Genomic DNA, 264,097 nt, shown 5'->3' on the forward strand with positions numbered 1-264,097 from the left:
GGGCTAGAAGGAGGGGCGAGGCCCTGAACCAGCACTCAGACCTCTGGCTTCCCGGCCCAGCGACCCCACTTACAGCCGCGGGAACTATGGAAAGTGCCTCAATAGTTAGGAATTTCCCTCAGACTCCTGGGAAATTCCTGATAAAATAGAGTTCACAGTCCACCTGCTTGTACAGTAAAGGTTATTGCTAGCCTTTGGCAACATAACATAAAACTAGAAACGTTCATTCAGTTGTGGTGTCTGATCGGATCTATTCCAACACTAAAATGCAATGTGTTAAAATTATAGCGTTAGGTAATAACCACAGACAAGATAAATACTTCTGGACATGTTAACTCTGGGGGAGGCGGGCAGGGAGGGTGGACTGGAGAAGGTCATGGTATTAAGCGTCGGTGAGCAATTCCACGATAGTCTTCTCCAGAAGAAAAAGGAAAAAAAAAAAAAAAAGCCTCAGAGCCACCTGTCGTTGACTTATGGGTATATAGACCCCAAGGAACACATGGTCAGAACTGCTCTGCAAACAGATTTTCTTTCAGGCTATAAGATGATATTTCTCAAAGGAAGGAGCTCAGAGCTTCCTTGTTTATGAATTTGTCTTTATTTTATTGAAGAGCCTCAGCTGTTTCCTGACGGTGCACACTGAGGAGGCCTGGAAGCCTCAGGCCCCAGCCGGCCTGACCACGAGCCAGACCCAGAGTAAGTTTCGTCCCACGCTTCCTGTTGAGTCCGGCAGCCTGGGTTTCCTGGTGACCCTTCCCTGCACCCAGCTGATTCAAAGGCCTGGCAAGACCCAGTGCCAGCCAAGAAAATCTGAGGCAGCCACGTTTGTTATTTCAAATCTCTAACCCCGCAGACCCCTGTATTCGGCCAATAAATACGAAAGTTAAAACAAGGATGCGTGTAACAGCCATGATTAGAATACAAGTGGGCAAAAACCCCCGTGCGAGCAGCCCTCGAAACGTCTGCTCATTTCGAAGTTCGCTGATTTAACCAATGTAGTAAAATCATAAAAATGATGAACAGTAGGAGGGGCGCCTGGGTAGCGCAGTTGGGTAAGCGTCCAACTTCAGCTCGGGTCATGATCTCACAGTTCATGGGTTCGAGGCCCGTGTTGGATGTAGAGATTACTTAAAAATAATAAATAAACTTTAAACTCATCCAAAAATATCCTCAGAAAAATCCAGGATAACGTTTTACCAACTACCTGGGCAACCTGTGGCCCAGTCAAGTTGACATATAAAATTAACCGTCACGAGTGAAAACCTGGAAACAAATCAAACGTCCTTCAGCAGGTGGATGGACATAAACTAACTGTGGTATATCCATACACTGAAATATCACTCAGCAATAAAAAGGAATGAGCTATTGTTACATGGAACAACCTGAGGGGATGTCAGGGCTTTATGCTGAGTGAGAAAAGCCAGTCTCGAAAGATTACAAGGAGGTGATGGATATGTTGATTTGATCTTGGTAATCATCTCACAATGTATACATGTATCAAATCATCACGTTGTAGGCCTTAATATATACAAATTTATTTTTTATTTTTATTTTTTAATTTTTTTAAATGTTTAATTATTTTTGAGACAGAGACAGAGCATGAATGGGGGAGGGGCAGAGAGAAGGGAGACACAGAATCGGAAGAGGCTCCAGGCTCTGAGCCATCAGCCCAGAGCCCGACGCGGGGCTCGAACTGACGGACCGCGAGATCGTGACCTGGCTGAAGTCGGACACTTAACCGACTGAGCCACCCAGGCGCCCCTACAATTTTTATTTTTATTATTTTTTTTCAACGTTTTTTATTTATTTTTGGGACAGAGAGAGACAGAGCATGAACGGGGGAGGGGCAGAGAGAGAGGGAGACACAGAATCGGAAACAGGCTCCAGGCTCCGAGCCATCAGCCCAGAGCCTGACGCGGGGCTCAAACTCACAGACCGCGAGATCGTGACCTGGCTGAAGTCGGACGCTCAACCGACTGCGCCACCCAGGTGCCCCCAATTTTTATTTTTTAATCATACTTCTATAAAGCTGGGTGGGGGGGTAGGGAAGAAAAAAGATTAGACCTTGCCCATAAAGCTGTTTTTGCTCCTTTTTGTTTGGTATAGGTACACATTTTTAAAATAAGTCCTTTTTTGGGGGGCACCTGGGTGGCTCAGCTGGTTAAATGTCTGACTTCAACTCAGGTCATGATCTCACAGTTTATGGGTTTGAGCCCCGCATCGGGCTCTGTACTCACAGCTCAGAGCCTGGAACCTGCTTCAGATTCTGTCTCTCTCTCTCTCTCTCTCTCTCTCTCTCTGCTCCTCCTCTGCTCGCACTCTGTCTCTCTCAAAAATGAATAAACATTAAAAAAAATTTAAGGGGCGCCTGGGTGGCGCAGTCGGTTGGGCGTCCGACTTCAGCCAGGTCACGATCTCGCGGTCCATGAGTTCGAGCCCCGCGTCGGGCTCTGGGCTGATGGCTCAGAGCCTGGAGCCTGTTTCCGATTCTGTGTCTCCCTCTCTCTCTGCCCCTCCCCCGTTCATGCTCTGTCTCTCTCTGTCCCAAAAATAAATAAACGTTGAAAAAAAAAAATTAAAAAAAAAAAATTTAAATACCTCCTTTTTTGAGATAATAATATGTTGATTATTAAAAATGGTTACATACCATTTGATTTTTTTTAATTTAATTTTATTTATTTTGAGAGAGAGAGAAAGCGCAAATAGGGGAGGGGCAGAGAGAGAGGGAGAGGGAGAGGGTAACACAGAGGAGTTTCTTAGCAGTGATGGAACAGTTCTGTATCCAGATTGTGGCAATAGTCACTCGAATCTGCCTGCCCATGCGATAAAACGTCGTAGAACCATACACAAAAAAAAAAAAAAAAAAAAAAAAAAAAGAATGAACGTTTAGAAAGAAATTGATGAGTATCTGTTTGCTAAGTACCACGTTCCAAACACAGTCTTAGAACTTCACGTACCTTACACAGGCTACTGACAGCAAAACCTGGTGAGTAAAAACTATAGCCCCCACTTGAAGGGGGAGCAAACAGACACTTGGAGAGTGTCATCAGCTATACACGCCCACCCGGCAGGTAAGTGGCAAAGCCAGGACTTCCGCCAAATCTGACTCCAACTCTTCTGTCCCTTCCCTGCCTCGTGACACCTCTTAATCCACAAATAAACTCAATGCGTAAATAAAAATCAACAGCATAGGGCCTCCCCCGCTCCCACAACAGGGCATCGTAGCCCTGATGTCATCTCACACCACAGCTGAGTATCTTGCACTTGTCCCTCTCTGGAACTCCTCACAGCTGTGGCGGCGGCCCGAGATAAACACAGAAAAGGAGAGGCTGCTGTGGAGAGGCTGGAAAAATTAGCAGAGAGATGAAGCCATTAAAAGCAAACTACAGGACAAGTCCAGACAGGCAGATGGCTCAGCCCGGGGTCAGGGGGCCCAGAGTCAAGGGAGCAGCTTTCCCTCAAGCTCACTTGAATTTAGATGACGACGGGATTTTCAAGGATGTGCCCCCCCCCCCGCCCAACCCTCCCCTGGCTCCCTCCAGGCTGAGCTACCGGCCAAACTTCAGTGCTCCCAGATCAGCACGATTTGTCTTCTCGGGGACTTTCCATACAGTTCTAGAATCACCAGTGTATAAGCTGTTGTTGATCTCGGAGCCCAGCATAGACCGTGGCCTGGGTTGGGGCTCAGTGAGTGTTGAGCGGATGAATGAACCGCAAGAATCTAGCCCAGGACTGTGGACTCAAATGCCTCGCAAGGCCAGGCAGACGATACAAATGAATGGGGTTGGGGATGGTAACGGAGGGAATGACCAGGAAGACACTGGAGCCCATGTGCCGCCTCTAAAGGGGCAGCCGCTACTCAGCCATGGTCATTTGCCTCCGTGTGGGAATGTGGATCATCTATTGCCACATCTGATTTTTTGAGAGGAGCCAAAATCCAGGCTTTTATGATGAGCTCCTGATATTTCCATGTTGTGAACTCATTTTAAACTTTTTAAAATTAAGTGAGGGCCAAACAAAACACATATGCTGGTTGACCACTGCCCAGAGGACGTCTGGAACATCCACTCTGAGACTTCAGGATGTTTCAGAGTTTCTGATGCAGTGATTTCGCCGATATACTGCTAGGCAAAGAGTTCAAGAGCAGGCAAAGGAAAGCCAGTGTCATCGACATCCATAAGCCAATTCCCTTCGATGGCCTCTTCTGTAAGCAAACCACTGGGAGAGGCCCAAAGAACAGGCAGGAACTCGGAAAAGGGGGATGGGGAAAAGGGGGGGGGGGACGCAGATGACCACATGACTGCTAGCTGGTTTGGTTATAGGATTCTTGTATAACTTGAACCCTCATGAAAAATGCATCTTTTTTGAATTATCAGACTATTTTCATCCCAGTGCTAGAGGCACAAAGACCAGACAATCCCATCTAATGGACAAAAGATGGTCTTGCCAGATCTATTTAAAGAGGAGCCCTCATTGCTATTTGCACAAGACAGAGGGAATTTAAGACAAGACTGGACAGGGCCCTGGGGAAGAGGCCACGGGTGGTGAATCAGCCCTGGTCTGAGGACCTAATATGGATGTAAAGTCTCCCCACCTCCCACCCTTCACTTTAACACCAGCGGCCTCTTGTCATCTCCTTCACTGGCCAGTCCTTCCTCTCAGACTCAGGAAATCACAATGCTCAGACTCGCCCAGCTTCTAGCCCTCCTTCGACCATCTGCCGGCTGTGTGAGTCTAGGCAGGTGACAGCTTCGGAAGTTCAGTTTCTCCATCTTTAAAATGTAACCAACACGTGCTGGTATCATGCACCCCTTCATACGCTACAATAAAAAGGGCATTTCATCTCTGTGGTATTCTTCTCCCAAATCTATATCCCCAGCCTGATCCTGAGAAAGCATCAGAGGAGCTCAAATTGAGGAACATTATACAAAATACCTGAGTATACTCTTCAAAAGTATCAAGGTAAAGAAAAACAAGGATAGACTGAGAAACGGACCAGACAATGCAATGCAACATGGCATCCTGGATTGATCCCAGGATGGAAAAAGGCCACAAGTAGAACAACTAGTGAGAACTGAACGAGGTCTCTGCAGTGGAGTTTAAAAATCATGGGACCGGGCGCCTGGGTGGCTCGGTCGGTTGAGCGTCCGACCTCGACTCAGGTCACAATCTCGCGGTTCGTGGGTTCAGACCCCACATTGGGCTCTGTGCTGACGGCTCAGAGCCTGGAGCCTGCTTCAGATTCTGTGTCTACCTCTCTTTCTCTCTCTCAAAAATAAACAAACATTAAAAAAAATTTTTTTTTTAAATCATGGGACTAATAGCTCTTCCTCTTCCCTTCTGGAACAATTCAATCCTAAAATGTAGGTGAGACAGCAAGGTAGGCATCTACGGTGGAAGGGGGTGGGGAGCTGCGGTGACGCAGAGCGGGCTTCGCCACAGAGTGTGGGCGCCCTGACATGAGGATTCAGAGCCTGAGCAGGGTAGGAAGAGTGTCCACGCAGGACATGGCCTGGAGTGGGCAGTCAGAGCCCATGCACGGAGGAGAAAGCATCACTCTCGGAGAACAGAGTTGCAAATATGGAAAAAGAGAAGCCCGGGACAAACCCTGTGGTGTTGGATAGGAATTGGATGTATTGGTGTGAACTCATGTTGGTGTGAACTCTTTCCATACATAGGGACATAAAAGTAATTATAGAGATGAGTATTTAATAGAGTTTCAGTTTTGCAAGATGAAGAGTTCTGTGAATGGATGGTGGTGAGGGTTGTACAATGTGAGTGCACGTAATGCCGTTGAAATGTACACCTCAAAATGGTTAAGACGGTAAATCTTATGTTATGTGTGTTTCACCCTAATTTTTAAATATAGTAAGTAGGGGTGCCTGGGTGGCTCAGTGGGTTAAGCGCCCGACTCTTAATGTTGGCTCAGGTTGTGATCTCACGGTGTGTGAGTTCGAGCCCCATGGCAGGCTCTGTGCTGACAGTGTGGCACCTGCTTGGGATTCTTTCTCTCCCTCTCTCTCTCTAAAAAATAAATAAACTAAAAAAAAATGTTTTTAATCAATAAACTAATAAGTAGATGTAGACACAAATGGTTGTGTTTGTGTGCATGTCATGTTGTATGTGCTCTGCTGTGTGTGCAGATGTGTATACACACCTACACTCACAAGTGTTCTCCCCTGAGAGGGCCAGGGAAGCCTCACCCTGGTAGCAATGAGCACACCCAGCAGCCAGATCTTGACTTCTAAACACCACTCGCACTGAGATGAACCAGGGTCCCTGGAGAAATGACTGATTTCCCAGGGCCGGGACAGGAAAAATGCGAGATGAGCCTAGAACATCTTGTGCTAGAAAGCTCCAAGAATGACAGGCCTGGCAGAAGGACGCAGCAATTAGTTTGAGTGGGCTCCCAGTGGCCAAACGGGGAATAATGATCAAAATAAGTAATGAGAGTAACAGATTATAACCCACTGAAGCTGAGAGTGCACGCAGACCTTCCGTCTCTTGCCAAGATGGAGAGAAGGTAAGGTGGCACTTAGGGGAAGAAGGACGCTCACTCTCATTTTCCTTTTTCCTATTTTGTTTTTAAATGCTGAGTGGAAAGGACATGACACATAGAGCAAACTAGAGGCCCAGAAAATTCCTAGAGAGACTGTCCAAGGCATATGGACTTTTGAGATCTGTCCAGTGTTATTTCCTGTTGGTAGGGAGGAAAGATACAGGGGGTGCCATGAGGAATGGAGTGTGGGGCGGGGGGAGGGGAGCAGGAGAGAGGGAAGGGGGCTGGGCCACCAACTGCCGCTTGCAGCGAACCCCCTCCCCAGGTGCTGAGGGGCCGGGGGGGGGGGGGTGGTAAGGGGCCTCTGGGAGCGGCCTCTGCCCTGCTGAGTGGAGGTGCCCCACATCTGGTTCACATTGAAGGGTAAAAGCAAATGGGTTTCTGAGCTGGAAGGAGCCCAGAAGACTTGGCCAAGCCATGCTGCTTGGACACCAGGGCACAGCATCACCTCTTCCATGGGTCACCGGGCCTGGCCAGCTCCCAAGGGCCTACAGAGAGGACGTGGTTGGAAGGAGGCCATCTTCTCTGCTTAGAACCACGTTACCCAGGACCAGCTCTGCCTAATGTACAAAACAGCCATGGGTCCAGAGGGGCTGGTTCTGTGACGTGCACATGACTCATTTCAGGCCGGGAATGAGGCTGGAGTTGCACAGGCACCAAATGTAACCACCTCCACCCACAGGGATTGTTTGTTCTTGTCATGGTGCCTCCCTTGGCTGGGAAGAGGCAACTGCTCGCTGGGGAATCTTGAGCAACTGTCTTAACTTCTCTGAGACCGTTTCCTCATCTGTATAATGGGAATGATGGTTCCTTCTTCGTGGGGCCATGGCTAACCTATTAAAGTCACTGCATGTAAGGCACAGTCATGGCGCCAGAAAGTTCTCCATCAGTGTTTGCCATTCCCATTGGTCATTTGGATAGCAATCTTATCTTTTTTTTTTTTATTTTTTTTTTAAAAAAAATTTTTTTTTTCAACGTTTATTTATTTTTGGGACAGAGAGAGACAGAGCATGAACGGGCGAGGGGCAGAGAGAGAGGGAGACACAGAATTGGAAACAGGCTCCAGGCTCCGAGCCATCAGCCCAGAGCCTGACGCGGGGCTCGAACTCCCGGACCGCGAGATCGTGACCTGGCTGAAGTCGGACGCTTAACCGACTGCGCCACCCAGGCGCCCCGGATAGCAATCTTATCTTATCTCTTCTGTTGGGTAGTAAACGTTTTAGGGGAAAAGTAGGACTTTGTATTCTAGGCTTTATGCCCCAAGTACCTTCCATGGCCCTATCAGGCAGGGGGCAGACAGATGCCAGTTCACTTTCCAGTTTTGCTGTTTGGTGGCTGTGTGACTCTAGCAAGCTTCCTTAACCTCTCTGAGACTCCATTTCTTTCTCTGTTGAGGTGGAACCCTTCCCCTGCATCCCTGGGGTTGGCAGGAATTGACAAGGTAAATGCCTGTCAGGGGATGGTTTATAGTATAAAATAGAGTATATATTTTCCTTCCCAGACTCATTTAAAAAGCTCAGAAAACAGTGTTGGATTGAAGGGACGCACATCAGGGAAGCATCTTTTAAAAACCGCCCAGCTCTGGCCCTTTCTCTGCCCAGCATTAGCCTCCTCAAAAATCAGCAGCAGCCAGAAGAGTGCTCATTCATTCTGGAATGAGCACTGGGGCTCAGCGTCCCGGCCGGCACCCCTCCGCTTCCCATCCCGGCCTCGCCTCTTGTTGTCCTCCGACCTAAGAAAGGACATTGCTTCTCCACCGGATGGAACCAGCTTGCTCTTCCCCAGTGCCCTCCTGGGAGTTCAGGGGGAGCCACACAGCCGAGGTGGACACGCGTGTCCATTGCAGGGCCCTGACCAGGAGCCAGGCCTGCAAAGCAAAGCAGTCTGGGTTCGGGGACACCACCTTGGTGCTTAGGAGAGGAAGGCTCTTAGAGAGAAGAGCTGGCTGCACCTTGGCAAGTCATTTGACCTCCTTGTGCCTTAGTTTTCGCATCTGTAAAAATGGACGCTACCCACCTTACGGAGTGTGATGAGGTTTTCCTGAGAGGTTCGAGTATATAAGGGCGTACTTAGTGCAGTACCTGGCACATAATAAGTGTTTAGCGAATGCTCGCCATTATGAATATTAGCTCTCGTTTGGAATCTCTCCAGCCCTAAATAATTCCTGCGAAGCAGCTCAGAAGTTGCCAGGATTCAAGCTCTGATTTACCCAGGCTACTGGGGGAGAGAGAAAGAGAGAGAGAATCTGTCACTTGCTTTCTCTCACTTCCATTGACAAGTGAGAAATCCAGTATTCCACCAACATCTAATCTACTCCTCTAAACCAGCCATTCCGCAGATGGAACCAGGATCCAGGCGGGTAATTAAGTCTTAATTCCTCTCATCTGATCGCTCAGATCCCGCCACACATATTTAACCCTCTCCTTTTCCCCAAATTTTATCAATCCCCCAATCACGCACTTAACTACCCCACCCCTGCCTCACGCACAGCCCCACCCCTGCCTCCGGTGGGACACAGTTCAGTGTAACCAACACACAAAATTGCAAGCTTTCACTTTAAGCGCTTTCTTTGAAAACATAAACAACAACAACAGCAAACAAAACAAAACAGAAAAAATAGCCTTTCCCCACCTCTGTGAAATCCTAGATTAAAAAAGGATAAATTTGATATATAATTATAACTATTACATATAACAAGATAATTATAGAAATTATTTCTGTGTGTGTGTGTGTATATATGTGTGTGTGTGTATGTGTGTACACTCAACCAGGGCTAAGAGAATGCTTGTCACACTCAAGAGTGAAATGGAACAAATTATACAAACTTTGCATGACTAGAAAGCTAGGAGAATCACGTTATGTAGGGTCATGGCTTCTCTGAAGCCGCTGTTGAAATCGACTTCATGACTGGAAAAGAATGTGATCATAGATGAGGATTGAGGACAGGCTGAGTAACTGCTTAGAGATTTGGGGGTTAAATCGTTCTGTACAGCTTTCAAAATATTGCACCCTCAGAGCGCCTGGGTGGCTCAGTCGGTTAAGCCTAGCACTCTTCATTTCTGCTTGGGTCATGATCTCTCTGTGTGTGAGTTCGAGCCCGCATTGGACTCTGCCCTGACAGGACGGAGCCTGTTTGCGATTCTCTCTCTGCCCCTCCCCCCACAAAGTAAACTTTAAAAAACATTACACCCTCCAAAATAAAACAAACCCCTATCTAAGCATCTATCTGACATTTTTTGCCCCTGCCTTAAACTCCTGTCTTTTCAACTAACACTAATTGAGAGCTTACTTGTTGAGCTCTTTAGTCCATTCCTCCTTAAAACATCCTTAGGAGTTAGATAGTAGCTTCATCCCATTTTGCTGAGTTAGAAGTGAGGCACAGAGCAGTTAAGTAACTTTCCAGGGGTCACACAGCTATTAAGTGCTAGAATCAGAATTCAGACTCAAATCTGTCTGATTTGAGCCCATGTTACTAACCACTAAGCTCTACTGCCTCCTTGTGGTGGTTTTTCCAGTTGGGAAGCCGTCAGCACCTTTCTCGATCCCTCCCTATGCTATAACACCCAGAACAAAGCAGCTCCCGTGTTGTTTGGCACAGCAAACCCCACACCCTGTATTCACATTTTCAACATGCAAAACGTTAACCCACCATGAGAAAAAAAAAAAAAAAACACATTTCTTTCTTTTTTAACCAATAACTTCTACTTTCTCTGATTTTAGACCATGATAGGAAAGCGGTTTTTTTTCATTTCCTATGTAAGACCAAAAGAATTCATGGTCAACTCACGGTATGTTTTCGAAGCTGTTTAGAAGTCCTGGGGGTTGAGTCCATTAGGAGGAGTGTGGTGACACGTGGCCCAGTTTGGGTGACTGTGTCATTTCGACACCTGGATCCGGAACACCGGAGTAGGTTAGTGTCCAAAGCTTTAGAAACTTCTTTTTAATTCACATCGGTATTTTAGCTACCTCGGGTGGTAGGGAGGAGGGGTTATTTTTTCCTGGTAAAACCTTCAAAGCTCGAAGTTTACGTTTTTGGCCTCAGAGGCTGGTTTCGGAGCGTGGCAGGTGAGGCCTGGTCACCGGAGGGGGAGGGTCCTGACTGGGGGAGAGGTTTGAGCCCTCTGATGGGATGAGGAAGGAACAAATGTGGCCCCCTTAATTCGAAGATTAGAACAGAGCCCACAGTGGGGGCACCTGGGTGGCTCAGTCGGTTAAGGGTCGGACTTTGGCTCAGGTCGTGATCTCATGCTTCATGAGTTCAAGCCCCGCATCGGGCTCTCTCCTGGCTCTCTGCTGTTGGCACAGAGCCTGCTTCAGATCCTCTGTCCCCCTCTCTCTCCCCTTCCCCTACTCATTCTCTCTCCCTCTCAATAAACAAATAAACTTTTTAAAAAAGAAAGAAAGAAAGAACAGAGCCCATGGGGTCTGGGTGGGATGGGTTGAATTGAGGCCTGATTAGGCATTTGCTTCCTTACCACATGGTGTGGAGGGTGAACGGTGACAGAAAACAGTTCAAGAAGAAGGTGGAAGAGAGAGTTGGGGAGACCCACTGATGGGAATCTGAGGCCTAGAACAAGCGTCAGGACAAGGGCAAGAGGGTTTGCAAATAGGGAAAATAAAATGATTGAAAGGATACAGACATTTGTTTCCTTTACCTTTTGCAAACGTGTCTGCCTCCGAATCCAAGCTTTCTTTCGGCGTGACCTTTGCTGAGAACGTCTGGTAGGCCCCTCAGGCAAAGACCACCTGATGACAGTGATAATGGCTGAGCTTTATTGGGCACTCAATGGGCACCCTCCCCTGGGCTAATGGGCTAATCCCCTCCTACGCAGTGACCCTCACAACAACCCCCTGAGGCAAGGACTGCTGGCCGCGTTAACAGGTGAGGAGATCGAGGACCAAGAGGTTAAGTAACGTCCCAACATCACAGCAAGTGGGTGACTAAGCTGGGGCAGATGCTTCTACACCAGACATGCTACCCTCCACGCCGCCAGATGCCAATGTTGGCAACTTCACCCTTGCAGGTCCCAGGACCAATCCGTGCCTTCTCTTCATTACTCCCAAAATGAGTTGACGAAAATGGGTTTCTGAGTTTTCATGGACAACATCGTGTGGGGGGCAGGGGGTGTTTAGCGGTGAGTGATTATTTTGTGCATATCACGTGCCTGGAACTGTTGGAGGTATGGGGGTGAGTGCGAAGTAAAACGCTGTGTGTGCAAATATCTGTGTTCTCTTCCTGGACACGTCACTCAACGACACTTCCCACACTCCTGGGAAGTTACACGGGACCGTGGAATTGAGTTCTGGCCAGTGACATGTGGCCAGAAGTGATGAATGGGACCGCCGGGCCTGGTCCATCAGAACCTGCCTGTGGTCACCCGAGCTCTTTCTCTCTTTGTTTGGTTAATCAGGGGCAGAGACCTCCAGAGAATGATGGAGCCAGTGGATGGAAGAAGACTAATTCCCTGAATGAGCTTGTAGAACGGAACTCCCCTACACACACACACACACACACACACACACACACACACACACACTCCAACCTGCATCAGAATGTGATATGAGTGGGGTGCCTGGGTGGCTCAGTCGGTTAAGCGTCCGACTTGGGCTCAGGTCATGATCTCGCAGGTTTGTGAGTGGCAGCCTGCTTGGGATTCTCTCTCTCTCTCTCTCTCTCTCTCTCTCTCTCTCTCTCCCTCTCTGCCCCTGTCACTTGTGCTCTCTCTCTCTCAAAATAAATAAATAATTAAACTTAAAAAAAAAGAATGCGGGGGTCCTTGGGTGGCTCAGTAAGTGTCCGACTCTTGATTTCTGCTCAGGTCATGATCTCACAGTTCCTGAGTTCGAGCCCCGCACTGGGCTCAGCGCTGGCAGCATGGAGCCTGCTTGGGATTCTTTCTCTCCCTCTTTCTCTGCCCATCCCCCACTTGCATTCTCTTTCTCTCTCCCTCTCTCAAAATAAATAAATAAACCTAAAAAAGAACAGAATGTGATATGAGCAAGAACTAATCCTTTTGTGTTAAGCCACTGAGATTTTTAAGTTTGGCCTATAAACAAGGCTTTTTCCAATAAGAAATAGTATTATTGCAAAATGAAACAAAATAAAGGGGTAGAGATTAGGGAAAGGGGTGATGTCTTGGAAGGCCTTTGGAGGAGGTAACATTTGAGCCAAGACCTAATGATGAGAAGAAAGGAGCCATATGAAGATATGTGCAGAGACTCCTGCAGGAATAGGGAACAGCATGAGCTAAGGTCCTGTGGCGGCAACAAGGTTGGATAGTTTGAGGACTAGAAACAAGGCCAGTCTAGCTAGAGCACAGTGAGCTTGGGAAGGTATGAGAGAAGAGGTCAGAGATGTGGGCGCCAGATGGGGGCCAGTTCATGGAAGGCCTTATAGACTACAGTGAATTTTACCCGAGGTTGATGGGGAGCCATTGGAAAGTATGAAACAGAGGATAGGGTTTGTGCTTTAAAAAGATCCCTCTGGGGAGCATCTGGGTGGCTCAGTCAGTTAAGCATCCGACTTCAGCTCAGGTCATGATCTCACGGTCTGTGAGCTCGAGCCCCGCGTCGGGCTCTGTGCTGACAGCTCAGGGCCTGGAGCCTGCTTCGGATTCTTTGTCTCTCTCTCTCTCTCTCTCTCTCTCTCTCTGCCCCTCCCCCACTCATGCTCTGTCTCTGTCTCTCAAAAATGAATAAATGTTAAAAAAATTTAAAGAATAACATGAAGACTATTTTGTCACATTGGTGCACATTCTCTCTCTTTTCTATGTATGTGATTTATATATATATATAATTTTATATACTATACATAACATATACAGTATATGTATGCTTTATACAGTATATGAATATATAATTTATGTTTCTATGTATAACTTTCTAAAGATTTTTAATTTTTTTAATGTTTATTTTTGAGAGAGAGAGCACACACGTGCACACGAGGGAGGGGCAGGGAGAGGGAGACAAAGAATCCTGTGGAGGTTCCATGCTGTGACAGCTCAGAGCCTGATGCAGGGCTCGAACTCACCAACTGTGAGATTCTTTTTTTTTTTTTAATGTTTTTATTTATTTTTGATACAGAGAGAGAGAGCATGAGTGGGAGAGGGGCAAAGAGAGAGGGAGACACAGAATCCAAAGCAGGCTCCAGGCTCTGAGCTGTCAGCACAGAGCCCCATGCGGGGCTGGAACTCACAAACTGTGAGATCATGACCTGAGCCGAAGTCAGATGCTCAACCGACTGAGCCACCCAGGCGCCCCAACTGTGAGATTCTGACCTGAGCCGAAGTCAAGAGTCAAATGTTTAAATGACTGAACCACTCAGGCACCTCTTTAATTTTTTTTAAGTAATCTCTACACTCAACATGGGGCTGGAACTTACAACCCCGAGATCAAGAGTCACATTCTCCACCGACGGAGCCAGCCAGGCACCCCTATATATATTCATAATTTTTAACATTTTTTCCCTCTGAATTATTTTAGTGTGTGAGATCCATACTCCTTTATGGCTAAACACTTCCAGGTTACCATCTAAGGGCAGGGAAGCCTTTTCTGTACAACCACAGTACAATTTCCAAACAAGAGATGTAACATTGATATAATGATAGTATCTAACATAGAGTTCATATTCAAATTTTACTAATTGCCCTTATAATCTTATTAATGTCATTTTTTTTTTCTTAGTCAAGAATCCAATCCCAGATCATGGACTGCATTTAGTTGTTGTTATGGGTTGAATTGTTCCTCCTTCAAAAAGTTATGTTGAAGTCCTAACCCCAGGACCTCAGAATGTGTCTTTATTTGGAGATAAGGTCTTACAGAAATAAGTTAAAGTGAGGTCATTAGAGTGGGCACTAGTCCAATATGACCGGTGTACTTATTAAAAGGGACAATTGAGAGGCACTTGGGTGGCTCAGTAGGGCAAGTGTCCAACTGTAGCTCAGGTCACGGTCTCATGGTTGGTGAGTTCGAGCCCCACGTGGGGCTCTGTGCTGACAGCTGGGAGCCTGGAGCCTGCTTTGGATTCTGTGTCTCCCTCTCTCTCTGCCCGTCCCCATTCACGCTCTGTCTCTGTCTCTCTCTAAAAAATAAATAAATATTTGGGGGGGGGAGGTTTAGAAATGAGGTTCCCCAATATCTCTCTATGGGCCCAATATCCCTGTGGCTGCCTCCTGCTGACAGCTAGACAAACAGCAAGCGACAGCCCAAGGCAGTAGGGCCTTGAGGAGGAAGGAAATAAATAGCTGGTCCCTGAATAGGCCCTGTGGGAGAAAAGGAGTACCTCGCTCTCTTCACTGAAGGGAAAACAGGACCTCAAAGCTCTGGGGCCCAACGAGGAATGATGCAAAAGTGTTCCTTTTTCAGAAAGACCACTCCCTAGATGCACGATGTGTCTGATTCCCAGGGGATGTATGGTGTGGTGACAGGTGTCTCCAACACCCCATGGCTTTGGAGAATGTCGTCACTGCAGATGCATCTACAGCAGGGCTGAGCTAGGAGCCCAGGGTGCTCCCAGGAGCTTGGATCCTAATTTGCATGGGCTAAAAGATCACCAACACGAGATTTAGGGCTGAGAGAGGACACAAGCCAACGGCAAATCACTTTGAAACCTTAGACCAGGGTTTTCCCACCTCAGCGCTATTGACATTTTGGACCAGATAATTCTTTTTTTTTTTTTAATTAAAAAAAAATTTATGTGTATTCATTTTTGAAAGGCAAAGAGAGACAGAGCACAAGCAGGGGTGGGGCGGAGAGAGAGGGGGACACTAAATCTGAAGCAGGCTCTGGGCTCTGAGCTGTCAGCACAAAGCCCAACGTGGGGTTCAAACTCACGATCCGGGAGATCATGACCTGAGCTGAAGTCAGACCCTCAACCAACTGAGCCACCCAGGTGCCCCTGGACCAAATAATCCTTTATTGTGGGGGTCTTTCCTGCAGCATCCCTGACCTGTACTCACTTAGATGCCAGTAACATCCCTCTCTCCAAGATGAGACAATCAAGAATGTCTCCAGACAGTCAAATGTTCTCTTAGGGGGCAAAAATTACCCTTGACTGAGAACTATTACTTTAGATAAAAATTAATCTTAGGAGAGGCTGGGTGGCTAAGTCGGTGAAGCGTCCAACTTCAGCTCAGGTCATGATCTCATGGTTCATGAGTTTGAGCCCTGAGTCAGGTTCTGTGCTGACAGCTCAGAGACTGGAGCCTGCTTCAGATTCTGTGTCTCCTTCTCCCTCTCTCTCTCTCTCTGCCCCTCCCCCACTCGCCTTCTGTCTCTCTCTCTCTCTCTCTCTCTCTCTCAAAAATAAATAAACATTAAAAAAATTAATCTTAGGGGTGCCTGGGTGGCTCAGTGGGTTAAGCATCTGCAGCTTGATTTCGGCTCAGGTCATGATCTCACAGTTCGTGGGATCAAGCCCCATGTCGGGCTCTGCGCTGACAGCCCGTGACATCATCGAGCCTGCTTGGGGTTCTCTCTCTCCCTCTCTCTCTGCCCCTTTCCCCAATCACACACACTCTCTCTCTCTTTCTCTCTAAAAAATAAATAAATAAAACTTTAAAAAAAAAATCTTAGATTTGTTAATTTTTTTTTTTTTTTTTTTGCCATTACCTGAAATCTTGCTCAGAAGTCTAAAAGACCCAACTGCAAAAGCAGTATCTGAACCCTGCCACTGATGGTGGCAAAAAGCAAATCAAAAGGCAGTTAATGACATGGTGTCTCACTTGCTTTTTCCTTGCAGGCTCAGTGACATCAGGCAGTCCGCTTCCCTCGCTCTCCACTGTTTGCATTCTTGCCGAGCTGGCCGGGTAGGGCAAAAACCTCAGAGCTGGCTGCATTTCAGAAACGGCTGCAAGGACTCTCGGGGGCTTTCCAAGCTTAATTAGTTCTTATTTGTAAAGTTCCTTAGGAAGCTCAGGCCAGGATGCTATGGGAAGCCCAAGTCACTCGGGTTCTCGCCACACTCTTAAAAAGAACATTCCCGCCCGAAAGGGCTGGGAGAGCCAGAAAAAGAGCTTATAGGAAGGAGCGTGTGTGTTGAATAGTGAAGGAGGCCTTGTGAAGCGCATTTGAGACCGTAAAGAAAGAGGGTAATACTTTCCAACTCTCTGGGCCTCCTCCTATTCTCTAGAGCAGGAAATTATGTAAAGTATTTCCTGAACAGCTGAAGTATGTTAGAAACGTGCTAGCGTCCTCTACATTATCTCCAGGAAATAGACGCTGAAGAATTTCTTTGCCACAAGGAACTATTCGGGTGCCGCTGCCCACTCTCACCTGAACGGGAGGCATGTCTACTCTGGGGGGTGAAGACAATGATCTTTTTTAGGTCGTTTTGACGTCATATTCAGTATTGTAAAGAACATGGCCTGAAAGAGAACTCTTCGTGTGTGTGTGTGTGTGTGTGTGTGTGTGTGTGTGTGGAGAGAGAGAGAGGAATAGGAATAGGAATATGAAAACTTTCTCTGCCAGGTAATTTAGCAACGTCAGTAACAGCTTGCTCGTTATCTACTTATCCTCACTTAATCTTCGGGCGGGGTAAGGATGAGGTCAACCTCTTCTGTTTCAAGCATCATTCTAGAACGTGCAACCAAAGGAAACTGATGAGCCCCATCCCACCTCTGGAGATTTGCTCTCTCCAAAGCCTGAGCCCATACATCTCCCAGGGTGGGGGTCTACAGGCATCCTGCCCCAGCAGGCCGAGTTTAAGCCGCCCGAGCCCATCAACCGCGGGACGTTGGTGGGGTCACGGTACGAGAGCCATCTGGGAGCCAGCTGTGACTTTGGCTAGCAAGTTCCCCTGGTCTCCTGAGAAGGGAGCGGCAGAAACACCAGAGGAGAATGACAGTCGTTACCTCCAGAGCAAGGAAGGAGGCCGAGGAAGGAAGCCAATTCCTGAAGAGAATGACAGATCCGATTATGCTGGTGAAGGCCAGGCAAGTTCCCTGCTTCCTAGTATCAGTTAGGAGCCGTTTCCCCAGTGGTAGCGCGGCCCGGGATCCAACAACGCTCGGGAAGTGTGCGATTTGCCTTTCAGAGACCTGGCTGTCAGCAGGAGGGTGAGAAGCTAGATGAGTACAGTTTATACTGCCCACCCTTCTGGGGCCTGCAAGGGAAGCTGAACCGGAGGCCAGAAGGAGAAAGACAGACCCCTGCCATCTTCTCTTTCTGGGGACAGAGGCTCCACATTCTTACTGTGTCAACCAAACGCCATCTCTTAGGGACAGCAGTTAAAACTCCTGTTCAACCAGACTCCTCCTGTCCAATTATAGCTAAAGTCATTGGTCTGAGGTCTTAAACTACTTGTATGAATCCGGGCACCCGGCTGGCTCAGTCAGTAGAGCCGTGATCTCAGGCTCATGAGTTTGAGCCCCACTTTGGGTGTAAAGATTAAGGGGGGGGGAACATTACGGCAGGAAGTGAGCTCAGATGGTGACATTAACAACAACAAAAAAGTGCGCTACAGATGTGCAGAAAATAAATTGGAAAGATCTAGACCTGAAGTTTGTACTGTTTTGAAGGTGGCTGCCCCTTTGAGAATCTAATTTCCATCAGGCTAGGAGCCCCTTTTCTGGAAAAGCTCATGGACACGTGTTTCGCAATACCTTGCATACAATTTCGGGGACTCGTGGGCCCCATGAAGGCCTACCCTGAGTCTCAGGTTACTCAGGTTAAGGATTCCCATCTACGAAAAAAGGTACAACCTAATGGTGGAACTTTAGGCTATTCTTTTAATTTTTAGGGTGTTCGGAATGTTTAAATTTTCTAAAATTGGTATTACTTCCATAACCTGGAAACATTATTTTACAAACTTATCAAAAAGTCTAAAGAAAAGGCAAAAACTTCGGACTCACTAAATGAAGGTTTCCTCACGGTGACAGAGACAAGTGGTTGAGAGGCCAGGCGAGAAGGGTGCAGGATGGTCACGAGTCACCTAGAACTGTGGTTTAAGTCAAAGAGTTTGAAAAGAGCTTCTTTTTCTACATGTTTCCCCACATCTCTCCTGTATTCCAACAGTTGTGAAAAAAAAAAAAAAAAAAAAAAAAAGGGTATGTGCTTTTTTGAAATGCTTATTTATTTTTATTTATTTATTTTTTTTTATTTTTTTATTTTTTTAAATTTTCTTCTTCTTTTTCTATTTTCCCCAATTGTCCTGGCTAGAAATTCTAGTAGTAACTTTTTTTTTTTAATTTTTTTTAACACTTTATTTATTTTTGAGACAGGGAGAGACAGAGCATGAACAGGGCAGGGTCAGAGAGAGGGAGACACAGAATCTGAAACAGGCTCCAGGCTCTGAGCTGGCAGCACAGAGCCCGACGCGGGGCTCGAACTCACGGACCGTGAGATCATGACCTGAGCCAAAGTCGGCTGCTTAACCAACTGAGCCACCCAGGCGCCCCTGCTTATTTATTTTTAAGAGACAGAGTGCAAATGGGGGAGGGGCAGAGAGAGGGAGACACAGAATCCGAAGCAGGATCCAGGCTCCGAGCTGTCAGCACAGAGCCCGACTCGGGGCTCGAGCTCACAAACCGTGACATTATAACCTGAGTCAAAATCAAGAGTCGGATGTTTAACTGATGGAGCCATCAAGGCACTCCTTAAAAATAAAACCTTAAAAAAAAGTACAGTAAAACCTTGGTTTGCAAGCATAATTCCTTCTGGAAACGTGCTTGTAACCCAAAGCACTTGCCTATCAAAGTGAATTTCCCCATAAGAAATAATGGAAACTCAGATGATTTGTTCCACAACCCAAAAATATTCATATCAAAATGATTACAATACTGTAATATAGGGGCTCCTGAGTGGCTCAGTTGGTTAAGCGTCTGACTTAGGCGCAGGGCATGATCTTGAGGTTCGTGGGTTTGAGCCCCGGGCCGGGCTCTGTGCTGACAGCTCAGAGCCTGGAGCCTGCTTCAGATTCCGTGTCTCCCTCTCTCTCTCTACCCCTCCCCCATTCACACCCTGACTCTGTCTCTCTGTCTCAGAAATAAATATTTAAAAATTTTGTTTAAATACTGTAATATAATACAAAATAATAAAGAAAATACAAAATATAAAGAAAAATAAACAAATTAACCTTCACGTACCTTTGTAAACCTTCCTGGCTGGTGTGAGGGAGACAAGAGAGAGGAGGGTTATTGTGCAGGACGACTTTCACTATCACTAATGGAATCACTGCTATCTATTGGCTCCATGGAATCTTCTTCTGAATGGGGACCATTGCATACACTGGCACCGATGCTGACCAGACTACAGTATTAAGAAACTCTTGTCCTATACTGTATTTAAGATAACTGGCAATCAGGCAGCAGAGGAAAGGGTCTCTATCTGCAGGCAGCCTGACCTAGGATGAATCAAAGCATTCGTAAGCTTATTCCTCTATGGAAAAGCAAAGAACTGTCCGCAGGTGCTTTGAAGTGACAAAAAAATACACTGTGCCAGTCGTGGGCACCTTCCGACATCCTGACAAATCACTGATTCCTGCCAAACATCACAGCCTGAGATAAAGTGTCCAAGCATGGGAGACGATCACCCACAATCCCGTAGTAAGAGAGAGAGAGAGAGAGAGAGAGAGAGAGAGAGAGGAGAACCATTGGCTCAGTTGTGATCGTGTGACGTTCGGGGTCACGTACTATTCATATCGCAAGACATCGTTTGTTTATCAAGTTAAAATGGATTAGAAAGGTTTGCTCGTCTTGCGGAACACTCGCAGAACAAGTTACCCGCAACCGAAGGTTCCACTGTAATAGTAAACAGCCTAGAAGGTAAAATCTGTTCTGTGGTAACACTGCAGCCTGAGCTATCAATATCACATAGTATTGACTGTCTGTAGAGAACTTATTTTAAACCAGAGATCGTGCTACTTTGATGGCCCAAAGGCCATTCACTAACCTTCAGAAGAGGCAGCATTTGAACTCAGGCAGATCTGGCTCCTAATTGCTAGTCCTTTCCACTGCGAATCCCAGAGCTAGGATGGGGAGGACATTTCCGGTTGTGAAAAGCCTGGACGGGATACACAAAGTGATTGTTAGGATAGGGTTTGGTGCACACAACTCCCCTCCTGCACAGCGTTATGAAACTGTCCCAAATATCTAGGAGGAACTGGGCGTTTATAAGACACCAGAATTATGCTTTCAAACTAGGCCAGCAACATGCCATTTAACATACAAATGCTCAAAATTAAATGGCTCCTCTGCCCTCCCCCAAACCCTCCTTGATAGCTTGAGTGTTTTTTATCATCTTTATTAGCAGGGGTTATGAGGTTTTACATCAGTGATGTTACTAAACACTTTTCACTACACTTTCTCTTGGAGGAGAGGGGGTGGGGGGGTGCTTCAGGATTTGGCCAGGTTTTGTTCATCACAAATTGGGTCAACAGCCCAATCTCAGAAGAAAGCGCCATTAATGACATGTTTCAAAGGGCTTTCCAAAATCAGCCAGCTGGGTTCTGACAAACTGCAGCAGGGCGGAGGGAGGCAAGGAGTAGCCAGCTACACTCTCCTTAACGGCCTTCTGAACCTGGGGTACTGCAACCCTACAAGGTTTCCAACTGCCCAACAAACTGAAGCTTTTGCTCCTAGAACTAGTATTGGTAGGAGAAAAAGGAACATACCGCCATTTTGGTTTAATTGACCTGGTTCTCAGAGGCAAAAAAAAAAAAAAAAAAAGAAGAAGAAGAAGCAATTTGAGGCCAAATGCTAACGCAAAATCCTAGCTAACACTGAGGATCTACTATAACAAATTATCCACAGCTTTTATCATTTCAGTAATGATGCAGCCACAGAAGGGTTGAAGAAGAGGGAATAATCCGACAACCTTAAGAAATGGAATGTTTAGGGGCGCCTGGGTGGCTCAGTTGGTTTAGTGTCCAACTTTGACTCAGGTCATGATCTCACAGTTCGCAGATATGAGCCCTCTGCATCAGGCTCATGCTGACAGCTCTGAGCCTGGAGCCTGCTTCAGATTCTGTGTCTCCCTCTCTGTCTCTGCCCCTCCCTGCTCACACTGTCTCTCTCTCTCTCTCTGAAAAAATAAGCATTAAAAAAAAATGAAATATTTATTCCCTACTTTGGTCCAAAAATAGTAGCTTGTGGGGCACCTGGGTGACTCAGTTTGTTGAGCATCTGACTCTTGATTTCGGCTCAGGTCATGATCTCACGGTTCATGGGATCGGGCCCCGTGTCGGGCTTTGCACTGACAGCATGGAGCCTGCTTGAGATTCTCTCTCCCTCCCTGTCTCTCTGCCCCTCCCTGGCTCTCTCTCTCAAAAATAAATAAACTTAAAAAAAAATAGTAGCTTGATAGGATATTTAAAGCTGATACAATGTAGCAACAAAAAGAATCAACACTTGGTGCAATGTTTAACAATAATGGATGTTTAACCTCTAACCACAAGGTAACTCTGAAGATTTTTGCAGCAAGCAAAGTGTTAGTTTTTTCTTTGATATTTGCCTCATGAAAATTTAAGTACAACTACTACAAAAGGGAAACAGTAATGGGCAAAGAGATATAATTTATTAAAGCCTCAAATGGGGTTTAAAATTGATAGGAGCTACAAAACGTTGTGCATTAACAAAAGCAGTTTAGACATTAACACTGTGAAAGAGAAAAAGGTCAGTGGCTACATAGCATTTTACTGGACTTTTAAAACTCAAGCTGAACATGAAAACTCATTCTCAAGAGACAGAAAATTTTATCCAGTTAAGTTCAATAACAACATACAAACGCCTCCGTGGATTTGAACTCCAAGGAAACTAACATGCTAAAAATGTTATCTAGAATATGAAAATGTATTTCTGGCAATCAGCTGTCTCCTGCCCATTACTTCACTATTGCGTTATGCTCTCACTCGAAAACCTACAGACCTTACACTTTTTACTAGTGTGCATTACACCGGTCTCTCTAAGCCCACTAGGCTCCACCTACCTTAAAACATAAACCTACTGTGTCCAGGTTTACTTCCACATTATCTTTTCTCACACTCAAGACTTCTGGACCCAGCATCTAAGGGACTTGCAGTGGAGCAAGTAGGTGGGACAGGGAGGGAAGTCTGTGCGGTTTTGTGACTTCTCTCCTGACTCCTCTCTAGGGAAGGCTTTGTACAGAGAAAACCGAGGAAATGACCAGGGCTCCCAACAAGAGGCCCTAAGCTTAGGAGGACCCCATGTAACGCAGCTTAGCATTCCAGATGAAAACCCCAGCTGCAAGTGCTTCACATAAGCATTAGCCAAAGTGTTCTCGATTTCTACACCCAAAGCACTAAATATTCTAGCATTCTCTATCTCTACACCCAAACACTAAATATTCTTTTTCATAGCGGGAACTTCAAGAGTCTGTTATCTGCAAAGGGCAAAATGAATTCACGTGTAGGTTGATGGATGAACTGGGGTGGGGGAGAGGGGGAGGAGGGGCAGAGGAAGAGTATCCTTACGTGTGTACCCACCGAGAGAAGGTAAGTGGGTATCTGTTGCATTACACTACTGACTTGAAAAATTGTCTTATTTTACTGACTACAGTGCCCTTTGTGGTCATAACTCGTTTTTTAGTCTTCAACCCAAATGCCCACCTCCACCACCACAGCTCCTGACCTTCCGTGGGAAAACAAGCAGGCAAAGCTGTTCGATTATCAGCAGTGGAGACTTGGCTCAGTATGTTTCCACCAAAGGGGCAACAGACAGAAGTGCTTGTAAGTGTTCTTTCATTTGTCCTAAGACTTTTGGGGCCTGTAGTCAACCTTCCCTCCCTCCCCCAAATCCATTTCCTACACTGCTAATAGCATAACTAATCCTTATGGTGGCTTTCAATCCAGACTGTATGGGAGTATATGGGAATCAAATTCAAAAGAGGACATTTAGATGCCCACTCCTTACCAATTAAACACAACTTCAGGGTAAACTTTCCCAGGTGACGTCAAGGCACAGCTTTTTTTTTTTTAACTTTTTTTTTTAATGTTTATTTTTGAGACAGAGAGAGACAGAGCATGAACAGCGGAGGGTCAGAGAGAGGGAGACACAGAATCAGAAGCAGGCTCCAGGCTGTCAGCACAGAGCCCGACGCGGGGCTCGAACTCACAGACCATGAGATCATGACCTGAGCCAAAGTCAGATGCTTAACCGACTGAGCCACCCAGGCGCCCCAAGGCACAGCTTTGAAACCATGTTCAGCCCTGAAGTTTGGGAGGAGTGAATTCCACTTCTTGCTCTGAAATACTTGTGATTATTTTTTTTTAACGTTTATTATTGGGAGACAGAGCATGAACATGGCAGGGGCTAAGAGAGGGGGAGACACAGAATCTGAAGCAAGCTCCAAGCTCTGAGCTGTCAGCACAGAGCCGGACGCAGGGCTCAAACTCACGAACCAGGAGATCACGACCTGAGCCAAAGTCAATTAACCGACTGAGCCACCCAGGCGCGCCTAAATTTATTGTTTTTAATCCCATCTCCCTGGCCAGTGAGATTTAAGGAGATACTGGCTGAGGGCTTCTGGGAAATTTTGTTCATTTTTCTGTGAGAACTTCTGAAAAATTCTTTTCTAGCTGGTGTGTAGAGGATATGAAGTCTGGAAGCGCCAACAGCCATTATTTACAAACCCGCAGCCTAGAACAAAGTGGGAACTCAGAAGTGGGCGGGGAAAAAGTGATCACCCCTATATCCTTGATGACATCACAAACCTCACACCAGGCAACGTCTCCAACCAGAACCACACCTCTGGTTCGTCACATTGGTTTGGCTGGGTCACCCTTCATCTGCAAGCTTAAGGACCCCAAATTAGAAAGCAGTACACAGAAACGGTGAAGTAAGGAAAAGGGTGGAATTTAATCTTTATTTACAGGACACTGCAAGATATGAGATTCCACAGAGAAATAAGAAACCCACCGAGAGGAGAAGCTTCATACAGTTTGTACAGTTCAGAACTGTTCAAGTATAGTTTCCATTGTAAAAAGTGCTACAATAACAAAACACATTTAAAAAGAGTTCTTAGTAGAGAAAACAGTAAGACAAACTTATACCAAACATAGTACACAACAAACAACTTTATGCCTCAGCTGTACAATCTAGAAGTTAAAGGTCCCGGGAGTGCCATCCTGAACTTGGAATGTGTAGCTTTCAGAGGTAGTTTCTGGCACAACATTTTGATCTTCTTCTTCCTGGAAGTATTAAAAAAACAAAACCAATCAATATAATCCCGCAAGTATGGCACATTTCTAAGCAGCAGCCTGCCTAGAAGTCTGTATTTACTCCTAAGGTCTTCACCTACGTTACCCCTCTAATCAATCCTATAACGTATTTCAGTATTTCAAATCGCGATCGCAGAGCTGCTGAAAACTTGCCAATTCAGGAGTGCCTGGGAGAAGATTCTGAATGGATTCAGGAATGCTACCACAAGAACAAAAAAAAAAAAAAAAAAAAAGATTTTCTTCCCCACCGGCCACTTTCCAGTAGGAAATGAAAAGGCTTATTAACTCCTGAGTGTGGTGACGGGGTTGGGCCCCTCCTCCATCAACTCCTACACAAACTTACTCTCCAGACATTCTAAAATCCCTATAAAGCTATTCATTTGAAAGTACAGTGGTGATTTAAAAAATTTTTTTAAATCTCTCAAGATATGATCATCAAGCCAAATATTTGAGGAGCAAACATATACATTATGTCCTACTCACAGTGATATTTTGCTAAATTTAACAAGGTCACGAGGCTCACTTAAAAAGTCTAAGGAGGGGTGCCTGGGTGGCTCAGTTAGTTAAGCATCACTTCAGCTCAGGCCATGGTCTCACGGTCTGTGAGTGCGAGCCCCGTGTCGGGCTCTATGCTGTCAGTTCATAGCCTGGAGCCTGCTCCTGAGATTCTGTGTCTCCCTCTCTCTCTGCCCTCCCCCCCCACTCATGCTCTGTCTCTATCAAAAAATGAATAAATGTTTAAAAAAAAAGTCTAAGGAAAAAATCTTATGGGCTTGACTTTGTGTATTTTCCAACTTCTGGTAACACTACCCTGTTACTCACCTCTACAGAGAAATACTTCTCAATCAAGTTTAATGAAGCTTTGTACACAGACTCATTTTCATGGTTTTGTAGAGCTTCAATTTTGTCCAAACCTCCGCATTCTTCAATCATTATACTGAGTTTCTCAGTTTCACCTAGTTTCTCAGCAGCCTAAAAAACATTCTCAGTTTACTTGAATTTACTGAATGTTCCATTTTAGTGATAAAAACAAAGTTTATGTTTGGCTGTTGATATATGTATCAGACATACACTTGGAAGTTCCTGCCAATAACCCTATGAGATCATTTTATCTCCAGTTTACATTTTTTTAAAAATTCAAGGTGATCAGGTGCATCTCGGTGGCTCAGTCTGTTGAGCATCCAACTTCGGCTCAGGTCATGATCTCACGGCTTGTGAGTTCCAGCCTGGCATCAGGCTCTGTGCTGACAGCTCGGAGCCTGGAGCCTGCTTCGGATTCTGTGTCTCCCTCTCTCTGCCCCTACCCCTCTCACGCTGTGTCTCTCTCTCTCAAAAATAAATAAATATTTTTAAAAAATCTTTTTTTTAAATTCAAGGTGATGAGATCTGTACTTGCTCTCAGCAGCTACTTCTGGAGATCTCAGAGATCTTCCAAGTAGTTCTCAGTAATTTCTTTGCATCAAAATCATCCGGACAAATTTAAAAATGACACCATATTGGGTTGCCTGGGTGGCTCGGTAGGTTAAGCGTTCGACTTCAGCTCAGGTCATGATCTCATGGTTCGTGGGTTCGAGCCCCGCGTCAGGCTCTGTGTTAACAGCTCAGAGCCTGGAGCCTGCTGTGGATTCTGTGTACCCCCCTCTTCTCTCTGCCCCTCCCTGCCCCTTGTACTCGGTCTCTCTCTTGCTCTCTCAAAAACAAACATTAAAAAAAAAAAACAAAAAAACCCCACTACATCCAGGTTCAATTGATCTTTGATGGGAACAGAAAATTACTGTTTCATAAAAGCACCTCAGATAACACCAAAGGGTAGTCAAGGTGGAGAACCACCATCTAAGGGCAAAGATGGCCTATGCTGCATAAAAACAAATTTCCCTGAATGGATTATTTGCCGACATCAAGAATTTATTAGCATAAAAATGATATTATGGCCTTGTTTAAAGTCCTCAAATTAGGGGCGCCTGGGTGGCGCAGTCGGTTAAGCGTCCGACTTCAGCCAGGTCACGATCTCGCGGTCCGTGAGTTCGAGCCCCGCGTCAGGCTCTGGGCTGATGGCTCAGAGCCTGGAGCCTGCTTCTGATTCTGTGTCTCCCTCTCTCTCTGCCCCTCGCCCGTTCATGCTCTGTCTCTCTCTGTCCCAAAAATAAATAAACGTTGAAAAAAAAAATTTAAAAAAAAAAAAAAATAAAGTCCTCAAATTAGAAGATAAATACTTACAGATGAAATAACTTTCTTCAAAATAACTTAGAGAGGGCTTGGGTAAGGGAAAGTAGGAAAACAGGCCAAATGTTGACAAATTATTTATGCTGGATGATGAATACACCAAGCATCATCATTCTAGACTCAACTCTTTGTAGGTAAAACTTCCATAATCAGAAGTCGTTAGGTAGGACCTACCTCCCACCAACCACTGTGACTAAGTGCCACACGCTAGGTCAATTAGGAATGGAATCAGAAAAAAAACAATTAGATAACTAAGTCATCAAAATCTAATTTCACCAAAATTCAGTAGGATATTGGAGAATTAAAGATTCTTGACAAATTAGATGGGAATGAACAGCGTCCACATACGGATTTGATTTCAATTCAGGTCATCCACTTAGATCTCTTATAATCCCTTGTCACGTCTTACCAAGAGTGTGGCCCACATTAAAATAGCCTTTCTAATTCTGTGGCCTACTAAGTAAACTTAGCTGCCCTACCCTGAGTTTAAATCACTTATCATCAAGCCCAAATTCCAAGGCTACCTTAACACCTACCTGAAAGATGTTTGAAATGGCATCCAGAATAACCAGAATGATTTTGGTATCTTTTGCAGTTAAGAGGTTCATCAATGGTTCTATTATGCCACAGTGAACGAGGTATACGATCTGCTCAACTGTTCCGCCACTCGTATAGTTGGTCACAGCCCACACAGCTTCCTTTTGTGTCTTAAAGTCTGCCTATTAAACATAAGGAAACGAGTTTACTTCAGAAACGATTGTAAAACTAAAATTCCAAAAGTATTGTTTTAGAAAAACAAGGACACAAACTACCAACTGATTCCATCCAACCTTAAATGTAAGAGGTCACTGGCTACTATTTAGCAAAGAACTACAAGTAGAACCAGCACTGGCACATCAAGAATCTTATCAAGCACAGCTCTACCAAGTGTCCATCCATAAATACTAACATCCTTTGATTAAGTTAAGACTTCATCACCTTAGAGAGAACACCAACGAGGAATGGAACTAATCCATGATTCACAACTTGCTGTATCTGGTCCTGGCGACCAGCTGTGATGTTTGACATTGTCCACGTAGCTTCCTTCTGAATATTAGTTTTGGGGTTCGTTAGTAGGCTGGGAAAGACAGCAAGTGCTCCCGCATCTATTACAACCTGAGTCTGTTCATCTGTCCCAGTGACAATATTTCCTATGGCTCTTAGCGCAGGAGTCTGAAAAGGAAATGTAGATGCCAACTGTTAACTTTTATTTTTTCAGCACTGCTCCAAAAGTCTATACCCCAAAGGTTTTGTCAAGTCAGAGCCTCATCATGGCCCTAAAATAGGTAATATGTCAGTATCAGTTTATTAATTGACCATGCTTATGTTTTCTATTCTCATCTAAAAGTTAACAACTGGGGTGGGGGCGTGGGGTGGGGAGGTGCCTGGGTAGCTCAGTCACAGTCAGTTAAGCATCCGACTTCAGCTCAGGTCATGATCTCATGGTTCGTGAGTTCAAGGCCCACATTGGGCTCTGTGCTGACAACTTGGAGCCTGGAGCCTGCTTCGGATTCTGTGTCTTCCACTCTCTCTGCCCCTTTACCACCCACACTCTCAAACATAAATAAACACTCTCTCCCTCTGAAAAATAAACATTAAAAAAAACTTAATGTTAACAACTGGGGCACCTGGGTGGCTCAGCTGGCTGACTGTCCAAATCTTGATTTCAGCTCAGGTCATGATCCAAGTGTCATGGGATCAAGTCCCCCATCTAGCTCCCCATGGCGCGTGGAGGCTACTTAGGAATTCTCTCCCTCTGCCCCTTTCCCCTGGTCAAGCTCTCTCAAACTAACTAAACTAAGCTAACCAACCAACCAACCAAATAAATAAACAAACAAACAAACAAATAAATAAATGATAAAGTTAACAACTTACCACAATGGGCAATTCGGTAGCTCCTAGAAGCTTCACAAGTTGGGGCACAACTCCTGTTTTCACGACCATTTCAATCCGTTCATTTGGACCATCAGTAAGGTAGGAAATGGCCCAGCAGGTATCCGCTAATACTTCTGGATCATCATGATGCAGAAGACGAACTAAGGTAGGAAGAATCTGCTCAACAGCATCTAATGGGGGTGCAGGATTCTTGTTGCGACAAAGGTTCGAAAGTGTCCAAGTAAGGTTCCGTAAGTAACCACACTGAGGGGAAAGAAAAATGCAATGAGAGGTCCTCTGTATTTTGAGGAGATGGGAAAAACTGGAATCAAGAAGCGAGTAACCGGACTTATGTTAGTAACTTACTGCTAAAGATGACATATCAGGAACAGCAAGGAGAGCCAACAGCGGGTCAACTGCACCATACTTGATAACCAAGTCTCGGAAAACTGAACCATCACCTAAACAAAGGCAAGGTTAGTTTGTAAACTATTTTTCTAGCACCATTAGTGTACAGTGACTGAATGGGTCTTAACACAAAGACAACACTGGGAAACCCCTAACTTACTTAGCCACCACTTTCACCCCTGATAAGCATGGGAAGCAAACAAACTTATATCTTAACACACAGGTCACTATTACTTCTAATAAGCCACTTCTTCCAACCTCAGTAGGATTAGAAACAATCAGTCAAGAGAATTTTAAATCTGGGGCGCCCGGGTGGCTCAGTCGGTTAAGCATCCGACTTCGGTTCAGGTCACGATCTCAAAGTCAGAGAGTTCGAGCCTTGCCTTGGGCTCTGTGCTGACACCTCAGAGCCTGGAGCCTGCTTCAGATTCTGTGTCTCCTTCTCTCTCCCCCTCCCCCACTCACGCTCCCTCAAAAATAAATAAACATTAAAAACAAAAAAAACCCTCTCTTAAAAAACTCTGTTTTAAATCCAAGTACCTGCAATGTTTCCTAGAGCCCATACAGCTTGCTCACTGATGTGGGCATGGGAAGAGGCCAACAGAGAAATGAATGCTGGGATAGCACCTCCGTCTACCACAGCCTTGGTCTGTTCTGATGTCCCGGAAGCAATGTTAGTGAGGGCCCAAGCAGATTCGAACTGAATGGGGCTACAATCAGTTCTGCCCAAGAAGGACACAAATTTTGGAATCAAACCAGCTCGGATTATGTTGTCTATGGGAGGCTGTTTTTCCCTAGAAAGCAGTTTCCTAAGGGTAAGCAAAAAGAAAAATGAAAGTTGAGGAGGAATAACAAAAGTTTGTGTAAAAATCGATTTAAAATGCAATTCAAGAGTTTAGAACTATAGATAACCTTTTAAAGTCATGCAATAATGTTGAGATATCACGTAATTTAAGAGGAGATTAACAGACTGGTTGCAATGGTGCTACCCAGGTGGTGTCTTTAACTACCTTTTATCCAAAATTGAAGAATTACCGGTAATGGAAATTAGCCTCTTCGCTGCATCCTCGGAAACTACTTTAGATCTTGTCACTTTAAAATTTCGACAGTCTGACAGAATTACACTACCAGTGAGGTGATCTGTGTTTCCCTAACTACTGGTGAGGTTAAACATCTTTTCCTTCATCATTTGTCACTTGGATTTTTGAGCACACTGTCAAACTATAGAAATTATTAATTCTTTCTGTTACAAATGTCACAAAATATTTGCGTTTGATGGAAAGTGAGTAAATGCACCATTCTAAATGCATGTGCCAATCCCACTTACTGATTCCTTTCTCTGACACCACTTTGAAATGCCACTTTGACAAAACTTTGTAATTTACTTAAAAGGTATACCAAAAGGTTGACAGTGATTATCACTGGGGGTGGTGGGACTTGAGGCAATTACAAAATTACAGTTTCACCTACGGAAAGACTCTAATGAAATCAGGCTTTTGGCCAAATTAACCTTTATTTTACTCATGCCATCTGTCTGTCTCTTTCCCAATAACAACAACAAAAATCTAAAAAGGCTGGTATCTTAGTGATGTCATTCATGCTATAGCCGAAAAGACTTACCTAGCAGCTTGAGTAGCCTGGAGCTGGCTTTCCAAATTGTTGCTATTTATGCCTTTGACAATGTCATCAACAGACCAATTGACAGTGCCCTGCAAGGACAATGGGATCAATTTTGCAAATTATCATTTTTAAGATTAAATATAAACAATAAAATCTCTACCTGGCACTGTGAAGACCTTTTCTGTGAAGACCTTCTTAAAATCAGTTACTGTAAGTTTAGACTTATGCGGAATTGTGGCTGTTAACTAAATATCCATTATTTTAGATGTAGAAGAGCACTCAAACTTGGTATTATGAATCCCTGGAATCTCAAATTATGGAGTATTAAAGCATTTTGTCACTAAAAGAGGAGACTGTGAACAATCTAGTAAATTAAATTAGAGCAGTTTGGACGTTGTTCTACATTAGTCTCAATCACCCACATTCAGATACGCTGTCAGGGAGAAAAGGATGCAGTTATATAGGCAACGTGCTAGGAATTTTCACATCGAAGCTTATAATGTATGCATTTCCACAGTACAGTGCTACAGAAATGTCTCATGTTGTGAACACCACAGAAGAGCTTGAGAACCAGTACTACAGTTAACTCAAAAAGACAGTGCCCCTTTTTCCATAAGAGCTTACAACTTAATAAGGGAAATGTGAAAAACAGACACCGTAAAATAAGTGGCAAATATACACACATTCACTCTCCATTTGTGATGCACAGCTGGGGTGCTATGCGAATTCTGAAAAGGGGACATTTTTCCTACCAGGTTGATCAAGGAGTGCTGTAAGAAGATAGGATTTGAATATAGTACTCTACAGATAGCACATAGGTACTATTTCATGAAAAAAAAAATATTTGGAGCTCTAAAGGAAAGCATAATGTAAAAAAAGCAGGAAAGTTCCCAGTATCTTTTAAAGATAAAAAAAAAAAAAGATAATCTGAAAGTCTAAAATGGATCGAATTTACAAAAATAAACCTTCCAGGGGCACCTGGCTGGCTCTGTTAGCGGAGTGTGCAACTCTTGATCTCGGGGTTGTGAGTTTGAGCCCCACATTGGGTGTGGAAATTACTCAAAAATAAAATCTTAAAATAAAACTTCCAAGAATATGGATTTAAAACTACCAAAGTTTTTGAGGTGTGTGGGTGACTCAGGTTAAGCGTCCAAAACGATTTAGGTTCAGGTCATGATCTCACACTTGGGGAGATCAAGCCCTCATCAGGCTCTGCACTGATGGCACGGAGTTGCTCAGGCTTCCCTCTCTTCCTCCGTGTCTCTCCCACAAGTGCACGTGCGCTCACTCACTCTCTCAAAATAAACGTTAAAAAAAAAAAAAACCTACCAAAGTTTTTTCAGCAGAGAAATAACAAGTCTAAACAGTATTTTAAGAATATTTTTAGGTATATAGTGTGTGGCATAGAATGAAGGAAAAGATAAATTAGAAGATCACTGAAAATATTCCAGGAGAGGGGCACCTGGGTGGCTGAGTCAGTTAAGCGCCGGACTTCGGCTCAGGTCATGATCTCGTGGTTCGTGAATTCAAGCCCCTCATTGGGCTCTGTGCTGACAGCTCAGAGCCTGGAACCTGCTTCAGTTCTGTGTCTCTCTCTCTCTGCCCCTCCCCTGCTGATGCTCTGTCTCTCTCTCTCTTTCAAAAATAAACATTAAAAAAAGTTTTCTTTTAAATATCTCAGGAGGAAAAACATCTGAACAAAGATGGTGGAAAATACAAAAAATAGAGAACATCCAAAAAATTGGAAAATGATTGGTTCTGGACACACTAACTCTCAGTTAACACTGGAATGGCCAGTCAAGGTACCGAACTGGTGGCTAGAAATGCAGGGAAACCTCAAGGGAGTTTAGAGCTAAAGGAGACCTTGGAATCAGTTATGGAGAGTGGGCAAGAAAGAAGACAACTCATTAGAATTACTGATTGGGGACAGAAAAAAAGATCTTCGCAAAGTTGATAGTTAAAACCATTAGGCTAGGAACGTTATTTAAATTCCTAAGAAAAGCACCATATTGATCTTCTGAATCGACCATAACTCATAACCTACTACATATTTACCTGGTTGTTGCGGTTTTCCTGCAGTGGGGATGTTGCGTCATCAGGAAACGAGCTTACGTTTCTCCTTTTCAGCATCTGGTCATCCTTCTTAGCTTTCCTCAGCTCCACGTTAACTTCTATTCGGCGACGCCTCATTTCCTTGAAAAAAGATACACCACTTCACCTATCGTATCAGTTTTTCTGGCCAAGTGAGAGCACTTATTTCAAACTTCCTCCAAGTTTTGACCCCTTCCCAAGTGTCTTTGCATTAAAAGAAAAAAAAATAGCATAGGAAAGCAACAGAAGGTACTCACTGTACTGTCTTTCCCCTTGTTCTTGAATCTGTTAAGGCGGGCAGCTGGTGAATTAGCATTCTCGTTGGTGGACATGGCTGTGAAACAAAGGGAGAAAGCTAGAAGACGGAGGAAAGGAAAGATTTCTCCTTCATCATTTTGCTTTGTCAGTAAGAGGAGCACTAACAGAATCATCAGGCATGTATTGCATCCACACTTGTCTATTAGAGGAGCAATTTCCGCCTTCAGCACTACGAAGCACTGAATTGGCCAAACTGTAGTAGTCCCCTCCCCTCCCACCGGCCGAGACTTCCTGGAGAAGGGAGGTCCATCAGAAATAGAGTGCAAGCTGTATGAATTGCAATTTCCAGGTCTGCGTTTTTCAAAAAGCAACAAATGAAATTAATTTTAACGTCTTATTTAACCCAACACACCCAATATATTCTCATTTCAACATACTATAATATTTCGAGTCATTGAGATATTTTACACTTTCTTCATACTAATCCTCCGAAACCTTGAAATCCTGTGCGTACTTTAAGCTTACAGCATATCCCAATTTGGACCAGCCACTTGGGTTGGCTGGCTACCACACTGGGCAGTGCAACTGGACTATTTCAATTAAATAGTTAATTGAAGACAAAGAGGAGAACTGAGCTCACAGTTAAAATCAATGTCCTAGGGGAAATAAATCCAATATCCATCCTCTGGAGGCTCTATCTACTGTTTTTAAGTGGCCAAAATAGGTACATTCTCCACACTTGAAAATTGAGAAACCTGGCTCCTCATTACACTACGGAACCTTCCCTAACATTTCCTGTCCACACTGAAAACTTGAGACGCAGTTGTCCACCTTCAGCATCTCATTTCATTTCCAGGAATTTCGAGAGAATGCACTTAATTAGGCGGATCTCAACTGTGCTTCATTCAGACTGAGATCTTTAAGAGCAATCGCCAAAAAGTGCCAAGTACAAGTCCCCCTTACAATTTGTTAGCTTTCATTCCGTGTTCTTTGACGAAACGGTGTCACAGCCCGCCCTGGGCCTGCGTATTAAGAGAGAGTTCTTCCAACTGCCACCCCCATCGCCAGGCCCTGCCCCTGCCCCCCACCCGGGAAGACGCAGCGGGGAACGGACGGAGGAGGGGGCCGGGCCGCCTCCCCGGACTCTAGCCCTCGGGCCTCACCGATTTGCCGGGCCGCGATGCGCAAGGGCTCTCCGCTGCGGTTCGCACAGCCGCGGCGCCCTAAAGCCCAAGCACTCGCATCGCAAAACAGCCGCTTCGTCAACGAACGACGCCCCCGAGGCCTCGTCAACGAGGGAGGCCAAAGCCAGGTCGGGCGTGTACTCGGGCCCTCCCCTCCCGCCACCCGCAAGCGGAGCGCGGCCCGCAGCCCGCAGGCCTGCCGTTACGCTCCGGCCGGACTCCGGCCCGAGTTCGTACCTACACGGCCGGCTCAGGATTCCACAAGAGGCGGTGCGAGGCGCGCAGGGTGCAGGTCAGCTGCCCTGAAAACGTCCACCACGGCTCAGCCCAAAGACGGTGTGGCTCGTGCTGCCGGCCGGCGCGATTTAAATTTCCCGGTGTCCCCGCATTCCGATTGGCTGGTTCGAGTCTACGCCGTGTGCCCATTGGCGGATTTGAAAAACACGTTAGGGGGGTTGGTCATAGGGCCAAGAAGAAGCGAGGATAGCATCGCGAGATATGGGAGCGGCCGGGCAATCCCAGAGCACTTTGCAGTTCGGAGAGGAAGGACTCCAGATCCCAGCATGCAGCGGGCAAGTTCTCCGCCCTGCTTTGGCCCGAACCTCGGGTCTTTGCAGGGAGATTAGGCAAGTGACGTCGCTCGCTGCTCGTTTGCCTGGGCGGCTGCTTCGACCAAAACACCACAAATGATTTCCAAAATGATTCCCTTTAAAAACCTTGACATAGAGGAGGTAGATTAAAAAAAAAAAATCTTGATATAGAAACATACCGCTATGCGTTTTTTCCCTGCTAGGACACAGAAGGAACTTGGCAGGGGTTTCTGACCATTATGGAGAGAAGGGATAAGGCAGGCTTGTGTTACATTTTTTAGTTTTAATTTTTTTTAGCTTGTGTCGTAAAAGACTGCATAGAAGCCACACATATGCTAACAAAAGGCTTTTTATGGCTTTTTCTTCAGACACTCATTTATTTTTCAATAATTTCAAGTACAGAAGAATTACAAATCTTTATGCAGATTTGCCAAATTTTAACATTTTGCCACCTTTGCTATTTCTCTATGTACACACACGTGCATGTGTGTATAATACATGTATGGCTTTTACATTTACTTTCCAAACCATTTGAGAGTAACTTTCAGATATCATGTCCAAATACTTAAGTGTGTGTCTTCTTTTGTTTTTAAGTTAATTTATTTTGAGAGCACAAGAGGGGGAGGGGCAGAGAGAGAAGGAGAGAGAATCCCAAGCAGGCTCCACACCATCAGCACAGACCCCCGACTTGGGACTGAATCTCACAAACCATGAGATCATGATCTGAGCCGAGATGGAGTCAGTTGCTTAACCTTCTGAGGCACCCACGTCCCCCTTCAGTGAGTATCTTCTAATGACATTCTCTTATATGACCACATCACAGTCATCAAATTCAGGACAAATGAATTTTTTTTTTTTTTTTTTTTTTTTTTTTTTTTTTTTTAGTAATCTCTACACCCAATGTGGGGCTCAAACTCATGGCCTGGAGATCAAGAGTCACATGCTATCCTGGCTAAGCCAGCCAGGGACCCCAGGACAACTGAACTTTGATGCTATCATTTATTATATAGTCTGTGTTCAAGTTTTGACAATTGTTCCAATATGTTCTATGTGGTATTTTACACATTTCTGAATAACACGTTTGCATTCTCTTGCCTTGTACTTTTTTTTAAAGCATCATGAATGGTTATCAGAGCATCAGAATTAAATCTTTTTGGTTTTCTTTCTGGAATTTTTTTTTTTTTGTATTCTTAAAAGGGTGTTTTTAGAAATGTTGTACTGGTTTATTTTTTAATATTAATAAATTCACTACAAATTATTTACGATAAATAAATTCATCTATTGTTGAAGGCATTTTGCCAGCCTCACTCATTGTGTCGCAGCCATGGGATTCATAGACGGTTGATCCTACTCCCACCTACTCAAGCAGCATGATCCCATCCCCCTAAGTGCAAAAATGTGAAAGGAATTCACCCCGAAACCGGTCACTGCAAGGGATTCTCTTGGCTACTGTGAATGGTTTAGAGGCAGGCATGTGACCTAAATTCATTCAGTTGGGAAGCCTATGCCTTTTGTTTAATGACTGGAGGTAGGAAAGCAGGCTCTGTTCTTCTGAACTGGGGGATGTGAGGCCTAGACATCTGAATAGGACAGTTGTAGAGAAACTATGAAAGCTCTGATCAACAGCCTGCCCTACCTCTGAAGGTTGCAATTATATAACTTTGCAATTTTGTCATCCGACACACTTTCTTCGTTGTTTAAGCTGGTTATATCAGGTTTTCTTTTCCTTCAAAATACGGAGTACTATGTGCCCAAAGCTGTTCTAAATGTTTTACATATATTAATACATCTAATCTTCACAACTCTGTGTTGTAGCATTATTATTACCTGTACCATTTCACAGAAGAGAAGACTGAATCGTGAGTGGTTAAGTAGCTTGTCCTGGTTCACACAGTCAGTAAATGGCAGAAGGGATTCCGACCCAGGCTGCCTGGCTCTCAACCACTATTCTATACCCTCACCTGAAAACAACCTGAAACAGAAATACAATGTGGAATCTGAGAGAGTTGCCTTTGAAAGATACAACGTTCCCCTGGGGTAACCATAGACCTTCCCTCTTAGCTCTTCTAGTTTGGATGGAGGTTCAGGAGAGAGCCTTGTCTGGCCAGGGCCAATCAGTACCTTCCTTCCCCAGACACAGGAATTAGTTTGGTGATAACGATGCAGCATAGTGCAATAAAATGTCTACGGAGGCCTTTGAGTGTGAGATATCCTCTCTCTTCTACAGGACTGTGTGTGCTAATAGTATAGCTGGAAACTGCTTTCAGGGAAGCAAACCCCAGTGTGCCCAAGTCTGAATAGTTCGTCAAATTGTTCTTTCAAGTAAAAACTATGTTCCACTGAAAAAGTTAGTTTAGCCTGCAACTCAAACATCACACAATTGTTTTTTCTTCAAGAGAAAACCATTGTGGGGTGCTTGGCTGGCTTAGTTCCTAGAGCCGGCAACTCTTGACCTCGGGGGTTGTGAGTTCGAGCCCCAGCTGAGGTTGGAGATTGCTTACAAATGAAATGTTAAAAAAAAAAAAAAAAAAAAAGTGCAGGGGCACCTGGGTGGCTCAGTGGGTTAAGTGTCCAACGTCAGCTCAGGTCATGAGTTAGCGCCCTGCGTTGGGCTCTGTGCTGACAGCTCAGAGCCTGGAGCCTGTTTCAGATTCTGTGTCTCCCTCTCTCTCTGCCCCTCCCCTGTTCGTGCTCTCTCTCCCAAGAACAAACATTAAAAAAACATTTTTTAAAATAAAAAAAGTGCAAAAAAAAGAGTCAACCATTGTATTTTGGTATGTGGTAGAAATGATTTATACATATTTTGTCACACAAAATATTAAAAAGGTGTGCACTCAAGTGTGGGGATTTAATACAATTGACAATTCTTACAATCATCAAGGATATTCTTAAGTGAAGCTGGCTACCTCCACCCCCACCTTTGCCAGGGCACAAACATGAAGGATGACTATTACTACTTTGGTTCCACTGCTGTGGTTCACTGAGATGTGAGTTTTACCCACTATCATTTCTGCACCACCAATGCTACATGGTGAGTGAATTGTTATTTACTAAATAGCGTCCTGGTTTTCATTAAAAACATTTCCTGAACGACTCAGGGTGCACAGGTAATAAAAGTGACATACTGACACACAGACACATAAAATTTGAAAGATACATACCAATATGTTAACAGTGGTAAGCTCCAAATGATAGAATCATAGTCAATTTCAGTTTTCATTTGGTTTACGCATACTTTATACAAGTTTACAACTAACAGGCGTTAGGTGTCTAAGGAGAAAACGAAATTGTGTATTTTTAAAAACCACGAATTGTGTTAAAAAAAAAAAAAAACACGCATGGACATACTGGGCGTGGAAACAAAGTCTCTAAGTCTTTATCCAAGACCTAGGATGGGATAAAAACAAAATCCGTATTATTTTTGTATTGACGGACGTTGTTAAATCCATTTTCCCTTTAATCCGGAGGGAAAGAAGAGACAAGGGAGGAAAATGGATGTAAATGAGTAAGGGGGAAGGGCAGATTTGGGGGAGGAAAAAAAAAGCCTGTTCACCCTGGAACCCCCCCAACAGTCCCCAGCACATAATAGTTTATCACAATGCTGTATGTAGAATAACTGCGGGAAAGAAAAGGGAGGAGGAGCTATAAGGGACGGGAAGGTTGCGGGTGTGTAGGTGAGAAAGGACCTCAGGCTCTGCGACAGGCGGCACTAGGCGGTCCCAGGGAACTTTGTAAAATGCAGACGCCCGGGCCCAGCCAGGGAATCAGAACGGAGGGAGGACAGGCATTGGAATTCCGTTTAAAGTTCCCCAAGAGCGCGGAATGCGCAGCCAGGACAGACGACCTTCCGACAAGAACCGTACAGGTAGGAGGCCGCCCGGAGCTGCCCGCGTGCCGGCCACGCAGCCCCGGGGGCTGTGGGGTAGGCAAGGCCACGCGCAGGCGCACGGGGCCGCGGGCGACGGGCCGGGCTCAGCGCAGGGGGGCGCAGGCGCGCGGGGCCGCCGCTGGGGGCGGCTCCCAAATCGTACGGCGCCCGTCTCGAGGCCGCGGAGCTCGGGGCGGGGCGCGATGATGGCATCGCGTAAGGAGACGGTGTGAGAACCCGGATCCTGTGGTGACCCAGTGGCCTAATGGATAAGGCATCAGCCTCCGGAGCTGGGGATTGTGGGTTCGAGTCCCATCTGGGTCGCACGGAGATTAGTTTTGGTGGAGAGAAAGGCGGTGATGGGCACTGACGGCAGTGAAGTAGATTTTGAATTGTGGTCACTTAGTCTCTACAGCGATCTCCGAAACAACTGAATTTACAAGTTAGGAAATGTATGTCCGCGCTTTAAAAATACCGCAGTTGGGACCTTGCGAAGGAAGGGTGAGATGGGGGCCAAAAGAGGAGCGTTTAACTTCTGCGTAGATTATAATGGCTTCTTATTAAAAGAAAAAAATCATTAGAAAGCACGAACTAGACACATGGCATTACCTCTTTTTGTCTACCGTTTCAAGCGTAGCATGGACAGCCACACATCCAAAACCTCCCCATCCTACTCCAAAGGGGTAGTGTGAGTAAATCCAACTGTGCTGGCTCCAAACGGATTTATTTTCAGTACTAAGGAGAATTTATTGAGAAGCAACAGCGCTGTTGCAACGGACAAATATAATAAACATTTTACGGTTTCTATCCTGAAGCGTTATGAACAACAAATTGTAGTTAGGACCTATGTTTTTGGGGTATGTGTAGGGGTGTGTGTGTGTGTGTGTGTGTTTGGTTTGCAAATTAATGTAGTAAAAGAAATACAGAGTTTAATCTTTTCAGACCGGTTCAGTTGACCAGCTTGAAAATTTTAAACTCTTCTTGCAAAACTTGTACAAGAGGAGTATCACTCAGTTAATTCCTACTCTTTAAAAACAACTAAATACTAAATGCGATGTGCCATCCTGGATTTCAACCTGAAACAGGAAAAGGATGTTAGTGGGAAAAACAGTAATGTACCAATGTTGATTTCTTCATTATGTCAAATGTACATGGTAATATAAGACGTTAACATTAGAGGAAACTGGGTGAACGGTATACGCGAGCCCGCTGTTCTACCTTTGCAACTTCCGTGTAAATCTGACATTATTCCAAAAGTTAAAATTTTATTAAGAGCTCAACAAACGATGGAGAAATGTAACTGATATCTTTACCCCCCTTTTTAAGATTAGGAATGTAGTGGTGAATTTTTAAACCAGAACTCATTGATAAAGATCAGATAAATTTCAGCATCTGGGGACATTGGACAGTGACAATGCCTCCCGGGTTCCCAAAGGCAAGATGGCTCTCCTAACAGAATACCCATCCCCAAGGACTGGGCAGGACAAACTCCTCCCTGGTTCTCTGCCCTTCCGACTTTTGACTGGCCTGCTTAGGCTTCCAGAATGCTCACCTGACTCTCCCACGCCATTCCTCTCCTTCAACCTCCTTCTCAGCCTAGCTCCTTCTCTAAGGTAAATGTTTTGTGGCTCACTCACCACAGTTCATTTAGCTAAAGTTAGCAAACATTGAGTGGCTACTGAAACCCCCAGACTCAGGTCACTTAATGCAAATTCCACACTTTCCTCTCCCCTCACTGCTGTCATCTCCTCCGTTTCTTCCCTTTCCTGTGTCAGATGCAGACTTGTCCTCCTCCAGTCACAGCCCAATCCCTTTCTGACCTTGCGCTGAACCCATCCCCTCCCTCCTTAGGAAACGTGTCTGGCACTCAGTGGACCCTCAAAAGGTAGTAGCCCATTAACATTCCTCTTGCTTATGCCTTTAGCTTGCCCCATTACTGGCTCTCTCCTCTGAGCCCAGAAACACTCTCCAGTTTCTCCATTCCTTAAAAGCTCACCCTTGGTCCTGGGTATCTTGCATGGGTCCTGGGGTGCTCCCTCTGTGCAGCCTGGGGGCTTCGTTGGCAGTCCCCACGTGTCCAGTGTCCCCTTTTACCCCACCTGCCATGCTCTCCTCACTCTCCTGCTGATAGGCAAACTCCTTGAAAGTGACCTCTTTTAAACATTTATTATTTTTTAATTTTTAATGTATGTTTATTTTTGAGAGAGAGAGAGAGAGGCAAAGAGATAGGGAGACACAATCTGAAGCAGGCTCTAGGTTCTGAGCTGTCAGCACAGAGCCCAGTGTGGAGCTCAAACCCACCAACCGTGAGATCATGACCTGAGCTGAAGTTGGATGCTTAACCAACTGAATCATCCAGGCACCTCTCGAAGGTGACCTTTTAATCGGCAAATTTAAGAAACACCTTTCCTGGGGTGCCCGGGTGGCTCAGTCGGTTACACGTCCAACTCTAGACCTCAGCTTAAATCCTGATCTCGTGGTTCCTGAGATCAAGCCCCTCCTAGGGCTCTGCACTGACCACACGGAGCCTGCATGGGAGTCTCCCTCTGCCTCTCCCCCACCCACCCTCTCTCTCAATAAATAAACTTAAAATTAAAAAAAAAAACCAAAACCTTTCCAATTCTTATCTTCCTTAACTTTACCCCCAAGTCTGAAGTTCTTGACCAATCCTTCCTTTTTTTTTTATTTTTATTTATTTATTTATTTTTTCAACGTTTATTTTATTTTTGGGACAGAGAGAGACAGAGCATGAACGGGCGAGGGGCAGAGAGAGAGGGAGACACAGAATCGGAAACAGGCTCCAGGCTCTGAGCCATCAGCCCAGAGCCCGACGCGGGGCTCGAACTCACAGACTGCGAGATCGATCGTGACCTGGCCGAAGTCGGACGCTCAACCGACTGTGCCACCCAGGCGCCCCTTCCTTTTTTTTTTTTAAATATGATTCTTTTTTTCCTTATAAGTAAGCTATGTGCCCAACGTGGGGCTTGAATTCACAACCTTGGCATGTTCTACCAACTGAGCCAACCAGGAGCCCTGACCAGTCCTTCCTTCTGGAAACACATTCTTTCCCCAGACTTCCAGGAAATCCCATTTCCTCAGTTTTCCAAACAACTTCTCAGGCTCCTTTGCCAGTTCCCTCTAGGTGCCAACAATGGAAACCAACCAGCTCAACCCAAGCCAAGCAAATGATAATTCTTGGGAAAGACATGGGGGAAGAGAGGTGCTCGCTAAATAGCGGGGCAAAGCTGGACCACCCCGCTTGGGGACCGGCAAGAATCAAAGACACACGAACGGCCCCCCAAAAAGTAAGAAGCTGAAAGCACAGCGACTCTCAGAGCCAGAAACACCGGGTCAGGAGACCGCCACTGCTGTCATCATTGGCACTTGTCACTTGGCTAGAGCTGTAATAAGTCTCATCCTACGGCCACCTGCTCCAGAATCCAGGTTCCGGCCAAGTGCTTGGGGTCCAGCTCGAGGCATGGATCTTTCTCCTGTCGGAGGAATTACCACAGGGGAATTACCCTCCCACCAAGTCATCCGTTAAGGCAAAGAGGTAACTCCTTACAAGGAAAAAGAGGCATGGGTGTTGGCTAGCCATTGAAGCGCCACTACCTTTCCTCAGCATGAAATTTGTACATTTCGATTTTAGTAATCCATGTTAATTGGTCTATCACTACTGTTGATGTTAGGTGACGTAGACCAGGATTTTTTTTTTCTTTTCTCATTGAACTTTGTCTTAATGGGTTTCAAAATTCTGAGACAGATTTTTGGGCAAGTCCTTTCCATTAAAAATTGCTGATTTTAAAAACTAGTAACTTGGGGCATCTGGGTGGCTCAGTCCGTTAAGTACCCAACCCTTGATTTCGGCTCAGGTCATGATCTCACGGTTCGTGAGTTTGAGCCCTGCGTCAGACTCTGCGCTGACAGTGTGGAACCTGCACAGGGTTCTCTCTCCCCATCTCTGCCTGTCTGATTCTCTCTCTCTCTCTCTCTCTCTCTCTCTCTCAAAAATAAATAGGGACACCTGAGTGGCTCAGTTGGTTGAATGTCTGACTTCAGCTCAGGTCATGATCTGCAGTTTGTGAGTTCAAGCCCCATGTGGGGCTCTGTGCTGACAGTCCAGGGCTTGGAGCCTGCTTCGGATTCTATGGCTCCCTGTCTCTCTCTGCCCCTCCCCTGCTTGAGCTCTGTCTCTTTCTCTCTCTCAAAAGTAAATGAACGTTTAAAAAAAGAAAAAAAATTGCCACTTGTTGAGTTAAAAATTATAAATAAATAAATAAATAAACACTAAAAAAAATCCCTAGTAACTTAAAACTACCCCCCCCACACACACAAATGGTCTACACCTTTCCTTCTGAAGGTTTTCTGATGCATCATTATCTGCAACTAGTCTTTTGCTATGACACGGAAATGGACAATTGAGACAAAGAGTTCTGAGACCACTCTTCCACTGCTGATTAAGATTGGGGTGGCAGGTATTGGGGATAATATCTAAGCCTTCTGAGCCCTCTGGGCAGACTTGAGACCTTGCCAGCCTCCTTCCTGTCCGCTGCTTTGATGACACTCACAGCAACCGTTTGTCTCCCGTCACGGACAGCAAAACGACCTGGACAGGGATAGTCGCAGAAGCTCTCAACACACACGGGCTTGCCAGGAACCGTATCAGTGACGGCAGCATCCCCAGATTTCCAGAATTTGCGGCCACCTTCCAGTTTTTTCCAAGAAAGACAATCCACCTTCTCCTTCAGCTGGGCAAATGTACAAGCAACGTGCACCGGGTGCCTATGCACACAGGTGAACCCGGATGGTTCCGGATAATCACCTGAGCCATGAAGCCACGCTGTTTCCACTGGTGGATCATTTTTGCTGTTGCCAGCCACTTTGGCGTGATGGACATCTTTGGCAGACACATTTTTGAGAGAGACGGGCAGAGAGAGAGGGAGACACAGAATCAGAAGCAGGCTTCAGGCTCTGAGCTGTCAGCACAGACCCCGACGCGGGACTTGAACTCACTAACCGCGAGATCATGACCTGAGCCCAAAGTCAGACGCTCAACCGACTGAGCCACCCAGGCGCCCCTGGCAGACGTGTTCCTGACATTGAAGCCTACGTTGTCCCCAGGAAGAGCTTCACTCAAAGCTTCATGGTACATTTCAACGGTTTACTCTTTTACTTTACTTATCCGTACTTCAGTCATAACATTGACGGGAGCAAAGGTGCCTGCCGGGCCGGCTTCGAAAACACCGACCTCCACATGGCCCACAGGGACAGTATCAATACCACGAGTCCTGCAGATGTAGAGGGGGTGATGCCAGGGCTTGTCAGTTGGACGAGCTGGTGACAGGAGGCGACCCAGAGCTTCAGGCGATGAGGTTCCCCTGCACTGCCCTGTTATGGGGGACTTTCTACCCCCCGAACCAAGCCGTTAGCACCTGGCTCCACCGTGCTGTCACCATTCCAACCAGAAGTTGGCACAAATGCCACTGTCAGGCTCTGAGCCAATTTTCTTAATGTAGGTGTAGATTTCCTTAATGTTCTCATATCTCTTCTGGCTGTAGGGAGGGTCCTGTAGGCCCCCTCTGCTAACACCACAATGAGTTGTTTTGCACCCCGTGTGTAATCCAGACGAGCATGCTCACCGGTCTGCCCATTCTTGGAGGCACCTGCTTCAAATTCACCAGCACTGGCAGCAACAATCAGGGCAGCCACAGTCAGCCTGCGATAGGCCTGTGATCATGTTTTTGATAAAGTCTCTGTGCCCTGGGGCATTAACGATGGTAACCTAATACTTGCTGTTTTCTGGTTGTTGGTTTTTTTTTTTTTTTCAATTTTTTACAATCTATTTATTTATTTTGAGAGAGACAGAGACAGCATGAGCAGGAGCCAGGGAGAATGAGAGGGAGAGAAAGAGGGAATCCCAAGCAGGCTCCTCACTGTCAGCACAGACCCCGACGCGGGGCTCGAACTCACGGACCATGAGATCATGACCTGAGCCGAAAGTCAGACACTTAACTGACTGAGCCCCCCATATTAGAGCACCCCTAATACTTGCTGCTTTCAATGGCGATACCACACTCAGCTTTCAGTTTATCCAAGACCCAGGCATAGTTGAAGGAGTCCTTTCCCGTCTCAGCAGACTCCCTCTCAAAGTTTTCAATGGTCCACGAGTGATACACCTGCCCAAATCTACACGTCCGATCATGGTGATATCGACGGAAGTCTTTTCCTTTCCCGTTTTGGCTTAGATTTAGTGGTGGATTTCAGGACACCTGTTTCCTGGCAGTAAACTTATCCCACCCCCCAAAAAAAACCCAGTAGATTGTGAATTTTTAAAGATCACAGACTCTCATTACGTTTCAGAATATAAAGTGTGTGTCCTTGACATTATACAAAGAATAATCTGGCCCCTAATATTGCCCAAATCTAAGAACTCTCCTAGAGGCTTGACAAACAGGGATGGTCTGAATATGTTACTGGTGTTACTTACAAAAAAACACTTCAGGGCTTCACCAATTGTCCCATTTCCTATCACTTTTCCTTTGTCCCCAAACAGTCTCAGGGGCAAACTGAGGAGTTGGTCAAAGGTGTTTCCAAATAGGCATCTGGGGGTGCTCAGAGTAAGCTTGGTAGGAAGCTGCCCTTGCTGAGGCCCTTGTTGAGTCTAGTGCCTGATTGTACAGCCCCAGCATCACCATGGGAGGCAGGCTGGCATGCGAGGCAACAATGGCAGAACCCAAAAATGCTGGAATTTGTTGTGTAGTATATAAGCGGGGATGTTTGTACCCACTGGCATTATATTACTGTGGGCCCAGTTATTTAGAGAAATCCATGTTCCCCATGGAAAAGATATATTATACCTAGAATCTACAATAGCATCCTTAATAAATGGAAGAATATGGCAAAATTCAGATATCTGAACTTTTTGCATAAAATTCTCCCTTTCCTTTTAATTGAGTAAGACAAATACCAGCCTTTTGCCAGGATCATGACTTTTTTTTTTTTAACATTTATTTATTATTTTTGAGACAGAGAGAGACAGAGCATGAACGGGGGAGGGTCAGAGAGAGAGGGAGACACAGAATCTGAAACAGGCTCCAGGCTCTGAGCAGTCAGCACAGAGCCCGACGCGGGGCTCGAACTCACGGACCGTGAGATCGTGACCTGAGCCGAAGTCGGACGCTTAACCGACTGAGCCACCCAGGCGACCCTGGATCATGACTTTTTGATCTCTACCCCCAATGTGGGGCTCAAACTCATGACCCTGAGATCAAGAGTCGCATGCTCCACCAACTGAGCCAGCTAGGTGTCCTGATTTATTTTAAATTATAGGCTGTTCTAGGGGGCGCCTGGGTGGCGCAGTCGGTTAAGCGTCCCACATCAGCCAGGTCACGATCTCGCGGTCCGTGAGTTCGAGCCCCGCGTTAGGCTCTGGGCTGACGGCTCGGAGCCTGGAGCCTGTTTCAGATTCTGTGTCTCCCTCTCTCTCTGCCCCTCCCCGTTCATGCTCTGTCTCTCTCTGTCCCCCCCCCCAAAATAATAAATAAATAAATAAATTATAGGCTGTTCTATTTGGGGGTTAAAAACATAATTGCTACCAACATATAACTTACAAACAGAAAAGTCATGTATCGTAAGCATGCAGTTCAACCATGTTCACAAACTGAAAAGTCATGTATCGTAAGCATGCAGTTCAACCATGTTCACAAACTGAGCACACTTGTATAACCAGCACCCAGATCAAGAAAGGGGATATTACTCACTGCAGAAGCCCCCCCCTTGACCCCTTCCAATCACTACCTCCTCCAGGGTGACCAGTAGCCTTATTTCTAACAGCCTTGGTTAGTTGTGCCTCTTTTTGTACTGGATCACTTTGGAATTTAAAATTTTTTAAGATTTTATTAAGCACAGCTATTTGTTAGTATTGTATCAGTCTGAATTTTCAAAATTCATTTAGGAATGTCAGAACAAGGACCAGAGTTCATATTAAAATGCAATCCAGTAATATTAATATTCAGAATTATCATACTTTGAAATTTACCAGATTCCAGTATTAAAACTACAGTAAACATTTTTCTCTACTCTTCTCAGAAGCCTCACAAAAGCAACAAGAGGAAGGAGAAGAAGAACCACATGCAACATCATCAGTGAAACTAGGAGGAGACATCTGAAACCCCTCAAGTAAAAGGAGAAAGGGCTACCAAAAGCAGTGAGGAACAGATTACAGGATGCTCATGGCCGCAGATGTTAGGAAAGGCCAGCAGAGGGCGCTTCTCCAAAGGGAGGGTCACAACCCGAGAAGCAAAACAATAATCCCTTGTTTGCAATGACAAGACTGGGGTGTGTGGACAGCGACTCGTCCTCATAGGGACAGATTCATGTTCTGGGTATAGGTTTGCCTTCCCTGCCTGCCGTGTGTCCGCTCGCACCACCATTCCTGGACTTACACATTGCCAGGACCCACTAGTCCAGGAACCAAGGAGAGATGGGAGTGGTCCCTCCTATTATGACCCCTAAATACTCGCTGAAGAACTGTTTGCTTTCCCGGCCAGTAATCTGGGACTCAGTGGGTCTAGAGGTCCTAGTGCCCAAGGGGGAAATGTTCAGACCAAGAAACACCGTCACTGGTCCGTTCATTTGGAAGCTGAGACTGCCCCTTGGCCATTAAGGATTCCTCACGCTGCTGAATCATACACAGACAAAGGGGTCACTGTTACGGACTGAATGTTTATGTTACCCCAAAATCTGTATGTTGAAGCCCTAACCCACAATGTTATGGTATTAGGAGGAGGGCCTTTGGGAAGTAATTTGATTTAGATGAGGTCATAAGGATGGAGACTCTTTCTCTCTCTCCTCAAAAAATAAACATTAAAATTTTTTTTAATTAAAAATAATCATCATTATTAACAATCATTATTAACAATAGATTTTCTTTTTTATTTCATTGTAACATTCGACAAGGAAGTCCTCAGATTAAGAACGGACACTTTTCTCAATTTTATTATCATTAATTTAAAGGGTTATTTATTGGGGCACTTGGGCGGCTTAGTCGGTTAGGTATCAGATTTCGGCTTAGGTCATGATCTCACAGTTTGTGAGTTCGAGCCCTGGGTTGGGCTCTGTGCTGACAGCTCAGAGCCTGGAGCCTACTTTGGATTCTGTGTCTCCCTCTCTCTCTGCCCCTCCCCTGCTCACACACAGTCTCCCTCTGTCTCTCAAAAATAAATAAACATTTAAAAGAATTTAAAAAAATAAAATAAAAGATTATTTCTTGAGGGGCACCTGGGTGGCTCAGTCAGTTAAACAATTGACTCTTGATCTCAGTCAGTTCAGGTCTTGATCTCAGGGTCATGAGTTCAAGGCCTGCATTGGGCTCCATGCTGGGCATGGGGCCTACTTTTTAAAAAGATTATTTATTGAACTACAAGTATATGTTTATATAGGGTGTTCCAAAAATTTGGAATCAGATTTTTTTTTAACCTTCAAAATTATTTATTTATTTATTTATTTTTACAATAGTAGTTGGTATAGTCATGATAGGAGAAAGCATCCAAGAGAATGGTAGAAACCCCAAGTTGAGCATAATGATTACCTCTAGGAAGGAAAGGAAATTGGATTAGGAAGGATATAAGGGGCTTCAACTGTGTATTAGTTACCTACTGCTGCAAAAATAAATTCTTACCCCCAAATTTAGCAGCTTAAAATAATAAACACTATTAATCACGCTTTCTGTGGCCCTGGAATCTGGAAGTGGTTTTTCTGGGTGATTCTGCTCAGGTCTCTCAAAGACTTCAGTCAAGTTGTAGGTTGTGGCTGCAGTCTCATCTGAAGACTCAACTGGGACAGGATCTGCTTTCAAGCTCACTTATTGGCTGTTAGCAGGCCTCAGTTTCTAACTGGCTATTGGCCAAAGCTGTCAGTACCATATCCCATGAGCCTGTCAAAGACTGCCTGAGTGCCCTCCCAACGTAGCAGTGGCTTTCCCCAGAGTAAATGATCTAAAAGAAAGAGAGAATGCACACCCAAGATAAGAGTTCAGACTTTTCGTAACTTAATCTTGGTAGTGTATATTATCACTTCTTCCAAATGCTGTTGGTGACTCGGGCCAGTCCTGCTACAATGTGAGAGGGACTACTCAGGGTGTGAATACCAGGAGGTGGGTATCACTGGGGGCCAGCTATCTTGGACACTGACTACCACCAACTATATTTATAATTTTTTAGTGTTTATTTATTTTTGATAGAGGGAGAGAGAGAGAGACAGTGTGACTGGGGGAGGGGCAGAGAGAGAGAGAGGGAGACAGAGGATCCAAAGTGGGCTCTGTGCTGACAGGAGAGAGCCCGATGCAGGTCTTGAACCCATGAACTCTGAGATCACGACCTCAGTTGAAGTCGGACGCTGAACTGACTGAGCCACCCAGGCGCCCCTATTTATAATTTTTAAAAATTAAATGTTTACTCTGAAATTATGATACCTAAATTGTATTAACTAACCAGTAGTTTCTTTTTTACTTAGACCTCGCTTTGGACATTAAAATTCTTGGAATAATGGAAAAGGAGAGTAATTTTTTAATACTAAGAAAATATGAAGCCAGTATGGAAAAAATTGTTATGATTTGACAACATTGGGTCATGTATATGCGAATATTCACTGTATTATTCTCAATAACTTTCTAAATGCTTGTAATAGTTCAATATCAATATTTCAATAACAATAAAAAATATCTTCCCTAGGGGCACCTGGGTGGCTCAGTCAGTTGAGCTTCTGATTTCTGCTCAGGTCATGATCTTGCAATTTGTGGGTTCGAGCCCCGTGTCAGGCTCTGTGCTGACCGCTCCGAGCCTGGAGCCTGCTTCAGATTCTGGGTCTCCCTCTCTCCCTGACCCCAAACCCCTGCTCATGCTCTGTCTGTCTGTCTCTGTCTCAAGAGTAAATAAACATTAAAATATATATAGCTCTTCCCTTAAAAATGTGCAGGGGAAAAGCATACCTCAAACAATGATGACAGAACTCTGAAGACAATTTTAAGAAACAGTTACGCATTCTCAGGAAAGTATGACAAGACATACATGATCCTTGTAATCAGGAAATTACAAGAAGACAGTAGATTGAGATGAAAGAACAATTGAGATGAGTTTTTGCAGCAGAAAGAACAATAGGATGGACCAGAAAAGAAACCAACTGAGAATTCTCTAGCCTTAAAATCCATATTGGAAGGAGCCCAAGGCAGAGTAGATAATACTGAACGTGAAATCAGTGACATGACGCGCAGATTCAAGCAAGTCTCCTAGAACAGAAAGGAAAAAGATAAAGGGATAAAAATGATGATAGAGAAGACAAAATTAATTAATCAATCTATTTATTTATTTATTTTTAAGTAATCACCCACTGTGGGGCTTGAACTTACAACCCTGAAATTAAGAGTCACAGGCTCTATCAACTGACTCAGCCAGGTGCCCCGAGAAGATAAAGTATGCAAAAGACATGATCAGAAGATCACTATTAAGGGGCGCCTGGCTGTCAGCGGAAGAGCAGGTGCTCTCTATTGTGGGGTTGTGCCCGAGTTGGGCACAGAACTTACAAAGAAGATCAATATTAAAATACTAACAAGACAGTAGGAATATTTGGCAGATTCTTAAGGTGAAAATGGTGTAGGTGTACAGATAAAAACAGCTCAATGCACCTGAAGCAAAATCAAGTTTTTAGCCTCTTGAAAGAGAAACATTTGAAGTGTTCTTCAGAAATGGTGAATACCTTTTAAAAAATGTTTTTTAACTTTTTAAAAATTTTTCAGAGAGAGAGAGAGAGACAGAGAGGCAGAGCACGAGCAGGGGAGGGGTACAGAGAGAGGGAGACGAATCTGAAACAGGCTCCAGGCTCTGAGCTGTCAGCACAGAGCTGGACACGGGGCTCAAACTCATGAGCTGTGAGATCATGACCTGAACCGGAGCCGGATGCTTAACCGACTGAGCCACCCAGGTGCCCCTGGACATGGTGAATATCAGTAGAACAAAGGGGAGGACTATGATCGATAGTATTCAACAAGGTTTTGAAAGTTCTCATTAATGCAATAAAAAAGTTACATAAAATTTGAGAAGAGGAGGTGAAATATTTTTTATAGATTACATGGTTTCTTTGGGAACACCCAAGGGAATCAGTTGAGAATAGTTTGGAATATTTTTGGATATACACAAATTGGGATATACAAAATATAGGGGTATACAAATTGTAGCTTTTCTATACATCTACCAAAACTAGTTAGAAAATGCAAAAGACAGGGGTGCCTGGGTGGCTCAGTCAGTTAAGCGTCTGACTTTGGCTCAGGTCATGATCTCACAGTTCATGGGCTCGAGCCCTGAGTCGGGCTCTGTGCTGACAGCTCAGAGCCTGGAGCCTGCTTCGGATTCTGTCTCCCTTTCTCCCTGCCCCTCCCCCACTCACACTCTTTCTGTCTCTCAAAAATAAATGAACATTAAAAAAATATATAGAAGACTGGGGCGCCTGGGTGGCGCAGTCGGTTAAGCGTCCGACTTCAGCCAGGTCACGATCTCGCGGTCCGCGAGTTCGAGCCCCGCGTCGGGCTCTGGGCTGATGGCTCAGAGCCTGGAGCCTGTTTCCGATTCTGTGTCTCCCTCTCTCTCTGCCCCTCCCCTGTTCATGCTCTGTCTCTCTCTGTCCCGAAAATAAATAAACGTTGAAAAAAAAATTAAAAAAAAAATATAGAAGACAAAAAGATCTTTTCCGTATTACATCAAAAATACAAAATATCCAGGAAATAAATTTAACAAGGTATGTTTAGAGCTCAGAAGAAGAAAATGGTAATGTTCTAACAGAGGGAAAAAAGGCTCAAATATAGAGATATGCCATTTTCATGGACAAAAGACAATATAGGACAGTTGTCCTATACTTCCTTTACAAATGAATCTATCCATTTAAAGCAAATTCAGAAAAAATCCAACAAAATTTTAAAAATTTAGCAGAGTACAATTTGGAAAACAAAACACAGTGATAGACAATTTTTGAAAAGAAAAACATGTTATAATATCACAATATCATAATATTATAACAATGTCCTGATGTGGGCATATAGGCACGAGAGTAGATAGAGGGAGTAACAGAACAGAGTAGAAAATCTAGAAGTAGACTCAAATTTATTGGATGTTAATACTCTCTACGTTAAAGGTGACATCTCAGATTTAGGAAAGGATGGATTTATTTGCCAATTGAGTGAGACAACTTTCTAGTTATTTTAGAAAAAAATAAATTAGATTCTTACCTCATACTACATATCCAAATAAATTCCAGATGGAATCAAGATTTAACTATAAGCACTAGAAAAAAACATATATATATATTTTTTTTTCTAAGTCTAAGTATGATATAAAAGACACTACAGACATCGTTAAACAAAAGACCGATGTATTTTACTGTACAAAATTTAAAAGTTTGATGGCAAAAAAATCGCTAACAGGTTAGAAATCATGAAAATTCTGCGAAGAAATATTTGCAATATATATATACTGGACAAAGGGTTAAAATTCTTGGGCTAGAAATAGCTCTTAAAAATCATAAAAGAAATCCTAATAAATAGACAAATAATAAGAACAGGCACTTAATCAAAGAAGAAATCCAAATGGCCCATAAATCCATGAAAAGATATACAATATCACCAGCACTCAAAGGAATACAAATTAAAACAAGAAGAAACCTTTTTATTTGTTTTTTTATTTTTAAAGGTTTTACTTTTAAGTGATCTCTATACGCAACACGGGGTCAAACTCACAACCCCGAGATCAAGAGTCACATGCCATACCAACCGAGCCAGCCAGGTGCCCCAGAAAGAAGTCCTTTAAAAAACAACTCTTTAAAACAGCAAGGATATCAAATAATGATGATTTGATGTCCCAATGAGGAGAAACAGGCATTATTACCTACCTACCCTGATTGTCGGTCAGCGTAAACTGGTGCAACACATTTGGGGGACATTTCAGCAATATGTGGCAAAAATATTGAAGTTATCGTATCTTTCGACTCAGCAATACAATGCCTAGGAATTCAGTCATTAAAAATGACCATGGGGGCACCTGGCTGGCTCAGTTGGAAGAACATGCAACTTTTGATCTTGGAGTTGTGAGTTTGAGCCCCACGTTGGGTGTAGACATTCTTTAAAAATCTTTAGTGGTGCCTGGCTGGCTCCATGGGCAGAGCATGTGACTCTTGATCTCAGGGTCATGAGTTCGACCCCCCGTTGGGCATGGAGCCTTCTCAAAACAAAATAAAATTGAAAATAAAAAAATCTTTTTTTTTTTAAGTTTATTTATTTATTTTGAGGGGAGGAGGGACAGAGAGAGGGAAAGAGAGTCCCAAGCAGGCTCCATGCTCAGCTCAGAGCCTGATGCAGGGCTCGATCTTATGACCATGAGGTCATGACCTGAGCCAGTTATCAAGAGTCGAACACTTAACCAACTGAGTCACTCAGGTGCCCTGAAAATAAAAAAATCTTTTTTTTTTTTTTTACTGTTTATTTATTTTTGAGAGAGAGAGAGACAGAGAGACAGAGCCCAAGCAGGGGAAGGGCAGAGAGAGAGGGAGACACAGAATCCGAAACAGGTTCCAGGCTCCGAGCTGTCAGCACAGAGCCCGACACGGGGCTCAAACTCACGAACCGCAAGATCATGACCTGAGCCGAAATCGAGAGTCAGACACTTAACGGGCTGAGCCACCCAGGCGCCCCACCCCCAACCAGTCATTCTTCAAACCAGAGTTTATGTGGTGTCCCCAGCCACCCTAACTTGCCCTCCACATTGCCAACCACTCCTTTCTCTCTAACGGGTACAGCTTTTTAATATTGCATTTAACACTATAACTGAATGTTATTTTTCCACAAGCACCTGTGAGCCATGTGAAGGGAGGATTTATGCCCTAATATCCCAGGACCTAGCCTAATCCCCGGGGGGAGTAAACCTAGCAGTTGTCTTTGAAAATCTGATGAATCTGGGGAGACCCCGGTCTCCAACAAGATGGTCTTGAAATCAAAGAACTAGAACATGACCGTAATTTACCTAATGGAAACTAAAGCAAATATGTATGTACTCTTTTTGAAGAATGATTATGACTGGTATTTCTGGCTTCTAAAACAGTGTCTGGAACAAAGTATTTTGATAACAACCAGTGGTCTGTAATTCGATTCCGGCACTGACCACCCAGAGTTAGTGCAGACCCCACTATTTAAAGGGCACGGTCCACAGCAAGACGGCTCCTAATTCAGACCAACTGGCTACAGATCTCGGGGCGCTCATGATCTCCCTCAGGTGCGATCGTTTTCTACAACTCGCAGAATTCAGGAAAGCACTATACTTATGACTGCGATTTTATTATACAGGGTACAAATCAGGACCAGCTAAATGACCAGACACAGAGGGTGAGACCTGGAAGGGTCCCACATGCATAGCTTCAGTGTTCTCTTTCCACGGATTAGGGAGTGTCACCCTCCCGGCACATGGGTGTGGTCACCAACCAGGAAGCTCCAATGGATTTTCTTTGGGGTCTCATTAAACAGGCTGGGTGGAATAAATCATTCATTGGTCATCGAACTGAACCCAATCTGTAGCCTCTCTTCCCTCCCTTGGAGGTCAGGCTGGCTCAAAATCCTGACCCTCTAAATGGCAGGATTGGCCTTTCTGGTGAAAGCTGGCGATAGCTCCCATCCTGGGGCTCTCAAGGGGCCCTCCAAGAGTCACCTCATTAGGATAAACTTAGGTGTGCTCCAGGAAGCTTATGAATAACTGAGACACTTCTATCGCTTGGGAAATTCCAAGGGGTTTAGAAGCTCCACGCCAGGAACCTGGCACAAATTCTTTATTATACAACACACAGTAGACGCTCAATAAATATTTGCTAAGCGGAAAGATACACTAAACATACCTGAAATTGGCAGGGGAGAGAAAGGCAGTTAGGCTCTTAGACTCTGCCACCTGACAAGTGTATATACCTATTACGAAGACGGACACATTAGGCTACAAAAAAACCCAATACCGTTAAACATTCCAATCTTATGACAAACTCCCCCTGTTCTGGTTTCTATTACCAAGCACCCTGATGATAATTTGACTTCTCATGTGACTTGTTTATAGAAAGACAATGCTAGCCAGGCTGACATGAGAGTGCGTGTCTGCCCGAGTTGATTTGTCCTTGGAAATTAATAAAGTGGCATCCTGGCTTACACGGATCAGTCTCTTTGAGTTCTGTGTGCCCTGCACCATTCGTGTGGTTTCTGAGTCAGCTGCCGCCCCAGACCCAACCCTGGACTCTGGCAAGTTCTTCCAGGCTGGTGCCACCCCAGCAGCCTCTAGGAGCCCGTGGGAGCCAGCCAGCCAGGTCTCTCTGCCTCTACATTTCAGGGTGTGGGGCTTCAGGGCATTCACAACATTCCTGCAACAGAAGAGTTTCGGGAACACCCCAAATTGGATCTGGGAGACTTGAATATAATCTCACGCAAGCAGGTATGTCTGAGATGTGGTTGTAACTGAGAAAGCTTAAGCCTAATTAATTTTATTCCACTTGACTTAAAGAAAGAACACGTGAAAGAAGGGGGATCTGAGGACACCTGTAAACTGGACCTCGAGAACACAAATTTCACAGTGTTTATCCGGTCCTGGCCAGAGGCTGGAGACATTGACGCTGGTATACACAGGCCTTGCAGTAACTGGAGAGATTTGCTCTTTTGGAGGAAATAGAGAACTCACCCCTCTAAAACCCGAATGAGGAAGATTAGCCCACCATGAGCTGCATTTCAGTGTTGTGCTCAACAAGAAAACTTGTGGTTAATAATTAGATCGCTGAATCCTCTTTACTGTATCCTCTCCATTGCAAATCAGTAAATGACATTCTGGTTTATACAGCTTCTTTTTATGAGTTTGGTTAATATTAGTCAGTCCTATAAATCTGATGCATTGACATAAGTGAGTTTCAAGCTGAGGAAAGTTGAGGATCGGACGGCAGAAGATAGTGATCCCCTCCAACATATTGTCAGCCTGTGACTAGCCGGCCAGCTCCTCTCTAGATGAACGTATTTACCTCACTGTCTCCCTCAAACCACAATAAGCGGGATTCAGGAAACTGTTCCACAGTATCCCTTTAAAAAAAAAAAAAGTTTATTTATTTTTGGTGATCTCTACACCCAACATGGGGCTCAAACTCACACCTGGAAATCGAGATTTGCGTGCTCTTCTGACTGAGCCAGCCAGGTGTCCCTGTTCTACGGTATCCTTGAATCACATTCTCTTTGGATGCCTCCCGTGGCTCCGTGGTCTCACAACCCTTCAAAGCAGTCTGCTTTCTAGGAGATCTTGGTTGGGATCCTGAGGATCTTTTGATCCTCAAGGATCTTGAGGATATCTTTTCTTAAATTAGAATGAAGCCTGTCACCTTACAACTTTTGCCTACTGGTCCTTTCACAAAAAGTCCCAGATGTTTTTGCGTCCCTCGGCTGCTTAGCCTCAGTTCCTGTGAAGGAACTTGGTGGTGGAATCAAGCCTTCTCACTCCCCTGTTGTTCTCCCAGCCTCCCAGGGTCTTTCTGGAAAACGTGATCCCCCCTGAATCTGGTCAGCCCGCGAGCACTATTATTTTTGAGACATGAGATACGGGTGCAGCAAAAGTTTGTTATTTCTTTTAGCAGCTACATCTCACTGCTGGCTCGTACGCTCCAGTTGAAATGCATTCATCTCAGTGCATTTCCCCTTCCTTTTGGATTTGAAGCTGTTGGAATGAGATACACAGTGGCAAGGTTGTAGGCTTACCTTTGGGGAAGGTCCCCCTTTGGGGAGCGCCCCCTTTGGTGAATGCTGTTTCTGTTCAGTCTGAGGAAGAGGGACCTTAGCTCAGGACTGATATGTAGAGCTGTTCTGAGAATTCAGACCTAAGCTGTGAATGAGTATATTTTTCTTAGAGAGAGAAAGAGAGAGAGAAACCGACCTACCTTTCTCGGGGAGAGGAGCCATCGTTAGAGACCTGGGAAGGTGTTTTCCTCATTTTTATCTCCTAGCACCTGGTTGGGTAAAAGGCACTCAGCATGGGCTTGATGAATGTAGCCAAGGAGATACCAATTTCAATTGAGAGAGAAGGAAAAAAAAAAAAAAAGAGAGAGAGAGAGAGAGAAAGAAAAAAAGAAAGGAAGGAAGGAAGCAAAGGAAAGGAGAAGAAAAGCTATCTTGCTTAAGGCTGTTTTTCCTTCTGGTTCTAGAATATAAAAATGGCATATATAGTAAAATAGTTTAAGCAAACCTAGGTTTGGTTTCTCTTAGAATCCCTGACACATTCCCAGATGAATTCTTCCCTGTCATCTTGAATCCCTTCCACAAGCCCAAGTTGTCTTCAGCACTAATTTGCCTTTTTGTTGACTTAATCTGGAAAAAACTTCCTATCACTCATTCTCCCCCCACCCTGTCCCTCAGCCCCTCAACACCCTTATTCCCTCCACTTGCCACCCCACCCTCTCCCCACCCCCCACCCCAGTCCGCAAACCCACACGGGTTTCAGGTTTAGGATTTGATGTTGTCACTGCCCACGGACATTCGCAGGGACAACTTTGAGAGGCCATGTGCTCGTCCCCCCTTAGGAAGTGGGAGAAATCCCTGCAGCTCGGTTTTGTTCCAATGGTCTGTTCAGTGAGTGATTCCCGTTTCCCCAAAGGCTGCCCCTCATTAGCATGAACGGGGGTGGGGGTGTGGAGAAGGGGTGGGGGGAGAGAAAGAGCAAAAGCCCAGGCTCAGTTTTAGAGCCTGGGAACCGTGTCTACGAAAATGACAGCTAGAGCTTTCTGGCTCCTCTGTTTGATCGTTGGATCATCTCCCGAAGCCCCAGTGGCGGAGAGAAAAGGTAAGATCGGTGAAATGCTGAGTCCTGGGAGAGGAGCAGGGGTGGGGTGGGGTGGGGGGTGGGGGGACTGGGGAGAGGGCGCGCTGAAGGGCGGGACGAGAAAGGGGTCAGAGTTTGCAGGAGAGGGGACTCCCGGTCCGCGTTCGTGTTCGAAAGGAGCAAAATGTGTCCCCAGGATTTTGTGTGTCCTGGCAGCCTTTTCGGAAAGAAGCCAGTTCAGCTACTGAAATGATCTCGAGCGAGCCGGGCAGGCTGGAGAAAACTTTGCATGTTAAGTAGTTGCTCCATCGCAGAGGAGGGAAAGTGTCAAAAGGGGTCGCGGCGTGCCTTTCGGGCGCCGTGCGGGCCAGGCTCGCAGGACGCGGCGGGCGGCGGGCGCCCCGAGGAGCGCGGGGTCCGCCCTGCGCCCGGGCCCGGGTCCCGCGGGCGATCCGAGGCGCTGGGTGCGCCTGCCGGGGCTGAGGGCGACGGGGAGCCCAAATCGGGCATTTCTCCCCTCTCACTGCAGCCCCAACGAATGGCCCAGGGATACCTGAGTCTTTAAAACACACACACACACACACACACACACACAATTTCATGCATGAGATGAAAAATAAGTTACTGAGGGTATGAAACAGGGGTTCTCTGCAGGGAGAGGTTTTTGTTTTGCTTTTATTTGGATGTTCTCTTCGATTCACTATCTCTGGGAAAAATAGCTTCCGCACCTCACGGGGGCAATTTACTTTGGGTTATTTTTCCACATGGAAATTGAATGACTTCAGTGGCATTTAACCCAAATATCAGACAATCTTTCCCATGACAACAGATGGTGATATCAATGGGGAAGCAGTTGCGAGGTCAACAGTTGACAGTCAGGAATTGGATATCTACCAGAACTTTATTCAGCTGTGTATGGCACAGCGTTGACCATAATGAGTCAGAATCAACCTCTCTGCAAAACATGAACTGTAACCAGCTATTATTGCTGGGTGAAAGCTGATTTTAAAGGAGATTGTCAATTGGGCAAGATAAATCACTTTAAATGAGGTGTTGCGAGAGCTTCGAACCGGCAGACCAAGCTCTTCAATGCAAGAGGAGAGAAATGCCAAAAACCAGCCGTTGAAACAACTGAAAAAGAAAAATAAAGACTGGTTCTTGTGCCTCCTTTGGAGGGGCACTGGGACCCAGGCAAACGGGGAGGTGATATTGTGTAACTGGGCATGGAAGGCTGCCCAGCTCCCAGGCTGGCTGAAGTTTGCTCACTAACCTGTCTGCAGAGCTGGGGGAAATCATTAATAATTCTAAAAATTTGTTCTCATGCCATAATCATTGAAGATATTTTTTTGTTTGTTGGTTTTCCTCACCAGGGCAGGGCGGGGAGGTGGAGGGGGGGGGTGGGGAATGTAAGTGATGTGTGTGTGCTTTTATACTTAACCAGGGACCTCTGCCTCCCAGCCATGCTTTAAAAATCTTTCGTAGCTGTGGTTTACTAGTATGTGGTGTCCAAGAAGCCAGATAAAAATCCACTCACAGAGACCAAGATGACAGTGTAAACACGGATGGGAAAACCAAATAGTTCTGTTGTCAGGGGCGCTCAAACAATTAGGAGAACCTGTAATATGAGACCTTTCCCCCTGGGGTTTGCTCTTGGTACTTTCTCAACAAACTGTACATAGCAAAAAGGCGGATGTTTACATATATATATATATATATATATATATATATATATATATATATTAAACGGCAAAAAGAGTTTGTTAACCACAGCCGTCAGTTGTGTTTAGTCCTTAGAACAGATAGGTTGGTGCAATTTTAAAAGCTATAGATTTGAAAAGGTTCCCTAACAAAATGCAATGTTCCCATGTGGTGAGAACTTCTTCCTTGGTTGGCCTCGTTCTCAGAGGGCAAGACCCTCACCTCGGTCTTCCCGCGGGGCCTAGGAAACCCGTGCTCCGCTCGGACCTGAAGCCGGGGAGGCTTCCCTCCCCTCATCACAGGGGCGCCTTCGTCTCCCCCTCGCGTTCCCTCTCCTTCACTTCCAGGGCTCCCGGCCTCCCCATCGCTCCTCTCGCAGGTGCCTGCTAAGTTTCTATGGTCCCCCATCTCTCCTCCCCCAGGGCCCTTTCTCCCCCACCCCCACCCCCGCCCCCGCCCCCGGCCTCTCCCCTCCGCAGCCTCGTCCGCTCAGCCCGCCTTCCTACCTCCCTCAACCTCCTCGGCCTCCCCACTCGGCCTCCCCACCCCTTCCCACTGGGTCTCCCTCCCCTCTCGGCCCCTCCTCCCCTCCCGTCCCCACTCGGCCTCTCCTCCCCTTCCCACAGAGTCTCCTCTCCCCTTCCGGCCTCTCCTCCCCTGACGGCCTCCCCGGCCTCTCCTCTTTTTCCCCTACAGCCTCGCCGCCCCACAACAGGAAGCCCGACCCCGGCGGCGGCCCGAGCGCGGAGGAGACGCCGGGGCCCCGGGCGCAGCCGGTCCCTGAGGCCCCGCGGCGGCCGCGCGCAGCCGAGGCCGCTCCCCGCGCTTGGTCCGACCCGCGACGCCGGAAGCCCCCGCCGCCCGCCGAGAACCGGGCCGGCTTCCGGGAGGCCGCGCGCGCGCCCGCCGGCCCGCCGAGCCCGCGCCTCGCGCAGGCCGAGAACCGCGCCTCGCCGCGCCGCGTGCCCGCGCTGGAAGACTCCCCGCGGCGCGCGCGCTCGCGGGCCCTGCGCTTCCCGGCCGCGCGGCCGCCCGCGCGCGCCGCCGAGGATCCCGCCGGCCCCGCCCACCCCAACCGGCCGCGCGCCGCCGCGCCGCCCCCGGGGCCCGCGCCCGCGCCGCCGCCGCCGCCGGCGCCGCGCCTCAGCCTGCCGCGGAGGGACGCGGGACCCGGCACCGAGCCCTGCGAGCGCGCTTGCAGAACGGACCTGGACGAGCGCGAGTCCTACTGCGCGAGCGAATTCGGTGAGCCCCGCCCCGCAGCTCCTCCCGGGTCCGGGCTGCAGAGCCCTGGCCGCGAGGCGAGCCTCTCCGAACCCAGAGTGCCGGGCTGTGCTCGCGGACTCCCCTAAGGGCAGACCCTGGAGAAACCCACCCACTCGATCCTTCAGTCCTCAGACCCGTGTGGACTATTTCGTGGTGTGTGCAAAACTCACTGGGGAAAGAGAGGAAATGCGTTTCTCCAAACTCTTTGTTTTTTGAAAGCAGCAGTGAACGGAATCGTGCATGACGTGGACGTGCTCGGCACAGGGATCCGGCTGGTGACTCTTCTGGTGGACCGGGACGGGCTGTACAAGATGAACCGCCTGTACATCACTCCGGACGGGTTTTTCTTCCGAGTCCACATTTTAGCCCTAGACTCCTCCAACTGCAATAAGCCATGTCCAGAATTTAAACCTGGTATTGAAACTGATCTGAGCACTTTCTATACGGACTTTGTCACCACTTGTAGCTTGGGTGCCACAGCCTCGTCTGTCGGTCACCCCAGTACCGGTGGGTGGGGGAGAGTACTCGAAAATGAATAGTTTGCAGACGACAGGTATATATTTCGGTCACTCCGATTTCAGCTCCACCAGCCTCCCCCGTGCTTCTGGTTTAAAGGTGGGAACGGCGTGTTTTGGCACAAAGCGGGCACTCAGATTTTTTTGTTGACAAATGGAGTGATGAAACAGCGTTGCCAGAGGGATGCCTAAGAGGCTTTTCGGAAAAGTTTAGAAAAGTCTTTTTGGAGGATGGGGGGTAGGAAATACCCACTCCCACATCTTCCTAGAGGTGTGCTCTGGAAAATCCTCCTGATACATTGTGATTAAGACCTTTGTTTTGTCATGTTGGCAGGTTACAGGCTGATTATCTGGTTATCTTCTAAAAGGTCACCAGACTGTTTCCACCTGTTGTTTGAGGGTGAAATGTCTGAGAATCAACATATGCAGCAATAGATTCAAGCTTAGGCTTTTTTTTTTTTTTTAAGGATTTTATTTTGGGGGCACCCGGGTGGCTCAGTCCCTTGAGTGTCTGATTTGATTTTGGCTTAGGTCCTGATCCCAGGGTCCTGGGATTGAGCCCTGCTTCCAGCTCTGCGCTGAGCGTGCAAGCCTGCTTGAGATATTCGCCTCCCCCCCGCTCACGCGTGCTCTTCTCTCACTAAAATAAAAATAATCATGAAAAAAGATTTTAGAGTAATCTCTACACCCAACATGGGGTTCGAACCCACAACCCCAAAGATCAGGAGTTGCACGCTCCACCGAATGAGCCAGCCAGGTGCCCCAAGCTTAGGCATTTCTTGACAGTCTCAACATTTCCTGTTCCTTGGCTTTTAAAAGACACTGTGAATTTACATTTTGGTTACTTTTTTTTTTTTTAGGCAGCAGGTATATTGTGATGGGTCACATCTACCATAAGAGACGGCAGCTCCCTACAGCTCTCCTTCAGGGCCTGAGAGGACGGCTCAGGCCAGGAGATGGCCTGCTCAGGAGCAGCAGCAGCTATGTGAAGAGATTTAACCGAAAAAGGGATGGGCAAGTTCAAGGTGCAATTCACACCCAGTGTGTGTGAAGTGTACTACTGTCCTTGCCCTTCTGGATCATAAGAGACTTGGCTGTCAGCAACGAGACAGGCAAGGTCTGTCTTCGTGTAATGGGGTCTTCCTGTGGAGTGGGGCACACAGCTCCTTCGGGAAGTGATTGCGTCGTTCCAGCTCGAATCCTGAAATTGCCACTTTCTCATTTACAAAATGCTTCTTCCGTGGTATGCTTCTGAGCTGCCTGGCAAAGTTACTCAACTCTAGGGGCACTTACTCACACGGCTCAGATAACTGACCTGTCCAGTTAACAGATCACTGCTTCATGGTGTTTATTTTTAATTATTTTAATTTAAATACATCCTTCAGTAGAAATAGTTCACAAAAAAACATTTCCTTGATTTTAAATATACAACTTTGAGTAGGTTATATCGCGTATCAAACCAAATTTCATACTAAAACCATCACATTTTAAATTCTGTACATAACAGTAAGTGCACTAGTCAGAAGACATATATGAAATGTCATTTAGATCAAACACTAGGGTCAGAGCTCAAGACAAGTATTAAAGTTTTACACTTAAAAAGTACTAACGGGCTTAATTCAAGCAAAATACTATTCAAACAAGTGTTCCTGATGTACCAAAATGTAAGAAATAGTTTGTTTTCATGCCTCCCTGCTCCTAAAACATATTTTGCGTGCCGAACTGGCAACACAATGTCTATCCCAATGCTAGACATATTCTGGGCGTATCTGATGTCATTTTTCTATTAAGACCAAGTATCATGTTTTGTGTTTGTCAAGTAGTAAATCTCGCCTTGAAATCAGATCTTGGATGCACCTGTTTTGTTTGTTTTTTTAGCCTCACTCAGCTCTAAAGGTTTAGGAAAAAGCCCTTCTCGAACTTACTCCAAAAACCCTGGAACCAATAGTCAATGACAGCTTGCAAATATGTGAATTTTAAACACTTGCCGGTTAGTTTGCAAAAGGTAGAATCACTAGCTGTATTTAATATCGATTTTATACTGGAGTCCACAAAGACGTTAACAATTTTTTTTCAGAAGACCAAGCTGCACATCAGTTCATTTGAAACCTGTGGATAGAGACACGGATAATCCATGGTTGAATCCATGGTTGCGTGAGGAAAGATAAACAGGAACTGAGCTGAAGGGGAAAAAAACAGCCTATGTGGTCCTAAAGGAGATGTGCTCCGGGAGCTCAAGATGTGTCTTTAGACAGTCTTGATGGCACACGGAAGCACTGTATACGTGAAGGATGTTGAGGCCAGGACGATAGAGCATCCATAAGGAAGTTAGCAGCAGTAGCATTAAGATGTAACATCTGATTGTGTGGGAGATACTATTACCTGGTGTGTCCCAAACGGGGGGGGGGGGGGGGTTAAGGGATAAAATAACATTGGAGAGGTTCTGACTGTTCTGTGGTAAAGCGTTATTCAGGGATTTTTTAGAGAATTTTCCAAAAGTGAGTCTTGCTAAAACTTACTAAAAATCATGGTAGAATTGCTTCTTGGGAATGGATCAATTGCATTGTAACACCGACTATCAGCCAGTAGAGTAAGCAGCAATTGAAGAGCTTCTGGCTGTTTTTTTTTTTTTTTTTTTTAAGAGTAAAGATTAACAGACATAAGTTGTGCCAGTCACAAAAACCAAAGCTGAATTTTTCAGCGTGAAAAAGCTAAGTGGTAATCTCGACCAACGCGGTGGGGAAAATTGCAAAACGGCCAAACGGATAAATTATCGGCTGGATGGTTGGAAGTTAGAATAGTTACAAGGGTTCTTCTATAAATAGCTTTGGATTAAAAGGGAGGGGAACACATCACTTTGACAGAAGCCTGAGGGTTAGGGTTAGGGTTTGATTAGACTGATTTGATGATAGTTTCTGAGTTTTGGAAACACACAAAACGGCAGAACTGTGTGATCTGTGTGACGCGTGGTCATACGGTTAGTGCGTACGTCCCGGCAAACACAAGCAGGCCAGCTTTTTAGGAGCTGCCCAGGGTTATGGCCATTGTTCAAGACCAGGTTGCAACGAGAGACAAGTGAGGCTCCAGTGAGAGCAGTGATGGGCGGGGGTGTGTGTGCACAGGAGGTGGTAAGACGGAGAATCCCAAGTTGGGCAAAAAAGGTTAAGAAGAATTTCATTGGCCACCATCTGTAATTTTATGGAAACATTTAAGTAGCAAATTCATTGTAGTTCCTAATCCTTTTGCCCTGATAGATTTTTCTTAGCACGTGTGTTTGTGCGCCAAAGACTAAAAGACTATGTGCGCTGGCAGTAGTCTCTCAATAGAACACTCCATTGCCTTCGAGAGGAACTCGGTACCATCCCTCCTTAGAATTAAGCTGTTAGAACTCAAGAAAAAAAAAAAGTACTTGTCTTGCTTTCAGGTCTATAAAAAAATATATGCCTTTTTTGGGTACTGACTTTTAACTTTTTAAAAGACATCATTTGGCACTGTTTGTTTAAATTCCTTCAATCGTTCTTAAGGTGGATCAAACAGCCTATATGCAGACACCTAAAAACTGGCCTACCAATTGCAATTACAATCCCCGTTTCAAGTCTGGGACTTTATTATTTAAAAAAATAGAGCTTTTCTTTAGTTGAATTTGGTCCAAATTGGATCAAATGGGGTGTGATCTTCTAAGAAACGTCTTTCTCAGTAGTTTATCCAGAAGTATCAGAATACTTCGCATTATTAAAAATACTTCTCAGCTGGCTCTTCCCCTCCAAACACTTAAGACACTGCTTTGCCCATGAGGTGGCGCCATTCTCACATTCAGGACTAAACTGGACGCCTCCGGGGAACACCCTCAATCACGGAAAGAGCAGGGGCCGCCACCGCTACCGTGCAGCTGTGTCTAGCTCAGCCCGTCCACGCACACTTAAAAGGTCACCACGAGGCTGGCTCCTTTAATATCAGAAACACACAAAGATGAATACAAAGAGGGGAAGAACATCGATTTACAGATTCCGGGAAGGTAGATTATAAACAACGGCAAAATCTCAGGGTCTCTAACACTCCAGGCCATTTAAAGTATAAAAAGGCATTGTTTTACTTTAGAAAATAGCTCTGAAAGTTCACAAAAAAATTTTTTTAACCTATTGCAGGGCATTAGCTAAAATACAAATCCTGCAGAATCTGGATGGGAGAAAAAAGCTTTACCGATATTATGAAAATACTTATTATTATGAAACGTTTTCAAGGACTGTGAACTTGGCAGATGAGACCCCCAAGCACCAATAGTTTTTGGCCAAGGACACCTACTAGATGCAAATTCAATATATTTACAAGACGAAGTAGAAAAACCCTAACCACGTATCACAAATGTGCATTCTACTACTCGGACTATTGAAAGGGAAACAGCTATAATACGTGTATCTTATGGAATAGGAGGAGCCTGTCAGAGAATACTCGTAGAAAAGCAGCTTGTGAAATTCATTACATAAGAATGTATGTTTTTCAAAAATGACTTTTGAAAGACTGAAGCTCTATTAAGTTGATAAAACTATAAAATGCCTATTTATATGGTGGCAGAAATTGCCAAAGGCTTTGTTGTTAAATGCACACATGAAACTAACAACTTCCTGGTCTGAGGATCCCCATAGAATTTACCTTTTTTTGGTACAATTTGGCAATGCCAATGGCTACAGAAAATATATCAACCAACCAACCAACCAACCAACCACTGTTTCATTAGAAACTGCACCAAATCCAATGTCAAAAACATTACTTTATTTTTCTAGGATGAAACGTCCTATTACGTACAAAAAGAATTGCTGTTTAGAATTTGCCACAATCTGTTAAAAACATAGCAATCTATTGCCTACAGGTAGGAAAGTTCTTGCCGCAACAAGTTTTAAATGATTAAGCCCATATATATCTATATCTATATATATATATATATGAATAAATAGTACAGAAATACTGTGACGTGATGAGATGCAGAATAATTTTATAATTCATTAAATTGTAGGACTCTTGCATCAGCACAGTGCATACAATAGGTAACATTTTCTTGAAAAGTAAAAGGACAAAATAACCTGTAAATAACCTGTATTTGACTACTTCCGTGTTAGTATTTTAAGCAAAAACTCTGTTTCCACGTTTTCATATTGAGCAGTTAGTCTCCTTAAGTTTGTAAGCAGAGCTTTAAGTGACATTCGTATGTACAAAAAGGAATGGGCTTCTTGAGATAAAATGAACCCAGAACACCTGCACACCTGAGTCTGTAATAAGGAAGAACTGGGAACTGGAGCCACCTCTTTCTTTTAAGAAACTAAGGTCTGGGAAAGGCTTTGCATAGCAGGGTGATATTAAACAGAAGGAAACTTTAAAAACATGATTAGACAAATTCCAGAAACCGGTAGGACAAAGCTAATGCGCATTAGTGCAAAATCTAGTAAAATTTTTGCAAAGCTCCACAAACCACCTACGGCAGATGTTACAGAAGCGATTATCACAACACAGTAACACAACGTGGAAGGGGAGAACACCGAAAGGAAAAATCTGCAAAGTATACCTTCCTCTGTTGTTTCCATCTTTTCCCATACTTGCTTACACTACTTTTTATGAGGAAAAAAACAAACAAAAAACCCCCCAAACCCAGACGACTCAACCAATAAACAAAAAATACAAAATGGATCATGTCATCTAAAAAACGCCCTTCATAAAATAGAAGTAGCTGTCCGTAACTGCTAATTTGCCTGGTATGATATAACGTACACATGAGGGCAATGTGTATTTTGCCACATTACCTCTTTTATTAGTACGATCAATTGATACAACAGGATTAGCACCCCTGAAGATTTTTCTTGGATGTAGTGACAGTGGGCTGGGAATTCTAAAACGAAGGGCCACTATCATCCTGGAGAAACTCAGGTACAATGAAGTTCGTCGGCCTTTTGTTTACCTTGTGGCCCTCCCTTTCCCCTCAAAGGCTTACAGATAATCATTAGCGCACATTCAAAGACACCATCTGTGGGAGAAAAATGATCTCCATTTATTTTGTTTCATATACATCCATAGTTGAATTTTAATACAAAAAGAAAAAAAATTAGAATCTGACAAATGTTTACAAACAAGATACCTTCAAATAGATTTTACTCAGTTTAGCCTGGTGCAGAGTAAATGACAAATTGTACTGTTATATTCAAGGCAACAGAGTCTGTAGTCCAGGACCACTTAGCCCAACCTTTATGCAAGCTTAATTTTTATCTACCATGAACAATAAACTCATTGTTGATTCCCAGTTGTGTGTGTGTGTGTGTGTGTGTGTGTGTGTGTGTCTGTGTGCACATGTGTACATAGCAGCTCCTTTCATAGAAAGAAAAGACATCTAGAGGTCGTCTTGTACTTTTACCTACAGGAATCATGATAAGATATGGATTACATGAAACCGGGGCTGAATTTTATAAGAAAAAATAATTAGCTGACAAATGAGGGCAGCAATAAAAAAGCATCTTTTTTGCAACAATAAATAAATACAGTCAAAAGTTTTCTGTGAGACTAAACCAGCTTCTTCACTGAAGAGCAGACGTGGCATTTCCATGGAGTTACACTTGACCCCATATTATCTTTTTTTCTTGCTTTCTTTTTTCTTTTTTTTTTTTCTCAATAAACAAAGTTTTCCCGCTTCTGCCACAATAGTAAAACCATTTGATCTTGACAAGATAATGGTGTCGTTGACTTTGCTTTTCCCTTGTCCGTTGGACAAAATTGGCCAAGAATATAATTGGACTGTTATGACCAATAAAAACGAAGTTTAGGTCAAGTCTTGTCAGGATAACCTGACTAAAAACATCTGGCTCCTTAATTTAAAATAGTTCAGACAACCAGATTCTTGCTGTGTTTTATGTTAGGTTAACACGCTGAACTTTAAGAAGCTGTAGACTGCAGTTTGTTGTTATGAGACCTACAGAATACAGAAAAAAGGGAACAATTAAGCACCCTTCATTTTTGAAAACAATGATGCTTTATGTGGATGCCAAGGTCAGTCTGTCTGGGGGAAGAAGCAGCCATGTTCTTTCATTTACCCTTGGCAAGCAAATATATGAGAACAAGTAAGAAACTGTTAACCTACAATAGAAATTTTCACTGTACACTGAAACATGATAGTTCACTGGAAAAAGCCATTATTAAAATATATATATATATATATATATTCATCTAATAAAGATTATACATTTTTAGCCAATGGGACAGATAGAAACATTTACAGAGGCATTACCATTGTGGTAAAGGTGTGTGTGTGTGCGCGCGTGTGTGTGTGCGTGTCTGTGTGTGTCTGTGTGTGTGTGTGTGTGTGTGTGTGTGTGTGTGTACGTACGTACATGCTTATTTACATTGATTCGGGGAATATGAAGAAAAAATTATATTAAAAAAAAAAGAAATAGCAGTATTAAAATCACATTTTTCTATTGAAGTCCAGAAAGTCTCCTCTCTAGTTTCACAGTTTTATTCACAACTTTCGTTAGTAAAAACCACACTCCTGCACAGCCGCCAGGACTAAGTCAGAGTGCGGTCTACTGCAGCAGTGTGGATAAATACAGCATTCCAGGAGTTTACAATTCTTAAGTACATTGTTCAACATGGCCGCTAGAATAAACCATTTACTACTGTACATATATTTTTAACATTAAAACATTAAATTAACTAGTATGAACTTTGTGGGGGGGGGCAATTTTGAATTAGGTAATCACGTGGAACAATAAAAGAAAGAGTGACCCCAACATCCAGTTCTGATTCCAGTTAAAAATTCAGACTAAAGATATCAGAATCTGTAAGAAAAGAAAGAACATGGATGGTATAAATGATGAATTGTAACAAAGCACAGTAATGAAAATAATGTGCGAACAATGCTAGAGATCATAAATTAAAAATGGGGAAAATATGGCAATGGAAATACTGGAAACCCATAATCAATCCCATTTCAATGAATGGCTACATGTAGGTTTCATTCTTAAATGCCTTAAATCTGGAAAGCAACAGAAAAATTCCTTAAAATCTCCTCACATTTCATCTTATCTGGCACGGCAGCAGGGTGGGATTCAAATCCCCCAGTTTCCACCTCACAGTTACTAGCAAAGGCTAAAGCCTTTCCAATTAAAAAAGGGCAACTATAGAAATTTAACTGGAGGAATAACTGCAAGAGGTGCAAATAAAAAAGCAGGGAGAGACTGCAACTAAGTTGTGGCCCTCTTATCCCAATATTTACTCAACCTGAAGCCAAGCCTCCCTAGGATCAATTACTTTGAACTCCAGTTCGTCGGCAGGTAGAGTTCTCATGCTGCTATTTCTCGTTTAAGCAACTTCATATTGCTTAACTCCTGCTACAGCAAATGATAACTAAGCTCACATAACCATTTTCCCACCTCTCTTCTTGAATCCAACTTTTACTTCTGATTTTAAATTAAATCTTACTGTGCTTTGTCTACAGGTTGATTCTAAAAGCTGAACATCAACGCACTGTTTACATTATTGTGACTATGTAAATATTTTTCTCCTTGTGCCACCTACTCCTTTGCTAAGAGGGCATTCTTAGCATTCCTACACAACTTTATGGTTTTCATGGGATCTTGAATTGCCTTCCATTTTTTCCCTCTTGCATTCTTAAACTAGTAATTATCTAATGTATGAACCATTTCTCCCGCCAGACACCTTCCTCTTGAGAATGCTCCATTCTCCTGCTCCAGTTTGGACTCCCTGCTGCATTAGCCTGCTGTACCAATGTCGTCATGAGTTAGAGTGATTCATATTATTTTCCTGAACCGCTTGTTTCTTGGATCCAAGATCTTTTGTTTTCTTGAGTTATTTTGCTAGCGCACATCTTAAAATAACTTGCAAAGAAAGGATTCACGGGAAGGAGTCCCTTTATGGGTCCTTCCATGACTGAAAGTGCATTTGTTCTGCCCCTGCACTTGATTGTTTGGCTGGACACAGAATCGTAGGTTGAAAATCATTTTTCCTCAAACTTTTGGACGTATTCCTCCAAAGTCTTCCGGCATTCCATGTTGTTAGAGAGAAGTCTGATACCAGTCAAATTCTTGTTGCTTTATAGGTTGTTTTATTTTCTTTAGAAACGCTGAGAAAAACTTCTTTTATCCTTGGCATCTGGAAATTTTACAATGATGGATATGTGGGATGGACTTTTTCCCATTTGTCCAGCTGGCTTATATGTTTACCAACTGTCCTTATCATTCCATACCCCTCTCACCCCACAAGAATGAAGCCCCAGAGGGATTCAATATCTGACACACAGCAGGGTCTCAATAACCATTTGATGAATGAATGAATCTGTTCTGCTTGAACTTGAAGTCTCGTGCCTCTCATCAGCTCAGGGAATTTTTCTTGTATTAGTCTTTTGAAAATTTATTTTTCTCAGTCTTCTCTCTTCTTCTTTTCTGGAATTTCCATTGAGTACTAGAAATGCTACAATGCATTTTCTTCCTTTCACATTTTTCATTGACTTGTCTTTTTGTTCTTTACATTGAGAAAGTCCTTGATTTTAACTTTCACTGTTTACAGTAAGTTTAGTTTCTTTTCTAGCCACTCCTTCTAACTGTTCTTTATTCCTAATATCCTTTTCGCCATTTTGTAGTTCAAGATTTTTTTTTTTTTTTTTTTTTTTTTTTTTTTAAGTAAACTCTACTTGCAACGTGGGGCTTGAACTCATGACTCCAAGATCATGCTCTACCAACTGAGCCAGCCAGGTGCCCCTAGATTCACTATCTCATAAAATTTCTCTTGGGACATGACTTAGAGGCTTGGTTTTTTGTTTGTTTTTCTTAAGTTCTCTTTTATCTGTTCTGCTACACCTTGACCTTTCTCTTTTACGCTGCAAGCTTTCCTTACATATCTGGTCATCCCTGGCTATCTGTTCACACTGAAAGAGAGGAAGTTGAAGGACCAGAAAGGTGCCTGCAGAGCCCTATGCACCTGTGTAAGGCTGACTGGCAAGTGTTGCCTTCGATCAAGGTTTCTTAATTTCAACACTACTGACATTTGGGGGCTGGATAATTCTTTGTTGGGGGCGGGGGCGGTCTGGTGCACGAGGACGTTTAGTTGCATCTCGTCAGCATTACTTCCCACCTCTGAGTGACCAACAAAAATGCCTCCAGGCATTGCTGAACATCCCGTGGGAAGTATGGGGGTGGGCAAATTATCCCAGTCGAGAGCCACAGCTCCAGAGTGACAGGGCCGTGGACCCAACCAAACCTCAGGTCGGGGGACTTTACTCCGAGTCCAATTCTCTTCTGCCTACTCCAGGTCTCTGCAGAAAGCTTATTCCATTTCTCCAGGGAAGAAACCTGTGTTCTTCCAGTGCTTCGGGCTGCCCACACAGGGCTGTCTGTACACAGCTTACAAAGGGTGACTAGCCCATATACAGATCTTTAACTCCTCTCTTGCCTTTTATTGTGTTTTGGACTCTTCGTGTTGGAGGCTTGCAGCAGGTCTACTGGTCAGCAAGCGGTCACCTCTGCTGAAGAGCCGGCGAATGGCCTGTGGCACCCCTGGCTTTGTCAGACGATCCTTTCATCTGCTTTCTGTATTCTAGAATCTGTGGAAACCTCATCAGTAACATCTACCATATTCTTCTCATATTCTGAGTTTATCCCTTTTTATTCCTTCATTATTATTTTATGAGGGACTTTACCATATTGAGTAAGTCGTCCTCTTCCACTTTAGGTTCTACGGCCAATGGGTTAACAGGAGAGGATACAAATGGGAGTTTCAGAGATTCTGTAAACTCTCTTCGTTCTTGGTCTAGAGCCTGCCTACCTACCTGGTTTCCTTCCTTCCTTGCCTATACTTTTGATTCCCTGGGACACCTTAGCTAGGCTTGTCCTTCATTTTTAGTTTATGTCAACGGATTTTAAAATGCAGTTCTTGATCTACCTTGCTGCGGGACAAGGAGAGAGACAACACCCTATGGATTTTCCTCAGAAGAAAATAACTAAGCACAGCACTGATTCTTACACTTTGATACGCAGAGTTCACTAGATAATAGAGATGCCCAGGCCCCAGACCAGCCAAGATCTACCCCGTCCGAGTACCTAGGGAGGATCAAGCATGCAAGCTGGTGGATGGGGGATGACGGTGAGTAGTGAATATCAGGGCTACAAAGTGGTGGAAGTTATCACAGGAAAAGAGAACAGGGCTCTGTTGGAAAGAAGAAAGTCATGGGCTTGAGAAGAGGAGACTGAGGTTCAGAAACAAAAGGCACGAAGATGCTGTATCTGAATACCATGCAAAGTTGCTCACTGCTTCTGTGTTACCGGAGGTTCAAAGTAAAGGCCGGTGGACTTAAAGTCTAGTTTTGCTCACAGGAAAAATACCCAGAGAAATAAAACATTTTATGATTTCAAAGATATAGCAAGCATAAATTAAGGAGAAAGTGCTTAAATCCCCTTTCCTAGTCTTCCCCTTACTCTACCCTACAGAACAGTAATTTTTATGCTTTGGTAAACTCAGTAAGGGCAAGAGCTCTGTCTTGCTACTAAATTTTTGTGTGCCCCATGGCATGTTTCTTCTTTAAATATAAATATATGTTTATTTAAGTATACATATATATTTATTTATTTTATCAAGTAAACTCTACACCCAACACGGGGCTTGAACTCACTGCCCCGAGAGCAAGAGTCGCACACTCTTCCGACTGAGCCAGCCAGGTGCCCCTGCCCCGTGTGGCATTTAAGAGAGCATCTTGCATTCTATAAGCATCTGATAAGTGCTTTTTTTATTAAAAAAAAAAAAAAAAAAAAAAAAAAAAAACCCAAAACTTTAATTTTCAGCAGATCACAAACTCAGCAACTTCTCGTTGCTGAGTCTGTCCTCTTGTCCTTGGCAGTGTATTGTAATGCTAGAGTCTTGATTTTTTTTCTTTTTTCACGATTCTTGATTTCAAGGTTCAAATTTATCACAGACTGCACTGGCTGATCTAGACAAAAACAGTAGGAAGAACTGGAGGAACTGGGTTAATTCAGAACACGGAACGCATTAGCTCACCTGCTAGCCTTGAATCCTTTCAATTTCTGTACAAAGAATGATTCAAGAACTTCTGCACATTGGTAAAAAGGCGAGTCACTAGGATTGTAGTAACGACAGTTATCAAAAATTTTGGTCATGTCTGCCACAAATTCCGTCAGCTTTTCATAATACCGTCTTTGTACTCTTTCTTCCATGGTGGCGAGGTCTTAAAAACACAAAACACAGAACATTTTTAAAGCTTTAAGGCAGTTCCAATGTGAATGCTGCCCACAGTTCTAATAAGAATATAGGTTTCCTGCCCCAGCAGCCCCTGAAACGAAGCTGATTCACCACTGGGGACTGTTCAGCAATTCATGAAGAAAAAAGGAGCACTTCTCCAATTTTGGTTTTGATTGGGGGAGTCTAAAATATAAACCTTGGCTGCTATTAAGAAGGTTCTTTTACTTTCAGTTAACGAGAGAACAGCTCTTCATTCAGTTGGGTTGAAATAAAGGAAACTACACCCACACGATCAATACGCATCTAAGCACAATACATTTTTACATGCAAACAATTATGTGTATTACATGTACAAAGAGGAGGCAATCCAAAAGTAAGACCGAAATATCTTTGGGGCTTTGTGATACCTGTATTAGATGTTAATACCATCATTTTGCTTTCTTTACTAATTTTTATTGTTACCTTATATTGGTGGCAAGTGACACTTTAACAACAATTTTTGTAATGGTTTCATTTATTTTTGAGGGAGAGAGAGACGAGAGGGCAAGCCGGGGAGGGGCAGAGAGAGAGGGAGACACAGAATCCGAAGCAGGCTCCAGGCTCTGAACTGTCAGCACAGAGCCCGATGTGGGGCTCGAACTCATGAACCACGAGATCTTGACCTGAGCCGAAGTCGGACGATCAACCAACTGAGCCACTCAGGCACCCCAAGTGACACTAATGTAACACTTAAGGTGGCAAGGATATAAAGTGTCCACTTAAAGGGAAAAATCTTAGCTGACATGAATAAAAATATTAGTATCTAATACTACAGGTAGTATGCAGAGAGGACTAAAATCATTCAACTGGGACAAAGGTAACTGCTTTGGAATACACTGAGCTTAATCTTTTGAAATAACATTAGGTCCTAGGAGAAAGTTGTGTTTGAAGGAAAATTCCACATATGATCTCACATAAAAACCTGGGAGAATATGGGGCGTCTGGGTGGCTCAGTCGGCTAAGTGTCTGACTTTAGCTCAGGTCACGATCTTGTGGTTTGTGGGTTTGAGCCCCGCACTGGGCTCTGTGCTGACAGCTATGAGCCTGGAGTCTGCTTCAGATTCTGTGTTTCCCTCTCTCTCTCTATGCCCCTCCCCTGCTTGTGTGCTCTCTCTCTCTCTCTCTCTCTCTCTCTCTCAAAAATAAATAAACATTACAAAAATAAAAAAGAAAAAGGAAAAAAAAACCTGGGAGAATAAAAAGCTGGTGATCTCAAATCAATCTAGGTTTGACAGATTGAGAGATAATACAATTTCAAACTAAGTTTCAGTGATTATTTTAGAATTTGAGAAAATGATTTTAAAGCCCAAGAATATCTAAGAAACATTTGAAAAATAAACGTAAAAGGAGAGATTTTAATCTATCAGACATTAAACAAATATTATAAAGCTGTGACAATGGAAAGTGTGGCATTATGTAGGGTGACACAAACGTTAACAAAACTATTCAAAATAGGAAGAGACCTAATCATTTTCAGCAGAAGAATTTTATGTATGTCGAAGATGTCATGTCAAATAAGCCAAGGAAGGAAAACTCATTAAGAAACTGGGTTGAGGCGATAAATGATTAGCTGAACTACAGGTGCCATTGACTGATCTGGACAAAATACCTGCTACGTGACTAGACTATACTTTAGCTAAACTTCTCTCTTTCCTCCAGAAGCCTTAGCTTTGACCTACTCTCATCGTAACAGACTCAGCCCTTCCTCCATTATCTCTCCTAGAAATAGGCTAATGCAGGGGGTCTGCCCCCAACCACACCACTATTCTTCATCCTACTTGCCACATCCCATTCTTTCTAGCCTTGTTTACTCTTCCTTATAAAAGAAAAGCCCTTTTCTGCCTAGCCTTTGAGATGCCTACAGATCTGTGGTTGGCAGATTCTCCATATTACAATTTCCCCACCTCCATTTATTGTAGTCATCTTCCAAACAAGGTCTGGGGTGCCTGGGTGGCTCAGTCTGTTGAGCATCTGACTTTGGTTCATGTCATGATCTCCCAGTTCCTGGGTCTGGGCCCTGTATCAGGCTCTGTGCTGACAGCTCAGGAGTCTGGAGCCTGCTTTGGATTCTGTGTTTCCCTCTCTGTGCCTTCCCCCATTCGTGCTCTCTCTCAAAAATAAATAAACCAAAAAAAAAAAAAAAAAAAAAAAAAAAAGGAAAAGAAAAAGAAAAGTAAAGAAAAAAGAAAGAAACTGGGTTGAGGCAATTGCCTCTACAGCTGAAGAAAAAATTCTTCACACTAATGCCAAAGTAATTCCAGCTGGATTAAAATTTAAGGACAACGATGAAAACCATAAGGAGGGCTAAAAGGACTACATCATAAATGTAATTAATCACTGAATTGTGCATACTAGGTAGTTATGGTATGTATATTTTGCCACACATGTGCACGCACGCATCTGTCTCTGGCAGTGTCTGTAGGGAGCAGAAAAATACAACCGCAAACATGCTTCTGGCCTCATGAAATCCCAAGCAAGACTTGGGCACGTCTATTGTGTGCAGGGTATGGAGGCTGTACAGAAAAGGGTAAACATCTGACACAACACATCATTCTTGCGCTTAAATTCTGTGTGCTTACCGTCTGGCTAACTTTAATAATGTATGTGAATAGTGCCTGGATGTTTTGTGATTCCAACTTAATTAGATATCCCTCAAAAATAAAGTACCAGGAGAACATATATGTATTTATATACCTGGGGAAGCGCAAAAGACTAAAGGCATGACTCCAGAGGCAAAATTCATAATGATTAATAGATTTAAATCCCAAAACATTAAAAATGATCGTATGCCAAAAAAAATCAATAAGCAGCTTTTAAAAAACTATTTCTGGGAGAGGCAGAGTGAGTGCGAGTGGGGAGGGGCAGACAGAGAGGAAGAGAGAGAATCCCAAGAAGGCCCTGCGCTGTCAGCATGGAGGCTGACACAGGGCTCGATCCCATGAACCGTGAGGATCATGACCTAAGCCGAAATCAAGAGTTGGACGCTCAACCGACTGAGCCACCCATGTGCATCGGTATGAAACTTTTAAATGTCCCTGGTATATAAAGAGCCCTTAAGGAACATTGACAACAATATGAACATCCCAGAAACATTCTGTATGGGCAAAATACATAAATAGGAAACTCACATCAAGTTCAAACAGTAAGTACACAACACTAATTACTGAAGTCATGCAAAGCCAAAGAACCACATTCTTTGTCCAAATTGGCAGATATTAAAAATTAATACATCAGCCTATTTTCAACAATGATTCCAAGACAGAGAACGAGAGTGGTAGTACACTTCAAATTTTACTCTCTGCACCTCTGTAACATCTATACACCTAACATACTATTTTGAAATAATTATTTTCCAAGAAAATATTTCCTATCAAAAGCACGATAATACTTAGGGTTTTCAGGAGTGGAGAGAGAAGGATACAGTCATACATTATTATTGGAAACGGGTTCAATGTGCCGAAGTGCAATTCAAAAATACCTATCAAAAACGTACGGAGTATAAATACCATTTGACCCAGAAATGCTAATTCTAGGAATTTCTCCTCAGAAAACAAACAAGTGCAGGCAAATGCATGAAAGAAGATATTCACAGAAGTGTTGTTTATAACAGCAAAAACTGCACACAACTGACAACCCCATTAATAGAGAGGTGATTAAATACAGTATCTTAATTGCATACAATGAAAAACGATGTAGGTCTATACTATAGCTCATGTGAAAAAGGTACCGATAAATTTATAAAGTATGTTATAAAACAGGATTCATTCATATAACCCTATTTCTGTTTAAAAAAATTTATTAAAGCTGCTGATCTTATTGGTTCCCTCCTCTGAAAATAAACTATTTTTAATTAATTTATTTAAAAACATTTTTTTAATGTTTATTTATTTTTGACAGGGACAGAGAGAGACTGAGTATGAGTGGGGGAGGGGCAGAGAGAGGGAGAGGGAGACACAGAATCCGAATCAGGCTCCAGGCTCCGAGCTGTCAGCACAGAGCCCGATGCAGGGCTTGAACTCACGAACCGCGAGATCATGACCTGAGCTGAAGTCGGACGCTTAACCGACTAAGCCACCCAGGCGCCCCAAGCTATTTTCAATTTAGCCTGTATCTTTGCAGACATGTTTATGCATTTCTAAACACATTTATGTGCCCTTACAAAGTATGTAATTGTTTGCTGCTTAAAACCTAGGTATTTTTCTGTAACTTTTATTTTTCTTTCAAGAGTATATGTCTTGGAGATCTATATTATCTCCATGTATATACCGAATCACAAGAGAATGTTTATCTTGATGGTTAATAAAGATGAAGGGGGGGAAAAAAAACCCAGAAAACAATCCAGCTCTTTAAGAAAAGAATTTTGGTTAAATAAGTTAAAGTATATTCAATTCACAGACTACAGAAAGTCCTCGAAGTCATGTTATTGAAGATTAATGGCACAGTGACGTGTTTGTCAAACAGAGGACAATATTTATTTATTTACTTATTTTTAAGTTTTAATTTTTTTAGTAATCTCTGCACCCAACGTGGGGCTTAAACTCATGACCCTGAGATCAAAGGCGCATGCTTCCCCTACCGAGCCAGCCAGGCGCCCCTCAAACGAGATGATATGATCTCAATTTTCACACATACACACACATGCACATGCATGCACTCCAAAATGGGATTCAGTGAGGAAAAGATCCAGGTGTGTTCTATCTTTTCCTACTTTTTTTATTTCCTAGTTTTCCTATAATTGTGTTATGTTAAGAAGGAGAATTATCAGAGCGCCTGGGTGGCTCAGTCGGTGAAGCGTCCGACTCTTGATTTCAGCTCAGGTCATGATTTCACACTTCGTGGGTTTGAGCCCCATGTCAGGCTCTGCGCTGACAGTGCGGGAGCCTGCTTGGGATTCTCTCTCTGTCTCTCTCTTTCTCTCTCTCTCTCTGCCCCTCCCCTGTTCCTGCATGTGAGTGCTCTGTCGCTCTTTCTCAAAAATATAACTTAAAAAAAAGCAGAGTTATCTATCATCTAAATAAATATCCCTGGATATTTCTCAAAAGAGATTACAAAGATGTGAAATATGTACAGGGAGTAGCGTCTTCTACCTTCAACACCAGGCCGTTTAGCTGCCTTTTCAGACCGTTTTAGCTAAGCCCTCACGCCTACCTCCCCTTCAGGGTTTCCCCTCTTTGAACTAGCCATCAAACACAAACCCTTCCCATTTCTTGAAACTGAAACACAACTGACATATGACGCTGTATCAGTTTTCGGTGTACAACATAATTATCTGATTATACGTAGGTACTGCAACGTGATTGCCCAGTAAGTTTAATTAACATCTATCACCAACCGCATACAGTAAAAAAGTTTTTGTTTTTTTTTCCCTCGTGATGAGAACTGCTCAGATAATTCTCTTAGCAACTTGAAAATATACAATAAAATCCTTCTCATTTAGAAGATGGTCAGCTGGAGCTGCTTTTCTCTCTGGCAATTTTGCAAGCTTTGACGTACATTTTAATTTTTATAATTTCATTTGCAGATAAACTACTTTGAATGTAACCACCTGAGGCTGTTCATCTCAATACAATCACTTGTGACTGTTACCTGTTACCATTTTTTTTCCTGGGAAATGAGGATATATGCTCTTGGATCTCTACCGCGGGCCCATCACATTTCCTTTCCTTCAGGAAAAGATGAGGAAGAGGTAACAGGGAGCGATAAGAGACTCAGACCCTGACTCGCTCACTGATTTCACTCATCTTTCATATGGCTGTAGGATGCTCTGCTTCCGTATCACTGATTCAGCTATTCCTCTATGACGGCCACTGATGTCATTTCTGGTATTTCTGGGATTGACAACGGTACTGTGGTGAACAACATACTTGTGCCCATGTAAATCCTAATAAATGAAATTGCTGGGTCCAAGGGAATGCAGATTTAAACTTAATACACACTCCTAGTACATCCCACAAGTTACCACACCAATTTATTCTTCCACCAGCCTTGCTCAACGTATCGTCACGACGTATCACACGTGACAGATATCTGTGGAGACTTCTGAAAAAACTCCATATTCAACTCAAGTACCTACCCATTGGTTCCTTAATAACACCGTAATAATCTGGTGCATCATTAGGATCCACTGGCTCAAGGAAAGGCCAGGCCATCTTATGGGCCTGTGATGGGAGGAGAGAACATCATTATTGTCAGGTCATTTAAGTTTCCCATTTGAATTGCTTTATCAATCAACCCTTAAGCCCCAAAAGTCAGTTTTCAACCTGATAGATGAGATTATTTATAATGTAAACGTGAGTAGAGTTTTGCCCTACTTACAAATCATCTCGGGTGAGCATACTCTGTATTAACGGTTCTCAAAGGGTTGGTCTGAGGACCTCAACTGTGGGGGTGGGGCACTAGCTTAGAAGACAAGAAGTCTGTCCTCTCATTCCTACATGACAACCTGCTACCTGTAAAACTGGGGTGGAACAGTCACCATTGCAGACTAATGAGGTGTCAGACATGCTAATAAATAACTTCACCCACATATTGAGACCACTGTTGTCTTTTTAGTTCTTTTTTTTTTTTTTTTAAGATTTTATTTTTAAGTAATCTCTACACCTAATGCAGGGCTCGAACGCACAACCCCAAGGTCAAGAGTCGTACGCTCTTTCAACTGAGCCAGCCAGGTGCCCCCTCACTAGAATCTAATCGAACTGTTTTTCAATCTATGGTAGTGAGGAAAACTTTTCTTTAAAAATTACATTTAGGTTAAAAAAGTGAGTCGTTTTAAATACGAGTGTCAGATAAACACCATTCGAGCTAATGTGTGGATACGGTTAACCTGCTCGTGATATCGGCACGTGAAGGACTGAAGTCTGGAGTACTTCACTAGACTGGCTGGAGGTCAGTAAACGATCACAGATTCTGAGACTGGAACGTTCAAACCCCAGAAATGGCTCCAGAGTCAACGCTGGCTGATTTCAGCTGCAGACAACGCACACACGGCGTCTTCTTACCTGTAAAGAACGCAGCACCCTTTTCAAACCCTCGTAATCTTTCTCCGTTAGCGGCGTGAGCACTGTCATGGCATCCTCGGTTGACTGGCACTGTGGACAGACATACTCGTCAATGAGCTCTGCCTCACTCTGCAAGATGCCCACGCAGCGCCCATGGTACCAGTTCTGACACCGATCACAGCCAATATAAAATCTGCAAGATCCGAAATGGAAATGTGAGTTCAAAACAGATGGGATCACGTTACTTACATCTACCTTAAAAAGTAAAACATGCACCTGAAAAGATTCTAACTCTGGGTATAAAATAGTTTTAGTATCACAATTGTTTTAATACTTCTGAAGATTGACATTCAAATGTGTTAATTTAGTACTTCTGATGTTAACAAAGCACTAAAAGCTTATTAAGAACACTGTGTAATATTGGAGAATATGAAGAAAAACGTAAAACATTTGATTGACTTTAAAGCTCAAAACAAAATAAAGCCAAAAATCTTTCAACTAGTACCGTATCAAATGGGAAGCTGATACTGGCCACCCAACTGGGAGCTCAAAATCCTGTAAGCTAATAACAGAGTCTCAGAGCTTTTACCCAAATTAGTGTTTTTTTCTAACCTACAATAATGCACCATTTCAAACACTGATAAAATCCAAACAAGCAGGCTGTTTTCATCTCATTCGTTTCTGTTACATATTGAAGAATCAAGTCTACCATTAAACCGTATTTTTTCCCAATGCATCTCAAACATTCGCTATGAAGCAACACAAATTTTGAAGGGGAGGTAAAGAGAGAAAAAGAGAAAAAAAATTGGAAAGGAATTTGTAATGTAAGTGTATAATATATGCAGAAAAATATCTTGCTTTTTATTAAAATAAATAAGTAACCAGTCAGAGCAATTTGGCTTCCTAAATTATTAAATATGATGCTCTTATCAGAACTCACTGTGACTCATCATAAGGTGTTCTGCAGATACAGTACAATTCCTCACTGCTGCCCTCTTGTGCCCGTTTACAATCATTACAGATGTACACATCCATTTTCTTAGCCTCCTTTTCTGTGATGCCAACACATTCTCCATGATACCAGTTAGTACAAAGATCACAGCCAATATAGAACCTAAAAGTATTCACAATGAAAATGACAATGTAATTGTCATTTTGAGCTGCATGATACTTAAACCTGTCTTCCCTGTCCTGATTCACTTTCTTACAGGATAACTTTCTGCAATGAGTCAGCTAAACATCCTGAATCCAACCATTCTACCCCTGGCAAACTACAGCATCTGACACTGTATCAAGTGTGGAAACATAAAATCACTCACATCAATTTCAACAAATACACTGTTTGGTGAAACATGGGTCTTTAAAAACATACTGGAATTGGAAAAAATAAACAACACACTGATGGTAATGTCTCCCTCTTAATGAATGTGTGTAAAACTGTAACAGGCACAAAAACCAAAGCCGAAGAATCAAAGACTTACATCTGTCAAACCTATGCCACAGAAGCCATTTCAAATTCAGGGCTATTTCTTAGATAGGTTTGAAAATGTATCTCACGATTTAAATTTGAGAACAAAGCAAAGCGCAAACACCAAGTAGAAGTTACACTACGAGGAACATGCAGGTCAGCCAGGTGCAAAAGATAAATGGTCAAAATATGGCATGAAGAAGACAACTAAGAGAGGTACATGTAGTGACTCACTTTCTCCTAAGTTTTCTAAAGAAACACTGGAATTTAACCCAATGGTAACAGATTATGATGTGGGCCAGTTTTTCAGTTAATGTAACGTATGTGACAGTGTGGAGAGTGACCAGGTTAACTAACTGGTAAGGAACTGCTTCGATTCAAAACAGGGGGTACCCGGCGTGGACAGTGATACAGGATAGGTATCCAAAAAGCAAGAGGTTCCACAGTACTTGGCACGGTGGGGGTGTCGGAGTGTGTGACTGAGGGTAATCGCATTCAGCCAGGCCTCCAGGCTTTTGTAACAGAAGACCCCAAAGGATGGAACGAATGAAAAGCATCTCTATGGTAAACACAGAGTGCATTTAAAAGCGTTGACAGGAGCTGTGTAGGAACGCCATGTAAAAATCATAGCAGGAATCCGCGTGAATCATAAGGACCCGGACTGGCCTTGCTGACACGGTTCCACCAAAGTATTTCTTGGCGGATTCCCCTGGAGCGATGGAAGCAGTCCTCAAACTTCAAACTAACCTTCCAAACGAACGTAAAGGAATAACGTATGGTTGTGTGGTTCATCCTACTCCCATTAATTTTTTTCTTTTGAATTAAGACTCCTCCAGGATTTTTGCTGCCACGGGTGGGGGTTGGGCCTTCCAGGTGTTTTGTATGTTGCCTTCACGAGATGGTGGGCTACGTGTTCTGGAAGTAAGCTCTGGAAGTAAGCTCACTGGCTCCCCAAACCAACCTAGTTTGGTACAAGAGATTATAAAATACTCCTAAAAAACAGTAACTCATCCCAACTAGAACAGGGAGTGAATGAACCTGGTATACTGATATTTTAATAACACCCAACTAAAAATATGAAATATCCACAAAATAATGAGGCAATCTCAGTAGAAGGAGCACATACTTTCATGCAACTGAAGTATGACAAAGATGTTGGTGTGTGAAATGAATTTCTGTGATGTGGATATTTTAAATAAGCCACATTTGTCTAATTACTTAAATAAGTTCCATACACAGATCTTTGTGTAAAGAAAGTAAATCATGTTCTGCTTTATTCTGCAAATCATTATTATTTTGCTTAAAGGGAGGCAACTTATATTAGAACTAAGGGGGAAAAAATCAGTTAATAGGGCTCCACCTTTCACATGATACATAATTTCCAAGAGAGACAATGAAAAGGGAAGATGCCTAAGCTGACGTGTCTAATTCACCACATAGCTAAATCTACCAACAAAACGGTGTGACCTAGAACTTGCACGTTATAATTTTAAATAGCAAGCACGAAGGCAGCTCCAATGTTGTAACTTCTCACTGAAGAGATCACAATTTTATTCTATAAATTGGTTAGGCATCCACTTAAGGTAGATATTAAGCATTGCTACTTCTAAAGAATCATATATTCTTAGCATGATCAAACATTTTGGTCCTGCAAAAAATATCGTAGTTAATCTTGGCTTTAGAAAGCTGGCCTACGTTTAAACGCTCAAAAGGAAAGCTGGACAATGGGGTGAATGATAAGGATAACAAATGAAACTGCATTAATGGATTAGTGTTTCTAAAATCTTGTATGTATATCACCAAATACAAGTCACAACAGTCAAAAAAAGCTTCCAGCTGCCATGCTTATTGTCACATTTTTGAGGGTCATTATTAAGGACTGAGTGAAAACACTCCTTGTATTTTTCTGGCTTTTGTCCCCAGTAAGAAAGTGGGAACTTTGACAAAAATAATATTAAGTTTCAGTATCCCAATACAAAAACCACAGAATTGCTTAAAATTAAACAATAAAAAACCAAAACTACTCGAACTTGAAACCTTGTACACCATTCATACTCAGATAGTCTCTAAGATGTGATGTTATCGTAAGGTTGTGAACAGATTCCAGAAAGGATGCTCTCAACTTTGGGCAGCGATAGTAACACACCTCCTTCTCCCGACAGCATTACCGATTGGTTTGGAGTTAATCCAGAGAGAAGAGGAGAAAGCAAAAGAGCAACAGAAAGCTTGTTTTTGACAGAAAAGAATACGATGAAGAACAAACACGGATCATGAACACGTAAAATACAAAAGTCTTACTCTTCTAGTGTCATGTTTAAGAACATCAGATGCAAGACCACAGAGAAAACGTTATTATCCCTACTTTCAACTACTTTCATTGACATGGCTACCAATACACTCCTTTTCTTCACAACTGGAAATTTAACAGCTAAGCTTTTAAGAAAATAAACTAAGGCTCAAAAAAGATGTACTCACTTAGATTCATCGTAAGGCGTTTTACAGATACAGTAAAGCTTTGTGTCCTTCTTAGTTTCCTTTGAGGTAGTAGAGATCATTTTCTTCTTCTTGGACTTGGAGCTCGAGTCTCTTTCCTCTTCTCGCTTCCTCTTCTGGGAAGCGGCAGGCAGCGTGGCCGTGGCCGTGGCCGTGGCCGTGGCCAGGGGGCCCGTGTGCTGTGGGGGAGGCGGAGGCGGGGGTGAAGGCGGAGGGGCCGGAGGCGCAGGCGGCGCTGCGGGGGAGGGAGCCGCTACCGCTGTGGCCTGCACCATGTCTTTTTCTTTCTTAATCCTCAGGTCTCTCTTGAGCTCTTCCTGTTGTCAATTAAAGACAATACAAAGCTGTCATCGAACTCACGTACATGTCGGACTCGGCCAGAGGACTCTGCGTTCCCTCTCTTCTCACCTCCCCTCCCCTTGTTGGAGTGGCTCCAAGGTCAGCCTCGTGTGAGGGGGTTTGTAATTTTAGCGTCATCCTCACCATACTCTGAACCCAGTCAAAACAACGAGAAGTATAAAGCGAAGATTACAGAACAACTCGAGATCTGCCAGTCTCTTCAAAGGACACCTGCAGAAGATGATCCAGTTGCTGAAAACAACGTGCCCCGGGCTTGCTCTTATCGTGCCCCGGTTTTTTCTGTTGTTGCTCAGAATGGGGTTACAAGTGTCTTCACCCACTAGCTAGCTGCTTTCTGGCGGCTCACCGTCTGTGTCCTTATAAAAATTTCTTTTTAACGTTTATTTATTTTTTTGAGACAGGGAGAGACAGGGCATGAACGGGGGAGGGTCAGAGAGGGAGACACAGAATCCGAAACAGGCTCCGGGCTCCGAGCTGTCGGCACAGAGCCTGATGCGGGGCTCAAACTCACAGACCGTGAGATCGTGACCTGAGCCGAAGTCAGACGCTCAACTGAGCCACCCAGGCGCCCCCGTCTGTGTCCTTATAAACTGACCATGATTCTTAAAATTTGGCCTGACCAGCCACAAGTTGAATGAGAGACAGATTTGTCTAATTTATTAGGCTCCTAGGTCTAGAATTTAAAAACGCAGGAAGAGCTATTTTATCAACACACACTCTGATATAAAGTAAAACCCTTACTTCTCTTCACGTGAAATACTTTACAGATACACGTGTTACCTAGTGCTACAACTTATTCTTAGAAATGATGATTATTTCTCTGGAAAAGGCCATTGTCATTGGCATCCATGAACAAACCTGCTGTAAATAAATCACTGCTATGACCAAGCTTTTTTTAAAATTTGTTTATTATTTATTTTGAGATAGAGAGCACGAGCAGGGGAAGGGCAGAGAGACAGGGAGAGAGAGAATCCGAAGCAGGCTCCATGCTGTCAGCACAGAGCCTGATGTGCGGCTCGAACTCATGAGCTATGAGATCATGACCTGAGCTAAAATCAAGAGTCAGATGCTTAACCGACTGTTAAGCACGGTAAGATCTTTTGAATATCACAATAAAAAAATTTTTTGCAGTAATTTCTACACCCAACATGCGGCTCGAACTTATGACCCTGGGATCAAAAGTCGCATGTTCCAATGACTGAGCCAGCCAGGCGCCCTGTAAACATCACAAAAATTCTAACAAATAAACCTGAATGGTTCTGGTTTAATGAATCTTATTTTCTCTATTTAGCATCTAGATGGTCCGGTGAGTGAGAAGGTAAGCTGCATGACTATTCAGCAGCCCTTCTCAATGTAAAAAGTCTAAACCTTGAGTGTCATTTTCCTAATTAATATGATGCGTTTATAACGTAGTGAAATGGGTTTTAGTAAAATCAAGATGATCAAGATGGTTTGGTGGGGTGGGGTGCCTGGCTGGCTCATTTGGTAGAGCATGAGACTCTTGATCTCAGGGTCATGAGTTCAAACCTCACATTAGGCAGAGATCACTTAAAAAACCCAAAGATGGTAAGTTGGGTATACACTCGATCCCCCCCCTTCAAGAACACACCAATGACAGTAAACTATAAAACAGAGAAAAATTGAAAAGATAGAGCCATGTTTGAGTACAATAAATGTCTCTATGAAATGGAAACACAATACTGAACAGGGCTAAACATGCAGGCCCGGTGGACTCCAGGTTCAGAGGTAGGAGGAGATGGCCCAACAACAACCGGTCTCTGCAGGGAGAAAGGGACTCAACATGCTGCATGGGGGGGGGGGGGGGGGGGGTCACGAGAACAGGCTCCCTGCTTGATGTGGGGCTGGCTGCTCTACACTGGGCTTCCGGGGAAGAAACAGAACTCCTCTCACTTAAATGCCAAATGCAAATCAAATGAAAACATGTGATGTGAAAAAAGGCAAAGTCAATAACTGAATCTGAATTAATTCCAAATGAAATCAATTTTATAGAACAATTTGACCAAAAACTTCATAATATGTAGGTTTGAGATGTTCAAAGAGCTAAATGAAGGTTTAATTTCTATTAAGAAATGGTAAGAAATTACTTTATCAATAAGAGAAGCAGAGAGGGTTGGAGGAAAGACAAAAAGGTGGAACACAGGACATTTTCAGGGCAGTGGAACTATTCTGTCTGTAACTTGGGTTTGACATTACACATTTGTCAAACTCCCAGGACTGTGTAACACAAAGAGTGAAACAATGTAAACCGTGGACTTTAGTTAATAGCAATGTACTACCTGGCTCATCAACTGTAACAAATGGCCACACTGATACAAGATGTTAATAATAAACGTGTGTGTGTGTGTGTGTGTGTGTGTGTGTGTGTGTGTGTGTGTTTTGAAGGGGGGTGAGTATACAAGAACTTTCCTGCATAATTTTTCTGTAAATTTCAAACTCTAAAAAACAGTCTATTTAACAAAAAAGAGAGACAAGCAGAAATCATACAAGAATAAAGATATAAACAGGGCGCCTGGGTGGCTCAGTTGGTTAAGCATCTGACTTCAGCTCAGGTCATGACCCCATGATTCATGGGTTCAAGCCCCGCATTGAGCCCTGTGCTGGCAGCTCAGAGCCTGGAGCCTGCTTCGGATTCTGCGTCTCCCCCTCTCTCTCTGCCCCACCTCCACTTGCGCTCTGTCTCTTTGTGTCTCTCAAAAATGAATAAACATTAAAAAAAATTTTTTTAAGTATAATAAATTTTCTTACTCATTAGATTATGTAATATACGATTAAGAACACCATCCTGTATAATAGAATATTTACAGAAGCGCTGTTTTTTAAATGGCTGCACACTGTAATGAGTACAGAGACATATTCCGTATGTGTTGTCTCTAGTGTGATTCTGTTTTTGTATAAATTGAGTTCACATATGGATACATACATTAAAAATAATGTAAGTTATATTCTAAAATTATTTAACAACAGTCATCTCTGGGGGGTGCAATGACTTATAAATTTTTTTAATGTTTATTTATTTTTGAGAGAGAAAAAGACAGAGTGCAAGTGGGGGAGGGACAGAGAGAGAGAGAGAGAGAGAGAGAGAGAGGGAGACACAGAATCCAAAGGAGGCTCCAGGCTCTGAGCTGTCAGCACAGAGCGTGACGCAGGGCTCGAACTCATGGATCATGAGATCATGACCGGAGCCAAAGTTGGATGCTTAACTGACTGAGCCACCCAGGTGCCCCAACTTACAGAATTTTTTAATGTTTATTTACTTATTTTTGAGAGAGAGAGAGAGAGAGAGAGAGAGAGAGAGAGAGAGAGAGAACACGAATGGGGGAGGGGCACAGAGAGAGGGATAGAGAGTGGAGCCTGAGACGGTGAAACTCACGAACTGTGAGATCATAACCTGAGCCAAAATCAAGAGTTGGACGCCCAACTGACTGAGCCACCCAGAATCCCTGACTTAGATTATTTTCATTTGTTGGCCAAGCTAATTGTTTTCAAAGACATCTGACTGTACATGTCCAATTTATTTATTTATATGTAAAGAATACAGATTATAAATAAATCCCCATTCTGTGCAGAAGATGGAGTAGGAATAGCATATGACACACATTAGATGTTAAATACCAGCTGCATGAATTGAATGGATAAGTCACATTTATATCCTATTCCGCAAGCTGAATTTTTCATTCAAACTTTTCTCATGGAGAATTTTCCCCAAGGAATTAAAAACGAAAAGTACCAATTCTGCACTCACCATTTTGTTACAATGGCAGTCCACTGTGTGGACACCCAAATGCATTTAATCCAGTGGTTCCCAACTGAGGTACCTCTAGACAGTATTTGAGAATGTAGGTGGAGGGGCAAGGTCATTTTTTGGGTTGAAGGTGACACTATCATTTAGTAAATGCTTTGGTTCTTACAGTGTGTAAAAAAAACTGACCTATGGAAAGGGCCTAAAGTCCTTCTGTTGAGAAATACCAATTACTATGTGGATTTCAGGATGATTCCAGACTTTTATTATTATTATTATTATTAACATTCATTATGTCCTTGCTTACAAATCTTGCCTAATTGTTTCTTAGAAGAATTTCTAGAAGTGAAATTATGGATCAGAATATCCACATTTTAAAGAATTTTCATACACTGATGCAATGTTCTCTAGAAATATATATTTTCTCTAAAACGACAGTCTTTTCATTTCATTTGTACATTTATTGGTGTTTGGCATTTTTAAATTTGAAAATTGTGTGTTTCACACATTATTAGAGTGTTTCTTTTTTTTAATTTCAGCTTTATTGAGGTATCCCTGATAAAACTACAAGATATATTTACAGTACACACTGCAGTGACAGGATTTCCCCTCATCTAGTTAACTAATGTTCATCTTTTTCTTTCTGTTTTTATGTTCTCCTTTTTCTTACTGACTTAAAGAGCTCTTTAAATTTTAGAAATACTAATTCTGTCATAAATATCGTAAAATGTTTTTCTTGTTTGCTATCTGTTTTTCAATATTGTTTATTGTCTTTTCTTCATTCCAACAAAAAAATTTTTCTTCTGTCTTCACATTTGTCTTTTTCCTTTGAAGCATTTGAGATCTGTAATGCGCGGGAGTGGTTTTCCCCACTCCAAGATTACAAAGATGACAGGCCTGTTTTCTTCTATTATTTTTGTGGTTTCCTTTTTTACATTAAAATTTTTGATCTGAAATGAATCTTTAAAAAAAAACCCTCCCTACTTAAAACTTAAAATTTACTCATTTATTTTGAGAGAGAGAGAGCACGCACAAGTGAGAGAGAATCAGAGAGGCAGAATCCCAAGCAGGCTCCACACTGACAGAATGGAGCCCAATGCAGCTCGAACTCACAAACCGTGAGATCATGATCTGAGCTGAAACCAAGAGTCGGATGCTTAACCAACTGAGTCACCCAGGGGCCCTGAAATGTATCTCACACACAAAAGAATTTTTTTAAATGTTTATTTATTTTTGAGAGAGAGAGAGAGAGAGACAGAGAGTGAGAAGGGGAGGGGCAGAGAGGAAGGGAGACACAGAATCTGAAGCAGGCTCCAGGCTCTGAGCTGTTGGCACAGAGCCCGATGTGGGGCTCAAACCCATGCACTGCAAGATCATGACCTGAGCTGAAGTTGGACGCTTCACCGACTGAGCCACCCAGGTGCCCCTGCTATGAAATGTACCTTAATTTAAGGTGAGAGGGAATATTTGCTACTAAGAATTGGCTTTTGTTTATTGCCCTTTGACAACGGTTGTAGTCTCGACATTTATCTAGTGAGTGACTACCTCACTGAATCCTCTCATAAAATTTAGGGTGGGGCTGTTGATATAATATTATACATTATGATATTATATATACAATATAATATAATATTGTATCATATACAATAAACATTTTACCTTCTTTTTTTTCTTGACTTAATACACTATCTAGAAATTTCCGGAGGTAATAAATAATAATGGTGGTTTTCGGCACTGTCATCTGGTTTTTGACTTTAGTGGGAAGGTCTCTTAATGTCTCAGAGTTGTGGAACCATTGGTTGCTGGGCTGATCAATTTAAAAAAAAAAAATACTTCTCATCTTTTCAAAATATACAAGGCACATTTAGGTATGCTTTAGATAGCCTACTTCTAAGAAGCTGTTCAAATATGCATGAATAGATGTCTTCTTTCATTTTTAAATAACCCCAAGCAAGCAGAGGGTTAGCAATGCCTACAGGATCAGTTACAAGACAAGAAAATACGGGGTCTTATTTAATGGGTGCTCTTCTTCTTCTCCTTTTTTTTTTTTTTTTTAAGTTTATTTATTTATTTATTTATTTTGAGAGAGAGAGAGAGAGAGAGAGAGAGAGAGAGAGAGAATCCCAAACAGGTTCCACACTATCAGCGCAGAGCCCAATGTGGGGCTTGAACCCATGAACCATGGGATCGCGACCCGAGCCAAAACCCATTGTTGGATGCTTAACTGACTAAGCCACCCAGATGCCGCTGATTTAATGGGCACTCTTTATTTTTCATTCTTCCGACATTGTTTTATAGTTCTTGGTCTACCTTTCTCATGAAACTTGGCTTCTGATAACTTTTGGCGAGACTATGTCATAGAGAATAAACGCTATCCCCAAGAAGGTGCTCAAAATGTTTTTCTTTAAATCAATAGACTGACCTCTCTTAGAGTGGTTACTTGAGCGATTACTAGATGCCTTCAGATATAAAAGCTCTGTCGTGTTTGAAAAGACATGTGTCCCACTGCTTTTAGTTTATGCACAAAAATGTTAAGTTCTAGAAACTAGCTGAAATGTAAAGCGTCACCAAAGAGGCAAGGGAAAAAAAAAAAAAAAAAAGAATATAATGACATGCTAAACACTGGCCATGGAAGGAAAGGAAATCCCTTCTTACCTGCACTTGAATTTGTAGGTCTTTGTCCAGGAGCGCTCTCTTTTTTAGTATTTCCGCTTTGAGCTGTTCTTTGTGTTTGAAGAGCAGCGCGGAGAGCTTGGTGGCATTCTGCTTGCTACGTTTCTGTTCCACACTCTCTTCGCGCTTCCGTTTTTTTGCTGCCTGTTTTTCTTCTTTATCTATCTTATCCAAAATATACTTCATCACCTGGTTACAGACAATCATTCTGGAGAGAAATACACAATCCATGTAATGCTGGGCATGTCATTCTGAAAAGCTCAAGACATCATTTTTCTATGTCTCTACGGCTGATACACAAACTTTCTGTGACCGGAAAGCTTCAAAGAGTGATTCAGACCAGTTACGAGCACCCAGTATTGCCAAGTATCCACGTTTAAGGAACTTCAGCCAAGATAAAAAACCAAAACAAACCAACAAAAAAACTTAAACTCAGACGTCCTGTCCGTGTACATGCTAAAGAGGAAAGGCCGACGTACAATGAGACCCTGTGTTGCTGGGTTATAAACATGTCTTCCTACCTTTGATTCTCTTCTCTTTCAGCTGGAGTCATGGTCTTTTTCTGCTTTAAATGTTCTATTACAGCATTATGCTTCATCACCACCTTCAGGACAGAACAAAATCCCAAAGTGCATATTTTATAATGACTACATGTTGGTAATACAGATTAACAGCAGAAATCTGAGCACATGTATGTTTTCCAAAGAAAACTGTAAGAGTTTTATGTCAGAACATAAACAGAATTAGAGCTGCAATACGGCCTGAGTGCTTACCGTGTACTGGGCACTGTGCTACGTAAGCACCTGACATTACCTCAATTATTCCTCATAACAACACCGAAAGGGATAATCTTATAAATGAGATTCTGAGGCATGAAAAAATTAACTCACTTGTTTGACACGAAAAAAGGAATAGAAGCTGTAATTTTCACCCGGGTATCACTCTGCAACAGCCATTTCTGTTAACATTATGCTCTCTTCCTAGGTATTAATTTCTCCTCCCCGTTCCACTTTGCACAGAGATTAGGATAAAGACAGATATTGTAGTAATTCTAAGTTTACAGACTACACGGTACTAAAAGCTGGGTAATAATGCATTTGAACACACATAGGACATCGATTTATAAGACCATTACCACACGCCTTTAAAATCCCTTTGTTGTTTAAAAAGTACTTCTAACGACGTTGCATTAGAATCATCAAACGTGCTAGGAGACAAGATCTCAATTAATCCAACCACTGCAAAGGAATGTCGCTCATACGGCGTGACAGAGGTGCTGACTGCTGCTACAACGGCAATCACGTTCCAAATATCCGTGTACCAAATCAACGTGTTGTACACCTTAAATTTATACACTGCTGTGTGTCAAACATATCCCAATAAAAAATAAAATGCAAAGTGTTTCTATACACATGACCTCATTTAATCATTACAATAATCTCACGTGGCTGTCAAGAGAGGGAGTATTAACGAGGATACGGAGCTCAGGGCAGAGAGGACAGCGTCGTGGACTGTGAATGGGAGACCCAGGAACTGAACGCAGGTCTCATGACTTGGGAACACTGGAAATCCACACTCAACCTCCTGACTAATGCTGAGCGGTGCACGCTGTTGACGCAAAGAAAGTTTCCCTCAGCAATGCTTCGGGATCTTGTACACGTGACTTCATTTTAAGTAGAGTAATTCCAACTCCTCTAAATTGCCTTACTTCACTAAGACGCTATTGTAGGATGCCACTTTTTATTTGAGCTATGGGATAGAAGAATCTCCACCTCTAACAAAGGTGTGGGTAGAAACGCAAATGAGTTTCAATCGTCTGTGATGTGTCCCTCACGCAAACTAAGGAGTGACAGCTGCAAATAACTTCAGAGCGCTTCTGATGCCTGAGCGGCTGCAAGCTTAGTTGACCTTCAAGTCCTACATCAATGGTGCGGAAACTCCTAACTCCATCCTTCCCATCTTAGTTCTCCCCCAGTACAGGCAGGTTTTCTAATAAGCACTGATTGTCACATCCAAGAAGAGTTCCAAGCCCTGGCAGTCATTCAGTATTTTTTCGTCAATCCAGTGCTGCTTTCTAAATAGAACCGTCAATGACTTCTGTCTCCTGTAGGAAACCTGATACAACCAACACTAGGTCTACTGCACAGCACAATCATTCAAGCTACTGAACATGCTGCTTTTACTTAATAACTTTACCTGTTTCTGAATGATTTCACTTTGATTAGAAGCTTGGAGAGTGTGTTCCCGCTTAATTTCTATCTGCTGCTGCTTCTTCTTTTGCTGCTGATCCCTGAGTTGCTGAACCCTTTGCAACTGCTCTTGCACACTGGCTGCCTGCACTGTGACCACATTCTGAATGTGGTGAGTCTGCACAGGACTGCTTCGCTGAATTTGGATGGGTAACTGGAGTTTGATTTGCTGGGGCACACCACCTTGCTGAGCCTGTATCTGAGCCACAACCTGCGACTGGATCTGAGAGAGAACCTGGACTTGTTGTTGCAGCTGGGGCACAGCAATGACTTGGGGCTGCGGCTGCTGTATCTGTGGCTGAGGACGGGATGGGGATGAAACAGTAACTTGGTTTAACGTCTGTCCTGATGAAAGAGTTTGAGTTGGAGACTGTACCTGGGGTTGTGATTGTGGCTGGCCCTGGGAAGGTGTCTGAAGAGATGTATGTGGTTGAATTGGAATCGGTTGTGAGGTTGTAGTCTGAACCTGGGATTGCTGTCCGGGAGACACTTGGGATGGAGTCGATGGACGTATTCGAGTCTGTGGTGGACTTTGGACGCGAGCAGGAGACTGTCCTTGGACATTACTTTGAGGCTGACACTGTACTGCGACTTGGGGTTTGGATGACTGTGCTTGGGCGGGCTGTGCTTCAGGAGGGACATGGGATGCAACAGTTGTTGGGGTCTGAGCTTCAGGCTGAGTCTGCACTTCAGGCTGAGCTGGGGACGGGGGCTGGGTTTGGGGCTGGGGCTGAGCTGAAGGCTGAGCAGTCTGTGGCTGGGCTTCTGGAGGACTCACACTTGATGACTGAGCTGGTGGCAAGGTTTTGGCTTGTGGCACCTGTGTCGGGGGTGATAATTTACTCTGTCTTTGTTCACCTGTACCTGTGAAAAAGAAAGACCAAATGTTTCTATGACTCTACAACACAGAACCTTGGTTAAAGAAGAATCTGCAGGGGATTTCCTAAAAGTGCGAATTCTGAATTTCAGTATAGAAGACTGACACCTTAGACATTCCAGAGACACTCCAGAGACACATTTGAGTTAGGACTCTCCTAACCGGGGAGCCAGGCCCTGTCTCTAGAAATCAGCCAGGACTTCTGGGACAGGCTGACGTTAAACCCTCACTGTTTTCCTGGGGAGTGGTGAGGGCAGCCGGCAGCGGGAGGCTGACACAGTGGTCTGGACCTGCAGCTACGTGTAGGGCCATGAGCTGCATACATCAACCTTCCCCGACGTTACCTGCGTAATCCATTGGTGCCCCCGAGGCACCATGACTCCAGTGGTGCCCACAAGGCTGGGCAAGACGCAAGTGTGGGCACAGTTACCATGATACCCACTGTTTTTGACCCCCCGCCCCAATTTTCTGTATTTTTTATGGGGTGATGGAGGTGACGGGGAACCTGTAGGAACAAGAGACGTTGTGAGGTTGACCGGACAGCTCTTAGGCTCACTGGCTCCAGGCATATCTTCCCAAAGATAAACCCTGGGCCTCCTTTCCCTCTATCAGCCCAGCAACTTGTGCAACGACAAGCGGCACTTCTGATAACCCCAAGTTCTACCTGCTGCCGTAGTGGAAACGGTGGTGGTGGTGCTGCTGGCTGCTGTGGCTGTTGTGGCCAAAGGTGTGAAGAGGAACCGCTGGACAGTACCGTTTGGCATGGCAGCTTGCATCAGCTGCTGCCCTGGGCCCGGGAGTATAGTCACCCCTTGAGGTATCAACTGCAACTGTCCAGTCGTTTGACCTTGTCCTTGAATTACTACTGTCAAACCTTGATTGCCGCCCTATGGAAAACAAAGGACAACGGGTAAACAGTGTTCAAAGCATCAGTCTTTAAGTATACCACCTTTACGTTGGAAAGATCCTTTTAACGTAACGAAACTACGTATCTGAAGGTCTAGAGAACGGCAGCGAAAGGAATTCAGATAAGCTAAAGTAAGAATATTTACTTGGAAAGACCGATGTTGTTTAATGGAGAAAATATGAACTAATGGCCCAGAGTTCCAGTCCAAGCTCTCCAAATGGACAGCCAGGTATCTGTCTACAAGTAACACTACTCCTCCAGATCTAAATTTCCCTACTATCTACAAAATAAGGGCACTGAAGTGAATGACTAATGTCTCCACAAAATTCTGATTTTAAACCACCTTATATTCGTATTATTTTGTAATTTTCAAAGCATCTTTGTATATACTGTCTCGCTGGATTCTCACAGTGGACTTGTGACTTCGTGGAGTGGGGAGAGAAAATATTACTATAATCTTATCACCAATTAAGAAACTCAAGGTTAGAAAGTTCAAGTCACTTGCCCAAAGCTAGAGATGAACTGAAAGGTGGGAAAAAATGAGGAACCCAGGTCTCCTGGTTTCACTTTTTCAGTATGTACCAGATTACCTATGGTGCGTGTCTGTGTGCACCGAAGGAGAAAAAGCTTAGCGTTTCGACAAGTCGTGGGTCGCTGGGCATAGGGTCGCCAATGCCCAGGTAGTTACCAAAATGGGGACCAGGAACTAAGAGCTCTGTATGTACTGCCACTTCTGTCCAGGACCTGTTAATCCAGGAAAATTAACTACTAGGGACACGGCGGAGAGTCAGAAATCAAAGTAAAACAACCCACCCCAAATTCTCAACAGCCCAGGCTGACGCCACCAAGTTCATATACTAATGCACATATACTTTACTCATGAGTCCCTCGTTTACTCTTGCACATTCAAAAATGCATACATAAAACACCAAGTATAGTTTAAAAAATAATTATAAAGTAAACACCTATAAAATCAGCCCTCAGGTCATCGTCGCCAGTATCCAAGAGGTCCCTGCTGAGATCTGCTCTGATCTGCGTTCCCTTCCTTTCCTCTGGAGGTAACCACTGTTCTCACTGTTAGGGTATCATCACACTTCTTCATAGTGCGACTGCTTAAGTACAGACCTTTCTGGGGTTACAGGTTCACAACTTCAAGAATGCCATCCGTGAAAAACATGATGGGAATGAAGCTTCTCTCGACGGACAATGCAGCAGCCCTGTATCCCTATACAGCACAGCTGGTTTTGCCCGTTTCTGAATTTTGTGCAAATGGAATCATAATGTAAGTTTCATACTTGCTCCCTCAGCTCTACAATGTGGTTCTGTGTGGCCACGGTTTTTCATTTTCATTACCGTAGGACTACAACACAATTTATCGAACTGACAGTAGACAGACTTTTGGGCTGTTCTTACTTTTCTACTCTGGTGAACCATGCTGCTATGAAGACTCATGTTCATTATCCTGGTGCTCACGTGAACAAGAACTTCGTTAGGGAATACGGGAGAACTCCTGGACCAGAGGTATGCATATCCTCAACTTTGCCAGGTCACGCCTGGAGTCGTCCAAACGGCTAAACCAATTTACACTGCCGCGGTTGCACATGGAAGTGTATTTTGTTTCACGTCTTTGCCAGCTCTTCATCTTGACCAACATTTCAATTTATACCAACCTCTTATGTACACGGTTCTCATATCCATTTCCCTCGTTACCAATAGAGTTCAGTAGTTTTTTTGACTTTGGATATTTAGATTTCTTCTCTCCTCGTCAAGTTTGTATGCCCCCAACTTTTTTTTTTTTTTTTTACTGAGCTTTTGCTCTTTTGCCTTATTTTTAGTAATTCTTCATGTGTTTTGGATAACAGTCTGTGTTTGTGTTACTTTTTATAATGTCTGATGAACTGAAGTTCTTATTTTTAATGGAGTTGAATTTATAAATCTTTTCCTTTATGGTTAGTGTTTTTTGTGTGTAAGTAAGAAAGCCTTTCTTTCCTATCCTAAGGTTATGAAGGTGTTCTTCTCTCTAATCTTCTGAAAGTATTATACTCTTACCTTTCACAGGTAGGACTTTTATCCTCCTGGAAAGGAGTTTGGAAGTGAGGTAGTGGCCCAGTTTCACAGTTTTCCGTATAAATTCAATTGTCCCAGCACCATTTACTGGAAAGTCTGTTCCCTTCTCAATGGCTTGTAATGACATCTCTATCATGGAACATGTGTTCACATAGGCATGGGTCACTTTTTGCATTCTCTGCTGCGCTATTCATCTATCTGTCCTAGTTGTCTGCACCTTTCTGTACTAATGAGTGAGGCATTATCATAAATATTTTGATATCAGGTCATCATACAGGGCAAAGCCTCCTGTTCGTCAACAGTTTTATAACTATTCCTTCTCCTTTGCACTTCCATTTTAAATTTTTAAAAAATCAGCCTGTCAGTTTCCATAAGAAAATCTCCTTGATTTTTAAAGGAACTGCATTCAACCTACTGATTACTACTAGAAGAACTGAGAACAGTTGAATCTTGCAAGGAAGCAGCTGATGTACTCAAGTCTTATTTTTCCAATGGAAATTGGTCAACTAATAATGTTTTGGTACTTAAGAGGATTATCCATCTGGCTGTTTTAGCTCACAGTCTAAGGGCTCTAGATGACTGAAACTGATTATATCTCGCCTTTAAGACGTATTTTTGACTCTACAAAGCAGCCATTTCTCTAAAAAGTACATTTTAATCTTCTGAGAGTAAGTACCTGTTTTTAAACTTACTGCAAGAATAAAACGGATCACCTCTAGAGTTAACTAAGTGGAATTACAAATGAAGACTGGAAAAAGAGAGTTACCATGAAATGCCATTACTTACGTGGCCCTGTGTTAACTGAGTGAGTTGAGCCATGGTGAGCTTCACCTGTCCCTGTTGGGGACGAGGGGCCGGGGAGGGTGAAGGCTGCAGATTTGCACTGGATGTTCCCGAAGTTAATGCTTTCTGTCCTGGTGCTGAGGAAACTGCATTAGGGGTAGAGATCGCGGTGGAAACGGGTTGCCCTCTAATGATCTGGGTCACCACTTGCTGAGGGGCACCTACACAAACAGCAAAACGTTATGAATGCTTATATGCCCCCAGGCAGTCAACGCGTCAGGTGAAGGCACTCTTCTCAGTTTTCGAAAAGACTTATATGATGTCGTCAGCCCAAGGATGTGCTCAGACATATATCCACGCCCACAGTCCCACCTGGTTGCCAGTGAAGCTACTCTCGCTCAGCTCACACAGCCATTCCCCAGTTCCTGCTATCTGCAGGAGACTGAAAAAACAATATTCTTCCTGGGAGGCCAAAGCTAAAATGACAAGAGGGAAGACTGAAGGAAGAAATATATACCTAATAAGCCATTTTATAAGGCTGCCTTTCCTGAGGAATATTTAAAATAAGATGACAATCTAATATATGATGACTTCATATGACTTTTAAACATAACAGGACTATTCTGAACCAACCACGTTTATGAACGAGCTCTTCCTACAGCTTTTCACCAGTTTGGGAGAACCACGGGGTCAAGATCACTATATCCTTAATATTAGGGCAAAACATTCAAAGAATGCATCCATAGTTCATTGCTTAATAAACATCTACTGGATGAATGAATTTTAATTAGGATGGCTCAACAGTCTCCTAAAAACTTTAATTCTCATTTAACTTGCTGAAACTGGAGGAAAAGACAGGTGGAATCCACTGCCCCCTGCCGTGGAACAGTTGCTAAGAGTAATGATCTGGCAGCTAATTTTACATTTATAATGTCCTAATTCATTTTTAATTAGTGAATCACATCACATTTATGATGTTTTACATTCACCTTCTGTCTTTTGTTCCATAGGTGAATACATAGGTATTTCTGTATTTCTTTTAATGAATGGTGTTTAATATTCTTGCCTATGTATAACATTGAGTGTCTTCTGTTATTCAAAATACCTTCCCCTTTATCTTTTAATAAATAATGCTATGGTAAAATCCCTGTTCATAAATTTTTATGCACTTCTAGTTCTTTCCTTAAAATAAACTCCTCTCAGTATTACTGCGTTTCTAGTAGGAACACAGTACCAAACTGAATTTTAGATAGGTTATCCCAACTCACATTCTCACCATTACTGAGATTCTATTTCACTGGACCCCTGGCAACCCTATGTACTATCGGTAAAGTACAATATTCCAGCAACCAGAAACGGTCTGATAGTATCATGGTATCTGAATTTCTTCAATTACCATAGAGGGTCAGCATTTAAATCCCTGTCAAGTCATGATGCTTCATTTGCGAGCTCTCTCTCCACACTCCTTCTCATTTCTCTACGTTTCCTACTTATTTATAGTTGATTTTTAGAGATTAAAGATATAAATTATAATTATATATTTTTCCTACTTTTTAAAAAATTTTTTTAATGTTTATTTATTTTGAGAGAGTGAGAGTGGGCAAGCAGGGGAGGGGCAGAGACAGAGAGGGAGACACAGAATCCGAAGCTGGCTCCAGGCTCTGAGCCAACAGCACAGAGCCCGATGCAGGGCTTGAACCCACGAACCGTGAGATCATGACCTGAGCTGAAGTTGGACGCTTAACCGACTGAGCCACCCCAGTACCCCTATTTTTCCTACTTTGCATTCTGCCTTTTGTTTCTTTTTAACAAAGTTGTGTGTGTCTGTTTTCTTTATTGCAGTTTTAATTATTGCTTTTAAAATTTTCCTGCATTCTCTAATCAGATCTATCCTCCCAAGTAAGTGCTTAGTTACGATATATGTTGGCAGATGTCTAGCCAGCCCCCTCCCCCACAAAAATATAAACTGATTATTCAAGGATCATTTACTGTAAGTACTGTCTTTCTTTCTTGATTCAAAATGACAATTTTATCACACTGCAAATTCTCACATATAATGCCTCTTTAAGTGAGTCTATTGGTTTAGTTTCCTTTGGTGACCAGTGCTGATCCTGGTCGTGTATCATATGTTCTAACAACCAGCAGCGTATGTTTTCCATCATTACGCTTTCTTCTAAGACTTTTCTCCGTTATTCTCTCCCATTTATTAACATGAACCAAAAAACAAAGTACATCATGTGAAGTCAAGTGCTTTAATTTGAGAACTTCTGGACCTCACATTATGTCCCTGTACTGCAGTTTGAGGAACAATGCATGAAAAATTACTTTACTTGATTCCCCTGGTACTGATATGATGTTATCATAAACACAAATGGATTAAAGGGTTGGTAACGATCATACGATGGTCATTCAGATGATCCCCAACACGTACATGGTTGGTTTGTTCTTAATATGAAATTTATTGTCAAACTGGTTTCCCATAAAACACCCAGTGCTCATCCCAACAGGTGCCCTCCTCAATGCCCATCACTCACTTTCCCCTCCCTCCCACCCCTCATCAACCCAACAACATGTACATGTTAATTTGTTTTGAGATAATGACCAAAATGCAAATTCAAATATTAAAAAATTGTTATGGGGCGCCTGGGTGGCTCAGTCGGTTGAGCATCCGACTTCAGCCCAGGTCATGATCTCACGCTTCGGGAGTTTGAGCCCTATGTCGGGCTCTGTGCTGACAACTCTGAGCCGGGAGCCTGTTTCGGATTCTGTGTCTCTCTCTCTCTGCCCCTCCCCTGCTTGTACTCTGTCTCTCTGTCTCCCAGAAATAGATAAACATTTTTTTTTTTTAATTTTAAAAACTGTATCACATCCAGGGAGTCTGTGGATTCCATTTTGGGAAAGGCTAGTGTGGTGGGAGGAACAGGATAAGCCGATCGATCGGACCACAATCAGAGGTACGCTACACACATCCACCCCTCCTCCACCTCTCTGGCCACGATTCCTAGAATTCCTCCTCGTCTCCACTGGGCCTCACCAGACCCACTGGCATCTGGCTTTTCCTTGACACACAAGACACACTCATGTGTAATTATGGATTTACGGACTCACATATGCAAGTCAAACACATAACTGAAGCTACAGAAGGCAAAAGGGAACAAAAGGCTCTGTACATCTTGCGATCACCCAATTTTTTGTTTTGTAAGTTTCTTATCATTTGTCATCTGTAATTGTTCTTCTCCTTTACATTAGTTTTACTGTTCCCTTTAGTTACCTGACAGCTAGTTTTGAACAATAACAGATACTGAATTTTACCAACTGTTGCTGCAGCATTAAGTGAAATAATGAATCATACTTTCTTTTCTGGAGTAAGTCCTGTTTAGGCTTTAGAAAATTGACTTTAAAAAAAACAAAACAATGGCACGTGGGTGGCTCAGTTGGTTAAGCATCTCTCGATTTCAGCTCAGGTCATGACCTCACAGTTTGTGAGTTCAAGCCCCACATCGGGCTCTACACTGGCAATGCGGGGCATGCTTGGGACTCTCTCTCTCTCCCTCCGTCTCCCCCCCACCCAAATAAATAAATAAAATTTAAAAACAAAAACAAAACAATACTTTTTATTTCATTTTAGAACTGTGCTAAAATTGCAAACTGAACGGAAAAGATTTAATCTTTTCTGCCCCCTATTCCCTGTAACTACTTCTTATAAGAAAGAAATTGCTTCCTAATCACTTCAAAGAATTTTACCATAAAACCAGGGTCTAGAATTCTTTTTTGTAGGAAATCCTCTAGCAACTTTGCAGATTTCTTTCCTTGAGATGAGTCATCGAGACTTGAAATTTATAAGCCTAGTATACACTTCTGCTTCATTATTCAAACATATTTAGTTCCTGAATATGGAGAGTGAAAATTCTCCAAGGTCTTTGTTTTTTTTTTTTAAGTTTATTCAGTGTGAGAGAGAAAGAGACAGCACAAGTAGGGGAGGAGCACAGAGAGAGGGAGAGAACTTCAAGCAGGCTTTGTGCTGTCAGCACAGAGCCCAATATGTGGGCTTAAACCCACAGACCAGGAGATCATGACCTGAGCTGAAATCAAGAGTCAGATGCTTAAACCGACTGAGCCACCCAGGTACCCCTCTCCAAAGTCTTATTAGAAGGATAATTCTACTTGATTAAAAAAAGTTCATTCTATTTTTATAGCACTTTTTCTCATTCCTAATTCTGTAAACCAGCATTTTGTTCCCCTTTCTCAAGATTAGACTTGCAAAAGAATGGTTTATTTTAATAACATGTGCCCTTTTCCATTTTCTTTTCTTCTTCTTTCTTTAAAGATTTTATTAATCTCTACACCCAAAGTGGGACTTGAACTCACAAACCCCAGGTCAAGAGTCGCATGCTCTACCAAATGAGCCAGCCAGGCACCTTGCCCTTTTCTGTTTCCTAATTATTACTTGTATTTTATTTTACTTCCTCCTGTTTTCTTTCAAGACTTGTTTTATATATTTTTCTAAATGCTGATTAAGACTTAAGCATATACTGGGGGGGCTCAGTCGGTTAAGTGTCCAACTTCAACTCAGGTCACGATCTTGCAGTTTGTGAGTTCGAGCCCTGCGTCGGGCTCTGTGCTAACAGCTCAGAGCCTGGAGCTTGCTTTTGGATTTGGATTCTGTGTCTTCCTCTCTCTGCCCCCTCCCCTGCTCACACATGCGCTCTCTCTCTCTCTCTCTCTCTCTCAAAAATGAATAAACGTTAAAAAAATTTTTTTTTTAAAGACTTAAGAATATGGGTTTTGGTCTGTTTTGTCCTCCAATGTATTTTAATTGCCTAGGGTAGGTGCTCAAGTATTTATTGAATAAATTTGCCTCTGAGTTTAGCTTTGGCAGCATGACTTAGGGGCTACTTAATGTGCTTGAAACTATACATTTGATGTTTCCTTCACCTAAAAGTTACTTATAAAAAATTAGTAGAATAAGTTTTTAAATTTCCAAGCAAGTAAAAATTAGTAGAATAAGTTATTAACTTCTTGCTTTACTTTGAAGAATGTGGCCTATACACCTTCTACTGTTTGGAAAGAATTCATCAGGTTTTACTATGACTCATTACGTGACCATTTGGGTACAAACAGCCCATAAATATTTAAAACCAATGTGCATTCCTGAAGGTTGAACAGTTGACATGCAGCCTGTTTCTTGTCTACAACGCTCCTGCTAATCCCTCCTTCACATCAAATAGTTTTTGCTTTATACACTCCAATGTGATCTTATTTGGTTCTTAAAGTTCCCAAATTACACCTTCGTTGCAAGTTTTTATCTTTAAGACAATGTGAAAATCACAGACTTCTACTCTGCTCAATATTAGTAGGGTAATCCTTATCTTCCGCCCCCAAACCTCATCCCCCTTTCTTTCTTTCTTTTTTTGGTCTTTGCCCATCTTATTATTGTCTACCTTTTGTAGTAATTCAACTTTAGGTATGTTTCTCGTAAATGTACAGTTGGGATTTTCTGTTCAATCTTTCAGCGTTCAGCTTTCAATATGGCAGCTTTAACTTATTCACATTAACGAAAGGCTGACACTGTCTCCGTAATCTTTTTTTTATGCTTTCCATTTAAATGCTTCTTAGCGGTTTCCTTGATTTTATCTCCGTCTTTTGCCAAACAGACTGTTGTCTTTCCTCATTTTCTTTATTCCGATGACTTGAATTAGTATATATTCCATCTACTAGAGGTTTTTAAAACATTTTTGTTAAGCAAACTTGGATCTATTTTCTCTCATCGGCACAGCCAGAGATGAAATAACATCTATGAATGTATTCCACAATGGATTAGAAATTTAGTATGCTTTGAATACTCATTCACAATGCAGAGTAGTAACCACTATATGATCACAGCCTGAAGTTTTCATCCAAATTAGTATTTTCTAGTATGTAAAGTAGCCAATACAGAGTATTATAGATTTCCCAGACTGGATGTTTAGATGTAAAATGAAAATGCTGGAGGGACGAATACCTGGCTGTACCATCACGGGTGTTCGAATAATTGCCTTTCCTAGTGTTGACTGTTGGAGTGGTGTTCTAATCACCGTCATACCAGGGCGGATCTGAGGCCCTGTGATTACCTATAAATGACACAAAGGAGAATGAATTAAAATGCTTTTAAAAGACTAAAAAAGCACGATGGACTTAGAACACAGTCTTTAAACATCCTATGTTGATAATTACATCTACAGAAATGACAAAGGCTCTTGGGCATTACATTTTAAATTATATTAAGCATCAGAATAACGATGGAATTCTGAGGGAAGAAAATTTAATCCAAATGAGATCATACAAATTCTTTGTCACTGATATCAAGTGATATCTGGCCTACAGACCAGAAGGAAGGCACAAGGCTCAGTGAAGCTCTGTCCTATAATCACCATAGTTGTTCAGAGAAAAATGTTGGGTCGTGTTCTCCCTGAGGTCCAACACATATCTGTCACCCACAGCATACGAGATCGGAAACCAAATGTCCTTTCACAGTTTTAGAGGAGAGACTACAGAGCATATTGTTTTCAGTTTTACAGTTACGTCCAGAACATTTTCAAGTCTGCAAAACTTGAAACCTTTTCCATGATACCAGAGCCAAGGAAATGATGTATCTAATACGTGTGCATGTCGGCCGATAACCAACGAGCTCTAATGCCACGGATTCTATTTTTCATTCCATTTCTCAGTTGCATACCAAGTTTCCCTCGGGGCTCCAATGCTGTCTGCTGTTTTATATGAAGGAATTTCCTCTACAGAATCCTAGAAAGCATTTCTTCTGATTCCTAAACTAATATGCTATTATGCTGAAAATGAACATTTCATATATCATTTATGCTTAGATATATAACAGATTTTTTAAAAAGTCAGTACCTTGGCATAGATGAGTAAAAGGTAAAGGAAGATGAGGAGCTAAATTAATCCTGGAAGGGGCCATTCTAAAAACTTCAACTTGATGTGGTTAGCGCTTTAAAACAAAAGAAGTCTGTAAAGAATTCTTACTTGTGAAGTGCTTGTGGTTGCTCCAGAGCCTGAGGTATTGGGCCTAATTGTGACTGTTGCTGTCCTGGGCTGGAATGAAGTAAAGGTCTGCTGACTTGTACCTGTACTTGATGGAATGATACCCAGGACTTTCTGCTGTACTTGAACAACGCCTTAAAAAAAGATGAAGAAGTCATTAGCAACTGCCCCTTTCATAACAAGCATCGGGTGTCACTGGGTTTCTGAGGAGAAACTACGTGTGGCAGGGTTTTATAGTGGGCTACATAGAATGTGAGGTCCAAGGACTGAAATCAGTGAAAAGGAAATGAAAAATAATGGCAACAGTATGATCTGGCAAATGTGAATTAAAACTCTTCACATTTCCCTTACCTCCTTGTGTTGCTGGCACATTTACAGCGACAATCTTGCTGTTTGCAGGAAGTGGCAGTTTGGTAATTACTTTTCCTGCCATAGTGACTGGATTGCCTGTAATTTGGAACGTCTGACCTGTGCTGGCAATGGTTGTAGCAGATGTGGCAGCTGTGCTGGTGGCTAATGGGGTATAAGACATTTAATAAGCTTTAGATTTAAAATAACCAGCAACGTAGTGACTTCTAGGAAGGGCACCAAGGCATGAAATGTGGCTCATTCTTGTCTTTTTAAGAAAAACATTCCTCTCCACTCAAAGTAAGTGAACTATGTAAATGTTGAGAGGGAAATAATGGAAGAGAGGAGTTTCGCTCATGTCATATCATGAATATTATCTGTAACAAACCAACTGTGGCAGCTTGATTGCTCAATCAGCTGCAGGAAGAAAACAATTCTCTAAAGAAATGTTTCATCTCAGTCGGTAAACGATCGAAATTTCTTTTTCCTGAATGAAAGCAATCTTTTCTTTAAGAACGGTCGTGTACCTGAGTTTGACTGGCCTTGCTTAACCCACGTAGCGAAGGTCTGATGGAAGTTCTTGTTTTGCTGGAATGTCACTGTCGCTGGAGATCCAACTTTGGTAGTTAGTACCATTTTAGTTCCGGTTGTAACGGAGCCACTTATGGGGGCCACCATCACTTTCGGCGCTGGGGAGATGGTACTAGTCGTACTGTTCGTTGGGGAAGTGGTGGAAGCTGCAATTGCTGTAGGCTTCTGCTGTTCCAATCGTTTCTAGAAAAGTCAGGGAGAGAAAACATGGACCGAAACAGTTCCAAATAAAAACAATACCATTCTGCAAGAAGTCCACCCACTATTTCTCCAAATCTAAGAAACTGCACCAAATTTCTCAAATATTTTATTTCTGAACCTATGTATTTAAATTTGCCCTTCCATTTAATTTCTTGACGCAGGCCAATATTTTTATGACTCTAAACCGCCTATTTTATTGAAAGTAGTAAGTCTTTCATTCAAAAATGAAGAACAATCAAATTTTTCCAGCCTATACAAACGTCCAACCTTTCAGATGGCAAATAAAAGAGACACGGGTCATCTTATTGAAGACAGGAACACCTTGCGGCTCAGCGGTGCGATTTAGAGCACACAGCAAATCATGGGAACTGTACAACGTTTCTGGTTTACTGTAGTGTTAATTTATCCAATTATAAAACACAGGTCAGTATTTAAATAATCACTATCCAAGGTGACAAACAGGCAAGCAAGTTGAAAATTATAAGAAAACATCTTTTCTAAACTTCTTATATTACTCAGTTTAAACATTTTTTTTACAGAAAAAATATTTTAGACTATTTTACGCAGGGAAGTATAGCCTGATTACAAGAGAGGGTTATTAAAGCCAATTTGTACACCTTCCATCATAGATTGCTAACATTTCCTGACCTTACCGACATGACAATGTAAGCTTCCACATGTAAAAAAAAAAAAAAACAAAACATAGGTGCCAATGATTTCAAACCTGATGGCAAACGCTTTGTCATAATTATCTTCTTTAATGCTCAGACTGACCCAACAGAGTTGCTGGTATTATAACTTAAAGATGAGGAAACTGAGACTCAGAAAGACTCTGGCCTGGGCAGAGCTAGCTACTGCTGGAGGTGAGAGGTGTACTAAGATAATATGGCAGTGCTGAACTATCGCCTGCCACTGCAAACTGCTCCCCGGCGACATCACAGCCAGTCTCGACAGGAGAGCTTTTGTAAACATCCTATGCGCGTGAACAGAATGTGAGGTATTTCACACAGTTTCTCATTCCTCAGAAGAAAAGTTTAGTTTTGTATATTTAGAAATGTCATCTGATTCAATCAGTTAAAAAAAAAAAAAAAAGAGAGACAAGGAAACTGAACACATATTAGGTAGTTATTTCCTGAGGGTGCTGAGGATATGCCTTCAAAATTGGAAACGTTGACTGCATTTGTAAATGAGTATTTTAAATACATTTTTAAAAATCACACCAAACTCTTACAGAGTTTTAGTAGAATTTGCTTTTTCATACACTACAGAGATTTTACAGATTGGAACTCTGCAGGAAAACGTATTTCAAAATTACCCTCAAACTCATGTGACACTGTGTGTCAACTATACTTTAGTAACAACAAAAAATTACGCATTGAATTTTAGATAATAAGTCAAACCACACGAATATATCAACACTGTGCTTTTGGTGTGCATGGATTTGGCTAAAAATGTCAACTCACTGCCAGGTGGGACTAGTACCAACTCCCCCACCTGCCGGGCAGCCAAGCGCTGCTGTTTGAGGTGAGCCTCCATTTGGGCCTTGAAGTCCTCTGCCTTCTTCTGTTCACTAACCTTAGCCTGTTGCTCAACTGCTTGTGCCTTCTCTTTCTCCACTCTGCAGGAAACAAAGGAGAAATTTTATCAGAAACTACACTATGAGGCATTCGGCATCAAATATTAAGTGACATCTGGTTGACTCTCATGTTCTAAAAAGATGTGAAATTATTTCCATTTCAAAAATGAACATTAAAAGGTAATTAGAAACTGACAAGTGGATACAACACATTAAAATTAGAAATAGGACTTTAAATAATATATAGCTAGCACTTAAAATCCAAAGGCGAAGTAAAATTAACTAGGACATACTGAATAAACTTTTAAGGTGGCAATTCTTCAGTTCTGAAGTGATAAAAGCTTCGAGTATCTGAGCACATGTTAACCATTTCCTTACCTTTCAGCAAATGCTCTGATCTCCCATAATTCCAACTCTTCCTCGGCTACCCAAGTTTCGATAATAACAGGGCCAGTTTGCTTGGGCGTTTCTGGTCTCTTTGGCCGCAATGCACTCGATCGAAGGCCTTTTCTCTGAGGTGTAGGTGTTTCTTTGGAAAAGAAATCAGAGTATTTTAAGCCATATAGCTTCTAAAATTGCAGTACTTCTGACATCTCCTCTTATATCATGAAAAACAAGAGTTGGCCAACTTTTTCTTAAAGAGCCAGATGGTAAATACTTTATATTGTGTGGGCCAGATGGTGTCTGTAACAACTATTCAACTGTGCCTTTGTTTTCATGAAACGAGCCAGAGACCATACATAAGTGAGTACATATGGCTGTGGTCCAATCAAACTTTATTAACAAAAGCAGGTGACGGGTCAAGGCTCATGGGCCAGGTCTGCTCGCTCCTGATATAAAAGGCCTAAGAGCCTGTTACATCTGCCCGTAACATTCCTCCTGGCTTCGCTCCCCCTCACATGACTAATGCCTGTTCATCCCGCAGACCCCACCGTGGATACAACATTCTTCAAGAAGCCTACCGTGTTCCTCGCACCTAGTTGGGCTGAGTGTCCTTGCCATGTACATACAGCTCTGGCAATGTGTATCTCCCCATCACAGCACTGAGAAGGGGAATTTGAAAGCTGCCCGTGTAAAGAAGGGATCAGAAACTACTAACTATAGGTAAAATCTCCTAATGTAAGATTTTAAAAAGAAAAAGCAGGGAGAGGCGAGCATTGAACCTTCCCATTTGTTCAGGGAGCAGGGAAGCAGCTGAAATAGCAGAAGGACCTAGGTTATCCAAAGTGATAAGAGCAAAGAAAAGTGACTCGAGGAGACTGCAGTGGTTTGAATTGAAGGCTCTGGGGTCAGGACTAAAGACTGGTCAGAAACTTGCCTCTTCCATCTGTTTCTCTCTGCCTATCGACTGAGCTACTTCTGTTCCAGGACAGCACTGTTTTAATTACATTACTATTTATTTCATCATTCTACTAGGACAGGTACCCCTTATTGAAGTTCTTTTCAAAAAATCTACTCTCATTTATTCTCCAGGATAAACTTTTGAATTAATTCAATCAAATTTCAAAATTCAAATTTATACATTTTGGGACAGTTAACTTCTATTAAATAGTATGTTTATATCTAAGGACAGCATTCTCTTTTTGCCCATTTTGTAACAGATTTTTTTCCTGAATGGTTTTACTGGACTTCTAAAATAACACTGATTTTAATCTATTTATAGCTCTCGAATCTGGTCACCTGACTGAACTCTTTCTAGCGCAACAGTTTGGATGCTCGTGCGGTAGCATTATAACAACACTGTAACGTTTTCTCTGCTTCTTTGAGAATAGGGGCCACATCCAGTTCTTCCATGTCTTCGCTGTCCAGGTGCTCCCTAAATGTTTCCTGAATCACTCTTTGTGCCTCTTAGATCATTTCTTCCCCCTGACGTTATTTCAAAACAGCTTTAACTCTTGAGCCAACAAACGTTCAGTGACCACTCCTGCGTCTGATTCTGCAGCAGGTGTCAGGACTACAACAAACCAGACGGACTCGGTGGCCGCCCTCTTGGAGCCGATGGTCTGGTGTCAATCACTGTTCCACAGCCTGATTATGAGAAGTTATTATTACAGCTCTCTGTACCCCTCCCTGTGTTCGGCGCGATGCCTGTAGGTATCACTGTGTGTCTAGTGGAATCTTGTTAACTTTATTGAGTATCAAAAGATATCTTCTTCACAAGTTGAATGAAGAGATAAGGAAACAATTTTAATCCAATTTTAATTCATAAAAGATGTGGCCAACAGGTCAGTAACAAAGAACAGAGTTCTTTCTATTCCTTACCTTTTGGTGCTTCTGGAACTCCAATGGGGCAAATGATTTTCCGGATACAATATTCAGATCGAATGCCATAAGGACCAACATCTCGCCTCTTAATTATCTCTGTCGTTGTGATTTCAGTTTCAGAGGTTTCTATGGTGATTTAATTCACATAGTATTAATAACCACCTAAAATAGTCAGAGACTAGAAAAGTACAACATCTGGTGATTTAAGAAGGAGACACACATGGAATAAACTTTTGAAAACATTTGATTAATTAATGACTTCAGGATCATTGCTGGACTGCAACAATACTGAGTTTCTTGCTCACTGAAAATTTCTAAACTGAGCTGTTTGGGGGCAGCTTGGTTTCCGGTGGCAAACAGTCAAAATAAATAAGAGAAGAGAGAAGCAGCAAGCATAGGGTTCCGGATGTCCCAGTTTAACTGATTTGTTCTCTGTAATAAGATCTTTTAAAAATTCAGACTGATTCACATGTAAGTGCCTCACCTTATAATTTAACCCCCCTTTCCTAGCCCCCAGTATCTCACAGCATGTGCTACCAAACTTTAGCGAAGCTGTATTTTAAAAACACAAGCCATATATATATATATTGGGTGTTTTTTTTTTAATTTTTTTTTTTTAACGTTTATTTATTTTTGAGACAGAGAGAGACAGAGCATGAACGGGGGAGGGTCAGAGAGACAGGGAGACACAGAATCTGAAACAGGCTCCAGGCTCTGAGCAGTCAGCACAGAGCCCGACGCGGGGCTCGAACTCACGGACTGCGGGATCGTGACCTGAGCCGAAGTCGGCCGCTTAACCGACTGAGCCACCCAGGCGCCCTATATTGTTTTTTTTTGATGGCGGTGAAGCACACATGGGCGCGAGCTGGGGAGGGGCAGAGAGAGACAGAGAGAGAGACAGAGACAGAGAGAAAGAGAGAGAGAGAGAGAGAGAGAGAGAGAGAGAGAGAGAGAGAGAATCCCAAGCAGGCTCCACAGTGTCAGCTCAGCCAGACGCAGGGCTCGAACTCATGAACTGTGAGATCATGACCTGAGCCGAAATCAAGAGTCGGACGCTTAACTGACTGAAATACCCAGGTGCCTCCCAAGCATTATATTTTAATAAATAACAAAAATGCTTAAAATTAAGTGAACCGTCAAGTGATTTTTCTCTTTTCAACTTAGACTAGAAAAGGAAAAGCCCTTACCTGTCCGTGTGGTCCCTCCTCCTGGAGGAGCCTTGGCTGCCATGTCATCCCATCTCAGGCTTGCCCACAGTAACCGTAACATAAGGCTCACTCCAGCTAAGGACTTTACAGTCTGAAGTCTATACCTGAAAGAAAAACCCAAGAAAAACGACATATGTATTGTGCACGCACGCGTGCGCACACACACACACGCTCTATTATTAAACTGCAGGACTATTTCTAGTTCTCATTATTAATAGTTATAATACAATTTTGTAAGCACTTTGGCTATTACATGTCCCTTAATAAAATAACTTTCTTATTCCTAGGCATACCATGCATCTAACAACTTAAAAGGGGTCTGTATGTCACTTCAAACGCCATATAAATTTGTACAATGAGCATGTTTCATTGTAAGACTGATACGGCAAGAATTTATGAAGATTTTATAACGTTTAGCCTAATTCCAAAATATGTGCTAGAGAAGTTACAAAGGAGAACAAAATACAGAGACGTAATTGTGTCACTAAATGTGGTAAGAGTTTCGAAGGATAAAATCTTAACTAATTGATTTGCGCTGAAACAAACTGAAACTGTTTAAATTTTCTCAAAACCCAAAACGAAAAGACCCCCCACAAACCCAGTAAGACCTTTCCATACGAACAGAAATTCTGTATCCAAATGGTGGTTCTGGAAAACATGAACTACTGGATGATGAATACCTGTCAATACTAGTAGCACTTGAACCACATTAGTAGCTTTAGAGTTCTACAACACAACGAATAATAAAAAAGGGTAATGCTATATTAGTTATTGATCAGGAGACAAAGGAATCTGTGTGCAGGTTTTTACTAAGCACTGTGTGCAAAGTTATTGAACATTTTAGATATTCCTTTGAAAATAATACTAAAGATACATTTCAAAACGAATTTACAACGGCAATGAATATTTTGTCCCAAAATGGAACTGACCGTAAAATATTTTTAAAAAGCCCGTGGGTCTCAATTCTCTATTAGTGGTCTTTGAGTAATTAAACACTCCGTTGACATATCCACATGCATAAATAAATAAACTGGTTGTGGTGTACAGAAAACCTATAAAACTAAAATAATTCCCTCCTCTAAGAGAGGTAGAATAAGGTAGACCTTAGACAATTTGTATTTAAGAGGCAATGCTTTCTATTCTAAACATGAAGCTGGGGAAATGAACAGTGTGGGAAGGGGACCACTCTAGCCAAAAACTTGCTGCAGCTTCTTACATTCCCATCTCCACCTGGGACACCAGTACCTCCTTTGCTGTGCTGCCGCCCTGTGAATCCTGTGACCTGGACAGAACAATGCTCGAATGGGAGGGCGACCGCTAACCGCTGCAGGGGTATCCTGGGAGGGGGGGAAGTACATGTCACTTTCAGACCACACCCTACAGAAATGCCTAGGGAACCCTGGACACCAAATGGGGATGTACTTGGAAAGAGAAATGTTTCTCATTCTCTCTTCTTCCTCAGATCACTCTCTACGGCCAAACAGCGACTTCAGTGCGTCTCTATTTCACAAGGGAAACACTGCCAGGTGAGGAACACACCTGAAGCCTGTTCATTCGTGCATTCCTTGGAAGAATACTTGCGTGCCTTCCATGTGCTTTAGACTAACTGAAAGGAGCTGGAGACAGGGATGTGAATTATGATCTGCTCCTGTATCCTCAGGAGCTGTGACAGAGGAAAGCACGAGGGGCACCTGACTCGGCTCAGGGATGGGAATCAGAGCTTTGCTGGAGTCTCAAAGGACAAAGATGGGGGGTGGCTGCACAAGGGCAAGGGACACACATATGTACGCTCAGGAGGCAAGTGTGCAACAGCACACGCTTCCTCCGGGAACCACATCTGGCGTGCTACGACCGGAGGGCAGGGGGGTGGTGGTGCGGCGAGAGATGAAGCTGGCATGGGAGAGGAAGGCAGAGCCAGGCGTGCCGCACCAAGTGGAAGGGTAAGAGAAGAGCATTTAAGGCGATCCGTATTAAGGCCTCGGAAGCGTCTGCAGTGTAGGATGGGTCATGGAGGGAAGTGCTTCTCACAGATGGGGGTGCACAGGCGAAGGCTGTCCCCTACCTGCCCCGCAGCTGAAGGCTTGCTCAGCTCAGTCAGAACATTCACAGGGTAGATCTGCCTTTTAGGAGGATCACTGGGGCAGAGCTGGGGAGACAACTACTGGTTCAAAGTGATAATGAAACACAGAATCAGGGCCCAGGAGAAAGGAAGTAAGGGAATGGACAGCGTGGAAGAAAAAAGAGGCCTAATGAGTTGACAAGACAAGTTTCGCTTTTCACTGCTGCTCAGCCTTACCATTAAATTAATAAAGATCAAACATGCACCTCTGACATTCTTAGCTTCTACGCTAAGCATCAGACATAATTGATTCAAGTGTGAGTATAAAAATGCATTTCCCATGCATGATTTTTACAGCAATACACTTTTTAAAAATGCATTCTAAAGTCAAGAATAGTTTACATATTTACCCATGCCTCTGTTAGATAAAAGGGATTATGTTTCTCTCAACTTCAGCAAATTCAGACGTTAGCATGTATCTGATGGCAATATCTGTTTAAAACGTACAGGAAGGTATTTCCTTCCATTAAAAAATGAGAAGTTAACTAAACAGATACCAGTGGTGCCCACAGTGCATATTAAAACATAACAATACAAGGCTCCTGAAACCCAGCCGTGCAGAAAAGGGCCCTGGGCAACACGTGATCAGAACTGGTTCAGAGAAAAGTACTTCCCAGTTGAGCCTACCTTCCACTTGAGAAAAGAAAAGAGCAGAAAGGTCGGCCTCCACAACTGCCAGGTCATTGTAATTAAAGTATTTGTACATAGTAACTTTTCCAGTGGGAAAGAAGTTACCTGCAGGACAGTCAAGGATACATTTTGGGACCGCTCTCAATGAAGAAAGCAGAAAAGTGCAGAGTAATCCTATAAATCCATGAACTGTAATGAAGAGTTCCTTGATTCCCTGCAGGATTCTGCAAATCCTTCATTGCAGGCCCTGCAGAGAAATTGTACTTTTCAGCTGTCTCTATTGAATGTGTAATGGAGTGATATTTTAATTCAAATCAAAAAATGAGTTATAAAAACCTTGGTCAAACCAAATATGACTGGTCATATTAATAAGTTAATTTCTTTATCGAGAGTACTCATTTACACTTCGTTTTGGTTTTGGTTTTCTTTGATCATACTAGCCAGCTGTAATATAAAAGAAACACACACACACACACACACACACATACAGGTATGATTTTAACTTAAAGAAAGTGGAACCACAGATACACAGAAATGAAGCCTAACGTGAAATGGAGTCTGCTCAGTCACTTGCTGAAATAATTTTAGGTTCCTATCAAAATCTAGCAGAAATCAAAGACTGTCCCTGACTCCTGAGCGTGCCCCACACAACTCTTACGTCTTCGGTGTTTATGTTTCATCCTTTCCAGTGGTGAGGGTGAAAAGGTAAAAAGACAAGGACGTGAAAAAGGACAAAGCAAGGACAGATATGTGAAAATGTGATATAGCAGATAAAGTACTGGACTGGGGGTTTAGGAAAACCGGGCACTATTCCTGAAACTCTGTCCCTCTGTGGCCAGAGGCAAATTATTCCACATCTATAAAAGATAAGAATTTCTAAGATCCTTTCCAATATAAAACTACACGATCTTACAACTGACAGCACTACGTACTTATGACTCATCCCCAAAGCTTAATGCCCAGAAAACCTTAATTTAAGACTATTTCTGGGTTTTAAAAACTCGTTCCTCAGGACCCTCTTGGGACCACCTCTTCGCACATAAATAACAGAGAACTCCAAAAACACATGCTTCTCATGCAAATAAATTACATTAGGAAGATTTCCACATCATGATGGACCTTGTGTGATTCACAGGCATGTCTCCTGTATCTTATGTTTTTATGAATTACCTAATAGAAATAAAATACCAAACTCCAGAAAGTTGATTATCCAATTCTGTAACTCTCTCATTCCCCAGGAAAACACATGGCAGTAACTTGGAAAGTCAGACCACAAAAACAACTACGTTTTCCCTGTTTCTTCCGTCTTGTGAAAAGTAAAACTGAATTTCATTTTAAAGAATTCCCACATATTTTTTTCAGTCTTTTAACATTTTTCCCTAAGTAAACTTTGGTACCTCCCAGCTGGCGAAATTCAAGATTCTCTGTATCTTATTTCCATTACTAACTTGGCCCATTAAATTTCCACTTCCCTGTCTTATCTCAATTATATCTCATTTTTTACAAAAAAAAAAAAAAAAAAAAAAAAGAGAGAGAGAGAGATGCTTACTAGATACTGCTTTTAAGACTTTCTCCCTTCCCCAAATACATTTTAAAGTACATACCTCCAAGTGATACCAAAGGTCGGTCTAGGAGAAGGATACGGCCATATATCCAAGGCAGGTTTTGCATTGTAATTAAAATAAGGGACTTCTCGGATTCCTCCTTTTCTGGCCAACTTTTTTAAGTCATCATTAGGCAACACAAATATGCTCTTCTTGCTGCTCTTGGTGATAAATTTTCTATAGGATGGCAGAGCAGTACCTGAACGAGTCTTCTTGGGTCTTGAAAACTTCATGAGTTTCACTTTGTCCCTTGTGGAATATTCTTTGCTCACGGTCATAGATGTTACCAGAGTGCCTCCTGCAGTGGTCAGTGAGTCTGTCACTGTTGTGGTGACCACAGTTTTGCTTTGCTCCTTCACAGAGATGATGTCCACGCTGCTGCCCGTGGAGGGTGTGGAAAGCTTTGTTACCGTTGTAGTGGTGGTCGTGACAGTGGATTTGGCACAGTTTTCTGTGGAAGAGACCACAGTCTGCTTATCACCTTTTGCTACTTTGATTACGGTTTTTGATTCCGTGGCCACTGTGGATGTCATAGTGGTGACTTCTGTGATGACTGTTTTCCTCTTAGACTCTCCGTTGACATTTTCATCTTTGCTGGTAGGCAGCCCATTTTCATCAACAAAATCATTACTGAGGTTAGATTCCTCTCCAGAAGTAACAGGTGAGGGAGTAACTTTCTTAACTTCTGAGGTTTCAATTTCCATATCTTCTACCTGATTTGTTGAACTGCTTTCTGGACAAGACAGTGGAGGTGTGGTAGTATGTATACTCTCAGACTCTTTGGTTGAAGGCAGGGTCTCTAGGCCATCCTGGTAGTCACCTCCAGCATCAGAAGATCTCAGTAAACATGATTTTGTTTCCACGTTGTTTTTTTCATTAAAATCTTCCATGATGACATCACCATTCATGAATGGCTTTACAGCAGATTCTTTAATGGTCAAAGACTTAATATCATTTTCAGGAATTATTTTACTTATATTATTAAGCTTTGGTTCAACATCGCCACTTACTACTTTACTCTCAGAGATTTCTTTCAAGCATTCCCCTTTCAAATATACTTTAGATTTATTATCTTTTCCATTTATTTGAAAGGTACTCGCTTTCTGTCCTTTCTTTTCAGACTCTCGATTTTCATTATTCTTTTTGTCAGTGCTACTTTTTAGATTGACTTGATCAATACATTTAACTGATCTCTCCTCTAATTTCTGTTCTTGACTTGTTTTTTTACCATTTGCTTCAGTTACCTTACTCTGTGGTCTCTTGTCACAGTTTCCAGTGGACTGATCTGAAACAAACTCACGTTTCAATGGTTCCAAGCCTTCAATACCTTGTTCTTGAGTTACGAACTGTTCAGAAATACTTTCACTGCTATTCTGAACAATCATATCTTCTTCACTGCTGTCTTGAATAGACATAGTATCAGAACTATTTTCCAAAGTGCTATTATATTCAGAGTCACATCCCAGTTTTCCTTCAAAGTCCATTGCTTTTGACAGAGATGGGATATCTCTATCATCGATACTTTTAGGTACTGATGGAAGTGAAGGGCTCTGGGAAGGAGAAACAATGGTGTCATTATCCTCCTGTATGAGTGGTTTTTTGTTCTTATAGATCAAAGTACCAATTTCATCTGTACTGGCTAGTTTGGAGTCATCAACGAGAAAATCACTTCCTTTGGTTTTAATCTTACTAGGTTCCTGGCCTTTACTGGTAGGTTCAGAGAGACTCTCATCTATGTCATTTCCAACAGAATTTTGTTTCTGACAGTTTGTCTCTGGACTCTGAATGGAGACGTCATCTAACATTTGATCTTTTGGATAAAGTTTGTTTGTTGTATGATCAGGATCACCGATTCCAAGAATTGAGGAATCGCTCTGTGAACATCCCCGAATCAAATCTTCAGATTTATCATTACTTGCATTAGGGCTTTGTTCTTGTTTAATAAGCAAGTCACTTTGACACCCTTCTTTTGCTTTAGTTATTACTGGAGACTCAGAAAGACTTTTCAGAGAACTTGTAGAGGTCTTTCCGATACCCTTAATTCCACCCTCCAACTTCATCTTTTCAAGGCGCTGTTTTTCTTCCAGTGTAAACTGTTTAATTCTCCTTTCAAGAAGTCCATCTAGTTTGGATGATTTAATTTTCTTTTTATAACTAGTCCTTAGATGAAAACCCTCACTGACATTGACCACATCTACTTGAGAACTTTCCTGACAATTTATATGTGGCTCTGTTTTCACATCATCATCTATTTCCATTGGTTCTTCCTTAAAGGATTTATCATTGTCAGAATCTAAAACTTCTTTTACATCTGTGAAATAAAGACATTTATGTAAGTGAAATTTTTTACTCTCAAATGTGGAACTCATAATATTTTTATTTTAAAAACTACCAATGGTTCTTATTTTCACTCAAGGGCTTAAATATAAATATATATTTGAAAGCTCCTGACATAGGATTAAGATAGGTCAATGGACAGGGCTAAACTTTATAAAATGTTAAAAAACACACACATATTGTAAATATTTAAATATTCTGATTCTTAGCATCTGAAAATAGAATGTTACAATGAAAAACTACTTAGCCTGTGACAGCTACTCCATACACCAGTACCTTCATGTCAGATTCTGTATAAAATATTTTGTAGTCATAAAATATCTTAAGGCTAGTATCTTACCTAGTTTTTAAAATATAGCTTTTCACAAAAGGCAATGTAAGTTCCTCAGAAGGTTGGACACAGAGTTAGCTTAATGACCCAGTAATTCCACTACTGGGTATTTACCCAACATGAATGTTCATATCAATATTCATAACAGCCAGGAAGTAGAAACAACCCAATGGCCATCAACCGATGAGTGGATAAGCAAGATGTGGCACCATCCACAAAATGGAATACTACGCAGAAATAAAAAGGAATGACAAAATCCTGACACCTGCTACAACATGGATGACCCTTGAAAACATGACGCCAGGTCAAAGAAGCCAGTCACAATGGACCACATATTACATGATTCCATTTATTCGTCATGTCCAAAACAGGTAAATCCAGAGACAGAAAGTACATTAAGGCTGGTGAGGGGAGTTAGGGAGGACTGGAGACTGACTGCTAATGAGTATGAGGTTTCTTTTTGGGGTGACGAAAATGCTCTAAAATTCACTGTGATGATGGTTGAACAACTCAGTGAAATACTAAAAACCACTAAATTGTACCCTTTAAATGGGTAGATTATCTAGAATATGAATTATGTTTCAATAAAGCTGTGATCATCAGAGAAAGACAAGGCAGTACCTCTCCTGCTGTGCGAACTAGATCCCGTGCAACCTTAGCATCCCCAGGCTGCCCTCCACCCCGGACTCTCCTTACCTTGGTCCTTCTTCTCAGCAATCCTGGAAACATCCATTTCACTTTGGTCTGCTCCTTTTGTAGCATCTGAATCTTTTACCTCATCTTTCTCAGAATCAGGCTCTGTTTTTATTTTTTTTGGACTTCGTGGACTTTTTCTTCTATCTGATTCATCCATATTTTCATCCACATTATTTTTGGCTGAAAAAGAATGAAGTATATAATAATGACAGGTATTCTGAATATTAGCAATTTACTGTAATAAATCTAGTTTAGTGGAAATTATCAAGTATTTTCAGCAATTTATACTGCTTTTTTAAATTAAAAACACACACACACACACACACACAAACACTGAAGACAGTATATACTTCCCTAATGTGTTTGGCTGACCTAAAGCATTAAAAGAAGACTGCATTTTAGATGTGCTTCAGAAAGAAGCTTTCACATAGGATGACTATTTCAACCTGTTCGATGACTTTACAGATTCTATATCAGTGTTTCTAACATATTTTGTGTTAAAGAATCATATTAGAAGGATAAATACTTAAGTATTTTTCACCGAGACTCCATGGACAAACTTCAAAGATATCCAAGATCCAATGAAATTACAAAAGTTTGTTTACATACTTCCCCTGGCCCCCACCTCCCCCAGGTAAGGAATCACAGCATTTATCACAGAATAAAAGAGACTTAAGGGAAATGACTAAATGCAATGTTTGGCCTTGTTTGGACCTGGTTTACTGCCAAGAGTAAAATGGCCTCTCTGACACAACTGGGGTACCTGGGGTAGGAACTGAGAATCTCAAGATGAATATGTTAAATAGTGTCAGTTTGCTGACTGGATAATAGCATGATGGTTATGAACGTCCACTCTAACTAGAGAGATATATTGTACTGGAAAATAACATGATTTCTGGAATTTGCTTTAAGTACAAGGGAAACAACTCTAGGAAAAAAGTAGGGAGTGACAAGTGAAAGAAGAGTGACAGAACTTGATAACTGTTGAAGTTGAATGATGATTACATGGGAGTTCATTATTCTCTTTTACTTTTGTGTAGCTTCAACTTTCCAGAAGGAAAAAAAAAAAAAAATCAAGCCTACGATATAGAACTATTGTCTAGATGAATTTTCTTAGGCCTTAGAGGCATTTCTACCTTTTCTTTTCACTTGAACCCGAATATCCCAAAGACTTAGCACGGTGAACCTATTTTTTATTTAAATAAAAATGACTCCTTCCAAAAAGATCTGCCTGAAAGGGGAAAGAGTGCAAAAAACAAAGCCAGTATCTGTCAAGACAGCAGGATACTGGTGAGAGAAGAAAAGAACCATAGAAAACGGTGACAGGATGTGTCTAGACCCCACAGGTAACGAAAGGACAAAAAACTAAACTGATACTCTCTTTCTTCAATGCTTCTGTAGTTATTTCAGAATAACTGGGCAATACTTTTTCAATGATTTCAAGTTGCTCACAAAGAGCTTTATATGTCAGTAGTACCCCATTTATAAGCTTTAAGATCCTGGACACTTAAATGGACGATTTATAAAACGTTTGGGATTTCCTCTCCATGAAAGGTCTCCTTGATAGACTATTAACAAAGGAAGCCCAGGTGGCTCAGTCCGTTAAGTGTCTGACTCTTGGTATTGACTCAGGTCGTGATCTCCCGGTTGTGTGATGGAGCCCCATGCTGACAGCGTGGAGCCTGCCTGGGAGTCTCTCTCTGCCCCTCCCCCACCTGCACACACGTGCTCTCTCAAAAATAAACAAATATAAAAATAAATTAAAAAAAACGATTAATTCATATCCGTTATTAACCCTTGCACATTAATACCTGTGTTGACACTTATAAATTAATGTGCAAATCAAAGGTATACAGTCTGAGTTAGAATGGAGGTTAGAGATAAGGGACACAGCAGTCAAGCAAGTCAAACACTCTATAGTCTTCTGATGCTGTCAAGTGTTCCCTGAACTGTGTTTCTCTCTGTTCTTTCTAACACATCTGTGCCTCTATCATATGATCAGACTAGATTAGCCATTATGATAGGGACTAATAGTTCTGAGATTATAAATTGGTGGTTACTAATGCCTTCGCCGTAATTCCCATTCTGTAGTTAAGCTAAACCAACAATGTGCTACCACCTGAGAGGAAAGGCTCCGAAGATGCTAGAAGACCAACCTGGTACCTGAATGGATAAAGGCCCGCCATTTGCACAATAGAAACCATATGCTAAGGAAACTGGATTCAAGACAAATCTGCAAAAGCCTAAATATTTTGCTTATGGATAATCTGGATTTCACTACACAGACAAACCAGGTCAGACATAAGTAAACACAGAGCTCTCTATAATTCTAAGTGCTACATGGGCGGCTGGAGCAACAAAATGGCAATAAAAAAATTGTAACCATCTTTCAGAATTTATCAAAATGTACATTTTGCTTGGATATGATCAGATCATAATAGAATTTAATATTTGCCAAGTACCTACTATCACCTAGGCTTTTTAGGAAAGAACACATTGCACCAAAGACTAGCAAATTACACTGCACAGCAAGCAGAACTACTTTTGAAAATTGCTCAGATTACAAAGGAGATCTTGCAATGTAGTGTGCAAAAAGGACAATGGAAGCCAGGAGACACGGATTCCAGCCAGGATTCTATCCCTGTGTGAACTGTACGTCACTTAGTACCTCCGTGAAATAATCTGCTCGTGTGCTGTGAGTTTCAAAACATATGGTCTCTTGGGGCACCTGGGTGGCTCCTTCGGTTGAGCGTCTGACTTCAGGTCATGATCTCATGGTTTATGAGTTTGAGCCCTGCATTGGGCTCTCTGCTGTCAGTGCGGAGCCTGCTTTGGATCCTCTGTCCCCCCGTCTCTCTCTGCCCTTCCTCCACTCGTGATCTCTCTCTCAAAAATACATAAAACATTAAAAAAATTATATATCTATATATATCTATAAACATAGATATATAATCTATATATATCTATAAACATAGATATCTATAGTCTATAGATATCTATAAACATAGATATCTATAGTCTATAGATATAGATACATATAGTCTCTTAGTAGGGTAGTTCCCCTCTAGAGTTCTGTGATTCTAAATACTAATAAAATTGTTAGCGAGTAGCACAAATTGAGTTAATACCTCGTTTATGTGGAAGTGTTACTGAATTCTCCACCACTTGCTATTTGGTTTTGTTATGTTCCACAATGCTGAGGTTACCAGATATGTAGCTCCTTAGGAAGTCAAGTAATACTGAATTTAAGATTTCAGAAAAACAACTAGGTGGCTGAGACCTTTTTCCTTTTTTTTTTTTTTTTAACAAGTCCTATTCTAGCCTCTTTCTTTAACTGAAACCCTAAGTATCACAATCCTGAGAATAAAGGTTTAAATATTTTATAAAGGTTTAAAATATTTTAGAATTTATACCAACTACACTGGTAGTTTTGCCATGTTCTGTTAAAAATTTCAGAGAAAACTTTCATCTAAAATATGGTCAGTAAACCTCATTTTGTAAGAAACAGTACAAATCAGAAACATTAATACAGGAAAAATAACTTCAATTACTTACTTCCTTCTAATGACTTTCTGTAATTCACATTAGTATTGCCTGGCAATTTAGGAACAAACCTATAAACATGAGTTTTACTAATCCAGCTCCAACCACCATATCCCGTAACTCTGTATTCCTCTCCTTTTTGTTTCCAAACCTGGTGTGAATGAAAACACTCTGATTAAACAAGAATGAGGATGCTTATAAAACATATGTGGTTTTATACATTTTTACCAAACAAGATCCACAGTCAGGCAAATAAGTTTACCAATCAATTTTATTTTCAACAGGAATCACACATTCATGAAAAAACTGAAGACAGCTGAACCCTGAACAACATGGGGGTTTGCTGACCCCCCACGCAGTCAAAAATCCACGTATAACTTGCAACTCCCTCAAAACTAACTACCAATAACCTACCGTTGACCTAAGCCTTACCGATAACACAGTCAGTTAACACATGTTTTGTATGTTACGTGTACTATATACTACATTCTTTACAACAGAGTAAGCTAGAGAGAAGAAAATGTTATTAAGAAAATCACAAGGAACAAAAAATACACTTACAGGTACTATACTGTATTTATCGAGACAACCTGTTTGTAAGTGAACCCATGCAATTCAAACCTGCGTTGTGCCAGGGCTGACGAGACCCCTTTCTAATATGAAAAATGTAACACAAGTTTTACAGTTTTAGAACAATTTCAACCAATTAGTCTAATAGCCCACCTACACTCTACCGAGACAAACCTCTGCTTATAGAAATCGCCAGAAAGACTTACTTCATTCCAACTATATTAAATAAAAGACTGCGCCAAAAGCAAAACAAAATTTAAGTACCTAAAGTTGCAGAATACAAGCCTCAGAAATGGCTAACACTATTTTAAAAGACTATAATAAAAATTACCTGATGTTTAACTGGAAATGTATATTTTACCCACGTGGCTTGTTGCATCGTTTCTTCCTCTTCTTGTTTTTTCTCTTTTTTCTTGACTTTCTCCTTTTCTTCTCTTTCAATTGATGTCATTCTGTGTAACCTAAGAATATATGAATAGAAAGAACTGCATTTAACTTTGAAACATACATTAAAAAGATAAAAATACAGTACTGCAAGTCAGGAAGTTAGAATCAAAGAATGGTTAGCTATAATCCCACAACCCAGATAACCCCAGTTCACAAAAATCAGTAACAACTCCGTAACAGGAAAAATGAAACAGCAGAAAAAGGCAAAACCATGCCATCCTTCCCATATGCCCTCCAATAAGAAATACACTCACTTATGGCTTATTCCTGAAACTACTAATACATATATATACCAATGTATTTACACAAAAGGGATATATTACAATCACAACTACATAGTTTTTAATCAATGAATAATTGCATTAGAAGATCTTTCCATATACCAGAAGATACGGATATTCTTAAAGAATTACATAATATACACCACTGCGTGGACATACTATAATTAAACCAGTTCCCTATTAAAGAATACATTATTTCCTTCCCTCAAAAAAGACCAAAAAATCCAAAAACCTACCAACTAGTATTTCTAATTCTATCTAGCACTGGGGGGTTTAAAGCCTTTACACTAACGTAGAATTCAGGCTTTCTACATCCACAGAGAAAAGGGCTGACAAGGTTCCTGCTTTTGGGTAAGAGGGAGGAAGGACCACATTGATGAGGCCACCAGTCACTGAATGGGGCATAGGCCACACTCTTTTTCCAGGGTGGGAAACGTGTACCACCCAGGAAATATCATTGCACCCAGTAATAAGGAGACAGGCAGGCCTGTGGTGAGGCTCTACATTAAGATGATTAGACTGGAGGGATGCCTGGGTGGCTCAGTCGGTTGAACGTCTGACTCACAGTTTTGGCTCAGGTCATGATCTTGTGGTTTCGTGGGTTCGAGCCCTGCACTGGGGTCTGTGCTCGTAGCATGGAGCCTGCTTGGGGATGCTCTATCTGCCTCTCCCCCACTCACGTGGTGTCTCTCTCTCTCTCTCTCCCTCAAAATAAATAAAACTAGACTGCATTTTTGTGAATGGGAATATTCCCCATAAACAAGGACACTGACCAAAACCTATGAAGAGAGGACCCTGTCTCTGAGACCTCTAGTGGTAGAAAACCTGCTTTATTACACCCTACCCAGATGTAGCCAATCTTGCATGCATAACTTTGTGGAAAAAATAGAGATCTTTTGTCAACCTGGGGGACAAGCTGCTAATAAGATATGAGAGGGGAATTTAATCCTTTTGATCTCCATCCCCCCACCAAAACTCCCTACTGAGCTCCACTTTCAAGAAAGCTTTGTGCCCCTGTGAACATAGGACCCTAGAATCTAGGCTACTGCATACCGAGAGCTCATGCCTGTCAGCCGCACAACCCTAGAACAGCATTCTTCATTCTCTCCCAGTTGACGGAAGGAGAGGAAAGGGAGGAGGTTCTCCCCGGAGACTAACTTACTCCAATACCGCCCATGTGCCACTACTCGTGGAACCAGGGAGCGGGGCAAGCTCTGTAGGCGCAGCACGGTGGATAACCTGGCAGCCTCAGCCTGCCAAAGGAGTGACTGACCCAGGCTCAGGTAGCGTTTCTCAACAGAGTTTTTGTGGGCTAAGCGTTCAAACTCCCTGCAAGTTGAGGTCTGACATGGCAACTGAACTATCTTCGCTGACAGTGGCCAGGAACAGAGTACTGTGGGGGGAGGATACGGGAGCAGTGACACTCTGAGAGCTCACAGCTGGGCTGGGTGCTCAGCCTGTGCTTTTGTGTTCACATGTGCTTTTGGGAAACAGGTCCATTTTCATCACCAAATATAAAGGCTCCATTTTGCTGAGGACGCCAGGCCACTGAGGTAGTATTATAGCTAATCTGTGATGTTAGCTACTCCTGAGTAAATTCTATTGCTCTCACTGCCACCAAGCCAATCTTTAGGTTTCGGCAGCAAAAACGGTGAGCTCTGAAGGAACTCAAGTCCATTTGGTTGGGCAGAAACCTGGGCTACCGCTGGCAGCCCGGAGGCCCCAGAAAGGAAGAAGCCCCATCGGGCTGGCAGCGCGTAGCCTCTAGCTGCCAGTCCATACATACGGGGAGGCACACGGGGTGGCAGGCGTCTCTTCTGTACCTCCATGGTTCAACTGAGAGCCTGACCGAGAGTACGGACCAAGCTTCCATCCCACTCCTAATCTCCACGTGGTGCCCAGGGTCGTGTCGTGCCTGCTTTGCTACTACAAACAAAGCCATAATGAACAATGTTTTATGTCTCTCCTGGTAAACTTGGAGAGTGCTCACGGTGTTCCCCAGCGGTGGGGTAGCTAACTCCAAAGGTCCTTGAACTTAAAATGCTGACAAGTGAAGCTACATTGTTCTTCAGAATTGCACATTTCACGCTGCCATCAATGACAAAGCCACCGTGTTTTCCCATACCTTCACTCAAGTTAGTAACAAACTTCTAGATGATCAGCCCAAGTGAGAGATGAGAAATGATATCCCACTGTTTTGATTTACATTTCTTTAATTGCAAGAGAGTAAACATTTTGTTAATGTCTACTGGCCTTTCGTATTTATTTTTCTGCAAAATGCCTGTTCAAATCCTTTGTCTTGTCTGTACTGGACTATTAGTCCTTCTCACTTATAAAAGATCTTTGTCACTTAAGGTAACTTTCCATTTGTGGTGCAAATATTTTTCCTCAGTTTGTCATCTTTTGAGTTTGATTATAATATTATTTTTCCACTCAGAATTTTAAATACATATATCCACTTTTTTTCCTCTATGGCATCTGGGTTTTATATCTGTTTAAAAAGAAAGTATCACAACAAAAACATAAATTAATCCATGGTTTCTTACTGAAGCTTTTTGGTTATTGTTTTTTAAAAAAATCTCCGTTTATCTGAATGTTTTTGCCAAGGCAGGGAGCTAGGCTGAAATTTTCTAGGTCCTGCTTCCTTCTCTGACATGCAGTGCTATCATTGCTAGATGCTCACATGTGTTTAGGTCTATTTCTAGATTTCTTTGTTCTACTCTACTACCCTAAAATCTTATTTTTATTGTAGCTTCGAAAATGTTCGAGTATTGGGGCACCTGAGTGGCTCAATCTGGTTAAGCGTCCGACTCTTGATTTTGGCTCAGGTCCTGAGATCAAGCTCTGAGTTGAGCTTCACACAGCGCATGGAGCCTGCTCGGAATTCTTTCTCTCTCCCTCCCCCCGCCTCTCTGCCCCTCCCCAACATGTGCTCCCCTTCTCTCTCTCAAAATAATGAACATTGAAAACAAGTGTTCCAATATCTATTCCTTTCTTCCTCATACCTACTTCCCTTTTCTTGCAATTAATTTTCCTAGATGATATATTAGTATCATTTTGATCAAGCCTGTGTGCCCCTCGAGGAGGGAAAATCTTATTCAAAATGCAAATGAATATTAATTTTAGAAGATTAATATAATTAACATAATACATGGTTTCAGAAAATGTAATATACACATCTAAACATAGGATATATCTTTATTTTTCATTTACTGAGTATCCTTTCTATCTTTTTTTTTTTTTTAATGTTTTTTATTTATTTTTGAGACAGAGAGAGACAGAGCATGAGCAGGGGAGGGGAAGAGAGAGAGGGAGACACAGAATCCGAAGCAGGCTCCAGGCTCCGAGCGGTCAGCACAGAGCCCGATGCGGGGCTCGAACTCACGGACTGTGAGATCATGACCTGAGCTGAAGTCGGACGCTTAACCGACTGAGCCACCCAGGCTCCCCTCCTTCCTATCTTTAATAAAGTTTTAATGATTCCTTTACATGATCCTAAATATTTCTTGTTAAATTCATTCCAGTTGTTTGAGTTTGTTTTTTTTTTAATTTTCTCTTATGTTTATTTATTTTTTTGAGACAGAGACACAAGCATGAGCAGGGGAGCGGCAGAGAGAGAGGGAGACACAGAATCCAAAGCAGGCTCCAGGCTCTGGGCTGTCAGCACAGAGCCCGACACGGGGCTTGAACCCACAAGCCGCGAGATCATGACCTGAGCCGAAGTCAGATGCTTAACTGCCTGAGCCACCCAGGCACCCTGAGAGTTTTGTTGTTATGGGGATCTTTTCATTACAATTAAAAAATATATATAAAATGTAACCAGATTAAGAAAGAGAACTTTATCAATAAACCAAATACATCTGAAGCTAGTGTGTCCCACTCCCAGGCAGTCATTATCTTGACTTTAGGGTTATTATCCCCTTTTCTTTATAGTTTTACCACCCATGTGTATACCCCAAACAGTAGCTAGTTTGGCTTTTGAAAACTCAGTAGCAAGAATAAAACTAGCTGCATGAGCATAAGAGCAATGCTGTTACTATTAAAAGAAGGTTCCCAGGAAAAAATAAACCTGTCTCTGTGTCACAGCTTCCAAGAGCCTCTTCTGGTGAAATCCGAGGGTGAGGGCATGAGCAAGGTCTGGAAGACACTGGGCTCACAACACTCTGGGTCATCTGGTAGGGCTGTAAGCAGGTATGGATCCAAAGTGGACTGCTATGGACTTCCTGCTTCTGTGCCATTTGATTATTCTGTGGTATAACTTGGGAAAATTCTCAGCTCTCCCCATTGACTTAGGATATGGTCCTCTTTGGTAGGTTATCATTTGTCTACCTGGATTACTGCTTCCATGGCTTTATTGGTGCTTTATTCCCTATTGTTCCTCTTTTCTCCATGGGTTTATGCTTTAAAAAAAAAAAACCCTTTGCCATAGTTTTCATGGAGGTAAGCAGGGAGCAAAATTAAATGTGTTCATACAATGTTATTTTCACTCAGAACTCCTACAGTATTTTCTACATAGTTACTGTCACATAAAATGTATTGTTCAATATGGCAGCCATCTTACTTAGTTTTCAGATTGTTTCTGATAGTTTTTCAATTTTCTTGGGGTTTCTAAGTGTCTACTTAGGTCAACTGCATATAATTATGCCTTCATCTGCCAACATGTACTTACATATACACACACATGTATATGTATATGTATATGTATATGTATATGTATATGTATATGTATATGTATGTTTTATTTCTCTTGACAAACTCCATCAGTTAATACTTTTAAGAAAACTTGGGAATTCAAGCTGGTGCAGCCACTCTGGAAAACAGTATGGAGGTTCCTCAAAAAACTAAAAATAGAACTACCCTACGACCCAGCAATTGCACTACTAGGCATTGATCCACAGGATATAGGTGTGCTGTTTCAAAGGGGCACAGGCACCCCCATGTTTATAGCAGCACTATCAACAATAGCCAAAGTATGGAAAGAGCCCAAATGTCCATCGATGGATGAATGGATAAAGAAGATGTGGCATATATATACAATGGAGTATTACTCAGCAGTCAAAAAGAATGGAATATTGCCATTTGCAACTACGTGGATGGAACTGGAGGGTATTATGCTAAGTGAAATTAGTCAGTCGAAGACAAAAATCATACGACTTCACTCATATGAGGACTTTAAGAGACAAAACAGATGAACATAAGGGAAGGGAAACAAAAATAATATAAAAACAGGGAAGGGGACAAAACAGAAGAGACTCATAAATATGGAGAACAAACTGAGGGTTGCTGGAGGGGTAGTGGGGGGGGGTGGGGGGAGGGGGGATGGGCTAAATGGGCAATGGACACTAAGGAATCTACTCCTGAAATCATTGTTACACTATCTGCTAATTTGGATGTAAATTTTTAAAAATAATAAATAAAATTTAGAAAAATACTTTAAGAAAAGTTAAAAAGAGGGGCACCTGGGTGCTCAGTCTGTTAAGCATCTGACTCTTGATTTTGGCTCAGGTCATGATCTCACAGCTCATGGGATTGAGCCCCACATAGAGCTCCACACCAATAGCACCAAGCCTGCTTGGGATTCTCTCTCTCCCTCTTTCTCTGGACCCTCTTCTCCAATCCTTCTACCCACAACTAGAAGCCCAGTGAGCCCTTCTTCTACGGATGTAGGAGGCCTGAATACTATGTTAGTGGACCCTCTGAGGGTTTAAAAGCCCTAGTGCCAGCGAGAGAGAATCAGAAATACGGACTGGCATATCCTCTCTTCTATTCTAGATGTTGGTTACTTGTGTTTTCCCCTTTGTTTTTTCTTTCCCGATAATCTCATCAGATGGGCTCTAAGGTATGTTTATTTTCTATTTCATCAAATATTTAATAGTAGTTCTTAATATTTGCTTTCTTTGAGGTGACTTCTTGAGATGTATGCCTAGCTAACTAATTTGGGGTTTTTCCCTTCTAACGTACACATTGAAGGCTATCAATTTCCCCTAGGTACTCTTTGGTTGCAGCCTACAAATTTCAATGTATGTAGTATTCTCATAAACTCTCAATTCAAAATGTTTACTAGTTTCCATTACGATTCTTCTTTGACCATTTGTTATTTATTTAAAAGTGTATTTCTTAAAAAAAAAAAAAAAAAAAAAAAGAGGTTAGAGTGGGAGAGAACCAAAGCATAAGAGACTCTTTAAAACTGAGAACAAACTGAGGGTTGATGGGGGGTGGGAGGGAGGGGAGGGTGGGTGATGGGTATTGAGGAGGGCACCTTTTGGGATGAGCACTGGGTGTTGCATGGAAACCAATTTGACAATAAATTTCATATATTGGAAATAAAAATAAAAATAAAAAAATAAAAGTGTATTTCTTAAGTTTCAAGCATATAGCTTTTGCATTTCTTTAAAGTTTTACTATAAATCTCTGTATCCCCAAATAATATTTTAACATGATATCAGCATATACGCTTTGAAACTTTACATAAATTGAATCCTACTCCATGTATTTTTTAAGAAAAGAAGTGTTTTCACTCTCTTGTAAACGTATGAGAGCCAATCTCGTTGACACTTACTCTGGCCTCACTGCTGTATATAATAGCCCATTACAGAACCACATCATAACTTGAAAGTGCCTCATTATGGGCATTTAGGGACTGTTACCAAATTTCACCATTACAAAATATTATAAGAAACATCTTCCTACAGGTCTTCTCATACACACATGTAAGGTCTCTCTGACATACTTAATTAGGAGTAGAATTGCATTTTCAACTTTGTTTTTGCCAAATTATTCTCTAAAATGGTTGCAGTAACCAGTATACTATTGCTCTTTTATCAACAGTGTATCAATTCTCTTCCTGTTTATGTCACATATTTACCAATACTCTTTAAATTTTTAACAATCTGATGGGTGTGAAAGAACAGACCCTAGTTTTCTTTTCTTTTTTTTTAATTTTTTTTTTAACGTTTACTCATTTTTGAGAGACAGAAAGAGACAGAGCATGAGCGGGGAAGGGGCAGAGGGAGAGGGAGACACAGAATCCGAAGCAGGCTCCAGGCTCCGAGCTGTCAGCGCAGAGCTCGACGCGGGGCTCGAACTCATGAACTGTGAGATCATGACCTGAGCCAAAGTCGGATGCCCAACCGACTGAGCCACCCAGGCGCCCCAGACCCTAGTTTTCATGTGCATTTATCTCATCTTACCAGGAAGGTAAAATACGTTTTCATATTTTTTACTATTTGTGTCTCCTCTTCTGTGAATTATGTTTGTATCTGTAGCCTTTTTTCCTACTAAGTAGTTTGGTTTTTTTCTTTTTGAACCGTAGAAGTTCTTGAATATACTGTGAATACTAACCCTCTTTTGATTATAGTACAAAAAAATGAATGTACCTTTAACCTTTCTATGGCTTAGTTTTTTTAGAATGATTTATTATTACAAAACTCAAACAACAGAAACCAATCCACCGTTCACTGATCTATACATATGTGATAAAACTACATAATAAAAGGGAATAACAAACACTTATAAATTATGGTTATCTCTAGGGGTGCCTGGGTGTCTCAGTCAGTTAAGCATCTGACTCTCGGTTTTGGCTCAGGTCATAATCTCGTGGTTTCCGGAGTTCAAGCCCTGTGTTGGGCTCTGCACTGGTAGCATGGAGCCTGCTGGGATGCTCTCTCCCTCTCTCTGCTCCTTCTCTACTTGCACTGTCTCTTTTTCTCTCTCTCTCAGAATACATAAATAAAAAACTTAAAAAAAATTACAGTTATCTCTAGAAGGAGGCAGGGTAATGTGAACAGAAAGTAGATGTAATAATGATAATGTTCTTATTTGTAAATTGGTTGATGAATTCACAGGTGTTCCTTTAATTATGACCCATTATTGCTTATATATTACAATCTTATGTATGTATCAAAATATTAAACGTGAAAAAAGAAAGTCATTTGTAACTGCAGATACACAGACACATAAAGGTACACTTATTCTTACCTGATCGATAACAGCTTATAAATGGAAGAAATAATCCCACACTTAGGTACATTTTGGGACATAGTGAATGAATCAGGAAGGAAAGAAAGCAATGGAGAGTAAGAGAAAAGGATGAAGTGTGGAAGGGAGGATGGAAGAAAGGGAGAAGGAAAGAATATAGGAAAGAGGCAAAGGAAAAAGGCATGGAAGGAAGAAGAGAGGGAAGTAGAGGAGCCAGAAAGGAGAGAAGGAGGAACTGTCTTCATTCCAAAATCATAAAGAGAATCTTTTGTATTTTCTTCGTGCAGCTTTGCTTTTCACCATTTAGGATTTACTCTGCCTGGAGGGGACTATAAAGATACGGGATGTGTAGGATACAAAAAATGAAATCCAATTTTCCTCTATGTAGATAACTCAAATTGCCTCATCACACTTGGTACTGAAGAATTCATCCTTTTTAATGCTACTCTCTATCTATTATATTTCCATATATGGTCTGGTCTCTTTTTGGATTGTTTACTATGTATCACGAGTCTATTTATCTTTGTATCTACACCACAGCATTACTACCAAGTAAGTTTTGTTACCTGGTAGGACGAGTCTTTCTACCCTGTCCTTCAAATTTACCCTTTCTATTACTGCCCTCGTCCATATAAATTTCTTTCTTTAAAAAAAAAAAATAATAAGTTTATTTATTTTGAAAGAGACAGTGCATGAGTGGGGAGGGGAAGACAGAGAGAGGGAGACAGAGAATCCCAAGCAGGCTCTACAGCTGTCAGCGCAGAGCCTGATGCAGGGCTCAAACTCATGAACTTTGAGATCATGACCTGAGCCGAAATCAAGAGTTGGACGCTTAACTGAATGAGCCACTCAGGCGCCCCTCAATATAAATTTCTTAATCACCTTCTCAAATTCAGTAGAAAGCCCGATGATAATTATCAATGCTATCAAAATTAATTTAGGTAGTAACATGAGGAAAATTAACATTATTAAGACACTGAGTATTCCTATACATGAACCTGAGATGTATTTCCATTTATCTAGGTATGCTTTCATCTCTAGTATTGTTTTTCAACAAAAACTTTATAGTTTTCTCAAAATAATCATAACTTATCATTATTTTTTAAATGTTCTGCAACTGTTAGATATTTAGAAGGCTCTCAAAGCTTTATTATTGACTATCACAATAAGCAACCATTTTAAGAATAAAATATCTGGTTGACTTTCTAGACTGTTCTTTAGGGCCAAATCTTAGAGGTCTGTCACCTGGAAGTTTTTGAGGAGAGCACTGAGGAAAGTGAAAGTCCTATTACTAATTTCTATTTTTTCTGAATCTCGGTGTCTAATTTTTTTAAAATTCAGAGTATTCTAAGGGCACCTGGATGGCTCAGTCAGTTAAGTGTCCGACTTCAGCTCAGGTCATGATCTCGCAGTTTGTGAGTTCGAGTTCTGCATGGGGTTCTGTGCTAACAGCTCAGATTCTGAGCCTGACTCTGATTCTGTGTCTCCCTCTCTCTCTGTCCCTCCCCAACTTGCACTCTGTCTCTCTCTCTCTCAAAAAAAAATAAACATTGAAAAAAAAATTTTTTTTAATTCAAAGCATTCTATTTTATCTCACTTCATCATATTAAAAAAGAGTTCTTTTGGGGCGCCTGGGTGGCTCAATCGGTTAAGCGTCCGACTTCAGTTCAGGTCATGATCTCACAGCTCATGAGTTTGAGCCTCGCATTGGGCTCTGTGCTGACAGCTCAGAACCTGGAACCTGCTTCAGGTCCTGTGTCTCCCTCTCTCTCTGCCCCTCCCCCACGCACACTCTCTGTCAAAAATAAACATTTAAAAATAAAAAAAGAGTTCCTTCATATATATGACCAGGTGTGTCATACCAATACGAATATAATTCATGATATAATTTTATAACTTTAAGTAACCTGTTTAGAAGACGAGTCCTAATGACAAACCAGGAAGAAAAAAAAAATACCTTGATTTAAAAAAAAAAGTCAAATTCCATCTTCCATTAGAAGGTTTAAAATTGAGAAATGAATTTATAAAAGGTAGGATTTAGTCACTTTAAGTTACGTTTGAGTATTGGAGTTTATTTAGCAACATTTAGCTAAGTGCTAGTTCGCAAAGCACTGATCTCTGTCACCAGAGACACGGCTGCTTAGTCCACCACCAGTAGCTTCCGGATGATCGCTGAACAGAAGAAAGTTGGGGCAGAACTGTTTTGATCATATCTCGAGGTAAATGGAAGAAGGAGCAACAGCCTTGGACTCTCCTTGTTCTAGCGTGGTAAAAGAGATCAGTAAGAAGTAGAAAAAAGGTATTAACTAACCAGAATTTCAATAAAAATGTGAAAAAATAAATAAAATCTTAAAAAGAAGTAAAATAAAGGTATGCCACCCATTCAGCTCTCCTCTCCCAGTGAGCACCATCTGTAGCACCTGAACTCAACCCTCTCTTTTTTAATCCTAGGAAGAATTAAATCCATCCCATTTGTGAAAGCCTCTATGAGTAGCAGCAGTTACATTCAAAATAAGAGGGAGAAAAGAAAGAAAATAAGTATCCATAAGATTTATGTGAGGAAAACACACACACACACACACACACACACACACACACACACACACACACCTTGGAGCAATCCTTAGCAGATGAAAATTTAGCAGGTGTAAACGACTTTTCTTAAAATACTTTCTATTGAAAAACAATAAAACTTTGTAACATAAAATAAAACACAGATGTGGAAAGCAACACAAAATCTGTGTATATTAACAAAATAACAGTGTTATATCCTCGGAATGGGATATGTAGAGGGGCATAAAATGATTCTTACTTTTCACTTTGAATAGTAATTGACATTTTTTTACCATAAGCTCATAGTAGTTCTGTAATAATAACTTTTTAAAGACTAATTAAAGTTAAATCCATTAGAGCTAAAAAGTAGAATCAAGCCACAAAATTTATCTTTTTTTTTTAAGTATCTGCTAAAGTCACACAGCTCTGGGTCTACTTAGGAGATGAATGATCTCTGGACATTCAACTCTAAATCACAAGCCTAGCACAGTACCTGAAACATTCTAGAATATTAAATGTGAATACTCTATTCCATAAAAATGCTTTTTACTTTAAAAAGTATTTTAATCTCTTTCCATCTTCATCCAGTCCTTTATCACAAAAAATACATATTTACTCATGTTACATATCTCATGGAGGGGAAACGAGGCCAAGAAGAGTTAAACGTAACATGTAAATGGCCTTTTCAATACATGAACTTCCATTATTAAGAGACTAATATTCCAAAAGGGAGCACGGCCCACCACGTACAAGGCTCAGAACTCACTTACCTGGTGTGTCCTAAAGATTCTCGCCATATTGGCAGCATCACAACAGGCTTAACCGCACACTCCAAAATAGCTAAAGCCAATGCAAATTCTCTGGGTTTGCTACACATCTGAACTGCCTTGATCCAATTCGCCCTGTATGTCAGAAGAAGAAAAAAAAATTCTTTCACTTGTTGGTCTTCAATTAAAAGCACAAGAGTTGTGATTCATGACTCCACCTCATAGGGCAGATGTTTCTAGGCCAAGCAAGTATCAATACACTGCTACTGGAAGTTCCTAACTCACCGAGTCACAGATTTTGAACACTACAAGGAATCCCAGAGGTCAGTTAGTCTTTCAACTCCTTAAATGTTCTACAGTGTTCTGGAACTTTGTCTTGCCTTCACTTGACTCCAGGGATAAAGACTTTGCTTTCCAGAAATCTTCCAAATGCTAATGCTGGTTCAATAACTTGGAAGTACACTCACATCCCTCATGTCCTCAGTGTTTTGCTGCCTAAACTGACTGCATTCAATTTATTGGTAACAAGTTTAAAGTGAGCACCTGCAATAAGCATTTTGCAAATATTTAGTATATTCACAGCAATAAATGAACCTTAGTGTCCTTTACCTGTGTGAAGCCCAATTTGGATGAAGAAAGGATGAAGGGATATTGTTTTCCAGTTGGGTGATAGTCAGCCTCAGTGTAGATATGGTAAGAACTTTGGACCCATGGACAGAACCATTCCATTTGAACTCTCCTGCTGGAGTCAGACAGAATTTATGTGCAAGATGCCTTCTCTTATCATGATCTTCTCTGTGCTGGTGCTTATTCAAAGCAAATGAATTGGTGGAGTACTGATTGTGGTAGACTCGATACTTCCCTTCTTGACCCAACTTAAAATAATTGTTGATATTTCCTTTCATGACCACTTCCTTTTTGGTGCTCAACCGTGAAATTTCTCCTTGAGAGTTAACTACCAGTACCTGACCAAGAAGATAAAGAGACTCATTATTCATATCAAATATGTAAACTTGATCAACTGTCTTTTAATAATTTGTAATTTATCATTCCAAATAAGGTATACCTTATGACTGAACTTTTGAAATGTTACGTTTATTTATTTTGAGAGAGACACAGACAGGGGAGGGGCAGAGAGATAGAGAGAGAGAGAGAGAGAGAGAGAGAGAGAGAGAGAGAGGAAGAGACAGAGAATCCCAAGCAGGCTCCACACTGTCAGCACACAGCCCAACCTGGGGCTTGAACTCACGAACTGTGAGATCATGACCTGAGCCCAAATCAAGAGTCAGACGCTTAACCGACTAAGCCACCCAGGTGCCCTGTGAACTTCTGAAATTTATAAGCGAAATTAAAAGCTAAAGCTAACTGTTTACAATTAAACAACCAAGATCTTCCCACAAAGAGAATCTCTATTATACGTCAGACATTATTATTTTCATGCATCTCAAATACACACACAAAACTGCATGTGTATATCATTCACCAATCGTTAGTTCCAGCCTAAAAAACACAGGTTAGGGAAGAAGGAAACCATGGCATGTACTATTCCCCAAAAGATGTATTCCTAAAAATATCTTTTCTTCTGCTCCTTTTATCATTCCAGCTTTAGCATAAGAGCCCACAGATACTTTAAAATCATGTTTTCAAACAGTTGATCCCAATCCTTTAGTGAACCATGAAATCGACAGTGGATCATATTCAGCTTTATAAAAAACAAAGTATAATATACTCGAGTAGACTAGAAGAGAAAACACCAGAGTGCATCACACACAGTAAGGTAAAATCCTTTTTCAGGAAACTATTGAATAGGAGTCCTGGGTTGCTAAGAAAAATGTCATACTAAGGGTCAGAGTGAAAAACCAGCTTGAAAACTGCTGCTTTAAAGCAACTCCTATAGGGGCGCCTGGATGGCTCAGTTGTGTAAGCATCCAACTTCAGCTCTGGTCAAGCCATGATCTCACGGCTCATGAGTTCAAACCCCGTGTGTCGGGCTCTGTGCTGACAGCTTGGAGTCTGGAGCCTCTTTGGATTCTGTGTCTCCCTCTCTCTCTGCCCCTCCCCCACGTGTGCCCTGACTGACTCTCTCTCTTTCTCTCTCTCAAAAATGACCATTAAAGAAAAAAATAAAATAAAATAAAGCAACTCCTACAATGTTTATAAAAGAATATTGTATATTCTTGCATATCTACCTTGTAAATAATTGTTAAATGTGGGAGACACATTGTGGCATTATTCTGCCACCCTGGCTAGCTGGGGGGCAAATACTAAGTCCTAGCTGGGGTGCCTGGCGGGCTCAGTTGAGGTTTTGAGTTCGAGCCCCACACTGAGTATGGAGATTACTTAAAAAAAAATTTTTTTTTAATTACTAAATCCTAGCTTCGGTCTTTTTGTTCATAATCAGAGCTAGGATGCTGTGCTGTTCTATGCACTGTACTCCGCTACTATCATGGGGCAAGCAGAGACCCATCCACTAGCTGCAGGTTCAGCTAAATTTATTATAACCAGAACTGAGCATTAGGTCATCTATAACTCTTTACTAAAGCCCACAAACAGGGTACTCATTACCATATGTGTAAAAGAAGGCTCTATCTCTTTAGAATTATATAAAATAAAAGTAGCCATACAGAAAGAAAGTATACCACCCATTTATAGCATTTCCCTGCATGAACTGAAATTTGGGTACACAACTATACTTACTGTAATACAGGATGAAACTAACCACTTTCAATCTGGTTACCCACTACACTCTTGGAAGGAGAGCAACTAGAATTCAAAAGGAGGTCTACAAACTTCCCGTCCCTATTTTTAAGGCATGATAAATAAAATTATTTCACACTCCAGAGATTTTTGTGTTAAGCAGAAAAAACATACCTCTTTGCCCTCCTTAAATAATTTATTTGCTTCATGGGCTGCAGCAGCCACCTGTTGGCTCTTCAGCTGACTCAGCTTGCTGTCTGGATTCCGTAATCTGGTGATAATTCGAGTTGACCCAGATGTCCCTCTTCCAGCTCCAGGAGACTCACTTATCTCTCCATTAGACTTCTCTGATTTGAAATCACCTGTTAGCAAACGAAAAGCCAAAAAGTAAATGCTAAGAGTAAGTAAGTTATAACAATTTCTGATTTATCCAAAACTCACACCTGATGCACATCTAAGATCCAGAAAGTAAACAAAGTCCTTGAATAGCCAAAGCAAATGTATTCATTCTTAAGGGTTTTGCTTAGAAGAAAGTATGTCAGAACTTTACTGTCATTTATTATTTTACAGAAAATTCAAACATGCCAGGTTATCTGTATCAAAGCACATCTACTAGAAAACATGAAGGGCTGCTACGAATTTATAAACATCGTAACTCAAAATGCACACTAATAAAATGTTGCCTCATATATTCAATGTGGATTTTGTATAAAAAGTAAATGGTATAATTAATTTCAGAAAGATGTCCACTGAAATTGTTTAAATACATAATAGTTTAAAGCTTATAAACATAAATGCCAAGTGAATTTTCACCTAAGAAATCTAGATAGTTATCTGTGTATACAAGTAATTATACATGTGAAATCAACTAAATCAGGTTTTTTTAATGTTATAAAGACCTCTCACATTTTCATAATAACTTAATTTTTTTTTTTTAAGTGACAGATTGTTATGCCAAGGGACATTTTCTGCTTTTCCATGAATCTCACTTTGGCTGAGAATTTCTCTACATTCTTAAAACTTTTGCATCACTATCCAATTTCCACTGGCTAGATAGCTGAACAAGATTTCTCTTTTCAATTTAAAACTTTTTAAAATTTGGGTCGCCTGGGTGGCTCTGTTGGTTAAGCATCCGACTTCGGCTCAAGTCATGATCTCACGGTCCATGAGTTCGAGCTCCACATCGGGCTCTGTGCTGACAGGCTCAGAGCCTGGAGCCCGCTTCCAATTCTGTGTCTCCCTCTCCCCTTGCCCGTCCCCTGCTCACTCCCTGGCTCTCTCCTTCTCAAAAACAAACGTTAAAAAAAAAAAAGTATAAAGTTTTTTAAATTAAGAATTGTGTGGCACTGGAAAATGGAAGATTAAACAGAAAACTTACTATATTTTATAAAAATTGCATTTTGAGTAGAAAAAAAATTAGACTGGGAAAACTATTTTAGAAAATATAAAATTCAGGAAAGCATTTCTTAATTTTATCTGACCAACACCCCTTCTTTCCTTTGGAGATATGCTTTTCCCCTACTTCAGTCATATTATTCAGCTAGGGCTACAAAATAATTATCCTGCTATATTGGGTAAACAATGTCACCCAGCTTGGCCAGAGAGAGCATATCACTGCCTGGCCACAGTGACTGTCCAGATCTGGCTATGTGGCCCCAGCCATTCAGCCCACTACTCTAATTTTCAAAATCTGGTGACAGATAAAGCCTCTTGCTTTTTTAAAATTCTATTTTATTTTATGTACGTATGTATGTAATCTCTACACCCAATGTGTATATATGTATGTATGTAATCTCTACACCCAACATGTATGTATGTATGTATGTATGTATGTATGTATATAAACAATCTCTACACCCAATGTGGGGCTCAAACTCTCGACCCCAAGACCAAAAGTTGTATGCCCTTCTGACTGAGCCAGCCAGGCACCCTGGTCTTGTTTTTTGTGTTAGTGAGCAGAAAGAGTATAAATTAGGGGTTGTCTACTTTTATCTCACAACATGGAAAAAAGTTTCAACAATAAGAGACAATAAGTTATTGGGGAGGGAGGGTGGATAAGAGGAAGAGGAAGACCCATGGTAACCTCGTTTGGCTCCCACGGTTCAATAATGCACCTGAGGCTGTCTGTCACTCCCTCTAGACTTCCCAGAAGCATCAGCCAATTAAATTCTCTTTTTATTGTAAGCAAGTCTGGTGGATTTCTGTCACTTACAACCAATAAATTCTAAATAATCCAGTAGAATATTTAAAAATGTTTGAGCCCAAAATATGGCACTAACTAAATCAAGGTAGGGTAGAGGTATTATCAGGTGTTTTTCTGGCCCAGGTTGAAAAGCCAGAAACCTTCGATGTGTGACATCAAAGCGGTTGGTCAGACTATCAACAATTTTCTCTTGGGTCTCAGACCATGAGCCTACCAATGTTGAAGTTCATACCAAGATGTTGAACTACAGTAGCTATTTCCTGGGACCATTAATACGGCCCTACAATAAACACTTCATAGAAAGCATCTGATCTAGGCTAAATTTCCTAAAAGCAGCAAGGGCAAGCACAGTGCTTTTTAAGAGAAGCCCTTCAACTAAGAACCTGAGAGTCCATCCTTTGACACTTTGCTAAGGTGCCTTTTTTTTTTTTTAAGTTTATTTCTTTATTGAAGTAATCTCTACTCCCCATGTGGAGCTAAACTCAAGGAACCGAAGATCAAGAGTCGACCCGAGGGGCACCTGGGTGGCTCAGTCGGCTGAGCGTCCGACTTTTGACTTTGTCCGACTTTGACTTCGGCTCAGGTCCCGTCATGATCTCATGGTTCGTGAGGGGAGTTCGAGCCCCACACTGGGCTGCCTGCTGTCAGCCTGCTTCCGCACAGAGCCCGCTTCGTTTCCCCAGCTTGAGCTCTCTCAAAAATAAATTAATATTAAAAAAAAGAGTTGACCCCCAAGATCAAGAGTCACAAGCTCTTGCAACTAAGCCAGCCAGGCACCCCTGACACTTGCTAAATTGCATGCAAATAAGAGAAAGGAGGTATAAAATTCATCCTTAGGGGTAAGACTTGAAGTGGCAGAGAAAGGGAACAAGGCCTGTCCAACACCCCCTACCCAGAGGCCACATTCCTCCCATTATAAAGGAGTGAATCGCTTCCATGCAGCCTGGAGGCAGAGTACAGAGCGGCTTTAAGCCAGCCTCTGGAGCTCTCGTTGTTTAAGGATGGCAGGAGGCAGAAGCCTAGGCAGACTTTATTTACCTGAAGGCTAGGGAATCTGGTCGGAAGAGCAGACCCACAGAGCAAGTACGGTGGCTACACCTTCAGAGACCCTGAGCAGAGTTTCTGGGTATTAGGTGCTAGGCTGGGAACCCAGGCAATCTACCAGGGAGTGAGTGCTACTGCCAGGAAAAACTCCCAATCTGCCATGCTGAGAGAGATGATTATTTAAACCTACAGCAATCCCCAGCAACCCATTCTGGAAAACAGCCAGCAAGAACCAGGCTGCTAAAGCAGATTGGCCTCTGGAAGGGGGATCTTCCCAGGTACTTCTCACATTTCATCCACAGCCATCCTCCAAAACACCAAGGGCAGCCAGATTCACCAGAGAATACCTTCCACTATCAGGATAGCAAGTGTTATACAAAGTTTAAATTCATAATCTGGCTCACAGATTGTGAGATTGAGAGAAGCTACACCCAGACCGAATCAAAAACAATACACAACACCCAGAAGTTCTAAATAAAGTTACAATTACCAGATGTACTTTTGGGAAGTTTTTGAAAACCTCTTCAGTTGTGGTGAGATCTTCACAGTGTGTTCAGCAGAGACGGTTTTAAATTTGAGTAAATATGTTTGTGCCGAGCTACCAAAGGGTAGAGCTGTGGGTACTTGTTTCCTATCTTTGCAGCATCCCTCTTTCTTTGGAAAACCACTCCTACCCCGCTCCAGTCATACACTTTTGCTGGAGCCATCAAGTATAATACCTTGCCTGCCCTGGCCACAGGAGTGGGAACAATATGTCCAAGATAGGCCACTCAAATTTCTTCCTCAAGGACTTTTGATTTGGAGCAGGAGTAGGGGCCTTGCCTTTGGGTCACAGACCTTGGAAAGATAGGAATACAAACCGCTGGTGCCATCTTCCCTGCCACTTGGAAAAAGCCTGTCTGCATCAGGAGAGAATGAAGTTAACACACAAACACATGCCGATCAAAAGGTGGGAGAGAAAGAGAGGAAGACAGAAAAGCTTTGATACCTGGGGGTCCAGGTATCTGAACTTCCCAATTACATGAGCTAATTACATTCCCTTTTCACTGAAGCTACTTTGAGCTGGTTTGGCAGCTTGCAACTGAAAAGAAGTTCTAATTAAAACAGATCTCTATCTCATACCATACACAAAATTATACAGGATTAAAAACAAAGTTACAGAAGTACTATGTGAAATTACTATAAAACATGTACATGCTTGGGGTAGGGTTTTCCTGAGTAAAACACAAAATCCAGAGAAACCTTAAAGAAAGAAATTTAACTATACAAAAAAATCTGTATAACAAGATAACAGGAAGAGTTAAAAGCAAGCAGTGACTATGTAAGTATACACATAAAATCAAAGATAATAGCCATAATACATAAAGCATTCCTAAAACTCATTAAGAAAAACTGTCAAAACTCAACAGGAAAAAACGAACAAAAGATAGGAATCAGCAATTCACTCAAAGTCCAACCAACACATAAAAAGAAACTCAACCATATTAGTAAGCAACGATATGCAAATTTTTAAATGAAATATTTTTCACCATTAGCAAAAATGTAAAAGGTGGATGATGTTGAATTCTCCTTCGCATGTATGAAGAAATAACCTATTATGTAAATTATTGGTATAAATCCCTTTTAATGTACAATTAAGCAGCAGTCATCACTATTTTTAAAATGTACCTACCATTTGACCCAGCAATTTCACTTACTGTTCCTATACTGCCAGAAATACTTACATAAATACACAAAGATATACGCTAAGGATGTTTAAAAAAGCACCACTATTTGTAACAAGAAAAAAACTGTTAACAGACTCAATGTCCACTAATAGAGAAATAGTAAATAAATTACTGTTCATCCATACTGTGGAGTACCATGCAGCAGTTAAAAAAAAAAAAAATGAACGAATTCAATTTATATCATGAAAAGGTCCCCTACATGGAAAAAAAGCAAGATGCAGAACCATACATGCAAAATGATTCCATTTTTGCGAAAAAAATAAAATAAAATAAAAATAAACCTTCTTGTAAACACACATACATTATGTAACCACGTGGAAAAAAATAGAAAATGTTACACACCAAACTGTTGACAGTGGTTACCTGTGGGGAGGGGGTCGTAAAAAGATTTTTTCCTGTGTGCTTTTGCATTTTTTTAAATAAAGACAATGAATGCAAGTGCTATTCGTGCTTAAAAAAAAAAAAAAAAAAAAAAAGCAAAAAAGGCAAAGAAAATCTAGGTCTTCCCACCCCATCAAACTTTTATTCAAAAAATTAAAAATTAAAAAAATTAAAAAGCTCGCTTGAATGGATGAAGTGTATTCTTACCTATCTCTTCTTGAATAGAGACAGGTGTATGAGACTCTCTTTCTCCATTTTCAGGCTCATCAGCTGCCTTAGCAGATTCGCTCTGGGAAGAATTTAGTTCACTGCTGCTGTTACTGTTTTCCAGATTAGGCTGGATGGAGGTAGTGGTAGCACTAGTGTTACTGCTGTCACAGGTCTTGTTAGGGTCTTCTAGAAAAATAGAATATCTGATTTTTAGATTAGAAATCACATGAAAAGCCACTGCTTTGCCAGAAAAGACATTTCGCTGTTTTAGGTTTGCATTACAAAGCTAGATTTCAAAAAGAAAAGCTGCTCACGTAGGAAGGATGTAACGTCTGAGATTTATAAGCAACACCCTAGGAGTTGTTTTTTAAGCCTTTCAGTCTATTAACTCAGACTCTTAGCATCTTAGTCTCTAGCACAAGGCAGACAGCCTTTCAGTTACCCCAGAGCTGAAGAAGAATAAAGTGATAGAATTATCCCACAAAATGTAGAAATGGTTTTGAGATAATCCCTCAAAATCTGAAATTTATATTCTTTCCAAAAAGTAGTCAAACAGTATTAGGAACAGTATTAAACAGGATTATTTATCTCTAAGATTTTCTGCTTGAATTCTGTGTTCCCAAATTAACTAGAAGGTAATGCTTAAGTCATTGTAAATTTTAAGAACAATTTAATAGTTAGCAGTAAGAGTACTGCTCCTAAAAGAATCATCAAAATGAACACTACCATGAACGGAGAGCCTAGGTCTTTCCATGGTAGTTCAGAAATTAAGAGCCCTCTGTATTTCCCTCCCTCTGTATTTCATTTTGCCACTAAGATACTTTTAAAATAATCCCCTAAATTAAAAAGTGGTTGGCCGTATATCACAAAGGCTATCTCTAATGAATAATGAGTTCCTAGTTTTTTTTGAGAGAAGAATCCCAACAACCTGATAGGAAAATGAGAAAATCTATAAGCAGTCACAAAAGAAGTAAAAATGGCCTTGAAACATATGGAAAAATGCTCACTTAATTCAAACTAACAGAAATGCAAAGGAAAACTATACGGAGCTTCCTAGCTATCAGACTGGCAAAATTCCAAGTCTCACAATACATTCAGGTGAAGAGGCAGTTTGCTAACAGGCACTCCCACACACAACACTGTGAGAGTGAAAAATGGGGCAAAGCGCATAAAAAGGAACTGACAATATCTACACGTGCACTCACTCGTAACCTACCAATCCCATGTCTAGAAATCTATTCCAAAATACGCTGGCAAAAAAATACTAAATTACTTATTTACAGAGCTACTCATTCCAGCATTATTTATAATGGCGAAAGACCAGAGACACAATGTCCATCAATGGGGCACTGGTTGAAAAAAAGGTGACACACACATGAAATATCATGCACCATAACAGGACTAGGGAAATCACTATATCCACATATGAATGGTTACATGCAAAAAAGCAAAGTGTGAAATAGTACTTATAGTATGCCAACTTCTGTGTAAGAAGGGGAGAAAAATACAAATTTAAGGACAGATTTTTGCCTTTACTTATAAAAATTTTAAAACACTGGAAAAATAACCAAAAATTAATAAAAATGGCTACCTAAGAGGGAAGGAAAGGAAATGATTACCTAGAGAGGGAATATACACAGTTACACAGTTTGATTTCGGAATCATGTAACTGTTTTACATTTTTTTAAATTAAAGTTAGAAATGCAATCCCTAAAAATTGAAAACTGAACTAAACCTAATTGTATATCAAGTTGTTGACATAACCATAAAATAAAAATTATTTTAAGTGACTTTGAAACACAGTACTTTGACTATACATCCTTAATGGAAATACAGCATAAGGATGAATAGAGAGCTACAAAAAAAAATCTGAAATGCTATTCAGTGGTCTTACTGTCAACGGTAATATTGACATTACAAAATTGCTATGATATACAAAATAATTTGCTTTTTTCTTTTTAAGTGTATTTGAGAGTGCACACATGCGCATAAGCTGGGGAGGGGCAGAGAGAGAGGGAAAGAGAATCCCTCTGTCAGCACAGAGCCCAACATGGGGCTCGAACCCATGAACCATGAGATCATGACCTGAGCCAAAACCAAGAGTCAAACACTTAAACCGACTGAGCCACCCAGGTGCCCACAAAATCATTTCTTATTAATGTATACCACGGTATTAATATTAATAACATTATTATTAATGGACATCTGTATGAGAATAAAGCAAAAATGTAAGTTACTACTCTGTTAAGAGCTAATAAGGCTTTCAGTGTGAGAGAAGTGATGCAAGTTTAAAAACAAAAACAAACAACAAAAAAAGAAAAAAACACCAAAACTAAGTATGAAATCCTCAATCTGAATTGAAATGTCAATATGAATTGATGGTCTTTGTCTTTTCAAAAATACTTATTTGCTAACACCACCCACCAAAAAGGCCTAGAGGCAGTGACAGCCCAAAGCAGTAATACTCTGGGTCCAGATTGTGGTCTCTAAATATCATTCCCCACTAAAAGGAACCACCAGGGCTTCTTGGAGGAATGACTAATTCCAGGTCTGGAGAAAGAAATACATAAGGGAAGCCCCACACGTCTTATTCTGCCAAAAAGTGGAAACGCTATCTAAGGTTACCAGGGTTATGGAAAAAGGACTCAAAAGCCAACACGAAGGGGACTGTGGTCAATTTAAGCAAAATAAATAACTACAACTGAATGAAAGAAACTGAATATATGAAGGTCCAGGATCTCAAACAGATTCTTAAAATGAGAAAGCCATGCCCTTGTGTAAAAGTCCATAACTCATGACTCACCACTGAAGGTAGCTGTTATACCAACTCCTGACTCTGAAAATTAAAATTAAAGAGAAATAATTTAAGCATTTATTCCTGCTCTGACTACAGTTCAAGGTATTCACACAGCCTTGGTTAATGAGGGAAAATTCTCCACAGAGTTTCAGTTAAAAAAAAAAAAAATAGAAAAAAAAATCAATGTATTATAATCTCCAAATAGATAACTATTTCTGAAATGACCATGAATGAATGAGAGGTTAACAGGAAATTTTATAATGTCACTACCTGAACTCACTGATCAATTTCACCATTTATAAAGGCAAAACAAACAGACATCATATCATGAGCCTTTTGATGCTATATGATTTGAAGTACCCAGAGCACATAGCTTATGGAATATTCTTGCCAAAAACAGTTAAAAATGAATGTAATCAAGCTTTTAGAATAAATTAAAGAACACTAAGAAGAAGGAAACAGACAAGTTCCAAATGCAGGATACCCATAGCAGGATTACACTAGTATTCTTCAACAAGTCAACAGCGTACAGAAAAAATTGGGGGAAACAGAGTACTCTAGACTAAGAGGCTCAAGAGATGTAAAACCATATGTAATGGGGCACCTGGGAGGCTCAGTCAGTTGAGCATCTGACTCTTAATTTTGGGTCAGGTCATGATCTCACGGTTGTGAAACCAAGTCCTGTGTCCGACTCTGCATTCAGCGTGGAGCCTGCTTAGGATTCTCTCTCCCACTCTGCCCTTCCCCCGCTTGTGCACAGTCTCTCTCTCTCTCTCTCTCTCTCTGTTTCTCTCTCTTTCCCTCCATCCCTCCCTCCTCCCCTGCCTCAAAATGAATAAATATTTTTTTTGAAAAGGTTCTAGGGGTGCCTGGGTGGCTCAGTCATTTAAGCATTTGACTCTTGATTTCGGCTCAGGTCATAATCTCACAGTTTGCGGGTTTGAGCCCCACGTCAGGCTCTGCGCTGATAGCATGGAGCCTGCTTGGGATTCTCTGTCTACCTCTCTCTTTGCCCCTTCCTCCCTCTCTCTCTCTCAAAAATAAATAAACATTTTGAAAAAAGAATACATTTTTAAAAGGGTTTTAAATAATATGTAACACAAAACACCTGCTATCAAGATTAAAACAGCTAAAAGAGAAATATACAGTTTTTTAGTAAATCATGTAAATCAATTCAACGAAGCAAAAGCATGTGAATTAGACATCACTTTGAGCTCCAGTATCAATAGTCTTGATTCTACTGTGTATCCCTTATAAAAACAAAACATGTTAGTGAACACAGGTTTCAGAGTGACAATTCACTTCAGGCAGGGGAGAGGGAGGCAGGGAATATGACTGGGGAGATGATTACAGATGCAGGTTAGTTTCAAAGCAGGACTTAGCTCTTTGTTTTAAGTGACAGGTTTCTAAGTATTTATTTTCATTATCATTAAGCAATTTAAAACCTTATGGAATAAATTAAGGGGGACTATACAATGGTCAATGATGAGTACAATTAACTAAGGATTATGATTTATCTAACAATGTACACCTAGGGTCAAAAAAGAAAACAATTTTGGGACACCTGGGTGGCTCGGTCGGTTAAGCATCCGACTTCGGCTCAGGTCATGATCTCACGGTCCGTGAGTTCGAGCCCTGCGTTGGGCTCTGTGCTGACCGCTCAGAGCCTGGGGCCTGTTTCAGATTCTGTGTCTCCCTCTCTCTCTGCCCCTCCCCTGTTCATGCTCTGTTTCTCTCTGTCTCAAAAATAAATAAACGTTAAAAAAATTAAAAAAAAAAAAAGAAAACAATTTTTTATTTCAGCAAAAAAAGGGCGGAGTAAAAAAAAATCATGGGTAAAGCAAATATGACAAAATCTTGACAATTTTCTGTCTAAGTGTTAGATATATGGTAGTGGGGGTGCAGCCATTATACTGTTCTCTTAACTTCTGTGTATGTTTGAAAATTTTTATAGTAAACAAATTTTATGTGAAGGATGGAAATAATTTAATATCTGACAGCTGCAAACCACTAACACAATCAACTAACTCTTGTTGGAAAAATGCATATATCTGAAACAAAAGAAGTCTCACATGAATAATATCAAATTCTTCACTAACCATTCTTTTCACAGCTGTAAAGTCTAGATTTGTAAAGCGCAGCAGTCCTAATTTATAAAAGTCTAATTAACATCTTCTCAAATAATGAAACAATATATAAAGATAACCATCCCAAGAAAGAAAGAAAGAAAGAAAGAAAGAAAGAAAGAAAGAAAGAAAGAAAGAAAGAAATCCCCTCATTTATGAGCTCAGAGTTCAGAGTGTACTTTCTCACAGAAAAATAAGAAAAAGTGATTAGATTCTACACCAGCCCACAAAAACTTTTTTAACATAATATACTCCAAGTATGGTTTTAACTAAGAAAATACTTCTGGGGGGCACCTGGGTGACTCGGTTGAGCACCCGACTTTTGATTTTGGCTCAAGACATAATCTCACAGTTGTGGGATCGAGCCCCACATCAGGCTCAGGCAACCCTGCTTGGGATATTCCCCCCCCCCCCGCCCTCCCCTGTTTGCGTGCACGCTTATGCTCAAGCACTCTCTCTCAAAATAAGTAAGTAAACATTAAAAAGAAAAGAAAAGAATTCTGGAATAGGAACTTAAGAGATTCTGACTATATACATCTTAAAATTCTTTAGAGAAAGTGTTTTCTGCTAGTAGGGAGATAATGGTACTTCATAAAGAACAGGGAATCAATCCCTTGCCAGGTATTCTGATATTTAAAAAAAGCCAATAACCCACTGAAAGCAAATGGGAGTTCAGATTCTATCCATTTAAACTTTCGAGGTGACAATAAGCTGAGGACTACCACAAACTCATAAAACATATAGCTTTTTTGTTAGTTTGTCCCCAGTTAATTTGTCTTGAGTGGAAAACAGTGTTTTCCTCCATTTCAGTGTAGAATACTGATTTTGGGTTTTGTTTTGTTTTTTTTTTTTAAATAATTGTTCTAGGGGCGCTTGGCTGGCTCAGTCAGAAGCGGGTACAACTCTTGATCTTGGGGTCATGAGTTCAAGCCCCACACTGGGTGTAGAGATTACTAAAAAATTAATAAATAAACCTTAATTGTTCTAGAACTCTTCACTTCTTTATTTCATTTGGCTACAGAATTAAAGGAAATATGAACCGTTTGCTTCAAAACACCACCAAGAAGGTACTGTCTACCAACATACATTTTTTAATATTTATTTATTTTTGAGAAAGAGAAAAAGAGAGAATGCGCGCACAAGCAAGGAGGGGAAGAGAGAGAGGGAGACAGGAGGATCCGAAGCAGGCAGAGCCTAACGTGGGGCTTGAACTCACAAACCATGAAATCATGACCTGAGCCAAAGTCAGACGCTTAACCTACTGAACTACCGAGGCACCCCCACCCCCGCAACATATACATTTCCAAATGTTCCAAAGGCCAAATGTTCTAGCCCTATGGCAAATATTGTAAGTTTTGGTACTTACGATACCATTTTCATTAGACATGATGTAAATGAGTAAAAATAAGGTAATTTTGTAGTCATCCCCCAAACCAAAAATACCCCTTGATCTTCAACGTCTGAACATTAACACCAAAGCCTAAAAAATTTCTAAGCAAAGTACTACAAAGAGAAAAAAGTAAATTTTCCTTCTGAAGGTACTAAAGGAATTTTTTTACGGAAAAAAATGAGGTGAAATAACCAGAATGTATATGACTAGAAACTAAAACCAAACATATTAAAAAGAATAAGAAACAAAAGACTATTTAGCTGCAGAAGTTCCCAAAGCCTTTACCGATCAACTCAGTGAGCTAAAATGTGGCTACTACATGAGATCAACATCTAGTACCAATAGCTTCTTACCCACTGAATTTCCCTTGTAATAAAATGCAAAACTAAAACAAAGTGCCTATCTTTTAAAATGTCATTATCTCAGAAAGTTAAGAAATAGATTAAATCAATGTTCTTTTAGTTGAACTTTATAGATGTTAGAGTTTCAATATGTCCATGGAAACGTTTTCAAACAATTATAGTTATGGAAATAAAGCCAGTTTTATCTACTACTCATATGTTCCTAATCCCAGTGATTAAATCTAGAGGCATAGAGGCATGACAGATACTGTATGCATTATGTTTGAATACAAACACTCAAAGTGGATTTGAGTTTAAAATGTTAGAAAGTTATGTGTCCTTCTCTCTCCACTTATGAATTTAAAACTCAACATTCTGGTACAAAAAGTTTCTCATCTAAAATCCAGGAAAAAAGTGTAATTCCTAAATTGAGCCTTTGTTAACTATAACGAAGTTATACTAAATAACATACTTGCTACATGGGGTTGTTTTTGGCAACATAAGTATTTTCATGAACTAAAGTGAAACGTCTGGAACACACATGCAAGAAAAAAATCTAAGGAATAGGTATATTAAGAGATTAATTTTTTTAAGTGATGGCTACCAACCTTGCCCAAAATATGGCTGCCAACTTTTCAGCTTAATCTTCAATCTTAGCCACATAAAATCTTTCTGATCACTGATCGTACCTAATATGACATCATGAAACCTGCCCACTTTTCTCATGTTCCCACTCCCACAGATTTTTAGACCATAAATTTGTAATGTTTCCTTTGCGTAAATTCATTAATCATATTACAGAAAAATGACAGTACTCTCTGACAAGACTTTATGTCAAAATACAGCTTGAAATACTATACATTTAACTCTTTTCTTTTTTTTAAGGCTTTAAAAAAATTTTTAAGCTATATCTAACACAGGGCTCAAACCCATAATCCCAAGAGTCAGATGCTCTACCAACTGAGCCAGCCAGGCGCTCCAATACACATTTACTTCTAAAGAAATTCTAAAGTACATGTCTTTCTCAAGAGATTCTGGATATATTTCTAAGGAAATTTAAATTCTCACATTATTTAAAAAATGCCTTTCTAGGGGCGCCTGGGTGGCGCAGTCGGTTAAGCGTCCGACTTCAGCCAGGTCACGATCTCGCGGTCCATGAGTTCGAGCCCCGCATCAGGCTCTGGGCTGATGGCTCGGAGCCTGGAGCCTGTTTCCGATTCTGTGTCTCCCTCTCTCTCTGCCCCTCCCCCGTTCATGCTCTGTCTCTCTCTGTCCCAAAAATAAATAAAACGTTGAAAAAAAAAATTTTTTTTAAAAATAAAAAAAAAATGCCTTTCTATTCCAGAAAAGATATACAATATAAACACTAACCAAAAGCAGGCTATGGTAGCTTAGAAATGTTATTAAAGATAAAGGATTATTTTACAATGAGAAAGTTAACTGAACAAGAAATATAAAGATTATGTGCACCTAATTACACAGCCTCAAACTATGTAATGCAAAAACTGACAAAAAGAAACTCCACAGTAAACTGTTAGAAGTAATTTTAAAATATCTCACAGAACAAACTGAGGGTTGATGGGGGGTGGGAGGGAGGGGAGGGTGGGTGATGGGTATTGAGGAGGGCACCTTTTGGGATGAGCACTGGGTGTTGTATGGAAACCAATTTGTCAATAAATTTCATATATATAAAAAAAAATAAAATAAAATATCTCACAGAGAAGGAAAACAAATACTAGGAAGGATATAGATTTGAACGACACAATTAAAAACCTTGACCCAGGGGCACCTGGGTAGCTCAGTCGGTTGAGCGTCTGATTCTTGATTTTGGCTTGAGTCATGATCCCAGAGCGGTGGGATATAGCCCAGCACTGGGCTCTAGGCTGGGCGTGGAGCCTGCTTAAGATTCATATTCTCTCTCTCTCTCTCTCTCTCTCTCTCTCTCTCTCTCTCTCTCTCTCCCTCTCTCTCCCTCCCTCTCTCTCTCTCTCTCTCTCTCTCTCTCTCGCTCTCTCTCCCTCCCTCTCTCTCTCTCTGCCTCCCTCTCTCTCTCTCTGCCTCCCTCTCTCTCTCTCTGCCTCCCTCTCTCTCCCTCCTTCCCTCTCTCTCTCTCTCCCTCCCTGTCTCCCTCTCTCTCTCTCTGTCTCCCTCTCTCTCTCTCCCTCTGCCCCCCCCACCCCTCCGCCCCTCTCCCCCCTCCCCCGCTCGTGCTCTCTTTCTCTAAAAAATAAAAAAAATAAAAAAATAAACCTTGACCTGATTGTCCAATACTGCACCCAACTAAAACACATATATTCTCTTCAAGCGTGCGTGAGACACTTGTCAACATTAACCAAATACTGAAACATTAAAAAAAGCCTCAACAATTTCTCTGATTACAGTGGGTAAGCTAAAAATCAGTAACAAAACGATAATCAGAAGGGGCAGGGGGGGAGAAAACTATATCATAATGAAAATTAGAAAATAGTTTAAACTCAATGACAAAGACAATATAATATTTGTGGGATGCAGCTACAACAGCACAAAAAGGAAACTTACAGCCTTGACAGCGGAATAGAAAAACATAATAAAAATAGAAATAGAAAAAATAAATAAAAACTAAAAATCATAAAGCACCTATCTTGAAGAGCCAAGAGAGAAATAATATTTTCATCTAAATGCAGAAGGATGGGGGGCGCCTGAGTAGTTCAGTTGGTTAAGCATCCAACTCTTGATTTTGGCTCAGAACATGATCTCAGAGTTTGTAAGTTCAAGCCCCACGTTGGGCTATACACTGCTTGGGATTCTTGCTCTCTTTGCCCCTCCCCTGCTCCCTCTCTCTCTCTCTCTCTCTCTCAAAATAAATAAATAAATAAATAAATAAATAAATAAATAGATAGATAAATAAAATTTTTTTTGAATGTAGAAGGATAATTAGTATCAACTAGGATACTCTTTTGAGGAGGTTTTGTTTTGTTTTAATGCAACCAACAAAGGGCACCTGGGTGGCTCAGGTCATGATCTCAAGGTTTGTGAGTTTGAGTCCTGCATCAGGCTCCATGCTGCCAGTGCAGAGCCTGCCTGGGATCCTCTCTCTCCCTCTCTTTCTGCCCCTCTCTCACTTTTGTGTGTGCGCTCTCTTTCTCTCAAAATAATAAATAAACTAAAAAAAAAAAATAAGTGCAACCCACAAAAATGATAAAAATTTAAAAATTTTAAAAGCAGGGGAAAAAAGCCAGGTGATGAATATGTTTGTCACAGATCGTGGTGATGGTTTCCTGAGTGTATATTTATCTCCAAACTCATCGAGTATACATTAAATATGTACAACTTTTTGTATGCCAATTATAGTTCAATAAAGTTTTTTAAAAAACAGGAGCAGTTAAAAAAAAAAACCACCACAAAGATGCAAAGGAAATAATAAAGACAGGATCAGAAATAAACTGGAATAAACACAGAATCAAAAAAGGATCAACAAAGCCAAAAGATATTTTTTTTAAAGACTAATAAAAGGTGTTAACAGTTTTGTGAGATTTAACAAAGTTTTGTGAGATGATTAAAAAGAAAACAAATAACCAATTTCTGGACTGAAAAAAAAGAGAACATCACTATAGATCCCTGCAGACATCAAAGAAACAGGATGTTATTATGCCAATAAAATTTAAAATTTAAGCAAAATAGGTAGATTCCTAGAAAAATGCAACTTACTAAACCTGACATAAAACAACAGAAAATATGAATAGCCCACTAACCATCAAAGAAATCAAATCTAAAATTAATCTTTCCCACAATAAAAACCCCAGGGCCCGGGTGCCTGGGTGCCTCAGTTGATTAAGCGTCTGACTTCAGCTCAGGTCATGATCTCACGGTTGGTGGGTTCGAGCTCCGTGTCAGGCTCTGTGCTGACAGCTCAGGGCCTGGAGCATGTTTCAGATTCTGTGTCTCCCTCTGTCTCCCCTTCCCTGCTCACGCTCTCTCTCTCTCAAAAATAAACATTAAAAATAATAATAATTTGAAAAAAGCTCCAGGACCAAGTAGCTTCATGAAAAAAATAAAAAGCCCTTTATTTAAGTAATAAATAATACCAACTCACAGAAACTCCTGCAGACAACAGAAAAAGTGGGAACTAGCCCCAACTCATTTTGTGAGGCCAGCATAATCTGGACACCAAAGCCGGACATGGACATTAACAGAAAAGGAAAATTACAAGTCAATCTCACGTATCAGTGCAAACTCCTAAATAAAATATTAACGAACTGGATGCAACAATATATAAGAATGAAAATATACCACAACCAAATGGTATTTATTCCAGGAATAGGAGACTGGGTTAACACTTACAGAATCAACGTAGGAATTTCTGCTTCCAGATGGAGCAGAGGGACTGGATTTAACCCTCTGCCATGAAACAACCACAAACGAAAAAGAGACCACATAATAGAAAACAAAGGAACTAACAGGTACTTTACAAAAGAGGGTTAACCAAATGACCTATATATACACATATATTTCGTATACATGAAAAGGTGCTCAACATCTTTAGTCCCCAGGGAATTGCAAGTCCAAACCACCAAAAGATATCCCTACATTGCCATCAGAACGGATAAAATAAAGGGGAAAAGAAAGAAGAATGATACTGATGATACCAAGTGTTAACAAGGATGTAGAGGAGCTAGAACTCTTGTAGACTACTGATAGAAGGGTAAACTTGTACAACCACTTTGGAAAACCAGCAGCACCTATTACAGATGAGCATACGTAAAATGAATGGCCCAGGAAATCCACAACTAGATTCATATCTCTAGAAAGGTACAGATATGAGCATAAAAAACATGCAAAAAAATATTCATAGTAGCATTACTCACAATGGTCCCAAACTGGAAACCATTCAAATGCCCATCAACTCAGAAAATGAATAATAAATTAATAATTAATTGCCATCTATCTCTATCATAGAATACTATACTGCAATAAAAAGGAATGTACTACTATTACAAGCAACATTTGGATGGCTCACACATATTGTGGAGGCAAAAAAATTGGACATCAAAAAGTATATACTGTATGATACTATTTTTTTAAAGGTAATCCTAATTGGTGTTTTTTTTTTTTATTTTTTTTTTAACCTTTATTTATTTTTGAGACAGAGAGAGACAGAGCATGAATGGGGGTGGGTCAGAGAGAGGGAGACACAGAATCCAAAACAGGCTCCAGGCTCTGAGCCGTCAGCCCAGAGCCCGACGCGGGGCTCGAACTCACGGACTGCGAGATCGTGACCTGAGCTGAAGTCGGACGCTCAACCGACTGAGCCACCCAGGCGCCCCCCCTAATTGGTGTTTATAGAAGTCAAGATGGTAAGTACTTTTGTGGGAGTGAGGGCAGTGGCGGCTAAGAGGGAAATGATGTGGTTACACAGGTGTGTTCCACCTGTGTAGATATCTGTAAATATCTATCAAGCTATTTACTGAATATTACTTAACCAAGTGCTATACTTTAATGAAAAAGTTTATCATAATATATCTTTCCATACTGAACACTTGCCAATCTGACAGTCTTCTACTGATAAACTTTAGTCGTTAAATTAGGTGTCTAAATACATTCTGAAGATTTAGAAAAGAAAACCCTGTGAGATGCCTTCTATCAGTTGTTATTTTTCATCCACCTAGAATAACCCCCCTCTCTAGTTCTTGTGATACCACATCTCATCTACTGACCACAGAGTGGTCAAGAATGGTAACAGAAATTGGTCCGGGGACACCACAAGGTACCTAGCACACTGCCAGGCACCATTACACTCAACAAATATTTGTTGAATAAATGAGCTCATAGAGAAAGAGAAACAGAAGGAAGCAGAGAGACACGTTCTAGTCTTCTCCGAGGGTCAGAACTCTACTATTAGGCCTGTCTACTGCCCATTAGAAAGTAAAGTCCTCAAGGGCCTTGACTTTGTCCATTTCGGTCACTAGTGTCATTAAGTTTTACAGTCAGGGACCTACCAAAACGTTTTTATCTACTTTAAATGTATCAAATTCCTCTTTAAAGACTGGTGTGGTATGTTTAATCAGTATCTTTAAAAATGCTTCACACTGTTTTGGAAGTAAGTATGAGACTATCAGGTTTCTAGGCTTGGTTTCATTTATTAGTCTAGTCAAGAAAAGAACTATGATTTACTAAATGGTCAGGTTTCAAATTTACAGCATCTTCAGCTTCTAGCACTCTGATCCTGCTAACGGCCCCAATCCACTCTGATCACAACTACTGACAATTGCTATTTGCTCCCATTCTAGCTTTCTTAACACTTCTTATTCGGGTTCTCATCTAAATCAATTTTTCATGACTACGCATGAAGAAAACCACTTGAATACAAAGTTTAAATACAAAGGATCTCATTTAGAAGAATTATGTTAACTACTAGTGAATCAGTAAATGTATAATTCAGCTCACCCATTTTATTATTTTTTTACTTGCTGGGCTTTCTCACTCTTTCAAAGAGCTGACTATACAGCAATAAGGACAGTATCCAACATTTATTAAGCAGTTAACATGCGTCAGATACTATGCTAAGTCTTTTATATATATTATTTCACTTGGTGCCCTTTAAAAGTGTTAAGTCAGATACTAAGATAAGAGTATCTCCCTTTAAACCATTCTAATAACAAAAATAACAGGGGTGCCTTGGTGGCTCAGTTGGTTAAGCGTCTGACTTCGGCTCAGGTCATGATCTCACGAGCCCTGCATCAGGCTCTGTGCTGACAGCTCAGAACCTGGAGCCTGCTTTGGATTCTGCATCTCCCGCTCTCTCTGTCCCTCTCCCCCCTCCCCCCACTAACACTCTCTCTCTCAAAAATAAATAAACATTAAAAAATTTAAAAAAATTATGTTTATTTATTTTTAAAGACAGAGAGGGAGAGAGAGCACAAGCAGAGGTGGGGAAGATAGAGAGGGGGACACAGAATCTGAAGCAGGCTCCAGGATCCGAGCTGTGAGCGGTCACCACAGAGCCCGATGCGGGGCTTGAACTCATGAACCGCGAGATCATGACCTGAGCCGAAGTCGGACGCTTAACCGACTGAGCCACCCAGGCGCCCCTAAAAAAATTTTTTTAAAAACAAGTATCTCAGAGAAATTAATAAGCTGGTAATAAATAACTTAAAAAGCAAATATCTGCTAAAATCTATGCAAAGTTGTTAACTCTGTTTGGTTTAAAAACCAAACAACTAACTAGTATATGAACCCACTATAAGACTAAGACTTAATTAACTATTAATCTAAAAAGACAAATATTTTAAGAAGTATTTACTAAGGATATAATCACAATTCTAATAAAAATGGAATTTTGTTCACCAAATTATTTTGGGCCTAGTACTCTACTTTCAAATTCTGACTTATGAAGGTGTTAATGTCTTAATAATGCAATATTTTAATTAGGACCTAGAGATCTAACCATAAAATTATAAATTGAATTCTAAATCTCTGGGTCTCCAGTCCATTCAATAAAGGACTCTCACTGAAACGATCTGATAGGTATTTACTAAATGCATCTAGTGAAAGGGAATTTATTATTCTCTAAACAGCTGTAATTTGAAAGAAGTTGTTAGCATTCAGTCACAATAGTCTTCACTCTTATTCCTACTTATTTGACATAATACCCAACATTTCAAACATAAGTCTAATCTCCCCCTCCCCCAACTAACCTGTCAGTAGACAATTATAGAATTTTCATCCCACCTTCCCCTTGATAGCAAGTCTATTCTTTTCTAGGCTCAAAAATTTGTGGGAGCCTGGGCGGCTCAGTCGGTTAAGAGTCCCAACTTCAGCTCAGGTCATGACTGGCAGTCTGAGAATTTGAGCCCCGCGTCAGGCTCTGTGTTGACAGCTCAGAGCCTGGAGCCCGCTTTGGATTCTGTGTCTCCCTTTCTCTCTGCCCCTCCCCTGCTCATGCGCGCGCTCTCTCTCTCTCTCTCTCTCTCTGTCAAAAATAAATAAACATTAAAAAAAAGTTTTTTCATTAAAAAAAAAGTTGTTTTTTTTTTTAATTTGTTTCTGTATTCATTTCACCAGATAGCAGTTTCCAGACTTTTCTTCATCTTAGTGACCAGTCTCTCATTAGCATAAAACATGGTGAGCTTATTATTGTGATTCTTCGGGACCCTCCACACACATCACTGCATGTAACCTAATGTTACACTGGTGTTTTCAGCAACAGTTTACTGTTTATAGACACTCAGTTGAGAGCAGTCACACAAGCACTGTTGATCATCAAAATCCTTCAAGTTAACAGAACAGGAACACTGAGGCCTTGCAAGATTAAATAACATTGACTTAATGACAGAAGCAGATCTAGAATCAAATCTTCCAACTGCTAATGCTATCTTCCTCCCAACACATCAGAATCACATCCCCAGTACGAAATGTAGCAACGAAAGTACCGCAAGTTGGAAAATATGTGATATTCTTATAATATACAGAAAAAAATCATTAAGGATTTCCATCAAGGTATTAGCTACAATTCTTAATTTCTGGTAGGATTACCAGTGTTTATTTTGTTTTACTCATCTGAATTTTTTAGTTTGCTTTTTAAAAAAATACACAGTTCCTATAATAAAAATTCTTTCTCATTTAAAAACAAGGCAAAATGAAAGGTATAATGACATCCTTCGTGTGTGATAAAACTTACTTCAAGTATAATTTTAATTTTAGAAAAGCTTAAAATATGGATTATTGGTTAATTTACATTTCAAAATACATCTTGCACAAAATGTTTTGTGACAATGGTTTTCTATCATAACATCATGGTTTGAAATGTTTAAAAAAAACCACACAAGCACATGCAAACATAAAATTAATTTGTTAGTACGTACAGAATTGGAATGGTCAAATCATTCAACACTGAGCCATTAGTATGTAAGTACTTAAAACCAAAATGTCTGCCACTATGATCTGGTGATAAAATATACAAATAAGTCTATTAGTCAAAACCAGCTAAATGAACTTAAAAAAGCATGAAGATTATGATGAGTTTCAAGCACTAACTGCAAGAATGTGTCAAACTCCGAATGTTAGGTGACAATTTAGCAATCAGGGATGGCACTTATGTAAGCAAGCAGCATGAATGAACACATACTTTAAAATTCCAGGTGACATTCAGCTCTTACTACCAAAGGGAAGGATTCCCCCCATTACAGAGGCATTGATACACTGCCCTCTGTACCTGGCACGTCCTGGGGGAGCTCAGATGCCACCTTCTTCTCTGCCATGTTGCTGCTATCATGGGTTTCTGAGAGACACCCCACGGGACTCCTCCCTTCAGAGGGACTAGTCTCTTCTGGAGAAGCATTTGTTGTGTTGTCGCCAAGATTTGCTGACACAGAGTTACCTTTATCCCCAACTTCTGTTGGCTCTACAGTAAAATGCACAACAAAACTTTAAAGATATCCTTTAAATTGCTCTAGGACAAATGGCCACATTCAATCAACTACTAAAAATGAATGATCACCAAGAAAACCTGCTTTTATTTGATGGCCATTTTGAAGCAATTAGATTTTGGGATATTTTTGCAGTAGGTAATCCAAAGAGTATTTAAAATATTAAGAACGTTTAAGTAATTAATATAAAAATGAACGTAACACATACAAAAGTGTATATTCTGGTATAAAAATAGTGATTTTTTTCACCAACAAATCTTACAGGGAAAGGGTATCTTATTAGGAAGTATAAATAGAGATATGGGTATATTATAGCAAATCTACCAATACATAAAACTCATTACAATGATTATACATGTTACAAGAGGAAAGGATATCCTAATTTCTTTAGAAATATAAAATTATAGAGGTATTAGTAATAAAAAAAAGGATTCATTTTCATTTTGAAAGCAAAATTGGAGGTTTCATAAATAACACTGATGAAATACTATTTTCTAGCCAAGTAATTTTTTTACCCTCGGATTTTCCTTGCTCAGGATCATCATCTGGTGCTTTGTCATCACCATCTTTTTCAAGGGACTGGTCTTCAAACTCCTCTCTGCTTTTCTCAGCATCTTTGGAGGTATTATTCTCAGTCTCATTCTTGTCCTTTTCTATTTCTTCTGGGCTTTTAACAATATCAATGTCTCCTTTTTTGGCTCTTATGGATTCCAAAATTTCTTCTATAATAAAAACAAAAAATTTTGTTTCCAGGTATACCAAATATAGAAAAAGTACTACAAATGTCACTCAAGAGTTTCAATACAAGTTATTAAAGTTACATATGTCAAAACACCAGAACTAAGAAATAAGGATCAAGATTACCAATACGATATTGATGCCCATAGAACACAACCAATGGGGTAATCTTCACTTCTAGAAAATATATGGTAGGGGCACCTGGATGGCTCAGTCGGTTAAGCATCTGACTCTTGGGGCACCTGGGAAGCTGAGTCGGTTAAACTCAGGTCATGATCTAGAGGTTTATGAGTTCAAGCCCCGCGTCAGTCTCTGTGCTGACAGCTCGAGCCGGGAGCTTGCTTCGGATTCTGTGTCTCCCTCTCTCTCAGCTCCTCCCCCACTAGTGTTTGCACGCTCTCTCTCTCTCTCTCTCTCTCTCTCTCTCAAAAATAAAGAAACATTAAAAAAAATTTTTTAATAACAAAAAGTACACTACATGCTGAATTACACTGAAATATAACATGCTCATTGTAGGAAATTTGAAAAATATAAATAGAATACCAACTATAATCATTCTATGCTAGTTGGTTATTTTTTGATAAAAGCTGGTCTATTACCTAGTTAGAGAAAAAGAATTTTTTTAGAGAAGAAGAATTTAAGTACCTCAATGACCCAGGCACTGTTTTGTTTTTTTTTTTTTTTAATTTTTTTTTTCAACGTTTATTTATTTTTGGGACAGAGAGAGACAGAGCATGAACGGGGGAGGGGCAGAGAGAGAGGGAGACACAGAATCGGAAACAGGCTCCAGGCTCCGAGCCATCAGCCCAGAGCCCGACGCGGGGCTCGAACTCACAGACCGCGAGATCGTGACCTGGCTGAAGTCGGACGCTTAACCGACTGCGCCACCCAGGCGCCCCCCAGGCACTGTTTTTGCATGGTATCTTACATAATTCTCCAATTCTCTAGTGTTCTACCACATGATAATCCATAATGGAACTAACTAATTCCTCTGTATTGGACACTTTTAGTTTTTCACATTCCCCTAAGTCAGACCACTAAACATTTTAATTATACATCTTATTTTGGTTTTGTTCATTAGTTAAGATGATATTATGTACATAATTTTGTGAATAGGCAAGCTCACTCTAGAAAATATTTCTAATTTAACATATTTGATAAAAACACACTTAACATTGCTTTTTAAGGGACTGGACAGTTCTTTATTATCGTACTAAAAGCTGAGAATGCAAGAATAAAAAGGAATTTGTCGATTTTTTTAATTTTTTTTTTTCTTACTTTTGAGAGGGAGAGAGCACACGTGCGAGTGGGGGTGGGGGGGGGGGCAGAGAGCAAGGAAGACACAGAATCTGAAGCAGGCTCCAGGCTCTGAGCTGTCAGCACAGAGCCCGACACGGGGCTCGAACCCATGAACCAACCATGAGATCACGACCTGAGCCAAAGTCGGACACTCAACCAACTGAGCCACCCAGGCGCCCTGAGATTTGCCGATTTTAATGCCATGATTCATGAAAGAAAACTAAGAGGGATATAGCCTGACTGAAAGTAATAAAATTTCTTATTATTTGATCTACTGTATGGAGAGAAAATAGTAAGAAGGGGATACAACCTCCCCAAAGAATTCTGACAACTAAAACTTATCTGATGAAAATGTTACATATTTTTCTAAACAGATGTAACAGAAAAATACTTCCTACCACCAGATATGAATAAACACAATCCTTGGTAATCAGTCTGCTAGTTTCTGAAGACGAAGTATATTTGTATGCAACAGTATTTATATATAACAGTATGACTATAGCATTCTCAAAAAATACACATGAATTAAAGGCACTACAGACGCAGAGCATGTAGGAACAGGCTCCGATATAGCTTAAGTAGATATATTTATTAAATATAAACATTCTACTTTAAGCAAATAGAAAATGGGGAAATTTTTCAGTAAATGGAGAATGGGAAAATTAATAGGATTATATGTATAGCAGATAACATATATAGAAGGACAGAGCCAGGCAGTTCAAGTGTACTTTCAAAGTCTTAATCATTTTATCTAAGATTAAAATGCACTATTAGAAAACACAGGTGATACTTATTAAACATGCAGAGTATATCTGGCAGGATTTTAAAAAATGGCAATAATAGCGTGTCTGGAAAAAAAGTAAGGTGAAACGGGATTATGAAGGAGATTCACTTTTCACTGTATACCCTTTTATACTATTTGAACTTTTTAAAAAAAATCATAAGTATTTATTATCTTTTACAAAGCAAGAAGTTGAGCAAGAAAGTAAATTAGGTATTGAAATATAACCCAAACTATAAAGTAAATATCCATAATCCAAGGTAACCCAAGGTAAATTAGGTATTGAAGTGTAACCCGAGCGATAAGGTAAATATCCATGAGTCCACAGTGATATAAATAAATGACTGAATAATAAACTAGAAGAACAGACAAATCTCCTGTTTCCTGAAGAACAGAAAAATCCCAAATAATTTATGTAGATAGCCACTACCTCCAGGAGGGAGAGCCTAACTCTCCCCTCCCTGAGTGTGGGCTGTGCGTAGTGACTTTCTTCCCCAAAGCACAGCATGGGTAGAAGGAGTAATTTTATAGTGGAGAAACTTGACAAACGCTACCTGAGCCAGGTTAACATGATCAGTGATAAGTCACGATGACGGCACATAATCTTGGTATGATGATAAGAATGGCACTTTTCACCTCTGTAGTCTTCCTCCCCAAATCCATAATCTCAGTTGGGAGAAGAACATGAGACAAATCCAGACAGAGGGCATTCTACTAAATACCTGACCAGTACCCGTCAAAACTGTCAAGGTCATCAAAAATAAGAAGTCTGAGATGGGGCGCCTGGGTGGCTCAGTCGGTTAAGCGTCCGACTTCGGCTCAGGTCGTGATCTCGCAGTCCGTGAGTTTGAGCCCCACGTCAGGCTCTGTGCTGACAGCTCAAAGCCTGAAGCCTGTTTCAGATTCTGTGTCTCCCTCTCTCTCTGCCCCTCCCCTGTTCATGCTCTGTCTCTGTCTCAAAAATAAATAAACGTTAAAAAAATTTTAAAAAAAATTAAAAGGCTTGGACGGAGTGTTGATTTAAAATTTTTTTGGGGGTGCCTGGGTGGCGCAGTCGGTTAAGCGTCCGACTTCAGCCAGGTCACGATCTCGCGGTCCGTGAGTTCGAGCCCCGCGTCAGGCTCTGGGCTGATGGCTCAGAGCCTGGAGCCTGTTTCCGATTCTGTGTCTCCCTCTCTCTGACCCTCCCCCGTTCATGCTCTGTCTCTCTCTGTCTCAAAAATAAATAAAGGTTAAAAAAAATTTTTTTTAATAAATAAATAAATAAATAAATAAATAAATAAATAAGAAGTCTGAGAAACTGTGACAGTCTAGAGGAGCCTTAAGAGACATGATAAGTAAATGCAATGTGGTGTTCTGGATGCGACCATGAGACAGAAAAAGGATGTCAGTAAAAATAAGGAAATATGAATAAAGTATAGAGTTCAGGTATTATAATGTATTAATATTGGTTCACTACTTATGACAAATGTGTCACACTAACTACATTACTAACAGGGGAAACCTGGTGCAGACTATATGGAACACTGTTCTACCTTAGCAACTTTTCCGTAACTATAAAACTATTCTAAAATTAAGTTTTACTTAAAATAAAAAAGAAAGCAAAGACTAAATTTTAAAAGAATACTATTTCTCATAATTAAAAATAGGGTTCCTAATAATAAGGTAACTTGAATTAAAGAAAACAGTTGGGGGGCGCCTGGGTGGCTCAGTCGGTTAAGCGTCCGACTTTGGCTCAGGTCATGATCTCACGGTCTGTGAGTTCGAGCCCCGCGTCGGGCTCTGTGCTGACAGCTCAGAGCCTGGAGCCTGTTTCGGATTCTGTGTCTCCCTTTCTCTGACCCTCCCCTGTTCATGCTCTGTCTCTCTCTGTCTCAAAAATAAATAAACATTAAAAAAAAAAAAATTAAAAAAAAAATAAATAAAGAAAACAGTTGGGGAAATATTAGTAATGACCGAGGCAATATACAAAATGCTAAAATGCATAGCATCCCTAATGTATGCTGGGATGAACAAGATTCTCTTGGGAAAATGAAAGTATTGGGAATTGAAATATACATATTTGAAATGTTAGTATCTTCAAATTTTGTAGTGACTTAATACCAAGAATTTATCTCAAATTTAGTAACAAGTAAAATGAGAAGATTTCCCTCTTACCATTAGCTGCCGCCAGAAAAGATTTGTTACTGCCCCGAGCCTTATTGGTCAAGTCTTCAGTTATGTCCATGTGTCGGTGGATTTCTTCACGCATTTCTTCCAGAATTTTGCAGAGTTCTGCCTCCCAGTAATCTTTATCTAGACAGTCAATTAATTCTGCAAGTTGGACCTTTGTGCTGTAGTACCAAATTTTCTTCTCATTTTCATTTTCTGTATCTTCTTCTCTGTTTAAAAGAAGAACAAAAACACTTTCTATGTTAGCTATAATGGCACTGATTTGACAGCTGCCATCTACGCAATGAAAGTTAAAATATGTAACACAAACTGCACGTTTTAAGGTGTTCAGTATATCTGCTCATAAAAACTCCCCTCCGGTCTCATTCAAACTCGGGTTACTTTTGTTCTAGTTGAGCAATCTCTAAGTATTTGGATTTCCTAGCCCACAGCAGCTTATGATAGAATAATCTGTGGGGCCTCTGGGTGGCTCAGTCGTCGGTTAAGTATCCGACTCTTGATTTCAGCTCAGGTCATTATCTCACAGTTGTGAGATTGAGCCCCACATTAGGCTCCACACTGGGCATGGAGCCTGCTTGGGATTCTCTCTCCCTCCTCCCCCCTCCCCTGCCCGCCCTCTCTCAAAAAAAAAAAAAAAAAAAAGGAAAAAAAATAATTTGTAATAGTGGGAAGAGAGGAATTAGTATAGCAACAGAGAAAGGTATCTAAAAATATGACACACAGAAACAGAATCTCAAGGGGCACCTGGTTGGCTCAGTGGAAGGAGCATGCAACTCTTCATCTTGGGGTCATGAGTTCGAGCCCCACATAGCATGTAAAAATTACTTACATAAATAAAACTTGAAAAGGGAGAAAAAAGAAACAGGACCTCAAAATTCAAAGTGTGGGAGTGCTCGGTGGAGGACAGTCTTGGTTCTACTTCAGTCGACTCTGATATCATCACTCTAACCATACGAATGAAATTTTAACCAGAAATATTTAAACTATGCTTAGAGCAGGTTGACACTACAATCCAGTTTAGAACATTTCCATCAACATGGTATAAATGCTCTGCTAAATTCTGGTCCTTGAAGAGTGATCTCAATGAGCAATAATGTCTCGTGTCTCTTCCCTTCTTACGGACCGAGTTCAAAATGGGGAGAAGAGGAGCAGCCCCCAGCCCTGCCTACATCTCTCCAAAGGTCCCACCCACTCGTAACGGAGGTGTAGACTCCAGCAGGGATGGCCACTAACTACAAACCCAAGGCAAATTCAGGCCTACGACGGGACTATGAGAAATACATGCGATGATATTCTCTCATTCGAAAGGAGTCCAGGAGCATGTGTGAGGTACCTGCCGAGAGTTTAACTTTCCTGTCTACTCAACAGCAAACTCACAAAGCTGAAAGAACTAGGCTTCAAGAAAGACTTGGCTTCAGGGGCGCCTGGGTGGCTCAGATGGTTGAGCATCTGACTTCGGCTCAGTTCATGATTTCATGATCTGTGTGTTCGAGCCCCACGTGGGGCTCTGTGCTGACAGCTCAGAGCCTGGAGCCTGCTTCGGTTCTGGTCTTCCTCTTCTCTGCCCCTCCCTCCCTCTCAAAAATAAACATTAAAAAAAAATTTTTTTTTTAAAGAAGGATCTGGCTTTAAAATGGGTTCAGGCGTTTATGAGATATGCGACCATGAAAAAGACACCACCTCTCTGAGCCTCACCTAGCTGCTAAAATGGGAATAACAGTATCTATTTTCAGGGTCAGCAATAAGAATTAGAGGTGTTGTAATAAGGCACAGATTGTAGTACCCAGGCACATTGTTAGTAATCAATAAATATAAAATATGATTACTACTATTAAGGTAGTAAATAAAAATTGAGCAGAATTCCAGGAATGAATCATCCAGTAATTCTAAAGAAAGACGGGACATATCAAGTCATGGATAAATAAATGGATATCGAATATCAAAACTTTTCAAACATTAACAGAAAAAAAAAGAAAGAGCAAAGCGAGATAGCATTTAAGTTTTATTTAAGTAATCTCTACCCCAAACCTGGGGCTCAAACTCATAGCCCTGAGATGGAGTCGCATGCTCTTCCAACTGAACCAGCCAAGCACCCCCTGCTTTGCTCTTTAAAATCAGCATCTGCTAACATATGAAATTAGTATATTGCTCTGTTAGAAGCTTTCTAAAAAATTGCTGAAAATCATTTTTTTTTAAATCTGCTCTATAAGGGTATTTTTACTGACTTCTCATGACTGAGTGATGACAACAATCTTATCCCAATTTACAATGTTAAAGATGTCAGAGTCCTCTAATCAAAAAGACTAATAAAATGCTTTCAAAAGGCAATACTGTATCAAAACTCTAATTAAGTGACAATATCAAATCAGAAAGTACTTAGCTTTGAGCGTAAGAGTTATAGGACAGCCTGATTATTATCTAAAATATCAATCTTAAGGATTTCACTGTTATAAAGATGTTAAATTCTTTCTTTTACAATGTGCTTTATCCTCTTTATTCAGAAATATCTACCAGTTTCAATGAAACAAGAGAAACATTCTGTATAAAAACATTTTGGGGTTAGAAAACAATTTACAAGCATAAGATTTCAAATGATTTCATTTTCACATGAAAATGGGGTTCTATGGGAGCCAATTTAATTAAATGGACATTCTATTTTTTCAAGTAACTCACATACTACTGAAAAAAGGTTCCTAATAGCTGACTTAATCCATACAGACACCTGCATAATTTCCATTTAAACAAAGAATAATTTCAATTTTAATCTTAAGTTTCATCTTAAAGGAGAACTCACTACTTCATATAGCAGTCCGTTCTGGATTGGAATTGCCCTTTTAGAAAGTTCTTCCTTTTAATGTCATGACACAAACCTGGTATTTCTGCCAATTAGGCCTGGTTCTGCCTGCTGGAGTTACGTGAAATAAAACTAACATATCCTCCACACACAGACCTTCAAATCTTTCACTTCAAATCTTTCACATCTGTAATTTTGCTGTTTTTTCTCTTCAGGCCAAACATGCTCAAATACTTTAATCATTCTTTTTTTAAGTTTATTTTGAGAGACAGCACGTGTGGGGGAGGGGCAGAAAGAGAGGAAGAGACAGAGAATCTCAAGCACTGTCAGCATAGTGTCCAATGTGGGGCTCGAACTCATGAACCATGAGATACTGACCTGAGCCAAGACCAAGAGTCAGACGCTTAACTGAGCCACCCAGGTGCCCTTAGTCATTCTTTACAGCACATTTTCCAGTCTTCACTCCCCTGATTTTCTTCCCTTAAATGTCCCTCTACAAATGTGGTGCCCAGTAACTTTTTTATTCTGCTCATCAAAGGTAATACACAACACTGACAACTTTTTTCTTCTTGAAGCTGTAGAAGGATAAATTTGTTAAAAGCATAAAGTAACAAAACAGTGAACAATAACTGCTAATGTTTTCAAAGAAAAGCTGTTCTGTTTTTGTTTTTTTTTTTTAAAGCAATGTCTGTGCCCAAGGAGGGTCTCAAACTCAACCCTGAGATCAAGAGTCACGTGTTCTACTGACTGAGCCAGCCAGGCACCTTGTGAAAAGTTGTCCCAATGCTTTTTTTTATTGTTTTATTTTCATTATTTTATTTTACTTTATTTTATTTTATTTTATTTTTATTATTTTATTATTTTTTTCATTTCCACACCCAACATAGGGCTTAAACTCACAACCCTGAGATCACAAGTCACATGCTCTACTGACTGAGCCAGCCAGGTGCCCCGCCAAATTGTCCCAATACTTGAGGACTTGGGCACACATTGTCAGAGTTTATATCATCAAAATTATTTGTTCTAATTACAAAAGTGACAAAAGCTTTCCTATATAAATATACACTGATGTGTATGTATATTTAGTTTGGGGGTCAGAATGTGGTTTCTATTGACGCTCTGTCCCTACAGTGCCTACAATGTTCCTTCTGCACACCCAAACTGGCCTGGCTTTCCTAAAGACACTAATCAGCTCAAAGGAGCTCACAGGGTGGCAGGGAAGACAGGTTGGAATGAAAACGTCTGCCAAAAACATAATTAAGAGCAAACATAAATATTACAGGTCTCCATGTTAAAGTCTGTTTGGCTTTCACTCAGGCAAGACAAGGAGGAGGTTAAGACTAACAATAAGTCTCCAGTTTCATTTTTAAACAAACCCACAGAAACTAAGAGTAAGGAACAGTAGTAGTGGGTTGAATGGCATCCCTCCAAAATTTATGTCCATCCGAAACCTTAGAACGTGACCTTATTTGGAAACACGGTCTTTGCAGATACAATGTGATTAAATCTGGTATCCTTGTAAGTGGAAGAGAAGACACAGGGACACACAGGAAAGGTGATGTGAAGGTGCGGGCAGAGATTCGCATGATCCATCTGCCTACAGGCCAAGAGATGTCAAGGGCAGCCAGGGACCACTAGCGCTTGGAACAGTCTCCCTCAGAGTCTCCAGAAAGAACCAGTCCTGCTGACACTGAGGTTTCAGACTTGTGGCTTCACAACTGTGAGAGACCAAATTCCTGTTGTGTGAAGCAACTCCGTGTATGGTGATTTGTTACGGCAACCCTAGGAAACTCAACTTTCGGTACGGGGGAAATGGAGCCCTCTGAAAACACCTAAGAATGGGAACATGGCTTTGGAACTGGGTGATGGGGAAAGGCTGGAGGAACTTGGAGATACTGGACGGAAAAGGCTTCGGCTTCCTTGAAGAGACAGAGGTAAGCAAAGATTGGAATTACGTTGCTCACGAGCCAAGGAACACTTGAGCCACTAGAAGCTGGAAAAGGCAAGAATGGATTCTTTCCTAGGGCCTCCAAAGGGAACACGGCCCCACTGCCACCCTGAGTTTAAACTCCCAGCCGGCACAACTGCCAGAGAATAAACTTCTGTCACCCAGTTTGTGGTACTTGGTTATAGCAGCCGCAGGAAACCAACCCAGCTAGGGATTTAGCAGTTAAAGCACCAGCTAGGTCAGGCAGTCCGAGCAGATCAGGAGCACACATTCTGGAGCCAGAATACCTGGGACTGAATCCTGATTCTGCTACTTATGACTAGTTGTGCGACATTGAATACATTATTTAACCTCTCTGTGCCTCAACTTCAGTCTGAAAAATGGGGTGGCAATACTTCTATCAAAATGTTGTTGTGAGGACTGAGTTCAAACACATAAAACACTTAGAATGCTGCCAGCGTCGACTGGGTATAATAATGCAGAGTTGCTACTATTTTCTTCATCTCATGAAGTATGTGATATCTACCTTAAAACGAATAATTACAAGTGGGATGGATGTTTAAAAAAATAAAGGAGGGGCGCCTGGGTGACTCAGTCAGTTGAGCATCCGACTTGCTTTTGACTCAACTCATGATCTCGCAGTTAGTGGGTTCAAGCCCCAAGTCGGGCTCTGCACTGACAGTGCAGAGCCTGCTTGGGATTCTCACTCCCTCCCTCTCTCTCTGCCCTTCTCCCACTCACGCTCTCTCTCTCAAAAATAAAAATCTTAAACTTAAAAAAAAAAAAAAAAATCTTTCAAGGTGCAAGAGGGAAAGAGGTTCAGGGAAAGAAAGCCCTAGGAAAGGGCCTATATAGGCCAAGACTTGAGAATAAGCCAAAAGATTTCTGGATGTTTTAGTTTGTTATTTATTTATTTATTTATTTATTTATTTATTTATTTATTTATTGGGTGGGGGGTAATGGGAGCAAGAGAATTAAATGTACGAAATTAGGGAACTGTGAACTTTCTGTTAAGAGCAAATGGGGGAATTTGAACTTTCTGTTAAGAGCAAATGGAGGTAACTGAAAGGTTTTTCAACTTGAGGGAGAAAGAGACCTGATCCAAATTGCTGAAATCATCCAGCTATGGAACAGAGACTTGAACTGGGTAGTGGGGAGTTACACACGGGGGCAACTACTAAAGGAGTCCAATCCAGATGATGTTGGCTTATGTCACGATAAGGGCAGCAAGAATGGAGAAAATCAGATTCAGAATTTAAGGAGTAATTAAAAGGTATAATAAACAATACAAAACAAAAGCCTATTCCTGAGTTTCTTGCTTGAGCAGCTGGTGCAATGGTGATCCCATTTACTACAGATAGGATCAATGGGTGAAGGGTAGGTAATGCGGGGGAAGTGACGAGTTCAGTTTCGGACATGTTGTGTTTGAGGTGCCTGCTGTGTGAACGTGTCCAGGAGACTGCGGGATATACAGAACTGGACACGGCCAGAAGGCTTACCGATGCAGGTTTGATGGCATTAAGCTAGCAAGGAAATAGGCGGCTTACAAGCTAGAACGGGGAGGTATGGGTGCAAAGCAATATAGGTTTAAAATTATAATTTAGTACATTTGAAAATGAAAAAAAGTTTTTAGGTATATTTATTTATTTAAGTAATCTCCACCCCCAACGTGGGGCTCTAACTCACAACCCCGAGATCAAGAGTTGCATGTTCCTCCGACTAAGCAGGGCCAGGTGCCCCCAAAAAACAGTTTTACTTTTTTTAAAGTTTACTTATTTATTTTTGAAAGACAGAGAGGGAGAACATGTGCACAAGCAGGGGAGGGGCAGAGAGAGAGAATCCCAAGCAGGCTCTGGGCCTATAGGAAAGATAGCACTGCAATTAAAAATTGGTTCAGGGGCGCCTGGGTGGCTCAGTCGGTTGAGCGTCCGACTTCAGCTCAGGTCACGATCTCACGGACCGTGAGTTCAAGCCCCGCGTCGGGCTCTGGGCTGATGGCTCAGAGCCTGGAGCCTGCTTCCAGTTCTGTGTCTCCCTCTCTCTCTGACCCTCCCCCGTTCATGCTCTGTCTCTCTGTCTCAAAAATAAATAAACGTTAAAAAATTGGTTCACTACCCCAGACTTTGCTTTAGGTATGCTCCCCTTGGGCAGTAAGTCCACTGATTTATCATTTTAACCGTCCAGGGAGAGTATATACCAAATCTCCACATACTGTCAACTGAATAATTCACATGGTTTCAAGTTTCACCAGGAGTCCACATATAATCTACCACAAGAGGGCATCACACTGAAATTGTCTTATTATAATCTAACTTTTAAAGACATGTAAAATTTACTCAAATTATTGACAACACTTAAGTATCACTAACAATAATATTTAAAGTTTTGTATTTGACTAGGGGCACCTGGGAGCCCGACAGCGGGCTCGAACTCACAAACCGTGAGATCATGACCAGAGCTGAAACAAAAGTTGGGTGCTTAACCAACTGAGCCACCCAGGTGTCCAGGATTTTATTACTTTTTTTTTTTTTTTTTATAATTACTCCTATCTTATAGGTCTTTTTAATGTTTATTTCTGAGAGAGAGAGAGAGAGAGAGAGCGCGCGAGCATGTGCGAGCGCACGTGAGCATGCGCGGGCATGAGCAGGGGAGGGGCAAAGAGGGGAGACGGACAGAGGATCTGAGGTGGGCTCTGGGCTGACAGCAGCAAGCCCGATGCAGGGGCTCAAACTCAGGAACCGTGAGATCATGACCCGAGCTGAAGTGAGACGCTCAACTGAGTGAACCACCCAGGTGCGTGCCCGTTATTACTTTTTTAAAGGAGGAACATTCTAAGAACAAAAGAGCTCTTAGAAAATAAAAATATGATAGTAAAAAAAGAAAATCTAAATAGTAGGGCTGAAAGACTAAGATAGGGAAATCTTCCAGAAAAACTGAACAACACACATATATACTCACTCCCTCCCTCCCTCCCTCCCTCCCTCCCACCCCAAAGAAGAAAAAAGACAAAGAGGAAAACTGGAGGAAAAAGGTAAGAAAATCAGAAGACCAAAACAGGAAGACCAGTGTTCAACAAAATAATAGCACAAAATAAATACAACAGGGAAAAGGAGAGGAGGAAGTTCTCAAGACAAGTTCTCAACTGAAGGACTCAACTGCCAGATTTGAAAGTGCCCACCAAACACCCGGCGGATAAAAAAAAGACTCATACGAGGCCATATCACTCTAAAACTGCAAAACGCTACAAGCAAAGAGAAGATTCTAAGCTTCCAGGTAAGTCCCGACAGGAAACATACAAAGAATCAACGAACAGATTCACATTTCTCAACAGCAACACTGCAAGTCGACGACTGCACAGAACTGAGGACCTGTTTACTCTGTACCATCTTCGTAAGTGAACGGGGGCGGGGGGGCTGGCTGAGACGCTTCCCTCTACCTGGCAAGGCTTGCCCAGGCGCCGAGGAAGTTCCTGCTTATCTTCTCCAAGCCCTGCTCGATGTTCCTTTCAGCCCACCACTGGTTTTATAAGATCTGACCTAATTCTGAGAGCTGCAAGAAGGCTGTGAAGACTTCAGAAGCTGAAAATACAAAGCAGCCCACTCCCTCCGATCGTATTTCTACAAGACGTCAAAACCAAGTCCATACTCCGACCCTGCCCGACACGTGACCGAGGTAAATGCTCTGCTTTCCCAGACGGTCTCCTGTCCTTCCCCCTGACCTGCCTGGAAGAGCCTCTTGAAAACCCTCAGAAAAGCAGAAGTCAGGCTGCGACCATGAGTCTGTAGAGCTTCTCTCCTCCTGGGAGACTACGGCCAATGATGACAAAACCGATCTTTCCTCAGACGGCTGGTTGGTTCTTGCCGGTCCATTTTACGTATGGATGTAGCGAAACCGAAACGAGAGGAAAATCCTAACACCAAAATAAGGGTGGCGATCGCCTCACGATAGGCTGCAGGGATGCAGGGAATAAAGTCAGGGAAGGGCCCCCCGTGGCATCTGCCTTGTAACAGTCTATCTCCCATCCCAGGCAATTAATACCCTGGTGTGTAATTTGCATGTTTTCGTACACTCTTCTTTCCCTACAACTTAAAAAGCTGTTATAAGGTATGTATTCCTTCAAGTCAGAAACTACTTAACTACGTAACTCGTTATTCGATCACAAAGGTTTATATTCCATCAGCGGCCAAGCTCGGTTTTCTCAGTCAGGAAGGAAACTGGCTCGATTTTAAACACACACAAAAATTAAGACCGTCACACTTACATTATGAGTCTCCGGTTTAGGAACCAGTATTTCCTTCGACTTCGGTCATAGCCAATAGGTTCGTGTCGAATGTACGGTTTGTTTTTTTGGATTTCGGCGACACAGTCGGTCACACCAGGCACCTTATGCGCTACGCAGACTTCACACTGCCACTCGTCCTCCGGCACCTCCTCGAGAGGCGGCTTCACACATTCCAAATGGTACACAGCCGAGCATGTCTCGCAGCAAAGCAAATCCCCAAGTTTGTGGCAAACCCGACAGTGGTCGTCATACTGGATCACCCCTTCAGACATCAACTCCTCCCGCGCAATATTGGTGGTAAGAAACTGATCGACTAAGAACTGCAGAACTTTGATCTTGTTCTCTACTGGTCCATAGGGATAGTCCTCTGCTTCTTGGTAAGGAAGAACGTGATGGTACTCCTTATCGCTCTCACAGTACACCCGCAGCACCTCCGGCCACGTCATCCCGTCGATGAAATAGAGCGTGGAATTAACGCTGTCTTTCAGATCAGCAGGTCCGAAGGTAGTATTTGAAGTGTCCTCTTCGCGCAAAACCGCTTTCAAGAGCACGACGTGCATTTCCGCCATAAGCGTGCACTGCTCCTGACTCACCAAAGCCGCGCAGAAGTCCTCAAAGCGAAAAGGAGACAACCTTAAAACGGTGCCAAAGTTCCGCAGTACCTCATAAATGGCAATGACATTCATTATATGCTCATTAGGCACCATTAAATCCTCAGAGGACTTGGGAAATTCAAGGGGCGGGATGTCTTTTTCTTCCAATATCGGAGAACGAGGCCGATGTACTCTCGGTTTTCGCCTACCTGCAAATAAAGAAATGGCATAATTACAAATCAATCCGTCATTTCTGCAAACTACGGTTTTCTAGCTTTTCCCTGTCTGGACATACACCTCAAAAAACAGATAAGCACACTCTGATTTTTCTAATAACTGTCAAGTTAAAACAGGATCAAGAAGCAATGATTCAGCTCTAGTTTTTAAGTCAAAAAACATCCGAACTCAAAGTTTTCCCATTGTATCACAAACTAGAAGTAAAAAAAAAAAAAAACAACAAATTTAATTGTAATCAGCTCTCAATTATCTAGAGGGGGTAAGTGGTTTCCAGGTAACTATGGTAAAAAGTAACAGTGCACTCAGTGAAAGATCTGTAAAGAACATAAATGAGAAAAAAACATCCCCATGTGAGGTAACAGGCACAAGAGAGCTCACACTGTGTCAGCTGAGATACAGAAACGGCTCTCGACAAACAGGAAGTTCTCTGGTATAGCACCCCTTCTCCTCTGCCAGAAATGCTTCCTGAGAGCCACGTATCGGAGAGTTCCACAGTGCAACACAAAGTTAGGGCCGAGACAGAAAGACAGAAGAAAGGAAGAAGTAAAAAAGAGAAGAAAAAAGGGAGGCTCACCTAGGAAACAGACACAGATTGTATGCATTTTTTAGCAGTGGGTTAAGCAACTGTAGGTACCTGTTATGAGATGTGATGTCCAGGAATATATATGTATATATATAAATGTATCAATATACAGCGCATTTGAGAGCTTAGTTTGTACCAAGCATATAGGAGCTCATCTAATTTTCTGAATGAATCTATGAGGGATTTTAATAAGTCCTACTGTATAATAAGAAAACTTGTTGAGGGGCACCTGGGAGGCTCTGTCGGTTGAGGGTCCGACTCTTCATTGAGGCTCAGGTCATGATCCCAGGGTCGTGGGATCGAGCCCCACACTGGGCTCCAAGCTGAGCATGAAGCCTACTTAAAATCTTCTCTCTCTCTCTCTCTCTCTCTCTCTCTCTCTCTGTCCCTCCCTCCCTTCACCCCTCTTCCCTGCTTGCACTTGTTCTAAAAATAAATTTTAAAAAGAAAACTTGTTGAAACAAGTGTCTCCTAAACAGCTGTGCCTATATTATTTTTTTTATTATTACTTCCAATGATGTTTACAGAATAGGAAAAGTATCTTTAAATATCAGAAATAATTTTAACAAGATAAGTTAACCTTAATTCACTGTTGTACAATTAGCTTCTATCAACCATGATTTGGGGCTACTGGTAACCTCTGAACTGCCTGCCCCCTCCCCCATTCCAGAGACCTCCTCACTTTGAGCTTAGTCTCATAATTAAAAGGGTGTAGGGTGTCAGGAGAAAAAAGCATGCTAAAGAATATAAAAGGTGAAGATATTTTAATTTATCCAATGCACACCCAATATTCATTCATTGAAAAGATTTTCCAAATAAAAATGTATCCATTACTTTCTGCAGAAAAAAGTCCAAAGGATCACCCTGGGCCCGACACTGTTGGTGAGCCTCCATCTCGGCAAACTTCACGAAAGTGATACCATCTACACAGATGCACTTTTCACAGATTCGATTAAATCCCAGAATCACCGTGATAATAAGCACCATGATGGGTAACCCAGCCCATTTTAGTGCCTCCTGGAAAATCTGGACTTCACCTGTATAAATATACATGAGAGAGAGGAGTAAAAGGGAAGGCTGAACCTAGAGGGATTCCCTCAAATAAGAGAAGAAACAAGTCCGCAAACAAGACAAAACTGCTTACAGACCCAGTCTCTGCATTCCCTCAGCTGTTTATGCAAAACACTGTCAAAGAGCATCCTCCAAGTAAAGAATTCCAGAAGGAAGGCTGGAAAGCAGTTCTGGGACCAGAATGTGGAGTCTTTAGGAGTCTGTAGAGTACTTTATTCTGGCAGTGATGAGGGTTACCAGGTTTTTTAAGCAGGGCAGGGACAAGGGTACACTGTTCCAGAAAGACTTCTCTGGCTTCACTGAACAGAAGGAACAGGACAAGGAGGAAGAGACCAGAGACAGGGCATAGTCTGCAATTAAGCAGAAGATAAAGACCTGGATTCAGAGTCTGGCTGTGAGAATAACAACAAAAAGATGGGTCCAAGTGACTTATGGAGAAAGAAACCAACTGGTGTGGAATATACCACCACCTTGAGATTTAACTCTGTATTTACCATTACGTTCAAAAGCTTATTCTAATCTCCCCAGGCTCTTCTGAATTCATGTAGTCTTCTGTGAACCATGTTACCTCATATTATATTACCTTTTCATGGTATCTACTCCATCTCCCCAGCTGAACACTCAACTCTTTTTTTTTCTTTTAAGTTTATTTATTTTTGAGAGAGGGAGAGTAAGAGTGCACAGGCCGGGGAGGGGCAGAGAGAGAAAGGAAGACAACAATCCGAAACAGGCTCTTGGCTCGGAGCTGTCAGCACAGAGTCCGACGTGGGGCTCAAACCCACCAACCGTGAGATGATCTAAATCGATGTCGGGCGCTTAACCTACCGAGCCGCCCAGAATTTGGCATATTTCTTTCATTAGCAGTATTTTCCCAGCATCATTCCCTTTTGAGAATTTCCCTTCCCCACGCCGTGATTGTGATGGGGCCCCAGTCACAGTATGGCATGGAGATATGACCCAGGGCAGGCCAGCAAGACTCTCCTTGGGATTTTATATTCAGATGAGAAGTGCTCTGAAGCCCTTTCTCTGCATGAATGAGGCCAGAGCTGTCCATGGCTAAGTCATCTCTACTTCCCTCATGGAAGAAGGGAGTAAAGATGATGGACAAAAGCAGAAGCGACATGTAAGTACTAACAATTCTTGAGTCCTTGGTGGAACCTATCCTTCGGATTTCCCAGTTACGGAAACCAAAACCATTTCCCTCGTGCGTAAGTGAACATGTTTGTCTTCGGTCACTTGCAAATGAGAATACTTAAAAAAAGTAACTGACACTGTATATACAGCAGGCTTTTTATAATGAGAAACACAATAAATTACTGAAGACTATCAATGAAAGCAGTTAATGTTAAAAAAAAACAAACTGCTGATAGGAATCTGTTTTAAAGCGGTAACAGAAGTATTATCTAAATTAATTTAATGTCTAATTTTAAAGCATCAGCTTTCATACATTCTGAAAGACTTTGGATAACCATTGCATAGATCTGAATTTTAACGGATTATATAACTTCATATTATTAATCAGCTAAAGTTGGGGCACCTGGGTGGCTCCGTAGGTTAATGTCCAATCCTTGTTTTCGGCTCAGGTCATGATACCAGGGTTGTGGGATGAAGCCCCACATCGGGCTCCCGGCTGAGTGTGGAGGCTGAGTGTGGAGGCTGCTCGAGGTTCTCTCTCCCTCTGCCCCTCCCACAGGCTTGCCTTCCCTCCCTCCCTCCCCACTCTTCCTTTCTCTCTCAAACTTAAAAAAGATTCTCTGCCCCTCCCCCACTCTCTCGCTCTCTTTAAAAAAAAAAAAAGCTAAAGTCTGTTCATTTTCTGTTGGTTTTAGAAATAAAAGGAAAAAAGGCAAAAAAAAAAAAAAAAGGCCCATAAGTTCTACATTCTATACATCTAGCTGGAAACCACAAAAGAGCTTCTATTCAAATCATGACTATAGTCATGTACATAGTAAACAGGGTGAGCACTTTTGAAAGTTAACATTAAATATAGGTCAGTTTCCTCTGAAGCATTATTGGGAAAGTATAAATTATTTCAAATTTTAAAAGGCAATTTGGCAAAATCTATCTGAATGCATAACCCTTTGACCCAGCAATCCAACCTCCCAGAATCTATCCTACAGATATACACGTATGCATTTAAGTAAGTACAAAAAAGTCTAACGCAAGGGTTTATGAAAGTTGAAGTTTTGGGGGCGCCTGGGTGGCTCAGTAAGTTAAGCGACTGACTCTTGATTTTGGCTCCGGTTGTGACCACTGGGTCGTGGGATCTAGACCTGTACTGGGCTCTGCCCTGACAGTGTGGAGTCTGCTTGGGATACTCTCCCTCTCTCTGCTCCTCTGCCATTCACATTCTTTCTCTCTCAAAATAAATAAACTTTAAAAAAAAAATTTTTTAATTTTTAAAATTTTTTTTTTCTCAACGTTTATTTATTTTTGGGACAGAGAGAGACAGAGCATGAATGGGGGAGGGGCAGAGAGAGAGGGAGACACAGAATCGGAAACAGGCTCCAGGCTCTGAGCCATCAGCCCAGAGCCTGACGCGGGGCTCGAACTCACGGACCGCGAGATCGTGACCTGGCTGAAGTCGGACGCTTAACCGACTGCGCCACCCAGGCGCCCCAAAAAAAAATTTTTTAAGTTGAAGTTCTGTGGGTTTTGTTTTAGCCTGAATATACATCAATACCTAAATGAATTATGAATTATGATACACTTACACAATGGCAGTTGGAAAGAACAAAGTAAAATTCATATATGCTGAAATGAAAAAGACTTTTTTTTAATTTATTTTGAGACAGAGAGAGAATGAGTGGGGGAGGGACAGAGAGAGGCAACGAGAAAGAGAGAATCCCTAGCAGGCTCCACACCATCAACACAGAGCCCGACACAGGGCTCAATCCTATAAACTGAGATCATAATCTGAGTCCAAATCGAGTTGGACACTTAACCAACTGAGCCACCCAGGCGCCCCAAGAATCCTTAATATTTTTTAAGTTAATTAATTAATTTATTTATTTGAGAGAGAGAGAGAGAGAGCTCACACATGGGGGAGAGGGGGAGGGAGGGGGGGAGAGAGAGAGAGAGAGAGAAGAGAATCTTAAGCAGACTCCACACCCAGTGCAGAGCCCAATGTGGAGCTTGATCCCAAGACGCTGGGATTGTGACCTGAGCTGAAATCAAGAGTCAGATACTCAACCAACTGAGCTACCCAGGTGCCCCAAGAATCTTTTTAAAGTACTTGTTTCTAGGATTTCAAGCTGTACTACAAAGCTGTAATCATCAAGACAGTATGGTACTGGCACAAAAACAGTAACTCAGATCAATGGAACAGAACAGAGAACCCAGAAATGGACCCACAAATGTATGGCCAACTGATCTCTGAAAAAGCAGGAAAGAAGGTCCAATGGAATAAAGACAGTCTCTTCAGGAAGTGGTGCTGGGAAAACCAGCCAGCAACATGCAGAAAAATGAACCTGAACCACTTTCTTACACCATACACAAAAATAAACTCAAAATGGATGAAAGACCTAAATGTAAGACAGGAAGCCATCAGAATCCTCGAGGAGAAAGCAGGCAAAAACCTCTTTGATCTTGGCCACAGCAACTTCTTACTCAACATGTCTCCGGAGGCAAGGGTAACAAAGCAAAAATGAACTATTGGGACCTCATCAAAATAAAAAGCTTCTAAACAGCGATGGAAACAGACTGTAAAACTAAAAGGCAACCGACAGAATGGGAGAAGATATTTGCAAACAATGTATCAGATAAAGGGTTAGTACCCAAAATCTATAAAGAACTTATCAAACTCAACACCCGAAAAACAAATAATCCAGTGAAGAAATGGGCAAAAGACATGAATAGACACTCCTCCAAAGAAGACATCCAGATGGCCAACCGACACATGAAAAAATGCTCAACATCACTCATCATCAGGGAGATACAAATCAAAGCCACACTGAGATACCACCTCACACCTGTCAGAATGGCTAACATTAACAAGTCAGGCAACAACAGATGTTGGCGAGGATGCAGAGAAAGAGGATCTCTTTCGCACTGTTGGTGGGAATGCAAGCTGGTGCAGCCACTCTGGAAAACAGCATGGAGGTTCCTTAAAAAACTAAAAATAGAACTACCCTACGACCCAGCAATTGCACTACTAGGCATTTATCCACGGGATACAGGTGTGCTGTTTCAAAGGGACACATGGGGTCAGGTTCAAAGGGAACATAGGGGTCAATGTTCATAGCAGCACTATCAAAATAGCCAAAGTGTGGAAAGAGCCCAAATGTCCATCGATGGATGAATGGATAAAGAAGGTGTGGTATATATATACAATGGAGTATTACTCGGCAATCAAAAAGAATGAAATCTTGCCATTTGCACTATGTGGATGGAACTGGAGGGTATTATGCTAAGTGAAATTAGAGAAAGACAAATATCATATGACTTCACTCATATGAGGACTTTAAAAGACAAAACACATGAACATACAGGAAGGGAAACAAAACTAATATAAAACAGAGAGGGGGACAAAACATAAGAGACTCATAAATATGGAGAACAAACAGAGGGTTACTGGGGGGAGGGGAGGATGGGCTAAATGGGTAAGGGGCATTAAGAAATCTACTCCTGAAATCACTGTTGCATTATATGCTAATTTGGATGTAAATTTAAAAAAAATTAAATTAAAAAAAATTAAAAATAGAACTACTCTACAACCCAGCAATCGCACTACTAGGTATTTACCCAAGGGATACAGGTATGCTATTTTGAAGGGGCACATGCACCCCTATGTTTACAGCAGCACTATCAACAATAGCCAAAGTATGAGAAGAACCCAAATGTCCATTGATGGATGAATGGGCAAAGAAGATGTGGTATATATATACAATGGAGTATTACTCGGCAATCAAAAAGAATGAAATCTTGCCATTTGCAACTACGTGGACAGAACTAGAGGGTACTATGCTAAGTGAAATTAGTCAGAGAAAGACAAATATCATATGACTTCACTCATACGAGGATTTTTAGAAACAGAACAGATGAACACAAGGGAAGGGAAGCAAAAAGAATATAAAAACAGGGAGGGGGATGAAACATAAGAGACTCTTGGGGCACCTGGGTGGCTCAGTCAGTTAAGCATCCGACTTCGGCTCAGGTCACGATCTCATGGTTTGTGGTTCGAGCCCCACATCAGGCTCTGTGCTGAGAGCTCGGAGCCTGGAGCCTGCTTCGGATTCTGTGTCTCCTCTCTCTGCCCCTCCCCTGCTCATGCTCTGTCTCTGTCTCTCAATAATAAACGTTAAAAAAAAATAAGAAAATTAAAAAAGGAAACATAAGAGACTCTTAAATATGGAGAACAAACAGAGGATTACTGGAGGGGTTGTAGGAGGGGGATGGGCTAAATGGGCAAGGGCCATTAGGTACATTTAAGGAATGTACCCCTGAATTCACTGTTGTACAGTATGCTAACTAACTTGGATGTAAATTAAAAACATAAAATTAAATAAATAAATAAATAAATAAAGTTCTTGTTTCTGAGAGGGAGAACTGGGGGGGCAGGGGGAAAAAACTAATTTTTTTTTACTTTTTTATATTTTTTAATATCACATGCGTATATTTTTATTATGTTAATTTAAAAGAAAAATGTTAAACAGGTATCTGTGCACACATATGAAACATTAGTATTCAAATCAGTAAAATGACACTGGTACTAATGGCTTACTGATGGTATTGTAGGAACACAAATATAAGATCACTATGCCAAATTCAAAGATTCAGGTTTATAGAACTGAGCGCAGATTAGAATGTACAAAGAGAAAACTCAGAATTAAGCCACGTAAGCCCCTCAACTGTCAATCATCAGCATTAGCAAATCATTTCAACGGTTCATTAAAATGTATCTATCATATGCCACCAAGGATTACACTCATTACCATTTTCAACGCTATTCTAACATCTAGCAGATATATTAAATTTTCCTGTATTAAAAAAGACGGGGCGGGGCGCCTGGGTGGCACAGTCGGTTAAGCGTCCGACTTCAGCCAGATCACGATCTCGCGGTCCGTGAGTTCGAGCCCCACGTCGGGCTCTGGGCTGATGGCTCAGAGCCTGGAGCCTGTTTCCGATTCTGTGTCTCCCTCTCTCTCTGCCCCTCCCCCGTTCATGCTCTGTCTCTCTCTGTCCCAAAAAAAAAAAAAAAAAAAAAAAAAAGACGGGGGGGGGGGGGCGGGATTGACATCTGCCTCACTAGTTATCAGGACAAAGCAAACAAGACCACAGTGAAATATTGTGTCATACCCATCAATGGACACAGACTTAAAAATCCAACTAAGTAAAATCTGGGGGAGAAGGCAGTACAATGGGAACAGCAATCCACCATCAGCAGCACTACATACGGACACCCCCAGTTCTGAGAGTAGCTCAGTACCTAAGGTTAAGATGGTGCACATAACCCTCAGAGAACAGTCTGCAAACTCCATGTTCATGGCCCAAAGTAAAAAATAACATTTTACATCTCAATCCAGCACACAACACCAAAACAAAAGTCCTACAAAACGCTACTCTTAACCGTATGTCTTATAACCTCTTCTCTTCTGTCCTAACACCGTCTATTCTGTCAACTTTCAAAACATGCTGCTTGCAGTCCACAGTTTGCAAATCACTTCTCTAGGGAAACCTTCCTTGTGCATATGCAGAGTATTCAATTTGTTTAAAAGAGCAAATAAGTAGCGAATCAAACTAGAAACAACCAAAATGTTCACCAATAGGGGAAAGATTAAATTGTGGAACATACACTTGATAGGATTCCAGAGAGCAGTCTTGAGTAATTTAGGGCTACATATGTCAGCACGTATCAATCTTAAAAACAAAACACCATGGGACAAAAATGCTACAAAAGGATAAACAATTTGAAACCGTGCAGAACTGTTTTATCTGTTGCTTATGGGAAAATACACATGTACATACATAAACGTACATAAAGTAGTAAATAACCATAAGAATGTAATCTTCTTGGGCCGCCTAGGTGGCTCAGTTGGTTAAGCATCCGACTTCGGCTCAGGTCACGATCTCACGGTTCATGGCTTTGAGCCCCTGTCAGGCTCTGTGCCGACAGCTCAGAGCCTGGAGCCTGCTTCAGATTCTGTGTCTCCCCCTCTCTCTTCCCCTTCCCCGCTCACACTCTGTATCTCTCAAGAATAAATAATAAAACATTTAGGGGCGCCTGGGTGGCTCAGTCGGTTAGGCGTCCGACTTCGGCTCAGGTCACAATCTCACAGCTCGTAAGTTCGAGCCCCTTGTCGGGCTCTGTGCTGACAGCTGGGAGCCTGGAGCCTGCTTTGGATTCTGTGTCTCCCTCTCTCTCTGCCCCTCCCCCACTTGTGCTCAGGCTCTGTCTCTCAAAAATGAGTAAATGTAAAAAAAAAAAAAATTTTTTTTGAACATTTTTAAAAAAAGAATGCCTTCTTAAAGGCAGGGAGTTTTGTCTGTTGTTACCATGAATAGTGGCTAGCACACAGTAAGGTACATAATAAATATTTATTGAAACACTGTATAGTTTTTAAGTGCTAGCTCACACAATTGCACAAATGTCAGAAATGTGCTTTTACTCCTCACTATGTAAGTAAACAGGACTACAACTGGAACCCCTGGAACAGTGGTCTGCAAACTTTGTACAACAGAATCACCTGGAGAGCTGACTCTGGTTAAAAGAGTTGGATTTAATGGTTCTAGAATAGAGTCTCAGAATGTGCATTTCTAGTAATTCCCAGGTGCCGCTAACTGTGCTGGTCTGAGGCCCACGAGTTAAGAACCATTGCCCTACAACTCAGAAAGGCTATCCCTCTGAGATCAGACAATCAACAATACACATCAGATTAAATGCACTAATTTCAAAGAGTACCTTCAAACCATGCTACTCAAAATGAGACTGGCATCATCCAAGATGCCTGCAAAAAATTCAGCAGCTCAGGCCCCGCTCAAGAAGGGTCTCCTACAGAAGGATTTGCAGTTTCTCTAAATCTTCAGGCGATTCACATGCTCATTAAAGTTCGAGAAGCTGCCATGAAGCAGCCGTCGTAAAACTGGAGATGCAGCAAAGTCACATAGTAAGCTGTTAGAAGTCGAGTGTCAACATGCATCCCAAATTTACTGAACCCCAGGTTAAGCTCAGTAATCTGTATTTTTATCTTTCTCCCCAGATAACTCCATTGTGCAGCGAAGTTTGGAAACTACTGCTCTCCAGAAACCGGGTATCTCCCCTCTCAAACAGAACGTAAGGCTTTCATGGAAACTCACGCAAGAAAACTAAGGGGTTGTCTCAGGAGGCAAGACTGGAAGAGGACTGATTTACAAGACAGCTGAAGCCTAATCAAAGACTACAAAGCCTACAAAAAAGAAAATGCCAAGGATGGAAAGTGGTCTGCATGAATTCTGGGGGGAAAAAGAGAACCAAAGAGGAAGAATTTGTCAATGAATTTCCAGCATAGTCTAGGTTAAGGGAGAGAATTTCGTGCCTGAAAAACAAAGATTCTGGCCCATCTGAAATGTTACTACTTTAACAGAAGAAATGTGTTACTATGTATAGATACTTTAAAAAAAAATGACCAGACTTGCAAAACTTTCCACTCTTTTATATTTCATAATAAAAGTCTAACTGAACCTGATAGGGTGTTGTAGGGATGCTCTTTTTTGAACGCTTTGGAAGAACTGGTCAACAGTTCTCACCAAGTGTTAACTTTTGGTCGGGGGCCCTTTTCTACATATCTGGGTTTTTAAAATATGCACTGTGGGCACAATCTGCACTTGTTTGGTTAATTTCTTGCTCTTTTTTTAAAGATGTTATTTTTTTAATGTTTATTTATTTGAGAGAGAGAGAATGAGAGAGAGAGAGAGAGAATGTGTGCGTAAGTGGGAAAGTCAGAGAGAGTGAGATAGAATCCCAACCAGGCTGAGCACAGAGCCCAACGCGGGGCCCGAACCCACGAACCGTGAGATCATGACCTGAGCCAAAACCAAGAGTCTGATGCTAACCAACTGAGACGCCCAGGAGCCCCCAAGATTTTATTTTTAAGCAATCGTTACACCCAACATGGGGCTTGAACTTACAACCCTGAGATCAAGAGACACACACACACTCCAACTAAGCCAGAGAGGCACCCCTAATTTTTTAATTAAAGGGGGGGGAAAACCCTTCTCTTTACACTTTAAACAGAAAATGCCTTAATTTGCTAAAGTTGTGAGAAATCCCAGACCTTTTGCAAGGCCCTGATCAAATGTCACCTCTTCTGTTCTCTCCTGTGCCTCCGAGAACAGTGCTTCCCTGGCACTTTGTACAGCTCTCCATTACAGTTTTGAGTACATTTATACTACAGGCAATCACTCATGTGCCCCCAGCTCATTTGTTGACTTTTTTAGAGCACAAATCATGTCTGGCTTACTGCAGTAACTAAAAAGTGGTTGTTCAGTGACACCCAGAAGCAACACTACTTATACAAGGTGGAGGTCCAGTGGCGAAGTCATGCCAGGATTAAAACCCTGATGCCACTATAGATTTTTCAAAATTTAGCTTATAAGTTTTTACTGAATTAATTCTATCTAGAAAATTGTCTGAAAGTGTTCAGACTTCTAGACCCCATAACTCTCTATATAATTTGTGTTTCTAGAGGGAAAAAATGTAATATTGTCTCCCTATTTCTCATCAGTATCTGAGAGAAAAATAGTATTAGTATAGGGGGTGAAGAAAGATCATTTTTATCAGAATACTCTAGATCTAACAAAATTTAATTACTTAATCTACTGTTACACATACATAAACTATGGATGGCATAACAAAATATCACCTATGATACCTTTACTAGTCATTTTTTAAAAATTATGAAAATGATTTGTCATAAGTAAAAAGGATTCCTCCTTTCATCTTTCCCATTCTGGCTCAGTCCATAGAGCATGCAACTCTCCATCTCGAGGTCATCAGTTCAAACAAGCCCCACGCTGGGCATAGAGCATACTTTAAAAAGTGTGTTGGGGGGGATGCTGGGGGGCACCTGGGTGGCACTGTAACTTAAGCATCAGACTTCCGCTCAGGTCACGATCTCACAGTTCGTGAGTTCGAGCCCTACGTGGGGCTCTCTGCTGTTAACACGGAGCCTGCTTAGGATCCTCTGTCCACCCCCCTCTCTCTGCCCCTCCTCCGCTTGCACTCTCTCTCTCAAAAAATAAATTAAAAAACCTAAAAAAAAAAAAAAGTGTGGTGGGGAGAGGAGAGGCACCTGAATGGCTCAGTGGATGGAGCATGTGACTCTTGATCTCAGGGCTGTAAGTTCAAGCCCCACATTGGGCACAGAGATTACTTAATAATAATAAAAAAAAAAAATTAAAGAAAACGGTACAGAAAATTTGTTCTAAAGTTCCTTATTTTTAATTATTTCAATTACTTGTTTTAATTTTTTCAATATATAGAGCTAACAGGAAGTATGTTACAGCCTGAATACAGAATAAGATTAAATAAAAAATATTAACTGTAAAAACTGACAAAACTTGTAGTTTTGAAAACATCAACTGAAACAAAAACATCAACTGAAAAAAATGAAAAAACGTCAACTGAAAGAAAACATCAACTGAAAAAAAAAAAAAAAACAAGAAAACATCAACTGATACCTGGGATACAAATTACTATAACAATTCACCTATTTTTACCTTGCCTTTCTGAAAACATCTAACACCTCTGGGCACATCATTCTTCAACTTCCTGCTGCTACCTACAATTCAATTTCCTTGACCAGTTGTTCTTCCGTCATACACTGCTTTTCCATGTGGGCTCTCCCCAAAACGTAGTCCTCACCACATTCTCTGACTTTCCCTCAATTATCAGTGGACTCGATTATCACCAAAATACCAATGACTTCTAAATGGATTTCTCTACCCAGACCTCTCTTCTAAACCCCAGATACATTATTTCTAACTGCCTATTCGCTATTTTCAACAGGATGTCCCAGGTAAACTTCTGTGGTAGGAAATGAAAACGAAATGAAGTTACAAAAGTTTAATTCAAAACAAAACTTTAAAACCCCTAAATGGAACAGATATTTTATAATGATAAAGGATGCAGTCCACAATGAAGATATAAAAATCATAAACCTCCATAAAACATAAATGTGGGGCACCTGGTTGGCTCAGTCGGTTAACCGTCCAACTCTTGCTTTCAGCTCAGGTCATGATCTCACAGTTTATGAGTTTGAGTCCTGTGTCATGCTCAGCATGGAGCCTGCTTGGGATTTTCTCTCTCTGTCTCTCTCTCTCTCTCTCTCTCTCACTCTCACTCTCACTCTCACTCTCACTCTGTCCCTACCCCGTCTGCATGTGCTTTCACATGCATGATCTCTCTGTCTCAAAATAAATAAATAAACTTTAAAATAATAAAATAAAAAATCTGAAAAAAAGTTGCTGCATGAATTAATAAACCAAATAAATTGGCATCAAACTGTATAAAGCAAAAATGTAAGAAATCTAAGAAGAAATGGACAGAAACAGAATTACAGCAGACTTACGACACTTCTTTCTGTCCTTAACATATCTAGTAGACTGAATCAATAGTTACATGGAATGCTGGTTACAAATTCAAATGTGTACAAAGAGGAAGTACAAGGAAAGTAAGAGGACAGAGGTATCTACAGGGTCCATTTAAACTGGAATTAACTTGGATGCCTGGGTGGCTCTGTCGGTTAAGCATCCAACTCGTTTGACTCTTGATTTCGGCTCAGGTCGTGATCTCTGTTTGTGGGACAGAGCCCCAAACTGGGCTCCGTGCTGACAGTGGAGAGAGCCTGCTTGGGATTCTCTGTCTCCCTCTCTTTCTGCCCCTCATGCTCACTCTCTCTTTCTCTCGCTCTCAAAAATAAATAAATAAAAATTAAAAATTAAAAGAACGCTAATAAAGTGTAAAACCTGGGTGAAGGAATGTTAGAGAATTAGGTACTAATCACCAAAACTAAATCAAAACTAAGAAAACAAACCAGTTAATGATGAGAAATTACATGATCGTCTCAAAAGAAGCTAGGAAAATATTTCAGAAACTACAATAGCTACATCTAACAAAAAAAAAAAAAACATAAAGCAAACAAAAATAGGTGAATATACTCACCACAATTAAAGATCTCAAACCACCAGCCAGCATAGCAATTAACAGTAATATATTGGCATCAGTCCATTAAATATGAAAAGCACAAAGATGCCCAGCATGACAACACTGTTTTGGAAGTAGTAGGCAATACAATTTGAAAAAGAAGAAAAGGAGACATAAACATAAGAAAAGATTGGGGGTTTTAGGATTTTTTTTTTTTAATATTTTTCACTTCATGAGTCCACAGCGGAAAATTCAAAAGTGGGAAATTCATTTAAATATATCACAACTCATTAGCTAATCCTCAGTTTCTTGTACAGCAATCATCCACCATTTCTTGTATAGATTTAAATTGCATTTAAGCTAATAACTGCAACACTAACAAAAGCCTTATAGGGGCGCCTGGGTGGCTCAGTCGGTTAGGCGTCTGACTTCAGCTCAGGTCATGATCTCGCAGCTTGTGAGTTCGAGCCCCGCGTCGGGCTCTGGGCTGACGGCTCAGAGCCTGGAGCCTACTTCAGATTCTGTGTCTCCCCCTCTATCTGCCCCGTCCCTGCTCATGCTCTGTGTCTCTCTGTCTCTTGATAGTAAATAAATGTTAAAAAAAAAAAAAAGAAAGAAAAGCCTTGTAATGTACAGTATAGATAAAATAACATGAGTTTACAGTATTAGAATGTTCACTTACCAATACTATCATTTCTTTTTGTCAGTCTTGTAAATTTCTAGTTAATGTTTGTATACCTTGCATTTTCCATATTTCATTTCAAAATTATCACTAAGAAACTAATAATTCAGGGGCACCTGGGTGGCTCAGTCAGTTGAGCGACCGACTTCAGCTCAGGTCATGATCTCACGGTTCGTGGGTTCAAGCCCCACATCGGGCTCTGTGCTGACAGCTCAGAGCCTGGAGCCTGCTTCTGGTTCTGTGTCTCCCTCTCTCTCTGCCTCTCCCCCACTCATGCTCTGTCTGTCTCTGTCTCAGAAATAAATAAACATTAAAAAATTTTTTTAAAAAAAGAAATAATTCATATGGATATGTGTATATGTGTGTGTGTGTGTGTAACTAATTACTATGTAAATGTACTAGAATTTGAAACTCATTGATTGATGTAATTTGATCTGTGTCAAAGATGCTGTAAAAAATAGGATCATTCCTCATTTCTCCCTCTCGATATTTTTATTTTATTTATTTTTTTCTAAATTTATATCCAAGGTAGTTAGCATATAGTGCAACAATGATTTCAGGGGTAGATTCCTTAATGCCCCTTACCCATTTAGCCCTTCCCCCCTCCCACAACCCTTCCAGTAACCCTCTGTTTGTTCTCCATATTTGAGAGTCTCCTATGTTTCATCCCCCTCCCTGTTTTTACATTCTTTTTGCTTCCCTTCCCTTGTATTCATCTGTTCTGTGTCTTAAAGTCCTCATATGAGGAAGTCATTTGATATCTGTCTTTCTCTGACTGATTAATTTCGCTTAGCATAATACCCTCTAGTTCCATCCACGTAGTTGCAAATGACAAGATTTCATTCTTTTTGATTGCCGAGTAATACTCCATTGTATATATACACCACATCTTCTTTACCCCATTCATCCATCGATGGGCTCCTTCCATACTTTGGCTATTTTAATAGTGCTGCTACAAACACTGGGGTGCATGTGTCCCTTCAAAACAGCATACCTGTATCCCTTGGATAACAGATGCTTAACCCAGTAGTGCAATTGCTGGGTCACAGGGTAGTTCTATTTTTAATCTTTTGAGGAACCTCCATACTGTTTTCCAGAGTGGCTGCACCAGTTTGCATTCCCACCAGCAGTGCTAAAGAGATGCTCTTTCTCTGCATCCTCACCAACATCTTTTGTTGCCTGAGCTGTTAATGTTAGCCACCTGACAGGTGTGAGGTGGTTATCTCGTTATGGTTTTGATTATTTCTCTGATGATGAGTGGTGTTGAGCATTTTTTTGGATTACTTGTGTTTTGGGTGTTGAGTTTGATACGTTCTTTATAGATTTTGGCTATATGTTGTTTGCAAATATCTTCCCCCATTCCGTCGGTTGCCTTTTAGTTTTGCTGATTGTTTCCTTCGCTGTGCAGAAGCTTATTTTGATGAGGTCCCAACAGTTCATTTTTGCTTTGTTTCCCTTGCCTCCGGAGACATGTTGAGTAAGAAGTTGCTGTGGCCAAGATCAAAGAGGTTTTTGCCTGCTTTCTCCTCGAGGATTCTGATGGCTTCCTGTCTTACATTTAGGTCTTTCATCCATTTTGAGTTTATTTTTGTATATGGTGTAAGAAAGTGGTCCAGGTTCATTTTTCTGCCTGTCGCTGGCCAGTTTTCCCAGCACCACTTCCTGAAGAGACTGCCTTTATTCCACTGGACATTCTTTCCTGCTTTGTCAAAGATTAGTTGGCCATATGTCTGTGGGTCCATTTCTAGATTCTCTTATTATGTTCCACTGATCTGAGGGTCTGTTTTTGTGCCATTTAAGATTTTTTTAAGCTTATTTACTATGTGAGAGAAAGTGAATAGGGGAGGGGCAGAGAGAAAGGTGGGGGGGGGAGAGAGGGAGAGAGGGAGAGAGAGAGAGAGAGAGAGAGAGAGAGAGAGAGAGAGAGAGAAAGAATGAATCCCAAGCAGCCTCCTCGCTGCCAGCACAGAGCCCAACACAGGGCTAAAACTCACAAGATCATGACCTGGGCCGAAACCAAGAGTCAGCTGCTTAACTGAATGAGCCACCCAGGTGTCCCCATAAGAAAAGATTTGTGCATGATTCATATTTGCAGATGATACAATTTCATTTCTAGAAAATCCACCTCAATCAACAAATAAGCTACTAGATACAAAAAAGAACAGGTGAGTAAATACAAAGTTTACTTCTAAAATACATGGGCTCTCCACTAGATGCTCCATGAGAGCAGAATATTTTTTTAAGTTAATTAATTTTGAGAGAAGAGCGTATGCGCATTCATCAGAGGCTTAACCTACTGAGCCACTCAGGTGCCCTGAGAGCAGATATGTTTGTAGACAATTTTATTTAGATATAGTAAGATCCTATTGTATAAGTAAAGAGAACCACAAAGCCAATTATAGATATAATGATACGTATGTTTCTACACATGTGACTATTCATCATATACATACACACATTCAAAGACGGTTACCAAAGGAGAGCAACCAAAATATTAATGTAACCTTCTGACTTTTAAATTTTTTTGTTTCTTTCCTGATAAACGGGAAAAACAAAAGTAAAATTCTTACTAGACTTTCAGAAGTGTTATTTTAAAAATTCAAAACTTTCTTCCAATTTTAATGATCCAAATCACAGATTAATGAACATCAAGAGCTCAAAAGAGGGTTGGCTAACCATGACCGGCCACAGCCTTATTTTTTTTTAAATAAAGTTTTATTCGAACACAGTCATGCTTACTTGTTTACTTACTGTCTATGGCTGCTTTTGTGCTACCATAGCAGAGTTAACTAGTCGCAAGAGGGTCTGGCTCACAAAACATAAATATTTACTATCTGACAATTTAAAAGACAAAGTTTGACAATCTCCTGCCAATTAGATCACGCAGTCCAGCCAACAGTTTACAGATGAGTAAACTGAGGCCCACAGAGGAATGACTTTTCTAAGGTCAAACTCAAGCTAAGAAGCAATAAAGAACTCCATTCCAGCCTAGCCAGAAACTTCTCAAAACAAATATCTGCCCCCTCCCCCCAGTCTGGAAGCTAAACCTCAGGCTCTCAAAACACACATATATTTACCAGCAAATGATGAGGCCTAATCCATATCCAAGACCACCTACTAAAGGTCTCAGTATAGTTGGCTAGATTCTAGAAAGAAGTTAATTTAAAAACCACATAAGGGTGGGGGGGGGGGCAGTGCTCATTCAGTTGAGCATCTGACTCCTGATTTCAGCTCAGGTCATGATCTCACGGTTCGTGAGTTTGAACCCCAAGAAGGGCTCTGTGCTGACAGCACGGAGCCTGCTTGGGATTCTCTCTCTTCCCTCTTTCTCTACCCCTCTCCTGCTTGCATGTGTATGTGTGTGTGCTCGTGCTCTCTCTCTCTCAAAAATAGATAAATAAACTTTAAAAATATATAAACAAAATAAATAAAATAAAAACCACATAAGCCTAGGGATGTGTACTGTATAGCATGACTACAGTTTTAACAATATTGTATCATATACTTGAAAGTTGCACAGAGAATAGAGCATAAAAGTTCTCATCACAAGAAAAAAAAAGTATAACCATGTAGTGATAGATGTTAGCTAAACTTACTGAGGTAATCATTTTGCATAACGGGTATGTATTAAATCATTATGTTGTATACCTAAAACTAATACAATATATGTCAATTGTATCTCAAGTAAAAATAATTAATTTAAAACTTAAGTATACATTAGGGAAGGTTTAAAAACAACCAGGTGATGGGAGCATAACCTAGTTCAGCCTATTAAATATTACCCAATAATCCCACTCTTAGGAATCTACTCTATAAGGGCGGCTGGGTAGCTCAGTTGGTTAAGCATCCGACTTCGGCTCAGGTCATGATATCACGGTTCGTGAGTTTGAGCCCCGCATCGGGCTCTGTGCTGACAGCTCAGAGCCTCAAGCCTGCTTTGGATTCTGTGTCTCCCTTTCTCTCTGCCCCTCCCCTGCTCATGCTCTGTCTCTCTCTCAAAAACAAATGTTAAAAAAAATTTTTTTAATAAATAAATATCACTCAACAATCCCACTCTTAGGAATCTACCCTATAGAAACACTCAGTATCTACAGATACATCTCTAGCACATTTAGGACAGCACATTTCAATAGGGCTAAATGTTTTTTTTTTCTTTTTTTCTTCTTTTCTTTTCTTCCTAAGTAAGCTCTACACCCAACGTGGGCTTGAACTCACCACCCCAAGATCAAGAGTCACATGCTCTACCAACTCAGCTAGCCAGGCATCCCTCAATATGGCTAGTTTTTTAAGGCAAATAAATATTAACAGCAAATGTAGTTATGTACTAACAAATTTTAAAAAGGCCATTTCAAGTCTTTAACTTACATACTTGAACCCTGTAGGCATTTGAGGTTGTAACCTCTGCCATAAAAAATCTCCACTGTTAGGTTTTTCCTGAGACACGGGGAAGATTCACAACTTAAACTACTTAGGCAATTAAGGACAATACATCTGTAAGGAGATAATCTTCTAAGTTTACAGCAGAAATCAAAGGCATTTCATCTGGATAATTTTGGACCAAAAAGTTCAAATATGTATCTGAAATTACAGTAAAACTGCTTTCTAAATTTTTTATTATTTGCATAGCACTTTGTTTAAAATTTTTTTTAATGTTTTTATTTATTTTTGAGACAGAGACAGAGCATGAGCAGGGGAGGGGCAGAGAGATGGGGAGACACAGAATCTGAAGCGGGCTCCAGGCTCTGAGCTGTCAGCACAGAGCCCGACGTGGGGCTCGAACTCACGGAGTGTGAGATCATGACCTGAGCCGAAGTCGGATGCTCAAATGACTGAGCCACCCAGGCGCCCCTATTTAAAATTTTTTTTAATGTTTATTCATTTTTTTGAGGGGGTGAGGGGCATAGACCAAGAGAGACACAGAATCTGAAACAGACTCTAGGGTCTGAGTTGTCAGCACAGAGCCTGACGCAGGGCTTGAACCCACGAACTGTGAGATTATGACCTGAGCCAAAGTCGGACACTTACCCACCTGAGCCACCCAGGTGCCCACATAGCACTTTAAAAAAAGCAGAATATGGTCATGAGTCGGAGAATAATATGGTCATGAGTCGGGATAATTTACTGAATAAGGCTTCAAGGAGTATGTGAAAATTATTTCAATGTCTAGAAGAACAGGGGAAAATGCTTTGATAGGAGATGTAAAATTTTACTACCTATTTTAAATGTTGGGACTATTTCCTCAGACAAGTCTTGATATCGCTGTGCGAGCTATTAGAAGGAAAAAGGACCAGAAGAGAAATTCCACACAGATTAATATGTGCATTTCTGAAATACTTTTTAAGCTCCATAAATAGAATATACTATAAACAGACAGATCTCAAAAGGAGGCAATGTTAAGATACTGAAATCTAGCAGGAAGCCATGACAGGAAAATATAGAAATTGAACCTAATGAACACTGCCATTTGGTATGAATTTCTCTCGGCCAAGCAGTCTCCCAAGTATGTGAATTCTAGAAAACATCGGTGAGTAGAAGGGTCTAATAAGCATTCAGTTTCTTAGCAAACCTCAGGAGGTTTCACAGTTGCAATTTAACATCAATTAAGTAACAAAAGAATCCTACTCAAAAAAAAAAAAAAAAAGTGATGTGTTTTCCTTGAAAACTATTAAATAATTTGGCCAGAGTTTCCAGAGATGTTTTATACAGCAGAACGAACACCCTGGAACACACCAGTATCTAACAAGTCAGTTCATACACCAACTGTTAAACTTTTACAACACTGCAATACTCTCAATTATCAAATTAAATTTCCCAACCCAAACCTCTAAATTGGAATCCTTCTTTCCCTTCCGTCCCACATCTATGACTCTTAGCTTAATTTTATCAGGATTGTGGCAGATTTTCTAAAACTAATTATTAACTGATTGCCTCTTCCCCCTACGACCAAGAACAACAAATGTAGTCATTTCAAAGATGATCCCAAGTCTGACTGCAGAAATACCAATTACATATACAAATAGTGTTGGGCTGACGGTCTCAATAAAGGAGGACCAGGGCCAAACTATTGGAGCTACCCAGGCCATGCAGGATTCAGAGCAAATAACAGGCTAGAGGAAAAAAGATGTTAGGTAAATGAGCAGAGTCTAGCAGAAGCTAACTACAACAGTGCAGTCAAAGAGAACTTTCTGCAATAGTATTAAAAGATCCAAATGTTTTACATCTATGTTTGTGCAATATGGGAACCACTAGCCACATATGGCTACTGGGTACTTGAAATGTAGCTAATGCCACTGAAGAACTTAAGTTTGAATTTTATTTAATTTAAATTTAAATAGGCACACGTGGGGGCACCTGGCTGGCTCGGTTGTACAGCATGAGACCCTTGATCTCGTGATTGTAAATTTGAGCCACCCCATGTTGAGTATAGAGATTACTTAAAAAAAAAAAAAAAAAAAAAAACCTTAAAAATAAATTTTTGGGGGATGCCTGGGTGGCTCAGTTGGTTGATCAACAGACTTTGGCTCAGGTCATGATCTCACGGTTGTGAGTTCGAGCCCCACGTCGGGCTCTGTGCTGACAGCTCAGAGTCTGGAGCCTGCTCTGAGTCTCCCTCTCTCTTCTGTGTCTCCTTCTCTCTCTGCCCCTCCCCCACTCATGCTCTGTCTCTAGCTCAAAAATAAACATTAAAAAAACATTTTAAATAAATAAATAAAAATAATTTTTTCAATAAAGAAATAAATAAATAGCCACATGTGCCTAGTGGTTGCCATAATGGACAGCACAGAACTAAGAGTGAAAAGAATCCAGAGACTTTCTTGAACTCACACACTCAGCTGAACAATTACCTCTGCTGCCTATTCATACTGGAGACTGAACCAGGCACTAAGGGGAGGGAGATGAATGAGACCCCGCCCTAACGTAGGTTCTCATGAAGGAGACAACCATAATTGACAGTCCATTTCAGTAAAATATCTTAAGAAATAAAGATATAATGATAAAGGGGTCAAGTAATCTAGAGGATAAAATAATCTCTCCTAAAAGCTTATGTACTTAATAACAGTGCCTAAAAATACTGAGACTAATAGAACTCCAAGGAGAAACAGGCAAATCCTAACAACAGTTGTGGATTTCAACACCCCTCTCTTAGTAATCCATAAAACAAGTAGATGAAAACCTAGCAAGGATACAGACCTTAACAGCACTGCAACCAACTTGGCCTAACATTTATGGACCACTCCACCCAAGAGCAGAATACACCTTCTTTCCAAGTACACTTGGAACATTCACCTAGAGAGACAGTATTTCGGGGCACAAAATAAGCCTCTAAAAATGTTTTGCAAAATTAAAGGCATACAAAGTATATTCTCTGAACATAACAGAATTAAAAATCAGTAACAAAAAGATACCTAGAAAATCCCCAAACGTTTGGAAACTAAACAAAATGTAAGTGTACAAGGTTCTACAGGGTAGAGGAAAGGTAAAAGAACTTAGCCCTACCTGGGGAAAAGAGAATAGTGACCAGAGAAGGCAAGCTGGACAAGGTCATGGCTGGGTGGCTAGGAGTTAATCATCACAGCAGTATAAAACGATAAGGTGTGTGAGAAGAACGACAAAGAATTCCGTATTACCTGATGATCAAATTGAAGGTGAAGAGAAATGAGTTGTGAATAAAGTAAGATTTAGAAGTCAATTCATCCTTGACCCCTTTCCTTCTTTCGCCACACCCCACCTAACCAATTTATCACTAAAATGAGTCATTCTAAACCTTAGAATATTTTTTTGGATTATTTTTCTTCACTCCTACTGATACCAACCTGTATCTGTCAAGTGGTTTACTTCAACAGCCGAATTGCCTTCATCCATTCATATCCCCCTCCAATTCATTCCCCATTCTATAGCCAGAGAGACTTCTTTAAAAGCACAGATCTGGGGGTGCATGGCTGGCTCCGTCGGTGGAACAGGCAACTTTTGATCTTGGAGTTGTGAGCTCGGGCCCCAGGTGAGTGTAGAGATTATTTTTAAAAAATAAATCAATAAAACCTGGGTGTCTGGGTGGCTCAGTCAGTTAAGCATCCAACTTCTGCTCAGGTCATGATCTCACGGTTCTTGAGTTCGAGCCCCACATTGGGCTCTGCACTGACAGTGAGGAGCCTCCTTGGGATTCTGTCTCCCTCTTTCTCTCTCTGCCCCTCCCCTGCTTGCTCTCCATCTCTCTTTCTCAAAAATAAATAAACATTAAAAAATAATAAAAATAAATAAAACCTTAAAAAATAAATTAAAACACAAATCTAATCACATTACTTCTTACTTAAAATCCTTCATGGTTTTCCCTCCAGTCCATGGCACGTGATGATCCTAGGGCCTACAATCTTCTTTCCTCTCTTTAATTTTGAGCTTAACTGTCAGCTCTTCAGGGAGGCTTTCTCTGACCCCCACAGACTAGATCATATTTATGTGCCCCCTTGCAAAACACTTCTCTTACTGACGCACTGTGCCTTCCCTGCCACATCAGGGCAGGGGCCTTATCTGATTCATTCTCAGCTCTATTCCAGATAGTGCCTGGAACACAGCAGGCACTTAATAGTTTTTTTTTAATTGAACAAATCAATGAAGCAACAGAAGATGAAGTTGGGACATAAATGAAATGAAAGCAGGTCAGGCAGGCAAGCTGGTTCCTTCAAGAAGCCAAGTGATGGATGAAGAGGGCCTGATTTAGGGAACCATTAGCATGAATGGACAGAAGAGTTAAAAGATATGTGAAATGAATAGGACCTGATGACAGTCCTGCACACTGAGGGTGAGGCGTAGGGAGGAGTTTGTTACTTCCTCACTTCTGACTTGGGCAATTCAGTGGGCAGTGCCGTTATTTGCCGAACAAGGAAATGGGACGTTGGGAGTGGTCACTAAAGAATGAATTCTATTTGGAACACGTTCAATGTGATGTGTCTATAGAAGATCTAAGTGGAGGGGTGCAAGAAGTATTCACCCATTAATGAGTTAAAACACAGGAAAGAAATGACTACAAATAGATTTTGACATCAGAGGCCACGAAAGTATTAAATTTTATTAGCAAAGAAATGCAAATTCAAACAAGAGAGCTTTTAACCCATCGAATGCAAAGATGCTTTATAAATAACCAGTGCTGGCAAAATGACAGCTGGTGAAATATATATTTGTATACGGCTGGTGAAAATATATTTACTGTATTTATAATATAATGGTATATCATGTTACATACATATTATAACATGCATAGTATATATTACATATATGTATTTTACATACTATTTATAATATATTAATAATACATAGTGAAGCCTTAAAAAAAATCAGGGATGTGAACCAAGATCTATCTAAAAGAATAGCCACTAAAGGCAACCATAGCCAGTAAACAGAGTACAGCTTAACTATTTTGACAAAGCCTTAGGATGGAATCTTATGTAGTTATTAAAAGTCATTCTATCAGTCTTCTCCTATTACAAACATCCTATATGGGGCACTTCAGTGGCTCAGTTGTTTAAGTGTCCAACTCTTGATTTCAGTTCAGGTCATGATCTCACGGTTCATGAGTTCAAGCCTCGAGTCAGGCTCTGTGCTGACAACACAGAGCCAGCTTGGGATCTTCTCTCTCCCCCTCTCTCTGCTCTTTCCCTGTTGGTGCACATGTGCTCTTTCTCAAAATAAATAAACTTTTAAAAAATGCTATACCTAATCACATAAATCCTATAAACCAAAGCCAGACTTTTTTTTTTTTTAATCAGCTTTATCATGACATGTTCCACTTTTAAAACACTCAATGACTGTCAACTAAGTACAAATTTCTCAGACTGGCATTCATTCAAATTGGACCCAAATACAATCTCCCTTTCTCTATAGTCTTAGCTGAACACTCAAACCACAAGCATGTAGACCCTAAACAGGCATCTTTCTGTCCATCTGTTATAATTCATATCCTCCTTTCTCTTATTCAACCTCTACTTGGAGAAATCTTACCCAACTTACAAAGCATATCTAAAGTTCAACCTTATTCTTGACACTGGTTCTGATCTCCCAATAGAACGTGACTTCTCTCCCTAATTTCTCTTTTTCTTACAACACTTACCATGGTCTACCCTACATTATAGTTATTTTTTTTCTTATCTTTATTTATTTTTGAGAGAGAGAGAGACAGAGAGAGACAGAGCATGAGTAGGGGAGGGGCAGAGAGAGAGAGAGGGAGACACAGAATCTGAAGCAGGCTCCAGGCTCTGAGCTGTCAACACAGAGCCGACACAAGGGCTCAAACTCATGGACCACAAGATCATGACCTGAACAGAAGTCGGACACTCAAGCAACGAGCCACCCAGGTACCCCACGTTATAGTTATTTATGCACTGTGCTATCATTCCTTCTTCAAAAGAATAAATGCCCTGAAAGCAAGGACCATTTCTTTTTGGGTTTTTTTTTTTTTTTGTCTGTCTGTCTGTTTGTTTGTTTGAGAGAGAGAGAGAGAGAGTGGGGGAGAGGGGGAGAGGGGCAGAGGAAGGGGGAGGGGAGAGAATCTTCAGCAGGTTCTATGCTCAGCATGAAGCCCCACACAGGGCTTGATCCCACAACCCTCTGATCACGACCTGAGCCCAACTGCACCACCCAGGTGCCCCTGCAAAGGCCGTTTCTTATCCGTGTCTGCATCTCTTTGAAGTTTTTAACCAGTACCCTGCACACTAAGTATGAAATTTTTTAAACTTTTTTTATAATTGCATTGTAAGTAAATACTTACAGAGACTTTATATATGACTAAATTATAACATAAGTTAACATCCTTTTCCTCTTAACACTTGGAAAATTAACAGTGAAGAAATACAAAAGGCAAAGACATACTAGAACAAAGAGAAAAAAAACACAATGAGATATCACCTCAGAACTGTTAAATGGCCATTATCAAAAACGCAAGAAATAACATGTGTTGGCAAGGGTGTGGAGAAAAGGGAAACCTTGTGCACTGTTACTGGGAAGGTACATCAGTACAGCCACTCTGGAAAACAGCATGGAGGTTCCTCAAAAAACTAAAAATAGAACTACCCTATAGCCCAGCAACTGCACTACTAGGCATTTATCCACGGGATACAGGTGTGCTGTTTCGGAGGGCACATGCACCCCCATGTTTATAGCAGCACTAACAATAGCCAAAGTATGGAAAGAACACAAATGTCCATCGATGGATGAATGGGCAAAGAAGATGTGGTGTATACATATACAATGGAGTATTACTCGGCAATCAAAAAGAGTGAAATTTTGCCATCTGCAACTATGTGGATGGAACTGGAGGGTATTATGCTAAGTGAAATTAGTCAGAGAAAGAAAAAAATCATGTGACTTCACTCATATGAGAACTTTAAGAGACAAAACAGGTGAACATAAGGGAAGGGAAACAAAAATAATATAAAAACAGGGAGGGGGACAAAACAGAAGAGACTCATAAATATGGAGAACAAACTGAAGATTGCTGGAGGGGTTGTGGGAGGGGGGATGGGCTAAATGGGTAAGGGGCACTAAGGAATCTACTCCTGAAATTGTTGTACTATATGCTAAGTTGGATGTAAATTTTTTTTAATAATAAATAAATAAATAAATATAAATAAATAAATAAAAATTTGAGTGGCTAACAATAAAAAAAAAGAGTTCTCATCGCAAGAAAAAAAATTTTTTAATAATTTTTTTACATTGTTTTTTTTTTTTAATGTTTTTATTTATTTTTGAGACAGAGAGAGACAGAGCATGAGCAGGGGAGGGGCAGAGAGAGAGGGAGACACAGAATCCAAAGCAGGCTCCAGGCTCTGAGCTGTCAGCACAGAGCCCGACACGGGGCTCAAACTCGGACTGTGAAATCATGACCTGAGCTGAAGTCGGACGCTTAACCGACTGAGCCACCCAGACACCCCTACGTTTAGTTTTGAGAGACAGAGTATGAGTAGGAGGGGCAGAGAGAAAGGGAGACACAGAATCTAAAATGGGCTCCAGGTTCCAAGCCCGACGCGAGGCTTGAACTCACGAGCTGTGAGATCATGACCTGAGCCGAAGTCAGACACTTAACCAACTGAGCTACCCAGGTGTCCCAAGAAAAAAAGTTTTTAACTACATTAAGTGATAGATGTTAACTTATTGCAGTAATCATTTTCCAATATATATCAAATCATTATGTTGTACACAACTACTTTAATGTTATATGTCAATTGTATCTCAAGACAAGTGGAGAAGGGAGAAAGTAACAAAAAAAAACAAAAACAAAAACAGAGGAGAGAAGACATAAGCAGTAAAGCAATTTTTGAGAATTTGTGGAATGTGGAACTGGGAGAAGAGGAATCTGACTTCGCAGAGAGGAAGAACTTTCAGAAGTGGAGGGGAGGAATGAGACAGCTAATTCAGGGTTCCTAATGGGAAATTTAGTGACACGTGCATACACGTGAGAGCCCTAGCCACCTTCCGTCATCTAATTTCCCAGGATACTGGGCATACACACTCTCTCAGACCCCTAAGTTCCAGCCACAGGCAAGAAATTTAAGAAATCTTCCCTTAAGAAAGCAAACAGACTCACAGGAGAAAAATAAAAAAGAGAAAAATGAAAATACACAAAAATAACAAATCCTGGTATCTGGGGTTCCACCAAAGAAAAGGAAGTCTCACTCCCCAATCACCTTACAGTGAAACTTACCAGTTGAGAAACCATGGCCACCCATTACCCAGAGTGGGTGCTATTCAGTGTCTCACTCCATGAACAGCTAAGGTTCATGGTATCCAAAAAAAGCCTCCACTATTAAGGAGAGAAAACTGAAAGAGAAGAATGGAATCTGGGGCACCTGGCTGGTTCAGTCAGTAGAGCATGTGACTCGATCTCAGGGTTGTGAGTTCAAACCCCACATTGGATATGGAGCCTACTAAAACAAACAACAACAACAACAACAACAACAACAAATTGGACACCTGGGTGGCTCAACTGGTTAAGCATCTGACTTTAGCTCAGGTCATGATCTCGCTGTTCATGGGTTCAAGCCCCACATCGGGCTCTCTGACAGTCAGTACAGAACCTGCTTCAGATCCTCTGTCTCCCTCTCTCTCTGCCCCTCCCCACTCATCGCACACACTCTCTAGATCTCTCTCTCTCTCTCTCTCAAAGATAAACATTTAAAACAAACAACAACAAGCAAAACAAAAAGAATGGAATCTGAGGTAACAACAACAAAAAAAGCTCAAGAAAACTATAATAAATGTCATCAGAGAGATAAGAAGATAAGAAAGGGCATTACTTCCAAGAAGAGGATGATCTAACATAGGAACAGAGGAAAAAGCTTTGGGAAGTTATGTAACATAAATAATTATTGTTAGCTAAACTTTCCAAATTCAATAATAAAAATTAAATATTTCAGTAATTTAATAATTAAAAATTGGGCAGAATATTTCAACAGACACTTCACCAAAGATTTGCTTCACAGACAAGCAAATAAGTATATGAAAAGATATTAAGCATCATTAATCACTAGGTAAATGCAAATTAACATGGAATTAACATGGCGGTGCACAGCCTTGTATGTGTTTGCCAAAACTGAGAGTCAAAATTATATACTAAAAAGGGTGAATTTTATTATATATGAAAGGTGTACTTCAATAATTTTTTAATTACCATTAATAAGAAACATAAGAAAATATATCGTTAAACAGGATGCTTCTATAAAAAGGCAACAAAAAAAAGCAACTTTTAGAAATTAAATAACTGGGTGCCTGGCTGGTTCAGTAGGTAGAAGTGTACAACTCTTGGTTTCAGGGTCATGAATTCAAGCCCCATGTTGGTCATGGAGCCTAGTTACAATAAAATTTTTTTTTTAATTTTTTAACGTTTATTTTTGAGAGACAGAGAGACAGAGCACAAGCGGGGGAGGGGCAGAGAGAGAGGAAGACGCAGAGTCCGAAGCAGGCTCCAGGCTCTGAGCTGTCAGCCCAGAGCCCAATATTGGGCTCAAACCCACGAACCGTGAGCGTTGGTGGTACAGTGGTGAGCACAGCTGCCTTCCACGAACCATGAGATCTTGACGTAAGCCGAAGTAGGACACTTAACCAACTGAGCCACCCAGGCACTCCATAAAAAAATTTTTTTAAAAGATTAGAAATTAAATATCTGATAGCTGAAATAAAAACTTAACAGAAAGTCTGGAAAAGAAAAAGAAAGAAATCGCCCCGAAAGCAGACCAAAAGGACAAAAAGACAAAAAAAAAAAATTTAAAAAGACAAGAAACTTAGTAAGATCAGTCTAACAGATCCAACATCTAACTAGGAGTCCAAGAAGAAAACAAAGCAAATTTGGGGGAAAATGAGCAAATAACAGAAAAAACTTTCCCAAAATTAAAGAACACAAATAAATCTCCATTTTAAAAGGGCCCACCAAAAGTGCCAAGATGGCTCAGTGGGTGGAGGGTGTAGAGTATAGGACTCCTGATCTCAGGGTCCTAAGTCTGAGCCCCACACGTGGTGTCCAGTTTACTTAAAATAAAATAAAAAAATTTTTAATTAAAAAGAAGGGAGAGGGACCACCAAGCACCCAGCACAATTAATGAAACAAAAACCTACATCAAGGGATATGGTATTACTGAAAAACCTCACGAAAGTAGAGACCATAAAAAGAGCCTAAAAACTTTACAAAGGAAAAAAACAAGTCACACGTGAAGAAAGTCATCAGAATGGCCCTAGACTTCTCAGCAGCAACACTAGATTCTGGAATACAATCAAGCAACTCTTTCAAGTGAAACTGATTTTTAAATTTAGGATCCTATATACCCAGCCAAACTATCTATCAAGTATTAGAGTTGCAAAGGGCATTTTAAACATAAATGATTTTTTTTTTAAGTTTATTTCTCATGCACATCCATTCTTAGGAAGCAACTAGAGGTTGTGCTGAAAAAGAGAAGTAGATCAGGAAAAATGTAAGACTCAAAAAACAGAGTCTACATGGGGAAGCAGCAAAAAAGAAGTTCCAATGTGATGTTCAAAAAATCTACGAGAGCAATCAGTTCAGGTGAAAGCATAAATGGAGAGGGGTGCAGAAGGGAGATCAACAAGCAAAAAACGTGGAACTGTTATTTTTTTTTAAACATTTTATTTTTAAGTAATCTCTAAACCCAATGTGGGACTCAAACTCACAACCCCAAGATCAAGAGTCGCATGCTCTACCAACTGAGCCAGCCAGGCACCCATGGAACTGTTACATTTGACAGTTTAGAAAATAGATATTTTACAGACTTGACAGTGCACTGGGCTAGATACATAGAACATTAACCAAGTAAAAAAATAAGGCAATGAACTCCAGGAAAATAGTTAGTAATAATAATTATAATTATAGCACGGTATTTGGTTCAACTGTCAATATTTACATACTTATGATAATGTAATATATTCCTCAACATTTATCCAAAAATCATGCTATAATGAGAAGATATGGAAAAGGGTAATTATACTAAGGCTAAATCTTCATCTATCATTAACAAAGTCAAAAGAGAAATGTCAGAAACTGATAAACCAAATATAAGCGTATTATTTTAAAATATTGTGGTAAATCCCGGGGGGGGGGGGGGGATACAGCTACAAGAATTGAAAGTCACCTTTGGAGGGGTCTTGGGTGGAAAGAGGTAGAGGCAGGGAGCTGCTTTTGTTCACTATGAGCCTTTAATACAATTTTAATTTATGTTACCTATGTTCATACACTACCTTGATAAAGACCGTGACAGGGGAAAATCTTGCTATATATCAATTAAAAACAGTTTGTTTGATATAATCCTAGTTGTACCTTTTTAAAAATATGTAGGTAAAAACATGTTATAGGAAATGGTATAAAAACATTCCTGGTAGTTACCTCTGGTTGGTGAGATTATAGATTTTCATTTTCATCTTTGTATTATGTGTATTTTCCCAAAAGAGTAAATCTGCACTATTTTTATAATTTTTCACCACAATTCTTAAAAACAACTTGAAAACAGATGAGCTCCCCGGGGAAGAAGGGAGATGGTGAGAGGGCCATGCATGGGCTGGTTTGAAAACCTGGAAAACTGGCGTTGAAGGAACAGGCAGAGAAAGGCAGCACGAACTACCAAAGAGTTAGAGTAGCAAGAGTGCTTTCTATTACTTCAATGACCACTAAAAATAACTGAAGGAAATATATTATTTATAATAGTTCTGGAATAAATCAGATGTGAAGTAAACCAAATTTTTTTAATGGGTAAGTTAAACATTCAATATTTCTTTTTGGGGGGGTATTAAAGCTCTGTTTTAATGCATATTTTTACTTAAATGGGGTCCTCAAAATATTTTTAGACCTGGCGAATAGGATGACATCTTCTGACAGAATAAAATACTACTTCACTAGACTGGAATTAAGGCCCTGATATCTTCACAGAATCTCCATCTTCAGTTCAGGAACGTATCAACAGATAATAATAGCTACTATCTGTTGAATCTTTATACCATGTGCCACTGTCCGAGGCATTTCACATGTATTAACCATTTAATCCTCACAACACCCTGAATTAAATGCTATGATATCTCCATTTTATGAGGAAATGAGCAAAGTGAGACACTGTTAAGCAAATGGCCCATTCACCACAGAGCCCAGATTCAAATTCATGAAGTCTGGTCCAGATTCTCCACTTTAAATCTCTATGCTCCATGCTACCTCTTTAGATCCTTGACACACACAAAATTTATCTATACTCCTCAGATTCTCATACATCTTAACAGCCTAAAATTTTGTGGTGGGCTCACACACGCAGGTGCCTGCCACAAGTCCCCACACTCACAGTGTGGAAGTCAATGGTATGACTCCACTCACAGTAGTCTTCTGACAAATCCTTCCGGAACAAATTATCCAAAATGACCTAAGGCAGTCCAAAAATCACAGATAATATGAAAGACTTAACAACCCAGCTCTCATTCATCGTAAGAGAACAGTTTTAAAACTATCGTAACAAAATGTCTGATCAAAATGATTTTATCAAGACTGTATTTATAATGATCCGCCAATTCCACTCCCAGGTTACACCCTTAAGAAATGAAAACACTGTGGAGACAAAAACCTATACACAAAATGTTGATGTCAGCATTATTCGTTAACAGGCAAAAAGTGGAAACAGTTCAAATTTCCGTCACTGGACGAATGGATAAACAAAATGTGGTATGTCCATATAATGGACTATTATTCAAATATAGTACTGCTACATGCTACAACATGCATGAGCCTTGAAAACATTATGCTAAGTGAAAGAAGCTACATGTTGTATGATTCCATGTATATGAAATTTCATCCAAACAAGACAAATCAACACAGAATGAAAATAGTTATTGTCAGGGGGTGGCAATGGAGGAAAGAGAGAACCGGGAGTGACTGCTATGGGTATGGGTTTCTTTTGGGGGAAGATATGAAAAACTGGTATGAAATTAGGGAATGCCGATGGCTGCACAACTCTGTGAATATATTAAAAAACACTCGATTAGACACTTTAAAAAAGGGTGGATTTTATGAAATATATATATTTATATCAATAAAGCTGTTGTTTCAAAAAATGGAATTATTAGGGGGTGCCTGGGTGTCTCAGTTGGTTAAGCGTCTGACTCTTGATTTCAGCTTAGATCATGACCTCACGGGTTTGTGAGTTCAAGCCCCACAGTGGACTCTTTGCTGACAGCATGGTACCTGTTTGGGATTCTCTCTCTCTCTCTCTCTCTCTCTCCCTTCTCTGCCCCTCCCCCATTCTCTCTCTCTCTGTCTCTCAAAAATGAATAAACTTAAAAAAAAAAAAGACTTAAAAAATGGAATTATTGGGGTTCCTGGGTGGTTCAACTGGCTAAACCTCTGACTCTTGATTTTGCCTCAGGTCAAGATTTCATGGTTAGTGAGATCCAGCCCCAAGTGGGACTCTAAACTTATAGCATGGAGACTGCTTGGGATTCTCTCTCTGCCCCCCTCCCACTCATGCATGCTTGTGCGCAGACATGCACATGCTCTCTCTAAAAATAAATAAATAAAACATTTAAAAAATTAAAAAATAATAAATACTGTTTGAGAGTTATTCAGTAATTTAGGTGTCCAATCAATGTTAGCTATTACTGTTACTATTTTAAAAAATCATTCAGTAGTCAAAACGTAATATTTGAGTAACAGAACTTAATAGCTAGAAAAATATAAAATAATTTTACATATACCAATAAAGAAAACAATTAAAACATAATTACATCGAGTTATAGGCACTTTCATTCTTTCTATATGATTTTACATATACGCACTTTTAAAGTGCATTTTGCCGGGATGCCTGGCTGGCTCAGTTATCTTGGGGTTATGAGTTCAAGTCCCACATTGGGTGTAGAGATTACTTAAAAAGATAAAATCTTAAAGTGCATTTTGCAAGTGTAAGTTTTGTGTTTTTTTAAAGAAATGTTCTGCCTCCTGAGGCTTAACCATTTTAAAGAACTGAAAGCATGAAAAAATTAGAATGAGGGTCAATGCTAAACTAGTGCTCAACTATGAAGTTAAGCCTATGATATAGGCTATAAGCAGGCATTCAAAGAGAAAAAAAGACCAAGGTGAGCAACAGTACTCTGGGAAGACTTCTGGGAGATGCCTCCTGGAAAGCAGGAAGCGGGATTCGGGGTTCAGGCTTGGCTAAGGGGCAAGAAGGGAGGAATCAATTCAATGCAAAGAGGGTATCTGCTAGGATCTGCTCCGGTCTGAGTCCCCCACCACAATCACCACCTTACAGCCCCTGTATACCCCCTCCAGGGATCCGCAGACACAGGGAGCACACAAGGTACTGAAGACGAAAAGAGAGTCTACTAGACTAGATCAGAGCTCCTGGCCTCAACAACCCCAGTCCCGCCGTCCATACACGTTTCAGTACATAGGTCCACTTCCAAGTACATCCCGGGAAAGAAGATGAACGCAAACTGTACACAAGACAGCGTACTACTGCATACCTCAGATGTCCCTGCTCGCCACTCACAGATCAGGCTGCCCAACTTTTTAATAACTCGTTGAGGCCCTCATTTTCTTTCTTTTACTTCTCATGTTTAACCTCTTCAGATACAGATACCTGAAAACAGATCCCACTCATTTCCCTTATAATCCTGAATTCCTATTGCCACTCAAAACACGACCGTTCCTCCAGAAGCCTATGTGACGCATTCCTCTGTCTACACTTCTGATGTTGTCGAGGCCTGGAGAACTCTGAGGAACCTCCTGAACTGATCTTCCATTCAGTGCTTCCAAACCCCTCCGGATCCCCACTGGCTACCTCACCCTCCAATCCATCCTGCAGAACAGAAGCCATGCTAAACTTGCTAACATCCTACTAAAATCATACTCCACTTGTTTCCAGATCTTCTGATCGATCGATCACCAATACCCGCAAATGAAACAGAATTGAAACAGATGGGGTAGGGGGCAGCTTCAGAAACCACCTCCTCCAGTAATACTCTCAATTTGGGGGGAATGAGCTGGCTGCAATGGTGACTTAACAGAAGTCTCCATGATTTGATTTGGTTTTGTTTCATTTTCCTGCGTGCTGCTGATGGGAATACAGCACATCCCCCGGGTGTTCCAGGAATGAAAAATGACAGAGGATCACTGATCCAGCCTGATATTTACCCTACAGATGAGAGTCGGAAAGTACAAACACTATAGCCTGGTTCTCTAGATACTGCCCAACGACAGACCTTTACAGTTTGTTTTTTTTTTTTAATTTTCTCTTAATGCATATTTATTTTGAGAGAGCAAGAGCAGGGGAGGAGTGGGTGGGGGGGGGGGGGAGAAAGGGAGAAAGGGAGAAAAAGAGAGAGAGAGAGAATCCCAAGCAAGCTTTGAGCTGTTAGCACAGAGCCCGACGTGGGTCTCAAACCCACGAAGTGTGAGATCACGACCTGAGCTGAAATCAAGAGCCAGATACTTAACCAACTGAGCCATGCAGGCACTCCTACAGTTTCTTATTTACATGCTCATGCTCTTGCTAAACCAGGTTACTTAAGACTGCCCACACTTTAAAATCAGTGCCTAGCTGGCTCGGTCTATGGAGCATGTGACTCGTGATCTCAGGGTTGTGGGTTCAAGCCCCACGATGGGTGTAGAGGTTACTTAAAAAGAAAATCTTTGGGGCGCCTGGGTGGCTCAGTCGGTTAAGCGGCCGACTTCGGCTCAGGTCGTGATCTCACGGTCCGTGAGTTCGAGCCCCGCGTCTGGCTCTGTGCTGACAGCTCAGAGCCCGGAGCCTGTTTCAGATTCTGTGTCTCCCTCTCTCTGACCCTCCCCCGTTCATGCTCTGTCTCTCTCTGTCTCAAAAATAAATTAACGTTAAAAAAAAAAATTAAAAAAAAAAAAAAAGAAAATCTTTAAAAAAAAAAAAAAATCAGTGCCTTAGTTCATGTTCCTCCCTCCCTTGGTCTATCCATCATCACCTTGCACATGCCCATCCAGAAAGCATATACCCACACCAACTCCCCCAAAGAGGGTATGATCTCATCCTCCTCTAAACCTCTACTGCATTTTGTAGTTGACTTGTAGCAATCAGGAATTACACAAACACTGAAAAGATACTTGGTTGACACTGGTTGGAATAAATAATGCCAAACCAGTAACAAATTCTGCTTCAGATAAATCTACAGTTCGTTCATGGCATAGAGGTCACTGTTCTGTGTCATAATCCTTAGAGGATATAAATCACCTACTCTCCCAGGGTACCATCAGGTCTTTGGCTTTCTGAAGTCATCAGAGGTTCCAAATTTCATAATTCCAACTAAGTATAATACCTCAGAAGTCCCACACAGGTTACATGAAAAAAAAAAAATTCAGTTTCAAGTATGATTTAATTTTTTTAATTTAGCAAATGCTTGATTTTAAGGTGCTGCCAGAATTCCACCAAATGCCTATTAAAACACATTTTTGGGGCGCCTGGATGGCTCAGTCGATTAAGTGTCTGACTTCAGCTCCGGTCATGATCTCATGGTTCATGAGTTCCAGCCCCGCATCCGGCTCTCTGCTGTCAGCACAGAGCCTGCTTCAGACGCTCTGTCCACCCGCTTCCCTCCCCTGCTCGTACTTTCTCTCTCTCTCAAAAATAAACATTTTTAGTTTTTTTAATTTTTTTTAAACATTTATTTATTTTTGAGAAACAGAGACAGAGCGTGAGCAGGGAAGGAGCAGAGAAAGAGAGGGAGACACAGATCTGAAGCAGGCTCCAGGTTCTGGGCTGTCAGCACAGAGCCCGACGTGGGGCTCGAACTCACAGACCATGAGATCACAGCCTGAGCCAAAGTCGGACGCTTAATCGACTGAGCCACCCAGGCACCCCACTCAAAAATAAGCATTTAAAAAATAAATAAAAATAAAAAAATAAAACACATTTTCTATATAGTCTTTCTCAGTGTGTTGACAAAATATATCATAAAACCTACAGGCTAAAATATTCTAAATTAAACAATAAAAATAAATAAAAGACTTTTTAGCCAAATGCCTCTAGCTGAAAAAACTAGATGATTTCAATTTTATATTAACAAACCGTCATCTCTATCATACTGTCATGTGAATACCTTATGTACCCATTTAAAATTTTTCTCCATAAAAGGTAAACCTTTAACTCTCCAATGAAAAAAAACTTGTTAATCTATGATTTTAGGGGTACCTAGCTGGCTCAGTTGGTGGAGCATGCCATTCTTGACCTCTACCCATTGGGAACAGAGATTACAAAAAAAAAAACAAAACAAAAAAAAAAAAAAACTTAAAAAAAAAAAATCGATGGTGGGGGGCACCTGGGTGGCTCAGTCCGTTGAGCCAGTCTTGATTTCGGCTCAGGTCACGATCTCACGGTTCAGGAGTCTGAGCCCTTTGTGGACCCAAATACAGAGCCTGCTTAGGATGCTCTCGCTCTCGCTCTCTGCCCCTCCCCTGCTCGTATGCGCTCTCTCTCTCAAAATAAATAAACTTTAAAAAAAAATTGACGGTTTTAGAAAAGTAAGCTTGTAGTACCAACCAACGTCTTTGCATCATGAATAGTCATATTACCTACATAGTAGTCAACAGACGAATAAACTAGTGAATAATTTCTTTTGCTGGGAATTTAACATGTTAGTACTTAAGCCAAAGTTCTAGTCTCTACAAAAATTAATCAAGTTGTTCTAAATTACCAATAAAGAGTAATCCTTTGACAGTAGTTTTGACAGTACAGGATTCAAAGCCACCAATCCTCGTTCTTTATGTGCTCTTGGGATATCAAGTCCCACAATGTTTTTTTTCTTCCCAAGCATACACATATACACATTTACCTGACAGCCTCCTTCCCAGCCTTTATTGTCTGGAAGTACAGACAATAAAACCAATGAAACTCGTGCTCAGCCTCAACAACTCACTGTCATGCACTGTTACTCATTCCAGCCAAGTGGACATATTCTCAAAGTTTAGAACACAAAATGCATGATCCCTTTTACCCTAATCTTGAGAAATAATGTGCTTTAAAAAGTAAATCATCCAACAAGTTAACACCACATCCAATAAAGAGAGGCAAATGCCTGGCAGGTAATATGAAATAGCCGTACGAAATATGAAATAGTGTAAACGAAACACACTAACTCTGCTACTAAAAACACTCACTGGTCAAACTATCAAAATTTACTTAGACTAATTTTTAGTTTCCCAAATCCCAAATATTTAGGAGCTATGGCACCCATTGTAGAATTATCAAAACTTCCATCTATTACTGCTCTTACCTAACAATCATTTATCTAACCAATCTTTGATGAGTGGCTGCTATGTGCAAGATACTGTACTAGGAACTGCAAGGGATAGAAGATTAATACAAAAAGATATAATCCTTAACTTCATGTAAACATAGGACAAGAATCCTACCAGGTAGGATACAAATATCATTAATAAAAACAAAATGTCACGGAAGTACACAAATATACAAGTTTGCTTTTTGGTTTTTTTTTTTTTAAAGGAAACCTAAACACAAATTGTAATTTAAGTCGGCATACACACAAGCTCTCAACCCCAAGTATTGCCTGCTGGTCCCTCAAAGAGAGGTCAAAGTTAGCTGAACAACCCTGCCAAAATGCCTCAGCTCTGTCTAGCCCCAAATAACTTGGTCAGATAGTGTAATTCAGTCTCTCTGGGTCTTTCAATTCTGGGCAGAAAGAACCACATGCGATTTCGTAAGGTAAAAACTATTACTATAAAAGATACTAACTTGGCGAGAAATGAAAAGTGGCATGCAGTTCCTTCTACGTGCAAGACATAAATACTTGAACTTGATTCATTCCCTTCAATCTCCTCCCAGCCTCCCTTCCTTCTCCCCACCCCCCCAACCGGGCAAAGGCAGGCAACTATTCTGTCAGGCAAAAAAATTACCTTCTGCACTTGCTGTTAAGACAACCCCTGTGAGTCTAGTCTGGCTTAATACACTCCTCCGTAAGTAGTTAAGCATTTATAAAAAAATGGAAATATTTTAATTGAACCTCTTCTGCTACCCTAGTCTCTTTTTAAAACCAGTGACACACCTTAATTACTTTGTTAACATCCTATTTCTTCATAAACTTAACTTTGTAAATGATCGTAAAACTGGAATCTAATTTAGGTAATCCAGACTAACGAAAATGTAAAGGAAGAATCTTGTAGATTATTGTTACAAATTACATTTTTCTTCACAATTTAGTAACCTGCAACTGCGTATTTAATACAAAGCAGCAATTGTGTGTTTGAAATCAAAACAAAACAAAACAAAACAAATGCATCTCAGCACCAGCCCAGAGAAACTTTCTGTGAGAAAACAGGAGAGAAGTCACCCTGGAGAAATTCATTACACATCCAAGGAAGACTTATCCTTAGAAACAGAATGGGAGAAAAAAAAAAAAAAGTCATTTTGTAATAAATCCCCACGTACTTCTGCTGTGTAACTTAGAAGTTAGTCCAAAAGTTCACCTTCAGCAATTATGTCTGCATGATCAACTATACATCTTCTGCAACAGGTGATCCGAAACTGCATTTCTCAGGCGAAGCAAAGGGATCGAATTAGCTAAGCCGCGTGTTGCGAACGCTTTCCTACTTTTATTTTGGATTTTACCAAAACGACTTGGAATCGAATGTACTGCCAAATTCGTTTTGGTTTCGTCTGGTTTTCTACGTTGCTTTCTAATCAGCCATTTACTAGCAACTGTTGCACGAGCCCATTAGCACCCGAGAATAAAAACAAACACACAGGACCAGATAAGGCTCCCCTACTAACCCAACTGATCCATTTCCTTAACACAATTTTAAAACCACACTGCTAGGAGTGTGAAGAGAAGCATGTTTTTGTGTATCTGTGTGCCACAATCTGTCTAAATCCTCAATTCCCTTTTAAGGAACAGATATATAATAAAAATCTAAAAGAAACCACATTAGAAATGCAAAGAGGTTTGCAAAACAAGAGGCTTCTTTCATTCCAAAAACCAAACCAAAACAAGGGGAGAAAAATGAATGCAATGGAAATGTGTGTGCCAAAGTTTCAATCCTGCCCGGTGGAGACACTGCACTGGCACAAATTTTGAAGAGGAAAAAGAGGGGGTTGGGGGGAGAGAAAGAGAGAGCGAGTGTGTGGCCTGCAAACTGCAACAATGCAATCTCCATTTTGAACAATGCGCCTCTTTCCTCTTGTAAATCTAGTTTTTTGCCACTTGATGTGCCGTCGCATTTCCCCTCCGTCTGGGGGGGGAGGTGGGGGTGGGGGGAGACCAGAGAGGGAGTGAGCAAGGGGGGAGGGTAGAGGAGGTGGGGAAGGAGTCTGCAGCAACTGGGCTGGGTGGGTACCTGGAGTGCTGCTATAGGTGCTATGGCTCCTGAAGCTGCTTTCCGTGCAGTAACTGGCGTCGTCGTCGTCGTCTTCCATCTCCTCCGGATAATCGGAATCATCGTCGTCCTCCTCCATCTCATCCTCCTCGTCGTCCTCGGAATCTTGGGTCTCCTCGGCGTCGCCGTCCTCCTCCTCCTCCTCCTCCTCCTCGGAGACCATGTCCTCCTCCTCCTCCTCCTCTTCGCTCTCGTGGTCATCGTACACCACTTTGTTGACGGCCCTCCGGGCCGGGGTGGTCCGGGCCAGGTGGCCGCCGCCGCCCCCGCCCCCCGTCCTGCCGCCCCCGCCTCCTCGCCCCCCCCGGCCCGGGGCGCTGGTGCTGGGGGGGGCCGGCGGCGGCGGCGGCGGCGGCTTCCTCCGGCTACTGCTGCCCCCCCTGGGCGAGCTCAGCCGCGTCTTGGGCGCCACCTCAGCCTGGGCGGCGGCCCACCTGCCCCGGCTGCTGCCGCGGTGCCGCGAGCGGAGCCCCCCGATGGGTCCGGACGTGGGCGGAGGCGGCGGCGGCGGCGGGGCCGGGGTGCAGCGCTCCGCAGCGGGAGCCGCGGGCTGCTTGGGCGGCCTGCCCCGCCGGCCCCTCATGTCGGAGCCGAGGCGGGGGGAGAAGGGAAAGCGGAGGGGGGAGGGGCGGGCGGAGGGGTGGCGGTGGGGGGCGCCGGGGCCGGGTGGGGAGGCCCGCGGGGCCGGGCGGGAGGGGCCCGGCCGGCGGAAGCGGGTGGAGGGAGAAGGCTCAATCCGAATTGCTGGGGCCCCACTCCGGATCGCCTTCAGCCGCCATCTTGTTTCTTCCCTCTCGCTCGGTGACTGGGGGAACCGACAGCGGCCGCAGGCCCGGAGCGCGGTCACGTGAGCTGCGCCGCCGACGAGCCTGGGACGGAGCGAGGCCGCGCGGCGGCCGCTAGGGGGAGCGCGGGAGCGCCGGGTCGGGGGCGGGGAAGCAGGGGCGCCTCCGCGCGGCGCGGCTGGACCGCGGACTCGGGCGGCGCGGCGGAGAGGGGCGCAGTGCTCGCGAAGTGCCCCGGGGCACTGGCCAGGGGAGACCACTGCTTCGGCGGAGTCCCCGCCGGCGCCTGGACTCAGCAGATCCTCCCTCTCACGTCTCCTCTTACCCGGCTCGGAGAGGAGGGCAGGAGCGGCTCCATGCTCGTCCCCCTCCCGCCCCCTTGGGGGAAACTGATGCTGAAAAGAGCCAAAAGATGTCCGGAGGGGGCCGCCTGCACCAGCGCGAGAGGGAAATTAACCGGGGCCCGGGGAGACGAGCCCCCAGAAATGTGAAACTCCTAAGACCTGGTTCTAGACAATCCTAAAATTGATCCCAATGACAACTACCCGGGGGCTGTGCCAGGAACCACGCCCTGGGCTGCCAGACCCTGAGGGAAAGTCGCTCTGAGATTCAGTGGATAAAATCCCCACCCGAAGAGCCTCAGCTGGAACGCAGCTACATTCCAGTCTCCTTCCACCTTTCCCAGTGTCCCAGCTAGAAACTCGACCACCTGGGCAAGAACTTTCCAATTTCTTTTTTTTTTTTTTAATTTTTTTTTTCAACATTTATTTATTTTTGGGACAGAGAGAGACAGAGCATGAACGGGGGAGGCGCAGAGAGAGAGGGAGACACAGAATCGGAAGCAGGCTCCAGGCTCTGAGCCATCAGCCCAGAGCCCGACGCGGGGCTCGAACTCACAGACCGCGAGATCGTGACCTGGCTGAAGTCGGACGCTTAACCGACTGCGCCACCCAGGCGCCCCAAGAACTTTCCAATTTCTTATTAGCAGTGGAAAGGATGACTTCCCGCCTAAAACCTAGTTCGAAATGTTGTGTGTTTGTGTTATCTTTTCTGGAAATAATTTTAATTTCTTAAAGTCACTAGATCTCAGCTTAGCCCAGGGAACGAATCATGATGATGAAGTGTCAGGCACCGCCAGACCAAGTCAGGTGTTCAATTCACAGGAATCAAGGTCAGCTCGGGATTAGAGAAAAGTTTTATACATATATTAATATCTATCAAGGGGCGTATGGGTGGCTCAGTCGGTTAAGGATGGGACTCTTGATCTCAGCTGAGGTCTTGATCCCAGGATCCTGAGTTGAAGCACTAAGTTGGGATCTGCGCTGTTCCTGAAGCCTACTTAAAAAAGAAAAAAAAATCGAATATGTGACAACCAAAAAGTGATATATTTTTTTAATGTTTTTATTTTGGGGGGAGAGAGAGAGACAGAGCACGAGCTGGGGAGGGGCAGAGAGAGAGAGAGAGAGGGAGAGAGATACAGAATCTGAAGCAGGTTCCAGGCTCTGAGCTGTCAGCACAGACCCAAGGCGGGGCTGGAACTCAAACACGAACTCATGAACCTCGAGATCATGACCTGAGCCAAAGTCAGGTGGTTAACCGACTGAGCCACACAGGCGCCCCCAAAAAGTGATTTAAAAATAGTTAGGAGGATTCTGTCCACCAAGTGGCTTAGTACAACCTAATTAGAAGAATAGAACACAAGTGAAATGAAAATGAAAATACAAGCATTAATTGCCAAGTACACTCAGTATAATTCTATTTCATCAAGGGTGGCAAATTTATAGGCCTTCAAGGACCACGTAAGCAAAGAAAACAAAGTGGGCAAAGTGAAGACTGGCAAATGGAAGAGCCTGTGCTTTGTTTACAGAGGGCAGCTATAGAAATATGGGTGTAAGATAGCCAGATCTTCAAATTCTTCAAGAGAAGGTGGAAGTGTGCATTTCATAGGAAATCTCTTGGTTTATATAGGGCAACCAAGTCGATTAAAAAAACAAAAACACGGGGTGCCCGAGTGGCTCAGTTGGTTGAGCATCCGACTTCAGCTCAGGTCATGATCTCATGGTTCGTGAGTTTGAACCCCGCGTCCAGCTCTGTGCTGACAGCTCAGAGCCTGGAGCCTCTTTGGATTCTGTGTCTCCCTCTCTCTCTCTGTCCCTACCCCGTTTGCACCCTGTCTCTCTGTCTTCTCTCTCAAAAATAAACATTTTAAAAAATTAAAAAACAAAAAACAAACCACCTCAGACTGGTCAAAATAAATGCAGTTCAGATATAGCCCAGAGTCTACAAGTTTGCAACCTGTATCCTTCACTATGTAAAGCACAGCATTCTGGGACATCTGGCTGGCTCAGTTGGTAGAGCCAGCGAAGTGCCAAAAGTTGGTAGACTTCTAATTTCGGGGTGTAGGTTTAAGTCCCACATTGGGTGTAGAGATTTCTCAAAAACAGTCTTTAAAAAATAAAATCTTTAAAAAAAAGTTTAGGGGGGCGTGGGTGGCTCAGTTAAGCATCCGACTTTGGCTCAGATCATGATCTCACAGTTCGTGAGTTCGAGCCCTACCTTGGGCTCTCTCCTGTCAGCGATGAGCCCATTTGGCATCCTCTGTCTCCCTCTCTCTTTGCCCCTCCCACCTCCCCCCCTCTCAAAATGAAATAAACATTTAAAAGAATCTTTTTTTTTTTTAACGTTTATTTATTTTTGAGACAGAGAGAGACAGAGTATGAACAGGGGAGGGGCAGAGAGAGAGGGAGACACAGAATCGGAAGCAGGCTCCAGGCTCTGAGCCATCAGCCCAGAGCCCGACGCGGGGCTCGAAACCACGGGCTGCGAGATCGTGACCTGAGCTGAAGTCGGACACTCAACCAACTGAGCCACCCAGGCGCCCCTAAAAAAATCTTTTTAAACACAGTGTTTTATATACTATAGGGAATACAAAAATAGTAAAACTGCGGACAGCCTTTAGGGTTTGTAAGCTAGTAGTGGAGGAAGACCTTTACAAAAAAAAAAAAAAAAAAAATTAGATGCCATAAACAGAGGCTGGTTGGTTGTTTTTACGTAAGCTCTATGCCCAGTGTGGGGCTTGAATTCACAAGCTTGAGATCAAGAGTGCCATGCTCTACCAACTACGCCAGCCAGATACCCGAGAGGTATTTTTGTATTACTTGGAGGTTTTAGTTGCAAGCAATGGAAACTGACTCTAGCTCATTTAAACAGAAAAGGAACTCCTGAGAAAGATACGAACACCTCCAGAACTGCTGGGTCCAAGTATAAGTGGAATCCACGCTCTCGAGCTGTTGTCTTCCAGCTGTCTGGGTAGCTGTATTCCATGGACCATTTACTACAAAGCCAGTTGGTGGGGTCCACAACAGGGCTAGGAGTCCGATAGGACAGCCAGTTTCTTTCCTCCTTTCACTATTTAGTTCCTTGGTCAGATGCTGTTTTGGACCCAATGTTTGCATACCCAAAAATTCATATGTTGAAACTGTACCTCCCAATGTGATGGTATTAGGAGATGGGGCCGGGGCGCCTGGGTGGCTCAGTTGGTTAAGCATCCAACTTCAGCTCAGGTCACGATCTCACAGTGAGTTTGAGCCCTGCATTGGGTATTGTGCTGACAGCTCAGAGCCCGGAGCCTGCCTCAGATTCTCTCTCTCTTTCTCTCTCTCTCTCTGCCGCTCCCCTACTTGCACTCTGTCTCTCCCTCTCTCTCAAAAATAAATAAACATTAAAAAGAAAAAGATTCCCCAGACTATGGTAATTTGTCATAACAGCCCAAAGTGACTAAGACAGGTGCCATGATGTATATGTAAGATACCGTGATGGCGAATAAGTTCTGTAGTAAACCCATCTAAGATGGTGACGGTAAAAGCATTGCTGGTGGGAAAAGCAAATCCAAATTCAGTGTAAGCCTCTTCCCAAAGAGGCTTGACTCACTGTACCCACCGTGATAGAAAGAATCCATTCTAATGATTCCTACAAACATGGGCACTCAGCAGTAGCAACAGCCAGGTCAGCCTCACCGAGGAGAAGCCCATGTTTGTGTGATCCCAACAAACAGGCATTAACTTGACTAGAAAAGGAGCTTGATCTACAACCACAAGGCGGGTCTTCTTGTCCACCAGCTTTGACCTTCTTTAGCCGTGGGAGCATTCTGGTAAGTGTTCATGCAGGACACAAACGCTCTTACTTTCTCGGTCTGCTCTGAGAGGTTCATCTATGTTCTCTCACTCAGACCTTGTCACTAATCTAAGTCCCTGACCACCTGCCCATGAATTGATATAGAGTCTTTCTCCAGGCAAAGAGGACCACGAGAATACCCCTCAAAGCTCTACCCACTGGGCGATTCCCTCGTGCCATTGTCCTTCCAAGACCATTTGCAAGCGCAACTATAACCCCTTAGCAATCCACTCCCGGCTGACACCATCTGTAAAACAAGCTCAAGTGACCTCCTTCGTCACATGGTCATAGGAGTTTCCCAGGAGGCCGCGGTTGTGAATTGAGGGAGGATGATAGTAAAATGTGAGTAAACATATTGGGAGTTGCACGATTGTGTCTTCTCCAAAAAAATGCTCAGGCCTGCTCTTATATATTCCACGTCCTCTTGAGGCAGGGAGGACTCCTGGGCACTTGATGGCCAATGGGGACAGATAACTAGGCTCATGATAAGCCATGCAGGTTACATGGTCACCTGGTACTCCAGGGCCAGACTGTCAATCTTGCCAGGGCCCAGCAGCAACTTAAGAACAGTTTCCAGAGGGGCCCCCGGGTGGCTCAGTGGGTCATGCATCTGACTCTTCATTGCGGCTCAGGTCATGATCTCACAGCTCGTGAGTTTGAGTCCCACATCCGGCTCTGTGCCGACAGCTCAGAGACAGAAGCCTGCTTCAGATTCTGTGTCTCCCTCTCTGCCCCTCCCCAACATGTGCTCGCTCTCTCTCTCTCTCTCTCTCTCAAAAATAAACATTAAAAAAAATTAAAACACAAAACAGTTTCGAAAAAGGAGAATGGTTGTTAGCCAAAGAGAGCAAGCTTTGCTCCAAAAACCCTAAGCACATCATAGTGATGCTCTTTTGGGGGCTTGCCACAGGCTCTATACAGCATCCCAGCATGTGGTTGTTCACGGAGCACCAGTGGACCCACTGGGTCATGAGGAACCACTTAGCACAGTTCCTTGCGCTGCAGCCTAGATCTGCTGAAGAACCTTTTGCTTCGTGCTGTTGCTCAACGTTAGCGAGCTTTCGGGTCGTTTAGAAAATGTGGTAGGGGCGCCTGGGTGGCTCAGTGGGTTAAGTGTCCAACTGCGGCTGAGGTCGTGATCTCATGGTTGGTGAGTTCGAGCCCCTCGTTGGGCTCCCCGCTTCGGATCCTCTGTCTCCCTCTCTCTCTGCCCCTCCTCTGCTCAAGTTCTCTCTCTCTCTCAGAAACAAATAAATAAATAGAAAATGTGTTAAAGCAGCATATATATAAATGTGGTATATATTTGTCTTGTGAATCTAAGAGAGTCGCCAAATATTCAGCACTGTCGGAAGAAAGCTCCACACCCCACAGTCAAAATTTTCACATCCATTGTATGTTCTATGGTTACAGCCATTCACTCTTCTAAAGACTTGCCTTTAATTCCAGGTGATGCATATTCTGTTGAATTATTTTGCCGTGAGATGTTTAAATCTCAAATCTCGGGGCGCCTGGGTGGCTCAGTCCATTAAGCATCTGACTTCGGCTCAGGGCACGATCTTGTGCTTCGTGAGTTCGAGGCCCGCGTCGGGCTCTGTGCTGACAGCTCACAGCCTGGAGCCTGCGTCCGAGTCTGTGTCTCCCTCCCACTCTGCCCCTCCCCTGCTCATGCTCTGTCTCTCAAAAGATAAATAAATGTTAAAAAATAAAATAAAATAGAAAATAAATCCCAAATATTAGAAGAAGCATTTTCTCTATCATCCAGCTCAAAAGACTCTCCAGACAGTCACAGACCATCCCCACCCCATTTCCCTGAGAGTCTATAGACTTCATCCAGTCTGGTTCCAATTTCTTTATCCAGTTGGGTTCTTGGTCGTAAGCAACAGAAACCAACACTGCCTGATTGAAGCTCACAGGATCTCTGGGAGCGCCCAAGAACCAGACTTTGAGTATGCAACCAGGAAGTGCAAAATCAGGCTGGCGATAGCCTGGTTGTTGCCTCCTGGCACAGGTCCCAGCTTGTCCTGGTAACACAGCGACACTAGGCCCCGGGCACTGCCCCACAGCGCTGCCAGCTTCCAGTTCCGAAGCTGGGATGTGTGTGCGTGAGTACAGAGTCTGGCTGCAGGGAAGGCCGGGAGGGGAGGACCTGGGTTTCAGCTCCCATAATGTGAAGGGTTCCCTCCCCCGGGGAGGGGATATAGACCGAGGGAGATCTGACACACAGAGAAAGAAGTCAACACGAGTTGACTTGGACTTGAGTGACTCAGAGAGTGATGGATCACAGACCTGCTGTTAAGACTCAGAAAGTCAGCACGGGCGCTGCTTTAGGAAGGAAGTGATTAGCTCTGTGACCTTAGCTCACTCAACCCTGGTGGAGCCCGGGTTTCCTCATGAATAAGTGAGGGGGACTAGGTTAGACCTGTGCTTTCCAATCCTTTCACATGACAGCATCCAATGGAACTAGAGGGTCATTTCAGGGGCATACTGCATTTGTAAAAATAAAGTGTTCTCTTCCTAAGTACAATGGTACTAAAAATTAAACTTAAACATATAGCGGTAGATAGAAGATATCAAACAGTGAATTTGTAACGCTTCCCCAAAAGCCCTTTTTTGTATTAAATGAGAAACTTGAATTTGAATCCCGGGACCTAACTTTATATTCGCAGCTTTGTGTTTTAAATAGCTCTTGCAATTCCTGATCCAGACGCTTTAACAGTGATCTCTTTAAATGACAAGAAACTGTTTGCAGCAGTAGGTGATAAAAAAATTGAAGCGTCTTTTATAACCGTTGCAACACTTACCACGGTAGAAATTATACTTCAGTTATATTTAAAGCTCTTCCTTTTCTTTCATTGACAAATGCGCCCATGAAATTTCTTGTGGATGTTAGAGCCAATCAAACCTTTTCGTGGCTAGTATTTCCAGATAACAACGAGACACAGGCATCATTAGAATGGTCACCTCACGGCTTGTACATCGTTTGCGGCACATCAGCCACAGGCAAAATTGTCCAACATAAAAGAGTGCGAGGGGGCTCCCGGGTGGCTCGGTCGGTTAGGTGTCCAACTTCGGCTCGGGTCACGATCTCGAGGTGTGTCAGCCCTGTGCTGGCAATGGGGAGCCTGCTTGGGATTCTCTCCCCCCACCCTCTCTTCCCCTTGCTCTCTGCCCCTCCCCTACTTGAGCTTTCTCTCTCTCTCTCAAAATAAATAAACGTAAAAAAATAAAAGTACGCGAAGACAGTTTCTGAGCTTCTGCGCTAGGATCTTCACCCCCACGCCCCCCCACCCCCCCCACACACACACTCACCCATACCCCCCTCTCCACCAGGTTGCTCCCCACAACCCTTGGGCACCTGGGTCACAAACCCCTCCAGCCTCTCTATGTAGACACTGATGTGCCCTGCAGCTGACTGCCAATGGTTGTCTTTTGCTCACTATCAGACCCCACTCTCTTAAGGCCATCAGAGAATGAGGCCATAGTGGACAGAGAGGTAAAATGTCCGGGGAGGATGATGAACTCCGAGGGCAGGGAGGATGAACATCTCCACCTGTCCAGATCTCATTCACCGTGCTCTAGTGTGTGCCATAGCTCCCTGGTGTGGCAGGTCTGGATTAGGTCATCTCTATGCTTCCTTCCAATGCTAACGTCTATGATCATGATCCTGCCATGGTTCATACTAAGTAGGCTGGATTTGGCTTGTTGGTGGGGAAATGAAGTGGAAATGTCCAGGAGATTGTTTGAAATGCGGACGGAAGCTCTGAAGAGATTGACACTGGAGGTAGAATTTGAGAACCGGCCTCATTGAGATGTAAACGGCGGCCATGGGGGTAAATTAAGCCATCATGGAAGAGAGTGCAGAGAGAAAAGAGTACCTCATACAGACTTTGGGGAATCGCTTACATTCCAGGAACTAGAAGAAAAGGAAGAGAAGTCTAGAGACAGATCAGTCAGTATTAATAATGGCTCTGGGGTAAGGCGTGGCCAAACGGAAACCGAGAACTGATTGGGGAAACTGGGCCCCAAAACTGCAAACCTCAAATTCGACTTTTCCTGCTATCTCTTTAGCCACTCCCCCCTTTTCTTTTGTGGATTTCTTTCCCTACACCTGTTGGCTCACATGTCATTATTTTCAAGCTGCTGTCCTAATTACAAATTTCCCAGATCCTCTAGTCCACTCCCTTGACTTCACGAGCCACCATGAGTTCACGTCCCCCAGACCGGCACCTGTTGTCCAGACCTATGCTCCGATCGCTTGTTTCTCAAGCAAGCTTTTGATTGGTTGTCTCACTTCCCTGGGAGCAGGGAAAAGTCCCCCGAATCCAAGCCTAAATCTTCTACTCACCTAGTCCTCTGTGTGATCCATCAGTCCTTACTCTGGGAGGAACACAGCCTGGCTGCTGCCGAGAAGACAAACCTCACCTAAGAACTTTGTAGCCTTGGAAGTTCCCTGTGCAGTGAGATAGGAGGGCCAACGTATCCCAGTTTGCTAAGGACTCTCCCAGTTTGGGTACCCAATGGCTGGCTTCCCAAGAAGTGCCTCAGGTCCTGGCAAACCAGATGGGTGGTCACCCTACAGGGGGGGGGGCGTCCTTTGTGAGGTTGGCAAGGGCAAAGTCCTGGAAAAAGAGTGGCTGTATCTATCAAGAACCTATGTTTTGAACACTGGGGACATGGGATGGAGGGGCAAGTATGTTCTAGCTACGCCCTAGGTCCCTTAGGGCCTTTGCAGAGGTCTGCAGGAGCAGGTGGGGGCAATGAGGCAGAGAAATTTGGGTACAAGGTGAATATAACTTCATTAAACCCACAGGCTGGAAAGGCCCAGGGACGTTGGGGATGTATTTACATAGCCAAGATGAGACCACATACACCCCTTTTGTTCAGTGCCTTTGTATCTATGACTCTACAATATGTTCTCACATTTAATGGCTGTAGAATGCTCCAACAAGAGGATTTTGCTGGTTTCAAATTTTTGCCGGCACTTCACAAACATCTTTGTGCTGACAGCTTCTTTTGCTGTATGTAAAATTCGTGTTGATCCGGCTCAGGTCATGATCTCACGGTTCATGAGTTCGAGCCCCGCATCAGGCTCGGCGCTGAACGCTCCCTCTTTCTCTGCCCCTCCCCGGCTTGCTCTCTCTCTTTCTGTCTCTCTCTCAAAAAAAAAAAAAAAAATTAATTAATTAATTAAATTTTTAAAAACATGAAAAACTTCTTTTAAAAAGTTTTTTGTCGGGGCGCCTGGGTGGCGCAGTCGGTTAAGCATCCGACTTCAGACTTCAGCCAGGTCACGATCTCGCGGTCCGTGAGTTCGAGCCCCGCGTCAGGCTCTGGGCTGATGGCTCAGAGCCTGGAGCCTGTTTCCGATTCTGTGTCTCCCTCTCTCTCTGCCCCTCCCCCGTTCATGCTCTGTCTCTCTCTGTCCCAAAAATAAATAAACGTTGAAAAAAAATTAAAAAAAAAAATAAAAAGTTTTTTGTCAGGGCAGCTGGCTGGCTCATTCAGGAGAACATGCAACTCTTGATCTCGGGGTTGTGAGTTTGAGCCCCACGTTGGGGGTAGAGTTTACTTAAAAAACAAATTAAAATTGGGGCGCCTGCGTGGCTCAGTCAGTTAAGCGTCTGACTTCGGCTCAGGTCATGATCTCACAGTCCGTGAGGTCGAGCCCCGTGTTGGGCCCTGTGCTGACAGCTCAGAGCCCGGAGCCTGTTTCAGATTCTGTGTCTCCCTCTCTCTCTGACCCTCCCCCTTTCATGCTCTGTCTCTCTCTGTCTCAAAAATAAATAAACGTTAAAAAAAAAAAATTAAAATTTTTGTCAACAGTAATTCAAACATATCATTGATTAAGTGTATATATGATGAAATGTTATCTCATTTAAACCTCTCAGCGCTGCTCTGGATTAAGTATTATTTCCCCTAGATAGAAACGAGAGCCCAGGGATTACATAATTTGTGTAGGTCACATAGCTGGTGCACGGAGCCAGGATGTGAAACCCGAGACACCATACGTGTTTTAAAATATGTTGATGGCGAATTCTGATTCGTTCAGGGCTGCATCGACTCTTGCCTGGGTTTGCTATACTGAGCCTTACAGATGCGTCTCTTTATTTGTGGTCATATGTTGAGCAAGTGATCACATGTGTCTCTCTTTTGCACTTTTCTCGCCATGTTGTATTTGCTTGTTCACACATCTCCACCTGCAAGTGGAGAGAGCCCCTTAGGGTAGAACTGCCTCTTGTTCATCTCCTTCCAGCGTATCTAGCATGATGGAGGAGAAACTGAAGAGAGACTCGTGGTTAAAGGCACAAAAAAGACACCGATTGGTAGCTTGAGACTGAAGGGAAGGACTACTTCAGGGTTGAAGGGACTGGAACAGCTTGATGGGTGAAAGCTGATCATTTTGTAGGTGCTCAGAGGAGGTGGTATCCCTGGGGGGAAAGGACTTGAGCCAGGCAGACAAACCATCCTGGCCTGTGGGAATGGGGGAAGCAAATTTAGGGGGTTGCGAATGTCCATGGGACACCTTCCCTTACTCAATAAAGATTTACTTTTATTATTTATTTACTTATTTTTAAATAGGCTCCATGTGCAACGTGGGGCCTGAACTCACCACCTGAGATCAAGAGTTGGACGCTCCACCAACTGAGCCAGCCAGGCGCCCCACTCAATATTTATTTTTATTTCTTTTTTTTTTTTTTTTAATTTTTTTTTTTTAACGTTTATTTATTTTTGAGACAGAGAGAGACAGAGCATGAACGGGGGAGGGTCAGAGAGAGGGAGACACAGAATCTGAAACAGGCTCCAGGCTCTGAGCTGTCAGCACAGAGCCCGACGCGGGGCTTGAACTCACGGACCGCGAGATCATGACCTGAGCCGAAGTCGGCCGCTCAACCGACTGAGCCACCCAGGCGCCCCATATTTTTATTTCTTTTTTAAATCCTATTCTTATTTTTGAGAGAGAGGGAGACAGAGTGCGAGTTGGGGAGGGGCAAAGAGAGAGGGAGACACAGAATCCGAAGCAGGCTCCAGGCTCTGAGCTGTCAGCACAGAGTCCGACGCGGGGCTCGAACTCACAAACCGGGAGATCATGACCTGAGCCGAAGTCACAAACCGCGACATCATGACCTGGGCCGAAGTCGGACACTTAACCGAGCCACCCAGGCGCCCCTGAACTGTACACTTTAAAATGCCTAAAAGGGAGGCAGATGGGTGGCTCAGTCGGTTGAGCATCCAACTCTGGATGTCAGGTCAGGTCATGATTCCAGGGTCACGGGCTGGAGCCTGGAGTTGGGCTCTGTGCTGAGCGCAGAGCCTGCTTAAGGTTCTCTCTCTCGCCCTCTGCCCATCCCCCGTTTGCTCTCTCTCTCCAAAATAAAAACGATTAAAAACTTAAATGCTTAAAAATAAATAAGTACATAAATAAAATGTTTAAAATGGTAAATGGATTTTAAGTTAAGTGTATTTTTCCACGAGTAGAAAACTTACGCTTAGTGAAAGAAGCCAATCACAAAAGGCCACATATTATATGATTCATTCACATGAAATGTCCCAAATAGGCAAATTCATAGAAACAGAAAGTAGCTTAGTGGTTTCTGGGAAATGGAAGAGGGGAGAATGGGGAGTGACTGCCAATGGTCACCAGGCTTCTTTCTGGGGTGATGAGAATGTTCTGGAACCAGATAGTGGTGATGGTTACACAACCTTGTGAATACACGAAAATCTACTAAATTGTACCTTTATTTAAAAGGGTGAATTTTGGGCGCCTGGGTGGCGCAGTCGGTTAAGCGTCCGACTTCAGCCAGGTCACGATCTCGCGGTCCGTGAGTTCGAGCCCCGCGTCAGGCTCTGGGCTGATGGCTCAGAGCCTGGAGCCTGTTTCCGATTCTGTGTCTCCCTCTCTCTCTGCCCCTCCCCCATTCATGCTCTGTCTCTCTCTGTCCCAAAAATAAATAAACGTTGAAAAAAAAAATTTTTTTAAAAGGGTGAATTTTACGGTATGTGAATTATATCTTGATAAAAATTAGTAAGAAATACGTAAGTGCTTCAAGGAATGGGGGAAAGTTATAGGTATGCTTCAAGTCTTCTTTTTTTTTAATTTTATTAAGTTATCTCTACACCCAATGTGGGGCTCGAACTTACAACCCGAGATCAAGGGTCACATGCTCTACTGACTGAGCCAGCCAGGTGCCCCACTTTAGGCTTCCTGTAATCAGTTCTCTTCACCCTTTCAGCAAAAAATTTATTTTCAGATGACAGTGTGTTGTTTTGTTTTGTTTTAAGTAAACTGTACCCCCAACATGGGGCTCGAACTCACCACCCAAGATCAAGAGTCACATGCTGCATGGACTAAGCCAGCCAGTCTTATATTATTAACTATTATTACCTCTGATAATTCTGATAACTGTTATTACCCATTAGTAAATTTTCTAGTCCCTTTTCTAAGATTTAGAGAGACAGACACACACACAGAGACGGACACAGAGAAACAGAGAAAATATGCAAGGTGATTTGTGGATCTGTTTTCCTTTGTGGTTTTTACACTCTTCAAAATTAAAAAAGTATTTTTAATGTTTATTAATTTTTGAGAGAGAGAGAGAGAGAGAGAGAGAGACAGAGTGCAAGCGGGAGAGGGGCAGAGAGAGAATCCGAAGCAGGCTCCAGGCTCTGAGCTGTCGGCACTGAGCCCGATGCAGGGCTTGAACTCATGAACCACAAGATCATGACCTGAGCCAAAGTCAGACGCTTAATGGACTGAGCCGCTCAGGCGCCCTGATACTTTTCAAATTTTTTCTTTTACGGTGTCTCTGCTTCTACACCTTCCTTTTTTTTTTTCCTTCCCCTCCATGGACTTTCTTTCTGTCTCATTTGGACTCTGCTTAAACTGACCTAGTTTTGTCTTTAATCAAATCTTCAGGAACCGATTCATTACCATTAGAAATGATCTAACAAGCTTCATTTTGATCATTGTTAAAAACCCTTTTTTATTTTTGGATAACGCAATCACAAAGTAAAGAACGCTGTCATTTATTTGACCGGTAAAAGACAACACCTATGAATAAAATTTGAAAAAAAAAAAAAAAAACATATGCCAGCAGGCTTACCTTGATGATAAAAATGATTGCAGCTGAAACCTGCATCACCCAGACAATGGTTTTAGATCTGCCGTGTGCCCTGAAAGCCGTGAAAAATGTATCGCCCGGCATCTTGATAAGGAAATCAATTACCTCCCTCATTCTGAGTGAAGGGAATGAAAAGATTAAAATAACAATAATAACAACCCAAAGGGCAAGGAATAAAACAAACTGGCAAGGGATGCACATTTCAAGCTAGTGTTGCTTTGCCTGAAAATAGGCTTTATGCTTTCAAATATTCACAGTGATTTTTAGTCCTTCATTCCCGAGTCTCAGAAGCCACTGGGAACACCCATCCTAGAAGCAGCCAGCTGCCAGCCTTCAGCCACACCCGATGCCATTCTTCTGAGATTGTCAGGACAGTTACAGGGTCGCCTCTGATCCTCCCTACCACAGGCGCACCATTCAAGAATCCGGAGCTCCCCCCCCTCCCCCGCCCCGGTGGGCCTGGCAGTACAAAACAAATTTAGTTTCCAGGGGGGCAGTGACACACAAGCTTTTTTTCTAACCGGGGACTCCATCATACTCTTTGGGACCTCGCTGCTCCCTGAACAGCCCTGGCAAATAGTGAAGCAAGTACAAGTATATCCAAGCCCCGTTGGGTCTTCCTAACAGGTCATTTTCCCTGAGCGATACGGGGACGGAATTTTTTTATTTCCTGACCGTGGAAAGCTACCCCGAGTAACATCGGCCCCTTCGTTACCGCCTCACCCTCACGAATGCCGCTTTCTCAGCCAGGCAGCTAGACAGCCAACGTCTTAGGAGACTCCAGCTTTTATTAAACATTTATTTGCTTTACTCCAAAGTGAATGCATGTGAGCTTGGTCATAAAACGAATGACCTTTTTTTAGGGGAAGGCAAGGTGGTGAATGAAACATGGGACTCATTTGCCAGCTGATGCTGGAGGCATAGAGTAAATAAGAGGCTATGGGGAGAGCTCCCCACGCCTCAGCTGGGATGGTGTACCCGTGGATTGAGACTAGAAGGAAAGGGTCCGCTTTGCCCTGCCGTGGGAACGCAGGCACACACACAGGCACACACGCGCGCACACAGTGGATCACGCTTGAGGGCAGTCATGGCCAGGCTGGACCTAATTTCACAGGCTCTGCTGTTTGGAAAACTAGAAGCAGATCACAGAGGCAGGGAATGGAAGGCAGTCTTGCAGACATGCCTCACCCTGTTTGCAGAGAGGGGGTCCCCTGGTCGGAGCAGTGGCCCAGAGATGGAAGAAACAGAAGCACATCTAGCAAGGGGCCTCAGATTGCCTGTAGCTCTGCCTCCTTCCTGACCCCTCCACTAGGGGACCCTGGGCTCAACATAACTGAGGAGGGGGCTGGCCAGGCTACAGGACTCAGGGGAGGAAAGTATAGTGGATCCTCAATGTAGCCCTACTTGCAATCCTTTCCTTAAGGATGTCAGCTGTATCTTTGGCCTTTGAACACTCAGAGTACATTTTGATCAAGAAGAATTTTTTCTTTAAGTTTGACTTATTTAACCTATCTCTACACCCGATGCGGGGCTCGGGCTCACAACCCTGCAATTAAGAGTTGCGTGCTTTTCCGACTAAGCTAGCCAGGCGCCCCTTAATCAAAAGAATTTTTAAGCTGTGTCATGGAAGGATTCGTGGTAAGGCCAGATTTGAAATGTTTTACGAAGAAATCGGGGTGTCGTATTTAGAACCCAGATCACTCTGGATCTAAGGGGATGGGATTTAAACACAGAGTTCAAGATAGACCTGGAGCAATTCAAAGACGTGGCAGTGCTCTTAGGCTTGGGTGATGCCCCTGTTCTCTTCCAGGAGATGAAAGGGACCAGGCTAGCCCTCAGGACATCTTCCACCGGGTAACATCCTCCTCCAGACCTGCCTGAGCCTCCGTCCAGTAGTTCCAGACCAACAGCAAGGGCGCCACCTCCAGGCCAATCCCAAGAAGTGTAGTTTGGTGATCCAGACTGATGTTCCTGGACACATCTGTGTATCCTCAACACGAGAGGTAAAAAAGTCTGGGCTCGTGGGTTAGGAGCACCTTCCCTGGGGAATTCTAGAATCTAGGGTTTCTTTGGGGATCAAGAATCTGAACAGTCCATGCCCTATTTTCCCACCCTGATTGCCCCAAGTGACTTCAGAAAAGAGTTGGGATTCCTCCCATACCAGCCTCGCTGTGTGTTTTATTTCAGGGATCGTTCTTTATTTCTAACTTGTCCTTGACCTCCATCTAAATCACTCTAACCTTATATCCTCAAAGCCAACTCTTCCAGCCTGTCTCAAGAAGTCCCCAGCCTGGGGCGCCTGGGTGGCTCAGTCGGTTAAGCGGCCGACTTCGGCTCAGGTCATGATCTCGCGGTCCGTGAGTTCGAGCCCCGCGTCGGGCTCTGTGCTGACCGCTCAGAGCCTGGAGCCTGTTTCAGATTCTGTGCCTCCCTCTCTCTGACCCTCCCCCATTCATGCTTTGTCTCTCTCTGTCTCAAAAGTAAATAAACGTTAAAAAAAAGAAGTCCCCAGCCTAAGCGACTTCTGTTGTGACATCATGTGAGGAAACACGTAATGGCTAACGTATATGACTCTGTCAGGGAGACATTGCTACTGAGCCAGTGGTTGTCTGGGAGGGTAGTTCCCATCAGCTGACAGCCAGCTCCTGTGCCTGGAGCTCTCTTGGTTCAGTGCCTACCTCATCGCAGTCTTCAAAGAGTTGTATATTCACATTTGCCAGCTGAGCAGCCCGAACTGTCCAGTAGATACCCTGTCGCATTAGCTGAGGGTGGCAGGAAAGCCCCACCTCCAAAGCCCCATGGCCTGAGAACTTTGCATCATGCCAGTTTGGTTGCTGCTGGTCTAAGCAATTCTGCAAGACTATCACCGAGTTGGCTGAAATTCAAGTCCACCCAAAGGTAAGGAATGCATGGATCCTCTACCTCCTGAACAGCCACCCGTACCCCGGCAGCATATACTGCACATCAGTGTTGAGATCAGACGAGGCATCACTCAGTGTGTCATTGAGGATCATTCAAAATCCTGAACGTGATCGTTCAAGGGGACTTTTGGTGGCCCTGTGGTCTGGAAACTGCCCCTGAGGTCTATCAGCTCTTGAGTCACAGGTACTCTGGCTGAGGACAGACAGTAATGGTTCTAAGGATCAATGGCCGCCTGCCTTGATGCCCATGGCCATCACGTCATCATGGTGGGAAGCAGGTAGCCTAAGGTGGCACAGTTCACCCTCACCACTGAACCTTACCACTAGATTCCTGATGGAATACATCAGTCAAGCTCTAGAGAACTCTCTCTGCTGCTCCCTGACCACCGGGTAACACAGCTGCACCGCCCACCTTAACTCTGCAAAATTTGCATACAGTTCACTACATTGCCATGTCTACAATACGCTGACACGCATCTCCCCTTCAACCTTCTAAATCACGAACCACCTTACCAGCAAATGGTCAGGACCCCAAGGGTGTACATTAGAATCACCTGAGGAGCTTAAAAAACCCAGAGGTCCCACCAGAAGTAGACACGTATATGGCCACCTGGTTTTCAACAATGGCATAAAAGCAATCCAGGGGCACCTGGGTGGCTCAGTCAGTTAAGCATCTGACATTGGCTCGGGTCATGATCTCGTGATTTGTGAGTTCGAGCCCTGTGCCAGGCTGTCTGCTATCAGCACGGAGCCTGCTTCAGGTCCTCTGTCCCCCTCTGTCTCTGACCCTCCCCTGCTCACGCACTCTCTCTCTTAGAAATAAATAAACATTAAAAAAAAAAAAAAAAGGAATCCAGTGGGGAAAGGAATGTGCTTTCAACAAATCTTTCCAGGAAACTGTATATCCATATGGAGGTAAAGAAACAAACAAACCCCAACCTCTTACCTCACATCATAGACAAACATCGATCCATGATGGATCCTAGACCTAAATATAAAAGCTAAAACTTTAAAGCTTTTAGAAGAAAACACAGAATATCTTCATCACTCAAATATAGGCAAAGGTTTCTTAGGACACGGAAAGCAACAACCATAAAAGAAAAAAAGCCAATAAAATAGACTTATCAAAATTTATAACTTTTGCTTATCAAAAGACATCATTAAGAAAATGAATAGATGAGCCACGGACTGAGTAAAAGTATTCTCAAAATATATATCTGACAAAGGAAAGGTATCCAGGATTCAAAAAGCATTCTTAAAACCCAATAATGAAAACAATCCAATTTTAAAAATAGGCAAGGGATTTGAAAAGACACTTCACAAAGACAGATGGATAGCCAATATGCACATGAAAAAGTGCACTCCATCATTTGATCAGCGGGGAAACTAAAATCACAATGAGATACGTCTACACTGCCACCAAAATGGCTAAAATTCAAGACTGAACACACCAAATGTTGAAGAGAACATAGAGTAACCAAAGTTCTTTTTGGGTAGAAGCTTAAAATGGCACAACACGCCTGACTGGCTCTGTTGGCGGAGCATGCAACTCTTGATCTCAGGGTCATGAGTTCGATCCCCACTCTGGGTGTAGAGATTATTTAAAGTGAATAATAAAACTTTTTTAAAAAATGGCACAACTTTGGGAAAATGTATGATGGTTCCTCATAAAATTGAACATGCACCTTAACTATGACCCAGCACATCTGTTCCCATGTATTTACCCAAGAGAAATGAAAACAGGTGACCACACACAGACTCAAAGTTGTACAGAAAAGTTTATGGAACTTTTGTTTGTTTGTTTGTTTTCCTTTAAGTGGGCTCCATGCCCAACGTGGGGCCTGAACTCACAACCCCAAGATCAAGAGTTGCATGTTCTATTGACTGAGCCAGCCAGGCACTAATGTAATTTACTTTGAAATGCATGAAAAATGAGACGGTTTGATGGATGGATAGATGGGTGGAGAGATGAATAATTGTGTAATAAGACAAATAGTAAAAGGTGAATTATAGAATCTTATGGTGAGGAGATCTATAATCACCACACAGGTTTTTCCATTTTTTTGAAGTCACAGGATCACTAAATTCAATTGGCAATTCTTATTTCTCCAGTGGTAAACACACGTGGATGTTTGTTACACATCTATCATATTTTTGCTATTGAAATATTCCATAATAAATACACGAATTACCAGATAAATAAGTAAATGTCACCTGGTGATTCTGACACCCACCACATTGGGCCCTGACGGCTCAGAAGTCTCTGTGTATAGCATGATGAGGAGCTATACAGCACTTATCCTGAAGGTTGGAGAAGAGTTTCCTGTGTCTGTTGGAACAAAACATCACAAACGTAAAGGTTTACAATCACACATGTTTACTATCTCACAGTTCTGGAGGTCCGAAGTCAGAAATAGGTCTCACTGAGCGAAACTCAAGGTGCTGTCAGGGCTGTCTTCCTTCTGGAGACTCTAGAGAATCAATTTCCTTACTCTTTCCATCTTCTAGAGGTCATTTTCTGGACACCTGGCCACTTCCTCCACCTGTGAGATAATGACCTGAGCCAAAATCAAGAGTCAGACATTTAACCAACTGAGCCACCCAGGTGCCACCCAATTTTCTTTTTTAAGTAGGCTGTATGCCCAACATGGGGCTCAAACTCATGACCCAGAGATCAAGAGTCCTGTACTCTTCTGACTGAGCCAGCTAGGTGCCCGGGCAGTTAACGTTATTTCCCATATAGAGTTCTATGTGTCAATGGGTCCATTATACTGATAGACTTTGCTTTGTCAAAGTCTATGTCACGTCTATGTTTTTAGCTTTAGGGACACTGCCAATCTGTGGTTATTATAAATATCTCTGGGGGTGCCTGGGTGGCTCAGTTGGTTAAGCATCTGACTTGAGCTCAGGTCATGGTCTCATGGTTCATGGGTTGGAGCCCTGCATTGGGCTCCAAGCTAACAGCACAGAGCTGACTTTGAATCCTCTTTCTCCTTCTCTCTCTGCCCTTTCCTCCCTCCCTCTCTCTCTCTCTCTCAAAAATAATTAAATAAACATTAAATAAATAAACAAATATCTCTGCAATGAACATCTTTATTCAAATTACTTCAGTTTCCTTTTGGGTATTTACTTGGGACTAATCACAAACACAAGATAATTGGGTTGAGGTATTCATCTGTTCCTTCTTTGTCTGATGCACATCCCTTTCCACTGGGAACAGCCTCTCTCCACTTTATGGTTGTGATGTGCTTTCAAGCAAAAGCCCCCCCCCCCCCCCGTCCTATCCCTGGGGTGGGCATTTGAGCCAATTTGCTCATGGTAGAGTGATAACAACAAACCACAAATCTCGGTGGTTTATTTCTTGGTCATATCATTGCTTGATAAGAGTTTTTGGGAGATAGAGGGGGTGGGACATGGGAAGGCCCTTTTATAAGTAGAAGTTCATATATAAGTTCCTTCCTTTTAGTGTCTTCAGGGTTCGCTAGGGCTTCTTTGGGACCCTTCATTAGACCTGTCCACCGTTAACGAGCAGAGAGCAGGGAAGATTGGGGGAGGGGGTACATTTTAGCAGCCAGCTCAGAAGTTGTACACCTTACTTCTGCCGTATTTCATTGGCCAGAATTAGTCACATGCTTTCACTAGACATGAGGGCCCCTGGGAACTGTAGTCTTCTATGCTGCCCAGGAAGAAATGAAACAGTCTAGTCAACACACAGCATTGTCTTTGCCAATTCGAGTACCCCATACTTGAACATGAGGTTGCTCAGTAATGGGCATATGACCTAAGTAGATTTCTCAGAGTTATTCTGGCGGATTGCTATGGATTCTGGGAATCTTTCTAGGGATGGTAGCTGTATAGCTCTTGCCAACATGGAGGAGGCAGGGCTTCTTCCCCAGCAAAGAAAGAGAGGAAGGCTGCTAGAAAACAAAGCCAGAGGGGGAGAGCCCAGAAGCTCAGACCCCCAGGTATGTGCTTTGAACTCTTGGATCCAGGACCAACTCTCTTGGATAGATTCCCTTTGCTTGAGCCAGTCTATGTTGGATTTCTGTCACCTTCAAACCAAGGGAGTCCTGACAAATGATACATAGGTCAAGACACAAAAAGATTTAATAATATTTGAAATCTACTTCTAGATTGCTCTGTAAAGCAACCTAGTAAGTCAGCTTGTTCCCCAGCTTTTGTTTTCATCACTTACATTTTTAAGTATGATACCTTAATATTGTCATACTCAAATGTTTTATTGCTGGGAGAGCTGAATCTTTTTCACAGTTTACATGCTGTGTTTTCTCAGGTTTATCTCTTCTAACCACATGTTAAAGATATTGACTATATAAGTCTGGATAAAAGCAGTCTATGAGTCTTACTTTCCTTATATATTTTGAAGGGTAACCTGTTATTGGTTACATCCATCACGTAGAAACGTGCACAGAAGCTTAGGTGGATGGTTGTAGCAGGAATGTCTTCCATTCTCTCAGCAGAAATTTACTTATTATGAGAGCTAGTATAGCACAAGGGTTGAGCGTAGGGGCCCTGAAGCAGACTTCCTGGGTCCAAAATCTGGTCTATATACTTACTAGCTGTGTAATCTTGAGCAATACCATTAACCTCCTCCTTGTCTTGGAAATGCAGATAACATCTACACTGCAGATTTTATTTTATTTTTTTGCTACAAGGTTTTTTATGAGGATTGGATGAGGTAATGTATATAGAATGATCAGAACAGTAACTGGCTTCAGGAAACACTCATTAGGACGCTGGCTTTGTTACTATTATTACCAAGCACCTACAGCTGGCCAGACACTGGCCTAGCCACTTGGGATACAGCAGCAAAGAAACCAGATAAAACTCCTGATTACCCATATGGAGCTTATGTTCTGAAACAGACTGATTAAATAAGGGAAGTATAGAGCATGCCAGATGGTGATTAATGCAGTGGAGGGAAATAAAGCAAGGAAAGGAGATACAGAGTAGTGGGGAGGGTGTTCTGATAAAGGCATCACTGAGACTCTGATGTTCAAGTTCAGACCTGAAGCTGGGGAAGAAATGAACCACATGGCTATCTGGGAGAAAGGTGCTCCAGATAGAGGGAGAGGCAAAAGCAGGGGTGCGAAGGTAGGAACAGACTTAGCCATGCTGACCTCCATATTGGTTAGAGTTGAGTGGAGTGGAGAAGTCAAGGCGAGGGAGGGGGATGGGACCTGATCATGTGGGGCCTTGATGGCCTTCTTTGTAACATATTTGGATTTTACTCAGAATAAAGTGGGAGCCATTGGAGGGTTTTGAGCAAGGGAGTGGCATGTGATGACATGTTTTAAGGGCACCGCTCTGAAGAAGCAGAGAGACTAGCCAGGGGGCTACTCAATAATCCCCTTGGAAAATAACGCCGACAGCTCAGAGCAGGCAGCCAGCAGTGAAACGAGCAGAGTGGAGTCAGAGTCCGTATGTATACTGCAGACAGAGATGACAGGATTTGCAGGTGGATATGACACAGGGAGAAAGGTCCTTCAAGAATGACTCCAAAGTTTTGGCCTGAACAACTAGAAGGAATGCCGTTAGCAGATGTGGGGAAGACTAGGCAAGGAACAGGTTAGATCAGAGTTCAATTTCACACTTGTTCACTGTGAGAAACCTACTAGCTCTGCGTTTATTCCTCGTTACATTTGTGCAAACTTTCGCATAGCACGACTGGTAACTACTTATGATTGGTCATCTTTGTTGTAAATAAAACCTTTATCTCAATATTTTTCCTATTATACTGGTTCTGTTGGTTTTTCAGTAGACAGAAGACGAAAAACCTCACAACACTGTGCTAAGGTCTCCGTGATTTCTCAGAGGGCTTCAGAGTTCTTTCATTCTGTGTTCTTTCCTGTTGCCCACGAAGAGAATTTTTTTTAAGTAACCTCTACCCCCAGAGTGGGGCTCAAACTCACAACCCCAAGATCAAGTGTCGTCACTCGCTCTGCCAACTAAGCCAACCAGGTGCCAGGGCACCAGGGCACCTGGGTGGCTCAGTCAGTTGAGCATTGGGTTCTTGATTTTGGCTCAGGTCATGATCTCACAGTTTGTGAGATGGAGCCCCCCGCCTTGGGCTCTGTGCTGACAGTGCGCAGCTTGCTTGAGATTCTCTCTCTCCCTTTCACTCTGCCCCTTCCCTGCTCCCACACACACTCTCTCTCTCTCAAAATAAATAAATATTAAAAAGAAGAAGAAGAGGGGGCGCCTGGGTGGCGCAGCCGGTTAAGCGTCCGACTTCAGCCAGGTCACGATCTCGCGGTCCGTGAGTTCGAGCCTGCGTCAGGCTCTGGGCTGATGGCTCAGAGCCCGGAGCCTGTTTCCGATTCTGTGTCTCCCTCTCTCTCTGCCCCTCCCCCGTTCATGCTCTGTCTCTCTCTGTCCCAACAATAAATAAAAACGTTGAAAAAAAATTTTTTTAAAAATAAAAAATAAAAAAAAAAAAAAAAAAAGAAGAAGAAGAAGAAGAAAAAGAACATGCACCAGAGGGGATGCCTGGCTGGTTCGCTGGATAGAGCATGTGACTCTTGATCTTGGGGTCGTGAGTTTGAGCCCCATGTTGGGTGTAGAAATTACAAGAAAGAAAGGAAGAAAGAAAGATGCGCCAGAGGATGATGGAAAAGACCACTTTGTTACAATTAGAAATAACCCTTTGGAAACTATTGGTTTTCACTTTACTCTAAAACTGCAAAGGTAAATGGGATTGATGGTAGACCCGACCTTTTCAGTTTAATCTCATCTAGTTTTAAAATTCCATGAATAGGAGGTCAAATATGTCAAATGACATTTATCACTGGCTTTTAACCAGTGTTTCATGGAGATGTTTTGGGGGAGGGGAAGCACTGAAAGGATGGGACTCCAGGGTTACTCTCTGTGTCCACGGGGAGCTCACTCTTACATATTACATAGACCCTGTCCTATATATAAAGCTTCTGAGCAGGAAGGACTTCCTATGAAACAAGTTTCTGCCATTTAAAAAAAAACTGTGAAAATAATGTGGCACCATGTTATTTCAAGAATTAGGGTCACAGTCACATGTCCTATTTTCCCAACCAGTATTGTTTTATAATGGCTAAATTTGAGAAATGTGCATTTTCTTTTTCTTTCCTTTTTGTTTTTAAGTAGGTTTCACGACCGGTGCAGAGCCCAATGGGGGCTTGCACTCACAACCCTGAGATCAAGACCTGAGCTGAGATCAAGTGTTGGACACTTCACTCAGTGGCCCCCCGCAGGCCCCCCAGAAATATGCATTCTCTTTGAGTGGCACTTATATGTCCAAAGTGAAGTTAATTCCTAAATATTTACTGGTTGATTTGCATTTACCATCGTCTGTGGGACCTTTCCCTTCCCGCTGAATTTTCCACCTGTTTTTCCAGCAATGGACTCTTTATAACCTACACTCTTTTTTAATAATTTTTTTAATATTTATTTATTTTTGGGAGTTAGAGAGACAGAGTGGGGGACGGGCAGAGAGCGTGGGAGACACAGAATCTGAAGCAGGCTCCAGGCTCGGAGCCTGTCAGCGCAGAGCCCGACATGGGACTTGAACCCACAATGCAGGGGGTCATGACCTGGGCTGAAGTCAGACATTCAACTGACTGAGCCACCCAGGCGCCCCTCTTATAACTTAAAATCTTGCTGAACCCATTGCTGAACTCCAGTAGGTTTTTTTTGTTTTTGTTTTTGTTTTAATTTTAAGAGGGCTCCACATCCAATGTGGGGCTTGAACTCATGACCCTGAGATCGAGAGTTGCTCGCTCTACCAAGTGAGCCAGCCAGGTGCCTCTGAACTCCAGTAGTATTTGGGAAGATTTTCCTAAATATAAATATCTTGACTGCCAAAAATGATACATGCAGTTCTTTCTTCTCAATCCTTTTGTATCTTACTTTTCCTTCTTAGGGAATTATGACAAGCATGTCTAATATAGCATCTACTAAACTAAATTGTATCAGTTAAACTAATCAAACTACATTAAGTTAGGTCATCTTGGTTTCACGCTTTGAAAAATTCATCATATATATATATATATATACAGGCTTGAAAATTCAAAGGTTACAGATAAAAGCTAAGTGAAAAGCAGTCTTTCTTCCTTACCACTTATCCTACTCCCTATAAGGCAAATCGTTTCTTGAGCTTTGAAAACAAATAACTATATATGTGAAAATGTGATGTGTGTGTGTGTGTATGCACAAGTTTTTTTTTGTTCTCAAAAGTTCTTAATTATACAATTACACCTGTCTTTAATGATTCTACTGCTTGTCAATTAAGTGAGGATTCTGGGTAGGAGCAGCACTCCTTAGCCTCTTAAACCAGGAAGGACGAGAAAGAATGCATTCACCTGGTCCTCTTCAGCATTTGCCATTTTGTGATGAAATTCTTTCTGGACTGTTGCATAGCCTCTCTTGTCATCATTATTATTTCTTTTCTGATTAAAAATACTCTGGTTAATGCTTTTTGACAAGTCTTTCCTTTTTTGAGATATGTTCATTGGGAGTTCCTTTTCAGCTCCCCTTCCCCTTTGTGGTGGACTTACTGAGGCTCCGAGGGGTGCCTGCGAGGGGTGCCTGTGCTCCTTCGGGTCTTGAAATGTGAGCACGCCCCGGGCGGGGGCAAGCCCTGCCAGGAGCCTGGCTGCCTGTAAGCGAGTTATCTCCTGGGGAAGAATGGATCCTAAGAGAAAGCAGCAGCATCCAGGCAGACAGACCTGGCCTCAAGAATAAACCTCAGGTGACAATATAGAGGGGGTGTTTGTCACTCATGCTTGTCTAGTCTCCAACCTCGCCAACTGGACTGAGCTGTCTCAGCCCCTAGGCAATATATATATAAACTAAATCTGGAAGAGCTGTTTCCAGTACAAAGTCTATACAGGACTGGAAGGAATGACGGCCCCTTTTACTTTGTCCATGTGACACAGTATGTTGGTAAAGTAGGGAGAGTGGCCTTGCTCTCCACTTCTACATGGACATGTATGGAAGACAGAGCCCTGAGTCTGCCAGAGAATACAACACAGCTTTGGCCTCCTGCTCATCAATATGGTTGGCACTCATGTATGATGATCTGTCCAATGGGTCAACGTGGCTGTTAAAATATCTGGTTATTCAATCAAATAGTAATCGAAGTGTTGCTGTGAAGGCATCTTGTAGATGTGATTAATATCTACAGTCAATTGGTTTAAGTAAAGGAGATTATCCTTGATAATCTGGGTGGGTGTTATTCAATCTATTGAAAGGCCTTAAGAACAGAACCGAGATTTCTCTCAGGAAGAAATTTGTAAATTGTAACATCAGCCCAAGAATTTCTTGCTCAAGAGTTTCCCCACCTGCCCTGCCCTACAAATTTCAGACTTGCCAGTCCCCACAATCACAATTCCTTACAATACATCTTTTTTTTTTTTTTTTTTAAGTAATCTCCACACTCAACTTGGGACTTGAACCCACAACCCTGAGATCAAGAGTCACATGCTCTTTCAACTGAGCCAGTCAGGGGCCCTTAGAATAAATCTTTTTAAATCTAGGGGTACCTGGGTGGCTTAGTCAGTTGAGCGTCTGACTTCGGCCCAGGTCATGACCTCACGGTTCGTGAGTTCAAGACCCACGTCAGGCTCTATGCTGACAGCTCAGGGCCTGGAGCCTGTTTTGGATCCTGTGTCTCCCTCTCTCTCTGCCCCTCCCCAGCTCTCGCTCTGTCTTTCTCTCTCAAAAATAAACTAAAAACATTAAACAAACTAAAAAAAAAAAATCTGTCTATCCATCCATCCATCCATCCATCCATCTATCCATCCACCTTGGTTCTATTTCTCTGGTAGAATCCTGACCGATATACCAGGAAAGTGGCCGTGCTCAAGAAAGGCAGCGGTGAAGCCTTCGGTCAAAATGGCAGCACCTATGTGACGTTGTCCTGATTGTGGGTATCAGAAAAATGCCAAGATGCGACCCTGAACCTTCTTCACTGGACGTGTCGCTGAAAGAAGGCAGGGTGGAAGAAACAGCCGGTTGGTGAACACGTGTGCACACCCCCTGGGGATGTTCAGACCTATCTAGGTGAGACTTGAAGGTTGGTCGGGGGGGTCCTTCCTCATCAGCAGGTGTCAGTGGGAACCCAAATAATACAGTTGAGCCTCATGTGACCCCATTCATAGTTCCAGAACAGTGTGGTGCAGAAAAACACGGGGCTTGGGTTCCAGCAGGAAACGGACGGCACACCCAAATTATGATCATGCAAGGCGGGTCTGACAACCGGACTCTGCACTCCAGGGCAGGCCCTGCATGAGGACACCACAAGGGACAGTCCAGTGCTCCGGGGGCTGGTAATGGCCTGTTACTTCTCCTGGGCTGAAGGGACGAGAGGAGAGAAAGATTCCCAAAACTGGAAAGAGAGTTGTATAAGGAAGTTTGCCTTGCAAGGACCAGGAAGCGGAGGGACAGTCAGAGCAAGGTGACCCCTTAGGAAGGGAGCTGATCTTCCTTTTTTTCTTTCTCTGATGTCTCGATGGGCTCTTCCCATCTAGGAGCCAGGGACACAAGAGGCCCTTTATGAGATCCATACAGGTGAGCCTCTAGCTAGAAAGCCAGATAGAGAATGATGGAGAATCATCTGGAAGGGTAGAGAAATGCTGTCTGGCCTATACAGATTGTACTGAAATACTGAACTTGGGTAGATCTTTCCTCTCCCCAGAAGACTTTTTTTTTTTAATTTTTTTTTTAGGTTTATTTATTTTTGAGACAGAGAGAGACAGAGCATGAACGGGGGAGGGGCAGAGAGAGAGGGAGACACAGAACTGGAAGCAGGCTCCAGGCTCTGAGCCGTCAGCCCAGAGCCCGACGCGGGGCTCGAACTCACGGACTGCGAGATCGTGACCTGAGTGAAGTCGGCCGCTCAACCGACTGAGCCACCCAGGTGCCCCCCCAGAAGACATTTTTTAGTGTTATGTTATATTTTTAGTTTCTCTTTCTTCTGGAGATTTTTTTTTTTTTAGTTTATGTATTTGTTTTGAGAGAGAGTGACCAAGCGAGTTGGTTTTATTTACATATGTGTTGCATATAAGATGTCATCAATTGTAAAACACATCCCGATTTCAGACGTAATATATGAAAAAAAAAATCAAGAATCTTAGACTTGACGAAATACAGTTCTTTAACTCGGTTCTCTCAGCAACCCTAAAACATGTAGGTGATGTTATTTCTATGTACCAATGAGAAATTTGAGGCTCAGAGAGAGTAGGTAACTTCCCAAACGGGAGGTTTTTTTTTGTTTTTTTTTTTTTTCAACGTTTATTTATTTTTTTTGGGACAGAGAGAGACCGAGCATGAACGGGGGAGGGGCAGAGAGAGAGGGAGACACAGAATCGGAAACAGGCTCCAGGCTCTGAGCCATCAGCCCAGGGCCCGACGCGGGGCTCGAACTCACGGACCGCGAGATCGTGACCTGGCTGAAGTCGGACGCTTAACCGACTGCGCCCCCCAGGCGCCCCCCAAACGGGAGGTTTTAATCCAACAGGGAACTTATTTCTTCCAGAGCTTTCTCTGGAGCCAGAGATGCTCTGACATGTCCGTTTAGCAGGAATTTGGGAACAGCAAGTGGATTGGAAGGAACTGGAAGCTAGCTTGTCTTGAAACCTATCTGGGAAAAGTCATAGGCTTACTTGGGGTGTGTTGGGGGACTCACAGAGATACCGGTGGGGATTCAAATATCCCCAAGCCACCCCCTTGGGGCTGCCACTGCTTGGAGATAGTGAACCGTGAGCCCTGACTTACCTGTCAGACACCAGCAGTCCGGGCTGGGGACTCCACCCTTGCCAGACCCTCTCAGGACACTGACTGACTCCGCCCACCCCGCCCTTTGACCCCAGCTTGCCTGAAGCCACGGTGAGTGTCAGGTTTCCTGGAACCAGGTTCCTGATACCTCAGGGATGACTCTGAAATGCTGAGGGATTGTGGGGGCTCCACATAGGCCCCCAGTGTAAGCCAGTGCTTACTCTCTGCCTGGGGCCCCACCGATTCCGGGCAGGCCCCGCTCTCCCTTGAGATCTTCTGTCTCTTCCAGAATCAAGTCTGAAGTGTCTAAGAAACAAGTCCAGAACCCTGGGCTCCATCCCCAGAGGCCCCATCAGCTCTACTTAGAAGAAAGACTGTGGCTTCAGGCTCTCGTCTGACCCTGCGTGTTACGGAAACTTCTGCTTGGATGTTGGGCATATCTGAGAGAAACCGGAGGCCCAGGCGTGCCTCTCAACATGGATGCCCTTGCTTCTAGAAAGGTGTGCTGGAGCATCTTTGCGTATAAAGAAAGCATGTTTGGCCTACATTGGCGTATATGTTCAGCTAAGAATCTTGGTTTAAGACTCTAATGTATTAAGAATCCTAGCGAATTGGCCCTCAGTAGGGCCTTGTGGTTTCTTCAGGGCTTTGGAAGCCAATGTAACATTAAAGCAAATTTCAAACAAAGAAAAAACCTCAAACCAGAAGAGAGTCTGAAATACAGAGAACAAACTGAGGGTTGCTGGAGGGATATTGGGTGGGGGGATGGGCTAAATGAGTGATGGGCATTCAGGCGGGCACTTGTTGGGATGAGCACTGGGTGTTATATGTAAGTGATGAATCACTAAATTCTGCTCCCAAAATCCTTATTACACTCTATGTTAAGTAACTTGGATTTAAATGTTTAAAAATACTGAAACGTTAAAAAAGGAAAAAAGAGACAACCTTATCCCCAACCCTGGCACCTTAGCACTGTTTCCATAGCTACACATCACTCCTGCTACTTATTTATTGAGCATGTACTACGTGCCAAGCACTGCACATACATCACTATGTGCAGTGCTCTTAATTACATCCATCCTGGTTCCATCATACATTCTGCTTAAAAGAGCAGGTTCGTAACTGATTCATAAACATTATTCACATTTTCACATAAGCCTCATGATTATTTTTTCATGATGACTACTTTCAAAATGTAATACATTATACAAATTTCGCAAACTAAGCAGGAAAATATCCTATCTCAGCACCTAACAACCCATTACCTTCCCTGTGTATTTCTCTACGCACTTCTATACAAAACAGTAATCCCGCACGCTGCTTTTCCTAACGTCCGTGTCCAAAGTGTTTCCCCATCTCGTTACCCAGCCCTCTTTCAAAATAGCCTTTGCTTCTAGAAATTTCCAGCTTACTGGCATCTTCCTGCCCCTCACTTCCGAAGCATTGCTGGAAAGGTGCCAAGATGATTGTCTGCGTTGGGATTTGTTCTAGGTGGTTTCTTGTGTTCTTGCGGGAGTCCGTCCTGTCCCTGTGTGAGCAAGGGCTCTCCTCCATGAGCCCCCCCTCAGAAAAAGGGATGAGATCGACAGAGTTTTGCAGCTTCTTCCTTTGCCCCCCTCGCTCGCCCTCTCCCCCCATCTCTGATGCCCATTTCTTCCGGTCGTGGAGTCAGATAGTCCCCGGCTCGGCCATTCGGCAGAGCGACCGCATCTCTGAACCTCTGCGTTTCCTCAGCTGTGGGACGCAGCCCCTGTCTTCACGGGGACGTCCCTACACCCGAGGGACGGTGCAGGTAAAATGCAAGCAGAAGACTTGCTACAATTGATGCTCTGAAGTCATTCTGTGCCTGGAGTTTGAACTTCACTACTGAGTCTCTCTGCCTGGACCTGACCCGTGGACTCCCAACCCTGGGATCCAGCTACGAGCGAGTTTGGCAGATGAACCGAGTTCTCTGGGCCCGAGATTCTATAACCCTGTTACCCAGAGCTTCCACATCCTGACCTCTGCCACGCCAAGACCTGTCCCTCGGTTTGACCTCCTCACTAGAACAGTAATCCTCTTACCGACCGGTGGCAACGTCCCCAGGCCCCAAACTTCAACAGCCCCGTTCCGTCTGTGCTGCCTAACTCCTTCCCCTCTTTGCTTCGGATCTCCTGACATAAGCACCCACCCAGACACCAAAGCACTGAGACCAGCCCATGCCTTCTACTCAGGACCTGGCTCCTGACGTGCCTTGCGCATTTGTCACGTGGCTGCCTACAGCGAAGTGTCTTGCACACACGTCCTTGGCCGTGTTAAGAAAGCAGTATGATTCGACGAGTTACTAAGATAATAAAAATAAAACCTTGCGTGTGTAATGGCAATTGACACTATGTATAAGGCACCTGCTGGCAAGTTATCACCTTGGATTGTCACAGCAGTTTCATGCGCGAAATAAGAATAATTTCACTTACTTTGAAGATGAAAGATGAAGGCACAGAGGAGTGAATTGCCCAGGGTTGGTGACTTCGTGGTGGCGCCAGAATGAGTATCCCAGGGGCTCCTGGGTGGCTCAGTCAGTTGAGCGTCTGACTCTCGATTTTGGCTCAGGTCTGGATCCCATGGGTTCGTGGGTTCGAGCCCCGCATCGGGCTCCACGCTGACCGTGCAGAGCCTGCTTGAGATTTTCTCTCTCTCCTTCTCTCTCTGCCCCTCCTCCCGCTCTCCCTCAATAAATAAACTTTTAAAAATTTTTAAAAAATAAATAAAATGAGGGGCACCTGGGTGGCTCAGTCGGTTAAGTGTCAGACTTCGGCTCAGGTCAAGATCTCCTGGCTTGTGATTTTGAGCCCCGCGTCGGGCTCTGTGCTGACAGCTCGGACCTTGGAGCCCGCTTCGGATTCTGGGTCTCCCTCTCTCTCCGCCCCTCCCCCGTGGCTGCGTTGAAGGCTACAAAAGCTACAGAAGCGAGCTGCCATGCCAATTTAAAAAGGAGGAGGAGGGGCACCTGGGTGGCTCAGCCAGTGTGGGCCTCGGACTCTTGATTCCGGCTCAGGTCATGATCTCACACTTCAGGAGTTTGAGCCCCGCGTCAGGCTCGGCACTGACAGTACAGAGCCTGATTGGAATTCTCTCTCTCGGCTCCTTCCCCTCTCGCGCTCTCCCAAGAAAGAAATAAGTAAACATTAAATAAAAATTAAAAAATAAAAAGGAGGAGGACTGAGAGAGGAGCGACTCCGAGGGCAGCAAGGGGGGACATAGGGAAGCAGAGAGAACTTTTAGTCCCAAGGGTAGGGGCCCCCAAGCTTACACTTTGGCACGCTTCACAGAAATGGCAAGTGCTCAGAGGAGATGGCCCACTGGCGTCCCCAGGAGCCTAGAGCCTTGGCTCTGGGGCGCCCACTCCCGCCACAGTGAGAATTCCTGGATTTCAGACACGGCACGGAAACAGAGATCTGCAAGACTTCAAGGGACTTCAGGGGTTTGGACAAAAACCATGGTGGGCTGACCATCCCCCATATCTCTGACATCATCAAAACCTCCTGGTAGCTACGGAAGGTGAGGGAAACCCAATCGTGACTGAGATCGCATTGCCTAGAAGCCTGTTGAAACAAACGCTTGAAGTGGGATTTAAGTTGATTTGATTTAAAGAAGAAAATTAGGATGGTTCTTGAACCCCTGGGGCTGTGGATGCAATAGCTACCATTCCTCTTTCATTCATTCATTAAGAATTTAGCTAATATGGGGAGCCTGGGTGGCTCGGTCGGTTAAGCACCTGACTCTGAATTTCAGCTTAGGTTGTTTTGTCGCTGTTGTGTGATGGAGCCTCAAGTCGGGCTCCGGGCTGGGTGTGGAGTCTGCTTGGGATTTTCTCTCTCCCTCTTTCTCTGCCCCTCCCCCCCTGGCATGCTCACACGTGCACTCTCTCTCTCTGAAAAGAATCAAATAAATACAAAGGGGCACCTAGGTGGCACAGTGAAGCGTCCAACTCGATCTTGGCTCAGGTCATGATCTCATGGTTGAGGAGTTTGAGCCCCCATTTGGGCTGTGTGCTGATGGTGCAGAGCCTGCTTGGGATTCTCCTTCCTTCTCTCTGCCCCTCCCTTGCTTGTGCTCTCTCTCTCTCTCTCACAAAATAAATAAATACACCTTTAATACATTTTAAATGTTTATTTATTTTTTGAGACAGAGAGAGAGAGAGCAAGCCAGGCAAGGGCAGAGAGAGAGGGAGAGAGAGAGAATCTCAAGTAGGCTCCACAATCGCTACACAGAGCCCCCCACGGGGCTCAAACCCACGAACTGTGAGATCATGACCTGAGCTCAAATCAAGACTCGGTCGTTTAACCGACTGAGCCACCCAGGCACCCCCAAATAAACTTAAAAAAAAATTTAAAAAAGTTTAGCTAATTTTATTGAGCTCTTAGGAGGTACCAGGCATTGTGTCAGGCACTAGGAATACCTTTTGTATTGATATTACCCTTACCTGATAAAGCAAATAAATAATGGTAAATAGTTGAGGCACCTGGCTGGCTCAGCCGGTAGAGCATGAGGCTCTTGATCTTGGGGTCATGAATGCAAGCCCCATGTTGGGTGTAGAGATTGCTTAAATAAACTTAAAAAACAAAGGGTAAAAAGCAATACATAGCAAAAAAAAGGAATTGAAGAAGTTGAAATGATAGAACATAAGGTAAGAAAAAGGCAAACGAACCCTACTAAGATAAGGTAGTCAGGGGGAGTCTGGCTGGCTTAGTCAGTGGTGCATGCAACATGCAACTCTCGATCTTGGGGTTGTGAGTTCAGGCCCCACGTTGGGTGTAGAGCCTACCTGAGGGGTACCTGGGTAGCTCAGTTGGCTGAGTGTCCGACTCTTGATTTTGGCTCTGGTCATGATTGCGAGGTTTGTGAGTTCGAGTCCCACATCAGGCTGTGTGCTGGTGGTGTGGAGCCTGCTTGGGATGCTCTCTCTCTCTCTCTCTCTCTCTCATAAATGAATGAATGCATAAATAAATAAACTAACATTAAATCACATAGGCCTCCCTGAAGAATGCTGTCCATTATCTTCTGAGAGTCCCGTTAAAAATGCAGATTCTATCAGCCAGGTCACGATCTCGCGGTCCGTGAGTTCGAGCCCCGCGTCAGGCTCTGGGCTGATGGCTCGGAGCCTGGAGCCTGTTTCTGATTCTGTGTCTCCCTCTCTCTCTGCCCCTCCCCCGCTCATGCTCTGTCTCTCTCTGTCCCAAAAATAAATAAACGTTGAAAAAAAAAATTAAAAAAAAAAAAATGCAGATTCTGGGGTCACCTGGGTGGCTCAGTCGGTTAAGTGTCCGACTTCGGCTCAGGACATGATCTCACAGTTCATGAGTTCGAGCCCTGCATCGGGCTCTGTGCTGACAGCTTAGAGCCTGGAGCCTGCTTCGGATTCTGTGACTCCCTCTCTCTCTGCTCTTCCCCTGCTCACGCTCTGTCTCTCTCTCCTTCAAAAAGAAAGAAAAACATTAAAAAAAAGAAAGAAAGAAAAAGGGGCATCTGGGTGGCTCGGGCCGTTGGGCATCTGACTCTTGGGTTCAGCTCAGGTCACGATCTCACAGTTTCATGAGTTCAAGCCTCACATTGGGCTCTGTGCTGCCAGGGAGGAGCCTGCTCGAAATTCTCTCTTTACCTCGCTCTCTGTCCCTCCCCCCATTCATGCTGTCTGTCTCTCTTAAAATAAATAAACCTTAAAAAAATTTTTTTTAAAAGAAAGAAAAAAAATTGTTTTAACTTAAAAAAAAATTGTGTCTTCAAAAAAAAGTTGTGTCTTCTTTTGGGGTGCCTGGGTGGCTCAGTTGGTTAAGCATCCAACTTTGGCTCAGGTCATGATCTCATGGTTTGTGAGTTCGAGCCCCTCAGGGGGCTCTCCACTCTCAGCACAGAGCCAACTTCGGGTCCTCTGTCTCCCTCTCTCTCTGCCCCTCCCTTTCTGTCTCAAAAATAAATAAAAATATTTTAAAAATATTGTGTCTTCTGTAAAGAGCAATGGTCTTGACCTCATTGTTGTCCCAGTCCTTGGCCAAACTCAGCTCCTTCACATTGAGTGTCCCCTGAGCATCTATCCTGGACCTGCCTTAAGTCCTTACCTGCAACAGTAACACCTATAGGTCCTTTCCCCTGGCCCAGCCTCCAACTTTGCTTAGCTCAGTGAGAGTGAGAAGGAAAAAACTGTTGGCAATGAGAAGTCAGTAGACTTCTAAGAGGAAAGTAACTCCAGTAAAAATAATCATTCCTTGGGGCGCCTGGGTGGCTCCGTCGGTTAAGCGTCCGACTTTGGCTCCGGTCATGATCTCATGGTCTGTGAGTTCGAGCCCCGCGTCGGGATCTGTGCTGACAGCTCAGAGCCTGGAGCCCGCTTTGGATTCTGTGTCTCCCTCTCTCTCTGCCCCTCCCCTGTTCATGCTCTCTCTCTGTCTCAAAAATAAATAAACATTAAAAAAAAAGTTTAAAAAAAAATAATCATTCCTTTCAGAGACTCCTTATCATGAGTTCTGGGATTCCTTCCAGCCTACGGGTCTGGGGGTGAATGCCCACTGGGGGCGTCTTCCACGCAGAACACTTTGGGACCATTTGATCCTCTCCCACCAGCAGCTCAGTAAGATTGTCCTGTGTGGCCATGAAAGAAAACCCTATGTGGAATATCTCTGGGAGCTCCAGGACCACCTGGGAGGACCTGGGGAGAAGCAGAATTCAGTGAGAGCTGTGGCATGAGGTTGGGCACCCCAGCACCTAGGACACCTCTGTGACAGAGCTGATACCCATTGATGATGCCGTCAATCACACTTTGCGTCTCACCAATGACAAGAATGAGAACCAGAATAACTCCAAGGACGTTCCAAGGACAATGGTTCAAGGGACCACTGCTCTCTCTAATCCCTTGAAAACTGACTATCTTGGATTTTACCTCTGAACCCGCCCACTAGCCACATGGGAATGAGCCCGTTTTCAAGGTGGAGGATTCTTCCCCGGACCACGTCCCTTCCAAATATCCGACCCAGGGGCCTCCATCAATCTGCCTAATGTGGTCCTGCTCTCATCCAACTTCTTTTGCCCGGATCCTGACACCCTCTACTCGTCCTAGGTCCTCCATGGAACAACCGGCCATCTCACCATCCCAGGAGCCAAGAGGCAGCCCCAGCTGTGCGGGGTGAGGTAGAAGATGCTCACTGAAGTAGGAATGGGGCCTGCGTTCTCTCAGACGACTGTGAAGACAAGGGAGAACTGAGGTAACAGTGCTAGACACTATCAATACTCTGTGTCAGGTGTTCTTGTGTCACGCAAGCTGCTGTGGGCTGACCTGTGGTCTGCAAGCTCTGCGTGAGCCAGGATCCACATCTTTCTTCTTTTCTCTTCTTTTTTAAAGTGTATTCATTTAGGGGCACCTGGGTGGCTCGGTCGGTTAAACGTCCAACTTTGGCTCAGGTCATGATCTCACAGTTTCTAAGTTTGAGCCCCGCAAACTGTTAGCTGTGCTGACTGCTCAGAGCCTGGACCTGCTTCAGATTCTGTGTCTCCTTCTCTCTCTGCCCCTCCCCAGCTCTCTCTCTCTCTCTCTCTCTCTCTCAAAAATAAATAAATATTAAAAGCTAAAGAAAAATTGTTTAAGTTTATTTATTTAGAGACAGAGAGAGAGGAGAGGGGCAGAGAGAGAGAATCCCAAGCAGGCCCTGCACCGTCCCCACGGAGTCCGATGGCAGGGTTCGAACTCACAAACCATGAGATCACGACTTGAGCTGAAACCAAGAGCCGGACGCTTAACCAACTGAGACACCCAGGCGTCCCACTGGGAGCCACATCTATCTTGTTCAGTGCTGTATCCTCTGACCCCAGAACTATGCCTGGCACGAGCAGGCACTCATTTAATATGTGCTGAATGAGAAACAGCCTGGGATCAAAACTACTGTTTAAAACATTGGCTCTGGGGGCGTCTGGGCGGCTCAGTCAGTTGAGCGTCTGACTTCAGCTCAGGTCATGATCTCATGGTTTGTGGGTCTGTGAGTTCGAGCCCCATGTCAGGCTCTGTGCTGACAGCTCAGAGCCTGGAGCCTGCTTCGGATTCTGTGTCTCCCCCTTTCTCTGCTCCTCCCCGTTGCGCTCTCCCTCTCTCTCAAAAATAAATAAACATTAAAAAAATGTTTTAATAGAAATAAACAAATAAAACATTGGCTGTGGTCTAAATTCCAAATACCTAATTACCTTCATGGTGACAGCTGGCACTCACATAGAGCCGACAGTGCCCCGGGCACTCATTCACTAGATGGCTTCAAAGCAACCTGTAAAGCAAGTCTTGTTATCCCACTTGCTGGATGTGGAAACTGGGTCTCAGGATGTGACTTGCCTAAAGTTTCATGGAGATTAAGAACTGGGGTTTGCGAAGAAAGGCTAGGGGATCCCATAGTGTGTTTCTGTTAACACATGTTCGCTGGGATACAACCTGGGTCCAGTTCCTACAGATACATTCTTCTACGAATTTATTTTTTATTTATTCTGTTCTGAGTCCCCTCTCACCGGGTGGACCCCCATGGAAGCAGCCAGGCTCAGTGCTCCCCCGGAGTTGGGTTACTGTGGACAAGTCATTTGACTCATCCTGTTAGCTTCTTCAGAGAATTTTTAGAGTCCCCATTCCCCAAAGAGATACTGTGAATGTAAGGGGGAGAGAGAGATGAAATTGAATACTATTCATAGTGAAGTTTTATACACTCATAAAAATGAGGTCTTCAGGGGCGCCTGGGTGGCGCAGTCGGTTAAGCGTCCGACTTCAGCCAGGTCACGATCTCGCGGTCCGTGAGTTCGAGCCCCGCGTCAGGCTCTGGGCTGATGGCTCAGAGCCTGGAGCCTGTTTCCGATTCTGTGTCTCCCTCTCTCTCTGCCCCTCCCCCGTTCATGCTCTGTCTCTCTCTGTCCCAAAAATAAATAAAAGTTGAAAAAAAAAAAATTAAAAAAAAAAAAAAAAATGAGGTCTTCAGATGTGACCGAGTAGTGAACTTAAGAATACAAGTTAAGTAGTTTTTAAGACTTGCCTTCGAACCAAGATTTGACCACAGCTCCAATCCTCTCCTATGGACAGGGCCAACTGGCCATTTCAACACACTTTACAAGTGGACTAGAATGAGCTAGAAACACCCTATATTTAGAAAGTATTTTGGGGCACCGGCTGGCTCGATTGGTAGGGCATGCAACTCTTGATCTCCAGGTCATGAGTTCACACCCCACGTTGGGCAAAGGGTCTACTTAAAAAAACAAATGTAAGTAGGAAGTATTTCTATATTGATGGAATATGTGCGTGTATGAGTGTATTCAATTTCTTTAAATCATTATGAAAATTAATTTTGGATGTATACAAATGTAGAGAGACTAGTATAATGAATCCCATGAACTCATATGTAGATTCAACAATCATCAAATTCATGGCTAAGCACCTTTCATCTAACCCCCTCCTTTTCTCCCTCCCCATATTATTTTGAAGCAAATATTAGAAAGCATATTTCTTACATAAATATTTTAGTATATATCTCTGAAAGAGAGGGGCTTCCTTTCGAAAAATATAAAACAGCTAAAACAAAATAAAAATAATTCCTCTTATCGTCAAATATCTACTCAGAAATCCACCTTCTCTTTGTATTTATCATACGTTTTTTTAGGTTTGTTTAAACTGGGATCCAAATAAAGTTCCCGTATCGCAACTGACTGATGTCTTTTAAGTCTCTTTAGTTGAGACTTTCCCGCTCTTTATTATACTCTTGCAATTTATCTTGTAGTCGAAAACCTAAATGATATTTTAAAAGCCTCGAAATAATTAGAATTATCCTGAGATCACATGTTGGTCTTAAAGAAAAACTGTATCAATTAAGAGAAGACAATCATCCATGTTTTCTCCCTTTTGTAGTCAAACATGGATTCATTTACAACGTGGTCATCAACAAAAAGATACATTACCTTGTAGTACACAGGCGTCCCTGCTTAAGATAATTTTTAAATTGTATAAACCAGTTTTTAAGCCATGGAAATCCTATAGAGCTACTCCTTTCATTCGTGGTTTCTAAAAGGAAAAATAAAGTCCCTGAGCACATTGTATATGAAAGAACAGCATACAGAGCTATGGCAAGGGCGAACACCCAGGGCCCAGGGCAGAGAGTGTTCTGCGTGGATAAGAGCATGAAAGTGCATAGAGATTAGCTGCTCTTTATTACGGGGCTCAAGGCTTCCAGAAACATGAAAGTTTAAAGATACCTGGTTGCTATGGCTGCACAAACTAAAGAGAGACAATCCTCCTTTACCTACAATGTAAGGAAGAGTTTAAGGGGCTGCTTTTATCTCCATAATTGCTTTAATTTCCCATTACCCACTGCGGGAGGAGAACGAGCGGAGCTCCTGCCGCTAACGGGCCTTGGCTGAAGCTCTGTGGTCCCAGGGATGAGCCTGGGTGGGGGAGGGGAGGGAGAGAGGACCTTCTCTCCCTCCTGTCTTCTCTGGGCCCTTTCACCCCTTGCCCTTTGACTCTTCCCAGGGTACACCCTGCCCCGAGAGGGTGTTTCCGGGCCGAGAGCAGAGCAGCTGGGCCTGGCGGCTGGTCAGAAGGGACTGGGTGTGGACTGTGGTCTGGATGACGCGAGGGGCGCCTGCCCTGGGAACGGAGCCAGGCTGAATTATTTTTCTGGCTATTGTGGGTCTCAATATACATTCCTGCCTCCCTGTCCGGGCTGGAAATTCCATTGCGCTGAGCATGGTGTGTGTGAGCACGTGTGTGGTATGAAGAGCATGTAGGGAGAGGCTGGAAGGACCCGGGCTGGTGGCTTTCCCAGCCCTCAGCTCCCAGCCAGGGTGTCGCCCCTTTGAGGCAGAGCAAAGAGGCCCTCAGTCCCCTCCAGGCCAACTTGACGGGGCGGGGGGTGGGGGGTGGGGGGGGGTGGGTAGCGTCAGCTTGACATTGAGAGGAAAAATTACAGCACTAACAGGCCTTGATGGAAGGCTCCGGACCACAGCCTGGCATTTGCTATGCATTGTTTATCCTCCTTGCAACTCCCCCGCTGGATGGGAAAGGCCTGGAGGGGACGCAAGGAACGGGAGCGGGAGCTGGGTGAGGCCAAGCAACGTGCTCGAAGTGAAGCCGATGAGCGCATTTGGCTCTGGCGCTGCGATTCTAGGCAAGTCATTTGGCCCCTCGGAGCCTCGGTTTCCATAGTTGCGAAGCGGAAATAATAGAAATACCCACCTGGAGAAGTTAATTCAAAGAAAAGATGAGCTAATGCGTGGAAGGTCGCGTGATGAACTAAAGCACTATCCAAAAATAAGGTCAGGAGGTCGGAAAGGAGCTTGCTCGGCCCAGACCCAGGTGCTCTCCTAGTAACAAGGCACGGCTTCTTGGATGAAATACTTCCGGTCGGTCAATTAGGTTATCTCATTGTAAGAATATCTTGTCTCTTTGCATAACATTCAAGATTTTCATATTATGTTTTATTTACTTATTTATTTTTGTTTTATTGGGGAGGGGCAGAGAGAGAAGGGAGAGCGAGAATCCCAAGAATCTCCCTCCCAAGGGGGAGAGAGAGAAAACCCCGACTCGCGGCTCACTCTCATGCACTGTGAGATCAGGACCTGAGCCAAGATCAAGAGTCAGATGTTTAACCGACTGAGCCACCCGGTAAATTTGGGGGCAGAGGGAACAGCCTGAACAAGGACTGGAGGTGGGCTGGCCCCAGGTGAGGCTCAGAGTACGGGACAGGTAGCCAGGGGCCAGATCACGCAAGGCTTGGTGGACTATAATAAGCAATTTTTTTAATGTTTATTTATTTTTGAGAGACAAAGAGAGGGAGGGGCAGAGAGAGAGGGAGACAGAGGATCTGTAGCAGGCTCTGTGCTGACAGCAGAAAGCCCGACACGGGGCTTGAACTCGTGAACCATGAGATCGTGACCTAGGCCGGAGTCTGACGCTTAACCGACTGAGCCACCCGGACGCCCCTTACTTTTATTTGTTTTAAGCAATCTCTGTACCCAACATGGGGCTCGAACTCAGTACCAAGGGTGCATGCTCTACTGACTGAGCCAGCCCAGTACAGGCTTCTTAGAGGGCATGCGTGGACCAGTCTGATTTATGTCTCAGGGTCCCATTTACTGCTATGGAGAGGAAGGACAGGAGAGAAGCGGGGGGGGAGGGGGGGAGTAGGCAGGTGAGAGAGGACGGAGGCGTGGGAGGGTGGCTGCAGTAGAAATGACGAGGAGGCGCTTTTGAAATATTTTCTGGGTAAGGTCAACAGGACTTGGTGACGGATGGGGGGGGCAAGGGACGTGTGGCATCAAGTCCCCATGGAGTCCAGGGCAGGGTTATTTCCCCGATAAATACAGTGCAGTGCTGTAAGTGTATTTCCCTCATGATTTTTTTAAACATTTTATTTTTAACAGAATTTATTTATTTGTACTTATTTATTTTAAAATGTTATTTATTTTTTTATTTAAAAAAAATTTTTTTTTGTATTTATTTATTTCTGAGACAGAGACAGAGCATGAACGGGGGAGGGTCAGAGAGAGGGAGACACAGAATGTGAAGCAGGCTCCAGGCTCTGAGCTGTCAGCACAGAGCCCGACGCGGGGCTCGAACTCACAAACCGTGAGATCATGCCCTGAGCCGAAGTCGGTCGCTCAACCGACTGAGCCACCCAGGCGCCCCAAGTTTTATTTATTTTGAGAGAGAGAGAGCACACGAACGGTGGAGGGGCAGAGAGAGAGGGAGAGAGAAAGAATCCCACGCAGGCTCCGTGCTGGTTTGACGTGGGGCTCGAACCCATGAACTGCAAGACCATGACCTGAGTCAAAACCAAGAGTTGCGACGCTCAGTCGACTGAGCCGCCCAGGTGCCCCATAGTTCCATTTTTTTCTCTAGCTCACCTATTGTAAGAATACAGTGTATAATACATATACAACACGCAAAAGATGTTAATTGACTATTTATGTTACCAGTAAGCCTTCCGGTCAAGAGCGGGCTATTACTGGAGTTTTGGGGGAGTCAAAAGCTATACGTGGATTTTCAACTGCAAGGTGGTCGGCATCCCAACCCCTGTGTTGTTCAAGGGTCGGTCAACTGTATTCATAAAGTGCTTCTACACCGTCATGTTTTTGAGTGATTTGACTCTTCCTGGACAATCCATGCTCCTGTATGAGCGGCCATCCTAATTGTGGACACAAAGTCTCTGGGAGAAGTCCTGTAACCAAACACCTCACAAGGGAGTCCACTTTCGCTCAAACAGCAGTGACGGGGCCCCACCCCAGCCTCTGGGTGGGCGGCACTGGGAAGGAAGGGAAGATGTAGATAGACTTCCAACAATTGTCTTCCTGGCCTTGCCCAAATCTGTTTACTTCAATCACTATAAAACCCAGGTGCAGGAACTCAGGCAAATAAGAGGAGAGAGCGGCGCAGGAGGAAGTGCCCTTGAACTCTCCAGTCAAAAAGAACCCTTCTACCTTTGCTGAAATGATCCTTTCGCGAGCAAGGGGCACACGCTGGCGAGGATGCTTACCAATCAGATCCCTGGCTCTAGAGCTGCCTGGTGGTTCACGGTCAGCAACATCAGGGCAGAGGGCTTCGTTTCTTTATCTCGAGGCCCTGGCTGCTCTCCTCACTCGCTCAGCAAAGAAAATGCCTCCGTGCACCAGGCGCTGACCTAATGCTTGCAGTTAAAGCAGAGAACAAGACAGGGATTCTGTCCCCATGAAGCCCAAACAGACGGAAAAACTCCCAACAGATTAAGAAGTAAAATATAAGGGGGGGGGGGGGAACCCGGGTGGCTCAGTCCGTTAAGCTGCCGACTTTGGCTCAGGTCACGATCTCACGGTTTGTGAGCTCAAGCCCCGCGTCAGCTCAGAATCCGAAGCCTGCTTCAGATTCTGTGTCTCCTTCTCTCTCTGCCCCTCTCCTCCCCTCCACGCTCTGTGTCTCTCTCAAAAATAAACATAAAAAAAACTTTTAATAGGGAAGTAAAATATAGGGGATGTTGGATAGTTAACAGTTTTCTGGGTGGAAATGAATGAGGGAAAAAGACATTAGAGAGCGGCATTGTGGGCACAGAACGGGAGGCTTCGCTGAGGTGCCATTTGAGGACAAACCCCAAGGAGGGTGGGGGGGAAGAAAAAGATTCAGGAAGAAAGAATAAGGTACAGACTTGCAGGAGCAAGACAGAGCAGGAGAGCCGCAGATGAGGTCGGGAGGACTACAGTGAGGAGAGACACAGGGACACAGGTTTGAAAGACACTCACGTGATTTGTCGTCGTCTTCTGATTTTTTAACAGGATCGCTCCATCTGTTACTCTGAGAACGGACTGCAGGGAGCCAGGGTGGAAGCAGGAGGCTGTCTGGAGGCTTCTGTAGTAACCCGGTGGAGAGAGCATGCCACCGGGAGTCGGAACTAAAAAAGCAGTGCCTTTCAAATCAAAACCACGATGAGTTACCGCCTCATACCTGTTAGAACGGCGACTGTTAACAACCAAAACCACACCCAGAAAACAACAAGTGTTGGCAAGGACGCAGAGAAATTGGCGCCCCGGTGTCCCGCTGGTAGGAATGCGACAGCGTGGCAGTTTCTCAAAATATTAAAAATAGAATTACCGGATGATCTAGTAATTCCACTTCGGGGCATACGTCGGAAGAGTTGAAAGCAGGGTCTTGGAGAAATATTTGTACATCCGCATCCACAACGAAGGGGTTCAGAACATGCACCATGAAATACGCATTAAGAATTATTTGTTGTTGATTTGAGTAAGCTCTACACCCAACGTGGGGCTTGAACTCACAACCCCAAGTTCACACGCTTGAGAGTCATACGCTCCATCGACTGAGCCAGCAGGTGCCCCTGATAGAAGAATTATTTTGAGGGGTGCCTGGGTGGCTCAGTTGGTGAAGCGTTTGACTCTTGACTTCAGCTCAGGGCCTGATCTCATGGTCCGTGGGATCAAGTGTGGGGCCTGCTTGGGATTCTCTCTCTCTCAAAATAAATAAATAAAACTTAAAAAAAAAAAAAAAAAGAATTATTTTGAGCTGAAAGGAATTGGAAAAAAAAAAGGGACACAGGAAAAACTGCCCCCCCCCCTTACAGGACAGGAGGGCAGGACAATTCTTGATCATCAGAGACACCTCTAGACTCTAGCTCAGAAATAGCACCAGAGGACTCCACATAACAAACCCTATTAGGTAACCTTTATCCTCACTCTCTCCAAATATTTACCTTCCCACAGTTTGCTGCCCGTAGAAGCACATAGTCCTGGTGCTTTGTCTTGTCACTTCTCTATCAGATTTATTGTTCTTTTGTTCGATGCACTACAAGCCCAAGTCCCAATCGCCCCTTTGAGTTCTCCGGTGCACATACGCTCATGAAGAAACCATTCTTCTCCTATTAATCTGTTTTGTGTCAGTCCAATGTGCAGGGCGCCAGCCAAAGAACCTCAGAGGGTAGAGGGAAAAGTTCATTTGCTCCTCCCCTACAACGGCAGCATTACTCACAACAGCCAAACATGGAAACACAAGTGCGACACCAACAGAATGGATAAACAAAAAACGTATGTACATGCGATGGGATATTATTTGACCTTCAGAAAGGGCATTCTGACAGAGGCTACAACGTGGATGAACCTTAAAGATATGATGCTAAGGGAAGTAAACCAGTCACAAAAAGCCAGAGATCCTATTTCACTGATGCGAGGCATCTAGAACAGTCAGACTCAAGGACAGAAAGTAGAATGGTGGTTGCCAGGCACTGGGGAAGTGGGGAAAGGGAAGTTGTTTAATGGGCACAGAGTTTTCAGTTTTGCAAGATGAAAAAGTTCTGGAGATTGGTTGCACCACGGTGTGAACATACTTAACATCACTGAATGGCACACTTAAAAATGGTTAAGATGGTAAGTTTTATGGTATGTGTACTTTACCACAATTTTTTTTTTAAAAAAAAGCCATACTTTTATCTATTACAAGATAAAGTGGTTCAGGAACCACTGACTTAAAACCAAGAGTTGAACACAACTGACGGAGTCACCCAGGCACCCCCACTGTTCCTAACTTCTTTTGCGTCCTCCTATATTCTAAATGTAAACATATCCCATTATTTATACTAACCATAGCACTGCACCTTGCTTTCTGTTTTCATCTATTATATTCTGGAGACTGGTCCATATCAATACACGCTGACCTGTGCTCCTTTTTTTTTTTTTTTTTTAATTTTTTTTTTCAACGTTTATTTATTTTTGGGACAGAGAGAGACAGAGCATGAACGGGGGAGGGGCAGAGAGAGAGGGAGACACAGAATCGGAAACAGGCTCCGGGCTCCGAGCCATCAGCCCAGAGCCCGACGCGGGGCTCGAACCCACGGACCGCGAGATCGTGACCTGGCTGAAGTCGGACGCTTAACCGACTGCGCCACCCAGGCGCCCCTGACCTGTGCTCCTTTTTAACGCCACTCGCTGTGTCAAACCATTGCACAGATGTATCGTATTTATTTATTTGGCTAGTATTCTCTTGGACATGTAAGTTATTTCCAAATGTTTCCTATTGCAAAAAGGGCGGGAATGAATACCCTTCTACATGCTTCTGTGGGCACATGTGCCCTACATCTGTAGAATAAATTCCGGTGAGAGAGGAGTCAAAAGATACCTGATTTTCACTTTCAGTACATATTGTCAAAATTTTCTTCTGATGAGGCTATACCAAATTTACATTTACACCTAAACTGTAATGCATGCTTGATTGCCCACCTTGTCACATCTGTTCATAAAAAGCCCAAACATTTCATCAGCCAACTTAATCTGGTCTACATCCCTCTTCCCTACACTCTGACTGCAGGTGGCTCTGGATTTACTTCCCTTGTTTTATATCCAAAACACAATTTCTGATTCTTATCCTTTAACCTCATGACTCATGAGCAGCATTCCATCCCAGAAGGCTGGTAAATAGCCCTCAGTACCATCCCCTTTCCACCCCCTTGCTGTAGGGGGGCAGCGGTCTGATGACTGAGACTTCTCCATGGAGATTCTCCCTTTACAACCAATAGTTCTGCAACATGAACCGGATTATGCTTGCGATAATCCAGATTACTCACTGTGCAATTCAAACTCCCCCATCACAACCCTCATGGCACTTAGTCACTTGGGAGCCTTGCCACGCGCTGCAGATCCCCTCAGCTGGAAGTAAATAAGGCCCCCCGAACAGTAGGTGATAAATATTCTCAAATGCCATTTTATCCCAATGACCTGAGGGGCAGTGCCTCAAAGTGCCCTTCTTTGGTACAATCTGCCCTTCATGACCCCAAGCCTGTAGGTAGGAACTTCTCCATAGTCTGAGCTGATCTCCAGGTCCTGCCATACTTGCTGCCCTGGGACACATCATGATCTTGCGTTTTTGTTGTTTGTTTGTTAAAGGCTGTATCTTTAAGTAATGTCTATACATACCCAAGATGGGTCTTGCACTCAGGACCCCTACATCAAGAGTCCCACGCTCCGCTGACTGAGCCAGCCAGGCATCCTGGGATCTCGGTTTTGACGACGTTTATGCTGTTCCCTTCCTTTGGAAGTAACCTTCCCTTTCACTGCTGTATTTCCAGTCTTTACCATTTTATAAGACAAACTTCAAGTGCCACCTCCTCCACAAAGCCTTCCATGATTCCCTAACTGGGAGCAACCTTCACCCTCCTCAAAATTCCCCCAGTGTTTAGGACACTTGACATTTTCTAACCTTTTTGCTTACAGTACATCTGGGCTTCCCTGTAGGCCTGGGAGACATTTGAAGGTGGGGACGGGACAGCACTTTACTCACCTACATACTCTGTGCCACCACAAGCGGGTTACTTAAGTCATAGGCTCCTGGATATCCTGGCAGAAGTTCCTAGGCATGGCCTGTTTCACGCTGACCCCATAGAAAACTACCTGTACCAGATGTCACACTGCCCTCATCTAGCTGCTGATTCTGCTGGTCAAATTTATTTATTTATTTATAACGTTATTTATTTTTGAGAGAGAGACAGAGTGCGAGCGGGGGAGGGGAGAGAGAGGGAGACGCAGAATCCGAAGCAGGCTCCAGGCTCTGAGCTGTCAGCACAGAGCCCGAGGCAGGGCTCGAACCCACGGACCGCGAGATCATGACCTGAGCCGAAGTCGGATGCTTAACCGGCTGAGTCACCCAGGCGCCTCTCTGCTGGTCAAATTGGAACCTCTGAACAGAATCCTGGCACTACCCGTACTGCCCGCATCTGGGCGTGAGTCTCTGTAACCTTCCGGGGCCTTGCTCTTCTGGCCATACTTACCCAACCCGTCCCACCGTTTCACGCGCAGCAACGCAGCCACTAAGCTTAAAATTACACGTGGACTCGGAGCGCTGTCCAAATCCCAGGCTAGGCATGGTATGCTTCTTTCAGGCTGGGTTGTTTCATTTCATTTCTGCAACGATCTCGGAAGGCAGAGGTTATTGTCCTCACTTTGAATAAGGAACATTTTTTTTCCTTTTTTTCTAATTCATTTTTTCTAACTCAAATCACTCTTTCATCCTTAGACAAGTATACTTTTATCTATTCCGGATGTAAACTATCTCCATTTTGATTCCACGTCTTTCTTGATGGTGACCGCCCAAGGTATTCAGTGTTTGATGAGAAAATTTACTAGGTCTTGGGAGTCATAATGCTTTCTGCTAACGTGTACATGCATGCTATAGATATTTAGAATCTATCAGATAATCTTTTGAGCACTATATAGATGGCACCCATTTCTTGTCACAAGGTGTTCCTGTAAACTTCATCCCAAGAAACACTACCGTGAAGCAGGTCTTACGTATAATTTTTCCTACATAAAATTAAATGGTAATTCAGTTATATTCCTAAGATCAAACACCAAATTATAGATATAACTAGCCAGGTAGCCTAAGTATAGCAGTGGTGAAGAGGCAGCACAGCGTAGGGGGTTAGGAGCAAAAACCGATAGCTAAAGCACCTGGATTCAAATCCTGATAGTTACTTGCTACATATACTTGGAAGGGTCTCTTACTGGTGTGTGCCTCAATTTCCTCAACCGTAAATCCTACTTCATGGGATTGTTAAGCAGAGTATTAAATTAATTAACTTGGGGGATGCATTTAGGACAATGGCTGGCACACACTAAGTATCACATAAATCTAATATATACTAATTTATACATTATAAGCTTCAGGGGCAAATACACACCTGTACATTTGTCTTACTAGTTAAAATACAATTAAAAAAATAAAACTCTTCTAAGTCTGAAAATAAGCGTAGAATAGCATAGCAACTGGGATCTGAAATGTATTAAAAGCTCAATCCTGTGAACCAGGAGATCATGCCCGAGCTGAAATCAAGAGATGGACGCCTAAATGACTGAGCCACCCAGGCCCCCGACAGACATTTATTTAAAACCACTTCAGGGGTGTCTGGCTGGCTCAGTTAGTAGAGCACGTGACCCTTGACTTTGGGGTTATGAGTTCAAGCCCTACTCTGGGTGTGGAGCCTACTTAAACAAAATTATATACACACACATATAACTTATTATATATTATATACATATTATTTATATATAAAATACATATATATTATTACATATATATGTATATATAAAATCACTTTAATAGTAGTACACTGCTCTCTTAAGAGATAAAAAGTCCTGAGGAGGTAATTTAAAATGATGACTTTTTGGGGTACCTAAGTGGCTCAGTCAGTTGAGCATGTGACTTGACCAGCTGAGGTCACTATCTTGCGGTTCGTGAGTTTGAGCCCCACACTGGGCTTGCTGCTGTCACTGCAGAGCCCGCTTTGGATACTCTGTTCCTCTCCCTCTGCCCCTCCCCAACTTGCATGAGCGCCCTCTCTCTCTCAAAAATAAATAAATATTTAAAAAAATGATTACTCTTCAAAAAAGTTATCCAGAATTTAATCTTGTTTCCTTAAGAAATATGTAGCAAACAGAGGCATTCCAAATGTTCCACTGATTTGGGTATTCTCATAAGTATAATGGAAGTGGGATGGTATAATCCAAAGTTACACTTTAGTTATGCAAAGTACAAAGCTGTGGGAACTGCGTGAGACACTTAACACTTAGGAATAAATCACTGGTAAGCCTTTTCAGTTGTACAGTTTTCTGAGTCTGAAACTTTTAAGAATCAAAACATAGTAACTAGGTAAAAATAGCTTTTGATGAAGATATTAAGTGAAGGAAAATAGACCACACACGGTACACTCAATGTGATAATAACTATTCAAATCTGTGAAACAGCTCCATCCATCTATAGATTAGAAAGCAGACCGCAGAGAGGATAATGGTGGCTATTGGCACAGCATTCGGTTTAAAGTGAAATTTATGCCAAAACAATTTTCCGCTTTGCAATCACAACCACCAAAGTAACAACTGATTCAGGCAAAAACTACCAATAGATCCAAAAAACCATTGTTGGGCAGAATATTCCAGAATAAGATATTCACAGTCTCAAAGATACACACAGGTTACTAATGGGGTTACAAAGGAAAAAGACAGGGGCACCCGGGTGGCTCGGTTAAGTGTGTGACACTTGGTTTGAGCTCAGGTTTGTGATCTCATGGTTTGTGAGATCGAGTCCCATGTCAGGCTCTGCACTGACAGTCAGGAAAACTGCTTGGGATTCTCTCTTTGGCCCTCCTTTGCTCCCTCACTCAAAAAAGAAGAAATAAAAGAGGGAAAGGGAAAAGATAGAGGCAGTCTGGTACAGCGAGGCAATCTGGTAAACTCTACCAAAGTGATCCAATTTAACATCACCAACGATGGGACGAGTCCCATCAATGCCTCCTGATACTGTGCCGTCTCTGTAGCTTTCCTGTCAAAAATGTTTACTCTGAATCTAATCATGTGAAACAGGATAAATCCAAACCGAGGGACGTTGTGCAAAATAACTGGCCTAGATTCGTCAAAATTGCACTGTCTAAGGAAATTAAGGAAACATGAAAACTAAATGCAGTGCAAGATCCTCGGAAAGATTTTATAAGGAAAAAGTCCAGCTATAGGAGACATTACTGAAGACAACTGTGGAAATCTGAATAAGGACCGTAATCATTCCAAATAGTACTGTATTAATACTAATTTCTTGAACTTGATCATTTAATTATGGTCATGTAAAATAATGCTCTTGTTTTAGAGGACTAAACTAATGTATTTATGAGATTAAACTGAATTATTGTATTAATCTGGATGTTTGCAAATCTCTCAAATGATTCATTAAAGAAAGAAAACAAACAGGGGCTCCTGGTGGCTCAGCTGGTTAAGCACTCAGCTCTCCGTTTCAGCTCAGGTCGTGATCTCATGGTCTGTGAGTTTGAACCCTGGGTCAGGCTTTGGGCTGACAGTGTGGAGCCTGCTTGGAAATCTCTCTCTCTGCCCCTCCCCACTCTCTCTCTTGAAATAAATAAATAAACTTAAAAAAAAGAAAAAATATACGCAGAGTGGTGAAACAAACATGGCAAAATGTTATCAGGTAAACTGAGGTCAAGAATAAATGGGTATTCATTGTTTTTTCTTGTAACTGTTTTGGGATTAAAATTTTTTTTAAAGAGTTGGGGCAAAAAGTCCATCTTTGTTTTTTTTTTTTTAAGATTTATTTTTG

The 264,097-nt window shown here is 42.4% G+C and overlaps 3 protein-coding genes and 2 non-coding genes across 15 annotated transcripts; 3 read left to right on the plus strand and 2 right to left on the minus strand.

Annotated features, from left to right (window-relative positions):
* Positions 1–24,350: 24,350 nt before the first annotated feature.
* Positions 24,351–34,771, minus strand: KPNA2 (karyopherin subunit alpha 2). Of its 3 annotated transcripts, none has more exons than XM_030296398.1 (11): positions 34,667–34,771; positions 33,245–33,342; positions 32,952–33,089; positions 30,897–30,985; positions 29,817–30,085; positions 29,235–29,329; positions 28,869–29,132; positions 27,933–28,166; positions 27,491–27,673; positions 25,554–25,703; positions 24,351–24,701 (listed from the first exon to the last, which is right to left on the minus strand). In XM_030296398.1, the coding sequence occupies exons 2-11, from the start codon at positions 33,317–33,319 to the stop codon at positions 24,609–24,611; spliced, it is 1,590 nt and encodes a 529-aa protein (XP_030152258.1). In that variant the 5' UTR covers positions 33,320–33,342; positions 34,667–34,771; the 3' UTR covers positions 24,351–24,608. The 3 variants fall into 3 exon arrangements, with proteins under 3 accessions (XP_030152258.1, XP_030152256.1, XP_030152259.1); XM_030296396.1 differs by having other exon boundaries at positions 33,245–33,321; positions 34,667–34,770; XM_030296399.1 differs by having other exon boundaries at positions 33,245–33,321; positions 34,671–34,768.
* A 4,367-nt stretch (positions 34,772–39,138) lies between these two features.
* On the plus strand, positions 39,139–39,211 carry TRNAR-CCG. Its single transcript has one exon. It is a non-coding gene; the product is annotated as a tRNA-Arg (tRNA).
* An 18,276-nt stretch (positions 39,212–57,487) lies between these two features.
* CE1H17orf58 (chromosome E1 C17orf58 homolog) lies at positions 57,488–63,063 on the plus strand. Its single transcript, XM_030296340.2, has 4 exons — positions 57,488–57,762; positions 60,136–60,684; positions 60,928–61,119; positions 62,081–63,063. The coding sequence occupies exons 1-4, from the start codon at positions 57,687–57,689 to the stop codon at positions 62,269–62,271; spliced, it is 1,008 nt and encodes a 335-aa protein (XP_030152200.2). The 5' UTR covers positions 57,488–57,686; the 3' UTR covers positions 62,272–63,063.
* A 970-nt stretch (positions 63,064–64,033) lies between these two features.
* On the minus strand, positions 64,034–214,522 carry BPTF (bromodomain PHD finger transcription factor). 9 transcript variants are annotated; one of them, XM_030296330.1, is made up of 32 exons: positions 213,682–214,522; positions 173,533–174,355; positions 164,515–164,738; positions 160,055–160,261; positions 159,326–159,514; positions 143,479–143,667; positions 138,091–138,278; positions 135,829–136,184; positions 135,223–135,354; positions 123,526–123,655; positions 122,637–122,775; positions 119,082–119,261; positions 115,718–118,028; positions 111,344–111,468; positions 110,154–110,282; positions 108,270–108,420; positions 107,810–107,933; positions 106,051–106,297; positions 105,527–105,688; positions 105,158–105,309; positions 104,139–104,247; positions 98,141–98,358; positions 95,045–95,267; positions 93,451–94,367; positions 91,776–91,858; positions 91,237–91,462; positions 84,444–84,778; positions 81,441–81,614; positions 80,501–80,693; positions 79,576–79,660; positions 73,263–73,449; positions 64,034–68,169 (listed from the first exon to the last, which is right to left on the minus strand). In XM_030296330.1, the coding sequence occupies exons 1-32, from the start codon at positions 214,301–214,303 to the stop codon at positions 68,133–68,135; spliced, it is 9,567 nt and encodes a 3,188-aa protein (XP_030152190.1). In that variant the 5' UTR covers positions 214,304–214,522; the 3' UTR covers positions 64,034–68,132. The 9 variants fall into 9 exon arrangements, with proteins under 9 accessions (XP_030152190.1, XP_030152193.1, XP_030152194.1 ...); XM_030296333.1 differs by having other exon boundaries at positions 93,880–94,367; positions 213,682–214,521; XM_030296334.1 differs by having other exon boundaries at positions 64,034–69,034; positions 93,880–94,367; positions 213,682–214,521.
* On the plus strand, positions 86,289–86,361 carry TRNAK-CUU. Its single transcript has one exon. It is a non-coding gene; the product is annotated as a tRNA-Lys (tRNA).
* Positions 214,523–264,097: the final 49,575 nt, after the last annotated feature.

This window comes from Lynx canadensis, chromosome E1 (genome assembly GCF_007474595.2).
Source record: "Lynx canadensis isolate LIC74 chromosome E1, mLynCan4.pri.v2, whole genome shotgun sequence".
NCBI classification, from domain to species: Eukaryota; Metazoa; Chordata; class Mammalia; order Carnivora; family Felidae; genus Lynx; species Lynx canadensis.

Coding starts and splice junctions, on each gene's coding strand:
- BPTF (XM_030296330.1), bottom strand. CDS start 214,303: ATGAGGGGCCGGCGGGGCAGGCCGCCCAAGCAGCCCGCGGCTCCCGCT. Junction 111,469..115,717: donor ACCTTTGGTATCACTTGGAG/GTATGTACTTTA, acceptor TTTTTCTTTCAG/GTATAGACTTCAGACTGTAA. Junction 91,463..91,775: donor GAAAGAGAAGAGAATCAAAG/GTAGGAAGACAT, acceptor ATTTCTCTCCAG/AATGATTGTCTGTAACCAGG.
- CE1H17orf58 (XM_030296340.2), top strand. CDS start 57,687: ATGACAGCTAGAGCTTTCTGGCTCCTCTGTTTGATCGTTGGATCATCT. Junction 57,763..60,135: donor CCCAGTGGCGGAGAGAAAAG/GTAAGATCGGTG, acceptor TTTCCCCTACAG/CCTCGCCGCCCCACAACAGG. Junction 61,120..62,080: donor ATGTCCAGAATTTAAACCTG/GTATTGAAACTG, acceptor TTTTTTTTTTAG/GCAGCAGGTATATTGTGATG.
- KPNA2 (XM_030296398.1), bottom strand. CDS start 33,319: ATGTCCACCAACGAGAATGCTAATTCACCAGCTGCCCGCCTTAACAGA. Junction 30,986..32,951: donor AGGAAAACCGCAACAACCAG/GTAAATATGTAG, acceptor TTGTCCTTGCAG/GGCACTGTCAATTGGTCTGT. Junction 28,167..28,868: donor CTACCGAATTGCCCATTGTG/GTAAGTTGTTAA, acceptor TTTCCTTTTCAG/ACTCCTGCGCTAAGAGCCAT.